At 37.2% G+C, this 288,358-nt stretch overlaps 1 protein-coding gene and 2 long non-coding RNA genes across 6 annotated transcripts; 1 reads left to right on the top strand and 2 right to left on the bottom strand.

Annotated features, from left to right (window-relative positions):
* Nucleotides 1-71,681: 71,681 nt before the first annotated feature.
* LOC115512360 lies at nucleotides 71,682-88,350 on the bottom strand. The gene is made up of 3 exons (XR_003968372.1): nucleotides 88,216-88,350; nucleotides 82,717-82,830; nucleotides 71,682-71,815 (listed from the first exon to the last, which is right to left on the bottom strand). It is a non-coding gene; the product is annotated as an uncharacterized LOC115512360 (long non-coding RNA).
* Nucleotides 86,119-87,510, bottom strand: LOC115512361. The gene is made up of 3 exons (XR_003968373.1): nucleotides 87,362-87,510; nucleotides 87,038-87,148; nucleotides 86,119-86,691 (listed from the first exon to the last, which is right to left on the bottom strand). It is a non-coding gene; the product is annotated as an uncharacterized LOC115512361 (long non-coding RNA).
* TET2 (tet methylcytosine dioxygenase 2) lies at nucleotides 87,721-224,549 on the top strand. Of its 4 annotated transcripts, none has more exons than XM_030313329.1 (11): nucleotides 87,730-87,949; nucleotides 127,705-127,849; nucleotides 175,202-178,656; nucleotides 180,303-180,393; nucleotides 181,791-181,884; nucleotides 182,520-182,728; nucleotides 204,351-204,501; nucleotides 207,070-207,159; nucleotides 214,841-214,978; nucleotides 217,448-217,802; nucleotides 219,716-224,549. In XM_030313329.1, exons 3-11 carry the CDS (start codon nucleotides 175,248-175,250, stop codon nucleotides 221,221-221,223), a joined length of 6,045 nt encoding a protein of 2,014 aa, XP_030169189.1. In that variant the 5' UTR covers nucleotides 87,730-87,949; nucleotides 127,705-127,849; nucleotides 175,202-175,247; the 3' UTR covers nucleotides 221,224-224,549. The 4 variants fall into 4 exon arrangements, with proteins under 4 accessions (XP_030169192.1, XP_030169191.1, XP_030169189.1 ...); XM_030313330.1 differs by lacking the exon at nucleotides 87,730-87,949 and adding an exon at nucleotides 88,572-88,788; XM_030313331.1 differs by lacking the exons at nucleotides 180,303-180,393; nucleotides 204,351-204,501; nucleotides 207,070-207,159; ... (1 more) ...; nucleotides 217,448-217,802; nucleotides 219,716-224,549 and having other exon boundaries at nucleotides 87,722-87,949; nucleotides 182,520-182,696.
* The last annotated feature ends 63,809 nt before the right edge of the window (nucleotides 224,550-288,358 follow it).

Here is a 288,358-nt window from a genome sequence, read left to right as displayed (position 1 = left end):
TAATAATGAATAAGGTACAATCTCTATTGAGAATCCTATGGTCCAGGGGTGCTTGGATGGCTCAGTCTGTTAAGCGTCCCACTTCGGCTCAGGTCAGGATCTCACAGTTCGTGGATTCAAGCCCCACTGTATCAGGCAGAGCCTGCTTGGAATTCTCTCCCTCTCCCACTCTCTCTACCCCTCCCCTGCTTGTGCTTTCCCTCTCTCAAAAATAAATAAACCTAAAAAAGAAAAGAAAAGAAAAGAAAAAAAAATAATCCAATGGTCCAGTGGTATGATTCTCATTCAGGATTGATTTTTTTTTTTCTCCCAGGAGACATTTTTTATTATCACCACTGGGATGGTGCTACTGGCATCCAATGGGTAGAAGACAGGCATGTTGCTAAACATTCTACAATATAAATAGAACAGTTTCCCCTGACCCCCCTGCCAAATTATCCAGTCCAAAATGCCAATCTAGTGGGAGAAACAGACACATTAACAGATCATTTTAATAGAATGTGAAAATGTCATTGACCTCCTGTCTTTGAGGGATCTTGCATGCTCTCTTACCTTAGCCACTCAATCTCACACCAGGGCCCCCCACCTACCACTCCCTCATGGCCTCTGATGAAATTAAATTCCATAGTCAATTACAGTAATCATTCCCTTTTATACCCCCTACTTCCCCTTGTCTAGCTCCCTTTGTAGGCCCCTCTTGACCAATCTTAATACTACTAAAGCTGAGTGTAAGCCTATCCCAGACCCACAATGCTGCAGACTTTGACTGGTGTCACTTTAAAGTCATGGTCGCTTACCATCAAGTGGCCCTGAATGCTGTACTATCATCACATTTCTGCAGTGACTTTATTCTCTCACCCATTTCATACTCTGCTCTCACTCTTCAAATGCCCTCTACCACCTATCCTTCCTTTACTCTCAAGCTGCTTGCTCTGTTTATAGTGTCACTGAGAAAATAAAAGCAGTCAGAGAACCTCCACAAGCTTATTGCCACAGTCACTGATTTCAATGCAAGTGACCCACATTTTCACCTTCTTGTGACAAAGAATAAATTTCATTGATCAACCAGCTCTAACAACCCCTCTCACTTGCTCCAGAAAATCAACTCCAACAACTCCGTCTCTTTTTTCTCCCACATGGTTGTTTCCCTCTCTACTGAATTTTTCCCACCAACATAAAAATATGCTTCTTTCCCTATCTCAAAAAAACCTCTTCTTGGGGCGCCTGGGTGGCTCAGTCGGTTAAGCTGCTGACTTCGGCTCAGGTCATGATCTCACGGTCCGTGAGTTCGAGCCCCGCGTTGGGCTCTGTGCTGACAGCTCAGAGCCTGGAGCCTGTTTCAGATTCTGTGTCTCTCTCTCTCTGACCCTCCCCTGTTCATGCTCTGTCTCTCCCTGTCTCAAAAATAAATAAATAAATTTAAAAAACGTTAAAAAAATTAAAAAAAACAAAAACAAAAAAACCAAAAACCTCTTCTCCTGACCCCTTTTTCCTCTGGTCACTGCTCCATTTCTCTCCCCTTCACATCTAAAGTCTTCAGAATAGTTGACTATATTTACTGCTTTAAATTTCCCTTCTATTCTTTCCTGAACCAATTCAGGTGTTTGCTATTCTTCCAAATCTGTTCTTACCATCCTGCATTGGTAAATCATCTCCTAGTTAGATGGAGGAGGGGAGCCCAGGGCATTCCTTGTGCCTCAGCATGTGCAGAAGCCCTCAGTGTCTCTGGTCCTGATTCCACTGCTCCTGTTTCTTTCTGTTCAGTGTTTCTCATTGCTCTGAATCAAGACTTCACTTTACCTCCCAACGCTAATCATTTTGTTCTCTTAGTAGCTCTAAGCTTAATTCCAGTGCAAAATGAACCAGTTGATGAATTCATATCTTTAGACCAGGCTGCATCATATACTATCTACCAGGCTATAGATGAGATGATTTGCTCAGGTATACATAGACAGTATGAACACTGGCCACACCAAAAAATAGCCCATTATTGTTCCTCTGAGTTTGCAGTTGAGGGCAAGGCAACTTTATCAAAGAAGGAACACTGGGCATTGAAGACCATGTGATATAGCCAGTGTAGCGGCCCTCAGTAAATTTTTTTATTCCCTCCCTCTCTAATGGGATGGGGCACATACTGTCTTGTAATATGGTAATACATGTGTATTACATGTGGCACCTTGTAAATTTAAGTACCTGTGCTCAAAGACTATGTGTTAGCTATCTCTGTTTTTCAGCGATTGACTGTGTGTCCTCAGCTTGATAAGTCCACATTAGGGCAATATAAAAGAACATTTACACTTAGGAGGGCCTTGAATCTTAAGCATATTTTTCCAATTCTCACCATGCTTCATTCTGTCCTCATGTCTAATCATCTTTGCTGCTGCTGCTGCTACCTCCTACCAGCATCCCCAGCTCTACACTAGACTGTAAACTGGGTGGGAAGTACAGTGACCCTCTCATATTTATTTCTCCGTCCCCCACAACTTTGCTTCACATTCACCATAGGTGAATAACAAATGTGGACTGAATAAATGGCAACTGAGCATTGATCCCAAATTGGTCCCTTTAGCACCATGTTTATGGCTCCCTGGCAGACCCTTTGTGATATAATATTTTCTGCAGCTTTGTGTGTTGATTATACTCTTTTCTCACCTTCATCGATACCCTTTCCCTAAATCCATGTTGGGAAGCCTGGCAAGGTACAGTGCATTGAAAAAGGTAGGCATGCAATACATTTTTAGCAAATTATCTTCCTGGAAATGTAACCCACCACCTTATAGGCCCAATGCTATTAATATGTCTCTCTGCTTTTCTTCAGCCCACTATTACCATGAACAATAGAAATGAAATAGGCCCATTTAATAATAATGTAAATGTTACTACTAATAAAGATAAGAGCTACATTAATGCCAAATTACACATCTTTTACAGGACTGGGAAATTTTAATACAGTTCCATGTTCAAGTGCTTATTGTTCAAGGAGGTATTTTTGGTTCATACTGTTTCCAAGTTATTATTTTCTTCTTTATTTTATCTATTAATACTCATATTTTGGCCATTTCACAGATCATTAGCACCCCTACTAGAGAAGGGGAAATATAAATGGAAAGGAACTAAAATTTAAATTTGTACACTGAGTTGTTTTCCCAGATCTCTAATAACTTAAAAAATAAAGATGAGGAAGAAAAAAACTGATAGAAGGGGAGGAGTCTGAAATCAGTGATTAGAATGAAGTGTGAAACCTAAGCTATGGAATTTCCTGCTCAGTATTCTCTATATGGTAGGTCAATTTTTCTGGAAAGGGGGCACATATTCTCAGCACAGAGCATATCATATATGTAAGAGAGTCTGGATCGGGAGTATTGATGTGATGGAAATGCGCCAGAAAGGTGAACTGCACACATTTGAGTTGAAGGTACGCCTGGTGAGCTGTAAATTATGAGACGATCATTTATAAGAGAGTCCATAATTGCCAGAAGAATTTCTGTGTTAATCATCAGGAGACAGATTCAATAAAATAAAAATTATTTTTAAAAAATCAGTGCCAGCTTGTATAATATTCTCTCCTCCTTCCCAAATCAATTACTGGCTCTTCTCTGTTGATGATTGAGGAATGATAGCAACTTAATTAGCTATTTTTCCTTTGAAGAAAGTCACATTGTTTTGATTTAAACACACCCATACACATTATCCACGAGGTGTGTGGCTACAATGTAGATTTCAAAGAATCACAAATCCAACCCCTGAGTTCAAATAAAAAGACAACTTAAAACATAATTTTAGCTCTTATTCAAGATTACATTCTGTTTTAATATCCAACATCTTTTTGTTGTTGCTCTGTAGTTATTATATTAGACCAAAAACTCATGTCAAAGAAAGTCAGTAATGATTTCTCTAGGAGGTGTTTTTAATAATTTTAAGGTGGCTAATATTTCCTGTCAACTTGGTTGCCTAGGTCTGTAAAATCCTATGAATTTTACAACCAGTTTTTGAGTTCCCACTCTTCACCAATAAATGGCAGTTATGTAGATGAGAATATTTTAATAATTCTTTCTAATCATGATATAAAACCCAGAAGCCCTAAAAAAAAGATTGACACATTTGACTTCATGAAACCACAGCATTTTTATATGAAGACAATATTTTTATATAAACAAAGGCAAAAGACACTACAAACTTGAAGAAAATATTTTCAACATGTGTGGTAGAGGGTAAATCTCTCTCTAGAGACAAAGCTGTGACAAACCAATTTTTTAAAAAATATAACCACAAAGCATATGAAACTATTCCCAACCCCACTAATAATTCCACTTTAAACAAGAAGAATTAATTTTACTTATAAGACAGGCAAGATTAATAATAATAATAATAATATCCAGTATTAGGGAATGTAAGGGGAAATTAGCACAATCATGCACTTTTGTGGAAGCATATATTACCATATTTCAGCAAGCTAATCTTTTAGCGACATTTCTCAAAATTAAGGTGCACGATCACTTTGACACAGCAATTCACTTCTATCAATCTATCCTACAGTAACACAGAAATATGAAACATATGAGCCTGATCACCTTAACAGTATTTGTTATTGCAAAAAATTAGACACAACCTAAAAATGTGTCAGTAGGAATTGATTAAATAAGTTACCCTAAAATACTATAACAAGCATGTATCCATTTTGTAATTCTAAGAAAACCTTCAGGTATGGAAGGGGGAGAGGGAAAACAGAGTAAACTTGCTTAATGTGTTAACTTTAAAAATTAACTTTAGTATAGGGACGCCTGGGTGGCTCAATCAGTTGAGTGCCTGACTTCGCTCAGGTCATGATCTCACAGTTTGTGAGTTCAAGCCCTGCATGGGGCTCTCTGCTGACAGCTCAGAGCCTATTTAAAATCCTCTGCCCCTCCCCCGCCACTCCCCTCCTTCTCTCTCTCTCTCTCTCTCTCTCTCTCTCTCTCTTCTCTCTGTTAAAAATAAACATTTAAAAAGTTAACCTTAGCATAAATTACAAAAATGTGTAAAGTTACAGGTGAAAGCATCGCTCATTTCCAGCCCACCTCCCACAGGTTGCCACTGTCAGCAGCTTGGTATGGATCCTTTCAGAAACTTGTGTATATTTTGAAGCCATGGCCAGTAGCTCTGCTCTTTATAAACCGAGTTACAGTTAAATATTAGTTTTTAAATCTCATAAGACACAAAAGTAAACAGTGCCAAAATAATTACGTGTGCCAGATCTACAGTATCCAACGAACTGAAATCCCAGCAGAGGTCTTGTATACGTCTGCTTTCTAAAGAGAAGAGTTTAATTTCTTTTTTTTTTTTTCAACGTTTATTTATTTTTTTTTTGGGACAGAGAGAGACAGAGCATGAACGGGCGAGGGGCAGAGAGAGAGGGAGACACAGAATCGGAAACAGGCTCCAGGCTCTGAGCCATCAGCCCAGAGCCCGACGCGGGGCTCGAACTCACAGACCGCGAGATCGTGACCTGGCTGAAGTCGGACGCTTAACCGACTGCGCCACCCAGGCGCCCCGAGAAGAGTTTAATTTCTACACTCTTCCATGGCATATTAAATGTTTTAGACAACACAGGCAGTGCATCTTCTCTAAGCCTTAGCATTTTCTGCCAAAATTCCTGGTTTCATCTCATCTATAACAAGTGATTTGTTTCCTTATTTTATTTTATTTTATTTTATTTTATTTTATTTTATTTTAGAGAATCTTAAGCAGGCTGCACGCTGAGTTTGACACAGGGCTCAAATTCACAAACTGTGAGATCATGACGTGAGCTGAAATCAAGAGTCAGATGCTCAACCAACTGAGCCATCCAGGCACCCCAACAAGTGATTTGCTCCCTTATTTTAGAGTAATAATGTTTTATCATTTCCATCATCACTCCTTGCAGTGAGAGTGGCTCCTTTTTATTCTTGGCAGCCCTATCCTTCCTCCCACTGTCTCTCTCTTTAAAATCCAAACATTTATTTAAATCTTTTTAATTCAACAAACATTCCACAACGATTGGAATTGGAACAATTACTCTAAAGAGTATTTGGACTCCTGGCTGGCCCACAAGACCAATTTAAACCAGTCAGCAGCTGGAATTACTTCAATTTATTATTTTCTTTGGAGCAGATCTGTCTTCTTTCACTGCCTTGTAGACTTTCCTTACTTCCCTCTTCCTCCTCTTTGTTTACTGCTTCCCCCTCCCTTGTCTTTCCCTCCCTACCATTCCTGCCCCTCCTACCATCACCACCAGCCCTACTTCCTCTTTCCATAATGTTTCAGCTGCAGTATTTGTTAAAATAAAACTTGAGGATTGCTCTGGGAACTAAGTCACTATGTTTACCATGGCTTCTCCTATGGGCTTTAGCAAGAAAAGATCATGAGCACACTTGGTCCTCATCATCCTCCTGGCTATAGCCTACCCTGGGACAGGCACAGGACACAGTAACTGAAGGGAAAACAAATCATGTATTTGCAGAACTTAGGCCTGTGTATGTTGCCCTCTGCACACAGGGACCTCTTCGCTTTGATCATTGTCTTCTATTAAATGTTTTGAGACATCCTGTTGCGTTCAGTTCTACCAACCTTATCTCATTATCTATAACTCCTTGTCCCCATGAACATTTCCACCTCTTCAGCCATCTGCATCTGTCTTGCTGCCCTTACCTCACTTCTGCTTTCACCCATTTCTTTGGCAATGTAATAGCAACATGCATAGTGAAGATACTCTTCAATTGATTGAGAGATTGAAACAGAACTTTAAAGTTTTGTTTTAACCTTCCTACTAACTAGGTAATTTTTTATTGCTTTCCAATAATGTGAAGAGGTTAAATAGAATGTAAATACATGACAAATGAACCCAAGCCCGTAAAAGACTACAAAGATTTGCTTGTTGGTTCTTGATATTTGGAAGTCAAAAAAGTTAGGTCTGCTTTTAAGACACTATGCTTGTGACTTTGCAAAAGGAGCACTGGAGATGTTCTGAAGAGAGGTAATTTCAGCCCCTTAAAATAGGATATTTATTGAAAATATGAAACTGTGGTGTTTATGAAGAGAAACACCACAATCTTAACTGGTTTCTTTGCCTTGTGGAGCATTCCCATTCACTTTCTCCTTGCCAGAAAGATCTTTCAAATAATCTAATTTCTCCTTTGAATTCTCAAGCCCTTATTGAGGCATCCACTTCCATATTCAGTCTTCCTTCCTCCTATTTTCCCATCATGCATCTATCCCATTACCTTAGTGACTTCTCAGTATTCCATGATATAATCCTCTTGTATCTCATGCTATACCCTCTGCCTAGAATCCCTTCCCTACTCCTCCACTTGTCTGCTTTCTGCTGCCAGGTGTCTCCTCAGCTCTAGAGTCCCCACCCTGTGAAAAAGCCTGACTCCCTAGTAAACACTCTTTCCTCTACTCTTCTTGTTCTCCACTCCTCACATGGGCCTCCATTATAGCACTTGGGCATATTATTATACATTTATACATGCTCTTGTAAAATTTTTGCTTAGTATGTCCAGCTTCTCATTATATTGTACTTTTCAGCATTCAGAAACCACATATTTGGGCACCTGGTTGGCTCAGTCAGTTGAGAATCCAAATCTTGATTTCGGCTCAGGTCATGATCCTGAGGTCGTGGAATCGAGCCCCTGTGCCAGGCTCTGCACTGAGCATGGAACCTGCTTAAGATTCTCTCTCTCTCTCTCTCTCTCTCTCTCTCTCTCTCTCTCAAAATAAAAAATAAAAATTAATAAAAAAAAACACATCTTTTAGGTCTATGACTTCCACATCTAAAAGCATTTACAAGGTACCAGTTTCAGTGAGAGTTCTGGCGTGTTAAGTCACTAAAACCAACTATGGCTAAGTTGATTAGAAAATATTGAGTGGATTAAAGAATTAAGGTGGGGGGGGAATGAATAGAGAAATAGGCTCAGAAGTTAAGCAGGAACCAATGGATTCAGGGCAGCAGAACCAAAACTAAAGCCATACCACAAGAAAGTCTAGTGACCTTGCTGTCACTGGTACTATGCTTCCATCTGCCAGATGTCACTGTGTGGTGCAGCCACCACTGGCCTCTCAATACTTTCAAATTATTTCTAGTTCATTGATGCACAGCCTCCACATTTAAAATTCTAACTACAAGCATTCAGAGCCTAGTTCATGAGTCTATGCCTTGACTTATACGCAGTGGTGATAGGGAGAGTAAAGGGAACTAGACGTCACATCTCACCAGTCTGCACAATGGAGAACTCCCCCAACGAGAAGGAAAATTATACACCAAGCAGCCACAAAAAAATCACAAATGCCCACGAGAGTTACCAAGTATTATCATGTTGTCACCATGCACAACAACAATGAACAGAAGTCACTTAAGGTGCATTTCATGACTTTGAGCCCAGCTGTAAGGATAATGAAATGATTTTTGTTACCTTTGCTTATCACACAACCAGGTAAGAGAAAAATAAAATTTCATTAGACAAATTTCTTTAGGAAGCTTTTTAAATAACTTGAACTATCAAAAGACTTTCTAAGCAGTGAAAAAGCAAATACAAATCTAATCAATCTAATAAGTGAAGACTGTGTGCATATGTGTGTGCAACACACACACACTTCTCCTATAGGTCAATTTTTTATTTGGAAATTACAGATAACAATTGTGTTAGTTATAAAAACTACTTTTTTATAACTTTTTTAGTTTTTATAACTACTATAACAAATCACTGCAAACTTAGCAACATAAAACAACACACAGTTATTATCTCAGAGTTCTGTAGGTCAAAAGCCCAGGTGGGCTTGGCTGGTTTCCGTGTTCCGGATCCCACAAGGTTGGAAATCAAAGGGTCAGGAGGGCTGCATTCCTTTCTAGAGCCTCCAGGGGGAGAATCCATTTCCTTATTTATACGTATATTACCAGAATCCAATTTCTTGTGGTTGTGGGACTTAGGCTCTATTTCTTTGCCATCAGCTGAGGGTCCCAGCTTCTAGAGACCACGTGTATCCCTTGTCTTATGCCCCCTCCCCTTTCCTCCATCTTCAAAGCCTATTTCTGCAAAGCAGTTAGCATTGTTTTTCCTTTTCTGTTTCTCCTCTTAATGATAACAGCAATAAGAAATGACATTTTGAGTCCCTTATTCTTTGTCAAATGTGGAGATCAGAGCTTTACTTATGAATCCCCAGGAATCTGACTTTACCACTTATCAGTGGTGTGAGGGAGCCCGCTCCTGTCAGTCCTATGAGCAGGGCCAGCTCCATAATTTGCAGGGCTTAGTTCAAAGTGAAAGCTGCAGATCCATTAGGGGCAGGAGAGTCAATCTCCCCTTCCCACAGGCCTACACCCACACCCATGGCAGATGAACAACCCCAAAAGAAACATCAGTAAGCTGATGAGGAGTGGGTGAGAGGCCCCAGTGGAGATGCCACTGAAAATACTGTGGCAAGCCAGCCCAGGGCTAGGAAGGCCAATGTTTTGCCCTGCCCTGAAATGCTACAGGGTGCACACATCAAGCCACCATGTGGTCAGTTGGTCTCCACAAGGACTGTCCATATTAGAGGTCAATATTGGTATATGTTACCACAGGTTTGGCATTTGATGGTGGTATTAGAAAGAACAGTCTTAAGAAGTGGGAATTCTCCCTGCAGAGAATCACATCCCTAATCACAACAGCCTCTTTGCTCATGTGCCTATTGTTCTAGCACTGGGATAGCTGATGACGGTTTGTTGGCATTAATCAGCTAAGTTATTTGATGTACTTTGTTTTTGAGTGTCTTTTCTGGGATAGCTACCCTGTGGAGTGACTAGTAAGTAATACAAAGGTTTTAAACTTTGTGCCCATTCCTATATTTCCATCCATATGTCTCTCCCCCATACCTTTTAGTACCTGACTACCCAATATTTCTCCTTACAAGTCACTGACCACAAGTCCATATACCCCTTTATCCAAAGTATATGACCAGATGTATCACCCAAAACTCCACCTATGGGTGGTCGGGGGCAGGGGATGGGGTTAGTTTCTCTCACCATTGTCTTTAAAAGCCACTCAGTTTGGCTGTAGTGAATTTGCAGTCCATTTTAGGCAAGCTGACATTCATAACACAAAGCTTGGGCTTTGTTTTCCTCAATCATCTTAATGTAAAAAAATTATAACTAAAATTGTAAGCTAAGTGGTTGCTGGTGTAATAATGGCAGATGAGATGGGAGTCAGCTTGCCTTTGCCTTTTGCTTATCCTTTATTCCAGATGTCCTACTTTTATTTTACAATGTATTGTTGCTGGGTCCACCCAATTGTACACCTCGAGGAGTCCCATCTTGTGACAAGACCCCAGCTTGTGATGGGAAGTTCCAGATACATAGTCATGCACTGCTTTTCTGCCATTGTCTAGTGGTGTGCAAAGAGTTTTTTCAAAAGGCATATAATCCGTTGGATGATTTTGGATGTTCAGTTGTACTGTGGTACAACTAGGTTTAAAATTTTCTCGCAATCTGTTGGATTTGTTGAATGATATTGCTATCTTTCATCACCTCTGGAAAGTTCTAAGCCATAATATCTTCAAAGATGTCTTCTGCTTCTTTCCTTCTCTTTACTCAAACAAAAATCTCAACTAAATATATATAAACACATATATGTGTTTGACATTTTCTCTTCATTCTCCTATATGTTGACCTCTCTTTGATATTTTTCATCTTTGTCTCTATGGGCTACTAAGAAGATCTCTTCAGCTGTGCTTTTTTCTAATGTACTAATTCTTTTATTAAATATGTATAATCTGTTCTACAATCAATCCATTGAGTTTTTCATTTTAGTAATTATAGTTTTCAGGGTGCTTAAGCATCTGACTCGGTTTCGGCTCAGGTCATGATCTTATGGTTCATGAGTCCAGGCCCTGCGACAGGCTCTGCACTGCCAGTGTGGAGCCTGCTTGGGATTCTCTCTCTCTCCCTCTCTCTGCTCCTCCCTCCCTCCCTTGCTCTCTTTTACTTTCTCTCGCTCTCTCAGAATAAATTAATAAACTTAAAACATTAAGTTTAAAAAAATAAAATAATATTGTTTTCATTTCTGGTTCTGTTTTATGCTTTTTAAAATTTACTCATATTTTATTTTACTTATTAAAATATATTCACATAGGAGCACCTGGGTGGCTCAGTTGGTTGAGCATCCGATTTTGGCTCAGGTCATAATTTCATGGTTTGTGAGTTCGAGCCCACATCAGGCTCTGTGCTGACAGCTCAGAGCCTGGAGCCGGCTTCAGATTCTGTGTCTCCCTCTCTTTCTGTACCTCCCCCGCTTGCACTCTGTCTCTTTCTCTCTCAAAAATAAACAAACGTTAAAAATTTTTTTTAATATATTCACATAATTTTATATTCTGTGTCCTATAATTCTAAAATATGAAGCTTGAATATCTGTTTCTATTTCCTTTTTTGTATAGGATAGCTTATTTCCTTGTATTTAATGATTTTTTTTAAATTATATACTGCTCTTATGCCTTAGAACTTTATCTGTATAAATATGCCATTGCCTGATTTGAAGGAAGGTTATTCTGGAAAGAACTTGCCTTTGTTCCATTCAGCTGTCTGGAGGATTTTTTGCTATCCAGGTAGCATGTATTTGGGTCACAAAATTGAATTGTGGTTGCAAATATCAAAGGATAATTTTTCAATTTTTTTCTACGAAGCACCAAGTTTTGAGGCTGGCAATTTTCTTTATAGTTTCCCAAGGAGAAAGAAGAAGTATATTTAATTCTAGTCAATGCATACTATGGGTGTAAAGTCCTTCATGACCCCAGCTTTATGTGAGGGTTTTTTTATTAGACTTACACTTTAGGTGCCTTCCATAATGTTTTTTCCCTTCCTTAAATTTCACTGTCTCACAAAAACCAGTGTTCAAGTTCTCATGATGTGGTTCATGCCCTCAAGAAACAAACAAAATCTGTTTTGAGTGTTATCTATGCCCTTCTCTTGGTACCTAGGTGAACCACAGATTCTGGCCTGTATATTCTTTAAGTTAAAATATTTTTTAAATATTTTATTTATTTTTGAGATAGAAAGAGAGAGAGAGAGAGAGAGAGAGAGAGAGTATGAGTGGGGAAGGGGCAGAGAGGGAGACACAGAATCCGAAGCAGGCTCCAGCCTCCGAGCTGTCAGCGCAGAGCCCACTGTGGGGGTCAAACTCACAAACCGCGAGATCATGACCTGAGCCAAAGTCAGACACTTAACTGACTGAGCCACCCTAGTGCCCCTGACCTGCATATTCTTTATTTCTTGCCATTAATGAAAGCAATTAAAGAGTATTATTCTATATTTTACCCAGTGCTTTGTTCTCAGAACAGTCAGTCTAGAGATTCAGTTTGCCATTGCTCCAGAAATCTCTTCTGGCCTTCTTCCACTCACCTTGTTAATTAATGTCCCATTGTTAATAATTGCTCATAATCTAAGTCTGTTAGGAATTATTTTACTTCAAGTAACAATACCAACATAAACGACTGAATAGATGCTACAAATAGTTGCTTTTTTCTCATGAAACAAGAAGTCTAGATATAGGTATTCCAGGTCAGCAGGTGCTCAATATCAATGACAATGACAAAGATTCAGGCTCTTTTCTACCTGTCTGCTTGTCAAAATTTAGTGTTTTGACTTTTATCTTCATTGCTTGTCAACATGGTTACAAGTTAGCTACAGTTCCTTGACGAATTAGTCCATTTTACAAGCAAAACAAAGAGGAAAAGCCAAAAGGACAAAAGGCTGGGCCAACTAAGTTTTTTTTTAATTAAGAAATTTTTATTAAGAAATAATAATTTCGGGGCACCTGGGTGGTTCAGTAAGTTACGCATCCAACTCTTGATTTCAGGTAGGTCGCGATCTCACCATTTGTGAGCTCAAGCCCTGTGTCAGGATCTGCGCTGATGGTGTGGAGCCTACTTGGGATTCTCTCTCTCTCCCTGTCTCTCTGCCTCTCTCTCTCAAAATAAATAAACTTTTTTAAACTTTTTAAATTTTTTAAAAATTAAAAAGAAATTTTTAATAATAATAATTTCATTGGCAGAACTGAAATACATGATTACCTCAAAGCAATCAATGGCAAAAGCACATGAGAATACCATTTCTTTTTTTTTTTAATGTTTATTAAGTTTTGAGAGAGAGACAGACAGACAGAGTGCAAGTGGAGGAGGGGCAGAGAGAGACAGGAGATACAGAATCTGAAACAGTTTCCAGGCTCTGAACTGTCAGCACAGAGCCCAACACGGGGCTCAAACTTGCAAACCGTGAGGTCATGACCTGAGCCGAAGTCGAACACAACTGGCTGAGCCACCCAGCTGCCCTGAAAATACCATTTCTAATGTAGACCAGTCACATTCCCTGAAGCTAGGAGAAGGCATTGCTCTGTTTGAGTTCAGGAGTTCCCCATTGCTACTTGAATAAACAGAGATTCTGTGAGCAGAAAATAGGGTGTTGGAGAATTAACACTGGGTAGGCTTTAAATTATGTTTGTCGTAACACCTAACACTTCCTCAGCATCTAGTCTTTCCTGCATAGAATGCCTTCTCTTCTCTCTTTATCTGTTTACATAAGTCTTCATGTCCTTAAATCCAAGCTTAGGGCTACCATTTGTTAAGCCTTGGGCATCATCCTCTGCCCATGGGGCTTGCCCTCTTTCCATGTATCAGTTGTTAGTAACTATCATAGAGTGCATCTTTCTTCTGAGTATGATCACTTGCTGCATTTTTATCCTTTCCATATTCCAAACCAGAGTGTGAGCTTTTTGAGAATATGACTCATATCTCGGGTCACCTGCCTACTACGCTGACCGGCACCAAATGCTCAATCAGTCAATGTTCATTGTTTACTAACGAACTAATTGATTATCTCATTACTTATGTGCTCCATAACTCCTTCTGCTTAGTGACACATCTTTGATATTTATCCTAAACCCTAATCCATTGACCCTATTTTATAACTTAATTTTATTGATCTGTTTTTAAATGCTAATTAACTATTTGCACAGAGGAAACCTGTTCTGCTTTACTCCTTAATACCCTGCTGATTTGTTATGGACTATCATCTGCACCACTGGCGTATGTGATTCTATGTCATTCTAGTTATACACCTAGGTTTCTGTCTTTGTCCTGCCTCTTTTGCGGCTTCCTCTTTTCACCTTACTCTTCTTTTCCTTTTATACTCCTCTCCTGAGACTTTGTATTTAGACCTCCTTTCCTCCTTAACCTTTTTCTTGGAGCAGATCCATTCTGATTTAGATGATTCCCAAACTCAATGAAAGTGATCCTACTAATGTCTGTATCAGTATTTGTTGTGCTGTGGTCATTTCAAGCTCAAAGTTTCCAACACTAAACTTATCATCTTAAGTTCAAATATGTTATTTATTCCAATTTTCCTATTTCTTCCAGCAGGGCCATCACTTTTCTAGTCTTAGAGCATGAAATCTTTGAGGCATTTCTAACTGTTCTTGTCATGTTGATACAATTGTTGACATGTCTCTATCTATTGCTTCACTCTTCCTCCTTCACCAAAATTCAGATATATTTACCTCAATTAACTAAATAACCTCAAACAATTCTCCCTGTCACAAATAGCTCTTTTCTCCCATCTCTCCTAAACAGATTAATCTTTTTAAAATTTAGAGTGAATGAAGTCATAATTCTTAGCCAGAAACCTTCAGTGATTACACCCTACCCATTGCATAAAGACCAGATTCATGAGAATGCCTTTCAGAGCCAACTATTATGCCTTTGATGCATCCAAATTAATTGTCTATTTTCCCCACATGAATAATTTTTTATAGTGAGATCAGTTCATTTTCACCTCTGTGCTTTTACCCTGCCATGCCGCCACTTACCCCCTCCCCATTTAGCAACTTTGCTCCTGCTTCCCCCACGTTCAGGAAATCACCTTGAACGAACAACAGAATGTTCTTTTTCTGATATGCAGGAGCCCATAAAACATTTTCTCTGCTTTCACTAGAGCTGACTCCCGGATGAATACACAAAGGAATGGATAACATGTACTATAGGTTCTTTCGGCAACCATTCTTCTCATCTCTTTCTTGTAGTTTGTTAGGGTTTTTGCTATCGCTGCCACTGTCATGGTCTCTTGAGCTGCCCTCGCTTTTTTTTAAGTTATGCAGCTTGTGAAATTCAAGGATGAAAAGAACTTCCTTGAAATCACTTAGCTGACTAGGGACTTGTACATCCTGATGTGATTCTACTTTTGTTTTTAAAATAAAGCAATTTCATCTGGAGACCAGCCTTCGGAGGGACTTTATGCAGGTGGCAGGCCATGGAGCATGGTGGAGACTTTCTTTTAATTATGTTCAGGTTGAGTGGCTCCCACAAAGTAGGGAATCTAGACGGCTTCCTTTTTTTCATTGTAAATTAATTTCCTACTAATAATTTTTCATTCTCTTGAAGACTGTTTATTGGAAAACACAGTTTTGGTTTTTAAGAATCTGATCCATTTGATTTTAATGTATTTTCTTTCCCCATAGAGCAGAGATACTTCAAAAATGTTTTATTTTAATGTTTTTTTTTATCTAGACTAATTCCTTGTAAAAGTGCAAACTGCATGCTAAAACAAATGTGCATTTGAATGCACAATTGATTAACCAATTTTCAAATAATTAACTTTTTAGATATTGCATGTGCATTTGTTGCTCATTTGACCATGTAATAATTAATTAGCCTTAATTGTAATGGATTGCACCTCCAAAACCTGCATGTATATTCTAATAGAATGGCAGCATTTTGTACTACTTTTTATATTTTAGTCAAACAGACAAGCACTCACAAGCAAAAGAAGAGAATTTTAAAAGTGGGGGACATTTTACATCTTCGAAAGTTGACATTTTGATTAATGAAGTGTTACAGTTGTTTTTAATGTATTTATTTGGTGGTGCATTCAGCAAAATTAATCCTGATAGATGAAATGTGTTTAAAGCACTGCTTACAAAATGAATGGTATCTCCAAGCTAATAGAGTTATAAATGAACAGAAAAAAATGAAGAAGACTTTAAAAATGAGTCAAGTGAAAATAAATGCCAGATTAAAAAACAATTTACTCTGTGTGTCTAGAGAGCCAAAGGGAACTCAAGTGCAAAGAATTTGACTTATGGACTAAGTGAGCAGCTGAAATATTTAAATATCAACCTAATGCTGTTCGGTCATAATGGTAGGAAGGCTGCATAGCATTGGGCTTCTTACCTTCACCCATGGTATGCAGAGCTAAAAGGCAAAAACCAAGATTATGTCCTGAGGGGCATATTAAGAGTCAAGCAAGGAAGTACACCCATGCCACTCATCAGTGATGGCATGGCTGTGGTATGGTTTGAGAATCATGGGAAACAGGAACCAGAAGTGGTGACATGATCAAAGCATCCAAAAAGACAGTGGGGATGAGTGCTGTGAACTAAGCTGAGGTCAGCTCCTCCCCAGAAATGTTTCCCATCTCACTTCTTGGTTTTGAAAGCATAGTAGGCCCATTTAAAATGACCAGAACAGGGGCACTTGGGTGGCTCAGTTGGTTAAGTGTCTGACTTTATCTCAGGTCATGATCTTGTGGTTTGTGGGTTCGAGCCCCAGGTGAGGCTCTCTGCTGTCACCACAGGGCCTGCTTCAGATCCTCCTGTCCTCTTCTCTCTCTGCCCCTCCCCTGCTCATGTGCATGTTCTCTCTCTCTCAAAAATAAACATTAAAAACAGCTTTTAAAAAATTGATCAGAACGGAACAAAAACTTTTCTACAAAAATTCTTCATAAAAGAAAGTTCCTATTTTATGAATAATAACTTGAGTCTGTATAGGCAATCCTCCTAAGACTTTCAAAATACATAAATGGTCATGTTTTCACTCTTGAGACAGGTCCAATAGGTGTATATACTCCGTGCAGAATACTGTAGGGCTTCAGAGAGAGCCCCATGGCACCAACTCTGGCTTTATCACTCATAAACTATTTGGCCCTGAGCAAGTTAAAGAATCTCTCTGTGTCTTGGCTTTATCATCTGTCAACAAAGACGAATAATATTTATTTTCTTTATCTTTACTCTCACAAGAATTTAGATTACGAGGACGGACATTCTGATGGTGTTTTTCACTGATCTAGCCCATGTGCTTAAAAAGTACTAAGCATTTAGTGGGTGCTCAGTAAATATTTAATAAATGAATGGATATCTAAAGCATTTTTCATATTTCCTGGTATTAACTATTCAATAAATAAGTGGTAAGAAAAACATAATTTGGTCGCACGTCTACTTCTAATAGAGTAGCTAGAGCAGACTTGCCTCTCAGCTAAGAATCTCATGTCTTCGTCTAGCCAGCATTTTCAAAATAAATTTTTCCACAGATTTTTTTTTACATCATGATATTCCTTCATTTATTCAAATATTTATGGAATATCTACATACACCAAACACTGTTTTCATACCTTGAAAATGTCATGAACTAATCCCTGCCCTCCAGGAGTTTATACTTTTTTGTGATAAAGGCAGATAGTGAAGACTAACATGTGATTTCAGGTAGTGATAAGCACCATGAAGGAAAATTAAGCAGGATATGGAGATAAATAATAACCATTGAGCCTGGAATATACGTGGTATAGGAATCCACAGAGTTTGGGAAATTCTGCCTCATTTATACCCATGTGCTAGCCAAGGTGGAAAAGACCTATAAAAGAAGAAGGCTTAAGAAAATCCTCAACAGTTTCTCTTCACTCTCACTGATGTGTGCTCTCTACAAAGATACCTAGTCCTTGAATTTGAAGGCCAGTGCTATTGATGGATATCACCAGCCAGGTAGGAGGGAAGGCAGTATCATAGGAGGCATCCAAGAGACTCTGATTCAGAGTCCCTCATCTTGTACTTTGTAGATAGAACTTAATTTTCCCTTCTTGTCAAATTGGAGAAATGTAATATTTACACATTTTGTTGAACTTAAAAATCTTAGCTGTTCAATTTACCCTATAACGTTTCTCAATAGTAGATAATTGATTGGCATATATTTTCTTTCTTAGAGACGAGAAGGTGAAGGGGCAGTTTCCATGTTATTCCTCATATGATTAAGCAGGCTAATCCATTGCCTTCTTTCATTCACTAATTCACAACATCTGTAAGATACCTTACTGTACGTGCAACCCAGTGTTGGGAGCTAGGTATGCAAAAATGAATTTGAAGCAGAAAACTTACTAGCACATTGCTGCTAGTAGGTGGTTAGGCAAATAGTTAGGTACTTTCCCTTGTGTTTCCCAGCCTCTGTCTTAGGAAATAAGTAAAAGCTTCACAAAGAAGGTATGTAACTCATTTGTTTCTCACTTTCCAAAGCCACAGAGAACACAACAAACAGGGGTAGCTGCCTAAAAATATACTTTGTCTTCACTCATGAAGTCTTCAAAATTTTTAGGGTAATGATCAATACAACAATCCTTTGCCAATCAATGAAAATAAGATATCACAACCACAGAACTTCTCCCCATTCTTTTTATTGGGGAGGGTCTACTCAGTGGCAAAACTTCTAAACTCTCACCAACCTAAAAGTGGATACTCGGAACTGGTTAGGGCAGAGAAGGCAGAGTTCTAATCCTCCACCTGAAGTCCTATGACTCATCTGAAGCAGAAGTGGGAAGAAACAGCCAGGCCAGGAATCTGAAATTATGAGCAGCAAAGAAAGTCATAATGATTGTACTGATGAGTCATCTGCCATCTGCTTCTCATTCAGAAAAGATAAGTCAAGGTGCAGATAACCAAGAGTACAGCAATACCAAGAAAAGGCAAAACGGACTGTTTTTCTGGAATGAGAGAAGGAAATATGAAATCTGTAAGAAGAGATCACAAGGTGACCAATTTATTTAGAACCTCACTGAGCAGACTGGGCAGAAACAAGTTTTATGAAACCTAAAACCTACAGTAAGTTATTAAAACAAAAAAAAGGAGGTCTATATTTTAGCCAACCAGAGAATTGGAAACCAAGAGCTTCAATAGGCCAGCTCCAGTTCACCAATTCATTCTTTCAAATCCACTTGCTGGCTCAACCTGTAATACCAGATGCAGGAAAAGGCCCAAAGGGGATCCCATTCCGATGAGGGAAGAGAAGCTAACAGCACACAGTGGGTCTCTTTTTATACCTCCACCAATTCAGCTCTCTCTGATGATCCACTGTGGCTACCTTTCCAGAACAGAGAACTTTTCTATGGAAATGTTCTACATTTGATGGAACTTCACAGTCCGTCACTTTTGGTTTATATTGCTATTTTAGAATGGATCTTACCGTATTATGTGACTTTTTATCTGTCTTTCTAACAGATGGTAAACTCTTTGGGAATAGGAGCAATGGCTTATATATTTCTGTCTCTCCAGTGCCCAGCAAAGTTCCTGGACCAGAATAGGCATTGAAAACATTTTAATAAACTGAAGTTAACTAACTTCCCCCTCATAGTTCACTTGTGACCTGTCATCCTACACGAGTATCTGACAAGACTTTGGTTACAATTCCTGTACACAATCCTATGAAATTCCATTGAGATTTTAGCTGCTCCATTGAAAAACTTAGCTAAAGGAGGGCAGCGAACTGTTATTCATTTGTTCTACAAATTTTTATTGAATAACCATTATGTGCTACGTATAGTTCTTGGGCTTGGGATACATTAGTAAACTAAGATTCTCACCCTTACGAAGCTTATATTCAAGTGGGAGGAAGAAAGAAAAGAAATGCAATGAAGTAGACATGCTAAGTATGTTACAAGATGATAAATGCCATCAAAAGAGGAAAAGTAGAGTAAGAAATACCAGCAGTGCCAGGATATAGGGTTGGGGTTGTGCCGGTTAAAACACTCAACAGAATAGAGTGTGCCTCAGTGAGAAGGTGAGATTTGATCAGACTTGAAGGAGATGGTAGAGGTAGCCAAGTGGATATTTGAGAAAAAAAAAAATGCATCACACTTTCTTTTCCCAGCTGCATAGACGACTTTCAGCCAGTGCTGCCTTGGGACTCAGAAGATGTGGTAAGTTCGCCAAATGGCCAAAACACTTGCTTTTGGCTCACACAGTAAATTCAGTGAGTAAGGTTTTAGTCATTTTGTTACTGTTGTGCGGCATGGGAGACTGAGAACAGGAACAGAGAAAGGAGAAGCATAGAACTCAAGAATGGGGTGGGGTTGGGAAGGAGAGGGAGCTTCACTCTACTCTGAGATCAAGGAAGGTTCTGGAAATCTTGTGGGCAGTATGAAGTCAAAACCTTTCTATTTCCTCAATGTTCTTCCCTATAATGAGCTTAAATTATCTAAATCTGACATTCTAAACTCACAGAGCTTCTATGCTGCCACTAAAGACATCTTGTAGCTGTTTTTTCCCCCCTTTATTCTATATTTCTGTGGCAACCAAAGGAGTGTAATTTCTGGCCCAGAAAAGGGAATTCTAGTTTTGTTGTTTTAATCCTTGATCTATACTACTCTTGTCTCATTGTATCTCTCTGTTCCTTGGACCTTTTTCAGCATGGCTAATCAGGGGTGCCTGGGTGACTCAATTGATTGAGCGTCTGACGCTTGATATCAGCTCAGGTCATAATCTCATGGTTGTGGGATGAAGCACAGACCCCTCTTGGGACTCTATCTCTCCTTCACTCTCTGTCCCTCCCCTGTTATACTCTCTCTCTCTCAAACTAAGTAAATAAACATTAAAAAAACAGTTAAAAGTTTATTCATGCAATGAAATATGTTTTTAAGTGATTGACAGTTAAGGTCCTGTCTATATACGAAGGATACAAAGATGAGGAAGATGAAACTCTATCCATAGTGATAATGATAAAATAATGACCTCAAGTCACAGGGAAACAACAAAATATGTCTGTTATACTCTAGAAACAATCCAGTCAAACATATTAAACATTGCTCAATGGATTCTAAAGGATTGAAACTTAAGATCTAATTCATGGTCTTACCAATGATTAACTACTGTCACTGTCTTTCCCATAAAACTCCGTAACCGTAGCAACATCTAGCCACTCCTCTTGGTTCCTGTTAGCAAGTCTGTGTTTCACTGACAGGCTTTAATCACCCACATTTACTATATTTTCACTTCACCACAAGAAAGGAAGATGATGGAAGCTTCACAAAAGTCAATAAAGAAGAATTGGAAACCGTGAAGTGAGGTGAAGCCCTGAGTCAGGGACTCAGGACAACCCATAAGCACAGAGGGTGATGGTGGTCAGGTTGTCAGAGACCACAGACCTCTTGGAGCAGCTTATTTGGAGAACACGCTCTCTCTCTGCCCCTGACTCTACAGTGAGGTCTGCCCATTTGGTGTTGGTGGTGTAGTTTATGCAAGATGGAGCTCAGTTGTCAGAGAAATAAAAGTTTTTTTCAGCCTTATGGGTCTAAGTAAAGAATACCCCAAAATCCGAATAGCACATGATGTCAATCACATGTGCATGGTGTTTGGCCTCATGTGGAATGTTTTTGCATTGATGATCCTTGAAAGGGGATTTCTCTTATGAGTGCAAGTTGCAGATAGGGGAGGAGAGAAGAGGCTTATCCCTCACAGACTGATTTCTTTGCTTTATTCATTCAGGAGACTCATCATTCTTGGGAGGGTTTTCTGCTGCTTTTGTTTTGTTGCTGGGCCCATCCTGTATCCTTACCCAAATGAAGAATTCCTGGAATTTAACGTGTCATTTTCCAGCCTGGCCACAAATTCCACCTTGTTTCCTCTGCTCTGCCCTCACCCTTGAATAATACCCTCTCCTTTGATACTAAATTCAGTGTCCCCGTCCAAGACTCAGAGAAGAATACTGAGTCCTCTGCCCCTGCATATCTTCAAAAAGGGTAAGATGGTAAAACAGACAGGCAAAGCAGTAAAATGATAGGCCCATTGTTTGAGCCCAATGTGGGACTTCCCCTTTTGTATAAGCTGAGTCACATTTTTCCTGTTGTCAACTTGAAGCCTGTCCGTTGATGTACGATAGGGCTATCTTGCTGATATAGAAAGCCGGGCAGACAGGTTTCCTTGCATTTGTTTGCCTTACCTTGGACCCTTACCAATTAGAAGCTGTCCACTGGCCAAAGGAGATAAGACGTGGTTTATTGAAGCTCAGATACTGGACAGAATGAACTAATTTCTGACAATTTTCTTCTGTTAAAATGCCATCCGAGGTTCCTGCCTTGTGCAATCTTACTGATTTTGACACAAGTCTTTTGGGATGTATATGTGCACTTTATTCTTGATATCTGTTCAGTTGACACATGCTTTGAAACCACAGATATCTTTGATTGGCTGGTAAATTGTGAAAACAGGAAGACAAGGATGGAATCAACTGTGAAACAACCAGAACAAGTGAAGCTTTCTGCCTAAGTGCCAAGATGGGAATGCTGTTATGAGAAACAAACCAAAAAAAAAAAAAAAGTGAAATGATAATATCAATATAATTCCAACAGGAAGATTAAGCATCCCATATTTTTAGGACCTTAAAACCAACAAAATGGATTTTAATCTTGATCTACAGTATTGTTGCTAGACATGATAAAATCTCCAAAATTAGGAGAGGGATCTGATGACATTTGTTGGTTAAGAAATATTTGAGGTAGTATTTTTTTCTTTTTTTTTGTCTGACAATCACCATCTGCATTGAGCTTAAAAGAAAAACAAAACTTATTGTGCTAATTTAATCCCTTCATTTATTCAGCCAATGGCTATTAAGTGCTCACTCTGGGACAGGTTCTGTTGTGAACATTAGGGTTGTGAAGGTCATAGCATATTTCCTTCTTGCCTGTAAGCCTTTGAACGTTACACCAAGACTTTACTTGTAATTTCTCAAGGTAGCCAAGCATCAGCCCTCCTGTGATAGCATTCTTCCATGGTGAATTCTCAAAATAAAGGTTCTTTATCAGCAATGTACAGAATAAAAAATAATCCTCAAATCAGTTGATAGGAGGAACCCAGGTGAATATTAGAATAAAATGAATGAGGCTATCTGTAGACAAATACCCTAAATTACTATTTCACAAAAGTGTAATGAAATTATGAAATTTACTACTTTAAAGTTTTTAGAAAGGTGAAATGGGTGTAAAAAATGTTTGGATAAAATTTGAGGCATGAACACTGTTGGTAGTAGAACAGGGAAAGGGCAGAGAATGAACAATATATATGGTAAATCCTGTCTATCCATCTTTGAGAATTTCTGTTTAAAATATGCCATATAAACGATGTCATGTGACATATGTTCAGATAACTGACTTTTTAAAAGTATGATCAATATCTCTCAAGGTCTAACTCTGCCAGAAAATAATTTAAAATATTACAATGAGACATTTTAATGTCATCTTGTTGGAGGGAGAATAAAGAATTAATCATAAGGACTTAACACAATTGTTTGTTAGTGAGAAGATTAAGTCACAATGTTAATCTGTTTAACCTTCAAACATCATTTGAAGAGACTATTTAAGGAAGAATACATTGGGGGCAGTTGGATATTCATGTTGGTCAGCCTTAGTTGTATTAAAAATTTAGTTTATAGAAATTTAAAATCAATGCTGGAAGAAAATATATCAACTCTAACCCATCTTACAGATAAGGAAACTGAGGCACAAAGAAATTAAGTGATATCTGCAGGTCACAGCAATTATACAGGGAAGAAGTCAAGCCAAATACAAGTAACCTAGATACAAGAGTTTGTTTCATGTCACTCTGCTGATGGAGAGATGGAGAGAAAATAAAACTGCATTCTAGAATTATCCAGTTATCTTCTATTCCATATTGTGAAATGATTCCATTTGGGGACAGAGTCAATCACTAATTGGAAAGGCAGTGCACTGACTTTAAACTCATGAATCTGCGTTAAGAAGTGTTAACTTGTCATAATTTTGTCACATCTATGAAGCATTCCGGAACTGCTTATCAGCCCTGGACTAACAAAACAGTCCTTTTCATTGTTTAATAGATAAATGAAAAGTGAGGAAAAATTATAAGTATAACAGTGCTCCCAAAGAGAAATCTAGAGAAAATAGCAATAATAACGCAAAATATTCAACAATATAATTTCCAAGACTTACATTTAACTGCATAGTCGAATAACACTATTATTCATTTCATAGCTATAGATCAATTTGCTCATGTGTGAAATCTAGGAAATAACAACCATTGTCTCTTCAGATGAGTGATCCTGGTTTGAGTTACCCATATAATAAAAAAAAACAAAAACAAAAACAAACAAACAAAAAAAACATAATTCCAGGTGGACTCCATTTGTTGGGCAGATGGGAATGTTTAAGGTAAAAACTAAAAATTTTATTATCATAATTAGGTGATCAGAGAATATAACAGTAACCCAAATAATTTATAGGTTTCCTGAATTTAAAAAAAAAAACCTTTCAGGATAAAAAAAATCTTCAGAAAAGAAAAAATTTATACATTACAAAATTTGACATATAGTTAACTAAAAAAAAAAGTGACTACTGTTACAGTCAAATATTTGTACATAAGTTGTAGCTATGCCAGTATATAGCATATCCTGGTAATACAGTCCATTCCCATTTTCTCACAGTGAGCCAACTTTTCTATAAATCAAGCTCAGGTATGTTTACTCTCCATCAGTTGATTGTACCTCCTCCTACCCCACCATAGGCAAAGGTGCAAGCTAAGGGAAAAATCACTGGTGTGACTGTGTTCAGTGACATGGGGGTCTGGGCTACCTGCCCATGCAGCTTCCTTGCGCTCTGTTATTACTTGTAACATTTCTAATGATAGACTGCTGCAGGCCCATCCATATTTATGGTTTGGCCAGTCCAACAGAAATTAGCTCATAATGAGCAGCTCAACTGGCGTCCCATTGTCAAGAGTTCCACCTCCAGTAGGACCGAATACCACTACGGGAGCTGTTTTTCAAAAAAGCATGTCATTTTCTACTGCAGATGGCATGAACTTGCCGAAGATGGCATGGCCTTGCTCGCCCAAAGTCCTGCCTTGGGTTTCTCCTACTAGGGGTTGCCATAAACTTCAAACCACACCTTTTCCTAACACTGGCACTTCCAACACCATAGGGTCAGAAGGATCAAATAACTCAATGACCTAGACCCCTAAACTTCAGTCTAAGCCTTGGAGAGCCCTTTCCGGCACAGGTGCCCACTCAAAGCTGACAGCCTTCTACGTAACCAAGTATATGGACAAAAGCAGGATTCCTAGCTATAGAAGGTGTTGCCTCTAGAACTTGAGGATACCTACCAGGAGCAATGATTCCTTTCTCATGGTGGCCATGTAAGACACAGCAACTTGACTTTTGTATAGGAGGACACACTCTACCAAGTTCCTAGCCCTTGTACATCTTCAAACTTCACAGAAGTGTGGGTCCCTGAAACTTCACCTCCCATACTCAGGGATTGCCAACTCTTACTATAGAGAAGTGGACTATCTCTGTAAATTTTAAACATTCAAGGAGGTCTACAGAGAAAAAATCCTCTGTCAGTATCTATCTAAATGTCTCCATCCCATATTTCAAGATCCCGGCCTTGAAATCAGGGCCCAGAAAAGACAGGCCTTGGCTGAGCATCCAAATATCCCTGGAGCTTTTAGAACTCAGGTTCTGATTCTGCTCTTCAGCTGTTCACTACATGTAGCAAGAGATAAGGGCCTCTTTATAAAAGAACAAGGAGGCTCTCTGGCTCTCAGTCTTAGCATTTGTTTGTTTGTTAATGAGCCTCAGTTTCTCATTATCCTCCTGCAGAGCATCAGTATATAGCTTAGTAATGACTGGCAATTCTGCTGTCCTTGCACACCCATCCCCATATCTTTCAAATGGGGAATCATCACACCTACAAGTGTATTATTCTCCATTGAGATGTTTCTGCAAGATACTACAGGTGAAATGTCCAGCAGTTGGATTGCCATCTTGTGCCAGGGACCTCTCTGTGCCCTACATTCCTCTAAGGATGGGATCCTCCTTGCTTGCTGAGCAGTGAGTGAGCCAAGCCCCCAAACCATCTTACCACCTGATCTATCAGAACGCTTTTGGTATCAACTATATCCATTCAGGTCAGTCTAGAAGCTGACACCAAGACAGGATTACACATGCAAGATGGTGACTGGGAGAAACTCCTGTGAAAGATGAAGAGGGAGGAGACAAGGAGAGCCTTCGGGCTACCGTGGGGAACAGACACCTGTAAAAAGAAAAATAGATGGGGCACCTGGGTGGCTCAGTCAGTTGAGCATCCAACACTTGACCTTGGCTCAGGTCATGATCTCATGGTTTGTGGATTAAGCTCCTTGTTGGGTCTGCGGTGACAGTGTGGAGCCTGCTTGGGATTCACTCTCTCCCTCTCTATCTGCCCCTCCCGTGCTTGCACACTCTCTCTCTCTCTCTCTCTCTCTCTCTCTCAAGTTTGTAATCCTGAATCAGATAATCTCTGAGTCTGTAATTCTCCCATATCTGGTTTTACTCACAAAATTGTTAGAAGAACTGATGGTATATCTACACAGAAAGGCCTAGCTCAGAATCTGTATGGTGAGGGTCCTTAACAACTGTTCATTTATATGTTCACTACAAAAAAACAAAAACAGCAAATAAAAAAGGGAATAAGAAAAGCCCCTGAGTGTTCCTCAAACAAATGTGGTGGCCCTGATTCCCTGTGTAGACAGGTAGACTTGGAGGCTGCTTCTCTGCATTTGCAACCCCCATTCCTCATTAAAAGCATTGTTAAGCACTTTATATTTTGAACAGCACAAGAAAGAAAACAGGATGCACTTATCTCTTACAGACATGACCTTAAAATGTGTTCTGTTTTATAACCATTATTTCTAACTAAAATGCATCTCTCCTATTGTTTATTTGGAAAGAAGAAAAATATCCTACTGGCTTGTAACATATATTAAGTTCTGATTTATACCAGGTACTACTTCAGTCACTTTACAGATATTTTTTTACTTCATTCTTACAACAAAACTGGAAAAGGAATTATTAGCTACCTCTTAAGTGAAAATTGAGGCTTATAGAAGTTAAGTAATTTGTCCATGGTAACTCAGTTAATTATCAGAAATAATCAATAATAGACTCCAGAGCCTTGTATATTTCATTAAAAACATTTAAAGTAGACCTTCCGTAAGAATTACAGAAATTTGTTAGTTTAATTAATTTTATTTCCAAGATAAAAAAGAATATTTTCCTATGTTATATATTTTTAAATATATAAAATTTACACTGATTTTTGTCCCTACTCCTGTAAATACCACATTGTTTTAAGTAGTTAGTTGTTCATAGATCTATTTTCTCTCACTTAAATTGTAAACTCCTTGAGGACACTTATCATGTCTAATTCATCTCATCCCTAACCAACTAGAATAAGGCCTGAATGTTGTATGTACTTAATTTATATATGTTGAGCCAAAAAGGAAATCTCAAACAACTCAGTTCATTTCTCTGCTAATTCATCAGTTACTCTGATATAACACATCAGAATGTTAGGAAAACACATCCTCTTCTTTATTTTTTGGGACACACATCATAATGGAAGGGCCTTCTCAAAAGCCATAAAATCCTTCTATTTCTTGGAAACCCAAAGTTGTTTAGCTTTTTCTCAGCTGAATGTATATTGGTCATGGGAATGTATATTGGTCATGGGAATCAACAGGGCCCCCAATCCAGGAACTCATCCCCTGAATTTCCCTACTCTGGAGAGATGACCAGTCAGAAGCATGAAAGTAAAGAGCCCATGTGATGTGGGGAACAGATTATGAAAGGTACCTTCAGAAAATAGGGGCTCAGCAGTGGTTTTCTGAGTTCACCTCATGGTAAAGAGCACATGCTTTGGAGACAGACCAGCTTTCGTTTCAATCCTGTCTGTGACACTGAGCTGTGTGACCTTGGACAAGTTGCTAAGCCTCTCTAACCACAGTTTCCTTGTGTGTAAAACAGAGATAATAATAGTGTTGCTGTGAGAATGAAAAGGAAGAGCAAATGTAAAGCACTTAGCACATGGCCAGCGCATGATAAACATTCATTAAATAGGAATTCATACTCATCATTACTTTCACTATGCATGCGACTAGCTGCTTCTTGTGTCTGAGCCGAATGATAACAACATTTGGAACTCACAATCTTAATAGGTCTTTGCATTTCCACAGCCACCTTTCATCTCAGAGGACCAACACCCTGGCAAATATTAATTCTTGTCTACTTTAGTTATGCTAGTAAAGACAGGAACACATGCAATGGCCTCGTTATTAAAAAAAGAACTGTAGTATAGAAAGCTAACTCCACGTGCACAAAGTAAAACCAAGAAAACCCTTAGCAGTATCTGGGTCTCTCAACTTCTAGGATCCCTCTTTAATTGGATCAGGTTATTTGTTTCCAGTGGCTAAATATTATTTATTGGCAGTGCAAGTCAATGCTGCTGATATATTACTCTTTCGGGGAGTGTTTGTTTTTTGAAAACTGCTCTCAAATTTTCTAAATGTGAATTTAAAAGTCTGTCAGTCTATGTGCCGATAACACAAAACAGATTGTAAATGTAACGGGATGCAATCAAGTCAAACAAATCCAACGAGAGCGCCAGAAGGCTTAATATTAGGACTGCTCCTGTTCACAGGCTTTTGCTAATGACGGAACAATTGTTTGTGCTGATTTGTAGCTGGCATTGATATGCAGACGGTAACACTTTCATCTAAAATCCAGCTCCAAATTTTTTTAATCCTGTCAATGAATTTGCTGTGTCTGCAAAGAACAACTCCAAAGAACCTTCCTAAGTAATAAAAAATGGGACTATGCTAGCCTAGCCTTTAAATTCTAAAAACCAGGGTTTTCAGTTGAAATATACAATGATTTTTCTCTTTGTCATTGTTTTGTCATCTGCGGGGATGCCTGCATCTGAACAACTTGTATGCATTAACAACTCAACACCGTTTTAAAATATTGGAATTGGTCAGTGCTGAAGGGAGGTGGGTATTCAACTGCAGGAGGCTATTGCGGGATTCCAAACTCATCTAACATTTGCCTCAGAGAATAAAAAAATGTAAATGTGCTCTGACTGCAGTTCACATTTACTGTGGGGACGAGGTTTTTTTTTTTTTTTTTTTTTTTTTTTTTTAATCAAAAAGCACCTGCCTCTCTATTCAGAGATGTCTGCGTGTGAGGATAAGTGCAAACAACAAAGGCTTCCACTGTGGCAGCGGCTGCATCATTTTCTTGGAACTTGCCATTATGTTTCGGGTCAGAGATTGAGGTTTGGTGCAGGGAACGGAGCTTTTAAAATCAGGTGAATGGATTTTTATAAGAGGTTGGGAAGCTTTGGGTCTTAGAAAGAAAAATGGTGCTTTAAAAATAGTCACATTTCTTTTGTGCTGTAATTATCAGTGCATGACGAATCATTTTTTATTCTGTTCTGTGTGGGCAGAAGGAAATATCCCCTACCCATCTCTGGGGGCTGGCCATTTGAAGGAGTCAAAATGTTCCCATATTTAATCAGTTTCTTGCGAATATGTAATTTACCTGGAAGATTGATCCTGAAATACTATTTTTTAAGGGAGGATGAACAAATGGTACAAATTCATCAGTTTGTCCAGGAAGTGATTGTCACATATGTTCACTGTTCAAACAGGTAATATTGAGTAAATTGGTGATCTTTCCATAATTCTTATTCCAAAAGGCTCACATTATATAAGTGACCAAATGTTAGAAATGGGAATAATCAGGCTTGTTAAAAATAGAAAGAATGATTTAAAAAAATGGGAGGGAATAGAACAATAGCCTGAGTTGAGCCCAGCTCTGACCTTGATGGTTAGAGTCCAGGCAAATCATTTCAGTCTCTGAGCTTCCGTTTCCCCATCTATAAAATGGAAATGGTGAAATGTTCCCTTCCAGGGATCTCGTAAGCAGGAAATGGGAAAATGTTTGTGAAAGCTTTGCAAATGGTAAAACATTTTAAAAGCATCTGGAAGCAAAAAAGGAGCAAGAGGAATGATAATGGCAATAATAATAATTATAGTATATAACAATCATAATATTAAATATAATAATGACCATTATTATTATTATTATTGAAAACAGTGGAAGTTGCCCAGAAGTACTAGAAATTGGTAGATGGTGTAGCTCAGGCTATGTTCTTATTCTCTGGACTGGACTGGAGGAAAAGGAGACACACCAGCCCTATAATCCCATTAAAAAAAAATGAAATCTATTCTGACTGAAGTAGACTTTAGACACATTAATACACATTCTTTGAAAGAAACTCTGCAGGCTTTAAATTCAAGTCACGTCTTTCTGAGAGCTTTTTTCAAAGGCAAAGGGTAGGCTGATAGAAGATCCTGTTTTTCAAAGAGCTTGCAGGGTTTCAAATGACCTTTGCCCATAGAACATGGGGGTCACGTTAACATGCCAAGGTCATGTTTCCCCCTCACTAGATCAGTTGCTCACACGTTTGTGTAGCCTTACATGAAGTCATCACCATGGCAAGCATTCATTACCATATCTTTGCTTCAAAATTCCCAGCTTTCCGTTGTTACAGGAACTCAAGATTTTTAAATAATAAAAAAGTTGCAGGAATTATGGATAGAAAACTACTGCATATTTTTGCTTCTGAAACAAAAAAACCCAGGAAAATAAATACACTTTTAACACTAGATGCAAGAGATATGCAGCTTCCCACACTTGTTCTCAGGGTGATAAGTTGTATGGTGAGAAGGTAAGGCAGCTGGTGATCACTTATGAAGAGTCTGTGAGCACTCTGTTTCCTCTAGTCAGAGGAGAAAGAAGCGACCAGCATATGTAGGTTGCCTATCTTTCTCCCTTCTTTGGTGGTTGTATGCTGTGTCTGCTTAGATAAGCTGCAACTACATTTCCCAGAATCCCCTTCCCTTCATAGTCCTGGGTTAGTGCTAGGCACAAGAGACTCCTGTGTAATGAGATTTGGGAAGTGAAATAAAGCAACAGCCATTATGCTCAGTAGATTATGGTTGCTCAATAGAGAGGGAAAGACAAAAAGGATTCCAATTTGTCCTGCTTTCCCTGATCTATGTCCAGCTCCTTACTTGACTGCCTGCTCTACTGACAAATAGCAAAACGGGGCTACCATTTGACCCTTTATGGTGAACTGACAGAGGCATTGGCCACAAAGAACCAATAACCTTCCACAGACTTCTATTCCAATTCCATTTCTGATTCCACTCTAGCAGCTGGATATGACTTGCTTCCCTTAAATTCTAACCTGTTTACCCACTCAAGAGCTGGTTCAAGTCAGGTTCATACATCGACACAAATCGTTTGAAGATACTTGGTATAAAGAGAAAGCATGGGGTCCAAAGTCCTACAAATATATGTAGTCATCCTAAGTCCTTTTCTAGTTGTGTGACCTTACTCTTCTTACGTTTCCATCTCTACCTTTAGGAGAAATGATTAAAAAACAAAAACAAAAAACAAACAAACAAAAAATCTGCCTTGATCCTGCATGAGGAAAACAAAAGGTCTCCAGTGAGAATTCTTAATTATAAGCTAGTCTTCATGTAGACTAGGGACTCATGTACTCTACCTGTGTAAGCCATAAAAATCTCAAGCTGAGCATTTAGTTTAGGCAGTCTGTGGTTGTAAATGACTTCAAGGCATCTTGAAACAACAAATACAGAAAGTTTCCAAAGGAAAGCACCTTAAACCCAGGACACAAAGTTTTCCCAAATAAAATTCCAAGTAACATGAGTTCACACACACACACAAAAACAATCACAATGCATCTAAGGAATTAAGCTGCTGTTAGCAAGAGTCAGCAGAGATAATGAATAGCATCTGACCTGCAAAGACAGCAAATGATGAATTTTAAAACAAATGTTTAAAGATTTCCCATTTGGTACGCAGCTATTTTTGGTGCTTGGGATCAGGCACATCAATGAGCAAAACTGAATTTCTGCTATTTTGGTGATATTTAATATCTGCATTTAAAATGGAAAGAATGTCTGAAAGTTTTTTAAAGAAATACAAGAGGGTGTCCAAATTACCAGGCAGATTTGTTAAACAAATAGAACTTGAAGAAATAAAAAATAATAATAATGACTAAAATTAGAAACTCACTGGACAGGACAAGCCACAGGATAACAACTAAAGAGAGAGCTTGAGTTTTATCCAGAATGCAGTACAGTGGGACAAAGCGACGGAGAATATGAACAAGAGGTTACAGAACGTGAAGAACAGAGAAGCTCTGACACACATCCAATCAGTGTGTCAGAAGGAGAAAATGAAGGAGAGAGAGGTGCATTATTCCAAGAAATAATGGCTGAGACTTTTCCAGAGTGAAAGGCTGCAATCCTCACACTCAAGAAGCCTAACAAATCACACCAGGGTTTGTGTGTTTGTTTGTTCATTTAATTTTTATGTGGCAACAAATAATGTTTAATGGCATATTAAAGCATATTTTATAACATTTGGTTCAGGTACCAAATGTATATTAAAAGATGGAATGAAATTTCAACTTCTAGTAAGTCATCAAAAACAGTGAGGCAAGTGAGGCACCCAGAGCACAAAATTTGAGAGAAAATTTAGGGATGTGCAGGTGCAGGGTTGACCCTTGAAGAAATCTGGCAGTGAGTATCTCTTTAAATTTTATGCCCTGGAAGTCTCACTTCCCTCACCCCAGTCCTCGTCCTTGCAGACAAACGTCTGCTTCTGTGACCTTCCATTTGAAGCTATCTAATTGAATATTTAAAAAAATAAATTGAGTTATTTTAATGAAATTTGTATATTGTTTTTTTTAATGTTTATTTGTTTATTTTGAGAGAGATGCACCCAGCACGGAGCATTTATGTGTGAGCCCATAAATGTGAGCATGTGTGAGTGGAGGAAGGGCACAGAGAGAAGGAGAGCGAATCCCAAGCAGGGTCCACACTGTCAGTGCAGAGCCCAACCACAGGGCTCCATCTCATGAATCATCGTTGAGATCATGGCCTGAGCTAAAACCCACAGTCGGATGCTTTAACCAACTGAGACACCCAGGCGCCCCTATATATTGTTTTTTTAGTGATCTAATTTATGTTCAATATCATTCACCCACTGTAAATGTACAGTTCATTGAATTTAAGCATAACTACCTCCATAACCAAGATACAGAGTATTTCCATCAGCCCCAAAAGTTCCTACCTACTCTTTTGCTGTTATCTATACCCACTCCTGGTCCTAGGAAACCACTGATCTGCTTCCTGTTATTATAGTTTAGATTTGACTTTTCACAATTTTATATAAATGGAAGTATACAGGGGCGCCTGGGTGGCGCAGTCGGTTAAGCGTCCGACTTCAACCAGGTCACGATCTCGCGGTCCGTGAGTTCGAGCCCCGCGTCAGGCCCTGGGCTGATGGCTCAGAGCCTGGAGCCTGTTTCCGATTCTGTGTCTCCCTCTCTCTCTGCCCCTCCCCTGTTCATGCTCTGTCTCTCTCTGTCCCAAAATAAATAATAAAAAACGTTGAAAAAAAAATTTTAAAAAAAAATAATAAATGGAAGTATACAGTATTTGCATTTTGTTTTTCAACAAGAAAAAATATTTAAGGCAACACTTCTTTACAATATTGCATTACAGATATGCGTTATCTTGATTTGCATAAGTAAAAAAGGTTTAATTGGATATATTTGTCTCTGCACTTTTATTTTTCTTTTTATAGTGGTTTTGAAAGTACAGGAGATTTTGGTGTGCTACTATAAAAATTGTGTTTAATTTAATCAAACTTAAGAATCTTGTGCAGGACATCTTGGAGCAAATTAGAGAACTACTATTATTTTACACCCTTAATTAACTTAGATTTCACTTCAGTGTTCATTTTGTTTTTTGTCTTTATCAAAAGTCCCATCATGGATATAAATTAAATTTAAGAGGTACTGAGGCACCTGGGTAGCTCAGTCAGTTAAGTGTCCAACTTTGACTCAGGTGATGATCTCATGGTTGGTGAGTTCGAGCCCCACGTCGGGCTCTGTGCTGACAGCCCAGAGCCTGGAGCCTGCTTCAGATTCTGGTCTCCCTCTCTCTCTGCCCCTCTCCCCACTCGTGCCCTGTCTCTCTCTGCCTCTCAAAAATAAAGAAATGTAATAAGAAAAACAATTTTTAAGAGGTATTTAAGGATAAAAAGAATATTTAGCTCTATAGTAATCAAAAGCAAAGCAATGGCTACAGGTATCTAACTAGGTGAGCAAATCACAAATATAATCCTTTTATATCCAGTGATTGGTACGCATGGCCGCTCAATTTGCCCTACGAGCCCCTCAAAATGTTCAGTTCTGAAAGAAAAAATAATCACATCATCATTTAACTTAGAGATTTTTTTTAAAAACAGAATTAGGGATCATCTTAATTACTTATGCATTTCTGTATTTTTTAATAGAGCTGTATTACATTTGACAATCTTTTATACACCTACCAAGTAAATGAAGAATTTTTAAAACATGCTAGAAAGCAAAACAGATGTCATTGCCATTTTTATATTTATATTTATATTTTTATTTTTTGAGAGAGAGAGAGCGTGTGAGCGGGGAAGGGACAGAAGGACGGAAAGAGAAAGAATCTTAAGCAGGCTCCACACCCAGCATGGAGCACCATGAGGGGCTCGATCACACGACCGCAAGATCATGACCTGAACAGAAATCAAGAGGCAAACGCTTAACCAACAGAGCCACCCAGGCATCCCTGTCATTACCATTTTTAATGATGACTTCCCTATGACACTTTCACAAACCTTTGAGGATTTTCAAATCACAGTGTGGGAAGGAAAAAAATTAATGTTTACAGGCCACTCATGGGTCACTAATTATTGCACGTCAGCAAATAAATTTGTCTCTTTTGCTAGTCACCCTCTTTGAAGTCCCTGCGTTATTTCACAGCATTTATCAGACTTCTCTTTCTTCCTTATAATTTTCTCATTTCCTACTTCAGGCCAACATTGTATCATTGCGTCTCCAACCTGTCTGGCTGGCCCATCTCTGCTGCTTTATGAGTTCCTCTCCCTTCTCCATGGACACAACAGGACTAAACCCTCTGCTTTTCTCCCTCCCCCACTTCATACTTGCTTTTCTTTGCTTAACCAACTGTGCTGATCCTGCTTTTATTTCCCCAGTTCTACTTCATGTTGTAGGGTCCCTGGGTCCCCTATCAGCTTGTTTCATTTTGTTAGACCAAATGGGGGCACTTAAGGGAGAAAGGAGGCACTGAGAATGATAGCATAAAGGACAAGAGCAGCCAGGGTATTTCTCTGCCTCCCTCTTTCTCCCTTGGACACCATCTCTGATGTCTTGGCTGCAATTCAGTCAAAATGGCTTCACTCACACATCTGACAATTTGTTTTGGCTACTAGCTGGGATTTCCTCCATGTAACTTCTCATCTATCAGTAGACTAGACTGGGCTTCTTCACAGCATTGTGGTCTGAAGTTTTCAAGACGCCGAGACTGGAACTACAAGACCTCTTAAGGCCTAGAGGTTCCAGAATTCTCACAAAGGCACATCTATCACATTCTATTAGTCATAGTCAGTCACAAGGCCCAGCCTTAATCCAAAGGGATAGAAAAAGAGACTGTGCTTCTTAGTGAAGAGAGCAGTGATATACCTTTGCAAACAGCCTGGACACAAGGAAATGTTCACTACAAGCTGTTATCGTAGCTATGCACCTCAACTCAGTGCTGAGCTCCAGAAACACCACCTCATAGCCGCAGTGTAGGACCCTAGCCACATGCTGTTCTCAATCTCTGCATTGTTCCCTATTTTTCTCCTTAGCACTGTCATCACCTGTTTAATCAGTTCTTTGCAATAGATTGCTTCTGGTTTCCCTGTGCCTGGTTTGACCATAAATGCACCTCACCTTTCTTTCTTTCACATCTATAGTGAATAACTAAAATCTGAATCCAAACTTAATCTCTCATCCTAAATCCAATCCTAAATTTCCATATTTCCACCTAGATTTCCCTTTTGTCACCTAAACCTAACATATCCCAAACTTAACTTATAATCCTTTCCTCTGGACAATGACTCTTGTCCTCGTCTCAACACTATAAACTAGAGGACAGATAACTACAGCCGGTGAACCAACCCCATTGCCACCAGTTCTACTGGGACACAGTCATGCTCCTTTCTTTACCTTTGCACTGTCTGTGGCTGCTGCTTTCATGCTACAATGACAGAACGGAAGAGTTGCAACAGAGACCACTCCTGCAAAGTTGAAAATATTTACTATTCAGCTTTCGAGAAAATATAGAAAATTCAGAAAATTCACCAACCTCTTTACTAAACCTCTGATTCCTTCTTTTACTTTTTCATGTCCAACTGATATAAATTTTCACGTAAATTAATCATTGCAAAATATCATTTTAATTCTGTCACTCATCTCCTAATAACTCTATAGTGACTTCTAATTATGTATCTGATAATTAAAAACTCTACATCCTTTCACCAAATTACCTCAATTTACCCAACAAAATTTAATTTTCCCTTTAATTTGCCCTTTTCCCAAAGCATCTTCTCCAATTTCTCTTACCAGATCTCAGAGTCTAGGAAGGATTATAGGAATTCTGTCTTATGTGCTAGAAATACAGGAATTATGTCTTATGCTTATTCCTGTGCTCTGGAACCAAGCACAATTACTGATTTTATTTCTACTTTTGTTACTTTATTTATATACCTCTTCTACCTAGGACATCCTGTCCATTCTTTTCTATCTATCCAAAGTATTTTTTCTACTCCCAGAGTGTCTCTAGACTGTCCTAATCTTAATGATCTCTTCATTCAAATTCTGACAGTAAAAATTCATATCATCCATCCACCCACTGCCTCCTTGCACAAGTGAATATGGAATTAGCTACAACATTGATTCTTAAGACAATAAGTACATACCATATGTTTATGCACATTTTGTAACATCCCTTCACATACTTCACAGTTATCCTCTGAGATGTTTCCTATTAGCCTTGATTTGGGATTTGTCCAAATACAGGGCTAGTAACTGTTAAGAGTCAAAATGATGATTCAATTTCTAACTATAGAAGTTCAAAGTCCAAGACTCTAAAATTTATAGTGCTTTCCAGGAAATGTCAGAAGAGTTGTGTATTATAAGATTTGGTTCTAAAATATTTTTTTTTTTTGCAATTTGAGATTAAAATTATTCAAATAGAAAAAGAAGAAGGAGTTGTGGGAAAGAAATAGAAAACACATGTTCATAGGTTATTACTCAGAAGAGAAAAGTTCACTAAAACAATCTAAAAATTATAACCTGTCCTTTCAGTGTTTGTGAACAAAAATCCTAAGGACAACACAGACATCCCTGAGAGACAACTCTCACACTGTGTGGTTTCAGGTCTTACACTTAGGTCTTGAATCCACTTTGAAGTATTTGTGTGTGTGTGTGTGTGTGTGTGTGTGTGTTGTTTTGTTTTGTATATGGCATGGGAAAGTGCCCCACTGTCCAGTTGCATTCTTTTGCACGTTTAGCTGCCCAGTTTTCTTAGCTACATTTATTGAAGAGACTGTCTTTTCCCCGTTGTATATCCTTGCCTCCTTTGTCATAAATTAATTGTATGAGTTTGCGTTTATTTCTGGGCTCTCTATCCTGTTCCATTAATTTTTGTGTCTTGTGTGTGTGTGTGTGTGTGTGTGTGTGTGCCAGCACCATGTTGTTTTGATTACTATAGCTTTGAAGTATAATTTGAAATCTGGGGTTGTGATGTCTTTAGCTTTGTTCTTTCTCGAGATTGGTTTGGTTATTCAGGGACTTGTGGTTTCATATAAATTGTACAATTATTTGCTCTAGTTCTGTGAAAAAATATTATTTAGTAGGGATTGACATTAAACACCTAGAAGAAAACACAGGTAGCAATCTCTTAAACATCAGTCTTAGCAATATTTTTCTGGATCTGTCTCCTCAGTCAGGGGAAACAAAAGGAAAAGTAAACAATTGGGTTTATACCAAACTAAAAACCTTTTTCCACAGTGAAGAGGCCCATCAATAAAATGAAATGCAACCTACTGAAAGGGAGATGATATTTGCAAATAATATATCTGATAAGGGGTTAATATTTAAAATGTATAAAGAACTCATACAACGCAACACCAATTTTAAAAAAATCTGATTAAAAATGGGCAGAGGATCTGAATAGACATTTTTCCAAAGAAAAATACAGATGGCAAACAGACACATAAAAAGATGCTCAACATTACTAAGCATCAGAGAAGTGAAAATCAAAACCACAGTAAGATATCAGCTCAAACAGTCAGAATGGCTAGTATCAAAAGATAAGAAATGTCAAGTGTTGGTGAGGATGTAGAGAAAAGGGAACCCTTGTGCACTGTTGGTGGGAATGCAAACTATAGAAACCACTATGGAAAACATTATGGAAGTTCCTCTTAAAACTAAAAATGAAAATACCATACAATACAGTAATTCTACTTCTGGGTATTTTGTTGAAGAAAACTAAAACACTAATTCAGAAAGATAAATGCATCCTTATATTTATTGCAGCATTATTTGCAATAGCCAAGATATAGAAGTAATATACGCATCCATCAGTGAATGAATGGATAAAGATGTGGTGTGTATATATAAATATATATGTATACACACACACACACACACACACACACACACACAATGGGATATTACTCAGCCATAAAAAAGGGTGACATCTTGCCATTTGCAACATCATGGATTGAATTAGAGAGTGTTATGCTAAATTAAATTAAGTCAGAGAAAGAAAAATACCACATGATTTCACTTATATGTGATATCTGAAATATAAAACAAAAAGTAAGATAAAGCAGAAAGAGACCCACAAATATAGCAAACAAACTGCTGATTGCCAGAGATGGGGGGTGAGAAGGTGAGGGAATGGGCAAAATGGGTGAAAGGGAGTAGAAGATACAGACTTCCAACTATGGAATGAATAAGTCATAGGGATAAAAGGTATACCAAAGGAAATCTATTCAGTGGCATTGTATGGTGACAGATGGTAGCTACTCATGGGGAGTATAGCATATTGTATAGCGTTGTCAAATCACTATGTTGTACACCTGAAACTAATGTAACATTTTATGTCAACTATGTTTCAACAACAAGAGCAAATAAAGGAAGTTGGCAAATGATACAAATCAAAGCAAGTTTTTAGAGTTTTCCAGCACATCACTGGATACATACATACATTCATAAAAGAAGAGGAAGAGAGAAACAGAAGACAATAATAATCACAATAGTAATTAATAATGGCTGATAAAAAGATGCATCAATTTACTATTTACTCTGTTCCAAGCCATGTGTTCTAAGCACTTTCATTCTTCAGTAGTGTGCCAAAGCCAGCTAATACCAGCTTGCAAAAGTTAATTATGCCCATCTCTTCTCAACTCTGAATTCAATGACCTCACATTGGTACCTTGAAATTAGACAGTGGGAGTATTTACACCATGGAAATCAGCAGATAACTACAAATCCAAACTTTTTACCCAGATAGCCAGTCATTAAACCTTAACACATCAATGGTCTTATGCCAGATTTTCCAAGACAGAATACTCACTATTGCTTTCTTAAGGTATTAGCCTGCATCATTTCATCAATAGGAAACCTATGCTTGAGCAAAGGAAGGGAAGGAAAAATCTGAGACTGCAAGAGTTAGAAAAGACTTGACTACAGTACAACTAAAGCTCAGGAGGTCATTGCTGACATTACCTTCTCTCCACCACAGGGACTTCTGGGAAAAGTTGGTAGCATGTTCTTTCACCTGCCATGCAGTCTCCATCATTCCTGACCTCTGCACAACACACAATTGTGAACAGTTCAATCACTTCACCTTGACTTTTTGAGAGTCACTATTTCTGATCATTCAACACCTTTGCTTATCAATAAGTAGGTACTTCCTAAACCCAGACAATCTGCTACTGAAATATAACCTTGGGCAAGTTAAGGAATACACCAGTGCTGATGCAGTAGAGAAAAGGCTGGGTGAAGGGGGAGAGAGCCAGAATAAGAAAAGAAATTAAGAATGGTACCTCGTGTGGAGTGAGTTCTGTAAGAGCTGAGTTTCCACTTTATTAATAGGGTTCCCTTGGTGATTTGAAATGATAACACAGCACCTCTGTTTGCCACTCCTCCTTCCTTCCCTAATAATTCTCAATGTATCCCTGAGAGTAATCTGGGCCAGTGCACAAGGGGGAAATTGTGACAAACTTCTTCTGTCATATCCCCACGAAAGGATACTTCCAGGGCTCCGAAGTAAAAGTTAATTTTTAATTCAAGCATATGCTTCCCTTTAGGGGAGAGCTGTCCAGTGAATTAGGTAATTTTCAAAATTTGCTAGCAGAAATACAAATCCAAAACCTTGAAGGAAGTAAATGAAAACAATAACAAATGGTAAGTTATCTGTCATAAACAACAACCGCTGGGTCTTGGGGGTCAGAGAAGGAGGTGTACAGCTTAATTAGGAAGTGTCCTCCCAGAATAGCAATGGCCTCCCAGATGCTCTACTTAGTTTGCCACGGGCCATTGTTTTTCTCCATAAATTTAAATTAGCATCTGCAGCCACTCTTCTAGAAATAAAGACTTGAGCTCTATGCTTCATTTTGAACACCCACTGGTTTTGAACTAAAATTAAATCATGAATGGAGTATTATTTAAAGGTTGATCATCTTCATGCAACATCACTTCAGCGATGAAACTAAAACCCTCAAACAAAATTCTGCTCTATGCCCAAGAGTGTCATGGTCAGGTTCCAGCTTAGTAAAATTGTCTAACATTTGTAACTTTAAATGCCTTTGGGAGGTTTTCTCAAGGTGATATTGTAATATATACAAGGCTAAGCGTGAAGTGATTAAACAATACAATGTTGAGCTGATTGGGAGGTGGAGGGTGATAGAATTCCGTGGGAAGTGTCGGGGTCCTGCCCAAACTAGGGGAGAGGGAGAAAGTCTTTTTTTCTCTCTCTACCCTCTGATTTCAAACAAAAAGCAACTCCTGTGTCCCAACAAGGTTCATAAAGCTTCCATCTCAAAGGAAACACTGATTCCTCTGAGAAAATTCAGTAGCCAGTAAAATCACAGAACCAGAAACACACATACTGGGGAGCAATCCAAACTGATGCCCACAGTTAACAAATTACTTCTTATGCTTATGACATCTAGAAGCATCTGTAAGTATAGTTTGTTATGTGGTGGAAGGGTGTAGTTTGGAGGAGATAATCTTGTTATTATTACACAATCAGAAAACTGCCATGCCCCAGAAATGGTGTGCATGGTGTTTTCTATTTCAGTCTATAGATATTGCCCCCATTGCTGAGCCAATGAGTTCTTATAGTGCTTGGTCCCCAAAGAAGGCTATACATCCTGCAGACTCTTCAACAAAGACTGAGCACCTAAAAGGCGATACTTTTGATATGTTATTATGATTTCGTGGGGTCAGAGAGAAAAGAATGGGATCTTTAAAACAAAAAAATCCCAGCCTGTCAACCTAGGGAAGATAAACTACCTAGAGGGATCAAAGAGAACTTAACAGAAAAAGATTCGACTTCATTTTTACATTTCCCTCCCATTTAAAGATTTAGCCAACTCAAATAATATTCCTGAAACAAGAAGCGAGCATATAGGCTCAGGGTAGACTTTGAGATACCCAAAAAAGGACAGAGACAGTATTCACCTGACAAGCATGTGTCAACCTTCTACACAGTCCTGAAATGTGAACCTACCACAGATGGCTCAGATGTTCATATGAGCAATTCCAGCACCTTCCAGAAGCCCTACTAGGTGTCCACTAGACTGGCTTTGTATCTAATATCTGAGGGTATCTGATTTCCCAGAAGTATATCATATCATATACTGATGTCGTGCTCACTGAATGTTCAGAAACATATGAAATGTAGCTACTGTGGCCTCGGAGACCAAGGAAAGCTTTGGGGATGCTCTGATAATTCTGGACTTCAGAAAATAAACCAGCCCATTCTGCCAGAAACAGGTGACAAGCAGATCTTTCTGTATGCTAAGAACTGTCAGGGAAGGAAGATGAGACCAAGAAGGAAGGTTACAGTCAGACCCTACAAAGGTTGTGGCATCAACAAATCAGAAAACAGTTTGAACAACCCATATGTAATAATATATGATTAATAATCCTAAACATCTGTGATAGATACAGATATAGAGACAGAGATAGATACGATATAGAGATGATACAGATGATACAGAGATAGAGGTTGGGATGGACAGAGTTATTAAAGTGGAAACAAAGAGATAAAATTGAAGAAAGGAATGCAAATGTTGAATTTCTCTTGATACACTCAAGGCCATATATAGGTAGAATTGAGACAAAAGTGTTATAACTGTTACCAATCAATTAGTTAAGAAACAATAGGACAAGTTCTCTACTACATCTACTTCAGTTTCATGTTCAGGGTAAAGGAGAGAAATATTCATGCACCAATTGCTGTGTTTCCATCAGTGACATCATCTTTGATCTGACTTCCAAAATGGCACTAGGGTGATCATTCTAATCATAAGACAGTCCCATAGTGCTTTATGAAAGTAAAAGTAGTTTTCTATGTGTTATTTAATCTCATAATAATCCTGTGTGAAGAGCAGACTATCAGGGCAAACATAGTGTCATTAAGAAGAAAGAGGAAGAATGGGAAAGAAAGGAAGGAAGGGGAAAGAGGGTGAAAGGAGAGGGGGGTATGTGGGAACAAGGGAAAGCTGCCTACTCAGCTCTTCCTACAATCAGATATTAGTCTTAATCCTAACAACTGTTCCTAATACCTCCTAACAAGTGTTGCAAGAGTTTAGATCTGCACAGTTCTTTAGACTCTCCAGTAATAATTGCTCTACAAATTCTAAGTAGTAGTATCATCATCACCAACATTAGTGATCAAAATTTTCATAAACTCATGTATAAAGTTGGGGAACTTCAGAAAAAAAGCAACAGTAAGAGCAAGTAAAGCACAAAGTCAAGAAAGTTAAGAAAGAAAAGAAAGCAACAAGCACTAACTTTCCATAGAGGCTTCATAATCTTTCTCCATGAGGCTATCTAACCAGGCAGTAAGCTTACATTAAAAATGAGGCATGTAAAGAGTGTGTTCTTGGAGACCAGCCTAGGGAAGGAAAATCCCTCCCATTTTGTCCTCAGTTCAACTCCCAAGATTCCCAGCCTCACCATGTGAGTCACACTGCAATTGCCTATGATATGCATCTGCACGGATTCCTTCTGCTTTAGCAGGGATTTCAAGCTCCTGCCTGCCTATAATAAGGGGGAAAATCAGTGCAACAATGTGACCGGATGCTGGAAAGCTGGCAGCCAGGGAAAACAGTAGTGCATTTGGCTAATTTTCTATTTCAGGGCTTTTTACTGTTAAGAAAATTGGCCTCTGTGGATTAAGAGAAATTCAACATTTGCATCCCTTTCTTCAATTTGATCTCTTTGTTTCCATTTTAATGTGTCGTGGGAAGTTTCCTGTGAATATGTAAACAAGCTTTGTGTTTATTTTAATCACTTTTTCCTCCTGTTTCCAGGCTCTAGACAACCCAGGCCCTCACTCGAATTATGCTGGTTCAAGTAGAACACAACCAAGTTGTAACCCAAGTCTCTCCTTTTGTAAGAGGAAGTGGTAGGAGGATAAATAAAAGGATGACATTTCCTAAAGCAGCTGAGACTCTTATTAACTGGCTAAAGAACCAACTCCTCAATAAAGAATTAGTCAAATGAACCGGTTTAAGAAAGAAAAAAAAAATCTTGGAGCTGACTGATTTATAGCCTTGGAACATGAACACCCACTCAAGAGTCTCTTCCTTTCCTGTTAATCTTGAATATTGTACATCTATTTTGCTTCTCAGGGGACCAAATTAAAAGTGTTGCCATATTCAGTGTCTCTATGCACCCCCCATCTGATTTATTAACCCACTAAAATCTGGCTTTTGTCCTTTCTACCTTACTGAAACTTAAAAAGACAGTGGCCAAAATTATTGATAAGTACAACGAATGTTTCTTAGTACTTATTTTACTGGATTTCTCTTCTGTCTCAGCTCATTTCTGCCTTCTCTGAATTCTCTTCCCTACTTTTTCTTAAAACTAGGTATTCTTTATGTTCTCCATCTCTTCTTTGATGATCTCATTCCTTCTTATATTTTCAATATCACCTCTACATAATTTTCACATCTGTATCTCTAGCCTAGACTTTCTTCCTAAGTCCTCATGTCTTTACATGCCTATCTCAGTTGTCACCAGCTGTGGTTATTAAGGACAATTCCAAGTCAGCTCCTGCTGCCAAATTCCTACCTCACATGCCTGCTGTTATGTGTCTCTCCATATTTTACCCCAAAGACCTTCTATAATAGGAGCTGGCTTGCCCACTTAAACCAGGGCAAACTGCAATGAGGGATTCAATAGGTAAATGCTCTAGAGTCCTGTCTTTCAGATAGGCTAATTCTTGGAGGCATTCTTTATTCTTCTCAAAAGTCCCCTTATTGACCAGAGCACTGACTTCAATGAAGTACTCTTACACTGGATCTTTCTCCTTCACTATCTCATTCTCCTTACTTGGTCACTCCTGCTTTGTGGGATCACTTCCCAAGTAAGCCACCTGTACCCAAGTTCCTATTACAGGTACTGCTTCAGGGGAAACCCAAAGGCATTGGGTACCAGGTATGGTCCCAAAAAGCAGACTTTCAAAATGAGATTCTACATCTGTATTATCTCTATTTGGATGATACCAATAACCCGATTACTGGTGGTAAGCAGGATGGTGACAAGACTTAGCATGCTATAGCTTTCAATTACTAGGACTCTCATCCATAATGGATGTGATGAAGTATAGGGGAAAGGAAAAGCATTGCACTGAATGATATGAGGCAATGCTAATTATGGTTATGGAGTTGAATGGCTTATCCTAAATGCCTTAAAAGCTTTGAAAAAATAGAATATGGAATACAGATAAGGTACCAATCTCAGGTCAGCTATCAACTCAGTGCACACTGTGAAGATCAGGAAGCTTCCACAGAAAGGTTCAAAAAGACCTTCAACTCCTACAATCAGAGGGCTGTCTATGGTGACAGTCAGGGCAAATATCTAAAATATCTAAACTTTATGGAAAGACAGAATGTACAGTATGGAGAGGGCCCCTAAGCTGAAGACACAACCATAATGGAAAAGTAATAGAATCCTGAAACTTGATATGGATACACTGAGTGGATTCATTTAAGAAGCTTGAACCCCCACGTTCTCCTGGATCCCCCAAATTGGCAGAAGCAGCTCCCTCCCCGTCCTAGAGGAGAGAAGTCTCTCTTACCCGAAGATTTGAAAGACCTCATCTGAGGCAAATGCCTAGCAAGATGATATTGCCTCCTCAAGATCCACAATCGCCTCCCATTATAGCTTACAAACCAATTAATGAAGATCAGCATTAATTTAGCAGGGAAATACAGTCCTTGCCCCAGAAGGAAATAGCTTTTATTTATTTATCTATTTATTTTTGCAGAAAATGTAGTGCTATTTATATGTACTGTCAGGAATTGGCAGAACATGTGTGGGAGTGGATTTTAAGGATTAAGATGGGGGAGGCAGTATATAAACCTGAATAAGATTTATTGACATTGAAGTATGGTCTTCCATGACTCAGAACTTAATGTCTCAGCAAGAACACCTGGATCCAGTCCTAACCCAACGCTGGGAGGGCTCCCTGAAGCTTAGTCACAATTTAGCCTGTAGTAATAAAGGTAGAAATACTGGAACCACCTTGACAGAGTATTGGAGAAAGATTTGAAGTATCAAGGAAATGTGAAACAAAACACATCCTAACCACATTTTGCAGGATACTCCCCCTACTAAGACAATGAGGCATACATTTTTATGAGATTCCATTATATATTTGAGAATTTCAGTGGTAACTTCTTAGTAGGCTAGGGCAGATAGTAGGAAATTATGCTGTGGTGGAATGCATATCCCTTGTGTCAATGAGGATGACAGAATTCAAAACAATCAGAGACAGGTTGTAGCGTTTAGAGGCAAGGAGGGAATGATTACCACAATGGGCATCAAATCTAGAAAGGCAATCTAGACTTTTGACCATGGTGTCCCAAGGAGTGAGAGAGGTGGGCAGTTGACTACAGACATAAATTAAGGGCTGGCAAGCAGAAGTTTGATATAAGTCTCCACCATGGAAAATCACAGTCATCAAACCAGTTGAGATTAGATCTTGCTCTCAAAGAGACAGTCATTGGAGGGAATGGTTCGTCCTAAAGAAAAATCTTTGAAGATTTCTTTAAGGAACATATGTATATTACATATACTACTGCAAACACATATACAGCATTCCCTATTTCATTACCAAAATGACCTGTGACCATTTACCACAGTGAATTGCATACTGGGGAAAGAGGAGCACTCTGACCACTGCCAATCATGCACTTCGAAAATTTGTGCTCTTTCTCTGCAGTCTAAGGCTGTGTTGAATTAGAGGTTCTGTCTCTGAAAGGGGTGGCGATATCAGGGAATTCTTCCTTTAGGAAACATTGTAAGTATTGCACTGAACCTAAAGCTATAGTTCCTCCTGTCAATGGACCAATTGGAAAATAAGAGATACTCTATTGATAGAAACATTTAAATGGGATTCTATTACAGAGCTAGATTTGCCACAGAACAGAGATAAAGTGGACTATATCTGCAACTTGGAACATTAACCATAGTGTATTGCCATATTTCCACGCCTGATGATAACTGCTAACTGGCAGTTGGAGCAATTATAGCCTCACAAGGGCTAAGTAACCAAAGACTCAGTCAGACCCCCTCAACTTGACAAAGCAAGCAACTTGGACCAGCTTAAGTATTGGCTGAAGGTTATAAAAATCTAGCATTGGTAGTGGAACATGAGGATGATAAAAATCGATTATAGTATGAGGACCAATGAGACAACAAAGACTATAGCTTACACTACCAGTTAACTTGAGCATCTTCCTGCCTTCTGCCCCAGGCCCCTCTCTAACACAACAGAAGTTTCTATGGCTGACAGAATGGTAATGCAGTTCACACCTCTGCAGGCTTACTTCAGCAATACTCATCCAGTCAATTCCTACATCCAGTTGACTCTACCTCCCGAGAATATTTAATCTATCATTTGAATAGTGTTTCCTTTTCTGTTCCCCTTGACTGCAACCTTACACCTTCTAAACCTTCTTCTCTATTGCTGTGACAGGCTTTTAAAAAGCAAGTTATGTCTCTGCCCTTTCAATGGTTCTATATTGCCTACAGGTTAAGGACTGAGTTCCTTAGCATGGCCTATAAGATCCTGGATAGTCTTTCTCTGCCTATGTCTCCAGCCTCATTTCTTATTTTCACCTTTAAGCCACTTCATGCTCTAGAAATATCAAGTACCTTAAGCTTCCAAATACTCTGTAGTAGGCATTTTAATATCCATTCTCCTTTCCAGAAACTGTATTCTAAGTTCTCTCAGGGGGACCATCCTCTCTTCCCTTTTCCAGAGTAGCTGCTTGCAATTAAGCCACAGTGATTATACCAGGAATGGGCACTACCCAGTCAGAGCCAGTGATTCATGTTGAAATTTATTTTTTCAGGAATCTTGAGAAAGAAATTCTCAAGCTTTTCTATTAAACATAAACCCAGAATCTACTGGCACCCATCTGGAGACTACAGGGGATAGCCTAAGAACAAAGCCAACATTAGGGCGTCTGGGTAGCTCAGTCGGTTGGACATCCGACTTCAGCTCAGATCATCATCTCACCGTCCGTGGATTCAATCCCCGCGTAGGGCTCTGCGCTGACATCTCAGAGCCTGGAGCCTGCTTCGGATTCTGTGTCTCCCTCTCTCTCTGTCTCTCCCGCACTCATGCTCCATCTCTCTCACTCTTAAAAATGAATAAATGTTAAAAATTTTTTTTTTTAAAAAAGAAGAAAGCCAACACAGAAGAAGCAAAGTGAGTGATGGAGAGAAAGGAACTGGATACCAATCACCTCACTGGAGACCCTACATGCAACCAAACTGGAAGCCAGGTCTACCCCAGGCTGTCCATGTGTATGATCAAATACTTTCACTTTTAGCTTAACCTAATTTGATTCACATTGTCTTTTATTGACCATCAGATGTGTCCTAACTGATACATATATACAGTGCTTCATGCCCCCATATACTTGTGCATGCAATTCCCACAATCTAAAATGCATTATTTAAATACCTTGGCTAAATGTTATCTTCTCTTAGAAGTCTTTCATAATTACCCAGAATGTATTCATCATCTCCTTCATTGTGTTGTCTCTGTACGTGAATATGCAACTGTTGAATTTATCACCACATATCATATGCATAGTTAATATGTAGGTCTCTCCCACTGGACTATTAATTCTATCTGTTTCTGAAAGAAAGTGTGTCTTTTTTCTTCAACTAGCCCAATGACAGATAGATAGTAAGCACTTGCAGTTATATATTGCTGCATAATGAAACTTCCTTAAACTCAGTGACTTAAAGCAAAAAAAAAAAAAAATCACAATTTCTCTTGATTCTGTAGTTTTACTGTACAGTTCTGCTTCATGTCCTGTCATCTAGGATACTAGGACAATTGGAAGATACAAAATGGCTTTAGTCACATGACTGTCAGTGGACATGCAGGAGCTCAGCTGGGGTTGTTTGCCAGGGCACTTGGTGTCCTCTTCATGAGGTTCCATGGGCTTCTTCACAGCATCAGGGCTGGATTCCAAAGAGCAAAGGCAGTAGCTAAAGATCTTTCAAAGCCCCGCCTCAGAAGTTATACAGCAACATTTCTGCCAATACTGCTGGATGAAATTGCCACAGGCCAGCCAAGATTCAAGAGCAAGAAACAGACTCCAGCTCCCAGTAAATGAGTAGCAAGATTATTGCAAAAGAGCATGTGAGACCGGGAAATGTTGCAGCCATCTTTGAAAATGAAACAAACCTACTGCAGCACCCAACCATGAATGAATGAATAAATAAGAGAATTAATGAATGAAGTGTTGTCACCCTTCCTGTTCTACTGCCCTTTGGTCTAGGTTTCATGCTGTCACCATCCTCTTGTTGGATCACTCACTTTTTTTTTTTTTTTAAATAAGCGCTACTAAAATTTTAAGTTTTGGGGATCAAGATTTAGGTTAGTTCATATAACTTTTCTCTAATATTCTCTTGGCAGAAAAAGCAATCCCTCTTTTAATCCTGTATTTTAGGATTGAGTGTGTGCGTGTGTGTGCGCACGTGTGGGGTGTGTGCAAACAGGTGTATTTGTTTATTCTGTATCTTCACCAGTCCTGTACTGCAACAGTGCTGTAATACTCGGACTCAGATTTTAAATTTCTGAGTCTCAAGGTTCATGCCTAATTTCATCACTTTATATAATACCCATAAATAATATTTAATAAATGTGAGAAAGATCATTAATTGGCTTATAGTCAGATTGCTGAGTCTTTAATGGCCAAATAAAGAAGTTTGTTACCCTGCTTCCAAGTCCATGCTACAAAACTTCATGAAGAGTGTAGAAATGACTGCTAAACAGCTTGGCATTGTAGTTTTTCGTGTATAATAAAACAGATGCACAGTGAAAACACTCAATTTTTGAGAAGACATGATTATTGTTAAAGTCCCCACATTCCTTCCATCCAATGAATGTCTTTTAAGAGCAGATGGCCCTGGTCAGAGGACTTTTAGTTCAATTAGTCATTTCCTGAGGACACATCTCTATGGTTTGTCCTTTTCACTATAGTTCCTCTTATTCCTCTTCCTTTTCTTATTTATTGGAGGTTGATATAACTTCTCTTTTGACTGGAGTGTTCCAAGAACTCTAAACATTTTTTTTTTTGCTGTATATCTTCATAAACTGCCATGTTTGTGTTCTTGCCATAGTCTCCTCTTACTCCAGCTTCTTCTACCTTGATCTTTCTATTCCTTTTGTTTCTCCTAGTTTTTGCCTCAGAAATCCAGCCCTAAGTACAATAATAAATTCTCTGTTCCCAATGTTCTTGAATCAAAAACATTAGCAACTCTGTGAACCATCATTCGCCTTGGATCTACCAAACCAGGCTCAATTCCTGTGGCCAAATCTGTGGATACAACTGTTTAGAGCTTGGCATATGTAGCTTCACAATATCTGTGGTTAGGTTCTATGAATCAAAGGAATTCTAATCAGCCCATGATGTAGCTAAAAAACTACTAATTGTTGGATAAAATTGCCACAGGCCAGCCAAAATTTAAGGGGAAGAGGAACAGACTCTACCTCTTAATGGATGAATAGCAAGATTATATGCAAAAGAGCATGCAAGATGGGAAACAGTTAAGTTTTAAGCCCCAGGTATATTTGAATCTTAAGTTACTGAGAACTCTGAAGATAGGAAATTACAGAAAGAGCAGCTTTTATAGCATTTTAGGAAGTTGGTTCTCATGACAATAGCCATCTGTATACCATGTGTAATTGTTCGGGGAGCATGTTTCAAGAGCAAGCTGGAATTTATTTTCTGAATACTCAAAATGGCACATCTTTCTTTCATTTGCCCTAGTAGGGAAATGGTACTAGTTCACTTCTTCAGGCATTTTTAAAAGCTTCTTATAGAATATAAGGAACGAGGACTTATATTTTGTCTTAGGCCCCTGTTCTACAGGGTGATATGTGTCTTCTGTGTTTGTTTTTTTTTTATGTGTATTTATTTTGAGAGAGAGAGAAAGGGCATGAGCAGAGGAGGGGCAGAGAGAGAGAGGGAGAAAGAGAATCCCAAGCAGTTTCCGCACTATCAGCGCAGAGCCCAACGGGGCTTGACAGAGCTCAGTCTCACGAACCAAGAGATCATAACCTGAGTCGAAATCAAGAATCAGATGTTTAACCAACTGAGCCACCCAGGTGTCCCTGTAATCTGTTTATTAACCTTTGTTCCCACTTGATATGCCAAACAAGGTAATATGGTTGATGATGAACATGGACTCCTTGATAATGCCTGAAATCTAGCCAGAGGCTGACTCTACTTCCTTCTCTTCATCTGTTGGCCATTAGGAAAATGATATTGTACCTGGTTCTAATTAGCTAATGAATAAAAGGAAGGAAGGGACAAAGACATAAACTTGAAAAATCTTTCAAAAAGTTCTATTGCACCAGGAAATTAATTGAATTCACCAATGCCAGGGAACAAACCCTATGCCACCTTCCCATCAGGGTGCCAGCAGGGCATTGATTCCAATTCCTGGGAGCACAAGGGGGGAAGTCAGTGCTGTATCTAATGGATCTAGTAGTTGCAGGTGAAGAAGTGTATGGGGAGATCAGAATGGCTAAGAGAGCGTTTGGAACCTTTCTGGGAAATTTTTAAAAATTAAAGTAGGGGCGCCTGGGTGGCGCAGTCGGTTAAGCGTCCGATTTCAGCCAGGTCACGATCTCGCGGTCCGTGAGTTCGAGCCCCGCGTCAGGCTCTGGGCTGATGGCTCGGAGCCTGGAGCCTGTTTCCGATTCTGTGTCTCCCTCTCTCTCTGCCCCTCCCCCGTTCATGCTCTGTCTCTCTCTGTCCCAAAAATAAATAAACGTTAAAAAAAAAAATTTAAAAAAAATTAAAGTAATAAATCTCCTCATTAAATTGTAAGCAGTTGGAAAATTTGCATTTAGAAAATCCATAAATATGAAAATTGTCTCACTTGATCCCAAAGGGAGGTATCAAGCCAAATGCCAGAAATGAGATATATAATTCCTTTGGCATTAGCCAAAAGGGAGGAGAGCAAGCCTTGAGCTTTTAAGTAAACACCCTTCCACAGGCCCAAATGGACACAGCATCTGCAGTCCCCAAAATGTCTATACCTGATTGAGAACAACATATTACATGTCTTTCATAAATGCACAGAGCAGAGTTTTACAAACACTCAGAATAAAAAAAAAAAAAAAAAAGAATGTTTTCCAAAACGCGTTTGTAAATCAGCTGATTGGAGTTAGAACATTTTTTCTCCACTAAATCCATAGTTCAGGTTCCTGGTAAATCTGAGAAATTCTGCTTAAAAATCATGCAGTTGAAAATCTGGACCATCCAAATGTTAAGTACTACATTTCAAGTTATTTGAGTCCCAAGCCACTGTGAACTCCAAAGTTAGGGACCAGAAGAAAAGCAGCTCTCATAGTATCCCAGGAAAATGGTTCCCATGACAACAAACATATGTATATGTGTGTCATTTGTAAGTCAAGAATCATCAAGATGTACAGCAGAGTATACGTACTCTTCCAAATTCCTAGCTGACACATATCAACCTAAGTTTTTAAATTTCATTTATAATTTTTTTAAAGTTAATGCTTGTGTTAAGGTACATCCCGTCCTTTGCCACGAATAACAAATTCGCATTTGGGTGTTCTTTGACAATAAAACCTCTCAACAAAACGGGGGCATTACCTTACACATTTAAAAAGTTTCCCTATAGAATTTATTGTATGGTGGACACGACTTAGAAGATTCTCGAATTTTATGCAGCATCTAGAAGACCAAAAACAGTTATATTCGGCGTTCGCCTCCCCTATTATTCTCTCCTCCTTTGTCTCTCCAAGTCCTTTCCCTAGAAACTTACTCAGCTATATACTCTTCCTAAATTGAACTCTTACACTTCATTTTTTATGCAGATGAGCCAAATAAGATAATGCCTTGGCTGACTTACATTCTTGCCTAACTGTGATTACCTGCTCTGTGCACTGCCCACCAAAAGAATAGGAGGACTTTTATTGGAGACACCAGTGGGTTTTGGGATAAGTAGTCATTCCAAGGTGTTAGTGACCATTCTCATTACACTGCCCACCAAAAGAATAGGAGGACTTTTACTGGAGACACCAGTGGGTTTTTGGACAAGTAGTCATTCCAAGGTGTTAGTGGCCATTCTCATTCTCCAGATTGTCTAGAGAAATTATGTATTGGTGCCCAACCTAGCTCAAGGTAAAGCCTTAAGTCCTCAGTCCCCAGCCAGCCTCAAGAGGCCCTATGTCTCTTCTCAAATTATTTCTTTAGCTGTTAGCCAACATTGAGAAGGGGGCAGACAGAAACACTACCTCATGAGATCCAGCCCAATTTTTCCAACATTTTAAGTATCACTTCCTACTAGTCTTAAATTTAATAGAGGGTAACTGTGGTGTCATACATTATGTACAAAGTAAAATATCTTCCAGTTCATCTTTCCAGAGGTGTCTGAAGCATTCAGACTTAGTCCATCAGCTCAAAATTTATCCCTCTGTTAGGTCAACTCCAATTCACAATTTAGTTCATATATCATACTCTTTGACAAAAGTCAATTATCTATTATGCACTTAGCTATTGACCATATTTAAGTTATTTCTAATCCTAATAACCTTTAAAAAGTTATTTTATAAATAATGCTTGAATGAAAGTGATCAATCATAAATGTAGTTAGCTTAGTGAGATATTTTTAATATTTAAAAGGAGGGCATTAATTAGTTAAGTACATAGTCTCCAGCAGGTACAAGTGACTTAGTTCTGAATAGGAAAAGAAACCACTCTATCATCAGAGGTGATAGAACATAAACTACAGATAGCCATCTTGCCAATTCACATTGGCAAGAAGACACAACATGGCAAATCAATGTAACTGTAAATCAATGTAACTCACCAGCAATCCTCTTAGAATGGAGAATACAGCACTTTTGCGATACTGGGGAAATTTCAACTTAAAGCAAAGTAGTTTTGAATAGCTATTGGCATCTCATTGACTGGGTAAAAATAAATAAATCATTCAAACATATTTATGCCTCAGTTTCTACTTCTGGGAAAGAATGAATCCTATTTGTGTTTGAAGCCCTGAAGACCACAAGAGGCAGTATATCATAATGATTATGTGCATAACCCTGGAAACGTACTGAATGAGTTTGCAGCCCATTCTGACACAGTCAATAAATAACCTTACACAAGTTACTCCTGCTTTCTGTGTCTCCATCTTTGCATTTGTAAACAAGGATGATAATAATATGCCAACTTTGGGGGATATTGTAAGGATTAAATGAATGAACAGATGTAAAACATCTAGAATGGTATCCAATACAAACAAATAAATAATTCAATAAATGTTAGGTCTGTAGCCATAACCAACAAAGCAAGACTATATATTCTTTAGGGTTTAATTTAAATTAAACATCTGTGTGTTAACTAACTGGAATTTAAATATCAGTTTCGGGTGTACAATATAGTGATTAACACTTCCATACAACACCCAGTGCTCATCACAGGCACACTCCTTAATCCCATCACCTATTTCACCCATCCCCCACCCATCCCCTCGCTGGTAACCATCAGTTTGTTCTCTATAGTTGGGAGTCAGTTTCTTGGTTTGTCTCTCTTTTTTAAAGCAAGACTCTATTTTAAACAATCAGAAAATACAGCTAATGAGGCTGTGACTGGCCCTCTTGACATTTCATTATCACACTTTCCCACAAGTGTTTTGCAATGATTTCTGTTATATATCTGAATGTTATTTTTAGGAAAATATTAAGCTGAAGCACAAAAGAAAAAATTGTGAATGGAGAATCAGGATACGGTGCTGTCTCTGCTACCAGTTGTAACCTTAAGTGATTTGGGCTCTGGTTTTCCTCATCTGAAAACTGAGGGCAGTAAATTCACGATCTCCAAGGTCCCTCCAGCTCTTTCGTTCTCTCTAGTAGGACTGTATTTGATCAGATCATCTTGAAATAACTGGAATGCCATTTTATAATAGCCATTTTTCAACAGGTATGTTTGCTGAGGTATAAGCTCATTTTGCTTCTTTTAAACTTTAAACCTGAGGTCTATGTTAACCGAAACAGACAGAAATCTCATGAATGTTGAACGAGAAATATGTCAAAAAGCATTTTTCTACCAAAGAGTCAAGGATAGGATATTACACTTTAAATGAACTTAATTTTAAAGAAAGTAAACTTCTAGATTAGGACAACTCAGAAAATGAGGACTTCAGTTAAGATCTACATAAAGGAGAGAGAGCTGGGAAAGTGCCAGAAAGCAAGTGTAAGTCTTAAAGGAGAATTTAAATCACACTTTAGAAAATATTTGCAAAACAAAGGGTTTGTCGTTGCAGGGAGCACATACAGAGTCTCAAAGGAAGGTGGTAAAGACTCAGAAAGAAGATGAATAATACCAAAGTAATTCCAAAAATAGTATTATCTCAAGGAAACAGATGAGTGCCTACAGAGAAGGGGGAAAGTTGGTTAAGGAAAAAAATAATAAATTTAAACCAAAAAAAAAAAAAACAAAACCAAATCTCCCGAAAACTGATGAAAAAGAAGAATGGGGCTTTCTACATAAATAAAGGGATAGTACAGAGACATGGGGGCGGGTGGCGGGGTGGACATAGAAGGGACACATAGAGAACATAGAGAGAGATGACATAAAAAGTAGATTGACATGACAATCAAAAAGGCATCTTCCGTATTCCAAAAAAATAGGGTGAGGACAAGGCTTAGGACCTTCAAAATTTCAATGTCATGAAACACTAGAAAAAAAAAAGAAGACTGAGAAACTGTTCTAGATTAAAGTAGACTAAAGAATACACATGATCTTTGATAGAATCCTAAATTAAAAAAAAAAAGTTATAAAGGCATTGGGACAACAGGAGAAATTGGATATGCACTGTATATAGACCATTGTATATAGACCATAGTATTGTGTCAACAGTAAATATTCTGAGAGTGATAATAATATTGTGGTTGAGTAGAAGAATGTCTTATTATTAGGATATATATGCTAAAGTATTTAGGGGTAAGTAATGTGATAACATATATCTTACTGTCAACTGACTCAGAGGAAATATTGTGATATAAAGGAAGGATGGGCACCTGGGCGACTCAGTCTGTTAAAGCTTCTGACTCTTGATTTCGGCTCAGGTCATGATCTCAAGGTTCATGAGATCCAGCCTTTTCGGGCTTTCTGCTGATCCTGGAGCCTGCTTAAGATTTTCTCCTTCCCTCTCCCTCTGCCCCTCCCTGCTCATGCTCACTCTCTTGCATGCTCTCTCTCTATCCCTAAAGAAAATAAAGAAAAGGAGACACAGTAAAAGTGGCACAATGTTGGCGATTCGTGAATGTAGATTAAGAATCTCTAAGTGTTCATTGTTTTATTCTTGCAATTTGACTGTAGGTTTGATATTGTTGCAAATAAAAGTTTCTCAAAATTAAAGACAATGTTATTCACAAGTAACCTTTGAGTAAATAAGCTGTGATACTGGTTCCAAAAAATGAGTTTTCAGCCATCCACCCTTGTCCCTCGCCCTCCTCGCCTAGCACTTCATCAAAGGGAGAATGTGTGAAACCAGATCAGTACTACTTGCTCATTAGCTCTTCACATAAAAACACCAGGATCTTTGGAGGTTGGTGTTCTTCTTGCAAATAGAGCCACAAGAGTTCTCCACTGCCAGTTACATTGTGGTATCTATTGGGTAAGATCAAAAGAAAGAAAATGGGAACCTCTAAATGCAAAATCAGCCTGTGATGAAAAAACAAAATGGATAGCCCAAGGGAATTTCTTTTCCTAGACTGGGGTAGCAGTGTAGAGTCTTGAGTACAAACGAGGAGGGATAAGTTGACAAATACAGCCATATGTCTCATACATTTTGGGAAGATATAGACTGATTTTGGTAGTCTGTCTTTAAAGAGAGAAGTATATTGAACATTTTTTTGATAATCACAAGTTTAACCTTTCTAACAATGTAAAAGATGAAAAGCTTTTAAAGGAACTCTTTCAAGGAGTCCCTGAGTGGCTCAGTCAGTTGAGCATCTGACTCTTGATTTCAGCTCAGGTCATGATCATGGGATTGAGCCCCATGTCAGGCTCCACACTTGGTGGCTTAAGCTTCTCTCTCTCTCTGCCCCTCTCCCCTGTGCTCTCCCTCTTCCTCTAAAAAAGAATTTTTTTTAGTGTCCATCCCTTAAAAACAAAAAAAGAACTCTCTCAAAAAGTCAGAATTTTTGCTAATGAAGAAGCATTCTACCATTTAAAATTATAATGAACAAGTCTGTTAAAAATGAAAAGAAACTTCATGCTCTGTCTCTCTCTGTCCCAAAAATAAATAAAAAAAATAAATAAAATTTGAAAAAAAAAATTTAAAAAAAAATGAAAAGAAATGATACATACATTACTAATTTCAGCATAAGTTGATACATTTTTGCTAAATTGGCAAATTTTCAAGAGTTGCAAAAATCTTTTTCTTTGATAACTTCTCACAATTTATCTTAAAAAGATGGAGAAAGAGAGAGAGAAAGGGAATAAGGGGAACAGAGACAGGTAGGCAGGGCAGAGGGAGGGTGCAAGGGAGGGTGGAAGGAAGGAAGGAAGGAGGGAAGGAAGGAAGGAAGGAAGGGAGGGAGGAAGGAAGGAAAGAAGGAAGAAAAGTGAACTATACATAACAAGATAGTCATTTCAGATACTTAAAAGAAAAGGAGGGGGAAAGAAAATGCTCAAGAATAATGAATGTTTTCATAAACATACATCAAGTACATAAAACATTTTGTACATAAAACATAAGACTATACAAGAAAAAGAAAATGCTAATATGTAGTGTCAAGCAAAGTGTATAGAATTAAAAATTACATCTGCATTTTGATGCAGCCATGTAAAGTCATGAGCACAAGGAAAAGTTGATCTGTTAGAGACTAAAATTAGGTTGGGAATGGGAGTTAATTCCTTAGAACTTGCTACTGTTATGAGAGTAGATTCATGCTAATCACTCTTTAAAAGATATGCATGCATGTAGCAACGTCTACCATATTAAATATATCTTTTGGGGTGTCAGCAAATAAAAATTCTCTCTTCACCTCTGCTACAGACTATCTATGTGAAATTTATGTTAAATCTCCACTACTCCTCAGCCTATTCTGCTATAAAACCATCTTTTCAAGACATAAAAATCATGTTTTCAAGATTAGAAAAACTGTTTATACCAATTTGGTGAGAGCATTTAGATTTTCACCTTTTACAGTATGATTTTAGAACTGGCGACAATTCTATTTGCCATTCACAAGAAGCTTGGTTTAGAAGAGAGACAGTATACTAGATATCAGAATGAGGGCTCTATGACCAACTCTTGATTTCGGCTCAGGTCATGATCTCACAGTTCATGAGATGGAGCCCCATGTTGGGATCTGCGCTGATAGTGTGGAGCCTGCTTGGGATTCTCTCTCGCCTCTCTCTCTGCCCCTTCTTCCCCATTCATGTGCTCTCTCTCTCTCACTCTCTCTCTCTCTCTCTCTCTCAAAATAAATAAATAAACAATTAAAAAAGAATGGGGGGAAATCTGGGTTTGAATTCCTTTGTCCATATTAGATGAGTATCTTTGGGTAAATTTCTTAATATCTCTCTCTGCCTCCATTTCCTCATCTCTAAAGTGGCACAAAAGTCATGTATACTTTATAGGGTTATCATGAATATCAAATAAGTTGATGCATATAAGTTCTTAGTACAATGCTTGGCAGGCAGTGATGCTAGGTGAACATCAGGTGCCATTGGTTCTCTTTAATCTGCCACTTTTACTTAGCAAGTAATTGGGTCTAGGGGTCATCAGCATAAGGCACATCTTTAATACTATAGGGCTTTGTTCTATAATTAGAATCACTTCCATTATAGCCAGAATATTCATGGGGAATATTCCTTGAAGACATCTTCAGTGCCCTAGTTCCATCACCATATAAGATATTATATTAAGTAATAGACTAATAGGGATATGAGAGATTTTTCAGAAAAAAAATTGCAAAATTATATCCAGATATGTTATTTCTTGAGCCCCACAGAATATATGTGCTTGAGGGGAAACTGAAGAACAAAATCGGGTCCTCCTGAAACCAATGTGGGAAGGAATTCACCTCTTGAATGCCACCTACTGTATTCCCCAAGCCAACCCTCAGGGTTTGGACTATACAAGAAGATATTTAGACACTTTAGGTTATCTGTACTTTTTTGTTTTGTAGAAAAGTCAGTTGTGGAATAATGGGAATTCATCCAAACTGCATTGAGGGACTAGTCTAATTTTTAATCCAGCCATTGTCAGGAAGGCAAGAAGTGGGCTAAAAAAACCTCTTTGGTGTAAGCAGAGGAAATTTGATGCTAGTAAAGAAGACAAGTATTTGAACTGCATCTTGTTGTTATTATTCACTAAGCAACTCTGAGAACTTACAATGAACAAGGCTGTATACCAGCACAGTGGAGAGACAGGTGGCACTATCTTTGCTCACAAGTAGCTTACACCTTTGTGATACAAAGATATTCATTCATGAATAAATGCATTATGAATTAGTAAATTCATACAAAATACAGTTCTGATAACATGACTTGAGTAAGTTTTAAATCCTAAAGACTTTTCCAGCAAGTAGTATCCTTTTGGTTCTTGTTAGTTCCACCAATAACAGGTCTCAAACTTTCAACACTTCATTAACTGGAAGAAGAGGCTGGGGAAATCACTGTTGCAACAGCATGACTGCTATTTTTTTTTTTACTCTCGAAGCCACCAACTGATAGCTGCAAAACTGAACGTGTGTTGAGAGACTTTCAAGAACGTGTTGAGAGAGCTTCAAGGGTCATAAAAGTTCACCTTCTTGCAGTCAGGTGTACAGTTAGACACTTGATGCAGCCCCCATGTTAATTATAAAGTATCTCATTGGATTAATAAACACTGCAGGTGTTGCCCTTGCAATGAGGGAAGACACTACCGAATACTTGAGCTAGCTCTCTCTGGTTGGCACTTGGCAATGTTAGTTATTTAGCATGTCAACCTGACCTGGGTTATGTTGCAAAAGACAACATGGGGCAGCTGTGGAAGCAAATCAGCAATCCTAGCATGAGGGTCACACAAAGCATTCTGTGCATGCTTAACAAGTTCAAATACCATATGATATAAGCTGGTTTTCCCCTGAGGACTAAAAGTAAACATGTTTTTTCCATTTGTTTAATTGGTGAAATATTTTATTTTGAAGGAACATTTTACCAAGCGTATTCTCCAAAAGTGTCTCTAAATTCTAGAAACTGGAACACTATACTGATCGAGTGAAAGAATCTTTTCCTGGAAAAGGTCTTTTAATATATGTAATTTATGTCCAAAGTGCATTTGAAAGCAACTCTGCTTGAGCATATCAAAAGTGACTTCTAAGTTAGTACAACTTTGGTACTTTGTTTTATCATAGTAATAGAAGTGACAGTAAAAATTTCATCTTTTCTCTTTCTAGAACAATGCCTATCATACTGTAAGCTTTTGACAAATATTTCTTCAACAAATAGCCTGGAGAAATACAATTCACTTGGCATTTATACCTACTATTAATTTCTTGGTGATTTCCACTGGTATTTTAGGATAAGTTTTGAGATCCCAGTAACCTAATTCCTTGCTATTCAAAGCGTGGCCCACAGACTAACATCATCAACATCATCATCACAGCAGCTATGAGAACTACAAAATCTCATACCTAATGAATCAGAATCTTCATATTCAAGTTTGAGAAAGCCTGATTTAAAACAGGTAAAGTTGTTTTAAAATTATGATTTTAAAGCCTGCCTTGGGGCGCCTGGGTGGCTCAGCAAGTTAAGCAACCCACTCTTGGTTTTGGCTCAGGTCATGTCTCACGGTTCATGAGTTCGAGCCCCATGTCGGGCTCTGTGCTGACAGTGTGGAACCTGCTTGGGATTCTCTCTCTGAGAATCTCAATCTCTCTCTCTCTCTCTCTCTCTCTCTCTCTCTCTATTTCAAAATAAATAAATAAACCTTAAAAGAAAAGCCTGCCTTAAAAGAAAACACAAGGGAAGTAGATCTCATAAATGGTGACAGAACCGGAGGGGTGACGTTTGGAAGGTCCAAGATATCACTCGTGTGTATGGTGTGGTAGATACATGAAGTCAAATGGCTGTACCCAGGTAATTATGAAACTTTGGGTGAGCATCCTAACCTGTCTTATAATTATTTCTTAAAAAAAGAAAGAAAAAGAAAGAAAGAAAGAAAGAACGAACGAATGAAAGAAAGAAGAAAGAAAGAAAGAAAGAAAGAAGAAAATGATAGAGGGAGGAAGGAAGAGAAAAGAAAGGGCCAAAATAGAAGTCTTCTAGCCCTAATGTGAGTTTTCTCTTGCCTTCAAGTGCCTTGGGTTTCATTTCCCACACATTAACAGGTACATCTCTTTTACCCTAGGTAACTCCAGTTTGGCTATTGCCTGTACGTCCTGCCCCACCCCGTCCCCCACTCTGCCTGGTTTCCTGAGACATATGTCAAATGCATTCTAAATACACTTTTAGCCCATGAGAGGTAAAAACAGCATGTATTCTCAAAAGCCCTTGTCATTTCAGATAGATCAGAAAAGAACTTATTCATATGTATTCTACCTACACTCAATTAATGGGGCACAATAAAATAAATATCGAACCTTTGTAATATCCCCTCTTCAACACATATTCACTCCTTATTCTTCATACTGTCAGACCAGATGTCCCTTTTTTCTCTTCTGCACAAATTTTTCAATAAATCTTCCATAAAGACCTGTTTCACATTTTTTTAGCTTTGCATTTTTACTGTCCTATGAACTTAACAACAGTCTTTCAGTGCATTGAAAGGGGATCCCATTATTTTCTCTTTTATTACTTTACAGTCTTTCTGCTATGGCATCTCTGTTTTTCCCGACTGTCCTGCTCATTCTGCTCTTGCACTCTTACTGGGAAATTGCCCCCAAAATCTAAGACCAAACTTTGGAAGAAGATGGGCTAATTGGCTTGATGAATTATCACACCTTTCTTGGGCAGAACCTTTTGGACCAATCAGTCTTATAGGTCATTGGTATTTTTATGGGTAGGTCTTGGTTGGCCAGGTACCCACTTTGGTCAAATTAGTGTGTGACTCTCTACTAAGAATGCACAAAGAGCCTCCGGTGCTGCCTTCCTGAGCAGGGCAGTTCGTAAGAACATTGGCCATAGTTGGCACCTAATCTGGTTCTGAACGTTTCATGGTTAAATCCTCAGACCTTTGAATTAACCAATTACTCCATATTAAAATGCAGACACTCCCTGCACACATGAAACTACTCATCAATTGTTTAAGCTTTAATACACGTGAGAGGTTTCCAATATGTTCTAGCTGCATCTGTTTAATGTTGGAAGAGAAGTCCTGAGACCTATGGTGCTAAAATGAAGTCAACCAAGACTTAAAGGAAAGATTAAAGAACCACGAGGGATAATTTTTCCTATTTTTGCCTAGAGCAAACCCTTCGGCTTTACAGTACAGTGTTGATGAAAGATGAGATTTTTCTAGACATGTTGGACCACTTGAAAGATTGTATGAAGGCATAATATGGTGATTAAGACTCTGTGACAGTAAAGGAAGCAGAATATGGAACAAGAAGATATGAGGAATGTGAACAAGGGCCGGAGCCTAGAAAAAGAGGAAGAGAATAGAGATTTGAGAAGTATAAAAAGTTTAAGACCCTAAAAGGTTGTTCACTACATAACCTTCTCTGGTAAACTCTAGTACTTAAAATCAGCACCTGAATAATAGGCACATGGAGATAGCCATCATTCACTTCTAGAATTTGATGGTATGTATGCATCCAGAGGCTTCCAGAGTTTTTGAAATTGTACTCCCTTTATAGTTTTTTGAGGAAATGCCAATTTGAAATGTACATCATCTCAAATATCAGGGCTTTTGGTATGCTATGCAGACGATCCAGAACATTGGGTACAGAAAGGAATGTGAAAATTATCCAAGTGGCAAAAGTCAAATAAGGTAGCTTCTTATATCAATAAATTTCAAAATCTCGACAAAGCATATTTGTTTCTCATGTAAGAGAAAATTTCATTTGTTCCCTCAAGTTTATATAAAAGGTTGTTTAAATAATCTTTCTAATATTAATTGAACCAAACTTCTTAATTTCTTTTTTTTAAAGTTTATTTATTTTGAGAGAGAGAGAGAGAGAGAGAGAGAGAGAATCCCAAGTAGGCTCCACACTGTGAGCACAGATCCTGACATGGGGCTTGATCTCACAAACCTAACCACCAAATCAAGAATCGGATGCCTGACCGACTGAGCTACCCATGTGCCCCGCAAACTTCTTAATTTCCATCAAAGGCTATACAGTCAGAGATTAAAGACTTTAATTTTAATGTTCTCTCCACAATATTTATTTGTATCCACTTTAGAACAAGTACAACAGTAGTGTATACTCAAAACTTTTTTACAGCACTCAAAACTGTAAAAACAAATTCAATGAAAAGGACTTCAAATATAAGCCTTGCACTCATTACCAAAAGAGCCCAGGAATCTGACTTCTGTGTGGTAGATCACCAGGAAAGAAAGATTTAATACGCCAGAATTTGGTCAAGTATGCATTTTGATAAGGACACTAAAGTAACCAGAGATCTCCTTTAGTCATTTGAAAATGTCCCTAACTCAATTAAACCCTTCAATAGCTTCTTATGGCAATAAGGATAAATTCTAAATTACTTCCCTTGGTCTTAAGTCTGCTTACTTTTCTGACCTCATCTCTACACTTTTCCACACCACAGTCTTATCCTACTGGTCTCTTTCTGCTTCTTGAATATATAAATCTATGCCTTGCCTCAGGATTTTGACTCTTACTATTCTCTGGCTATAATGTCCTCCTCTCCTACTCCTCAAATCTACTTATGACTCTTTTTTGTTTTGTGTTGTTTTTCCACATCATCCAGCCTTATTTCACATGGAAGCTCCTCAGAGAGGCTTTTTCCCTCCTAACCATCTGGGTAGGCAGAATTCTAATATAGCCCCTCAAGGTTCCTGGCCCTGGTGTACCTACATACCTTCTCCCAGTTATTCAAACACTAGGCTGGATCCTGCTGTGAAGGGGTTCTGGAGATGAAATCAAAGTCCCAAATCTGTTGACTTTAAATTGGGAAGATTAACCGGGTAGACCTGACCTAATCACATGGGCCTTTTAAAATATAGATAATTTTCCCTGGCTGTTCGCAGAAATCAGAGATTCAAAGCATGAGAAGGATTTCACATGCTGATGCTGCTGTAAAGGTAGAGTAAGTCAAAGAATGTGGGAGGCAATCATAGCGACGGCTGGCAGCCGGCAGGGAAGCAAGGACCCTATCCTGCAACTGCAAAGAACTGAAATCTGCCAATAACAGCACTGAGTTTGGGGGCATATTTTTCCAGAGCCTTCGGATGGGAACAAATCCTAGCCAACACCTTGATTTCAGCCTTGTGAGACCCTGAGCAGAGCCCGGTCACACTCTGCCAGACTTCTGATTTACGGAGCCATAAGATAATTTAATGGGTGATGTTTAAATAGCTACATTTGTGGTAATTTGTTGCACAGCAACAGAAAACTAATCTGCCATTCTAATTTTTAAAAATAATCTAGGGAGTGCCTGTGTGGCTCAGTTGGTTCAGTGTCCAACTCTTGGTTTTGGTCAGGTCATGGTCTCACAGGTTGTGAGTTCAAGCCCCACATCAGGCTCTGCACTGTCCCCCTGCTTGGGAATCTCTCTCTCCACTCACTCTCTGCCCCTCCACCACTCGTGTGTGTGTGTGTGTGTGTGTGTGTGCGTGCGCGCGCTCTCTCTCTCAAAATAAATAAACTTAAAAAAATAATCTAAAAGTCACACTTCAGTCATTATTTTTATGTTAATCTATTATTCTTCCTTCATAATATATAAGACCCTATGAAGTTAATATTATTTATGTGCTTGATTACTTGCTAAATATCTCTTTTCTAATATTAGACTAAGTTCAACAGGTGAATATAAAAAGTGCTCAAACTTAGTATTTGTTGAATAAACAGATAGATGCCATTAAAATTAAGCAAAGGTTTTTCAACAAGATTTTTATTATCTTTTTTATCTAAAATTTTATCAAATATTTTATTAAATTTGTATCAAATATTTTTATCAAAACACCAACCTAAAAGACTGTTTTTGTTATGTCTTCTGCTTGTCAAGATTGTTGTAGCCATCTTTTGAAGACCTAAGATATTTCTATAATATGAATTTCAATTTATATTTAAGATTAAGCAACATGGAAAATGGATAAAAGTTAAAACTTACAATTCTAAAGGACTCAGCTGATTACTTGGTTCACTCCCAATGCTGCTTTAAAAAAAAAAATTAGTCTTCATTGATGTGGAATTAGCAAACTATTCCACAGGCCAACTATATAGAAAGCATTAAAAAAATACCCTCTTATTTCAGACAATCTTTTTATGATAATTTTCTTTATTAACAGCCCAAGCCAGATATCTTTGTTGGCTCCTTCAGGCCCATTTTCCATCCCTCTCCATCCTACTTTCTGCTATAGGAAATTGGCCTCTAATGAACACCATCAACAGACTCCTATATCCCCTTACTTTTGCTGAGTTTATCCAGTGCTCTCCAAGAAAAATATATGTTGTATATGATGTGATGTTGTATGATACTGTATAAATATATTTTTTAATTTTATAAGTATTTTCTAGTAGTACATTTAAAAAATTTTAAAATAGGTAGAATTAGTATTAATACCTATTGTATGTTATATATAATAAACACATATTTAATAATGAAAATTAAAATTTAATAATACATACATTGAATATATAGGTCTAAAATACTACAATTCCTGTTTTTAATTAATGTAAAATTATTAATGTGATGTTTTACATTCTTTTTTATACTAAGGTTTCAAACTTTGGTGTGTGTTTTACATTTACACCCACGTTTCAAGTTCTCAGTAGACATCTGCAACTAGGCTACCACAATAAACAGTGCAATTTAGCTCAATGGGATGCCTGGCAATGGATCAGAGAGAGGGTGAAGAGTCTATTTGGGATATTTCTTCCCCGACTCCTTCCCTGTGGGATCATCTCAGATTGGCTTTGTCCTTTATCCTAAGGTCATAGATCCTCTCAAGGTGGCCTACTTTATACACTGCTCTACTTTAGGGTTCTTGCCTAAAGTTCTCATCTTGCCCCTTTAAGCTTACAGGTTATAATAGTGTTCTCCTTTGTGATTTCCATAAGTCTTCTCCAAACATCTAAAATATCTCTTTATTAAATCCTTCTCAAACTATTTGAGTATGCCCTCTGTTTCCAGCTGGGACCCTCACTGACTCACAGTTCTTTTATTGGAATTTTTCTAAAGGATTTAAGGGCTATAGTCCCTGAAGTATTATTTCAGGAATGATCAATTCTGAGTATGTATCTATCAAATAGTAGTATGGTATACCTAAAATGTAAACTAATGAGCAGAAGAATTAATTGAAATTTGATGAACTACAAGTTGTTTAATGTAATTATAAAGGTCCATAACAGAGGTATACCTTCTGCATTCAATAACTATTGTTCAATAAAAAAAATTAAAAAAAAATAAAAAAATAGCATCATGGAAAAGTTGCTTAGTTTTTAAAAGTTGCCACAATCTAAAAACTTTAAATGTCAGTATTTTCCCATGTTCCATGACTTGTGTACACAGTATTCTAGCAAGAATAAAAATTCTGGAAGTAGTACATTCTATGGATCAAAATATCCTTTTGGAAAATGAATGTAAGAAACAAAAGATCCATTAAGTAACATAGATCTTGACTTTCTTAGCTCTATATGATTGATTTCTAAGGTTTACCTTGATTGAGAAGGGCTGTTAACCAGTTCTAAGAAAGGAATTATACATAAATATTTTTCTAAGTGGTAAATAACATATAGATTTGGACAAATAAATGTTTGGCACATGTTTGTTTTTAATTTTTTGAGAGAGAGAGAGAGAGCGCGCGTGCACACACACAAGTGGGGGAGGGGCAGAGAGAGAGAATCCCAAGCAGGCTCCACACCCAGCACAGAGCCCCATCTCATGACCAACCATGAGATCACGACCTGAGCTGAAATCAAGAGTTGGACGCTTAACCAATGGGGCGACCCAGGTGCCCCAGCACATGTTTTTAATAAGAAATCTTACTCTGTGCTCTTTATGGAAGAAAAAAATGGCTATCCAATTATGCAGTATAACCCCCTCATGTAAGCTATTTGTAGACAGTTTCAACACACTTCTGGACCTTTGGAAGTGGGTGTCTCTTTTATCATAAACTGTGACCATTATTTTGAATTTTTATAAAACAAAATTTAATTATTCTTCTCTAAAGAAATCGGGACCTTTTAATAAAATATTTGCTTTTGTAGATGTTCTTTCCATCCAAGGTAGCTGTCCATGGGACAGATGGAAAAATCTATGTTGACATGAAAAGTACTTGGGGTTCATAAATTAACCTTAACCTAATGTGATGAGAATATTTTCTCCTCCAAAAAGTACAGTGCCTGTCTTTTTTCAGGGATCAATATGGTAGTAATCACACTTTCGTGAAACATATTTGAATGAGATTCATGAGGCATAGTAGAAACAAAAACACTTGCAAAATCAGTTTTCAAAACTACATCCCATTTATCTCTCTGATGCCAGCCAATGCCCTCTATGTTTTGAAATAGTTGGCAGATGTCCTGAGGACCATGACATTATGGATGCAGCCAATTTTCTTGTGGCTAAATTCACATTTATATATTGGTTAAAATAGAATGGGGAGTGGGGAGGTTACTCTGAAGCTGTGGTCTTTACTGATGCGTATGTGGATTCATCTTAAGAAACTCAGATTTTAAGGACAATCACTTGTAAAACCACAAAAGGGTTACCCCAAACCTCGGCCACTTAGAATTGGCCACAAAAGCCTGTTTTTGAATAACAAACTCTGTCAAACAGTAAATTAGTCTTCATGCTTTCCATCTTCTGCTTCTGTTCAGAGGGAAACAGCTTAAAATGTTAAGTTCTGAACTTGTTGAGTAAACAGTCTCAAGAAGAGTATTTCTTATTTTTTTTCCTGAGAATTAGTCTAATGAATTACATAAAATACTGTCAATATTGTTGATGCAAATATCTTTCAGTCAATCATTAAGCAAAACTTCACCCACAAAATCCAGTGATCTAGGTTTTGAGGCCCTTCTTCCTCAGTAACATGTGGACAGTTATAGACAAAAAAAAAGGACATTGTTATAAAGAAGGGGGTCTTGGAGCTCAGAAGCATTTGGGGACAGAAGGTAAGTAGTAAGCCAAAATATCTGTATAGAGGTTAGCATCTTAACACAGGAAGACTGCAGTGGGAAGCTAAGACAGGCATTATAGCATCAGAGCTTTCTAGATTTTTCTAATGATAATGAAATCATGAAATTTCATAACTAGAAGGTAATAATGCAGTGGTAACATTAAAAGGGGAAAAAGTGCTACTTTTTTTAAAATTTTTTTTAAATTTTTTTACTTTTTTTAAAATTTTTAATTGAATATATTCTCAAGGCTGCACTTTTCGTCCCCATGCTTATTTATTTTATAACTAGAAGTTTATACCTCTTAAACCTCTTCACTTGTTTCATGCAACTCAATTTTAAAGTAAAAAAAATTATGTCAATAGAATTTGTTTAAAAAGCAAACAAAAATCCACTAAGAAAACATAGGCTTGCTTTCCTCAAAATTATTTTTCCTAAAAATCTTCAATCAGACACATTATATATTACCAACATTATGTTACCCAATTATTCCTCATAGTGGTATGACACTGAGAGTATGTTTGTGTAAACACCCAACTTTGAATCTTTGCTTTGCAATAAAAAGTAGATAACACTATTTCACCCAAGTCCAGATATATAACAGGTTGTCAAGAAATTTGATATTGCTGATTGGTAGTTCATTTTTAAATTTATATGTATGCCAAATAAGAATTTAGGTTCTAAGAATCTGTTTATACAAAGTAATTCTTGACTCTCTTGGAAGGAAAAATTTATACTCACTAATAATGTTATATCAGAGCACAAAGTCCATTCTTTCCTCTGGAATGAAAACACCAAAAGAGAGCATTTTTAAATGTCCATTGAAGGTAAACTGCTTAACCATTTGAAAAACCCACTAAAAGAAAATGTGAAAAGGTAAAAAAGTTAAAAGGTGTGAAAAGTTTCACTTCTTCACTTTTTTTTCAATGTTTATTCATTTTTCAGAGAGAGAGAGCATGTGTAAGTGGGGAGAGGGAGCAGAGTGAGAGAGGGAGAGAGAGAATCCCAAGCAGGCTCCATGCTGTTAGCTTCAGGCTGGATCTCCATGAGATCATGATCTGAGCCGAAATCAAGAGTTGGATGTTTAACCGACTGAGCCACCCAGGCGCCCCCACCTCTTTACTTTCAAGTTGCATAGATGTGAAGTCCCACTTGTTTCCTCCTTTGAGTGAGAGAAGCATTTAAAGCCCCTTGTCTGGAAGAGAAACATGCTTCTCTGTTGCTGCTCAGGCCTCCTTGTGTCAGCTGCTTCATGCCACAAAATGAACATAGCTACCTTGAAGAAAAATTTGCATTAGGTCATAATTTTCCTCTTTTTATGTTTTTCTTGCATTCTGAGGAAGCAGAATAAGTCTTCAGCTGAAAAATAGGTCCTTTTTTCTTCACAGCAAATATATAGCAAGAGGTAAAGGACCCATAATTCTACAAAAATGAAGGAAAGACTTTAAGGCGGTTTGGAGGCATTTTATTTTATTTTATTTTTATTTACACCCAAATTAGTTAGCATATAGTGCAACAATGATTTCAGGAGTAGATTCCTTAATGCCCCTTACCCATTTAGCCCATCCCCACCCTCCAGTAACCCTCTGTTTGTTCTCCATATTTATGGAGGCATTTTTTTTTTTTTTATCCCAGGTTGGCTTTTGCTTTCTTCCAAGGCACTATAACATGAAGTTTTTCTTAAATCTTTTTTAAACTTGAGGATTTGAAGCAAGAGGAGGCTAAGTTTAGTATTTCCTTTCTTTTCCTTTTTCTTATCTGCTTGCTTACTTCTGGCTGTTTCAACAAGTTGTGGAAATATCCAAAAAACAAATACTATATTTGTCATTCTATCCTTGAATTTATGCTTGCTTAATTTAAAGTTTAGAACCTTTAGGGGCACGTGGGTGGCTCAGTTGGTTGAGCATCTGACTTTGGTTTGGGTCATGATCTCACGGCTCCTAATTTTGAGCCCAGCATCAGGTTCTGGGCTGACAGCTCAGAGCCTGCAGCCTGCTTCAGAGTCTGTGTCTCCCTCTCTCTCTGCCCCTCCCCCACTCATGCTCTGTCTCTCAAAATAAATAAACATTAAAAAATTAAAGTTTAGAACCTTTATTTATTACATAAAGAACTGAATATTGCAGCAAGAATTCTATTTCCTGTTTTATACCTTTCTTATACATATTTCAGATTCTCAATCACTTCCTATAATTCAATTATTCATAATTTTGCATATTTCAAACATCTTAGAACATACAGAATTAAGTGTTTCCTTTTTTATTTGTTTTCAATTTTATTTATTTATTTTGAGAGGGAGAGAGCATGAGCAGGGGAGGGGCAGAGAGAGGAAGAGAAAGAATCCCAAGCAGGCTCCATGCTGTCAACATAGAGTCCGATGCAGGGCTCCAACTCACAAACTGTGAGATCATGACCTGAGCCCAAATCAAGAGTTGGATAGTTAACTGACTGAGCCACACAGGCACCCCCAGAATTAAGTGTTTCAAGTTCTGTGTATATATTAGGTAGAATTAAATTCAAACTGATTTAAAAAAAAATTAATGTTTCTATGAGAGAGAGAGAGAGAGCATGAACAGGGGAGGAGCAGAGAGATAGGGTGACACAGAATCGGAAGCAGGCTCCTAGCTGCCAGCACAGAGCCCGATGTGTGGCTCAAACCTCCAAACTGCAAGACCATGACCCAAGCCGAAGTCAGACGCCCAACTGACTGAGCCACCCAGGTGCCCCAAATTCAAACTGATTTTAAAAGAGTAAATATAGGGGCACCTGAGTGGCTCAGTTGGTTAAGAATCCAATTTCGGCTCAGGTCATGATCTCACAGTTGATGGGTTCAAGCTCTGTGTCAGGCTCTGTGCTGACAGCTCAGAGCCTGGAGCCTGCTTCAGATTCTGTGTCTTCCTCTCTCTCTGCCCTCCCTTCCCTCATGCTCTGTCTCTCAAACGTAAATAAAAATGTTAAAAAAAATTTTTTAAGAGTAAATATAATAACATTACTTATAAACTAAGTAATAATATTCAAATTTTTCTGCTAAAAAATTGTGAATTTAGACACATCCCTTGTTATTCTGTTACATATCCATACTTTTCATAAAGTACACACAGTTTTCCATGGATAGTGTTGACAAATCTATACATAAAGTTTCTTGGACCACTTACATCACAGTTATCTGTAATGCTTATTTAAAATGTAGACTCCTGGACCACACTCCTGCCCAAGTAGATGAGAATCTCTGGGAGTAGAATCAGAAATTATCTTGTTTGTTTTTTTTTTTATGTTTATTAATTTATTATTTATGAGACAGAGAGACAGAGCACAAGTGGGGCACAGGCAGAGACAGAGGGAGACACAGAACCTAAAACAGGCTCCAGGCTCCGAGCTGTCAGCACAGAGCCCGACACGGGGCTCGAACTCAAGAGCTGTGAGATCATGACCCGAGCCGAAGTCGGACGCTCAACCGACTGAGCCACCCAGGTGCCCCAGAAATTATCTTTTTAAATAAACTTCCCAGTAAATTCTTATGCATTCTAAAGTTTGACAGCCATCGTCATGTAGGGCGATCCTAACTAAGATAAAGGAACAGTTGGGTTTTGTTTAGCTTTTGGTCACCTGATCTGCTACACACACACACACACACACACACCACTGATTATTTGGAAATAGTAATCCATTGTATTTGATGGATATATAATTAAGGTACATGCTGAACTGATATAATAAAGAACTACCAAAATACCATGCTTTAGATAAAACAGAGTTTATTTATTTCTCATCTGTGGCCCAAGGTGAGTAGGTGGCTCCACTCCAGGAGGTCATTTGAGGATCCAAGTTAGTTCTCCATTGTTGGTCTGCCTCCTCTTAAGTGTTGGCCTCATCTGTAAGGATTATGGTCAACATTGGCTCATACCATCATGTGCACAATCTGGGCCATAGCGGGGCAAGGAGATGAAATTGAGGGCAACAAAATTCCTTTAAAAATGTGATATATAAGTTGTATACTTTACTTTTACCTATTGGCTAAAATTAAAAGACATTTTAAAAAACAGGTTAGTTTATGCAATGTGCCAGAAGACAGCCAGACACTTCTAACTTCATTAGAAAATTCCCAATATTTCATATACATGTGACATAATCAATGCTAATCATTCTTTATTTTGCTATAATTATAGCAATTAATGGGCCTGTTCCTTTCTATCTTTTCATAAAAAATGCTTAATATATTTCTATCTTAAAGAGAAAGGAGTCCTACCAACTGTCTTCTCAAACCTTTAATTCACAACCATCAAATGAACCAGAAATTAGTCATCTGTGAAATGTTAACCGGCTTGGTAAATGTATAAAAGTGTTCATGGATACAGTTCTATGCAAAGTAAAGGGAGATTAAACAGCAGACCCTAAAGAAGAATAAACAAAATGATGTGTACTCAATATTCACCTACCTTGTCTCCAGTAATGACCCCTAACCACAGTTATATTTGGTCTCTTTACAAACACTGGGTGCAATATAGGTACAACCAGTAAGCCAACTGATTTGTCTTCTTTATTACTTTTTGGGAATGACACGGGAATGGCGTTAGTGGTGTTCCTTCAAGAAAAGTTACTCAATCAAAGCCTCATCTTCAAAAATCTCAAGTCTCATCACATTCCTCTCCTGGTAAAAAACCATTTCATGACATCCCATTGCTCTTGAATTAAAAACTCTTTCAGTTGGGAAGGAAAAGAACCCAACATAAGCTAAATTTCCCCTTCCTCCAAAAAATGTTGAAGGGCAGGGGACTCACATAATAAAAAATATCAAGGATAGATTATCTTTAGATTCACCCAGATGAAATGGCTCCAACACTATCACCAGGACTGAGTCTCACTCTCTCTCTGCTCTTATTCTGTCTATTGTATCCCTGTTGCTAGGTAGGTTCTTCATTTATGATAGGTGCTAGAAACTCCAAGCTTATATTCTGTATTTGCAGCAATCTCAACAGAAATAAAATGCCTCTTCCCCAGAACTGCCTCATTGCTTTTGATTTAACTGGCCTAGGTATGAACATGTGGTTCAGATGTCCAGAACCAATCACTAAAATCAGAGGTTTACAGTGTTGTTGTTGTTTTTAATTTTTTAAATGTTTGCTTATTTTGAGACAGTGCATAAGCAGGGGAGGGGCAGAGAGTGAGGGAGACAGAGAATCCCAAACAGGCTCCAAACTGTCAGTGCAGAGCATGATTCGGGGCTCGATCTCACGAACTGTGAGATCATGACCTGAGCTGAAACCAAGAGTCCAACCCTTAACTGAGTCACCCAGGTGCCCCAGAGGTTTACGATGTTCTGATTGGCCAGGTCCATGTCAGTGTTGACCTTCCAGGCTGAACGTGAAGTTAGATTCACCTGGTCCCTGTGATGGAAGGGCGGTGGGTGGGGAGGGGAGAATAGTTCCCCTGAGAAAATCAGGGAGTGAACCTATGAGAAATTGGATTCCGGATAGGCCAAAACACAGACAGCTATTATAGTTCACTTTCTGGGTACACAACATCCAATTTTATTTTTCTTATACCTAAATTTTTGGAATTCCCCAGGCCTACATTAGGCAATAATATCAGATGGAATCAAAAACATATGTATACCAGTACCACTCAAGTTTTATCCGGCTTACTGCATCCAGCCTGAGTCCAGACTCTCTAATGTGCTTTCCTCATGGTTAAGAAACCTATTGTAAAATGAGACGTTTAACTATCTCCAACAAACATAATATACATTTATGAGGAGGACACAAAATAGCTACCATAAAAACTTCTTACTTGAAAAAGGGGAAATGGGAGGAGGGGCAGTATGCAATCTACTATATGCATACATACTACCCTGCTGGACAGGAGGAGAAGGACCCCTTGTTTTTGTTTCAAAGTGAATTTCTTGGGGATCTCTTCTGTCTGCTCTTGGACCTGTTTTCTGGGATGATTTCCCTTGTGATTTGTCCTGTATGGCCACAGCTGAGAAAGGCACTAAGAAATATTTACTTTCTGATTATCATATCTGACTAACAGTGCTGTTTCTGTTAGTGTGGCTTAAAGATCCCCACTAAGTATTGCCTTGCAGGTTGAGCAATCACACCCCTGCGTTTATGGGTGTTTGAGTTTCTCTGGTAACCCAAGTTCCTTAAAAGCTTGGTAAACTCTACAATCTATTTGTTTCCAGTAAATTCGGTGAGTTAGCAACAAAAGCCACAGTTGGTATTGAGGCCTAATCCTTGATTCTCGATTCCAATCAGGTTGTGTCTGTCTTCTAACTATTGACTTTGAAGTTCTGTCAACAGGAGTGGGTAGGGCTTCTGGTTTCAATCTCATTTTCCAATTTCATTCTACCCTCCCCAACTCTGCTACCACTAAATTTAAATTGGAGGAAAGGACCTGACTTTGTAAATTCCAAACAGTTAAAGTACTTCTGACTCTTGGCTGTTTGGGGTTTCAGGAGAAGGGCTAAAGGGCTGCTCTTGAGTGTTTTCACTGCTTCCAGACAAACCAGCTTTAACTACAGTTTGCTCCTTTCATTAGGGACTTCCCTAAACCTTACAAGAAGGAGTCAATACATTCCAGATTTTTTCTCAAACATGTCCTCTAATCCCTACTCTCAAAGGCCTGGGCTCTAAGTCTCAAAATGCCCCAGTAGCAAGTTAATCAACTGCTGTGTTAATTTCTCAGCTAAAGAAAGAGAGGTCCTCATTGTGTCTTCCCTAACAACATTCAGCTAACTCCACATTTTAGAGTCTGTTACCTACCAGACTCTACTGGAGTAGATCTGTTCATTTATGTCAACTGGACCTATCTCTTCATCTCTCAACTCAGCTTTCCTCTGTGTTGGCTATACTGTAGGAGAGACATTTCCTTTGAGAGAATTGAGCTTCCCCCTTCTGGTTGCCATAGTTTGAGCTTTACATCCCACAAAGCCAGCAATCCCCACAGAAAGAGAATATTTTTTCTGCAACAACACCTGCAAAAGGCTGTCAGTTAGCCCTATTGGTTCTGACTGGCCTGGCTTGAGTTGTATGCTTCCCTCTTGTAACAGTTCCTGTAGGGAGACAAGAAGGTTATTCTCTGATTGGCCAAGGCTGGTTTAACATGTGCTCACCCTTGAAACTCATGGTAGACTAGTTCTCCCTGAGCTTCATGGTTTAAAGATTGGTTCCCCAAGGGTAAATCATATGTAATTCATTGCCTGACAAAAGGAGGGGAGAGGTGAATCCCTGAGCAGATAAAAAACAATACATAATTATAAAAAAGAATACTTAATATGACCCACAAGGCCTTGCATGTTCTGGCCTCTGTCTCCTACCTTATGGAATCTCATTTAATTACATTCTCCTACTTACTTTTTGAGCTCCAGCCACACTGGCCTTATGCCATGTCTCTTCCTGCTTTTGGACCTTCCCATGTATAATTCCCTCTGCCTGGAACAAGACGCCTCTCCTCATGCCTTCTTTGATTGGTTCATTTCTGCTTATTTTTCAAAAGTCGGCTCAATTATCACTTCCTCAAGGAAAGCTTAAGTTGACTTCTTCACTGAGTTTTCCCTTCCTTTTATCTTCCCCCACAGCCTCTGAACTTCTCCTTTGTAGGGCTTGTCATAATTGCAAGTAAGTATTTAATTATGTTATTATTTGAGCTCTACGAGGATAAAATATCTCTGTAAACTTAAAAATATCATTCATTGAATGAATAAACAAAGTGCATGAAGAAATGAGCAAGCAAAAGGAATATGTGATGCTGGGAATAATGATTTTTTTCCTCCCATTCATCTCTGTATTTCTGCAGTTAAATGCTCTATCATTGGGCTACACCCCCGATCTCTGTATTTCGGGATCCTGTTTTCCTCCAACTCTCTCTCCCTTGTATACCAATACCAATTTTTCCCTATGTTAGCTATTCACTATTTTCTAACAGAGGAGATAGTTTAGTTCCATAACACATGAATAAGAAAGGAATTCAGAGCAAGAATAATTTTAATTATTTAATAAATTTAATTTAATAATTTCTGCAATATGCATCATGGTACTCAATGCAAAAGGTTCACACCCTGGAACAGACAAGCCTGGGTTGTAGTGCAGGTAGAGCCATTTACTAGCCCTTTGTAAGCAACTTATTTATTCCCTCTGAGCCTTTACTTATCTATAAACTAAAAATAATGATATCTACCTGGCCGGATTCTTGTTAGAATATAAAAGTCTTATATAGTTTGTGTTCAGCTCTAGGTAGACAATCAACATTTGATATGTATTCTTATGATTATTCTTGGATCACAGACCTGTCGCTATAGTAGGAAGTATGAATTAGAAATCATAGCCATGACTTCACATCACCTTCAGGAGATCCCCATGCCACCTAGGATAACTTTATTCAGATATTACCTATAGTGTTTTACAATACACCCTCGTGTTTTAAAGGAAGCTCTGACTTCTAGAACTTTATATTATCTAACAGACCCATCCCAGCCTTGTCCAAAACATCAGCATTTATTCATAATGCATTTCACGGACCCCATTCCTCCCTCTCTACAAAGCAATGATAAAACTCAGGAAGATAGTCTCTGGGACCCACTAGAGAGGGAGAGGGAGGTAGGGTACAGTGAAATGAACTCTTTTAACCTCTGTCGGTAACCATGGACTACACCCTACCTGAACTATAAGAAATGTAAAGAAAACTTCACACTGAACGGATTGGCCAATCCCCCACCTCAGCTTCTCAGCAGAATAATCTTTTAAAAGACCTCCTTTGGGGCACTTGGGTGCCTCAGTCGGTCGAGTGTCCAACTTCAGCTCAAGTTATGATCTTGTGGTAGGTGAGTTTGAGCCTCACACCGGACTCCTTGCTATAGGCACAAGGCCTGCTTCAGATCTTCTGCCCCCTCTCTCTGTGCCCCTCCCCTGCTTGTGCTCTCTCTCTCAAAAATAAATAAACATTAAAAAAAATTTTTTAAAGACCTCACCTTTAAGACTATACTTTCTGGGATCATTTGTATAGTTTGTTAAAAGACCTCACCTTTTAGGGACCTTGTATAAGAAGTTTTACTTCTTTTCTGCATCTTTAACCACCTACCTCAATTTGATCTCTCCCATTTAAACATGTTCAAGTCTTTTCCAGCTTAAAAAATTCTTTCCTCATGCCTATATCCCTCTGTTCTTAACTTTGCTATCTCCTTCCTCCCCCCTTGAGCTAACCTTTAAATAGTCATTTGTACTCCCTACCTCCTCATCCTCCCTTCCTGTTTATCCTTCAACCTCAGGCAATCTGGCTTCTGTTAGGCCTGGTCTTCAGCTGAATCGTACTTTGCCCAAGATTGCAGTGAACACCCCACTGTCCTACCCAAGGCACACTTCTCATTACTTGTCTCTGGTGATAGCTCAGTAGTATGTGGCACTGCTAACAGGTCAGACCTCCTTCGTGAAGCTCGTTCGCTCCCACAATACCACCCACCTCTGCCTTCCTCCTCTGGGCGCTCGTCTTTCTGTCAGAACTCAAGGGTGGTGTTCCTCTGTTTCCTTCCTAAGAGCTCCGCTTTTCTTCTCAGGACACAAAGTTTTCCTCCTCAGCTGCCATCCTGATGCAGAAGGGTCACACGTTTGTAACTCCAGTCTGAATCTGGTTTCAAGATTTCAGGCTCAGCTATCCAACTGCTTGGATTCTCACATTCTCAGAGGGCAACCTTCAGGTGTCTCAATGTAACTTTTTTTATGATTGATTTCTTTTTTCCCACAGCCCCCAAACTCCTACTTGTATGCCCTCTTCTCTTCCTGTTATTTCTATCTCGACTGAAAGTCACCAACAACCATCTCTTTGGCCTGGTCGGAAACCTGGGTGACATCCTTGAGCCCTGCTTCGGCCTTACCCCTGCTTCAAAGTACTAGTTACTCTGCTCCATTTCTTCTAAGTCTGTGATATCCACGAACCTCTCCAATTCTCTCCTTCCTGTTGCCTAATCTCTAACCCAGACCACTCTAATTTTTCCTAACGGACTTCTCCTGTCTCCTCACTGGTTCCTAGCATCTGCTGTCGTGTTCTCTCAATCTGTTCTCCCCACTGCAACAACCAAGGTATTTCCAAAGCCCAAATCATTTCTTCTCTTTTAAACCCCATTATTGATTTCCCATTGCAACTTAGGCCACAATCCAAACTCTTCACTATGATTTATAATAACCCTCATGATCATAACCCTGCTCCCTGCACACTGCTGAAGTCTGAGAGTTCACCCTCTTGCTCTTGGCTTTCTAAACATGGCATTTGGAACGTTTGTCTTTTTGTTTTTTGTTTTTTTCCAAATATGTCATGCTTTGTCATGCCCTGGTTCTTGATAGACTCTTTTTATCTCTACCAAATACTCTTCTCTGAGTTTCTGCCTAGACTTAATAATTCCCATTTATTCTTAAGATCTCATATGAAATCTTACTCTTAAGGGATATTTTCTCTGAACCTTCAAATATTGCATATTGCCTATTGTGTCCTCACATTTTTTGTTCACACACCTTACCATGTTTTCATGGCCCATTCACATGTCTGTTTTCCCCCTTGACTATACTCTGTGAGGGCAGGAGACCTATCTTGTTCACTGTTATATCGCTGAATGAGAGAAGAAATAGGAGTATATTGGATTGAGAATACTGCTGTGGTCCATCACTACATGTGTTTAATTTTAAACAATAAGGCTGAGAAAGTAGAGCATGGGAAATGCCACCACCCATGCAGAACAAGAATGAAAATATAATGTTGTTCTCATAACGTTCTTTTGAGGGACATTCTATGATGGTATTTCCATCCACTTTTGATCCTTCTGTGTTTGAGGATTTCCTGAACAGACCCCCATAACGATACAGTTTGACCCAGTTTGGTCATGCCCTGATTAAACCGCCTCTCAAGAATGGGAACATTGAAGTACAAATACACACCAGTATCTCAAGCACCACCATAAACTAAGATGAATTAGAAATTCAGACCTGTGGGGCGCCTGGGTAGCTCAGTAGGTTGGGTGTCCGACTTCGGCTCAGGTCACGATCTCGCGGTATGTGAGTTCGAGCCCCGCTTCGGGCTGTGTGCTGACAGCTCAGAGCCTGGAGCCTGCTTCAGATTCTGTGTCTCCCTCTCTCTCTGACCCTCCCCCATTCATGCTCTGTCTCTCTCTGTCTCAAAAATAAATAAACGTTAAAAAAAATTAAAAAAAAAAAGAAGAAAAGAAATTCAGACCTGAACAACCATTTATGCAATGGAAAGTGAAACTAACAATCCTTCATTTCTAAAGTTGTTTCTTTTCTTTTTAACATTTCTGAGAAGATGTCCCAACTAGATTAGTTTTCATTCATCTCAAGACCTTTTGTAAGCTTCTCTCCAACATCCAGTTCATAGCACAACCCTTTCCTGAACAACAAAGCAATACAAAAGGTCCTTTAGTTGGGACTTTATTTCTCTTGTCATCCAAAGCTATGTCTCTGATTTTTATGTATTACTACCAAAACCAGTGCCCTCCACGTAGGCTACCGTGCATGAAGTCTCTAAAAATTCAAAACTAAAGATGTATGCTAGCAAGTAAAATAACTATTGTCACCAAGAATTAACAATTCTATCATAAATTTATTCTACATTATTTTTTTCTAAAGATCTAGGATATGTAGTAAGGTTTTTTTTGCTTGGCAAGCAGCCCTGTTGGGAGGGCACTGTTACTTGCTAAAATTGCACGAAACTTGTCTTTTCATGAAATGGTTTAGAGGAAAACAGTTCATTTACTCCAGACTGTGTGCATGAAGTTTCATTCTGAGTTTTGTTTTCCTTAGAAAATCTGTGAGTTTGAAGTCTGACTTAAACTAAATCAACCAAACCCCACTCTCTCCAGCCCTATACAATAAAAAGGGAATTGTTCATGTGAATTTCAGATATTTAAAATTTTTTTTTTTTGCTTTTTATGAAAATGTGAGGCTGTGTCTTTTTGTCCAACAAGTTTGCTTCTTTTTTTCTAATGTTTATTTATTTTTGGGACAGAGAGAGACAGAGCATGAGTGGGGGAGGGGCAGGGAGAGAGAGAGTCATAGAATCCGAGGCAGGCTCCAGGCTCTGGGCTGTCAGCACAGGGCCCGAACTCACAGACCGTGGGATGGTGACCTGAGCCGAAGTCGGATGCCCAACCGAGCCACCCAGTCGCCCCTAGTCTGCTTCTTTAATTACTACACTCATACTCCAAACAGCTTTCTCTGTGGCCCGAGAAGAAATCAAGGAAGAGCTCCAATGTTTTATCTTCCTTACCTTTGAGTAATGTGTTATTCTCTCCCTTAGAAATGTTTTTAGGGACTAGATTAGCTCTCACTTCACATTTGCAAAGAACAGAATTCCTACCACAATGGATAACCTACCTTAAAAAAAATACACTAAACACATTTTTCCTAAATGTAGCATTCTCCTCCATCTGGGTGAGCAAAGACAAGGAATGAAAATGTATCATCCTAAGATACAATGTCACAAGTTGATCAGTGCTTCTTTTCTGCCTCAAGGAAGGAATTAAAGTTGGTTTATTTGTTTCCCTTTAGCTTCTGAAGAGAATACTGAAGAAGACTTAAATCTGAGAATTTATCACCTGCTGTGTGACCCTGGGCAAGTTACTTAATCTCTCTGTCATGTCCCCTCATGTGTTAAGCACATGTTCTCCAGTGTTAATATTTTGTTCCAATAAGTTAGGTCATAACTGTCGCATCTATTTTTCAAAATAATTGTAAATACTAAATGAGATAGGTAATATTAAAGTTTTCTTGCTAGGTTTTCATTAGCAGCATCTAGACTACAATTTTAGACCATGTCATTTACTTAGATTCAGTTTACCACTTTCAATAATGATGCTTTTGCTACTTACGCTTTCTAAATATTTTGAATATCTATTTTGTGAGTTCCTACTACTTTTACCTTGAACAGCAGTCCTCATTCATCAAAATTATGACTTTACCTTTTTTCTGGTAAAGACAGAAGTTCTTTCAGTTCTTTTTCACTAGTATAAAGTCCCTATTGATGTTTTATGGTTTCAGAAGATTTAAGAAAGTTTCCTTCATAAAAATGTATTCCTATCATCACTAAGATGGTACCCACCTGACAGCCACCATCCCCACACTAAACACACCTGTTTCCAATAGTTCTCACTTCCTTCCCTCTCCCTACCCAGTCTAACTAGAGTCAATGATCATAATATTTCAGAGCAATAAAAGTTAGGGATCCACTAATGAAATGTTCCTTTAGGATTTGTTTTTGATGTTCTGATTGTGTGTGTGTGTGTGTGTGTGTGTGTGTGTGTGTGTGTGTGTGTTTCTTTTCCCCTTTGACTCCAATCTTTCAGATTCGCTTATTTTGTGTTCCTTGCTTGGATATACTTTAGTTTCTTGGGAACAACGTCATTGTGAAGTGTCAGAATATGTGTTTGAAAATCAACACATATTCACCTTAGAGGCATGCCTAATTACTGACAGATCAAGAAGGTATCCTGCCAAATAGTAACAATATTGTACTCTAAGATGTAAAATAAGAAAACAAATTAAACAGAGGTTGGTAGTGAAGAGTTCTGCAGGAAACTACTCAGCCCCTCCTGCACGCTAGCTCTGAGTTAGCGTGAGTCAGATCTCATTAGGCTTTCTCACTCATCTCTAGAAAGAATGAAACATAACATACTTGAGAATATTTGAGGAAAATTGGATGTCAAATAATAGCTATCCTATTTCCTTTTTAATTTTTTCTCTTTTTTCATGCAGAGTATCTATAAGACAGGGAGGACTCAAACACGGGCCTCAAATTAGTTTAATCTCTGTAGCTCTTCCTTCTAGAAGCACTACACTAATAGCTAGCATGGAGCTATGTAAGACATTCATAAACTATTACATGGCCATTATTTGGGAAAAAGTGAAATTGGATTCAATTTGTTTAATTACCTAGCTTAAAAAAAATGGTTTAAAATTTTTAGAAAAAAAGTGTGACAAAGATCAACCAATTCAGTATCCCATGGGAATACAAATCCCAAAATATCACTTACATTTTACCCTATCACTATCACTTACATTTTACCCTAATCTTTCTTTTTCACTGCTGATAATCTGAGTCATTCTTAGGCTGCTAATTATTTATCTTTTCCTCGAAGGAGATTTTTTTTTTAGCCTGTCACGAGAGAACTTAGATGAATTCAATCAACCTGAAATACAGAAGGAGAGTCACGGACAGCTTCATTGGATCTTTGCAAATGTGTGAAGGCTTTACTAGACTATAGAGGGATACACACTATTTGCTCTCTGTCATGGGACTCTCTATGAACGACAACATTGTGTGCCTATTAATATTCACATAGGAAGTACACCCGTGATTTTTAAGCAAATTGTACACGTGATTGTCCATGAATCTTTTAAAAAATACTGCTACTCCAGCCCCATCCCAGACCTCATTACTCAGAGTCTCCAAGAGACTGGTAGGGGTATTGAAGTGGAACATAGTTATGCACATTTTTTAAGTGCTCCACAGGTGATTCTGATTCATTTTCCCAATGGAATGCTTTGGTGCTATCCCATTCTGAGCATTTTATCCCCAAAGACCCATGTCTTAGTAACGATTTCAGTAGGTGGCGCTCTTTCCACCTGCCAGTTTCCCTGTTGGCGGGAATGAACTCACAAGTCATTCAAGGAAGTCAGGAGCAAATCAAGGGTGCAATTCTCTTTTACCACATCAATACTGAAAACAGATAGCAGAACTTATCTTTGCAAACAATTTGTTGGTGGGGGGGGAGACTTACGTTACAGTGGTGGGGGGCGGGGTTGGACAAGGCTGTGGCATCATGTTTATTACACAAATGTAATCATTGTTCCAAAGAGTTCGAGCATGCCAACTTCCTAGCCTGAAATGGAAACTAAAGAAACAGAGTAGAGACTAAATAAAGAGAAATACCAAGTAGAGATTTAGACAAAAATATTTAAATATACATATATATGAATGAAGGAGATGGGGGAATACTGATGTTACTGCTAAAAACTGCTGCATGAAGAACTTATGGTATAAACATGGACATCTATAGCTGCTAAAGTGGGGAGACAGGACAATGTTAGTTTGCAAGAACATGAGCTTTAGAATCAGACAAACCTAGATTTAGACCTTAGTTCCAGCTCTTTAATATTTAATCCCAACCAAATTACTCAATCCTTAATTCTCAATAAGATGATACCTACATTATTAGCTTTTAATAAGTAGTAAATTAAAAGAGATAATAAATGTAAAACAATTATTCCCATGCTTGGTGCATAGCCAGTATTTAGCCAGTTGTATTCCCTTTGGAGTGCTAAATATGAGTAAATGTAAATGCTGAGACCATTTTTCTAAGTAACAAAGAATAATGGGAAATTATTGTGAGTTTTGAAGGGAGGATTCCTAGATCAGCTGGTACTATTAATAGCAAGAAAAAAATTTAGAGGAAGCTGAGCAGGAAAAGATATATGGCTAATTTTGGTGTAATGAATTAGGCCTGAACTTGGATTCACACAACTTGAGTTAAAGAGGTGCTGCTTCCTCTATTTACAGGCTGAATGACCTTGAGAAAATCACTTAAACTCATATTTCATAGGGTTGGAAGTGAATTCAATGCCAATTGGAATATGGCATATGATTTTGAATATTAAACATAACAGCATAACTTTACCAAATAAAACTATTGTTTAGTGTATAAAAAGATGCCTTGAAGTCTATAAAGTACAATATAAATGTAGAGTGGTGTTGAGGTAACTACCAATAGTTAAAATTTATTTATTATTGAGGTTCACCATTAAAGTCGAAAAATTATTCTCTCGTAAGAAAGGGAGGTATTTAATGTGTTACCAAATTTGGATGACAATAAAGTAGTTACTAGATTGTGAAATCAGATTTCATGAGGAAAAAAGAGATTGATATTAGCAACATATTTGCAATACTTCTGAAAGCATTTCCATGATGTTTGTCCCACGAATGATCCTAATATTTTTATAATGCCTTTAGCAATGTTTTAACAAGATTAGACTTTTGAGTTTTATTTGACATTTCATTTTGCCCCCATCATATCAGTATACACATTGACTAGCTCCTGACTTGAGTAAGTTAGTATTCTATCATGCGTATCTGTTTCTTAAAAATTTCCAAATTATAGAAAGATAAATTATAGAAATAAAGTCAGAAAAAAATAGAAATCATATTAATATAAGAAGAATTACCAAGATCTCATGACAGTATGATCCCTGGCCTTAGACAATAATGGTTTTTAGTAATAATACTAACTTGTATCAACAAGTTAGTGTTATGTCTAAATGTTTCATTTATTGGAAAGTTTTAAAATTCACATTCTACCTATGTTAAATATGTACCTTAGTATGGTGTGCAGTAATGTTACCAGATGAGAGAAACAAGAAAGCCCCTAATAGCAATGACTGCTGTGCTGTCTGAAGGTCAATTGTCTTTTAAGCATGCAGAGAATCTTTATCACGTCTTCAGAAATATGTTTTTGGAAATGGGAAACAACAGGCCATGGTTTAATGTTTTTGTTAAACTGCTATAATTCTTCCAAAGCAATATGTATCACAATAATTTCTCTCTGTTAAAGAGAATATCAAGTCCTTAAACAAAATTTCCTATTCTGCAGGTGGGGAGGAAATTAAGAATGCACCTTCTTTTCTTTTTTTGGCTTTGTTTTGTTCTGTTTTGTTAGTACAATATACGAAATTTGCATTGTAAAGCAAGCTGCTGTTGTCAGCTCTTTGATGGACGGAGCAGTCAGGAAGCTGCCCCCACCCTAAGAAGCTTAGAGACTGAGTTGAGCAACTGAGTTAGACAGCAGGTGCCCAGGCCAATCAAGTCAATTTTCTAACACAGAATGCATGTTGTGGAACTTGTTCTATTAGTCTTTTTTTTTTTTTTCTCTCTCTCTCTCTCTGTTAAGGAAGCAAGAATTTCTCTGTGTGGATCCAGTGCTGTTATTTCTAGTTTCAGAAAAAACAGTAAGGAATTTGGCAATAATTTATGTTAAAACAACAACAAATTACCTTTTAAAAATAGGTTACCCACACCTATAGGAAGAATCTCAAGAAGGCACACAATTAATAAAAGCTGGCTCTGAGTTACCCATACCAATATGCACTAATGTGCAGTAAACAACTGATTGTGCTCACTATTTTTCTTTCCCAGAAACAGCAACTAAGCAAGAATGTGTTTTTTTTTAATCAACAATATAAAATCTCATTAACATATTTTACAATTGGAGACCTGCAGAATTTTGCTTCCTTTTGCTATTGAAAAGTCACAATAGCCAAGTGGAGTAATGTATATTCTTCTAAATTAACACATGTTGCCGTGGTTAAGGGTGGAGTGAGGGTGCAGAGAAAGAAGTTGGCAAGAAAAGGTTCAGGGCCTGTTGCAAAACCAACTGCAAGCCAAGTATGATTCCAGATAGACAAGAACCACCTGTTACAACAGAGGGAGAGGTTTCAAAGATGAAATGAGAAGGAGGTGACCTTAAAGATCATTTCCCCAATTATAATATAAACAGCTAAGGGAACATGCAGATATTTATATTGAACACATGTGAATACAATATTATCCACATGTTATTCAATATAAGAAGGCATATAATTACTTATGTATTTCTAATCAAGAAAAACTTCTGGAAGTAAATGGTTTATTATTGGTAATAGTAATCGCCAGCTGGACACCTAGTACCTCATATCTCATTTAATCCTCACAACAACCCTTTTATTTCAGAAGGTGTTTAATACATGAGGAAACGGATACAGAGAGAGTTAAGTTGCATGCCCAAAGTCACACACTTAATAAGGGATGGAGTCAGGATTCAACCATATCTGTCCAACTCCAAAGCCCGTGCTTTCAGCAATTCTGCTGTATTGTGCACTACATAAATATATGTCATAGCCTTTGGAAAATTTTACTTTCTGGACTTGACCAAAAAAATTAGAAGGAACCTCCCAAACAGCTTAAAGTACACTAACAATTGTCAAGACCTCAATGACACATTAGTGTCCAGTTAGAAAAGACAGTAATTTAATGCCACGTGAAATGCTTAAGGAGAAATGAACAATGTTGCTTAGCCCTTGCAAAATCCGAAATCTGAGTGAACTCTGCCTCAAAAGGGAATATACAATGTTTCATTAGAACACACTTTAAACGTTCTCCTTAGTAACTATGTGACACATAGAAAGAGTTCCCTTTTTAACCCCTTTCAAATGGGGAAATATTCTGCTTTTATAAAATTAGGAGAGGCTTTACTTCTAAAGAAATTACAGAGGAAAAGAAAAAGTGGGCTACACAAAATAACTTGTGTTGACCTAAAGGTATTGGGATCACAATGCAGTGATCCTATAAAAGGTGTGCCCAGAATATCTATTTAAAATTCGAATGTCGGTACGCGAAAACTTCTTCTACGGGACGAATCTCAACAACCACTGATGTAATGGCTCATATGGGCTTTGTTCTTTATCTTATCTTCAAATAAAAATTTTATGATTAAAGAGCGAATTAAGGCTAGTCGGCAATAGAAAAGACAAACTGTCAATGGAAGGAGGTAGGTATAGAATCAGGAACGTCAAGGAATATCGTCCGTCGCTTGGAATTTAGTTCTTTATGGGTCGATTTCTTCACTACTTAATTATACGTACGGGTAGAAAATTTTCAAACTAGAAGCTCTTACTGGAGAAAACGTAGGCATTGAAAAGCGCAGGTTTCTTTCTTACAATCGAATCTAGCGAGAAGTAGAGTCACTGGTGAGAAATTCGTCTTGGATCTGTGAGAATCCCTCTCCTTCCCAGCCCACGTGGCAAAAGTAAACAGAAGGTGGGCCCGGGGCGGGGTGAAGCAGGACTCGGTCAATTTCCTAATTTGTCGAGTCTTTAAAACTACAGGCCCCTAAAGCACTAAGGGCAGGCCCTCTGCGAAACTGGGGAGCGCTTTTGCAGAGCGAGATTAAAGCGACGGTGCAGAGGATGCCAGAGAGGGGGCGAGGCGGGAGCGGGTGCACCTTCCAGGGGGCGGGGGTGCGGGCCTTTGCCGGCGGAGGTGGGTGCGCGCGTGGGCGCGTGCGGAGATACCTGCAAGGCGGTGGGGAGTAAGGGCTAAGGTGCGAGGCTGCCGGGCGGAGCTGGGTGCGCGCTGGGGTGAGGGGTGCGCACAGACCTCTAAGTGGGTGGTGGAGTGCGGTACTCAGAAAAAGTTTAAAAGGTTAATCCGAGGTCTCCATCCTTGTGCCAAGCACCCACGCCACCTCCCCCTGCGCGCCTGCCCCGCAACTTCACCCTAGTGGCTACCGCTCCGAAGGGTCACCGGGGCGCCCCGGTCTGGCTGCGGCGCCCGGGAAGGTGCGGGGGGGAACCTTCCCCCGAGCTCGCTCCCGCCCCGCGCTCATCCCCGCGCACCGCTCCCCGGGCTCCACCGCACCGCGCCAGGGCCGCCCCGGCCTCGACCGCGCACCGCATTGTACGGCCCCCAGGTGCCGCCGCCGGCCTTTGTGCGGGAAGCCCCGGGCAGGAGGCTGATTCCCTGGGAGCCGCGGCGGAGAGCCCCAGGGCGGCGGCGGCGGAGGCCGGGGCGGAGGAGGAGGAGGAAGAGGAGGAGGAGGAGGAGGCCGGCGGCGGAGGAGGAGGAGAGCGGGGCGGAGGCGGAGGAGGAGGAGGAGGAGGCGGAGGAGGAGGCGGAGGGGAGCCGGCAGCAGCGGCTGCGGCCAGAGCTCGGGCGGCCGCCGCCGCCTCCTCGCGAGCGCCGCGCGCCCAGGCCCGGCTCGCATGCGAGTCACGTCCGCCCCCTCGGCGCGGCCGCCCCGAGACGCCGGCCCCGCCGAGTGATGAGAACACACGTCAAACTGCCTTATGAATATTGATGCGGAGGCTAGGCTGCTTTCGTAGAGAGGAGCAAAAGGAAGCAAGATGGCTGCCCTTTAGGATTTGTTAGAAAGGAGACCCGACTGCAACTGCTGGCTGGCTGCAAGGCTGCGGGACGAGAACGAGGTCAGAGCGCGTCTCTTAGGCCGCGGAACTCCCCCTTTCCTCCCCCCCTCGCTTTCTCTCGGGCTTCCAGGCACTGGGGAGCAGACCCTGCAGTGTCACCCGCAAATACCAGGAGGGAAGAGGGAAGCTTCACAAATTACTGGAGCCTCTTCAACATGGCTGACAAATATAGTTTTAATTCCGCCCCCCCCCCCTTTAAACCTGTGGTTCTGTGCTCTCTTCTCTCCCCTGCTAACGCTCCTCTCCTCCTTACCCAGAAAACTTACCTTTGTGACTGCGACCAGCCGGCGCCCCGGCCTTTTATCTTCAGGAAAGTGATTTTTCTTCGCTTCCCTTTCTCAAATAGTTCAGCTTTGGGGGGCACTACTTTTCCCTGGAATCCTCCCCGACCCTCTCCCCTTCTTGTGAGTCAGGCCAGCCTCTCGTTTAACCTCACCCACCCCGGAAAAGAACTCTGACGGAGTGTTTTTCGGCCCTTTTATCTGCTGTGGGGTCTGGGTCTGGCTCTGCGTCCGCGTCAGCCCCTGGCTGCCCCCGTGTCCGCTTTTCGGGGGGCGAGCTGAGCGAGTGTCATGGGGAGTCGAACTGCAGCACACCAAGTGGGGTTTTGTTTTTTTTTTTTCCTGGAGTCCGCGCGTTTGGCTAGGGGCGCCGAGTGAGAGAGGAGAGCATAGTTTTCTCGGGTCCCCCAAACCAGACCAGATCCCACTTTTCTCCAGGTACATCAGCTCCGCGATGGGCTGTGCCTGCCAGCCTGGGGAGCGTGTGTAAGAGAATTTGTGGGCAAATCTGGGTCCTGGCTTTGTGCTTCTCCCGAATCAGCTTCGTTTGGTTCCCCGGTAAGTGACAGGCAGACACAAAGGCAGGCGCAGGCCGGGGGAGGGGGCGGGCGGGCGGGAGGAGGGGGGCAGAGTTGAGAGTTGGAAGACTGCAAGGTCAGGGGCGCCGAAAGAAATGAAACCCAATCCCAGCAAAGAAACGCACAAGTAGGGAGCAGATTTCTAACAGCCCCATCCAAATTTCTCTCTCTGTCTTGGTTGCTTTCTTTTCCTTGGTCTTTTATTAATCTGCCTCTGTGTCCGTCTCTCTTTTTTTTCCTCCTCCTTCTTCACTCACACACACACACACACACACAACACTCACACACACTCTCCAGTCTTGCCGAATCTTTTCACTGGGGCTGCTTGTCCAGTGTTATGAAGCTAAGAGAGTTTCTGTGGGGAGTTTTCTACCTATGACAAAATAAAGTGTGGCCTGGATAGACTCCTTAGAAGGTCGACTATGAAATATAAGTGTTATTTACTGACTATTGCCTTCATGACATACTTTTAATTGCATCGAGTAGTTCCCCCCACCCCCTTCATCTAGTGTTTAGGAATTGAACGGAGGGTTATTTTCCAGTTGTTTGCTTAAGATTTACTGAAAAAAAAAATTTAAAAATATTTTCCTGTGTAAGGTAGGATACATCCATGAATTTGAAATCTCAAGTCTTGCATTGTGCTTTCTCCTCTCTAATAAGGGATAGTACTGGCAAATCCAAATAAAAGTATTCATCAACAATGATCCAACATAAGAGTAAGATTGTTCCTTAGGGGAAATTGGGATGTAAGGAGAAAAGATATAGGTCTGGTTTGCTTTGCTTTGCTTTGGGTTTAAGACTGTGGGTATTGTTGCCTGGTTAATGAAATCATTATATTTGCATTTTAATGGAAATTTGAAATACTGGAGGAGGGTTATATCCTTTTACATGTTTGCATGTGTGTTTTATAATAGGTTTGAGGTAGAATATAAATTTCAACACAATAAATATTGGGTGGTTTGTTTTTTTTTTGTTTTTTTTTTGATGTTATTAAGCAGAGAAGTGTTAGTGAAGGATTGGAAAGTCAAACTTAAGTTTGGAAGGCATGTATTTGATTAAAAATGGACAGAATAAAGAGCACAATAATGGACATTACTCCATAAATCAGACTTCTGAAATCATTTGTCCTCTGTAGTTCACTCTGTAACACTTTCTATTTTGATCTCTGAAAAAGCAGTTAAGTTCACTTTAATCATTGATACTGGAGATTATTTCACATGATTACAAGGGAGTACTATTACTGATCTCTGGAACAGAAACAGCTCCTTTGGTTAGTTCTTATTTGTCCTAAAATTATAAAGGAAATACTGAGGAGTTTAGCGTAAATGCTTACTATTTGTTGAGAAAACTATGATTAATTATTCCAGCAATTCGGAATTTAAAATAAACAGTTCTTTTTGCTGACAGACTAATATCTAAATGCTTTTGGGGGACTTTTCAAATGTTGTGGTATATGTTCTCTTCAAGTTATTTAACTGATAAGAGATGTAATATTTTCATTCATATTGGCAAATAATACGTACAATAATTTTATTGTGACCATGAAGATTTGTTCTTTCCTATTATCAAATTTAAACTTTTTTGTTATTTTATGTGTCCTATTTGTATGTTGAAAATAGCTGTTAATTTAATATTGTATGAGGCGCTTAAATGATTGTAAGGAAGAGATGTACATATATTCACCAATCTGAATATAAGTACCACTTTCACATTTATTATAAAAGAGCAGTTATTTGAATCCGTATAGGATAGTTTACTGTAAAAGACATCATGTCTGTTCTTCATTTGCCATATGTGTGATAGTACCACCTGGATGTTTCCAGAATTTCATAGATAGAACTGTCTTGAGCAATTGCATTTTATGGGAGTGATAGTGAACAATTACAAGATAGATCTTTTTCTTAAACTGCAATATTGTTTTGTTTATTTTCTTACTGAACTAATGGTTAATGAGACATTAACTTGGAAAGAAGGGAGTCCCTTGTTTTGTTTAAATTCACACATTTACCAACTATGGCCTTAATTATATCTGGCGTCGTGCCGGTCCGTGACAGAAGTCAAAGGGGTTGGTATGATCTTGATGCAGTGGCACATGAACATAGACATGGACGAGTCAACATTACTTCCGGAAATGCACCTGCCAAGGAGTTATTATGACAGACTTCCAAAGTCCTGTTTGGGCATTGGACTTGTATTAGGTAACAACACCTGAAGTTAATGTTTTGGTTTCACTTGCTGAAGTTATAATTTCTCTATCAATTCCTCCAAGGCTCCACCCACACACAATGTTGTAAGCCAAATGTCACTATTAAAATGTGTTTCCTTATTTGCTGATCTCAGTAAGACACCTTTCCTATAATTCTCAGACTCAGGTTTTTAGGAGAAACCTGATTTTACATTATGTCCTAGATCCAAGTTAGTAAATTCCTATGAATTCTTTGAAATTATCTTGAAATAAAGTGTCTTCAAAAGGACGTTAGAATGTCTAATACTTAGAAATATGAAACCTGATTTTTTTATGTTCTAATTCCTTCTTCTGTGAGTTCGGTTGTTGCCCACTAGAATTTAATAGTCTTACCTAGCCATCTCAAAGTGCTAGAGGGAGACTTCTTTGTTTTATAAACAACCATATAGACAGGGTAAAATTTGGAGCAGCTGTCAGTGTTGGTTCATCAAAGTAACATTTTCCTCAACTATTATGCCACCATTGCACAGTAGTTCTTTAAGCGAGGTAATGGCACCAAAGCCAGTAGCAGGAAACTCTCATACAAGCCAACTTTACAATTGAAGTCTTAACTGTGGGAGAATTGAGTTGCCAAGTAGAGCTGGTGGTTATCTTGGAAATTGTGCTGAACAACACAACCACAAATGATTTTGTCAAATATACAGTATTTACTTGGTCTAGATCTCCAATTTCTATTTTGACTCCCTGCCAAAACTCAGGGAATACTGTGGCATTATTCAAGGAGGGTATATAGTACATCTGTGCACCTTGGTGTATAATACACTATATATATATGTGTGTGTGTGTGTATGTATGTATATATATACATACATATATATATACGTATGTACATATATAGTGTACTATATATATATATATATATATATATATACACACATACACACACACACACACACATATATACAGTAGGAAAGAAGAGTTCCACAAGAGGACAGGGTAAATGAGAGCCCTTGAATCATTGTGACTGCAAGCCAAAAAGAGTCTTAAGTATCTGCTGTTTCCAACATTATTCTGATCCTAGATTGTACATTGCAGAAAATCCCTGAGTTAAGATAGATATATAATCTTTCCACAATAAAAAAAAAAAGATTTTGGTTGCCCATTCCAAAATAGTAAAATTCTATCAGCTTTGATTTATGCTTTTTCCACTTGTCATGAAATGCAGTTAAATGTGCCAGGCTTCAAAAAGTAGAAATAGATACTAGGTGGATTTTCAATATTTTGTGTAAAGCATATTCAGTGATAATGTCAACCTACCTGCAGTTTTAAGAATTTGGAACTCAATATTTTGTATTTACTCAGGGTTGTTACTCAAATTGACTTGAAATCAAGCTCCAAATAATCTGAGAATTAAATTAAGATATGAATATATTGAGATGCAGTGTTCTTGGAGGACAGGTTAGGACGTAAAATGAACTGGTTGCTTCGCTAAAATTGCTGTAAATATTTATTTTAAATTACATTTATGTCTCTTGGAAGAGAGGCACTGATTTCTGTGTCTGTTTATTCCATAATTGAACGTAGTGGTGTTCTACTCAGTCAAGATGTAATGAAGGGAGGACAGCTTCCATTTATAAGATGAGTACATTCTGGAATGTAATGGATAGCACAGTGACTATCATTAGTCATATTTCAAAATATATTTCAATGTATTTCAGTATTTGAAAATATGTAACGATATTTCAAAATATATTTAAAAGTTGCTAAAAGAGTATATCAAAAATTGTAAGTATGTGAGGTGACAGGTGTGTTAATTAACCTTTTGTGGTAATCATTTTCAATATATACATATATCAGATCATTACATTGTACACCTTAAACTTACATATTATGTATCAATTGTATCTTAAAAGCCGAGGAAAAAGTCCCGAATGGCCTAAAACAGGAATAATGTCATTTAATTACAAAATGTATAATCTGTTCTCACTGGTAATGGTGATGATGGTGGATTTTCCTTAAGTGTAACTTCTACAGGCTATGGCAAATGACTCACAAAAGCCATCCATTGTAAACATACAGCTTAATGATTTTTAGTAAATTTACATGGAAATCATATATTTTTCATTGAAATTTCTATTAAGATAAGTATAGATTCAGATGCAGCTGTATGAAATAATAATTGGACATGTACATTCTGTCCAATTTCCCCCACTGGTAACTTTTGGTAAAATTAAACTATCACAGCCAAGATACTGTCATTGATGCAGTCTACCCATCTTACTCAGCTTCCCCCAAGGTGATGTGTTCATTTGTGTATTGTATATTTGGTTCCATACCATTTGGTCACATTATCCGATATCTTTAGCCCTTTTTTCCTGGAAACAGAAAGGTTTAACACAGTTCTGCTTCATCGATCATGTGGTGGTGCTACCATTCCTTATCAAAATGTTAATCAGAATATAGGCTTTTGTTTACTTAGTGTTTTTCGCACAAAATGGCCTTTGTGTTCAAAATATTTTAAGTTGTTTAATGATTTCTTACATTGTAATTTACGTCATCTAATTCTTGTCACACAGCTCTAGTGATAGGTTTCGTTATCTTCATCTCGCATGAGCTAACTGAATCATAGTGAGGTTGGATAACCAAATTCATACAGCCAGTATGTAGCTTGACTAAGATTTGAATTAGACAGCCTGTCTCTGGAGCCCAGTCCCTTAACAACTATGCTATTCTGCCTCATTACCATTAAAAAAAAAAAAGTGAAGATGTAATGTAGGCTATGCAGGGAAAGTGATAAGAAAAGACTTAGAATACTCACAATTTGTTTACACAAAAACTGGTACCTGAATATTCATAGCAGCGTTATTAGTAGTTGTCAAAAACCGGAATAACCCACATGTCCGTCAGCTCATAAATGCATAAACTGTGGCATATCCAAACAATGGAGTAATATTCAGCAATAAAAAGGAATGAAGGTCTGATACATGCTGCATCATAGGTGAACTTTAAAAGACGTAAATAATAAAAGGCCACATATGATATGATTTCACTTATATGAAATGTCCAGAATAGGAAAATCTAAAAAGGCAGAAAGTAGATTACTTATTGCTAGGGGGCGGGGGGTGGGGGGGGAGGAGAAGGGGCACTTATGGCTAATAGATAAGGGGTTTCTTTTGGAGCCAATAAACCCATCCTATAGTTAGATAGTAATGTTTCTACAACTCCAAAAAAGTACTCAATTATATACTTTAAGAGAGTGAATTTTATTTTATGTGAATTAAATCTAAAGTTATAAAAAAATGCATACCACTGACAAGGTATTTCATGTTGAGAAAGTATCTCATGTCTCATGCAAAAAAATGTAGGGTACTGTTTGAATTGAATTATGGTGCTATGCATGTCTTTCTAGAAACATGGCACCAGTGAGTTTTGTAGGACTCTCCCTATGAAATTAATACTTTTAGTTTTGGACACACAGGGTGAATTACTTAGGGTTGGGTTTATTTGAATTTCTAACCTAATGTAATTCTAGATACCAGACATTCTTCTTGTTGAGCAATGCTTCTCTCCTTTTTATTCTGATGAGAATGTTGATTTGCTGCCAATCTGATCCCATAGTTTGGAACTAAGATATAACTGGAGTGGGGGAGATTCAATGATCGGAAGCATTCGGCTTTAATAATGTATACATGTTATTGTACTCGATAAAGAAACGCCTTGGCTTCGTATGATTGCTGTAGTCATGATTTTTTCAAGGAGTAGCTATAGAAGTGGCCAAGAATTGTACTTTTAGGAAGTATGATTATACATAGCACTTACCTGTAAGTTTGTTGTATATTTGCAAGAGGTGCAAGTTAGACACTCAGGTTAGAATCTTTATCCTATCAAGCTGATGGAGTGATTGTTGTACAAAGCATTGAGGTACAATATAGGCCTGGTCCTCCTCATAGGAAAAATGAATAGCTGCTTGTTTTTTTACTCTCTCTTGTTTCTTTTAATACTTTACAGTTGATAATATTTTCGTATAATAGTATCTCCATAATACTCAAAAGTTGTTCACTGGGCTTTAATGTGCTACTCCATCTTTGCTTTTTAAATGTACTTCCAAAAATTGTAAATTTTTTTCAAATAAATCAAAAATATTGGATACGGGATATGTTGGGCTGTGAATTTTTGCTGATGGACTGCTCTCTTCGGGGAACAAAATTGTCTATGGTCATGCATAGACATAGCAGATCTCCCATTAAGGCATGAGATACACAGTATTGGTATTTTTCACTTGTTACTTTTATAATTTTGAGATTTGTTGTAGTTTGTCCTGTGCATGCTACAAAGTAATGATAATTTTAATTACTATTGTCATATCTCATTAGCCATTGCTAAAACCTGCCTTTTCAAGTCACTTGTTTTCTTGATAGAGTATTGAACTAGTTTCTATGTCCAGATTATACTTTAATGGGAACTATTCACCCAGCTCTCAAGATGAGTTTTTATTATAGTATTTCTCCTCAAATTGGTATATTTTTGTCTAGCAATGTGGAAGAGAAAAGGCTTCCATGATAATAGTGAAACCCAGAGGACATAACACGATCCATCTCTGAGTTATTCCTCCTGTTTTTCTTCCCTGTACATTAAGAAACAAGGACAACCATTTAAAAAAATACCTTAATTATTAGTTGTGCTGCTTCTAAAGTAAAGTGCCAGAAACTGAAAATAATACAATGACACCACACCCAGATTCCATCCCTAACATACGGTCTTGTTCCTATTAATTTATTTTTTAATCTGTTTGTTCTTTCAGCACTTTTTCCTTTTTTTTGTTTGAAGTCTCTTACTTTGAAGTTATAGAATTTTCATATTTGCCACTGGCTATAAAATTCTCTCAGCTCTTTTATAACCTCTCATGATTTTTGCATTAAAAGGATTACTTTTATACACCCTCTAATTAGTTTAGATGATTATTAGATTTTTGTTTGTTTTACTGCATACATCGTAACAGAACAAGAAATCACTTCTGCAAATAAAGTAATAGTTCACAAAATTAGAATAAGCATCTTAAAAAGTGAATCCAGTTATTAAAACATTAATTCACTTACATTTATATTTTAAGGTACCAAAGAGAACTGGTGAAAGGAAAAAATACCATATATGGGTACTTTTCAAACATGAAGGAAGAACAAATTTTCTAACTTAAAAATACCACATTAATTATTTGTTTCAGTAAAAAGAGAAGCAGGTACATTTTAGCAGGAAAGCTTATATTTTGAACTTTGTACTCTAGATTTAATCTATCTTTATTCCAATAGAGCCACTCAAATGATTATTTTTTTTCCTATGAAGTTAGAATGTATCCAGTTGAAATTAAGACAACTTAATTGTACTTAATCTTGGAACGTCTACCGTATTGTAACTTGGAGCAAAACATACTGGCAGAAAGCAAAGCTAGTAGACCCTTTGCTAATGGCTCACCTTTTTAATAGTTCTAATACAATTGTGTGTTTCTATTGAAAATTAAACTTGGTAAGGACATTTGGTTATTAACTTTGGGAAATGACTTTTCAGTATTTTGAAACTTAACCTGTTTACTCTTAAATGTGATTCTTATTTCAAGTAGGAAATTTTATAGATATCAACTAATATTAATATATAATTTAAAAACTTTTTAACAAAAAAATGAAAACATAAAAATGTTTTTTATTACCAAGTGTATAAGAGATAAGATATAACATTTTAAAATGACTTAAAAATATGTTTGAGATTTTGTTGAAATCAGAGTATTTTTCAAATCACTAGTTTTAATTTGCTGACAGTTTTACTTTGATTTTTTTTTCATTGTTACAATTTGTCACGCTTTAAATAAACCAAAGGTTATGGGAAACATACCATCTTTAGGGGTAAAAAAAAAACACCTCGATATTGAGGGGCACATGGGTGGTTCAGTTGATTAAGCATCAGACTTCTGGTCATGATCTTGCAGTTTGTGAGTTTGAGCCTCACATGGGGCTCTTTGTTGCCAGCACAGAGCCTGCTTGGGATACTCTGTCCCCCTCTCAAAAATAAATAAGCATTAAAAATATTTAAAAAAACAACTTGATATTGACATTTTTCTCTAATTTTGGTTAGAATTCAGCCTCCTTTAGAAATGGAGTTTGTTTCCTGTTCACAAACTCACTGTAAACGATGCAATGAATATAGATGAGAGTGAAAATTAAAATAAGACAGGTAAAACATTAAATTGTGTTTCTCTTTACTCAGACATAGCCATTGGATACTTTTTGCTGAAAGGGTCATGTTGTAATTTTATTTAGATGCAGATTGTCACTTGCAAACTATTTGCCTACTTAGTGTATCTCTCTCTAGTGGTTGTATAATCCTACCTCATATTTCAGTTCACACTGAAGTAAGTGAACAAAAAAAAAAAAAGAATGAGAAATCTTTTTTAAGAGGAGGTAGAAAGTGCATTCAGAATGCGTTACTTGTGATCCTGTCCTCTAGTTAGGTGCTGCTTAAAGAAGGAAAGAAATGCAATGGGTATTGGGTCATTTCTCCTGTTCTTCCTCCCAGCAATTTTTTGGGGAAGGAAGGGAAGGAGGAAAGGGAAAGAAGAAAATAAATCACTTAGAGATCATTTCTTGACAAGCACATGCTCATTTTTAGGGCCAAAGAAATGGGAGGTTTTTCTTTGGAGCCTGTTGATGCTTTCTCGCCTTCCAATTACACGCGGTCACATCAACTTCTGACACGTGGGTACCGTGCGCATGGCAGCGCTATTTACAAACACCATCCTAGAATTCCAGAGACTCTTATGTAACAGCTGAGAGAGTGCGGGCTTTGTGTGTCTGTGGGCGGAGGAATCAAACAGTTTAATTCATAGTCCGGGAGCCCTTGTCTGGCTCTGACAGGGTCATGAACCAAAGATCAAGGTGTCTAGGTCAGGATCCGCCCAATATGCAGTTTTCCGACCTAAGTCTCAAAGGCTGTGCTTTAATACAGGATTAATCTTTCTTTCCTCCTTCAGCAAATGGAACCAATTATGCCAAACTTTTTTTGTGATTTTGGAAAATGCGGGCAGATTGTACTTTGGTTCTGGTCATAACTTACAGTGCCACTGAGACTAAAGTGTTCTCGCCTGCCACCCAGTCTCACAAATGCCTTTAAAAAAAAAAAAGTGTATTACGTGTATTTTCAAATTTGTAAGCATCTTCAGATGCAATAGAATTCATAATCTGACTTTCCAAACTAACACTCAAACCACAGAATACTCAAGGACGATTAATTATCTTCCTTATCCCTTCCTGCAGTCACCACTCTTCCCTCCCTCCCCCATCCGTTTTCAATTCTTCAATATCACACCTCCCTCAGTCCTCCTCTGCTTTTAAGTTCTACATTAAGACTTGGGTTTAAACAAAAAAACAAAAAATAGGTTTCTATACTTAGAGAATTGTTGTTCCTTTCTCAGATAGATTTTGAGAGTTTTTCATTTATATTTATCAATAAAAAGAAAGTCTTGAGTTAAAAAAACAAAAAATTAAAGCACGCTAATTTAAAGGTCTAATCCTGTATCTGGTATAATCTTTTCTGGTGCTTTTCATCATAAATTGTAAGCTGACTTGTTGGAATCTTTAAAATATGAGTAAATTTTGAGGGTTCTTTTTTTTTTTGGTATTGCATCTAAGGATCATTTTAGATGGGCATCATCATTGATTATCTAAAAATAGAAACGATTCATAACAAAGAATTGAAATTAGATCATAAACAAGTGAACTCGTAGTTAATTAAAAAGGCCTGTTTGAACTCTTCTTTATTAGAATATTTTTTGAAATTATACTACCTTTCTAAAAAAAAAAAAAGGAAAATCAGAATCTTTGAAATGCAGTACCATAAACAAAAGGAATTTGTTTAACTTTTAAAAATAAAGAATCTTCCCCAAGAGATAAACCAAGCACCAAAAATCTATTGTTTTAAGTACTGTTTGGTATAAGAGAAGTTTAGATCGGAAATAATTTAGAGATTATCTGTCCAAATTTATTATTTGCATATGAGGCTTAGAAATTAAGGTTTAGCTGTTTAACATCTGAATCTGCTCATATATGGAAGATACTGCCAAAAGAGTGACTCATTTAACCAACACAATGAAATCTAAGGATGGGCATTTTTTATCCCTGTTACTGAGTAAAAGTTCCTTCTGGACTTGAAAAGATATAATTTATTTAGTGTTTATCAGTTAAAATATATTGTACATTTCTAATACATTGACTTAAGGTAGGTGAAAATAGATATAGTCTTAAAAAGATTCTTTTCATTTGCTTGCTTTTTATTGTTTTGGTCTGATGATAATGTATTTAGCTTAATCACCCTTGCCCCAGATAATGAAAGTTAGTGTGAAATTCCTTATGAGTATCCTTTTCTCCTAAGAGCAGTGCCAATTCTAAATACTCTTGGGGGTTCACAAGAATTATGTTATATTAGAACATTAATATTCTCTTTTTTTTAATTTTTTTTTAATGTTTATTTATTTGAAAGAGAGAGCACGCACATGCGAGTGTGCGGGTGGACGGGCAGAGAGAGAGGGAGACACAGAGTCTGAAGCAGGCTCCAGGCTCTGAGCTGTCAGCACAGAGCCTGACATGGGGCTTGAACCCAAAGCCCTTGAGATCATGACCTGAGCTGAAGTCAGAAACTTAACCGACTGAGCCACCCAGGTGCCCCAATATTCTCTTCTTATACCTTTATTGGACAGTAAATTATATATGATTATAAGATGAAAGTGCTCAGAATTTGATAAAGGCTATACATTAATACATTTCTGTTAAGAAAAGATTTAAATACTACTTTCATCTGATTGTACTTTGGTTTCACTTGAAGAGGCAAGCATGTAATATAAATTTATTTAGTGGATGGACTCCCTTCATAAAGATGAGACTTAGTGGCAATTATTTCAAAATATCAAAATGGTAGATTGAATGTGAAAGATATATACCAAAAAGCAATATCAAAATTTTAGTTTATCCCCTTTCATTTTCTACTGAGTGTGTGTATATGTGCATGTGTGCACACATGTACTGGCTTATGTGTATCTTGGACTTGATATGAGTGAAGTCCTCTTGGTAGAAATGGTGAATTAAATGAACCATAGTAAAAGTTTCTGTCTATGAATATAAAGCGAGAAAAATGACTGATGGCATGCATTTTTACAGATACCATGAAGTTGCACAAAATTCTCAGTCATTTGTGTAAACTTTTTTTTACATGGTTCTTTTGTAAGACAGCTGAGGAATCAAATAGCATACACATAAACCGCTGGCTTGGTGATGTAGAGATTGGCGCCAGGCGTTCCCTCTTGCTAGGGAGTTCCAGGTCATCCTGATGCCTTCCCATGTGGTCAGGCACACGTGGCTTTAATGTTTACACACACTGTTCCAGAATTCTGAACACCAGTGATGCAACAATGGGGGTAGAAGGAGTGGTCTGTATCTCAAATTGTTTAGCGGCCTGGATCGCGAATATTGATAACAGAATAAGAAAGCACTGATTGTAGTAATATTTGGGGTAGAGGGAATGGTAGATGAATAAAGGAGGCTTCCCCCAACCCCCCACATTGTTATTTTAAACTATTGTTACCACTCAAAGGGAGCTTTCCACTTTGAACTTAAAATAGTAGCTTTTAACCCTGACAGGTGACTAAGCGCTTTAGTATCCAAAGACTGAAGGTGACGAAGCTCTTAAGAGTGCCACTGTGTCTCATAACCAAGCTGACTCAGACTCTTAGAAGCTATTGTGGCAACTTAACCGTCTCTAATGATGTTACTGCATACCTGCTGGAAAAGATTGGAGTTAGAGCTGCCATTTTCTCATGTTTTACAATTGTTCTTTCCTTATTATTTTTTTATGTTTGAAAATATGCCTTTCCTAGTACATATAGAAATGCTTTCCAAAATCACTGAATATGTTTGCTTAGAACTACTTAAATTATAATGTGTTTATATCTGCAACAATATGGGAGGGGGAACCCCCATGTTATCTCGTAGAATCATGATAAAGGAAAAAAGGTAAGTGATAATTTAAAATATGTAATAACAAAGTGGTGGCATTCATTCACCTAAATGCCAGCAATTATGTTTAACATGGAAAAATTCCTAAAATGGTGAGGGGAAAACATGTAAAAAAAAAATTAGAATGTAAAGAGTTTTTAAGAATAAATGCTGTCTCACAAATTATGAACATTTTAAAGATATGTTTCAAACTCTCCTACTTCTGACAAATTATCAAAGACTTTTTCATCTACCTTCCTTTGAACTTTTAACAGTTTTTTTCTGAACTGTGGGTTTAACTCTGTTTGCACTTATATGTGTGTTTGAATATGTTTTTATATTTTAGATCTAGCTATGTAAACTAGAGTTGTTTTCAGTTCCTTATAAGATATTTCCACCTGGATTCCCACCACCTTCAAACATTTCAATAAATCATTCATCAGATTTGCAAAAATATAGTTCATTTTCAAAAATAGAGCCATAAATTGTTATCAGCCAAAAAGGACTTGAGAGACTCTCCAACCTATCTGTTGCATTTACAATTGAGAAAATGGAGCCATGGGAAGGGAAAGACAGTTACCTCAAATTACATAATAGGATATCTATCATTCTAATAATAGCTACTATTGACTATGTTCTTACATTGTGTTAAGCATCATGCTAGGCACTTTACAGAGATTATCTTATTTTCTTCTCACATAACTTCTTTTTTTTTTTGTTTGTGCCATATATTCCCATTTTACTGTGCTATATATTCCCATAGTCAAGATACTATTGACTATGTTCTTACATTGTGTTAAGCATCATGCTAGGCACTTTACAGAGATTATCTTATTTTCTTCTCACATAACTTCTTTTTTTTTGTTTGTGCTATATATTCCCATTTTACTGAGGAAAAAAAAAACAGGGCATAGGGTTTTAAACCTCCATATACACTTGGAATTTTATTTAATATCGCCTTATTTTCACCCCATTCCTATAGTACTGTAATTTCTTCCTCCTTGGTGTTCTGACCTGTGTGACCTTTCTTTCCATCCTTCTATGGTTATTCTTGCTTTTCACCATATTTTCCTACTAAAGGAATCTATATTGCCACCTATTTCTAATGGATCACAATGAATTCTTAAACAGCCGGCTGCCATTAAACAGTTTGGCCTTTGGGGTTAGGAAGATCTAGTTTTGAATCCTGACTTTCCTTCTTATAAGCTGTGTATGTTTTTAGTCAACATAGTAGCTTTAGCCTCTCTGAATCTGTTCCATCTGTGAAATAGGAATACGTAATAATTTTTATCTCCCATGTTACCAAGAGGGAACAAATTATGAGTTAATATAAATAAAACATCCAGCATATTACTTGCCACAGTTGCAGTGATTGAATAAGTATTCATTCTTCAAGCTTATGTTGAGCATCTATGTATTAGGAAAGAAGAAAGCCATTCTCCTTGCACTTGTGGAATATATACAGTCATAAGAAAGAATCAAAACCATGATGTTTTAAAAAGCATAATGAGATGGAAATTGTAGGACTCACAGACTGGTCAGGTGGGGAATTTCCCAGGATGCATCTAGCCCTCTGCTCAAAGGTATGATTCTGTTCAAAGGTGTGACCATTCCTGAATGGTCCCAGGCACAAGAGTTGGCATAGCTTTTTCAACATTGCAGTCTGACAGAGATTGTACAAGTGTGACAGCCTGGTCTCTGAAGGATGCCCCTAGAGGGAAACATTATTTCCGTCCCTTTTGTTATTTAAATTAGGATAAAAATTATGAGTCCATAGTTTCATCTGTTCACAATCATCTTTTAACTATCTTTATTAGGTACACTGAAAGAACACAAGCTTGTCCATAGAAATACTGAAGGATAGCATGCATGATTTAAAAACTACTAAGGACTGTAGATGTTACTTGCTCTTATTCTGTTTCATATCCTGTATTTAGGAACAAGAACAGATACTTTGGCACACCTTGCTCAAAGATAGATGATAGTCTTGTTGTGCTAATCCCAGGGGCTTCCCGTAAGAATGAAGATTCCTTACATGGTGGTGTCATGGGATTTGGGGCCCATGTGAAAGATGTTTTGGAGTGTCTCCCAATTACTAAACAGTTTAAAATATATCAGCTATTTATGTGTCAGCAACTGCCTCCTTTCATCATGATAGAAGTTTCCTTGAGAGCCAGGATCCTATCTTGTATGTCCATTGAATCCCCTTCAATAATTAACATGCAACCAAGTGCATAGCAGACCCTCAGTATATGTAGATAGATAGACAGGTTGCCTTGTGTAGGTTGGAAATATTCTTGAGTACCGTCCCTGTCTGAACTATCATTTCTGAGAAATAGGAAACGCAAAAAAGGAGATGTTTGGTTAGTTTCTGCAGTGAGTTTTCAAAAAATACAGATACATGGTAACAAAAACAATACAATCATAAATATGTCTTTATTAATTTCTCCTACAATAATACACTTAGTTTTCAAAACTATCAACATTAGGCCACAGCTTCTGATTCCCCACTATGCAAGATATGAACATGAGTATTTCACATTTCCATCTACTTTTCCTTCCTTGCCTTGTGCCAACTTTTATGTTCTATACCATTCTATATCGCTAAGTTTGTAATCTTTGCACTCTGTTCTTCATCTATAGCTGTTTCTCCTCTGCTTGTTTTGTTGCTCAATGCTAATTGAAAAAAACAACAACACAGCATTTACAATGTTATGATTATAAAAAATAGAATTCAGTATAATAATACCAAGTGGTACAGTTGCATATTCAGAGAAGGAAAAAATGATCCCATAGCATTAAAACTTAGTATGTTCCAAAGATAATATTTTAAGCATCAAGATAAAATAGATTCCATTTTCTTAAATTCCTTTATTTCATCAAAACTGTGCCATATTTTAGTTTCTTTCACATTTGGACTTATATTTTTCTGTGAGCTTTAAATTTTTCTTGAAAATTCTAATCTCCCCCTTTGCTATTTTTGATAGAAGAATTTTATGCTTTCATCATATCAAAATGATTTTTCCAATTTCTTAATTATATCACTTGGTGAATGAAATATACCTTCTTCTTACAGTCATTCTTCTCTATGCTCCCTGCTTTTTTTTTTTTTAACTTTTTTTTAATGTTTATTTTTGACAGAGAGAGAGAGAGAGAGAGAGAGAGAGAGAGAGAGAGAGACAGAGCATGAGCGGGGGAGGGGCAGAGAGAGAGGGAGACACAGAATCCAAAGCAGGCTCCAGGCTCTGAGCTGTCAGTACAGAGCCCAACGCATGGCTCAAACTCACAGACCACGGGATCATGACCTTAGCCGAAGTCGGACACTCAACCGACTGAGCCACCCAGGCGCCCCCCTGGTTCTTCTTTTCTGAATTAGAGTTTCTTTTCATTATTTTCCTGGTGAGGTCTACTTTATTACTTCACTCCTTTGTCTTTCTAGATACTTGATTCTTTTTTTTTTTCTCCTTGCATACATCCCCAAGATTTTATTCTTGTTTTGTTTTCGAGAGATGGTGGATAGGAAGCAAATTGATTGATTGCATATCCAAAATTCCTTAATTTTTCTGCAGAGTTAATTGATAAATTATTGTGTATATGATCCCCCTCAAAACTTGGGAGACTTTTATCCAGGGTTGTTTATGAGATAGGTATCTGATAAAAATTTGATTTCATTTTTTTAAAGTAAGTTTTTTTTTTATTTAAATGGTAATTAGGATCTTTACCTTGTCAGCTCTGAAATTCCACCTAGAAAATTAAAAACTCACAGGAAAATCTAAGTCCAGATCTGTCTAGGCATAGTTCTTTTAAAATGCATCCTACTCAGCACTAAATGATCCTGTACAATCCAAAAACAAGTGCCTTTATTCCATTTTAGGAACTTTTCATCTGTTTAACTTTGATTATTTTTTCCCCTCTATTTTTTCTTCTCTCTTTATGGAACTCATGTTAACTGTACATGAGTTAACTGTTCACCCCCTCATTTATTTTTCTTGCTTATTAAACTCTTCTCATATTTTCACAATGCTTTTGATCTTTTTTAAATGTTAAGAATTAAATTTTAGGGGCACCTGGGTGGCTCAGTCAGTTAAGGGTCTGACTCTTGATTTCGTCTCAGGTCACCATCTCACTGCCCTGAGATCAAGCTTGTGTTGGGCTCCGTGCTGGGTGTGGAGCCTGCTTAAGATTCTCTCTCTCCTTCTCCCTCTGCCCCTCCTCACTTGCACATCTCTGTCTCTCTCTCAAAAAAAAAAAAAAAGAAAAAAGAAAAAGAAATTTTAATTTCCCCAAATTCTTATATCCTCTGATCGACTCTTTCTAATGGAAGCCTGTTTTGCAGCTCAAATCCTAAGGAATTAGTGAAATTTTGTGAAAAAAAAAATTAGAGCAACAAAGAATTAAATTTTATCTTAACTCTAAGAATGCAACAAACATTAAAAAATGTGTGTGTGTACTATATGTATAATGTGTACATAGAAAACATATACATACGTTCATAGTTTCATTGGTGCTTTATACTCCTTAAAAAAGCAATAATAGAGCTAGAGTCCATTACTGACCAATTTTCCAAACTTGGTGTGTATGATTGTTTACTAGGCCCTCATATTCCCCTGTCATGCTGCAGTATTATAATACCTAGATAGAGTCGATGAATGTGCTTATTAGTCCTAACAGTGGTGGTTCATTGTGTGCAGATCTAATGTTGATTATCTAATTCCTAGATATTTAAAGATACTTTGCTCATCTTCATATCTTCTACCTATTTTGCTGCTTGTAACAGATACCAGAAACTAAGAAGAGGAGATGAAATTTAAATTTCACCATTTTTGCACTGCTCAGCAAACTTTGAAGATAAATGCAAAATCCATAAAACATAATCTTTTTAGAGCCCCACTTCCCTAACTTGAGGGAAAAAAGGGAACACTAGAAAAAACAGACAAGAAATACACAATTCCTAAACAAAATCTCTTAACTCTACCTTTGAAATACATCCCAAACCTATGTCCCACAATTTCCACACACTCTGAAACCATCGTGATGTCTTTGAATATTTTTTCCCTAATATCCTCATAACGGGTCTCTCTACCTCTGCATTTGCTCCCTCCTTACCTCACCATGGTATTTTACCCAAACCCAGAAATTCAAGTGATCATTTAAAAATTGAGTCAGCTCTTGCCTCTCTGCTTAAAACCATTAGTGGATCCCTATTTATTTCAAAATAAAAGCCAAAGTCTTTCCATGGCCTACAAGGTGTCGGGTAATCCAGGCACTGTTCACATTTCAGTAAACGGTCATTCTTGTCTCTTGTTCAAACCTTCATGGCTTTCTTGCTGTCCTGGCAACAAGATGGGCATCCTCTTTCCTGCAGGTTTTTGCACTTGCTGTTCCTTCTTCGTGGAACACCCTTCCTTCAGATATCCACATGTACTGCTTCTTTCCCTTCTTTCTAATCTCTCCTTAAGCATTACTTTTTCAGGGACACATTCCCTAATCATTTTGTCTCATGGAACTGGCATTCTTACCTTGCCTTGTTTTCTTTCTTAAGATTGTCATCACTTTGCAGAGTATGTGTTTTCCTGCTTTAAAAGAAAATTGTTTCTTGTTTGCTTCCTCTAGTAGATGTGAGTTTTAGGAGAACAGAGGCATTTTTTGGATCACTGACATATAGCTCCAGCATACAGAGCCATGGCTGGCAGTGGTAGGCACTCAGCCAGTATTTGGTGAATGTATGAGTGAATAAAAATAGTGAAAAACAATGGTAATGATATAAATTTATTTTTACTGCTTTTCTCATAAGGCTACCAGTGTTGTATTTTCTTTCCTTATTCTTCCCATCAGAAAATAAAGATAGATAAAATATCCACTGAGCACAGATAGGTGAAATGAGGCTTTGGGGTCCATGTGCCATATCTCAGACATTATCCCAGGAGCTCTGGAACCAAGGAAATATTTGTAGCTACAATACCATGTATGTTGGCAACTGTACTTTCTGATGTTATTGCAATTGAATAGTATTCAGTTACATTGTGTGTTTAAGAGACTTTTGTGACCAGTTCAAACTATAAGCATGATTTGCAAAACTACTTTATGTTTTAAACAACTGATTTATACATAGACTTTGGAGCTCAAGCCGCCTGAAAGATGAGCACTGCCTGTGTTCTTCCCTCTGCTTCCTTTCTTTCAGTTGTGTGGCTACCAACTCCCTTCTGGGCTACAAGACATAGCACTGTTTCCAAGATCTCTCAGTATCTCCTATCATGATGAGATAATATTCAATTAGTTCCTTAGTTCTGGGTTCCAGAGAACTTGGCATTTATTTTATAGTGAAAAATAGTTACAGGTAGATGATTCTTCATATGCATGTTTTCCACTGGTTTTGAAATACCTTCTTTATTCACTTTAAATATGGCTAAAATAAATCCGTAATATTTTGAGTGCATTTTCTTGCTGCTATTATTGTATTTATTATTAAAGTTTCAAAATCCTATGGAATTTGAGTTTGATTTGTAAGCTCTGTGATGGCATTCTACTTCTGTTTTGTTCAAAATGTTATCTCCAGTGTCTAGCATAATGCCAGGAACATTATAAGCTACAGTCTATATTTGTTGAATGCAGACCAATACTTCCAGAGAATTGTCATTCCAAAGACTTAGTAGCATAAGAAACCTAGAGTGAGTAATATTCTACTCAATACTAGTGAAATTAAGTACAAATAGGTAGAGTACCTCCTTCTTTACTTTTCTTCCAAGTATAGAGGACTTTCTGAAATCAGAGAATTGATTAATGAGTTTTTGACATAATAATATATAACCAGGTAACAGGAACCAATAATCCCTTATTGATCTTCTATTCTTTAAAAATTGCAAGAAAATGAAAAAAAAAAAAAAAAACCCAGAGGTCCAAAAAGTCTTAAACAGTATAACTTACTGAGTCATCTTCTGTAATATTTAAATTCTGGAGTGAGAGCAAGGTTCAGCTCTTGAGCTACAGCTGCTTTTTGATAAAGGATGTTGGTTCATGCTGCCAGTATTATACCTATCTCTAATAGTGAAAAGTATAATGTGATACCTGAGATGTTGGAATAGGTAAGGCAGTGTTCATACTTGTGGACAGACCTATAGAAATAGACCAGACTCTTTCAGATTGCATTATTCATTTTCATATTCTTGCCTTTACCTGTTTGGGAAGTCTGTTTTCTAACCTTCTTTCAAGGCTTGTCATCTCCTTCATATGTCCATAGTATGCATTTCTCAGAGGCCAAAAAATTAGTGCATATTTTGTATTGCAAAAAGGCATTGCTGACTTTAAATGAGACTTTGACCTTTCATGTGATGCTGGGCAGGAAGTTTACAGTTTCCTTATTTAACAAATGAAGGACTTGGACAACATTTTTTGAAATTTCACTGAACTTAAAATTCAGCATAGCAGATATATATTATATGTGACTACTTGAGGCATATAGCTGATGTTAATTTGTTTTATTGCATTTTGTAAATGACCACACTTTTATTTCCTTTCAAAGAAAAAAATAATATTACATTCAAATGCCTGTATGTTTAGGAGAAACATTTCACAACTCTTAAGGTTGAATTCAGGGTGTCTTACAGATAGTCTTTTTACTTTCAGCAGTGTTTCTCATAATGTGAGAATATTTGTGGACCTAAGATGTGAAACTGATTAGCTCTTTGTCCAATTAAAAAAAAAAAAAAATCTTTACGTGAGGGAAAGAGTATTCGTCAGAAGTGTTCTAGCAGATGATACATTTTTGGGAATGAAACTGATAGAAGCAATTAACAGTTTTTTCTAAGTTGACTATGCTACTACTATCTTGTTATGCAATGATAATACTTTTCTGACAGAGTAGAGAGCAAAATTACTTTGGTCTTATTTCCTTTAACCAAACCTTCAATATCCCTTCAGAGAATAGATAGGAAAAAGAATTCTGCTTCTCAGACCTCTTAAGTATATAGATTTTGTTTTTTAAGAGGATGTTCACTCCTGCATGCCAAACCAAAGGATAAAAACTTTACCTATCTTTAATCCTTAAAGGAAAATTTACATAAAATTGCTACATACTATATATAGTATACTAAAGTGATAACTTCCTGGATTAATTTTTTAAGAAAATATCAAGTTTATTGAAAAATGAGATAATAATGAGTCATTTTAGTAAGTAAAGGAAGTAAAGTCTAGTTTTGAAAATGACAGATTTGCTAGGAGAATACAAAGTTGATGAGTCTAGGAAATCCAAAGAAATTTGCTGATTTATTTTCTCTATTTCTTAGTAAATGCAAAGGTCCATTTATTAAGATACTAATACTACATAAATTAAAATATCTTTGAAGTCAGGCTACTATCATTAGGATAATTCCTCAAACAAGCTGGTGTATAAATAGGATTATAATTTAACAGATTAATACTGATTATGAAAAATCTTGAGACTTTTTCAGGACTTCAGTTTAATGAAATATTGACTGACAGTAGATGTATATACATGGAGATATAAAACATTTTACTCATTCCTGTAAAAATTGTCCAGTTGACCCTTGAACAACACAGGTTTGAACTGCTTGGGTCCACTTATACACAGATTTTTTTTTTTTTTTAATAAATACAATGGAAATGTATTTTCTCCTCCATATGATTTTCTTATTAATATTTCCTCTAGCTTACCTTATTGTAAGAATGCAACATAGAATACATATACAAAGTATGTGTTGACTGCTTATGTTATCGGCAAGGCTTCTGGTCAGTAGTAGGCTATTAATAGTTAAGTTTTGAGAAGTCAAAAGTTATACATAGATTTTTGACTGTGAAGAGAGTCAGCACCCCAACCCCCACATTGTTTCAGGGTCAGTTCAGTATCATTTCTTAATAGTAGGTAGCAGTGACTTCAAAGGACCATAGATCTCTTGTCAACATACACATTGACAAAATTATAATAACCATGAGTTTAATGTGCTAATTCTATTTTTACCTAGAACTTCAGTTTGTTCTATCACTAGAGTAGATACATGAATCAAATTTTAGGGATATCAAAGAGAGAAAAGAGCAAATTTATGTACATAGCTATGGTAACCCTACACCTTATTTGATAGGCCTTAAAAGACATTTTACCACTGCTTTCTTCTTACAGATGATTTGTACATTGTAAGAGCCCTTTTTGAGAAATGTCTCACCATACACACAGAATTTATAGTCACTAGTATTTCCTAATACATATTTAGAAAAAAAAAAGAGTTGATATATTACTAGGATTACATATGGTTAAAAAGTTAAAAAAATATATTTTAAAAAAACCCTGATGTTTCCAATTTCCACTTTAACATGTAAGGAGCTTACCATCCCAACAAGTGAAACACTGAACAAATTGAAAAAATCAACAGCTCTTCTTAGTTCTGTCAGAGAAGTGACATCAGAGGGCAAACCACTGCCCCCAAAAGTGGAGAGACAGGCAAATATAGAGAACCATAACTTATCAGAGCAGAAACCCACAGAAGTAGAAACATCCAAAGGAACCAGTGCCAGGGTAGAGAAACCTGAACTGTAAAACAAATTGCTGGAGGCTCAGTGTGGATGTCATAGAGTAAAAAACCCAGGGGGACACAGGTATGGGGATTCCCCCTGCCTTTCATAAGTTCCACCTCCAGGTGATCTACCAGGTACCCTCAGTAAATATCAGAGGAAAGTCCCCTTGTACTTCAGTAGGGGGAGAGATGAACCATTTTGAAATATGCCAGAACATTCTGTTCTTCTTAATAAGGCCTGCTTTCAAAAGAAACTATTTTACCAGAGCCCAAAATACCTGGGAGAAGGGCAGTTCCCAACTTTAGCTCCCTCTAACCTTCTATGTTCAAACAGTTCAAAGAGACTGAACATGTATTAGATTCAGAATCAAATATGGCACGAATGTTGGAACTATCACACCAGGAACTTTTAAAAACTGTGGTTAATGTATGAAGGGCTTTAATGAAAAAAGTAGACACCATGCAAGAACATATGGATAACGTAAGCAGAGAGATAGAAATTTTAAGAAACAAAAAAAATGTTAGAAATCAAAAATATAGAAATGAAAAATACCTTGATATACTCATTGGTAGACTGGATATGACTGAGGAAGTAATCACTGAGTTTGAGACTCTGACTGGAAACTTCTAAAACTGACAAGTAAAGAGAAAAAGTGCAGGGGAAAAACACTATCCAAGAACTGTGGGACAATTACAAAAGATGTGATACAGACATAATGAGAATATGAGAAGAAGAAGAAGAGAGAAAGTAACAGAAGCAATATTTGAAGCAGTAATGATTGAGAATTTTCCCAAGTTAATGTCAGACACCAAACCACAGATCCAGGGAGCTCAGAGAACACCCAAGTTGGATAAATACCAAAAAAAAATAAAAATAAAAATAAAAACAAAAAAGCAAAACACTACATGTAGGCATATCATATTCAAACTTCTGAAATCAAAGATAAAGAAAAATTCTTGAATAAGCCAGAAGAGAACTACACCTCCACCTATAGAGGAACAAAGATAAGAATTATATCCGACCTCTCCTGGGACACCATACAAGCAAGAGGAGAGTAGAGGGAGACATTTAAAGTGTTGAGAGAAAAAAACCCACCAACCTAGAATTCTGTACCCTCTGAAATTATCTTGCAAAAGTGAAGGAGAAATGAAGAGTTTTCTCAGACAAACAAAAATTGAGGGAATTCATTGACAGTAGATTTCCTTGCAAGAAATGTTTTTAAAAATTCTTCAGGGAGAAAGAAAATGACATAGATCAGAAACTAGGGTCAACATAAAGAAAGGAAGAACATTAAAGAATAAATAACTGAAGGTAAAATAAAACCTTTTCTGTTTCATTTGTCAATTCTAACATATAACAGTTCATTCAAAATAATAACAATTTACTAAGTGTATAAGTGAAATAAATGACAGAAATGATACAGAAACAAGAGGAGAAATTAAGAATATTTTGTTACTATAAGGTACTTGCATTACCCAGGAAGTGGTGTAGTATTACTTGAAAGTGAACTTGAATTAGTTGTAAACATATATTGCAAACTCTAAGGCAATCACTAAAGACAGTTTAAAAAGAAGTAAAACTACTATGCTAAGAAAGAAGAAAAAAAGGAAACCTATAAAAAGCTCAATTAGGGGTACATTGGTGGTCAGTTAAGCATCTGACTCCTGGTTTTGGCTCAGGTCATGATCTCACAGTTTGTGAGTTCGAGCTCCCACTGTTAGTGTAGAGCCTGCTTGGGATTCTCTCTCTCTCTCTCTCTCTCTCTCTCTGCCCCTCCCCTGCTCTCTCTTTCTCTCTCTCAAAAATTAATAAATGAACATTAAAAAAAAAAGCTCGATTAAAAACATAAAAGAGAAAAAGAGTGTGGAAGACAAAAATAGGAACAGACCAAAGGCAATAATTAGAAAACAGTAGTAAATATGGCAGATATTAATCAACTATATCAATAATCACCTTAAGTATCAATGGCCTAAATTCACCAATTAAAAGATAATCAGAGTGGATCAAGAAAACAAGACCCAACTACATATTATCTAAAAGATGCTTACATTAAGTATAAAGATAGATGCAGGTTAAAAGTGAAGAGATGCAGAAATATATAGCATGTTAACACTAAGTAAAAGAAAAGCTGGGGTAGCTGCTTTAATTTCAAACAGAGCAGACTTAAGAGTAAAGAAAACTATCAGACATAAAAAAGACATTGCTTAATGTTAAAGAAGTCAACACTCCAAGAAGACATAACAGTCCTTAATGTGCACGCATCTAACAACAGTGTCAAAATACCTGAGGCAAAAACTGATAGAGCTGCAAGGAAAAATAGATGAATCTCCTATTATAATTGGAGACTTTAATGCTCCTGTGTCAGAAGTGGACTGATCCAGCAGGCAGAAAATCAGTAAGAATATAGTTGAGCTCAATAGCACCATCAATCAACTGGATATAATTGACATCTATAGACTACTTCATCCAACAGCAGCAGATTACATATTCTTTTCAAGTTCTCATGGAACATTTAACCAACACAGACCATATCTGGGGCCATCAAACATACCTTAACAAGGTTAAAAGAATAGAAATTATGCAATGCCTGCTCACAGACCACAAGGGAATTGAGCCAGAAATCAATAATAGGAAGATCGTTGGAAAATCCCAAATACTTGGAGATTTAACAACATACTTATAAATAGCACATGGATCAAGGAAGGAATCACAAGATCTATAAAAATATTGTGAACTACTCTAGTTGACATTGATTTGTCATGCAGTTCCAGTGCTACTTATGGTTTTACTGTCTGCTTACTTCATTTTTTGTGATTTCTTGCTGTCAGAGAATTTCACTGAGGACCTCAGACCACATTGTTAAAAAAAAAAAGGTGCAAAGAAGTTATTATAAATCTGAAAAATGTTTGAACTAAATGAAAATGAAAATAAAAGTTATCAAAGTTTGTGTGATGCAGTGAAAATAGGGCTTATAGGGAAATTTATAGCATTGAATGCATATATTAGAAAAGAAGATCTAAAATCAATAATCTAAGCTTCTATTTTAGGAAACTAGAAAAAAAGAAAATTAAATCCAAAATAAGCAGAAAAATAAAAAATTAGAAGAGAAATCAATGAAAATGAAAATAATAGAGAAAATCCAACAAAACTAAAGGTGGTGCTTTGAAAATGTCAATAAAATAGATGAGCCTCTAGCCAGTTAACTAAGATAAAAAGACACAAATGACTAATATTAGAAATAAAAGAGAGGACAGCACTACAGATCCCATGGACATTAAAAGGTTACTAAAAGAACCACTATATGTGCACAAATTTGGTAAATTTGATTAAAAGGATGAATTTTTTAAAGGCACAGTCTGCCAAAACTCACACAAGAAGAATTAGCAAATCTAAATAGAACTATATCTACTAAAGAAATTGAATCTATAATTTATAACCTTCCAAAAAAGAAAGCATCAGACCCATATTGGTTCACTGGTGAACTCTGTCAAACACTTAAGGAAGAAATTATACCAATTGTCTATAATGTCTTTCACAGAACTGAAGCGGAAGGAATACTTCCTAACTCATTCTGAGGCCAACATTACCCTAATACAAAACTAGACAAAGACATAGAAAGAAAACTACAGAAAAGAAAACTACAGAACGGTATCTCTCATGAACACAGATACAAAAATCCTTAACAAAATTATTAAATCTCACAATATATAAAAAGAATCATACACTATGACCAAGTTAGATTTATGTCAGGTGTGCAAGTTTGGTTCAATGTGCAAAAGTCAATTAATGAATTGATTGCATTAACAGATTAGAAGAAGAAAAACTATATCATCGTATCCATGGATATAAAAAAAAGCATTTCACAGAATCCAAAGCCTATTCATGATAAAACGTCTCAGCAGACTAAGACTAAAGGGAAACTTCCTCAGCATGATGAAGAACATCTACAAAAAGCCTACAGCTAACATCACAGTTAATGGTAAGAAACAAAATTTTCCCAAGATCAGGAACAAGGCAAGGATGTCCCCTCTTAGGACTGCTTTTCAACATAAAAATGGAAGTCCTAGTTAATGCAGTAAGCCAAGAAAAGGAAATAAAAGGTATATAAATTGAAAAAGAAGAAATAAAACTGTTCTCAGATGACATGATCGTCTATGTAGAAAACCTGAAATAATCAACAAAAAAAATGTCCTGCAACTAATAAGCAATTACAGCAAGGTCGCAGAGTACAAGGTTAATATACAGAAGTCAATCACTTTTCCTATATATCGACAATGAGCAAGTGGAGCTTGAAGTTGAAATCACATTACCGTTTACATTAGTATCCCCCCAAATGAGGTGCTTAGGTACAAATTTAACAAAATAGGTACAACATCTGTAGGAGGAAGACTACAGCATTCTGATGAAAGATACCTAAAAAAGAAATGAATGGAGAGAAAGTCCATGTTTGTGGATAGGAGGACTCAATATCGTCAAGTTTTCAGTTCTTCCCCACCTGATCTATAGATACAACGCAATTTCAATCAAAATCCCAATATTTGTGAATATCAACAAATGGATTATAAAGTTTATATGGAGAGGCAGAAAATTCAATATTCAGACACAATATTGAAGGAGAAGAATAAAGTTGGGGGACCAACACAACTCAACTTCAAATCTTACTATAAAGCTGCAACAATCAACACAGGCTGGTATCAGTGAAAGGATCAAAAAATAGATCAGTAGAACAGAACAGGAGCCCAGAAATAGATCCACATAAATACAGTCAACTCATCTTTTACAAAGGCTAAATAAAGGCTGTACAATAAAGATAATCTTTTCAGAAAATGGTATGGAAACAACTGGACATCCACATGCAACAACATGGATGTAGACACAAACCTTACACTTTTCACAAAAATTAACTCAAAATGGATCACAGACCTAAATGTAAAATGCAAAACTATAAAACTCCTAGATATGACATAGGAGAAAACCTAGATGAGCTTAGATATGTCGATGACTTTTTACCTACAATACCAAAGACATGATTCATGAAAGTAATAATTTTTAAGCTGAACTTCTTTAAAGTTAAAAAATTCTGCCCTGCTAACGTCAATGTCAAGAGAGTGAGAATACAAGCCACAGACTGGGAGAAACTATGTATAAAAGACTCATCTGATAAAGGACTGTTATCCAAAATATACGAAGTATACCTCAAATTCTCAACACTTTAAAAAAATGAGCAACATAATTTTTAAAATGGGCAAAGACCTGAACAGATACCTCACCAAAAGAGATATACAGATGCAAGTAAGCATGTGAAAAATATTCAACATCATGTGTCATTAAGGAATTGCAAATTAAAACAACAATGATATTCTACTACATACCTGACACACCAAATGCTGGGAAGGATGTAGAGTGACAAAAAGCCTTCCTTGCTGGTGGGCATGCAAAATGGTACAGCCACTTTGGAAGAAAGTTTGGTAGTTTCTCACCAAATTGAACTTGTTCTTACCATACAATCCAGCAATTGTACTCCTTGATATTTACCCAAAGGAGTTAAAAAGTTATGTCCACACAGAAACCTGCACATGGTGTTGATAGTGGCTTTCTTCATAATTGCCAAAACTATCTTTCAGTGAGTGAATGAATAAATAAACTTTGGTAGTCAGACAATGGAATATTATTCAGCACTAAAACAAACAAAAAAATGCTATCAAACCATAAAGAAACATGGAAGAAACTCAAATGCATATTAAATAAGCCATTCTGTCTGAGACCAGTTGTAGGACACTCTGAAAAAGGCAAAATTATGTAGATAGCAAAAAGATCAGTGTTTTTCACAGATTGGGGGTAAGAAGGGATGAATAAGCATGGTATAGAGAATTTTTAGTGTAGAGAAACTACTCTGTAATATACTACAGTGGTGGATACATCTGTCAAAACTCACAGAACATACAACGCCAAGAGTGAGCCCTGATGTAAACTATGGACTTTGGGTGATAATGATGTATCAGTGTAGGTTTATCAGTTATAATAAATGTGCAACTCTGATGAGGGATGTTGATAGGGAGAGTGTGCATGTGTGTAGCTATGTACTTTCTGCTAAGTTTTAGAGTGAACCTGAATTTTCTCTAAAAAAATAAAGTTTATTAGTTAAAAACACAAAGCAACCTGAAAAAAAAAAAAACCTCTAAATGGATAAAAGGGAAATAGATTAGGCAATACAAGTATGTCTTCTCTTTATTATGGGTAGCTGTAATGTTTCGATTCAAGTCAGTCAGTTTTCCAACCTGAAGTTGAGGAAAAATGACTTCATCTCCTTCTCAACTGACCTACAACCATACTTACAATAAACAAGTAGCATTAGTCCTTCATAAAAAGGCAAGTGGAAGGAGGAGGCAGGGGATGTCCAGAGGCAGCTGATAGGCATAATTCAAGTGGCTTCATTTGGTGCCCATGGTACATCAAAGACTACCAGCCAAATTCATGTACCTACAGACCCCATGCCTTTTCTCAGAGTGTTGAAGATGAAAAAGACTTATTTGGTTTTATGTGAGGATCCCCCTCCTGTCACTCCTCAAAAACGGAGGGGATATATCTTCTTCATTTAGGAAATGACTGCTTATCATAGAAACTTATTTTTAGTCAGCTGTTACACCAACGTGATTTATGTCACCTCTGACCTGCTTTCTGATAAAGCATGACTTCATTCATGGCTCTGGACATGACCTGTGTACACTGACCTGGCATAAACCTGGAGTGTTAAGTCATTTCATTGGCACTTGCTGGAGGGAAGATTGACATCCCACCATAAGACTGTCTGCAGTAAGGTTCTGTAAAGCAGCTGCATTCCTAGTGAGACCTGATTAAATTTATCCCACTATTAAGTTCTTCAGTATTACTCATCTTTCTCAAAAGGTAAGAGGTTTTTTGCATGCAGTGTATCTAGCTTTTAATGGCCAAATGAGCTGAAATAACATGCATATACTGGTGGTTATTTATTTGTTTTCCTTCCCGTCTTTATTGGTTCATTCTTGGAGGTTACAGTAGGTTTGCCTTTCTGGTCAGTTGACAATTGACCCTTCTTAGGAATGACATTTTCATATCACCAAGTATAGGAGTTAGATGTTCCAATTTTCATGTACCTTCTCATCTGCTTAGAACCAATGAAGAATCAAGACATTCAGTATTGATTTCCATGGTCTATGAACCAGTGTCAACTTGGCACGAAGGACTTTTCCCAGACATTCTTCTCTGAAGGCAGAGTCAGTGGCTTCCTTTTCCCCAGATTCCACTTTGCTTGATGATGATTTAAAAATGGTGACTTTTCTTTCACTATCTAGAATTGTTGCCCCACATTCCGAAACCGCAGTCATTAATACATAGAGGAAAATACAAATTCTTACATACTCCTCGTTTCTGTTCTTATATATTCACATATATAAAATATGTGTTCTATAATTATTGAGCTCTTTCCTTTTAAAATATATAGTTTCTTTGTTTTACTAGGGAGCTAAGTTACGTTTATTGTAGAGCTTATTTCCTGCACTCTGGAATGACACTCAAAAAAAAAAAAAACAACTTTCTGAAATCTAAATATGCTCTATCATTTACTATCATTCCATTATCACAAATAGCATTTCACATTCTAATTGATATTATCCTCTTATCATTCTTTATAATTCAAATGCTCATATCTTTCCTCCATGTTAAAGTTGCTTTCGCTAACGACCTCCTGTCCTACTGTAATTTTCATTCCTTGTTTGCCTCTATAAAAGTAAGTTCAAAAATAAAGTCTATTCTTCTATAAATTATTATGCCTATTTCTATTTCTACCTAGAATATTTTAAAGCCCTTAACAAAGTTTCCATTATTTATTAGTCCCCTACTCTAAACTGTGATCTATATACTCTGGTTAAGTCTTTTGTTATTTTTTTGGAGTTGTGTGTATATATGTCTGTCTTTGTGGTCGAGATTTGTAAGCTCTCAATTTAGTAACACTTAATATGCTTTTATAGGAGGTTTTTTCCCTGAGAATTTCTTGATGTTTTTTACCTTGTTATGTGATGAAAAATATGCATCAGAGCACCACAGCATAGCACAAACCGTACTTTTCTACTTGCTTGCACTCTTCCATTTTAGATGAATTGGTAATAGACAACCAACTATTCTATTTTGGTTTCTACAACACAGAGGTTGCTAGGTGACTTTAATTCCTTTCAACAAGAGGATAATAAACAATAAATTCATGCTATTTAGATGTATGTATTCCACCTAGAAGCTGTAGCAAATAAAAAATGATTTAAAACAGTTTCTAAGTATGCAGTTCTATATAGACCACCCCCTACATCTCTGTAACATTGTATCAAATGTTTTGTTTTTTTTTTTATTATGCTGCTATTTCTTCCTTATGATTTTGCTTATTCCTAAGAGATCAGCTGTACTAAGTAGCAATAGTTGAACATTATCTCCAGGAAATTTAATATATGAAAATCCCACTTAATATGAACATGATAATTTGGTGAAAAACTATGATGTCAAAATTTTGTTATTTAAGTACCTATTTGAGTTTCTCACTCATTTATATGATTCTCCAGTCTTAAGTGTGATTACAACTTTTTATTCTAAAGATCTTTAGGGAGAAAGATATTTAAATTCTGTCATCCTGGTCATTACTTGAAGTTAACTTCGTATTTTCATTTTTGATAATTTTAATAATGTCATACAATATTTTTGTAATTTTTGTTTCATTTGGAAAATTAAAAAGAAAAACCACTTTCATCTTTAAATTCTCATTTCTTCCCCCATGATGTTGCTTGCTAACTGCCAAAATTCATAGTTAACATTTTATCCAACAAGTAGTAGATTTAAGTGCAAACAGTTAAAGAAATGGTTAATGCTTTTTTATTTTTTAAAAAAAATTTTTTATGTTTATTTTTGAGACAGAGAGAGACAGAGCATGAACAGGGGAGGGTCAGAGAGAGAGGGAGACACAGAATCTGAAACAGGCTCCGGGCACCGAGCTGTCAGCACAGAGCCCGACGCAGGGCTCGAACCCATGGACCACAAGATCATGACCTGAGCCGAAGTGGGCCGCTTAACTGACTGAGCCACGCAGGCGCCCCGCTTATGCTTTTTAAAATCTGTATTTAAGAATTATACAAGCAGCCTGAGCTGATAGGCAGCAGGTATACATGAATGTGGCTATTCTGATTGTTACTGAAATATTTCCAAAACAGCCAGAGAATTCTTCCCTAAGATACTGTGACTCCCTTTGCATGACTCCCTGGATCTCTCCAAAATCATGTAACTAAAATAATAATATATAGCCTGTAGGTGTGCTCTAAAACCCTCCTCCAGCCCTATGACCCATGTTTCATCATGCCAGCTATAACTATTTTTGCTACCACTCATGTCCATGGCAAGAGAATCACCATTTATTTGTCTTAATTTCATGGTTAAAAAACTGTTTTTAAGAAGATCTTATGATAAAAGTATTTGATATCATCTTAATGACACTTCAATTTTGCAAAATGCTTAATTTGTTTTTAACGGTCCTGGTAAGCATAGCTTCAGAGTTTTCCTGTATGTTCTGCATCTTTTCAGTGTAATATTCCATTTTAAGGAACAAAATAAAATTCGAATCTTTGAGAAATTTGTGGAGTTTCCATTCTCCTTTCTTTGCCTTTAATTAGAAAAAGGACTTGATAACATTTCCTTGTTTAATTTTAGAGCGCAAAATGTAGACAGTATTATAACTGAAGCAATATTGGTTTTTACAAATAGTAATAAATCAAGTGTTGGCAGTTTTACATATAATATAAAATTTTATTTATACAGTTTGTCATCTCGTCAAGCATTAGATTTTTTTCCCATTGATCCTTTGATGTTTGTATTGATGTTATTAATGTAATGGCTTTAAACTTTAGCTCACATAGCCCATATGACTTCTAGCATTTTTACATGAAGATATTCTTTGGGCTGTTGAATAATTTATATCATAATTAATGATTTAAATTTTTTTTCTTTTACTTTCCATCTGTCCTAAAAAAACTGGGTTAGTATATACCTAGTAATTTTACTAAAGAGTAAGGAGAATGAACTCACTTTAAAAATAGCTAGGTTAATGTTGCAGATTTGAAACAGTTTTTTAAAAAGCACAGTCTACCAAGTTATTGATCCACAATCTATGGCTGTTATAAATGGATGTAATTAGCAACTGACTCTAAATGAACCATGGTAGTAGCTTCATTACTCTGAAAAATTCATTACAGCACTTTATAACATGAAATTGCCATATCTGAAGGAATAGAACATATATTGTATATTCTAGAATAGAATATACATGTAAAAATTTCTTTGCAATCAATAATGAGCATCGTGGCCATTGCTTACAGTTACATATTATAATGTAAGAATTATTTATTATAAGGTTTTAATGTCATATAAGCGTATTTAAATTGGGATAAATCTACCAATATAATTTTGCTAATTATTTACACCTTGTTCATTTTTGTAATACCTCCTTTTCTAAAATAACATGTATTTGTTCCATCCATATCAAATCAGATAGTATCTAAGTCATACAATCATAAAGCCTAAACCTGATTTGGAACAGAGATAATACAATTCAGCATTCTATAGACTTCTCTAGTCCTCATTTTCCTCAAGTGACTGGCTCAAGATCATGAAGTTATGGAGGATTAATGTCAAAATTAGAACCTGCGATGGATTTATACTTTGGTTATATCTTCCATCTTCCCACTTCCTTAGTTTGTTTATGGGTTTGTAAGGGTTATGAGAGAAATTTCTTTTGAGATTCAGCTCAAAACCTAGCTCCCAGTAGAATTATTGTCCTGCAGTCAACCATATAAATACAGTTGCCAACTCTCCAAGTTCTGTGTGAAGAAAAAAGGAAATGACAGACAAGCCATTAAATAAGTACACATGCTTTTCTTTACCTCTTTCCTCTCGTTCACCACATGAAATTTCTAGACAGGATCCCCCAAATGCTTGGATGTTAGGAATGGCAATTCTGTTACAGGGAATTGTAAACCACGTTCTCTGTTGGCTTTTCAGAGTTAAGATATTGGGCACATCTCTGTTTCTTTATAATAGCCCAGTCTCAGACCAAAGAGGTCAAATATTAGCAGGTGTCAGAATGTCAAAGAAATGTTTTCATCTCAGATGAAAAAATTTATATGTGGGTTATTTTCTGTTTGAATTTTATTCAGTGTTTTCTTCTAATTTGGTGTCTCCATCTTGGTTTTTAAAAATATCTCTTCCATCATAACTTTTTGTTTGTTTCTGAAAGATATATAAATTGATCTGATAATTACATAAAATACCAAATGAATTTATGTCTGTCTATCTACATTTCTGTGATTCATTATTTTTTTTAATCAATTAATTAATTAATTAATTTATGAGAACACACATGCATGGCGGAGGGACAGAGAGAGAGGGAAAGGGAATCCCAAGCAGGCTCTACACTGTCAGTGCAGAGCCCATTGTGGGGCTCAGTCTCACGAACCATGAGATCATGACCTGAGCCCAAATCAAAAGTGGATATGTAACCACTTGAGCCACCCAGATGCCCCACTGTGGTTGGTTCTTAAAATAATTTCTTTGTGTAATGGAAATAGGTGCCAAACAATTTACAGCTTCTGCCTAATAGTTCAGCTTTGTTTGGCAGTTTTAGATTTTTAAAGATTATTGATTAGAAACACCCTTGTTTGGTGCATATTTGTTTTTAGCATTGTGGAATTTGTTCTTTAAAGGCTTACTGAATTTTTCCTTGGAGTCACCACTTTGTCTCTGTTAGGAAGTTTAGGGAGTAAATACGCATGAAAACTTCCTTTAGTTTTCTTCTTAGAGTTTTAACTGCTGTAGTGATTTTTTTTTTTTTTAAGCATTAATAGAATAGTCATTTCTGCCAAGCAGCTGACATTCTGAAATAGCACTTCCCTTTGGGCATCATACAGTTGGGATTCTGTACTTGCAGAGAAAGGGTATGGGAGGGAGTAAGGGGGAGATGGAGGAGGAAAACCATTTTATGGGCATATCCTGCTGATGTCAGTAACCTGCTTTCAGTGAACTCCAGTGTGACCCCATTTAGACCTGGAGGAGGATCACATTTGAGCAGGGGAGCAGCTGAGGCGGCATCACAACAGAAGGAAACACCTATTGCTGGGAGCTTTGAAGAGACATGCAGTGAGGATGGACAGGTAGCACAAAGGGGAAAGGAAGGACTAGATCCATCAGGATAAACATAGTTTGTGATCAAAGTATTCATGACTTTTGATCAGTGATTAAAAGGACAATATTTAAGGCCCCAAAGAGAGATTTCTGTACATGATGCATAGTTTGTATTGATATATACATGTTTATAGGTAAAGTAACATGTTTATAGGCAGAGAAAAGTTTTACTTTGATTTTGAGAGAAAGTGTCTGCTTCTAGGGTTTGAAATACAGAATAATTTCTCTTTCACCAAAATGAAATGTTTCCTTCACTGAATCTCTTCTACCTGGTCAGAGGTTTATGAAGCATGGTAGCTAAGAGCACAGGCTCTGGACGTCCACCACCTACAAAGTGTGTGCTAAAGGACACAGCTGACAATATTTTGAAGATTAAATGGCTAAGAATGCATTCAATAAATCTTAGCAATTTTTATTGTCATTGTTTTTTTTAATCTACATTATAGAAAATACTGTAGAGAGTAGATACTATCCTTTTAAGACACAGTGAATGGTTTATGAAGATTAAATGCCAGAATAGACTTTAATTTAGGAAACAAAAATCTGACTTGGAACCACATTATCCTCAGAAAGATTACAACTTTGACCCTGAGGTTTATTTCATGAAAATAAAAATGTGGATATGTGTGTGGGAATGAGAACGTTTAAACATACTCATAGGCTTTCCCTCTTAGATTATTTTTTCTCTTATGGCTCTTACTTTAACCTTTGTCTTCAGCAGTTGCCTTCGTGTTTGTTCTGTTTTGTCTTCTGGGTGATTTTTTGTATAATCTCAGTATATCAGGTCAGAGGGAAAACTCAATGTGTAAGCTGACTGACAATGTTTTGCATTTTCCTTGAGAATATTTACCATAGCATCCTAAATAGTATTAAACTTTTCTTTCAGTCAAGGTACCCAGCACGAGTCATCCCTCTATTGATTTCTGAATGTTTCTATATTGGAGATTTTCCCAAACTGAACAGTGCCAGGATCATGGACTGTTGAAGAACTATGTTGTGACGAGAGATTTGTGGTCTCTTGTGGGTGTACATTCTAATTGTTGGGGTGGTTTCTTTTTTAAGGGGGCTGTTTGGGGCATAAAAAAGTGTAACTTCATGTTCTCCATGATAGTTTGCCAGCTGGTTTCCAGCCCACCAGATTACTGCTTGTAGTGACACTCATTTCTCTAGGACTCTTGATCTGTGCCAACCCTTAGTGTTACCACTAAGCCTGCTCACACCATTCTGAACCGAGGGCACTGGTGTCCTGAGTGCCTGAAAGGATAGATAAAAATCTAATACCACTTCAAGGGACTTACAGCTAAAGTTCTGGTAAAGCTCCGAGTATAAAGAATATATTATTTTACTATGTAAGTTTTCTATTATTTTAAGCAGAAAACAGGAGGGCAACTGTATGGTTCTGTTCTGTATTCCTTAACTTTCGAGCCATAAGTAAACCCAGCTTTAAGGAATCTAGGCGTATACAATGTCCCTCTTCTAATCTTTCCAGTGCTTCTTTGATCCTTTCTAAAAACACAAGATATTTCATTGTCTCCAACCCTGACCTCTTGTCTGATAATTATTTATTTGGAATATAGAGGTTCTCAAACATATCATGTCAAGAATTTATTTTGTCATTTCAGATTTCTTTTCAGAATTATCTCTGGTTAATACCATTGTTTTTCTTTGCAACTAAACTCAAAGCTTTACTACCACAACTGAGCCTTTCTTTTTCTCCCTATTTCTAGAATGTTAGTAAATATCCACTCCTTTCCCAATCAGTAATATTTCCCTGCTTGATCATTTTATTTTATTTCCTCTGCCACCCTCTTGTTCAGACTCACCTCTTGTTCAGTGTATCTGAACTACTGCAGTAAGTCTGTATCTTGTATTAATCACTTAGAAGCTTAATCTTCTACTACTTCATACTTACTAGGATGACTTTTAAAAAAAAAAGACAATGGCAAGTGTTGGTGACGATAAGGAAAAATTGGAACCCTCATACATTGCTGACGGGAACGTAAAATAGCATAGCCACTCTGCAGAAGTTTGGCAATTCCTCAGAAGGTTAAATACGTAATTATCATATGACTCAGCAATTCCATTTCTAGGAATTCCACTTCTAAGAGAATTAAAAATGTATGTCCACACAAAAACTTACAAATAGAGAATACCCATGTTCAAAGAACATTATTCACAATAGCCTAAAGGTGGAAGCAACACAAATGTCCATCTACAGATGAGTAGATAAAATGTGATGTATACATATAATGGAAACTATTCAGCTTTAAAAAGGGAAGAAATTCTGACACATGCTACAACATGGACAAATCTTGAAGACATGCTAAATGAAATAGCCAGTCACAAAAGGGCAAATATACTTCTGCTTATATGAGTTACCTAGAATAATCAGATTCATAGAGACAAAAAGTAGAATTGTGTTTCCCAGGGGCTTGGGAGAGGGGAGACTGGGGAGTTCTTGATTTTTTTTTTTTTTTGGTATATTTATTTTGAGAGAGAGAGAGAGAAAGTATGCATGAGCATGGGAAGGGCAGAGAAGGAAGGAGAGGGAGAGAATCCCAAGCGGGCTCTGCAATCTCAGTGCAGAGCACAGAGCCTGATGTGGGGCTTGAACTCACAACCTGTGAAATCATGACCTAAGGTAAAACCAAACATTGGATGCTTAACTGAATGAGCCCCCCCCCCCCAGGCACCCTGGGGAGTTCTTGATTCATGGGCAGAGAGTTTGAGTTCGAGAAGATGAAAAATTTCTAGATAAGGATGGATGGTTGCATAACAACAATAAGACTGCTTAATGCTACAGAACTATACACTTAAAATATGGTTAAAATGCTAAATTTTATGTTGTATATATTAGACCACAATATAAAAAGGCTTGTAAATGAATGTTCATAGCAGCATTATTTATAATAGCTAAAAAGTAGAAATAACCCAAATATCCATCATGAATAAAGTGTGGTATTCCTAACAGTGGAATATTATTCAGCCATAAACAGGAGTGAAGTACTGATTCACACTAAACATAGATCAACTTGAAAAAATTATGCTAAAAGAAAGAAACCAGACATAAAACAACCCACATTTTGAATGATTTTATTTATTTGAAATATCCAAAAGAAGTAAATACACAGAAACAGAAGGGGGATTAGCTGGAGGATGGATGAACGAGGACTGATTCCTAATGGGTAATGGATTTATTTGGGGAGTGATTAAATTGTTCTTGAATTTGGGTACCTGGGTGGCTCAGTCGGTTAAGCGTCCAACTTCAGCTGAGGTTATGATCTCACAGTTTGTGAGTTCAAGTCCCGCATCGGGCTGTATGCTGACAGCTCAGAGCCTGGAGCCTGCTTCGGAGTATCTTCCTCTCTCTCTGCCCCTCCCCTGCTCATGCTCTGTCTCTGTCTGTCTCTCTCAAAAATAAATAGACATTTAAATAAATAAAATTAAATAAAATAAATAATTAAATAATTCTTGAATTTGATAGTGGCAACAATGGCAACTTTTTGACTGAAACCCACAGAATTGTACACTTTAAAAGAATTAATTTTATGGCATGTGAATTATATCTCAATTTTTAAAAACTCAGTACACAACTTTTATGATGCCTTGTTTCTAAAGAAACAGCATGTCTATAGTCTTGGCTTACTATTTCTAGCTATGGAATTGTGAGAAAATCAAGTGTCCTCCCTTCTTATTATGTAATATAGGGATAATAATAACTACCTCACCAGATGTTTGTGTTAAATGAGATAACATATGTAGTACATCAAGCACAGTGTCTGGCATTTACTAAGAACCCAGTAAATTTACTAGGACCCCTTGGGACATGGGCCTTCAACACCTTTCAGTACTATTCCACATACTATTCCCAGATATTCCAGAAAATGGCCCAACTCATTTAGCCATTTATCACTAGTCTTTACATTCTGGCTCAAATCTGCCTCTTCATATTCTTCTAATGCTCCTTAATGGAAAGCCATCAGTCAGAATGGGCTTTTTAGTCTCCCTCAATTTGCTGCACTTTTTCGTGAAGCTGTGTCCTTGCCTGAAAACAATGCTCTTTCCCTGTTCCTGTCTTTTCTCTTTCACCCTGCCCTTAGAACTCAGGTGACTTTCTTCATGCATTAAACTTTCTCCCTTATTTAAATTCACGGTCATCTCTACTTTTGTAGCATCCAAGATTTTCACTACATGTTAGACTACTGAAGCCTCACTTGGTTATATTTTCAAAGCATGTGTCTTGTTAGGTGATCATATTAAAGTTTATATTCAATCTTTTGACTAATAAAATCCCTGAGCATGGGGACCACATGTTATAATGCTTTTACCTTTTTCATAGCATTTAGCACGTTGGCTTGATATAGTATATTCTATATCAACATTTGCTATTTATAAGTTAAGTTAGTGTTGCATCTCAATAAGTATAAGGCCTTAAATTAATGATTCTCACTCCTGGCAGCCCCTTAGAATTACCTGGGAAATAAAGCTTCATTTTAGCCCAACACATCAGAATGTCTGCGCATGAGGCCTCAGCTTTTCCCGCAGGTGATACTATTGCAAACAAAGCTGAGAACCATTGGATTCAGTAGATGAAGTAATGAAGCCAGTAGGTCCCAAGACTAATTGATTATCATGATCAAGATATGAGAATTGCTGATTAGGCAGAGGTCCTGGGGACATTGCAAAGTCCTCTACAAATAACTAGTATTATATTATGGTGCATTTGGGAGTTTTCACGGCTTTGAGAAATATCCTCCAGCCCTGAATTTTTTAACAGCCACTGGCTGTTAAAATATCCAGTTATGGACACCTATAACTTTTTAAACTTTACATAATAGCTTTCAGACTAGATGTACTTCTTGTTCCTTTTTGCAAACTTAAAAATACTCAAACTCTGTGTCTTTTCTAGGCTGGCCAACATCATCAGCAGACCCTCTCAAGATTGTCTACTCGCCCTTGCTCCTGTTGAGTTACCACCCTTGGAAGCAGGAGATGGGCTTTGCAGCAGCCAACAGGCCATGATCCAGGAGGAGCAGTAAGGGACAGAACTGCTGGTAAGACACTGGGGACAGTTGGTTCTTGGTTTCTAAGGAATATAAATTTATTCCTAATTTAATAGTCTCTCTTCTAACCTTCAACTCTAAATTTTTCTGTATTCCTTCAAATACCTTAATTATCTATGCTTTGGACATATGGGTTGCATTTTATGACCTATGAATTCCCTGAAGTTTTGTATTGACTTGTATGTTTGTATGTACATATGTATGTATGTGTATATATAAAATTTTCTGGAGAAAAAGAAGATTTTCATCATATTCTCAGTGTCTTTGAATTTAAAAAGAGCCATTCAAAAATAGCTATAAGCATGGAGAAACATGATATTTATAACCACTTGTCACAGTATTTCTCCTCCCCATTTGTACCTCACTTATGGCCACTTTGTCTCAATTTGTTAGGACCAAAAAAAACCTGATTATTTGTGGTTATTTGCTGACCAGAAAAAATGAGCGCCTACTAAACCTAGGCAGCCAGTTTTCATGATAATTTAGCTCCACCAAACTATCAGAGAACCAGAGTACACAGTGGCAGATATCAGGAGGGCCTATGTAATTTTTCACATGATTTTTCTGAAACTATAAATAGAGGTACTGACAGAGAGGGAGATACCAACTACTTTTTTCATCTACACTGATGTTAATAAAGATCAATTTGTTCTTTTTTTTTTTTTTTTTTTTTTTTTTTTTTTTTTTTCAATGCTTATTTATTTTGGGGACAGAGAGAGACAGAGCATGAACGGGGGAGGGGCAGAGAGAGAGGGAGACACAGAATCGGAAACAGGCTCCAGGCTCTGAGCCATCAGCCCAGAGCCCGACGCGGGGCTCGAACTCCCGGACCGCGAGATCGTGACCTGGCTGAAGTCGGAAGATCAATTTGTTCTTAATGCCACTGACAGGCTAATGAGTGTCCCAACCTAAAGGTTATTTATCAGACCATCTGTATAGATAAACAAAAGTGAGGAACTGATATTTTTTCCAAAATATTTAAGATGGACATCAGAATGAATTTCATGTATACCTTTGCCTGTACTATAAGTAAGTCAGTTAAAATTTCAGGGGCATTGTTGGAAAGAAAATGGAGGTTAAGTTAAAAAAAAAAAAAGAATGAGTCTTTTTTTTTTTCCTTTTGTAACTCTTCTAGCAGGTAATTCATTTTCAGTTTCACTGAATCTTGTTTATGCATTCAGCATAACAAATCTTCTAAAAGGCCTGTGTAGCTATAATCTCTGCCCTCACTCTAGACGCCTGAGGATATAAGTATCCACTCTGCCACTTGATACTTCTTAGAGACTGACCTGGTGCTGAGAAATCCTTCCCAGTGTGTCCTCAGTTAAACTCCCATGATTCCTAGATGTTGCCATTTTCAAGACATAAGGCAAGTACATCTGCCTAGATTACCTCTCTGCTCTGGGAATTTTAAGTCACTTCTGTAAGGAAAAGAGAACTCAGCACTACTAACTCTCAGAATGAAAATTTTCCCCTTGCATGCTAATATTTTTAGCGTATTCATTGTCACTGAAAATAGACTTCCTCTTTCCCCTCTCATGCTGGAAAATCTTAGGTAATTATGAATAAAGCATTCTTTTCTTTTCCCCTCCTCCCGAAATGGATGCTTTACCTCTCACTGTGAGGACTGTGGCTACTCATTCTGTACTTGACCTTTACATGAGAACTGAGATGCATTTTGAAGATGGAAGTTTTACTTCTTTAGTAAAATCATAACAGAACTTTCCTCAGAGACAAAGGATAGGTAAGGAAGGAAGTGCGAAGTTTAGGGAAAAATGTAAGAGAAATTACTAACAAGAAAAGAAGAAATTAAAGTATTAGCTATTTGTAAGAGAGAGAGATTTCACAATTAACTTCCAGAAGAGATCTTCCCTCAAATCCAAAGAAGAATATTATTTTGCATTTAGCTTTTTATAGTGAGATAAGCTTAGCCTAGGAGATACTTTCAGTGGTAAATAAACCTAGGACTTATTTTTAGTAATATTTATTAGCTTTGTGTTCTTGGAGAAATTATTTAACCTCTTTAAGTCCTGTTTTATTTGGCAAGGAGGAAAATAGGTCATAATAATAATAGGATTATATACATATATGGATATATGTACATATGTAGATAATATATACAGGGCCTGGCAGAAGTAAATTCTAAATTTTATATTAGCAGTTGTTCATTATTATTAATGTTATTAATGTTGCTTTCAGTTTTAAATAATGAATTTAATCAAAATGTATTTCTTGAGCACCTGTCAGGTACCAGGCACTCTTTAGGAACTGGGGTACATTACTGAACAAAAAGGTAAAAGTCCCTGTCCTTGTTTAGCTTAGAATCTAGAGTGGTAGACATAAACAAGATAAATAAATAAAAATGTATAGCACATTAAATACCAAGAGGTGCTAAGCATGAAAAAATTAACACAGGAAAAGAAAATTGGAGAGATGGTGAGGTAGCAATTAAAGATGGAGTAGTCAGGAAAGACCTCATGAGAAGATTATTTTTTGAGTGAAAACCTAAAAAAATAATAATTAAACAAACAGACCATAAAGTCATATGGGGAATAAAAGGGAGAGGAGACGGTCACAGAGACCTAGAGGAGTATAAAGTTTTCACAGAATGATTCAGACAGAACCAGAGGATTTTACATGGCTAAATCATATATCATCTGTAAGTGATATACCCATATAAGTGATATAGGTAGGAACTTTGGAAGTTCAAGGAATAGCAGGGTCCATCTAGACTAAAACAGTTAGAGGAGGACTTCACAAAGGATGATGGCAGATGGTGGCCTGGATCTTGAAAGATAGGAAGAAATTGGATAGTTGGCACAAGAATACAGACTGTCAGTTATAAGATGAAGAAGGTGTGAGAATCTAATGTATAATATGTTGTCTATAGTTGACAACACTGTATCGTATAATTGAAATTTGCTAAGAGAGTAGAGTGTTTTCACAGGCTCAAAAAGGTAAACTATGTGAGGTGATGAATATGTTCATTAATTTGATGGAGGGTGAATCCTTTCACAATGTATATAGATAGAAAATCATCACATTGTGCACTTTAAAAATAACGCTGAAAGAAAATCTCCAAAGAAGTTCTAATAAAAGTTATTGTTAGACATCACAGCTCCATAGCCCTCACACTATCATCCATAAAAACAATAATAACAACAACAAACCAAATGGAGAATGACATCCTAGTGGAGAAGTGGAAGAGAAACATAAGATGTTTGAAATAAGGAGTGAAATAAGGATGTTGGCTTTGAGGGCAGGAGGGCTAGGCAAAGGACAAGGGGGAAGAAGGCAATGGGAGGCTATCTGGTATAGAGATGGCAAGTGGTGGGAAAGAAGCTAGAAAAGCAGGTGAGGCCAAATTTTGGAAAGCCCTAAGTCCAGGCTAAAGATTATTACGTGCCATCATACAAATAGCAAGGAGCAATGGAAGCAGGCGAGTAGAAAGATGCATTCAGGTCACTAACAATACAAGTTTAGCAGAGTACGGAGATGGCGGAAGTGGCTGAAGTGATTCAGGAGTGGGTTGAGAACGTGGATTGTGATATTAGAGATAGGACTGAAAAAGAAAGATCGATTTGATAGGGAAAATCCTGAGGATTTGATCACTAATTGCCATTAGGAGATACAGAAGAAGAGTCAAAGGTTTCTCTACAGGTTTTAAAGGACCCATTAAGTGTTGGCATTAAAGGGAATAGGGATATTAGGGCATATTGTGCATCTGAATTCATGGTGACTGAGGTGAGATAACCCACTGTAGGTGTCCTTAAAACTACTAAGGATAAAGTCCATGCAATGTTTGACAGGCTGAATTGAATTGCTAAGAGCAACTTTCACTGTGCATTGGAATCCATGTAAATATTAACTTGGCACAAAAAAAAATGCATGAGAATCTGCCTTTTTTCTTTTTACACCAAGCTGGATTAACAGAATCATAAAAGTGTTGCTCAAAAGTGGGCCATTAGATACCACCTTAGTCCAATTGGCTAATATTATGGCAGACTAAAAGTTACCCAGACATGACACATGACTTCCTAACGGTCATATCAATGACCGTTAGCTATTGGCAAAACCTGGCCCCAGGTGGCCATATTGAGACCTACTGCACCTCCCTGTCATCTGTAAGAAATGCTAGTGATTTGTATTTTGCCATCTTGTTTGTGGAGAAAGGAGTTAGAAGGTTTGGATTTGCCCATTAGAACTCTCTTGTAGCCATTCTTCTAATTAATATGGACATGTTCACCCTTTCTCACGAAACAGGCCCTACTCATTTAGAAGCTTCATTCTTAGTCATCCTCTCCTACCTATCGTCATGGTTGATGTATCCTGATTGAAAAATAAGTCATCTTTCTATTTCATCAATAATTGGAAACAGAACACTTTTATCTCTAATACTGCATTTTTTTCTGTTTATCTTTCAGAAGAAAAAGTCACTTTTCTTATTTCAAACTTAAATCACCTAGACTTGAAAATTAAGACTCCAAGTGTCCTTTCCTTTCAGACCAGTCTTATGAACTGAAACCCATCATCCTTATTCTAACAAACCCAATTGATTTATCCATGGAGTCACAGGACTTTAAAACAAAAATAGATCCTAGACATCATCTAAGGCAGTTGTCTTCAAACTATTACTCTCCTACCCATCTGTTACTGTTTCCTTCTTTTTAATAAAATGTAATTATCTAGCAAGTGTGCAAAAGTGTATTTAAAGAAGGAAAATGTTTATTTTTCTATTTATAGAAATTTTATAGTAGTGCTACAATTCTTTGTTTCTTTACTCTCTCCATTATACATGGCACATTATGATACAAGTCATAATTGAACCATGTGAAAGCCTTATCTGGTATATATTTTAAGGCCCAGATTGGTCTCATTGTCTCTATGTCCCAAGAGACTGAATTATAGAAACTATTGACATTCTCATGGGATTCTGCTAAGAACTTTGGCAATCCCTGAATTCACAAATAGCACTGTAGCATTTTTTATTTGCATTAACGGCTATCCACATGTGACCAGTACTATGTGTTTAGAACGGGTAAGCCATGCTAAAATAGACTACACACTATGAAGGTTATTTTCACCATTCTTGTTTCAGTTTCCCCATCAAACAGTGAAGTATCAGTTGTCTCCATTGATCTCATAGGATATTTAAGCAGAAATGAAAGTCTTGGTGAAGACACTTTGTCTTCTGAAAGAAAGTTGCAATGCAAATAAAGACATTATTAATGTTTACCCATATTTACAGATGTTAATCTGACCAAAGCTTTTTCTCAAAATGTGAAATAATGTAGTCTACTCTTATCTATGGGGGAAATGTTCCAAGATCCCCAGTGGATGCCTGAAATTGTGGATGGTACCAAATCCTATATATACTGTCTTTTCCTACACATACATACCTATGATAAAGTTTAATTTATAGACACTGTAAGAGATTAACAACAACTAAAAATAGAATAATTATAACAATATACTGTAATAAAAGTTACATAAATGTACCCTCTCTCTCCTTATTGTACTATACTCACCCCTCTTCTTTTTGTGATGATGTGAGAAGATAAAATGCCTATAGGATGTGGTGAAGTGAGGTGAATGACGTAGGCACTATGACATAGCGTTAGGCTACTACTGACCTTGTGACCATAAGTCAAAAGGCAGATCATCTGCTTCTCGATCGTGAATGACCGCCAATAACCAAAATCGCAGAAAGTGAAACCACTGATGGGCAGGGGAGGGGCGGGAGTGAGGAGCCGGACTACTGTAATGTGTTATCTTGGCTTTTTTTTTTTTATTAATTTTTTTTTCAACGTTTATTTATTTTTGGGACAGAGAGAGACAGAGCATGAACGGGGGAGGGGCAGAGAGAGAGGGAGACACAGAATCGGAAACAGGCTCCAGGCTCTGAGCCATCAGCCCAGAGCCCGACGCGGGGCTCGAACTCACGGACCGCGAGATCGTGACCTGGCTGAAGTCGGACGCTTAACCTGACTGCGCCACCCAGGCGCCCCTATCTTGGCTTTTTTAATATTGAGAAGATTGGGAGAACAATTAATGGGTTTCTTGGAGAATCTGTGATCGTATAGTTAATGTTGTATATGTGTGTAGCAGTTTTGTAATTCTCAAAGGCATGCACAGTCCTTGAATTTTGCTGGGAGTCTGGAGGGACTTTAAGGAAAAGAAAAAACGTTGGCCATCTTCTCAAGATCTTAAATCTCCTCCATACTCACGCATGTGTACACACACATATTCACGTAACATCCTTCCTTAAATCCCCCTAGCCAGCTTGCTTCCTACTTTATTGAGAATATTGAACTCATTGGGCAAGAACTTCTGCTTTTCTTTTCCACCCATACCCCTAAATCCAGCATATCCGTAACTTTTACCTCTTTTCAGAATTTGCTCACTTTTTCCATGAATTAATCATTTCCTGATTGTTCCTTCTGCGTCTATCCCTTTTTTTTTTTCTGATGGTCAATTTAAAGTGTCCCAGTATGCTCATTCTTAAGTGCATATCTAACCATGTACACTCCTCCTTAATGCCCTTTGATGGATACCCACTGTTAAACTTTGCTAAAGCAGTAGGAAGCTTCCCCCAACGCCAACCCACAAAGTTTTTAAAATTATAATGGAATTCTTGTGGTCCATGCAGAGACAGATGCAATGTGGGGGCTCCTGGGGTCACCTACTTACCCCCTCTTTAGCTAGTGTGGCCCAGAACAGCTCTGTGAACCCCTGGTACCTAAAATACTCAGTTTGGAAAACAGCCTACAGAAAATAGACTGTGCACTTGATATCCCTATCTGGTTCTTAATTACTCGTCAACCTCCATGTCACCATATTGTCCCTCAGATTCTGTGAGGTAATTATTCCTAACTCTTTATATGTCTTGAACATAACATTATATTTTACACATTCAAGCCTTGGTAGTGGCTGCCCCTCTCCTCCCCCTTTTCCATAAAGACCCAGCTCAGGTTTCTCATCAGCCAAGCCTCATATTTGTAGCACTCGTGTTCCTCAAACACCATACTTACTGTAGTCATTTGTGTCTATTTCTGTACAAACTGAAATCTCTAGGACAAAGACTGTGCCTTATCTTCTTATTCCTAAGAGCTTGCAGTGTCTGGTTACATAGTAGGGACTCAATCACACTCTTTAAAACAACTCACTTTGTGAACCTTTTCATATCTTTTATTTTTTCTTTGTCCCCTCTAGTCCCTAACTAAAATAGATACAACTCTTGCCCCATTTGGGGATGGGAGGCAGGGAGGTAAGGAACTGGGGAAGGTGAGTAGCTGGAACTTGACATAGCAATATCATATACAAAATTAACATCGTTTCAGAGCTTGAACCCCAGACATACTCAGTTGTAACTAACACCTGTGTAAGTAACATTTGATGCCTGAAATATACCGCCCTGCTGCAGAATCCTACCCAAATTAAATGTATTACTACTGGGATTTGTGCTTTTGTTGGCTATTTTGGGAGACTTTAGGGATGTATTCAGTATTCTAATTCCAGTAGTCTTTTATTATTATTAGTATTATTATTATTATTAATTATTATTATTTTAATGTTTATTTCTGAGACAGAGAGAGACAGAGCATGAACGTGGGAGGGGCAGAGAGAGAGGGAGACCCAGAATCAGAAGCAGGCTCTAGGCTCTGAGCTGTCAGGACAGAGCCCGACGCCCGGCTCGAACTCACAAACCATGAGATCATGACCTGAGCCGAAGTTGGTCACTCAACCGACTGAGCCACCCAGGCGCCCCCTAATTCCAGTAGTCTTGATGAACATAAATGTTTCACTCTAGGAAGAGAAATTTGAAAGCTGTTGTAGATGATATTTAAGGTCTATTGGGTGATAATTTTAATGAATATATACACTCAAGACCTTGTTCAGTAAAAAAACATGAATTCAGGAAATGTTTTGAAAATTTCAGAAAGTTTAGTTGATGATAGATTTTTTTATCTAGCAGTTTTTTGTTTTGTTCTGTTTTTCAGTCTCAGGGAGGAGGAGAAAAGTGGTCAGTGTACTTTACAATATAGGCTCTATGGGAGTCCATATGTTTGGCATTGCTATCCAGGTGCTTTGTGGTATTAGGAGGACATAGCTGGGATTATATGCAAGCTCGCAGGGCTAAATCAATATGCTAGATCTCTAGAGAGCATTTTTGGAAAGATTTTTGAGCTCCAGGTTCTCTAACCAAGAGTAAAGTGATTTTTTAGAATCCATAGCTTTTCTAGATTGTAAGAATTCATAGAAGAGAGTAAATAATCTTCTCAATTAAAATGCAGAATTGAACACTTAGAATTTTAAATGTATTTCACCTAGAACAAAAAAATGTGTAGCCTTGTGTCATATTTATTAAAAGTATAAAACCAGATGGTCTCAAAAAGGTTTTATTTCTCTTATTCAGTTTCATACTTTCTGAAAGTAAAATGCACTAGATGTCTTTGTTTAATTTGTACTTCAGTTGTCCAAATTTTCATTTTCAAAAGTTCTACCTTCTCAAGGTGAGTCACTTTTTAGACATTTTAAAAACTGAGATTACTATGATGGTTATTCTATTAGTTATCCTAGAGTAGCAAAGTAGTAAAACATATTTGAATGAATGCTTAGTACATAGTAAGTATTTAAAAGTTTTTGGTTGAGTGAAGGGGTTATGATCATATAGGAAAGAAGAGAATATCAAAATATTTTTTAAAAACTTTAATTTTTATTAATGATGTAGAAGAGACTTTTCTTCATTAACATGGGTCATATAACTGGAATATATCATAAAATGCCTACTTTAAATCTTTATTGAGGCCAGTTAAGGCAGAAAGGGGGAGAGAAGTGGCCAGAAGATAAAAAGGGCAGTTTACTTAATTTATGTGACTCAAAATATTTAATAAGTTTGTAATTTACAATTGCAAATTTTGTAAAATTACAAAATTGCTATTACTGTCATCTGAGAGAAAAGTTATGTATTTAAAAGCTCAAAGAAAATGATTTCCTCTCATGCCATGCAGGAATCTTCTTTTTTTTTTTTTTAACATTTTATTTATTTTTGAGAGAGAGAGAGAGAGCACACAAGCAGGGGAGGGACAGAGAAAGAGGGAGACATAGAATCTGAAGCAGGCTCCTGGCTCTGAGCTGCCAGCACAGAGCCTGACACAGGGCTTGAACTTGAGATCTGTGACATCATGGCCTGAGCTGACCATGACATCATGACCTGAGCCACTCAGGTGCCCCCGTGTAGGACTCTTCTTTATTGCCTTCCTAGAAAGGACTAATCTAGACCTCATTGGGTTCTTCTAATAATGGTCCACTCAATGATTTAGTACATTTTTAGAAAATTTCACTTGTTTAGTGTCATGCTGAGCTACAATCTACATTTGGTACAGAATGTTGGATCCCTTTTTCATACAGAGATCCCTTAAAGATTAAATTTTGGTGTTGGGTATTTCAGGTACCGTCAGATGATCCTAGGGTTCCCCTATACTTCTCTGGGTGCTGTACCTCTATCAGTCTAGTCCTGAGGCACGCTTGCTTTCTTGCCCACCAGACCACTCTGCCCCATCACACTGAAGCTACAACATACTTTTCATCACACAAGCAGCTGATAAGCCAAATCTCTTCCATTGAAACTTTGTGACTGTGATGGTCTAAATCAGTGTTGAAGATTTTAACACTTAATTCATTAAATTGCATTTTCTTACTTTTAGTTCCTCCTTTAAGCCTAGGCAAATTTATGAAAATCTGTTTCCATTCCATTTATTGTTTATAAACACATGCTGCCTTCTGTCCCTTTCTCATTTCCTCCATACATTTCATGAGGATGACTTCTGTGTTGTCTTTGATATTACTGATTTAAATTTTGATATAATTTTAAGTGGATAATCATTGAGAGAACAAGTCATATGTTTTTAATTAAAATCTTACCTAAAATTTAGAATACTTCTTATTCATGCACTCTTCCCCTAGCCTTCCCCCACCTTGTCCACCTTTCCTAAACAAAGGACAAATACTGAATTGGCCTGGCCTTACTGGAGTCATTTTAAGGACTTTGTTTAGTGAGTTGGACACAATTATGAATCATGAACCTAAGGATGTATTAGAAGGTAGGCTTGAGGGCACCTGGGTGGCTCAGTCTTGGTTAAGTGCCAGACCCTTGATTGAAATTCAGGTCATTATCTCATGGTTGGTGAGATCTAACCCACATTGGATTTTCTCTCTCTCTCCTCTCTCTCTCTCTCTACCCCTCTCTGCCCTCTGCGCCTCTCTGCTCTCTCTCTCTCTCTCTCTCTCTCTCTCTCTCTCTCTCCCACACACACACACACACACACACACACACTCTCTCTCTCTCTCTCTCTCTCTCTCTCTCTCTCTCTTTCTCTCACTCACTCATACTCTTTCAAAATAAATAAACTTAAAAAATAAAAATAAGATAGGGTTGAACATGTAGAAGCAATTTTCTCAGTTCTGAATTTGTGGTTCTGTTTGCCTTTGCTTAGGAAGAGGGAACATACTGTTCCATTGGTTGTGCAGATAATGCATTTTTCATCTTTGATCCATTGATAGACTTAATTTTCCATATAACCAATTTATCAGGAATAGCAGCTAATACACCTGATAATAGATCATAGAAACCTGAGAATGTTTGGTCTAAATCACATTAGAATATGAGGGTCAGAATGATATAATAAGCACAACTGGCAAGGATATGAAGAACTGTGAATTTGTTTTTAGAGGACATTAGAACTGATGTATTTAAGCTTTAAACTTCCACTATTGTTTCCCTAAGCATCAGTTCATCATTATTTCTATTTGGGAAAATTCCTTCAAGAGTTTTGTCAACATCGGAAAAGGGATGTTTATATATAAAAATATCTGCTAACTCCCTACTCTTTATATGTTCACTCAACCACAGTCTAATTACCTTTTTACTCTTCATTTACTTCCTTTCTGAGAACACTGCTTCTTCTTTGTCTGATATGAATGCACACACACACACACACACACACACACACTTTTTTTAACACCTAGGTCACACTTTTAATCAAAAAGAGAAAGAAGGTTGACTTCACTGGGATGCTGTTGTTGTGTTTCATGTTCATGAGATTATTGTCTTGAGACAACTTGATTGAAATACCTGTTGATGAATCCTATACCGAGAAGATTGAGAAGAATTGTCTTTAAAATCAGTTTTTCTTGGGATGAGCACCAGGTGTTGTATGGGAACCAATTTGACAATAAATTTCATATTAAAATAATAATAATAATAATAATAATAAAGCAGATACATTAGGGCAATGTGAAAGAACAAACATGGGCTTGAGAAGTCCCTTTGTGTAAGAAGGCTCAACCCAATAAATTGGCTCAAGAAAAATCATTCTAAAAAAAATAAAATAAAATAAAATCAGTTTTTCAGCTGAATCATTTAAGTACTTACAAATCAAGAGTTTGATTTGGAAACATTACATTCAATATATTTTTAAAAGTTGGGATAAATTTCCCTTTAAAACAAAATCACTTCTCCAAAAGAGGCTCCATTTTTTTCCCCAAATACATAATGGAGAAGAAACCTTTTCCTATTGAAATGATACATACTAGTATATATTGCTTGCTCTATTGTTTAATGCAAGGTATGTCTTAAAAATTTTGTTGGACGTGTAAGTATATTTTCATATATTCATAATAAATAACACAACAGATGTGAGGCAAAAAAAGATTTAAAAATGATAAATAATGTGTGCATTGGTGCTATGCTGGTTTCTGTTCCCATTGCAGTGCTCAATAGTTTTCTGCAGATAAAATTATCAGTTGATAACATTTATTTTTTTTTTTCAACGTTTATTTATTTTTGGGACAGAGAGAGACAGAGCATGAACGGGGGAGGGGCAGAGAGAGAGGGAGACACAGAATCGGAAACAGGCTCCAGGCTCCGAGCCATCAGCCCAGAGCCCGACGCGGGGCTCGAACTCACGGACCGCGAGATCGTGACCTGGCTGAAGTCGGACGCTTAACCGACTGCGCCACCCAGGCGCCCCACAGTTGATAACATTTAAACCAGGCACTTTAGTAAGTGGAGGTATTACTTATTTATGAGCTTTTTTTTTTTTAACTTAATTTTACTGAGGGGGTTTCAGGACTACTAATCATGGATTATATGAAGCAAAGTATAAAGCAATAGAAGGTCACCTCCAAGTTGGGGATAGAGTTGAATTCCTGCCAATATAGTTTACTATGGTATTATTAACAGGACACCTTCATCCAAAATCTTTACATTACCAACTCCTGCCCTCCAGATCTGTGTGACCATGGAAACTGCTGCATATTTTGTGAGATAACACTGTCCCCCAACTTCATTCCTTGATATATTTTGAACATAGATGTATGCCCAATGAACTAGTTCCCAGAGAAATATATGAATGAGTACATACACACACACTCACACACACGCACACACACACACACACACATACACACACACACACACACTTATCTCTTCAAACTTTATTATTACAGAAGATTTGCAAAAACTGTGGATAAATAGCATATATTAATCTTACTTAATGGATGGATGATGTTGAAAGTAATATGAAAATCAAATTAATTGTTTTTCCTAGCCCTTGCCTTTGAGAAGCCTGAGTGTTCTGGGAGGTAGGCTGACTGCTTCAGGGTAAGCAGGTGAATTACTGGTTGCATTGAGTCCACCTCTCAGATGCTCTGAATGCTTATGTAATAACTTTCTACCCACTGCTGCATACAACCTCCATTTTAAAAAGTCTGTAATTCAGTTTTTTCTTTTTAATCTTTTGTTATAAACTGATACATTGTTATTAAAGAAATTATTAAAGGAAACACTTTTCTAATTACTCATTGTTCTCAGATACCTTAGTGATTGTTTTTCATCTCTGAAATTCTGTTTTCCTTAAAGGCAATAAATCTTTTTTTGTCCTCTTGTGAGTGATACTTAATATTTTTAGTACCATCATAACTTTAATCAATCAAGGCCATATTAAGCCCTTATTTTGAACCATATTTCTACTTTTTGTAATGAAGCTTGGGTGTTTTTTTTTCTCCATTATTGATAATTTATTGAAGAGAAAGTACCACCCTTCATGTTCTGTAGTTTTGTATAGGATTACTGATAGCAAAATAGGGGACACAATATTAACACCATAAAGAGTTTATTGTGAAGAAATAGAATGGTTGTGAACTATAGCAGGCAAAATGAAAATTTAGTAAATGCAAATGTTTTCTGGACCAAAGCAGAACACGAGTCAACAAACGTATCAAATATAATTGGATACCTGGCCAAATATTTTTTTAATGTTTAAGAAGGGTCAGTGAAACATTTGAATTGCATAGTCTTCCCAATAAGCTGAAAATGACCTAATGATGTTTGAGCTCCTGAAGTACTTGAACTTCTCTTTTATTCTTATTATGATCCCTAACGCTGTGCTTGGAACATGGTAAGTAATCAATAAATGGTTGGCAGATGAATAATGATTATCATTGATTTACTAAACAAGGAAGAGAGTTGGGAAAGTGCTATCTATCAATATCAAGTTGTTTACTTTGGAACATTTTATGTGAGATTAGGGAGGAAAACAAAAGTGAGCCATACGACTGTGCTATCCTAAGAATTACTTCCATTCTTACATGGAGCCCCATACAAATTTATATTTGGCCTATATAATTTCACCAGGGTACACAAAGCACCAAATTAGTTTAGAAGATAGTTGGAAAAGGATGCAATAGGAGAGGGTTTTAAACTGTGGATCTATTGGAAAATAATCTTGTTTCTAAGTTTTTAAAATCCTCAACAATACTGTGAATAGTTGGGAAGTAAATGTGCTTTGTGTCAGAGAAAGGTCTTTGTATATATTGATTAGAGTATTAGCACATTTCATCCCACAGAAAGGATTGTCTGGCTTTGGGAAACACACCTACCTGAACTCTTAATTATAGTAGTGACGCTGACAAGCAGTAGGCAATCCCAGAAAGAGCCAGAGTCATGATTAAGGATGTTGAGGAAACGTCTTGGGCATGATTTGAGTGAGTTTTAATTACAGTAAGAAATACACAACCTCTATGAAGTCATTTCCAACTCCTTGAGACAAATTTAGCCTTTCTTTTCTCTATCTCCAAAGCATGCTGTATAAAAATCTATTTGAAAACTTACCACACTATTTCCTTAAGATGTTTCAAGTATCTCTCTCTCTTCCTCAGGGACAAGAATGTTGAATCCTTAGTACGTACAAGGCACTTAATATTCAAATGAATAATGGGCTACTATTGCCTAAAAATACAGACACCATGTAATAGCAGGTATGCAGCTGATAGAATAAAGTTCTCTCAGTCATTCAGAATAGTTTACTTGTGGAGGGATCTCTGGTAATCCTTTCTTTTTCTGTGCTTTTTAAAATTTAAACAGCATTAGAGTTACATATTTCTTGGAAAATTGAAAGAATGTGTTTGTGAGAACATTTGAGCCCTCGTCTATTTGCCAGATAACAATTTGTGAAGTTTAAAAATTGTATTCCAAAGGTATAAATTTATTTAGGCTTTATACCTTCTTAGAGCTTATTTTAGCAGTATACACTTTCCTATAACACCATTCAGTCTCTCCAGGTTTTCTAATTTGTAGACATAGCACCTCTGTCTACACTCTTTTATGTTTTTTTTTTTTTAATTACCTTAGTGATTTTTCTACCCACTGTATTCCTTTTCTTTTCTTTTTTTTTTCACTGTATTCCTTTTCAAAGAATTTACTGTTGGATTTATTCATTAAACCAACTATGTATGTTTTTTTGTTATATAATGTTCTAATTATTGTTAATTACTTTTCCCTTCTTTGCTTAAGTTTCTGTTATTTTGTTTTCCTAAATTATTGGGTTAGAATGCATATGTCATTTATTTAATTTTATATTGTGTTGTCTATAAAAGATTTTAAAGCTCTGGTTATAATTTGGCTATAGCTCATGTATTTCAAGATGTGCTGTATTCATTACCTTTTTTTATATATAAATTCTTTTAAAGTTTTCCTTTCTTCTTTGAGCAAAATGTTACTTAGAAAAAGAAACAAAAATCTTTTCAGCTTATTCTCTACTTGACTGATTTTTGCAGTATTAACTCTGTGGGATTTTTTTTTCTTCTTTTAATTCTGTTTTATATTTTGCTGTGGAATTATGTTACTGGGCTCTATTTTTCTTCTTCATTTCAGCCTGTTTTCTAATTTAATCATCCATCTGTTGTTTCAAAGAGTACCTGTGAAAACTTCCCTTGGCAGGACAAGGCACAGATCTATGGTTTATTTCTAGAACATAAGCAAATCGTTTCTGAAAGCATGCTCTTCAGCTACTATTGAGTAATATGTTAATTTTTTTTTTTTCATTGAAGTTCTGGTTTTTTTCATAGGCACCGTTCTGGATTTGTCTCCCCCCACCCCACCCCCCCACCCCCCATACATCCTTGAAGGAGAGCTGATTCACCTATACCACAAAAGTGTGATAGTATCTTAGGCTGTTCAAAACATCAAAACATTCTTTCACTAGGACATTTAGTACATTATCACTGCAATTTATTTTTATATTTGTTGAAAATATTGCTTAAGAGTTCAGCTCCCCCTGCCTGCCAATCTGTCTTTGTATTTCTCTTTCACTTTGTCTCTAGTTCAGGTTTATAATTTGGTTTGTCTGATCTTCTTTCCTTCCTTCCTTCCTTCCTTCCTTCCTTCCTTCCTTCCTTCCTTCCTTCCTTCTTTCCTTCCTTCTTTCCTTCCTTCCTTCCTTCCTTCCTTCCTTCCTTCCTTCCTTCCTTCCTTCTTCTTCCTTCCTTCCTTCTTTCCTTCCTTCCTTCCTCCTTTCCTTCTTCTTCCTTCCTTCTTCCTTCCTTCCTTCCTTCCTTCCTTCCTTCCTTCCTTCCTTCTTCCTTCCTTCCTTCCTTCCTTCCTTCCTTCCTTCCTTCCTTCCTTTAGTGCTTTAGCCCACTTAGTTGGGAATAGCTCTATCCCTTTGGACCCCACTTTCTCCAGTGAGCCCTACCAGTTTAGGAAATTGAGCACTCCTTTCCAAGTGAGCCATTCTAAATGAGAAGCCAGGTTAGAGAAGAATCCTGCCACCCACAGGTGTTCTTTTTGGTGAGTTTGTGCATATTTCCTTTCCCTGGGCTGCTTTGTGGTTAAATAAGACATGCCTGTTTCCCCAAAGCCTCCCTCACTCTTAGCTCTTGCTCCTTTGCATTAGGAAGGAACATTTGGTTGAGAAGACTATTACACAGTACGCCTGTCACAAGAGCTTGTAGCTCAGAGAGAGATATCACATCACTGGTTTCTGTTGTGTTTCCAGTTTCATCTCAGCTGTGGTACCAGGGTGGAGAGCTTCAATTACAAACTCTCCTTCTCTCCTGTTAGCCCTGTCTAACCTCAACCCATGCCCTCCAAATAAGGGGTACTGGGGCAGTCAGCTAGGGTTTTCTTTATTTTCCACAGCTGGCTTAGGAAGAGGGACTATGATTTGACTCTTAGTGAAGTTTCTTAATATGGATTCATTTGCAATTTATCCAGAAATTCCTCAAACTTCCTGCCTCTCAGCTGGCAGTGTTCCCTGGTATTTTAGTGCTGATGCAGGATGTTTTCCAGTTTTTTGTTTTTCTTTGATCTCTTCAATCATTCACTAGGAAGAGGGCTTGGATGTCTGCTCTTATGTTACCGCTTCTCTACAAGTCCTCCAGCCTAATTTTGTTCATGAACGTGATGAAAATTAGCTCCTCAGATGGATTTAATATTGGATGCTGCTTTCAAGGAAATTCAAAATAGAAAGCAGGCTTTCAAAAAAAGAGAATAAATTATCAGCCAGTCTCACAAGGACAAAAATAAGCCAAATCTTATGAAACAGGTTTTGGAGTAAACTTTTTTTTTTTTTTACAATTCTAATTTAAGTTGAACTCTTCAAATGAAACTGAAGAGCTAAAAACTTTAACTCATAAGCATTCTAAGCATTAATTTCTGGGAATCTGTAAGCTGTCTGGAAATTTTACATACATTTTGCTAGGAAGAGGGGACCAGTTGCTTTCAGGATTCTCAACAGGATCTCAGAGCTTAGGAACTAATGCTGAACATGCATAAGAAAATTAAGGCCAAAATTCATTACCTTATGAGTTTTAGTTTGGATAATAAGCCTAATTCCACAAGAGACTGCTTTAGCACCAACATGAAAACTTTAATCATGAAAACTCTTTTTACTATATAAAAGGGGAGTAAAGAACTGAAACTGGAGTGCAGAAAGCTGGATTTGCTATGATTTGAAGTACATCCAGAATAATCCACAGATTTTAAACAAGATCCTGTATTGCGTCGTTTCTCTGGTATGCTGGAGGAGGAAGGACAAGGGGGTTTTAAAGACAAGTGGAGAGCATGTTCAGTTTCTTTTGGACATGGCTTCAGTTTCAATGTCTGCATTAAGGGAACATAAGAAGGAAGTGAAATGATTGGTCATGATATCAACTGTGTACTCCTGTGGTTGCAGAGGGAAAAAGAGCCCAGCTATTTTGCTGTGAACACAACTTTTTCTGCTGAAGGTATTTCACTAAAAATACATTCATTTTGCAGTTAGGCATCAGCAGAATGCCTTCTTCTGGTGTATCAGAATATTTTCATATGCTTTTTTTTTTTTTTTTTGTTTTGGTTTTGGTGGGCTTGTAAAAACAAATTTTTGCAAAAATTGAGCAAATTGATTGTTCAATTTGTGAACAACTGTCCAGGATTGAGCAGGACTCTCCAACATATTCCTCTGTATTACATGGTAAGTCCTCTGAAGAATCAGTTTCCCAAATGGGGAAGCTCTGGTGTTCTCATTTATTTTTATTATCTAATTATTTTTCTTACCATTAAGTGAAGTTTAAGGACACAGAGAGACCTGATTTATTTTTATGAGCAACAAGTTAGAAGACCTAATTAGGCCATCTTTATTTTACTGTTTAACCCTTTTATATTTCTTGAATCTTTTCCAATCATAGAAAAGTTGCTGAGCTTGCTCAATTTTATTGGCTAGCTTATCGGATAAAAAAGAGTAAAATAGGAGTGTGTAGGGCACAGTGGTGAGTAGACAGTGTTTCCAATTAATCTCAAAGTTTGGGATTAATTTAGCATAAAATCTGATCTTTGGTGTGTTCCTGTTTTTTGTTTTGTTTTGTTTTTTGTGTATGTGTTTTTTTGTTTTTTGTTTTTTTGTGTTTTTTTTTTGTTTGGTTGGTTTTTTGACATGATGACATGCCGTAACAAAGAGGAGAGAGCAGGAGACTTGGTACCAATTAAAGCCAGTCTCCTTCCACCAAAAAACTCAACTGTCAGCAAATGTAATCTCAAATTCAAATAGTGATAAGTGTTTTAAAGTGAAACAGGAATAAAGAGCCAAAGCTATTAAATTTCAGCATCTGCTGGAAAACAAAATGCATACCAGTTTAATGAAGTTTGGTATTTATTAAGTTACAACTTGCACAGCAGAAGAACATAGATATGCATGATGCATGGTGTATACGTTTGGGTGGAGACCTCTTACAGCAAAACTGAATACGCTGGGATGAAAGTCTGCATTGATTATACATTCACCTTTGGTGTTCATTCCAGCTATCAGTTATTCAACCCATGTGATTGTACAAAAAAAACAAAAAACAAAAAAACCCTTCCAAGTTAGGTTTGCATCTGATTAGCAGTATTTGAAGCTTGCATTTTTCTAGGATGAGTCAAGTGTAATAACAGGTTTCTAGATCCAAACAAGTCTTCAACCTTATCTGGAAGGAAACTTAAAATTTGAACTATCTGTTCTTACCCTAACCGAGATGCCCTGGACACAACCCATTGACTTTGGATCCTCACATTATATAGTTGATTTATCTTCCAAGGTTAGAGATCTAAATATGCTGTACCCATTGATTCAGATCCATGGCTGATAACGATGTACCTCTACAGCTTTCTTTTAACTAAAATAGTACATATGCCAGCTTGGTTTGTTACAGTGAGAACGGAACAGAAATCTGATAGCAGATTTCTCTCATATTTGGGGGGGTTTCTTAATTAAATTAAATGTGTGACTATACTCTTCTATATATATTAATAAAAGATGCTTTTAGGAAAATTCAGAAATCTTAAAACTTGTAGCTAGCTATGAAATAAGTATTTCAAATAGAAACAGAAAACTTTTCTAATCACCTGGCAAAGCAAAAATGCTAAGATCTTCCCCATGTGCTTGGCATAAACTATTGGGTTATAGACATTTTACTGACATTTCAGGTTTGTTTATTTACAGTGGAGCCTATCAAGGATAATCATATCTATTCTATTTCCATTCGGTCAACAGACAGGTTTTGAGCATCTGCTGCATACCTGTGCTAGGTTTTAAGATTGGGAGGGAAGGTAGATAAAGCACAGAATTTGCCCATAGGGAGTTCAGAAATAACTGAGCCAAAGGACAAACCATGTTAGTGATAACTAGAGGAGTTACTAAGAGAACTTAGGTTCCACACCCCTTTGAAGTCCTTGCTCTTTTTTTCAATGTGCTAAAAAAATAAGTGAATCATTTTTATTGAAGTCAAGTGATTTTTTGAAGATTTGTTTTGGTGTGTGTTGGGATCTAGGTTTAAAATAAACATGTAGGAAGAGACTTTAAACTTGTTTTTCCTCAACTGCTAATTCAATGACTAGGTTTCATTTTCCTAGGTAGTATCTATACCTGACACTACTCTTTCTCTTTCTAGAAATGTTGTGTGTTTCAGCTTTTAATATGCTTAGTCACTAAAATAAATTTCTATGTTAAAAGGTATAATTTGCTAAATGCAAATCTTAAGACTGCTAGAAACCAGCAGAAAAGAGAATATGTATACACTGTCCGTCATTCATTCAGCATGTATTGAATATCTACTTTCTGCCAGGTACTGAGTTAAGTATTTTAGTTATGACTATGAAACCAATAGACACAGCTCTTACTCTGCAAGAAGCTTAAGCCTGGTGGAGGATGCATGTAGGAAACAAGCAGATACACCATAATGTGTTAAGTGCTGTGAGGAGGAAAAATATAGGGTGTTCTTGGAACGCTCCGGAGAGCATCTAACACTCTCTTGGAAACTCATTCAAGATTTCCTAGAGAAAGGATTGTCTACACGATAACCTGAATAGAATAAGTGAGAGTTCCTTTGTCCAGAGTGGTAAGGGGAAAGAGGAGAAAGATAAGGAAGCTTTGTTACAGTGAGAGGGACTACATGGATAAAGGCACAGGGGCAAGAGAGAACATGGTGTGTAAAAGGAACTATAAATTATAAATGTATCAATAAAAGGCTGGGGCAAATGGGCATGAGAGAAAATCCCAGAGAGGAGACCAGGGCTAGATGCTGACAGCTTTAGGGTCATATCAATGGGTATGGAAGGCCAAGAGGAGCTACTGAAAAGTGGGAAGTAAGCAGAGAAGTGATGGTATTGAGCACTGGGCCTTAGTATAGAGAACAGGTAGAAGATGAGCAGGACTAGAAGCAAGAAGTCTATTTAATGGACTTTTGTTAGATAACCAGGAATGAGATGATGAAAGCAAGAATCATGGTAGTAAAAATGAGGATGTGGATAATTTATGGATTCCAGAAACAATCAGAAAACTAATTTCTGTAAAGTATGAACCAGTCATACTTGGTGTTTAATGGGATGTTTGTATGAGGGAAGAAAGAACTAAATATCCAAGGTTTCTTAAGTAAATGTGTAAATGATATTACCACCCACTATAATACGAAACACACAAGAGGCGACAAGTTTGGAGTGAAAGACAATGAATTCAGTTTGGGATACACAGATGACTAGGAGACTATTGCAAGTTCAGACTGGGGACTCTGCTGAGGACTAGAAGTAGAGATCTGGGATTGATCTGCACATAGAGCTCATGGGACTTAAATGGGTCATCCAGCAAATGGTTATCTCACTCTCTTTCTAGCTATCTCTTCGATCACCTTGATGTCTTTTCTTTCTCTTCATAATCTCTAAATTTAGAGTTTTCTCAGCCCTCATCTTAGGCCATCTTCTCTAACTGTACACCCACTCAGGATAATCTCATCCAGTCCTATGGCTTTAAATACCATTAAATGATACACTGACACAACTTGAAGTTAACTTCAGCTTAGACTCCTTACTTAGCCCTTGACTTTTATACCCAATTGCCTGCCTAATATATCCAGTTGGATGATAATATGCACTCCAAACTTAACTTGTTCAAGACAGAACTCTTAATTTTCCCATCAGTCTTGGTACTCCCATACACCGCTATCTCAGTAAATGGCACCCTCTTCATTCAATCTTATGGCTCAAACCCAAACTAGCCATATTTTGTTTCTTCCCTTTCACTTATTCCCTCACATCCAATTTAATTCCAAGTTGTTTTGTTTCTGCTCTGCCTCCGATATGTATCCTAAATCCATCTATCCATATGTCTGTATTTCCACCATTGTCACCCAAGTCCAGGATATCATAGCCATTGTCTTGGTTATGACTGTCTCCCAACATTTACTCTTAATGCCCTCAGCTCACTCTCTACAAACTACTAGAATGATATTTTAAAAGTTCAAATCAGGGGTCGCCTGGGTGGGTCAGTCTGTTAAGCATCTAACTTGGCTCAGGTCATTATCTCACGGTTTGTGGGTTCAAGCCCTGTGTCGGGCTCTGTGCTGACAGCTCAGAGCCTGCATCCTGCTTCGGATTCTGTATCTCACTTTCTCTCTGTCCCTCCCCTACTCATGCTCTTTCTCTCTCAAAAATAAATAAACTTAAAAAAAAAAAAAGGTCAAATCAGATCATGCAACTATTCTATATGTAACGCTCTGATGGCTTTCCATTGGATTTATTATTTTTTCCTATTGGATTTAAATAGCAATTTAAGTACGTTACCCTTACCTGGCCTTTACATACCTCTAACCTCATTCTACAATCACTCCCTCTCTATCTTGCTGAGAACTAACCAGACCAGTTTCTCTGTTCCTCAGACATGCCAAGCTCAATTATGGTTTGGTGCCTTTGTATTCTCTGTTCCTTCTGGAAGGAATATTACCCCCCCAGCTCATTTTACCCTTGGCTTTGTTAGCTCAGATAGATGTCATTTGCTAACTTTTCTAAGTAGTCACATTTCAGTCCTTCTCTATACTATCATTCAGTTTTATTTCCTTCATAGCATTCCTCAATCTGCAGTTACCTTATATGATTGTCTAAAAAATCTTCACTACTGAGAGGATCCAGACTATCTTGTTCACTCCTACATCCCTAGTACTGAGACTGATACCTCAAATATAGCTATCTATTAAATAGAATGAATGAATGAATGCATGAATGATCTAGACTAGAACCCTGAGGACACCAGCCTTCAAGGAGTAAGCACAGAAAGAAGAGCTTTATGGGACTGAGAAAGAACGATGAGAGATTGAGGAAGCTAAGACCAAAGTGTCACTAAAGTGAAATGCCCTAATGCAGGTCTGAAGGAAGAGAGTTGAGAAGAGAGCAGTCCTTCTGGCTGAAAGGGAGCAGAAAAAGCTATTTGGAGGAAGTGAATTTTTATTGAACCTTGGAAGTTAGGTAAGGAAGTCTTGTAAGAAGAAATGAATGGAAGCACAAAGACCTAGGGGCAGAAAGCACATGCCTGTTTGGGGAACAGAGTCATCTCATTTGTCTTTCACATACCTCATTTAATACTTCGAGTAACCACGTTAGTGTTAGTGTTGTCACTAGATTAAAAAACCAAGTCTCCATCAAGATCACACAGTAAATGGAAGAATGAGGATTTAAATACACATCTGCCTAACTGTGAATCTTACTCTTACTCCAACTTTAAGTCAACTTTGAGTTTTTCTACAGATATCTTGTATTTACCCAGCACATAACAGTATGCCAGTGATAGAATGATGTGTGATTAAGCATGATGGCAGTAAAGACAGAAAACATTAACTTTGAGTATTCCCATTATAGCCTTATGGGAAATTGAGGTTAAGGATAAAATTAACTACAGGCATACCTTGGAGATACTGCGGGCCCACTTCGAGACCACCACAATAAAGCAGATATTGCAATAAAACAAGTCAAATGAATTTTTTGGTTTCCCAGTGCATATAAGAGTTATGTTTACACTGTACTGCAGTCTATTAAGTGTGCAATAGTATTATGGATAAAATAACAATGTACATATCTTAATTTAAAAATAATTTATTGCTAAAAGATGCTAACCATTATCTGACCTTTAGCAAATTGTAATCTTTTTGTTGGCAGAGGGTCTTATCTCAGTGTTGATGGCTGCTGACTGATTAGGGTGATGACTGCTGAAGGTTGGGGTGGCTGTAGCAATTTCTTAAAATAATACAGTGAAGTTTGCCATGCTTGACTCTTCCTTTCATGAACGATTTCTCTGTAGCATGCAGTGCTGTTTGATAGCGTTTCACCCATAGAAGAACTTCTTTCAGAATTGGAGTCAATCTTCCAAAACCCTGCCACTGCTTTATTGACTAAGTTTATGTAATATTCTAAATCCTTTGTTATCATTTCAACAATCTTCATAGCATCTTTACCGGGAATAGATTCCATTTCAAGAAATCACTATCTTAGCACATCCTTAAGAATCAACTTACCTGTTTTGTCATGAGATTGCAGAAGATCTGTCATATCTTCAGGCTCCACCTCTAAGTCTAGCTTTCTTGCTGTTTCCACCACATCTGCAGTTACTTCCTGCACTGAAGTCTGGAAACCCTCAAAGTCATCCAGGAGCGTTAGAATCAGCTTCTTCCAAACTCCAGTTCATGTTGATATTTTGAGTTTTTTCCATGAATCATAAATGTTCTTAATAATATTTATAGTGGTGAATCCTTTCCAGAAGGTTTTCAATTTACTTTGCCCAGATCCATGAGAGGAATCACTATGTATGGCAGCTATAGTCTTATGAAATGTATTTCTTTAATAAGATTTGAAAGTTGAAATTAGTCCTTTGATCCATGGGCTGCAGAATGCATGTTACATTAGCAGGCATAAAAACAACATGAATCTCATTGTTCTTCTCCATTAGATCTCTTGTGTCAGGTGCATTGTCAATGAGCAGTCATGTTTTGAAAAGAATCTTTTTGTCCTGAGCAGTTGGTCGCAACAGTGGGCTTTAAAGTCAGTAAACCATATTGTAAACAGATGTGCCGTTATCCAGGCTTCATTCCATTATAGAATACAGACAGAGTATATTTAGCATAATTCTTAAGACCCCCAAGGATTTGGGAGATAGTAAATGAGCACTGGATTCGACTTAAAGTCACCAGCTGCATTAGCCCCTAACAAGAGAGTCATCCTGTCCTTTGGAGCTTGGAAACCAGGCACTGACTTCTCCTCTCTAGCTATGAAAGTCTTAGATGGCATCTTCTAATAGAAGGCTGTTTCGTCTGCATTGAAAATGTGTTTTTTAGTGTAGTGACCTTCATTAACTGTGTTAGCTACATCTTCTGGAGAACTTGCTGCAGCTTCTACATCAGCATTTGCTGCTTCACCTTGCACTTTATGTTATGGAGACGGCTTCTTTTCTTAAACCTCATGAACCAACCTCTGCTAGCTTCAGACTTTTCTTCTGCAGCTGCCTCACCTCTCTTAGCCTTCGTAGAATTGAAGAGAGTTAGGGCCTTAATCTGGGTTAAGCTCTGGTTTAAGGGAATGTTGTGGCTGGTTTGATTGTCTATGCATACCACTCAAACTTTCCCCATATCAGTAATAAGGCTGTTTCGCTTTCTCATCATTCAGTGTTCACTGAAATAGCACTTTTAATTTTCTTTAAGAACTTTTCTTTTGCATTCACAAGTTGGCTGTTTGGTACAAAAGATCTAGCTTTTGTCCTGTGTCATATTTACATATGCCTTCCTTGCTAAGCTTAATCATTTTTAGCTTTTGATTTAAAGTGAGAGGTTTGTGACTTTTTCACTTGAACACTTAGAGTGCATTATAGGGTTTTTAATTGACCTAATTTCAATATTATTGTGTCTAAGGAAATGAGGAGGCAGGGAGAGGGAGACAGACCAAGAATAGCTGGTCAGTGGAGCAGTCAAAACACACACATTTATTGATCGAGTTCACCATCTCATATGGGTGCAGTGTGTGGTGCCCCAAAACAACAATAGTAACATCAAAGGTTACTGATCACAGATCACCATAACAAATAGAACAACGGGAAAGTTGAAATATTGTGGAAATTATCAAAATGCGACACAGATACACAAAGTGAGCAAATGCTGTTGGAAGAATGGCTCTGACAGACTTTCTCAATGCAGGTTTCCACAATCCTTCAATTTGTAAAAACTGCATTATCCCTGAAGCACATTAGAGTACAGTGCAATAAAATAAGATGTGCCTTTATTCTCATATCAGCCCTTTATCTGTCTCAAAATATAAGACATTTCAAAATGTTTGAACCATGCAGTTTCCACTCGTCAGACGCTCGACAAATCCAGTTTGCTTGTAATTGGAATGAAAAGCATCTCCTCTTTAGCATTTTATTGTTCTCTTTTGCAAAATAATTTGTACAGATCACTTGATGTTTGATATATATCACATTTTCTTTATCCATTTTTCTGTTGATGGACACTTAGGTTATTTCCATGTCTTGGCTGTTATAAATAATGCTGCACAGAACATGGGGATGCAAATATTTCTTCCATGTAGTGTTTTTATTTTTGCTTTTAATTTTTAATATTTTTGGGGTTTCAAGTTTTTATTTAAATTCCAGTTAGCTAACATAGTGTAATATTAGTTTCAAAAGAATGAAGCTGGTCCACTCTTTTACACCATATACAAAAATAAATTCAAAATGGATGAAAGACCTAAAGGTGAGACAGGAAACCATCAAAAACCTAGAGGAGGACACCACCAAACACCTCTTTGATATCGGCCATAGCAACTTCTTAGATACCTCTGAGGCAAGGGAAACAAAAGCAAAAATGAACCCTTGGGACTTCAAGATAAAAAGCTTCTTTCTGCACAGCAAAGGAAACAACAAAACTAAAAGGCAACCTTTGGAATGGGAGAAGATACTTGTAAATCACATATCTGATAAAGGTTTACTATCCAAAATTTGTAAAGAATTTTATCAAACTCAATATCCAAAAAACAAATAATCTGGCTAAAAAACGAGCAAAAGACCCGAATAGACATTTTTCCAAAGAAGACATAGTATTTTTGTTTCCTTCAAATATATACCCAGAAAAGGAATTGCTGGATCATATGGTAGTTCTATTTTTTTTATTTTTTGAGGAACTGCCATATTATTTTCCATAATAGTTGTACCAATTTGGATTCTCACCGACAGCGCACTAGGGTTCCTTTTTCTTCCTACCCTCATCAGTATTTGTTATCTCTTATCTTTCTGATGATTGCCATTCTAACAGGTGTGAGACGGTATCTCATTGTGTTTTTTTTTAATTATTTTTTAAGTTTATTTACTTATTTTGAGAGAGAGGGAGTGAGCAAGGGAGGGGCAGAGAGAATGGGAGAGAACCCCAAACAGGCTCTGCACTGTCAGCACAGAGCCCCACATGGGGCTTGACCTGAGCCAATATCAAGAATTGGATGGTTAATCGACTGAGCCACCCAGGCGCCCCAATCATTGTGGTTTTGATTTGCAGTTCTCTGGTGGTTAGTGATGTTGTGCACTCTGTATTGTACCTTTTGGCTATTTGTACCTCTTCCCTGGAAAAATGGCTGTTTGGGTACATTGCCCATTTTTAATTGGATTGTTGGTGATGGTATTATTTGCTATTGAGTTGTATGAATTCTTTATTTTTGATATTAATCTTCTATCAGATAAATGATCTGCAGATTTTTTTTCCCATTCTATAGGTTGTTTTCAAATTTTGTTGATTATTTCTTTGGCTACGCAGAAGCTTTTTCGTTTGATGTAGTCACTTATTCATTTTTTATTTTGTTGTTTGTGCTTTAGGTTATATAAAAGAAAATGGTGAGGCACTTGGGTGGCTCAGTCATTTTTGCAGCCAACTCTTGATTTCAGCACAGGTCTCACTGAGATCTCACAGATCACACTGAGATCTAGCCCGCTGGGCATGGTGCCTGCTTAAGATCCTCTCTCTCTCTCTCTCTCTCTGCCCTTCCTCCACTCTTGTGTGCTTGCTTTCTCTCTCTCTCTGTCTCTCAAAAAAAAAAAAAAAAATGTTACTCAGACCCCTGTCAAGAAGCTTTTTCCCTATGTTTTCTTCTAGGAGTTTTATGGTTTTAGGTCTTATGTTCAAGTCTTTCATTCATTTTGAGTGGTATAGGAAAGAGGTCTATTTCCATTCTTTTACATGTGGATATCCAGTGTTTCCAGCACCACTTATGGAAGAGACTGTCTTTTCTCCATTGAGAATTCTTGGCTCCCTTGTCATATATTGATTATGTATGCATTGGTTTATTTCTGGGCTCTTGGTTCTGTTCCACTGGTGTTTGTGTCTGTGATACCATTTTGATTACTATGGCTTTATAATATTGCTTAAAATTAGAAGTGTAATGACTCCCACTTTGTTCTTTCTCAAATTGCTTTGGCTATTTGAGGTCTTCTATGGTTTCATACAAATGTTAGGATTGTTTTGTCTTCTGTAAAAAATCCTATGGAAATCTTGATAGGGATTGCATTGAATCTATACATGTCTTTGGGTAGTATTGGCATTTTAAGAGGATCATATCTTCCAATTCATGAATACAGGATAATTTCCATTTATTTGCATCTTCTAATTCTTTCATCAATGTTTTATAGTTTCCAACATACAAATCTTTCATCTCCTTAGTTAAATGTATTCCTATGAATTTTGTTTTTGATGCTATTATAAATGGAATCATTTTCTTTATTTTTCATCAAATTCATTACTAGTGTAGAGAAATGTTATTGATTTTTGCATGCTAATTTTGTATCCAGCAACTTTATTGAATTCATTGATTATACCTAACAGTTATTTGGTGGTGTCTTTAGGATTTTCTGTATATAAAATCATGTCATCAGCAAATAGAGACAATTTTACTTCTTCCTTTCCAATTCTGATGCTTTTTCTCTTTGTTTGTTTGTTGCCTGATTGTTCTGGTTAGAACTTCCAGCACTATGTTGAATAAGATTGGTGACAGTGGGCACCCTTGTCTTGTTTCTGGTATTAGAGGAAAAGCTTTCAGCCTTTCACTGTTGAGTATGATGTTATCTGTGGGCTTATTTTATGTGGCCTTTATTATGTTAAGGTATGTTCCCTCTATACTCAGTTTGTTGAACACTTTTAACATGAACAGATGCTGAGTTTTATCAAATGCTTTCTCTAAATCTATTGAAATGATCATGTGATTTTTCTCTTTCATTCTATTAACATGACATCACATTTATTGATTTGGGTATGATGAGCCATCCGTGTATCTCAGGGATTAATTGCACTTAATCATGGTGTATGATTTTTTTTTAAGTTTATTTAATTTTGAGAGAGAGACAGGGCATGAACAGGAGTGGGTCAGAGAGAGAGAGGGAGACACAGAATCCAAAGCAGGCTTCAGGCTCTGAGCTGTCAGCACAGAGCCTGACGTGGGGTCTCAAACCCACAAACCACAAGATCATGACCTGAGCCAAAGTTGGACGCCCAACCAACTGAGCTGCCCAGGCACCCTGGTGTATGATCCTTTTAATGTGCTGCTAAATTTGGTTTGCTAGTATTCTCTTGAGAGTTTTTGCATCTATATTCATCAGGGATATTGGCCTGTAGTTTTCTTTTCTTGTAGTTTTTATTCTTGTCTGACTTTGATATTAGGGTAATGCTGGCCTCATAAAATGAGTCTGGGAGTATTCCCTCTTCAGTTTTTTGGAAGAGTTTGAGAAGTATTGGCTTCAAATGTCAATTCTTATTTCAACATTTAGTAACAATCACCAGTGAAACCATTTGGTCCTGGGCCTTTCTTTGTTGAGAGATATTTTATTAGTGATTCAGTCTCCTTACCCATTACTGGTCTGCACAGATTTTCTATTTCTTCATCATTCAGACTTGGTAGTTTGTGTGTTTCTAGGAATTTATCCATTTCTTCCAGGATATTCCAGTTTTTTGGTGTATTTCTGTGGTATCAGTTGTAATGTCTCCTATATCATTTATATTTTTTTTAGAGTATTCTCTCTTTTCTCATGGTCAATCCAGCTTAAAGTTGGTCAATTTTATCTTCTCAAAGAGCCAACCCTTAGTTTTGTTAATCTTTTCAATTATTTTTTGGTTCTCCATTTTATTTATTTCTGTTCTAATCTTTATTATTTCATTCCTTCTGCTAACTTACAGGTCTTTTTACACACAGTGTTTTAAAGTAGAATAAAATTGTTCCTTTGAACATACTAAATCAAAGTTTAGGATTACCAAAATTCTAGAAACTAAAATCGTTACGGCTGTCTATGTTTTCTAGTGCTATTTTTTTCCAGCTTAAATACATTAAAAATTGAATTAATGTTATTAGTCTTGATTTGCTAATTTTCTGTTATTAAAAAAAAGCATTTTTTCTGCATCCCACTTTCCCCACTTACATAAGACATCGTGGAAGTTTTAGTTTACAAATTCATCTGCCTATCTAATTTCTTTTTATCTCTGTAGACCAGTTTTGCAAGTCTGAACTTAAATCTTGACTAAACTCCTCAACCCTTCTTCTGACGTGGAAATGTGTAGCCACAGTATGAAATAGCCTAAGTGACTATTTTTGGGGACTAGACTTCAATATCTGTAAGCTCACTGTGACATAACCTGCTTAAGTTTGGCAGTATACTTGGTTATCATAAGGTCATGGAAGTAGAATTTAGGAAGATTCTCAGCTTTGAAAATATATTCAGAAGTAAAATCTAGAAGAGACATACTAAATTTTAAAGCAATTTTAATCAAGTTGAGTAATTATGCACCAAAGCATGTAGTAACAATCAAAAATAGCCTCTCTAAAAGTGACATCCTAATTATGATCACATCTGTACCTTTCTCTCTCTAAGGTTTTATATATACCTATGCTTAACCAAATGGATTTCTTGTTATTTTAAGATCTCTGTGCTTTAAGTCTTCCATAAGTTTTCTCCCGTGTTTCCCTTTACCTAAGATGGTCTTCTGTCACTGCAACTGAAGAGATCCATAAAATTCTTAGGGTCCTCTACCAATCATCTTCATTTTGATGTTACTGTAGTTTTATGTTCATATGAGCCTAATGGTATTTAACTTCTAACTCCATGATCTACCTCGATATTCATTGTAAGCTCCCAGAGAGCACTGTGGCCAGTCACCCTTGTGTTTTTCATGGCACATAGCACAGTACTCAGTTGATGGGCTCAAGAAACAATGAGCTGAACTACAGTTTTGAAAATATGTGTCAAAAGCTACCATTAAACATTCGCCATGGATAGTCATAAAGGTGTAATACTTACTTTGACAGAAAATGCCATGTGAAAACTTTTATAAAATCTAATTTTCTTTAAATAGCTTTTAAACTGAAGAGAATGGATTTTTTCAGTGTCTCTTTATAATAACATCTTACAATCATTTGCAAGATCATGAAATATATATTCAAGAAAATTAATGAAAGAGCTTTTTAAACTTGATGACATTTGACTTTTATTTATTACCAAAATGTCTGAATTCTTACACAGCACATTATAATTTCAATTATTTAAAACTTAAATTAGCTAAGAGGTACTTTAACTCCTTACAAGATTGGTAGCTCTGTGGCAATCTTCCAAAGCTGGAAATGCCAAAGTGGTTTCTGAGGAAAGATTTAGTGTTTTAAAAGTATTTTGAATAGAGAAACAGAAAGGAATACAACAGTTCCCAGCATTGCTTCCATAATGCCATTTTAAGCATCATCTCAAAGCAGTAACTGAAGTTATGAGATCAGGCAGGTGTTTTGTTCTCTTGGCTGCAGAATTTTCACCATTTCCTCACTCTGTATTTTGCCACAAAGAGAACATTTAAGCATGGGAAAGAGTTTGCCTTGAATTGTAGGAAACTGAAAGGGGACTGGAATGCCAACTCAGTTGTTGGATTCTAACCCATAATCTCTTTTAGGAAAGCAGTGTTGAATTTTTAGGCAATACTATAAACGAGTAATGTTTTAACCGTTAAGTCAATACCTTTGAATTGAAAGTATGACGATTCAGAGTTCTGCTTTCTCCATATGTGAATAAAGTACTTTTCCTATTAGGAAACTACCTACCATTTCCTTCTAGCCTTTTTTCCCCCTTAAATAAAATTATTTTAGCTTCAGAGTGTTTTATGATCTTTATTGCTAACTGTGGGTTTAGAAGACAGTGTAAAACACTTCTGCACTGTGAATGTTGGAGTTAGTGGACCTGGAGTTTGACTAGCATTTCTGGAGCTGATGGAAGAGGACAAGTAGAGTATTTTTTAAAGCCAAAGACTAAAACAAATGAATGTTTCAAATATATTTATTTCTGTGTAATTTTTTGCAGTAGATTAAGGGGAAAATTCAAAGGAAATATTATTTTGAATTTTAACAGTCTTTTCATGGGAATGTTGGCGTTTCTGGTTACTACAGTTCTGTAACATATAAGTTAATCTGAGAATTTCTTTCTCTTTATCCTAATTTAGTACTTATTATAACTGGTGGATATATCATATTTATAAGATGGTGATTAAAACCAGAGTTCTGGGGCGCCTGGGTGGCGCAGTCGGTTAAGCGTCCGACTTCAGCCAGGTCACGATCTCGCGGTCCGGGAGTTCGAGCCCCGCGTCAGGCTCTGGGCTGACGGCTCGGAGCCTGGAGCCTGTTTCCGATTCTGTGTCTCCCTCTCTCTCTGCCCCTCCCCCGTTCATGCTCTGTCTCTCTCTGTCCGAAAAATAAATAAACGTTGAAAAAAAAAAATTAAAAAAAAAAAAAAAAAAAAAAAACCAGAGTTCTTATACCCACTGAAAGATGAAAACAGAGAAAAAAGGAACAGGGAAAGCAACTTACAGGGGTCGGTGACATTTTAAGTGGACATTGCTTCAGATTTATATTGTATCTGCCATATTTAAATATAATTGGAATGTAAAAGTACTGATTTGACACAAGTTAAGGCAGAACATTGGGATATTTTTATTAGATTTTTTTGTCTAGGAAATTCTATTTTTGTTCTGTGGAAAATGCCATAAATCTGAAATTATTTACTGATCTATTAGTTTAAAGCTTTTTCAAACAAAAAACTAATTCATCTTTTAGAAGATTTAGTTATAGTCATAAGTAAGTGATGCATGGCTATGTGTATTGGGCAAGCCAGTGGCCAAATCAGTCTTAAATGCATCATTCAGTGTGACATATGAATTTGAATCTGTGTTAGCCCCTAAATAATGCTATGATTATATGGAAATTATTTTGTAGGTAATTAAGTCTTATTTTGAATTCAAGTGGTATTTTTAATACAGACATATGTGGAAGTATATATTTAGTTTTTCTCAATGCTTAGATTTAGTGAGTTTACAATCCTTCTTTTTTTTTTTAATATTCTTTTTTTTTTCATCCTTCCTGGCATGCTCTATAAAGATACACATCAGTTTATGAATATAGCAATGCTATATTAAAGGAACAGCCACTTAGATTACACCCTGAGAACAGACCTTTCTCTTAACTTTGAAGACATAACTTAAATGGTCTATTTAGCTCATACGAAAAAAAAATTAACAATTTTCTGTGTATTTGGGCAAAGTAAAGACTTAGATGGGATGGTTTTATGTAAATAAAATTTCTGCTGGGAATCTGAATTTTCCTGTTTCTCTTAATTTCATTTTTAAAATAACACTTGAGGGTTATTTTATATTGCATTCAACACTAGTTCTAAAGACCATTTTATCTAATACATGGTGTATTTGGAAAGATTGAGAAGGAAAATGTGTTTACTTCAAGGCTGGAGAAATCTTTGATACAAAATTCTTTCTCCTTTATATATGAGCATAGTACCATTTCTGATATTTAAAAAAAAAAATTAAAAAGCTAAGTTTTCTATTCCTATTGTATCACTGTATTCCCTCAACTCTAATCTGATTTCATTTTTATTATTTATACTTAATACATAAAAATGTACCTTATTTCAATCCTAATGCTTTCATTACATTTTATTGTGATCTCGTATTGGACAATTAGAAATAGCTTTCTTGATGTGGCACATGGGAACGTAGAGATCACAAAGGCTATGTTTATAAAATTTAAAACTAAGTACTCATTTTTCTCTTAAAATATGTATATATAATAAACATCACTTTTGGCATTAATTAAATGGCTTCTACTCTTAGAATTATCAAGAAAAATTTACTATTAATTACAGAATTATGACTTACCATTTCAAAATTATTTCAGTTTGAGATTTTATATCCACTTTTGAATATTTTTTACCAGGACAGAAGAGATTTTGAGCTAAAAACAGAAACCATTTCTAAAGAAGAGTTTGAATAATTAGAATGGCAATATAATTGGAAGAAATAAGATGAGGAAAATAGTTCAGCTTTTATATGTTTAATTTGAAGTTAAAGCAAGACTTGCATATGTACATTGCGTATGTCCTTGGCTCTTGAAGATGGACTTGGAGCTCTTGTATAGCTCTTATGAGTGGTGACACAAATTTATATTCTCCTAGGCCATAGGTTCTCATCAGTACCTCCAGATTTGTGTACATATTAAAACTACACAAAATTATCATATACATGTGAATTAGGGTTTTCCAGGATGTGCGATTCCATGGGATATTCAATATACTCAATAATGGCACGTATCACAGTGCCTTTTTAGAGATCCCATCATCATATTATAGGTTTGGAGGACTTTCATTAAATAAAATTTTAAATTTATTTTTAATTCCCTTTTCCCTGCTTATTCTCTCTCAGCCTGGTCCTTCCTTTTCATTAATATGTATTAAATCCATGTGATGTGACTCTGTTCCAATAGTATGGGTATGTATTTGTGTTCACAAACCTACACATACAGACTTATCTGTAATTAATTCACTGTACCCTTATAAAGAGACTTGATAGAGATGTCAGGAAGATCTCACTTCTGGGTGGACACCATTGCCCAAGATCTGTGCTTTAATTTGAAGATCCACTAACCCAATTTAATCTTCTCTTCAGAGTTGATTGGATTTAAAGAAAGAGACATGTTTTAATCAGACTCACCTGAGATTGGTATTTAAACAGATTTATATATCTGTCAGTTCATAAGCAGGAACTCATATGTGCAATGATCAAAGTATGATTTATATCCACTATCCAAAGTACTTGCATCAAGGGTACCCAGTGTTTCTTGGAGGTAGGGAGTCTTAAGGAATATTTTATTATCCAGATCTCAGTGAAGTCATCCCTGTCCCATAGAAGAATTTGCTTGCCTAGTGACTGTACTCATATCAGCCAATCCAGAGTTTTCCTTTCTAGGACGGTATTGATAAAGAGTGCCAAATCTACTTCTCTTCCCTGAGCTGACCACCCACCCCACCCCATCTTTCACAGTGTCTTGGAAGTTGGGACAGGTCTCGATTCCTTACATACCCCTGCCTCATATCACCTATGCCAATCTACTTTACTTTTTTTTTTTTTTAGCTTCTGTTTACTTATATGTAAAATGAGGTGAAGATAATACCTTCCAGACCAAAAGTAGTCTTTGTGATGACTTATTTCAATAAGACCCCAGTGGATATTTGTCATTGCCAATTTTACTGGATTGTAGCATTTTAGAACTCAAAAAGACCTTCGATGTAATCTTGTTCATTTCCTTCATATTACATTATAGATTTTTTAAATTGTGATGTGTAGAGTTTGTGACTTGCTCAGAAATCCATATCCAGAACTAGAAACCCACTTTCTTATTCTGAATAGCTATTCTCATATGTTTATGTCTTGTCTTGCCAGTTAAATAATTTAAAATCCTTAAAGATAGAGACCATATTTGATACTACTTTTGGATCCCATAGATTGTGTTTTCAGAAGTAAGAAACTAAGAAACTTTTTTGAGGAAAAAAAATTTTTTAATAGTCTTTCTGTTTTTATTTTGATACGATTTAAAATGTGCACTCTAATTTTGGATGATCTGAAGTATTCATCAGATCTTTTAATAGAACAGATGATCAAAAAAGATGAGAGTAACAATATGAGGACATTTTTTCTGATGAATATGTGGTTATATGCTATTCTTTTAAAACAGCTATGTAGTTGATGTTTCTCATTTTCCTAATGCTTTACCCACTAAAAATTTACTTTTTTTTCTTTTGAGTAGACCAAAATTATTTATATTATAAATGAATGTTGGCAGTTTTTTTGGGGGGGACGGGCACATAACTGAAGATCTTAGATTGATAGCTGTTGGTGGGTAAGGGGCTTATTAACATCTCCATTATTAATATTTAAGTGGAATATTCATTTTGCCCTTAAGTATAACTTTGTAACACCCTACAAGTTAACTGAAACACAATAATCACTAATTGTTCCAAAATAGGAAGAAGAAAAATAACTAGCTTTTCATGGTAACTGTATCAGATTAGGACAAGACTGGTTTAAAGTTGGAGTAGTTCAAGGTTGTACAAAACTTCTTAGAAACACAGATGACATGTCCTTTGAAGCAATGATAGGGAATTAAACACCTTTAAGAAGGAGTAGATTTCATGAATACAATTCAGTGCATAATTGCCAAAATGCCTGTGTGCAGGGATCCCTAGTGTAGAGTTTTTTAATGAAATGTTAGGTATGTTATTTTCATGTTGACATTTTTAGAGCCCCTGGCGATGTCACGGTCTCATTGGTTCTAATATAGTTATCTTTTACATCTTGATGGTTTTGCTTTTTTCCATTCTTGATTTTAGGGCTTAAGACATAGTTTATCCAATAATTTAGAATTAACACATTAATTAAGATCATGTCAGCGAGTTGAATGTCTATTATATAATTTGGCTCCAAGACTTTGTTCAGATCTATGTCAATGAGACTTACTCTGACTATGACATTCGATACTGCAACCTACAAACCCCTCCCTGGTGCCCTTGATCCCTCATTCCCCGCCCTATTATTTATTCATTTTTCCCCTTAGTACTCAATATCTTATTATACCATATAATTTATTCCTTATTATGTTTATTATTTCTCTCCCCATTAGAATATCAGCTCTAATAAAGCAAGGATGTTTGTCTCTTTTGTTCAGTGGCATACTGTTATTGGCTACAATAAATAGTGCCTTAGCACGTAGGATGTGTTCAACAAGTATTGGTTGATTAAAAGAATGAATACATTGACAGGCTATTTTTATGACTCTACCACTGTCATTATGTAAAGACATTGAGTGATTATGAACCTGTCAGAATTTACACAAAGTTCTTCCATGCTACTAGAAACCATTTTATTGGATTTATGTAACCATTTTATTGGAAAAACCATACCTGAAAGATACAAAAATGAAAGCATTTTCCCTATAATTGCCCAGCAAATATACTATGATAGTCTTCCCCCACCCTACTCTCCCTATGTTATCTTCTTAACTAGATTCTGTGATTTTCATAGCATCTTTTGATTTTTATAGCATTTTATTCCAGTCATTGAAATTGAGTCCTATTCATTGTAAAACTCCCAAGTCCAGCCTAATTCAGTTGTCTTCTTCCCCAGCACATGTTTGACCTCTGGCTCCAACACTTGCAGTTAAAAGTGGAAGAGTCTAACTCAAGAATATCTCCACCTGCCACCCATTTTAAGTACCAGCCGCTAGAAGGTTGAGCAGTGCTGGGAAGGATGGAAAACAAAGCTTAGGGCTTAAGGTCTCCTTATTCACCTGAATGAGGCTACAAGACTTTGGATGTTGCTCTTTTGGTAGCTGATGTTGACTGGACATTGGAAGCCCTCTGTGCAGCAGGCATTCACATACTGCTTCTCTCTTGACATGCATGGGCTCTTCAGAGGGGCCTGCAGGGGTCCTAACTGCACAGCTCCCTCCTTTTCATCCTTTCTGTCACCTTGCCTATTGCTGCCTTGTCTATAGAATCTACTGTACAATGTCTTTCTGCTGGGTCTGCTTGCCCCAACTGGCCAGATTCTACATAGAGTATCAGCAAGATCAAGCCCAAACAACTACTGTTTCTGTAGTATATATATCTTTAATTAAAAATGTCAAGCATTAGATTGTGTGTAGCCTAATAAGTGTACCCTAGAGGGTATCCTAGTAAGAACAAGCAGCTCACAATTAGCAATTCCAATGATAGGCGTGGAATGAAACTGAAAAAATTGGATCAACTTTATATAATTTATGAGAAACAAATAATGCTTGTGACAAAGGACATTTCAAATTATGTTTGATTGTCTTTTCCCTCAGCACATATTAATTTGGTGAGAGTTAGAGACCAGGAGGAATATTCCCAAATTTCAGCAACAACCCCAGAATTCACAGATATGTGGATAATTGAGAACTGACAAATTTTACCAATGAGTAAAATGAGCATGATCTATTTAGACATATATTTCTAAACTGTCAGTTGTCTCCACATCTTAAATGCAGACTTCTGTCTTAAGCCTCTTCTCCAATCTTCAGTAACATTCCTTCTGAGTCTCCTCCCTCAAATAATCTGTATGTTATTAAATTTTGTCTATACTGTTATTTTAGGATAAGGAACAAATTTTAGAACTTCAAACACTGGAATTAAATAGTCACTATTGAGGATTATGAAAAACTTGACAAGATCTCTCCTGTGAGCATGCAACATACCACAGGAGCAATGCTCATGCTTGTCATGGGTATGCAGCTACTTGTTAATGTACTTCCGGAAATGCAAGAACTTTCTCTTAGATTTTGATATGCTTGTGTGTTCACTGATCCTTTTTCAAGAGGGGTGAAGTGTTCACAGATTCCTTAATATTAAGGTTGAAAATTCTTATGAGAAATAAAAGTCAGTTTTGCCATGAAAATACTGATTCACCTCATAGTTTACATACTTAGTGCATATATAAAGCATTATATTCCAGGCTTAACATATAGCTTAGATACATTAATTTTGCTGTTGAAAATATATATTTTGGACTGATTGACTCTTTACCTTTAATTTTTTTGTTTTAATATTAGCATGAAGCTAATAAAGAATAGTTTTTCATTTCATGAGTAATGCCCTATAAAAAAAACTCTGCTTACTACCAGAGTGACACTTAACAACTATACTAATATTATTTATTAATGAAGAAAGAAAGTCAAACTACATGGAATTTGATAAATGCAGGAGATAGGGATTGAAACCAACATTTTGATGAGGATTTTAGAGCCCTATCCCTAGAGATGTTTTAATAGATAATACTGAGGCCCATTGTCCTGCTCATATCTTGAAATAAATGTATAATTGACACAAATTATGTCCCATTTGGGTAGGAAGACTCTAAAATAGATCTGGAGATTAGTACCATCTATGCAAATAGAGTCAAATATATCATCATTATTTAGCGTTTTCTATGTCAATAATTAATTAATTTCTTAATGCCCAAATTACCTATAAGGAAAAGCCTGTCAGTGGACATATTAGAAACATACACAGTCGTCTCCTAAGGTTGATGCTGAATCACATGGACTTTAGTAGATACAGTCCCTACAAGTAACTGCTCTTAAGAATTTTTCTCCAATAATTTGCTTCTGTTAATACACAGGACTCATCTGATGATGGCAGAATATTTTATATATTTTTAATATTAGTATATAAATTTAAAGTTTTTTATAGAAAAAAAACTTCACTGCTTTATAGTATGGCAACTATGCAAATCTATAAATTGATTCTTTTGTCTCCTTGAAAAAAGCTGACATGAGATTTAAAAGACGTGTATTTTTTCTCTTAGAACAGTAAAAGACACACTACCAACAAAATCAATAAACCAAAAAATAAAAGCAAAAACAGAAAGCCCTCTTCACAAATTTTGAGCATCATCTACAGCTTTATGTGGTGAGAGATACAGCTACCATTCTTGAGTGATTCAAAAAGAGTCAAATGGTGTTGAGCTAAATTACAACCCTAAATGCATATTGGTGAAATGAGATGCTGATCCATTTGCACACTAATGTGCTATTTTTAAGTCATGCATCATAGCATCTTCAAAGAGGCCTGTCATAATTATGATGGATTAGACTGCAGAGTCAGTCCTAGATGCAGTAATTGTTTCACAGATGCTGCCTATGTGACTTGAATTCATAATAAATTATTGTCAGAGAGGCGGGAGAAGGAATGAAATCAAATACCAAAGGAAAACTGCTATAGCTAAGCCTGTTTTGGTCTTAGGAAACCAAAATGTTAGCTGCTAGTCAAAAGACCAGTATTTTCATAGAAGTTTGTACCTCTGACATAGAAGTTGAAGGGTGACATACTTGGCATTTTCAGTCTCTGTCTCAATATCTTACTTTCTTTCTTGCTTTCTTTCTCTCTCACATAGCTTTTGATAAATTATGCTCAAGCATTAGCTGAAATCATAGGGTGACCATAACATATTTTTGCATGTTCCTATATATATTATATTACCTGGTGGTAATTTGACCTTTAGAATTTCCAACAAAGTTGGTGATATTTATGGCTGATAAAACTATTCTTTTACATTCCTTAGAAAGCCATATTTTATGGGAAATATTAGACTATTAGAATAAAGGGATAAACATAAATAATATAACTAATAGGATCTGAATTGTGATATTTTAGGTTGTGATTTAATTGACATCTGTCATGTAGGTAAATAATTTCTAAATCTGCCTCTTTGGGCTTTCAAAAAATTCCAAAGCTAATTTTAGAATTTGAGTGTTATATTTTGTCCATTTTTTTAATGTTTATTTATTTTTTGAGAGAGACAGACGATGAATGGGGGGAAGGCAATAGAGAGAGGGAGACACAGAATATGAAGCAGACTCCAGGCTCTGAGCTATCAGCACAGAGCCTGATGCAGGGCTCGAACCCACAAATCATGAGATTCTGACCTGAGCTGAAGTAGGATGCTTAACTGACTGATACACCTAGGCACCCCTTATTTTGTCCATTTTTAATGTTTAGGTCACATTGCCTTTTTTGATAGACCTATGAAGAAACCTCATGCTGTCCCACATAATCAAAAATCCTGTGTGTGTGTGTGTGTGTGTGTGTGTGTGTGTGTGTGTGTGTATGTACAATTTAAATAATGAGCTATTGGGGCGCCTGGGTGGCGCAGTCGGTTAAGCATCCGACTTCAGCCAGGTTACGATCTCGCGTTCCGTGAGTTCGAGCCCCGCGTCAGGCTCTGGGCTGATGGCTCAGAGCCTGGAGCCTGTTTCCGATTCTGTGTCTCCCTCTCTCTCTGCCCCTCCCCCGTTCATGCTCTGTCTCTCTGTCCCAAAAATAAATAAACGTTGAAAAAAAAAATTTTTTTTTTAAATAAATAATGAGCTATTTATTGCATTTTGATTAGTGAAGATAACTGTTAAAGCAGCTAAGCATATGCCATGTCTTTTCCTAGGTTAAGGGTTCAGTAGTCAGAACAGTTTCCATAAGTCATTTGTTGAATATTACTCGATTTTTAGAACAATGTACTCTACCAAGTTTTTTTACATAGTCTCCTCTGTACTTGATGACTACTGATATATTCTACTTAAGACACTAGTTCTTCTGCCTCAGTGATGTTGATAGACATGCTGATGAGCGTTCATTGTTATCCTTTTAAAACTGATTTTGACTTAGTGGGATGTGTATTTCTTTCTTACTAAGGCAAGAGAGAATGAAGTTAAATTTCATGAGACAGTTTTGGGTTGATGGTATGCAGGCCCTGACAGCTAGTGCATTTTCCTTCTCCTATAGCCTGTGGCTCTTGAACAGTCATACTACCTTACCATAACCACAGTCCAGGGTTAATACAGGACCTGTACATCTTTGTGTTAGCTCTACTCCATAGCACTTGCACTGAGTGGGGATTCAACTAATGCTTGACTGTATGTACAAATGAATTAATGAGTATCGAGCTATAATTCTCTCAGTGACATTACCAGGGAGAGTTATAAATTGTCCTCAAATATTTTAAGGAAAAAATGATCAGCAACCCAGCATTGATTGCAGAAGGAATCCAGAAAGGTGGCAAAGAAGGGATCAGAATAACTGTAGCAGTTTCAAATTCCATGTGCTAAATGTTTACATTTTCTTTTTTATCCTTTCCCAATTAAATGAAGTGGTACTTTGAAATACATGCAGAATGCCCTTAATTGTGCCAATAATTACAGGCCTACAGACATGTAAACAGAATCCTTTATTTTTTCATCCTAATCCTAAAAGGACTCAAATGTTGGTGAAATGAATTTATTAACAAATGAAAACCTTCTCCCTGAACTATATATTTTTCTTGATATTATGGAGCTACCAGTCTAGCCCCTGTGGGAGGGATTATTTTGATGCCTAACCTTGAACAATCATTCAGTTTTTACATCTGTAAAATGAGAAAATGGAACCAGATCCTTTCTTATACTCTGGAATGTTTTATACGTTGTTAGAACCATCATCATCACATATTATTACTCATTTTGGATATGTCATTATAAAATTTCTTAGCTTTCCAAAAGTTTAAAATGCAATTCAGTAATTCTGAAACAGAGCAAGAGTTTCTGTTGTCCAGTACTATCCTGGATATAAGACTATCAAAATAATATGTCATGTATTTGATCTCGGGGAACTTTTTATTCCATTTCAAAAAAAAAGACAGTAATAACATTGGTTAATATTTTGGTAGCTCTAACAGCAGTGTGTTAGAACCAGCTCATAACAGTTTGTGAGAGCAGATTGTAAAATTTTCAAGAATTTTGTGAGCTGAAGTTTGACAGCTTGAAATCAGCCATGACCCATAAGAGTATACCGTAAAGAATTCATTTTAAAATTGTAACTAATTACTATAACATGAAATATCGACACCATGAAAAACATCCTCAGGTAAGCTTAACTAGTCATCCATACCAGATTTACCAGAAGCTCTTCTGACAATACTCTTGCATATAAACTTCTTAACAATTTTACAGAAAAAAAAATGCCTTAATGTTGATTGGACAGTGTCCTCTTAGGTGAGTCACTGTCCTTATTGTAAAATTGAGACTCCTAAAATAAAAATTCTCTTTCCTGATTTTTATAGATATAATATTATTTGGCATAAGTTACCATACACCAAACCTCCGAGAGATAGCATTACTTTAAAAACCATTTGAATATTTATTTGCACAAGGGAATATTATCCTGTATATTACAGTAATTAAATGTTCTGTAGTATAAGACAAAATAAAAGATATTTTATCTCAATCCCAAAAAACTCAGCTATGAGAATTTAAAATATTTCTAATATCACCTATAAGACCAGATATGAATGAATAAAAGCTATTTGTATTTCTAGGCTCTGAGAAACAAAAGGAATGTCACACAAAAATCTCTATGGCGAAAATTTACATTCATTCAAAAAGTTTAACTTCAGAAAAATTTTTCTTTTTTCCCTTAAACTTGTAAACACAACCTATTAACTCAGTTTTCAATGATTACCATGTAGATATCTATAAAAAAAAAAACATCTTAGAAGATTTTTTCTTTTATATATAAATTATTGACTTTAGTAAGCTTGGGAAAACTTTACGTAAGTGACACTGTAAAGATAGCATCAACACCTTTTAAATATTTCTACAACGAGCAAAATTAACAGGTCTCATTTCTTCTTTTTTTTAATTAAATAATGCTGAAAGAAAGAAAGAAAGAAAGAAAGAAAGCAAGCAAGCAAGCAAGCTCACCAGTGTTAGTATAAAATCACCAGTGCCAGCATAAAATTAAAAGTGTGCTGTGCAACAGGATTACTGCATCATGCGATATTATAGGATATATACACACACAATGTGATTTGGGACACATCGAATTGGAACAAAATTTTTTTTCTTCTTTTACAATGACACTTTATTGTTAAATCAATAAATTTAAATATGTTCAAAATTAGATTCATAAACCAATTGCAAATAATCCTCAAAAAATTATCCTCCTACTAAAATGAAAAAATACCATATAATTTTCCTACTCTCCTTATAAGTTAACCATTTAACTTTTCACATACAGTGGTTGTACTCAGTAAAGAAATTGCTGTCACAGACAGAATAGTTCTGCTAATAGTTTAGTATTTAAAGACAGCTATTGTGTTTAAAGCTCCATATTGAAATAAATTTCATTTTAAGTCACCTTCATTTCTTCTTAGGAACTCTTATGCTCATAAAAGATTTGCAAACTCCATCTGTTGTAATTCTGCCTTTGACACTGCAAAGAATATCCAAATTATGTGCAATAGATCATAATAAAGAATAATGTGTTAAATGCTTATAGTACTTTATATCTAGAAAATTAAGAAGAACAATATATATTATATATGGAGTCTGCATGTTTTATATAATACATAACATAAATGTATGTGTTTGTATGTAAATACATTTTGATTCGTATGAGTGTAAATTGATTTCACAGTTGCCAAAAGAAAGCATTATTGTTAAAGTATTTGGAAAGCTAGTTGACCTAGTCTCTAAACGATTTATCTAGGCTTATTTCTTTTTTCCTTAATTTCTGAAAAGTGGTAGTGGCCCTGATTTTGCAGAAACTCCTTATATCAAACACAGCAAAGCAATTTTCATGATTCTAGAACTAAAGTTTTTTTTTTTAACTATTAAGAATTATTGATGATTAAGAGTATTAGTCTAAAAAGAAAAATAAGTATTAGTCTAGCTCAGAGCTGTCCAATAGAAGTACAACATAAGCCATATGTGAAGTTTAAAATTTTCTAGTACTCAACATTAAAACAAATAGGGGCACCTGGGTAGCTCAGTTGGGTAAGTGTCAGACTTCAGCTCAAGTCATGATCTCATGGTCCATGAGTTTGAGCCCCACATTGGGCTCTGTGCTGACAGCTCAAAGCCTGAAGCCTGCTTTGGATTCTGTGTCTTCCTCTCTCTTGGCCCCTCCCCTACTCATGCTCTGTCTCTCAAAAATGAATAAACTTTAAAAAAATTTTTTTTAAAGTAAAAAATTTTGGAACAAGTGAAATTGCTTTAATGATATATTTTATTTAAAATATCTATAATCTTATTATTTCAATGTGTAATAAATATCTTTAAAAGAGTTACATTCTTTTTTTTTGTCCAGTGTTAGTTACACTTATGGCACATCTTAATTTTTACTCACCATATTTCAAGGGCTTAATAGCATATGTAACTACTAGCTATGCACATCTAGCCCATCTCAACATTTAGTAGGAAGTTGGTCTAACAGAAATAAAGATATCATTTTGCTCTGTTGTTTTCTTTGTCCAGTAGGAATTATGACTTTTTAATTTAAGTTCTATTTACTAATTACTATACCTGCCTAAAAGTTACAAAAATAGTAATAAAAAGCAGTTTCCTTCCCAGTGCTATTCTCTAGACTATCTGTTCTGTTTCCCAGACACAAAATATTATTACAAGTTTGTTGTAAATTCTCCCAGAGCTGATTTGATACTTATTTTTGTAACTGTACAGGTTGTGGCATTCTTTTTTTTAAAAAAATTTTTTTTCAACGTTTATTTATTTTTGGGACAGAGAGAGAGACAGAGCATGAACGGGCGAGGGGCAGAGAGAGAGGGAGACACAGAATCGGAAACAGGCTCCAGGCTCTGAGCCATCAGCCCAGAGCCTGACGCGGGGCTCGAACTCACGGAACGCGAGATCGTGACCTGGCTGAAGTCGGACGCTTAACCGACTGCGCCACCCAGGCGCCCCAGGTTGTGGCATTCTTATAACACTGTTCTTCAGCTTGCTGTATTTCATTTAATTACTTAGAAATACTTGCACCTGAAAATATAGGTTGTTGCCAACCATTTGCTATTGCAAAAGATTGTTTATACATCATTTAACATATATATGAGCATATTTGCTAGATAACTTCTTAAAACTGAAGTTTCTATGAAACTCTGTAGATTATTGCTAAATTGCTACTAATGGTATTTATACTAGTTTTCATTCCCAAGAACACACAAGGGAATGTCTGTTTGTTTCCTCACATGATTGCCAACATTGTGTATTATCAAACTTTTGACCTTTGCCAACTTGAGAAAAAAATTGTATCTTGTTGAAGTTTTATTATATTTTTTTATTTATGGGTGATCCTAGATATCTCTTTAAACATTTAAGAGCCATTTGCATCTCATTTTCTGTGAACTGTCCATGTCTCTTGGTCATTTGTATATTCAATGACTGGTCTTTTCCTTGTCAATTTGTCAAAGTTCTGTATATTAAGCAGTTTTATATGATTTTTAACTTTGCTTATGAGTTTATTTTTGCATGCATAAATTTTACAGAGTTTTACAAATAAAACTAACAAGTTTTACTTAAATAGGTCTTCTACATTTCTTTTTAAATGTATTCCTAGTGTTTTAAGAATATTTTTCCTGTTACAGTATTTTATTCCACAAAAGTTTCTGACTGGTTTTTGCTTTTCTATAACAAGGCTATTGATTTTTGTATTCAGCTACTTTACTGAATTCTCATAAACTGCAACAGTTTTTCAGTTGATTCTCTTGGTTGACCAGTATACAATCTTATTATCTATAAAAGATAACTTTAGTGTTGCTTTCCAATGTTTATATCTTATTTCTTTTTCTATTTCATTTGTCTTGGTTAGTAACCACTGACTATTTTAACAAAGCTTTTTTATAGCCCAAAGGGAAAATAGCCTTGATTTTTTTTTTCCTACTTACATCCTTAAAATAAATGCGATGAGAAAAACTGAGAAAATAAAGCGTGCCTGTATTGTGAATGGGGCCGAATTCACTTTGTAGGATGGATTATTTATGTTTTTTAGTGCTCATTTCTTCTTGCACTCTAATCATTTGGACTTTGAAATCTCCATGAGTATTTGCCTTGGAAATATTTGAATTAATGAGTGAATGAAGAAATGAGCAAAATTATATCAATTGCTCACTCTATACTAAACACAAAAATGAACAGAGTATTCCTTTTTTTTTTTTTAAGATTTATTTATTTTTGGGAGGGTGCAAGGTGGGGAGGGGCAGACGGAGGGGGGCAGAGGATCCAAAGCAGGCTCTGCACTGACAGGCTGACAGCAGAGAGGCCAATATGGGGCTCAAACTCATGAACCATGATATCATGACCTGAGCCAAAGTTGGATGCTCAACTGACTGAGCCACCCAGGTGCCCCAAAAATGAACAAAGTATTCTTAAGTTCACAGTCCAGTGTGCAAACAAAATAAAATTGAGTATGATATGTTCAGCAGTAGACCGTATACAAGATATAGAAACAACATAGGAATGGGTGTGATTAATTCTCTTGGAAAATCAAAGAAGGAATCCTAGGGGAAGTGATATCTGAGACCATTTTAGAGGGACGCGTAGGGATCACTGGACAAATCTCGGGACTACAAAAGCATTCTAGGCCAACAAACAACAGCATGAATGTCTGAACAGTTACCATGTTTGGGTATTTATAAGCTATTGTTATAGTTGGAGCTTCAGACGTGAGAGGAAGTAGGAGAGAAAAAAGAAATCTGCCAATGAAAAACCATTTATATCAGGCAGGAATTGTCAGTAGAAGTGGGCAGCCAAAGCCCCTGTGGAAGAAGACATAGAATCACCTAGAAATGACATTTTATAAACTACACTTTTTACCCCATTCCATTTCCTGGGAAGTTAACACTAAAGGGAGCATGCCTGGTCTTTCAGGTGGGTGGGTGAAAGAGTTTGAGAACTACTGATGCAGGCAATATGGAGCCATAAAGTGTGTTAAAGGAGAACATGACATCAGATTTGCACTGAGAATATTCCCTTTGGTAACAATTTGAAGGAATCTTGAAGGACTGGAGAGAAGACAGGCTGGGCTAGGGAAGAAACCTTTTAAAAAGCTACTGACTGCAACAGATAATGAAGTGAGATAATATTGGTCTGGCTACCAAGTAGCAGAGAAGATAATTCAAGGAATATGTAGGAAATGGAATTAATTGGATATGTAAAGTACTAGAGAAGAAAGAAAGGAGGTAGTCTTTCTTGTTCTTAGCATTTTTACAGAAAGAATTTGGGAAGGAAGTTGATACTATTTACTAATGCAGTATGAACTTACCACCTTAGCTGGTGATTTTAATTATCTTTGTTCTCTATGACCATGAATATTTGAGAGCTGCTGGGAAGACAAGAATAATCGGATCCTGAGTAGTTATTGGTTGTCCCTCTGAAACATGAAAAGGAGTATCATAGTTTGCTAAGTCTAGGAATTTTGATAATATTAAGGCCATGATTATTCTCTAAGATTTATTATTAGTGTTAGATATGTATTAATGCACTTCAATTTCTGTTTCCATGCTCTTTAGAATTCATTCAGAGGGCAGCCTTGTGGATGGCCCCGAAGCAAGCCTGATGGAACAGGATAGAACCAACCATGTTGAGGGCAACAGACTAAGTCCATTCCTGACACCATCTCCTTCTCCCATCTGCCAGACAGAACCTCTGGCTCTAAAGTTCCAGAATGGAAGCCCATTAACTGAGAGACCTTATCCAGAAGTGAATGGAGACACCAAGTGGCAGTCTTTCAAAAGTTATTATGGAATACCCCATATGAAGAGAAGCCAGAATAGTCGCGTGAGTCCGGACTTTATACAAGAAGGTAGAGGGTATTCCAGGTGCTTGCAGAATGGAGGAATAAAACGCACAGTTAGTGAACCTTCTCTCTCTGGGCTTCATCAGAACAAGAAATTGAGACAAGACCAAAAGGCTAATGGAGAAAGAAAGAACTTCGGGGAAAGCCAAGAAAGAAATCCAGGCAAAGGCAGCAGTCAACTGAATGTCTCCGACTTGAGTGATAAGAGAGAATCTGCAAGCTCTGTAGTCCAAGAAAATGCAGTTAAAGATCTCATCAGCTTTTCAACACATAACTGCAGTAGGTCTGAAAAAGCAGAGCTTCAGATTCTGAAAGAGCAGGAGGAGAAAAATGCTAACTACCATGACAAGAACATTATATTACTTCTTACAAACAAGGCAGTGCTAATGCCTAATGGTGCTACAGTTTCTGCCTCTTCCATGGAAAACACACATGGTGAACTCCTGGAAAAAACACTGTCTCAATATTATCCAGATTGTGTTTCCGTTGCGGTGCAGAAAACCACATCTCACATACATGCCATTAACAGTCAGGCTACTAATGAGTTGTCCTGTGAGATCACTCACCCATCGCATACCTCAGGGCAGATCAATCTCCCACAGACCTCGAACTCTGAGCTGCCTCCAGAGCCAGTTGCAGTGGTGACTGAGGCCTGTGATGCTGACAAAGCCAGTAAGACAGCTGCAATGGTAGGGACCTGTCCCTTTCAGAAACCAGAAACACAAAAATCAGTTTTTGAGATATGCCCGTCTCGTGACGAAAACAGTAATATCCAAGGAACCGCAAATCTGGTATCTGGTGAAGAATTCTGTTCAGGTTCCAGCAGCAATTTGCAGCCTCCTGGTGGCAGCTCTGAACGGTATTTAAAGCAAAATGAAATGAATGGTGCTTACTTCAAGCAGAGCTCAGTGTTCACTAAGGATTCCTTTTCTGCCCCTACCACACCACCACCATCACAATTGCTTCTTTCTCCCCCTCCTCCTCTTTCACAGGTTTCTCAGCTTCCTTCAGATGGAAAAAGCACTCTGAACGATGGAGTTTTGGAAGAACACCATCACTACCCCAACCAAAGTAACACAACTCTTTTAAGGGAAGTGAAAATAGAGGGTCAGCCCGAGGCACAGTCATCCCCGAGTCCTAATCAATCTACACATGTAGCCAACCACTCTCTGATGCTACCAGAAAGGCCTCAGAATAATTGTGTCAACAAGAATGACATGCGGACTCCAGGGACAGTGACTATTCCCTCATGTTCTGAGAAAGCGAGACAAATATCAGAACGCCTCAAGCATAACCCACCAATTCTTGGTAGCAGTGGGGATCCACAGGACCACTGCCAGCAGTTGATGGGACACAAAGAGCAAGATATTCCGAAGGGTCGAGACAAGGAACAAACACGAGGTCTTGTGCCCCCAGCACAGCCCTATCTGAAACCAGGGTGGATTGAATTGAAGCCCCCTCACTTTCATCAAGCAGAATCCCATCCAAAATGTCATGAGGCATCACTGCGGTCAGTTCTTCAGTATCAGTCCAACCCCTCCACTCAAATGACCTCCAAACAATACACTGGAAATTCCAACCTGCCTGGGGGGCTCCCAGGGCAGGCATACATCCAGAAAATAATGCAGCCAGAGCAGAGGCCACAAAGGTACCAAGGTGAGGTGAATCAAGGGCAGTTTCGAGGTACAGTGGACCAACAGCTCCAGTTCCAAAAACCCTCACTCCAGGTGCACTTCTCTAAGACAGACCCTTCATCCGAAGCTCACGTGCAGTCACTGTGCACCCCTAGGTTTTACTTTCAGCAAAGACCAGATCCCCAAACTGAGAAACTCATGCCCCCAGCATTGAAACAGCACTTGAATCAGCAGGCTTCGGAGACTGAGCCATTCTCAAACTCGCACCTTTTACAACACAAGCCTCACAAGCAGGCAGCACAACCGCAACCATCCCAGAATTCACTTATCGCTCAAAACCAGCAGCAGCAGCAAAAATTACAAATGAAGAATAAAGAACAAATGTCCCAGACTTTTTCTCACCCCCAAGGCAACAACGATCAGCAAAGAGAAGGATCATTCTTTAGCCAGATTAAAATGGAAGAATGTTTCCGTGGTGAAAATCAGTATTTGAAATCAAGTGAGTTCCAGACTCATAATAGTCAAATGGGATTGGAGCAAGTGCAGAATATGAATAGTAGAAATTCCCCCTATGGTCAGACCTTGAAATCAAATACAAGCAAACTACAGATTTCTTGTTCGAACAATACACACCTAGCTCCAGAAAATAAGGAACACACTATCAATTCTGACCTCTTTGCAGGAAACAAGACTCAAAATTTGCATCACATGCAATATTTTCCAAATAATGTGACTCCAAAGCAAGATGTTCTTCACAGGTGCTTTCAAGAACAGGAGCAGAAGCCACAACAAGCTTCAGTTCTACAGGGATATAGAAGTAGAAACCAAGACATGTCTGGTCACCAAGCGGCACAACCCCCTCAGCAAAGGTACCTGATGCATAACCAAGCAAATGCTTTCCCTGTGTCTGACCAGGGAGGAAGTCACCTTCAGACCCCTCCCCAGAAGGACATTCAAAAGCATGCTGCTCTACGGTGGCACCTCTTGCAAAAGCAAGAACAGCAGCAAACACAACAACCCCAAACTGAGTCTTGCCATAATCAGATGCACAGGCCAATTAAGGTTGAACCTGGATCCAAGCCCCATACCTGTATGCGCCCCATGGCAGCACAACCAGAAAACAAAATGTGGAAAAAGGTAACTAAGCAAGAGATTCCACCCCCGAGTTGTGATAATGTACAGCAAAGGAGCATCCTTGAGACCATGGAGCAACATCTGAAGAAGTTTCAGGTCAAGTCACTATTTGACCATAAGGCTCTAACTCTCAAATCACAGAAGCAAGTGAAAGTTGAAATGTCAGGGCCAGTCACAGTTTTAACTAGACAAACCACTGCTGCAGAACTTGATAGCCACACCCAAACTTTAGAGCAACAAGCAACTCCTTCTGCAGAAAAGACACCAACCAAAAGAACAGCTGGTTCTGTTCTCAATAATTTTTTAGAGTCACCTTCCAAATTACTAGATACTCCTATAAAAAATTTATTGGATACACCTGTCAAGACTCAATATGATTTTCCATCATGCAGATGTGTAGGTAAGTGCTAGAAAAGTACTGAGACACATGGTGTTTATCCAGAATTAGCAAATTCATCTTCAGATATGGGATTTTCTTTCTTTTTTAAAAAATCTTGAGTCTGGCAGCAATTTGTAAAGGCTCATAAAAAGTCTGAAGCTTACATTTCTTGTCTTTAAATTACAGATGCTTCTGCTGTGCAAGAGAGAACTTCACTTACATTGTTTTTCCAAAAACTTAAAACAATGTGCATGCTCATTTTTCCTCTAATAAAACCCTTTAAAATATAAAGGTATCAGTTTTAGATTAATCTGTTTAACTCTTTGTACATCACCTCCTGGAGAGACACCTAGACAGCAAAAACATCTATTAAAATGAGAAAATAACTGCTAATATGTAAACTCATGTAGGAGCTTTTTAATATGTATTAATTCAAGGTTGGATGTATTAGTGGTTTCACAACATTAATTTCTACATAAGTGGGAAGTTATTATCTTCAATCTTGGTGAGTTGGGGGAAATTGTAATGCTGACGTTCTGGATACTCATGAAGTTGCCCTTTCTGCCTTGATAACCTTGAAATATTGTACGATTTATATTCATTTTGATTCTATTTTCTCTTTAAAGTTTTATCTTCTGATAGAAAATATGTTTTTTTCCTTTTCTTTTTTTTTTAAACAAACACCTTTTTTAAAAAAAAATTCAGGATATGTAATAGGTCCATTGGAATAGGGAAACCATCTTGCCAATAGATGCATAAATATATGTATATATGAAGACTTTATTACAGTTCCTCAACTTGGACACAGTAGAAGACATTTGAAAAAACAAATGTTAAACTAATGTGGCCAATGGTCCGCCCGCCTTTTCTTATTCCTCTTACAACGGGACACCCCACATTTTATAGAAGAATGGAGGGAGGATCCATACTGCCCCTTTGTGTGGTTAATATTAGGTTGCCTCAGGGGTGCAGTCATAGATAACATTAGGTAAGTTCTAATCATCTGCAGTTTCCTCTATCATCCTAACCTCTCCTCCTACTTTCCATCTTTGGTAGTTTACAAGAACCTCTTCCTTTTACCTGACCCTCTCTCCAGTATTTTCTCTCATCAAATTATTCTCACGTACATACAAATATGGGTCTGGATTTAATATTCTTATTTTCAAAACTCAGCTATTAAATGTTGAGGGGAAACAAGAGGAGAAAAAGGTGCCTTGACAATAAAAACTGAGCAATATCCTGGGGTGAGAGAAGACAGGAAATTTTATTTTTAATCTTTTAATATCCAAGTATCAGGCAGGCTTCTAGTTAGCTATAAAATTTTGTTTCAATTCAAAAAACTGAATTTTAGTTGGTATTACATATAATCTAATTCCCTCACTGTTTTGTTTAGTTCCACTTATTTTGTTTAAAATAAATAATTTCTTATTCCGTATCTGAAATGTAATTTCATATATTTTTATCCAACAGCCAGCATGTACATATACTTAATTATTTGGCACATTTTCTAATAGATTAGTCCATCAATTTATTCATTTTAAAGAAAAAAATGTTTACAGTCACATTTAGGGCCCTTAATGTGCAGTTGGGGGATAAGCTTTGTGGATGTAGCCTTTATATTTAGTATAATTGAGGTCTAAAATAATAATCTTCTATTATCTCAACAGAGCAAATTATTGAAAAAGATGAAGGTCCTTTTTATACCCATCTAGGAGCAGGTCCTAATGTGGCAGCTATTAGAGAAATCATGGAAGAAAGGTAATTAACGCAAAGGCACAGGGCAGATTAACGTTTATCCTTTTGTATATGTCAGAATTTTTTCAGCTTTCACATACAAAGCAGTAAACAATTGTAAATTGAGTAATTATTAGTAGGCTTAGCTATTCCAGGGTTGCCAGCACTACACACTGTGCTATTCACCAGAGAGTCACAATATTTGACAGGACTAATAGTCTGCGAGCTGGCACAGGCTGCCCACTTGGAGATGGATGCCAGAAAACCCAGGCACGCACAAGAACCAGCCAGCCAGCCTGCCAGGCGCAAGGGTCCTGGCACCGGCTGCAAAGACAGGCCCCACTCTGGCTTTCCCACTTGATGATAAAGGGTCGCAGAAGAAACAGCGGGGAAATGTGGCACAAGAAAGGAGCCGTTGAGTTAAATTCACCTAGAGCTGTAAACGAGTAGTTCCCTCTAGGGACGTTATCCCTTAGTATGAGCAGAGGGTAAGTGTGAGATGCTGAATAGAAATAGAGAGGATTCTATTTATAGCTGCATTTTTTTTTTTTACTGTTAATCACAGGTATGCAAGTATTTACCTGAATCTACACAGTTAGTCCTGCATGTAGAAGACTCTAATGAGTGAGATAATCAATGCAAAGAGAAACTTTCATATTGGTATCCCCAGCAGTGAGCTGTTACTGTGCTAGGGTGCCTTTCTTTAAGAGGTAGGCAGTGTTATCATTAAAATATATTAGGAGACGTTCTGGGCAGCAAGGACATGTTTTGTATCATTCTTGCCCAATTTACAAATTATTCGTTGCTAATTAGTATGTAGAAATTCACTAAATAATCATCTAGTAGCCTGGCAGATACCCTAAGTGCCTTTTGTTACTAGCAAGCAGTAAGTAGTGCCTTGGTCCTAAGGAAAAATATAATCTATTTCTAGAACTATCCTATATTTTCAAAATTGCTGGATGCTAGTGATTTGTGAACCATCTTTTTAAAAATGTTAGAGATTCTTTGAGGAACAGTTCTAACTAGAATCTATTGTGATTCCCCAAGTTTTAAAATAGCTAAATTTAGTAAAGGACAAAAACCAAATAGTAATATGTCTTAGAAGACTGAACTTAACAAACTTTAAAAAGTTTTGTGCTTTGTGAAATTATGTCTAAAAATAAGCTTTCCCATTATTTTCACCCAACATATAATTTCAAAATAGTTCATTACAATTATCCATATATTTTGATACTGAAGAAGTATAAAGCTTAAAGTCTGTTATCCAGTTTGCTTGGCTTAGACCTATTTTTTAAAAATAAACCATTCATTTCTCAGGATGTGGTCATAGAATAAAATTATGCTCAAATGTTCAGTATTTTGGTTGCCTCAGCTTCATTTGCTAATTTTATGTGTGTGTGTTTCTGTGGATTTCTTTTAAGGTTTGGACAGAAGGGTAAAGCTATTAGGATTGAAAGAGTCATCTATACTGGTAAAGAAGGCAAAAGTTCTCAGGGATGTCCTATTGCTAAATGGGTAAGTGTGACCTGATGAGGCCTTTGATCTTCAGTCGTGGGCATTTTGATTCATTAATCTAACTCTGAGAATTGGGTTACCCAGATCAAAGAGTCATTTATGCCGGTTGAAATGAACATTGCTTATATTTATTTTGTGTCATCTCTTAAAGAAAAGGCATTAGTTTTTAAGTCAGGTACAAACTGTATTTAATTGAAAGAATGTAATAGCGAAGACGAGGTCCATTCAATTTGCTAAAAAGTATGATTCTTCCTGGGATAGGAAGAAGTCACCTTAATCCTTTAAATACCTTCCATTAATCTTTATGTTGTCATTTTTGAAAGCCTTGAACTTTGTGAAAAAAGACAAGCATGTCTTCCATGTAGCTCTAGCTTTAATGTAGGGGGCATTGCCCCCCCACTGTACTGGGCACAGTCTGCTAAACATTGCACGGTTTTGCATCCCGCCTAATTCTGACCCCACCGTATAGATGGCTAGCAAAAGGCAAGTTGCAGGAGCTGGCAAACATTGCCCTAATTGTGACCCAGACATGCAAAAATATACGTACATAAATCAATGCTCTCATCTGCCACAAGTGACCCTTGTTTTGTTTTGGTTGGGGTGGGGGTGTTGGGGTGGAATGGTGACCCACACAGGTGGTTCGCAGAAGCTGCAGCGAGGAGAAGCTACTATGTTTGGTGCGGGAGCGAGCTGGCCACACCTGTGAGGCGGCTGTGATTGTGATTCTCATCCTGGTGTGGGAAGGAATCCCACTGTCTCTGGCTGACAAACTCTACTCAGAGCTCACCGAAACGCTGAGGAAATATGGCACTCTCACCAATCGTCGGTGTGCCCTGAATGAAGAGTAAGTGATGCCTCCCTCTCTTTCCACTAAGAGCAAAACCTAATTATTGGTTTGTGGGAAGAGAGTTGAACGTGCATTTGTACATTTACTAAATGGGGATCAAAATGCCTGTTTCCCAGTCCTGCAGTAGGAAGTCGTATTTGCTAACACGGGTAATCCAAGGCGATTCCATGAATTCTTTTGTACCTTCAGACGGCGTAGACATTTAGTTAGGAGCAGCTTGCTGCAAGTCTGAATGTCCGTACCCACATGAACTCAGTCGTGCCGTAAATTTGAAAGTATCTGTGTGTCCACTTGGTGCATGTGACAGCCCTTTGTGTGGCTGGCAACCACATTAGTAAGTATTGACACCATTCCTGTGTTGCAGTAGCTGAAGCAGAAAGTAAGTTTGATGAGAAATTTTAGGATTCCCAGGTCAAGGACCTTAATGTAGCAAACGTGAAAATATAAGGCTTATAGAATTTCTGTAGAAACAGACTGATTCAGACTTCAGTTCAATCAAGTTTATCATTTTCACAACACCAATAAAAATTGCTTTCATTTTTACTGCTACTAAATAATCAAGAAATTAGTGGCTATTTATGCATTATTTTCCAGGAATATAAACATTTGGAACAGAGCCAGGGGTATGCAGTTAAATATATTTAGTGCATCCAAGGACTAGTATGTCTTTGTTTGTCAACCTTATCCAGTTTAGGAAGTTTAAATCTTCACTTGGAGAAAGTTTCATTTTTATTCTTCCTCTGCTATTCCTGTATAACATTTTTTTAAAAAGAGTATGGGAGAATTCACAGTGCTACACTGAAATGCTACAGTGTAATTTTACTGACAGCTGGCTCTAAAATAACTTTTTAAAAATGTTTATTTGTTTATTTTGAGAGAGAGAAAAAGCACTAGCAGGGGAGGGTCAGAGAGAGAGAGAGAGAGAGAGAGAGAATCCCAGGCAGGATCCACACTCAGCGCGGAGCCCTACACGGGGTGATCTTCCAACCAACCCTGAGGTCATGACCTGAGCCGAAATCAAGAGTCTGACACTTAACCGACTGAGCCACCCACGCGCCCCAGTTCTAAAATTCTTTTTAATTTTGCATTTCTTCCTTTAGTCTCCTTTCCTCTGCATTCACCAAACTGCAATATAGTTTACTGAATTTATAGAAATACTATGCCACTCATTGCAACATCCCATTGTAACCTCATTTGTTCCTTTGCTGACTATTATTCTGACTACTATAGCTTTACTAACATGGTTAGTAAATACTAACATGGATTCTCTCTCTGGGTCGTGGGGGGTATGCAAACCAATTATAAATAATATGTCTAGGAAAGTTACTGTTCACATATCAAAGGTGGGGACTTAGCTTCCCGTGGTAGTTATGATCCAAAAATCTCATGTATGTGTGTGTGTTCCTCACTGCCATAAATCCACTTTTATAATTGATGTGTTGGAAAGTGGAAATCTGGTTCATAACATATGACTCATAAACCTATGATGGACAGCTTTATGTGTAAAATACTTTTCAGTTTACCCTAATTTCCCTTGCTCCTTCTTTAAAAGATGTATTTAAATGCCTTTAATCAAAGAAAATGAAGTTAAGGCACCTTGAGATGATGTCCCTGATAGCACTTTTCTCAGGAATTAACTATCTGCCTTGTTGTTGTTTTTTTTTTTATTTTTTGTTTTTTAACGTTTTTATTTATTTTTGAGACAGAGAGAGACAGAGCATGAACGGGGGAGGGGCAGAGAGAGAGGGAGACACAGAATCAGAAGCAGGCTCCAGGCTCTGAGCCATCAGCCCAGAGCCCGATGCGGGGCTCGAACTCACGGACCGTGAGATCGTGACCTGAGCCGAAGTCGGACGCTTAACCGACTGAGCCACCCAGGCGCCCCTCTGCCTTGTTTTTTAAAGCAGACTTCCTTTTAGACTTGATGGCTTGAACTTCTAAACTACTGAGGAACTTCTTGTGAAAATAGCAGTGTTTTAATTTAAATTTCTTGAAGTTTCATGCAAACTATATTTCTTATTTTTTTGTAATTGATTTAATTTTCAGTTATTATATATCTGGTATTTTTCCCCTGAAGGCTTTTCTGTAATTTCTATAAATGCCATTGCCTGTCATGGAATCTGACATATAGAAAGAAATTCTGTCAAGAACTTTCCTAAATTGTATTATTTTGCATTTAAAATCCATGAACAGTAAAAGATTGGGCCAGGATCTAAGAAAAATCACAGTGTAAGTGGTCTAAATAGGAGGCGAGTACAAAACTATTGAAATATGTGTTTCAATGATTAAAACATTTTAAAGGCCAGTCTGCATACTTTTGCTTCTCTTTGTCTGGAATTCCATCATAAGGGTGAGTAATTATTTAGACTAAATTTTAGCTTGGGGCTAAGAGTGTTTAGAATAATTCTCAAAAAACAAAACAATGTACTTAACATACACAGTTAAAACAGACACCAATGGCAATAGAGACTTCATTCAGATATAGCTTTTGAAGTTTCTAATACCCCATAAAATACATTTTATATTTGGCAGAAGTTAGAATTATGACTTTGCCAAAAACAGAGGATAATCTCAAATTGGGGCTGCTGACTCAGTTTAATATTCAAGGCTGTATGAATCTCGTCACCGAGTTCTTACAAATCCCAATGCCTACATGCGCCATAACCAACCACTGTGAGTCCAGAAAAGAACTCTCAGAGTAATCTTTCAGTGGGAAAGTCAAAAATGGATTTTTACATTTCCTTTGAGATTAACCAGCTGTTTCTCCTTTAAAGATTTCCCTTTGAGATTTCCATTTTATGACTAAGCCTAACCAATATGTTTTTGGCAAGTTAAGAGTTGTGGGAGTGTCATTATAAGAAAGTCAAAGCCAGAAATGTGTTTTGCCATGCTGGGTGATGTTAAATGTTGTGTTTTTTTTTGTTTTTTTTTTTTTTAAGCTAACTTTATATTATAAAAATTTTCAAACATGCATAAACGGAGGAGTGCAGTCTAATGAATCCCTGTGGACCCATTACATAGCTTCAATACTTATCAACATTTTGTCAATACTATTTCACATATTTCCCCTACACTTCCTACCCCCACTGCCACCCCAACAGTGTTTTAAAGCAAAATACAGATACCATCTCTAACAGACAGTGTATATCTCTAACAGACAAGGATGTTTTTTATAAAACCTAGTTACACTGTCATTTTCATTCATCTCAAAATTGACAGTGATTCTTTAATATCTTTTCATGTCATGTTCAGACCACATTTAGATTCCTAATTGGATCTTTTTCAAAAAATAATAATAAAAAGCAAAACTATATTGCCAGCAAGAAAGCCCATACCTTGTATTTGATTGAGGCTTTTGAGTGGTACCAGTTCATGCCTATTGTCTTGCATATTTATGAATAAAACTTTCTATCACTTTCAAAAGTATCCCAGTTTGGAAGACAAATTATGGTTTCCATAAGCCTCTTTTTATTTATAATAGTTCCCCCTCTCTTTAGTGAATTTTTTTGTTAAAGAGACTATATAATTTGCTCTGTAAAATTTCCCACATTCTGGGTATGTAATTGCACATTTGTTTTATTCACCTTATCCCTCTATCCCAACTGTCTTTTGTGCATTGATATTAAGAGACTTAAAAAGTTACGTATGTGTATATTTATGCATATATTGGCAAAAATGCTTTTGTAAGTGGTAATGAAATAATCTTAATTCTTCATATCCATCAGGAGGGTTAAATGTCTGCTTTGTTCCATTCTTAATGATGTTAAGAGTGTTCAGTGAGTTCAGGAGTTGTCAGCTTGATTCGTCCATCTTAAAGTTTTCCCAGAAAACTTTCACCTAATGGTGTAGTGTATTGATTGAGGATCGTTGCTTGTTTCCATTATTTTTGTTTGAGTTTGCAAATTCACAAGTTTTTTATTTTTCAAAGTATAAATTTATGTATTACATTTGAATTTATTTTGCTAGTTTGTAAACTTGCATAAGGTTGAATATCTGATCTAATTTTTAGTTTAAAGTTATATATTTCCTTTACAGTAGAAATCCAGATGGTAACTCAAAGGTTGAGAATGTTTTTAAAAATCTGTTACATAGATGAATATTTTTATTACAGTTGCTTTACTGATTTGTTGTAAACAAATGTTGTAACCATGAGCCAAATTCTGAGTCATGTTAAAATGAAGCCGAGAAATGCTAATTTTAATAATATTCTAATAACATAGAAATAAAAATGCCTTTTAGTAGCCATTTCATGTAGGAAATCATCTTGAAGTCACTCTACCTTGTTATGCAGAGATTTTTTTGAGATATAATTCACATACCATAAAAGTCACCATTGTATTTTATGTTTTATTTTTGAGACAGAAAGAAAGCACGAGCTGGGGAGGGGCAGAGAGAGAGGGAGACAGGAACCGAGATGGGCTCCATGCTGACAGCAGAGAATCTAATGCAGGGCTCGAACTCACAAGTAAGAGATCATGACCTGAGCTGAAGTCAGATGCTTAGCTAACTGAGCCACCCAGGCGCCCCTAAAATTCACTATTTTAAAGCTTAAAACTCAGTGGTTTAGTAATATACTAATATTGTATAATATTAGTAACACACTAATATTAGCAATATACTCATTTGTGTAATAATACACAAAGTTGTGCAACGTTTTCTTCACTCCCAAAAGAAAACCCTGTACCTATTAGGCAGTCAGTTCCCATTTTCCTCTCCCCTAAAATGGCAACTGCTAATCAGCTTTCTTTCTCTATAGATTTGCCTGTACTGGGCATTTTGTATTAATGGTATAGAATATTTGGCCTTTCTGCCTGGCCTCTTTCACTTAGCATAATGTTTTAAAGGTTCATCCATATCATAACATTAATCAGTGTTTTATTCCTTTTAGTAGATGAGTAATATGCCAGTGTGTGTGTGTGTGTGTATACATACCTCACATTTTCCTTATCCATTCATCAATTAATGGACATTTGTATTGTTTCCACTTTGGGGCTATTATGAATAATGCTTCTGTGAACATCTGTGTACAAGTTTTTGTATGGACATATGTTTTCAGTTCTCTTGCAGTGACATTGTTAGTCATATGGTTACTCTATGTTTAACTCTTTGAGGAAATGCCAAACTGTTTTCCAAAGGAGCTGTACCATTTTTCATTCCTGCCAGCAGTATGTCGAGGTTCCAGTGTCTTCGCATCCTCATCAAAACTAGTTATTGTATGTCTTTTTTTATTATAGCCTTCCCAGTGGGTGTGAAGTGTATCTTGTCATTTTGATTTGCTTTTCCCAAATGACTAATGATGTTAGACATTATTTGATGTACTACTGGCTATTCATATGTCTTCTTTGGAACATGCCTACTTGATTCTTCACTCATTTTTAAGTTGAGTTCATATTTTTTGAGTTGCAAGAGTTCTCTATATATTCCAGATACTAGAACTCTAGCAAATATATGGCTTTCAGATATTTTCTTTTATTCTGTAGGGTGCCTCTTCACTTTCTTGATAATATCCTTGGAGCACAGGATTTTTCAAATTTGATAAAATCAAATTATGTATTTTTTAATTGCCTGTACTTTTAGTGTCATATCTAAGAAGCCATTGCCTAATCCAAGGTCTTGGGGATTTACCTCTGTTTTCTTTACAGAGTATTATAGTTTTAGCTCTTACATTTAGCTTGTTGATCCCTGCTAAGTTAATTTTATGATGTAAGAGTCCAATACCATTCTTTTGCATATAGATCAGCACCATTTGTTGAGGAGACTGTTTTCTCCATTAAATGGTCTTGTCATTCTTGTTGAAAATTAATTGGCAAAAATGTATGGGTTATTTTGGGACTCTTCTATTCCATTAATCTACCTACATTTCAGTCCTTATGGCAATACTATACAGTGTTAATGACTGTAATTTGTAGTAAGTTTTGAAATTGGAATTCACCTGTTTTATCCATTCCCCCTACCACCTCCCCTCTGGCAACCACTCTCTCTGTATTTATGTTAAGTCCTCCAACTGTTTTACAAGATTTTTTTTTTTTTTTTTTTTTTGGCTACTCTGGATTCTTTTCATGTCCTTGATAATTTTAGGATCACTTTTTCAATTTCCCCATATGGGATTTGACAGGGGTTCTGTTCAATCAGTAGACCACTATGAGGAGTATTGACAGCTTAACAGTATTAAGCCTTCCAATTGGTTAACAAAGGGATGTCTTTACATTTACTTAGGTATTTAATTTCTTTCAATGATGTTTTATAGTTTTCAGTATATAAGTCCTACATACTTTTGTTACATTTCTAAGTATTCTTTTTTTTTTAATTTTTTTAAAATATTTACTTATTTTTGAGACAGGGAGAGACAGCATGAACGGGGGTGGGTCAGAGAGAGAGGGAGACACAGAATCTGAAACAGGCTCCAGTCTCTGAGCTGTCAGCACAGAGCCTGACGTGGGGCTCAAACTCACGGACCGCGAGATCATGACCTGAGCCGAAGTTGGATGCTTAACCGACTGAGCCACCCAGGCACCCCTCTAAGTATTCTTTTTGATGGTATTTAAATGTAGTTATTTTGATTTCATTCTTGGATTGCTAATCATATGGTGTTTCTAGTTTTATTTTTTTATTTAAATTTTTTTAATGTTTTATTCTTTTTTTTTTTTTTTTTAGAGAGAGAGAGAGAGAGAAAGAGAGTGCGATTAGTGGAGGGGCAGAGAGAGAGGGAGACACAGAATGCGAAGCAGGCTCCAGGCTCTGAGCTGTCAGCACAGAGCCCGATGCCGAGCTCCAATTCATGAACCACAAGATCATAACCTGAGACGAAGTCAGACGTTTAACCAACTGAGCCACCCAGGTGCCCTTAATTTTTTGACAAACCTTCAAACTGTTTTCCATAGTGGTAGCACCAACTTATGTTCCCACCAACAGTGCAGGAGCACTCTCTTTTCTTGTACACATCCTCACCAACATTTGTTTGTCTTGTTGATGCTAACCATTCTGACTGGTATGAAGTGATATCTCATTGTGGTTCCGATTTGCATTCCTTGATGCCTGGTGATATTGAGCATCCTTTCAGGTATCTGTTGGCCATCTGTATGTCTTCTTTGGAAAAAATATCTATTTAGGTCCTTTACCCAATTTTTATTTATTTATTTATTTATTTATTTATTTATTTATTTATTTATGTGTTGAGCTATAGAAGTTATTTATATATTTTGATATTAACCCCTTATTGGATATGTCATTTGCAAATATCTTCTCCCATTCAGTAGGTTAACCTTTTTGTTTTATTGATGGTGTCCTTTGCTGTGCAAAACCTTTTTACTTTGATGTATTCCCAATAGTTTATTTTTGCTTTTATTTCCTTTGCCTGAGGAAACATATCTAGAAAAATGTTGCTAAGGCTGACGTCCAATAGATTGTTGCTTACTTTTTCTTCTAGGAGTTTTCAGGTTTCATATGTAGGTCCTCATCCATTTTGAGATTATTTTTGTGTATACTGTAAGAAAGCCATCCAGTTCATTCTTTTGCCTGTTGATGTCCATTTTTCCCTATACCATTTATTGAAAAGGCTGTCTTCTCCCACTGTATATTCTCGCCTCCTTTTTATAGATTAATTGACTGTGTACGGTTGGTTTTATTTCTGGGTCCTCTGTCCTGTTCCATTGATCTCTGTGGCTATTTTTTGTGCCATTACCATATTGTTTTGATTACTATAGCTCTGTAGCATATCTTGAAGTCTGGGATTATGATACCTCCAGCTTTCTTGTCAAGGTTGCTCTGGCTATTTGAGGTCTTTTGTGGTTCTATAAAAATTTTAGGATTATATGTTCTACTTATGTGAAAAATTCTGTTGGTATTTTTGTAGGGATTGCTTTGAATCTATACATTGTTTTGGGTAGTATGGACATTTTAGCAATATTAATTCTTCCAATTCATGAGCATGGTGTATCTTTCCATTTCTTTGTATTGTGGTCAGTTTTTTTCATTAATGTCTTATAATTTTCGAAGTATAAGTCTTTCACCTCTTTGGTTAAATATATTCCTAGGTGTTTTATTCTTGTTGGGACAATTGTAAAGGGGACCGTTTTTCTTAATTTCTCTTTCTGCTACTTTGTTATTAATGTATACAAACAAAACACATTTCTGTATATTAATTTTGTATCCTATAACCTTATTATTTGTTTGTTTTTTGGTAGATTCTTTTGGGTTTTCTCTGTATAGTATCATGTTACTTGGAAAAAGTGATCATTTCACTTCTTCCTTACAATTTGGATGGGTTTTTTTTTTTTTATTTCTATTTTTCCTTGTCTGATTGCTGCAGCTAGGATATCCAGTACTATGTTGAATAAAAGAGGTGAGAGTGGACTTCTTTGTCTTGTTCCTGATCTGAGAGGGAAAACTCTCAGTTTTCCCCCATTGAGTATAATGTTAGCTGTGGATTTGTTATATATGGCCTTTATTATGTTGAGGTGTATTCCCATTAAACTCACTTGAGTTTTTATCTTGAATAGATGTTGTATTTGTCAAATTCTTTTTCAGCATGTATTGAGAGATCATATGGTTTTTATCCTTCTTGTTAATGTGATGTATCACATTGATTGATTTGTGAATATTGAACCACCCTTACATCCCTGGAATAAATCCCCCTTGATCATGCTGAATAAACCTTTTAATATATTGTTAAATTCAGTTTGCTAATATTTTGTTGAGAAGTTTTACATCTGTGTTCATTAGGTTTTCTTTTATTATGGTGTCTTTGTTTTTAATATTAGGATAATGCAGGCCTCATAGAATGAATTTGGAAGCTTTCCTGCCTCTTATTTTTTGGAATAGTTTGAGAAGAATAAGTATTAACTCTTCTTTAAATGTTTGCTGGAATTCATCTATGAAGCCACCTGGTCCTAGAATTTTTTGGGTGTTTTATTACTGATTCAGTTTGTCACTAGTCATTGATTTGTTCATATTTTCCATTTCTTCCTGAGTTGGTTGTGGAAGATTATATATTACTAGGAATTTATCCATTTCTTCTAGGTTTTCTAATTCATTAGCATATAATTTTTATAATACTCTCATAATTTTTTGTATTTCTGTGATGTCAGTTATTTCTCCTCCTTCATTTCTGTTTTTGAGTCCTCCTTTTGTTGATGAGTCTAGCTAATGATTTGTCAATTTTGTTTACTTTTCAAAGAATCAGTTGTTTCATTGATCTTATTGTTATTTTTTAGTCTCTATTTCATTCATTTCAGCTCTAATCTTCATTATTTCTTCCTTCTACTAGCTTTGGGATTTTTTCTTTTTCTAATTCCTTTAGGTGTAAGGTTAGATTGTTTGAAATTTTTATTTCCTGAGGTAGGCTTGTAATATTATAAACTTCACTCTATGAACTGGTTTGTCTGTGTCCCAAAGATGTTGGACTGTTGTGTTTTAGTTTTCATTTATCTCCACGTATTTTTTTTATTTCCTCTTTGAGTTTCTTGTTAACGCATTAGTTGTTTAGTAGCATGTTGTTTAGCTTCCACATGTTTGTGAGGTTTGTGGGTTTTTTTCCAGTTTTTTTCTTGCAATTGATTTCCTGTTTCATATCATTGTTGTCAAAAGATGCTTAATATGATTTTAATCATCTTAAATTTATTTATATTTGTTTTCTGGCCTAATGTGATTTATCCTGGAAAATGTTCCATGTGCACTTGAAAAAAAATGTTTATTCTGTTGTTTTTAGATGGAATGTTCTGTATATATCTGTTAGGTTCATCTGATCTAATGTGTCATTCAAAGCCATGTTTCCTTGTTGATATTCTGTCTGGATGATCTATCCATTTATGTAAGTGGGGTATTACTAGTGTTGTATTACTGTCCGTTTCTCCCTTTATGTCTGTTTAATATTTGCTTTTCATGTTTTGGTGCTCTTATGTTGGGTGCATAGATATTTATAACTGTTACATCCTCTTATTGGATTGATGCCTTTAACATTATGTTGTCCCTGGTCTCTTACTACTGTCTTCGTTTTAAAATCTATTTTGTCTAATATAAATATTGCTACTGCATTTTTTTTCTTTCCTGTTTGCATGGAGTATCTTTTTCCATCCTTTCACTTTCAGTTTATGTGAGTGTTTAGGTTTAAGTTCTTTTCTTGTAGACAGTATATGGATGGGTCTTGTTTTTCAGCCAGTCATCTCATATCTTTTGAATGGAGCATTTAGTTCATTTACATTCCAAGTAATTGTTGATAGGTATGTATTTAATGCTATTTTGTTAATGGTTTCTGGTATTTTTTGTAGGTCTCTATTCCTTTTTTCTTCTCTGGTTTTCTTCTCTTGTGGTTTGATGACTTGCTTTGATGTTATGCTTGGATTCCTTTTACTTTATTTTGTGTACCTATTATAAGTTTTTCATTTGTGGTTACCATTGGGTTCATATAGAACATCTTGTGTGTATAGCTGTGTGTATTGAGTTAATTGCACTTAAATTTGAACACATAAAAGCATGAAACCTTTGTGCTCCTTCCATATTTTGTGTATACAGTGTTATATTTTACATATTTTTATTTGTCCTTTGACTAATTTTTGTAGATACAATTGTTTCCTTCCCTAAATTAGGGAAGTTTACAGCTCTTATTTTTTTCAAATATGTTTTCTGCCCCCTTCTCTCCCTCATATCCTTCTGGGATCCCTATAATGTGAATGTTATTTTGCTTGATGATGTTGCAGAGTCTCAGGTTATTCTCATTTTTTAAATTATTTTTCCTTCTTGCTGTTCAGCTTGGTTGCTTTCCATCTCCTATATTCCAGATAACTGATCCATTCTTCTGCATCCTCTGACCTGTGGATTCCCTCCAGGACATTTTTCATTTCAGATACTGAATACTTCAGCTAACACTGGTTATTTTTATACATTCTTTCTCTTTGTTGAAGTTCTGAGTTCATTCACCTTTCTTTCAAGTCCAGTATCTATGACCATTATTTTGATTTTTTTTTATCAGGCATATTGCTTATCTCTTTTTCATTTAGCTCTTCATTTTCATTAAGTCTTCGTGCAACAATTAAGTTTTTATGTATTCATCTTGTATTCTGCAGACTTACGAAACTAATTTATTAGTGCTAACTTTTTTGATAGATTCCTTAGGATTTACTACATACAAGATTATTTCATCTACACATACAGATAGTTTAATTTCTTCCTTTCCAATCTAAGTACCTTTATTTCTTTTTCTTGCCTAAATTTTCCTGGCTAGAACCTGCAGTAGATATTGAATGGAATTGACAAGAGCAAACATTTTTGTCTTGTTCCTGATTTTAGGGGAAAAACTTTCAATTTTTCACCATTAAGTATTATGCTAGCTGTAGGTTTTGTGGAAGCTCTTTATCAGGTAGAGGATTTTTTTTTCTATTCTAGTTATTTTTATTATGAAAAGATATTGGACTTTTTCTGCATCTACTAAGATGATCATGTGTTATATTGCTTTAATTTTTTGTACATTGGCCCAACATTGCATTCCTGAGATAAATCACAAATGACTATAATGTATAAATCTTTCATGTTGTTAAAATATGTTTGCTGTATTTTGTTAGGATTCTTACCTTTATATTAATGAATGATATTAGTATATTACATTCTTGTGATGTCTTTGTTTTTGGTATCAGGTTAATACTGGATTCATAGAATGCATTGAAAAGTGTTCCCTCTTCTATTTTTTGGAAGAATTTGTAAAGGATTGGAGCTAATTCCTTAAGTGTTTGGTGGAATTCACCAGCAAAGTCATGTAGTTCTGGGCTTATCTTTGTTGGCAGGTTTATTATTGTTATTAAATCAGTCTTTATATTGGTTGTAGTTATATTTATATTCTCTCTTTCTGTTTGAGTCAGTTTCAGTAGTTTGTGTCTAAGAATATGTCTATTTCACCTGGGTTATCTACTTTGTTGATCTATCATTTTTATAGTATTCCCTTATAATTTATAAGGCCAGTAGTAGTGTCCTGTTTTTAATGCCTAATTTTGTAGCTTGGATTTTCTCTTACTTTTCTTATTTAGTCTGTGTAGTTTTCTCAGTTTTGTTGATCCTTCCAAAAAACTTTTGATTTCTTTGATTTTATCTATTTCTATTTTTTATTTCATTTTTATTTCTATGTCTCTATTTTTTATTTCATTGATTTCCACTCTAGTCTTTAGTATTTCCTTCATGCCATTTGCATTGTGTTTACTTCGCTCTTTTTCTGGATTTTTAAGGTAGAATATTAGTTTATTGATTTCAGAACTTTTTAAATACAGGTATGTAAAGCTATAAATTTCCCTCTACTTCTGCTTTAGATGTATCCCATAAAGTTTAACTTTTTATTTTCATTTATTGCAGGGTATTTTCTAACTTCCCTTATGATTTTTTTAGTTAACTCACTGATTATTTAGGAGTGTGTCATACATACATATTGATTAATTACCCACCTTTGCTGCTTCTCCATTCATAATTTCACTCCATTGATAAAGAATACACTTTGCATGATTTTAATCATTTAAATTTAGGTAGCCTTGCTTTATGATCTGCCATATAGTCTGTCCTAGAGAATGTTCCATGCACATTTGAGAAGAATATGTATTCTGCTGTTTGGTGAAGTGTTCTCTAGATACTAGTTAACTTAGTTGACTTAGTGTTTTTGTTCCTCAGTTTTGTCTAGTTGTTATTATTCAGTACTCCACTTTCAACAGTAGATATATCTTTTTCCCTTTCATTCTGTCATTTTTTACTGTATTTATTTTGGTACCCTATTTTTAGGTTCATGTGTGTTTTTTTTTTTTTTCAACGTTTATTTATTTTTGGGACAGAGAGAGACAGAGCATGAACGGGGGAGGGGCAGAGAGAGAGGGAGACACAGAATTGGAAACAGGCTCCAGGCTCTGAGCCATCAGCCCAGAGCCCGACGCGGGGCTCGAACTCACGGACCGCGAGATCGTGACCTGGCTGAAGTCGGACGCTCAACCGACTGCGCCACCCAGGCGCCCCTCATGTGTGTTTATAGTTGTTACATCTTTATGAACTGACCCTTTTATTATTATAAAATGTACTTGTTTCTGGTAATAATATTGTCTGAAATCCTACTTTGTTATTAGTATAGCTACTCCAGTTCTCTTTTAATCACTGTTTACATGATTTTTTCTATCCATTTATTTTCAGCCTATTTGTACCCTTAAACCAAGTCTCATAGATGGCAGATAGTTGAAATTCTCAATCCATTTTTCCAGTCTTTGCCTTTTAATTATATTATTTAAACCATATACAGTAAATGTAATTACTGTTGAAGTAGGATTTATTGTTTGCCAATTTATTATCAGTTTCTGTATGTCTTTTGTTTAACTCTTCTTCCATCACTGCCTTATTTTGTGTTTAATGGATATTTCTAGTGGAACATTTTAACTCCCTTGTCACTTTTATTATATTTTTTGGAGTTACATATTTAGTAGTTGTCTTGGGGATTTTAGTTAACATCTTATAACAATATAATTTAGAGTAATACCAATTTAATTACACTGATATACAGAAACTTTGTTCCTATACAGCTCCAATCACCCCTTTTCCTTTGTGCTGTTATTGTCATACAATTTTATGCATTGTATATACATTAACACAGATTTATAATTACTGCTTTATATGGTTGCCTTTACATCATATAGAAAAAAGAGTTAAAAAACCATACGTATATAAGGTTGTTTCTATTTTCCTATGTATTTACTTTTACTGGTGTTCTTTGTATTTTCATGTGGATTCAATTACTGTCTAGTGTTCTTTCCTGTCAGACTGAAGGACTCCATTTAAAATTTCTTGTAGAGTAGGGCTAATAGCAATAAACACTCTAGTATTTTCATGGAATACCTTAGTTTATTATTCACTTTTAAAGCATAGTTTTGATATATATAGAATTTCTTAGTTGATGGTCTTTTTCTTGCAACATTTAAATATGTCATCCCAGCGCCTCTAGCCTCTATATGTCTTATGCATCATCAGCTGTTAATCTTATTGAAAATCTCTTGTATATGATGAGTTTTCTTGCTGCTTTCAAGATTCTTTACCTTTGGCTTTCAACAGTTTTATAATTATTCTAGGTGTGGCACAATTTTCATGCTACTTGGAATTAGCTGAGCTTCTTGAATGTGTAGGTTAATCTTCATCAAATTTGGGGAGTTTGGGCTATTATTTCTTCAAATAGTTTTCCTACTTCATACTCTCTTACTCTCCCTCATCTACTTTGTAGATGTTCATTATGAATATGTTGGTATGCTTGATAGTATCCCCATAGGTCTCAGAGGTTCTGCTATTTTTTCTTCATTCTTTTTTCTGTTTCTTGGACTGGATAATCTCAACTGACCTATTTTCAGCTTCTTTCCCCACTGCTTTTTCTCTCTCTTACTCAAGTCTACTGTTGAACCATTCTAATGGACCTTCTAATTTCAGTTATTTTACTTTCCAATTCCAGAATTCCCATTTTATTATTATAGTTTCTATTTCGTTTTATCTCATCTACTTGATAAAACATTGTTTTCCTACATTTAGTTACTTTTTTAAAGTTTATTTATTTGAAAGAGGGGGGCAGAGAGAGAAAGAGTGGGGGATGGTCAGAGAGAGGGGTGAGGTTCAGGGTTCCAACCGACAAACCATGAGATCATGATCCAAGCCTAAATCAAGAGTCAGACACTTAACGACCTGAACCACCCAGGCACCCCTACTTTTAATTTGTTAAGCATGGTTTCCTTCAGTTTTTTTGAACATACTTAAAATAATAACTCATAGTCTTTGTTTAGTAGTCTTACATCTGAACTTCCTCATTGACAATTTCTATTAACTGCCTTCTTCCTCTGTATTGACCACACTTTGTTTCTTTGTACGTTTTATAATTGTTACAAACTGGACGTTTCAAATAATATAATGTGGTAATTTAGGAAATTAGATTCTCTGCCCTACCCAGGCTTTGTTATTGTTGTTAGTTTAGTGACTTTTCTGAACTATTACAGTAAAATCTATATTATTTCCTCATGAGCAGCTGTGGACATCTCTGCTTGGTTAGCTTAGTGGTCACCTAATGATTAGACAGAGATCCTTAGTTACCTAAAACCAGTAAGTCTTCCAGTCTTTACCACGGGAGTTCTGTATGTGTTTTGGAGCATGCCTTTAACAGTTAGCCAGGCAATTTACAACTCTGCCTTACCCCTTTATTCCCTGCTTGTGCAGAGCTTCAAGTTTAGTCAGTTTAGAGTTGATGTCTTTTGTGAGTGAACATACAGTATGCATATGGCTTTCTGGCTTACCAGGAACATGTTGGCTTTTGCAAGCCTCCTATGGATATCTTATTTCCAGTATTTTAACTTTAAGCTTTTGAATTAGCCTTTTTTTTTTTTTTTTTTTTTTTTTTTTTTTTTTTTTAATGCCAACTGTTATCCACCACCTCAGGCAGTCACAGTGGTTAACAGTTACAAACACCTCCTGGGGAAAAGGCTGTACATACTAGGTGAACTCTAAGGTAAAATGAAGACAGCCTTGCTATTAGTGTCTTGTAGAGAACTACCAAATAGGTAAAATAATGACACTTTTCTGACGATGGAGCACTAGAGGATAGCTAACCTAGTTCTGCCCCTTCCAGTGGTTGCCAGACTGCTGATTTTTACTATAAATGTGAGTTGTTTTGAAGGTTGTCATAGAGTTCTGGGAACAATGAGAATAGGGCAAACTAAAAACCACAAAGCTTCTTCTTACTGAAATTTCATTGCTTTTCTTGAATCAACTCCCTGGAATGCTTCAAGTCTTAGTTAATTTGCAGGTTTCTGAAAAGTTAATTCTGACAGTATTTGTTAATATTTTCAATGCTGTTATGGAGGAGGGAAATTTCAGAGATCCTTATTCTGCCATTTTTGCTGACATCTCTAAAATGATAATTTCTAATTACAACATTCCTTCTGCATTTATTAGCCAGAAATCTTTAAAGAACTTTTTTCTTATCAACTGTTTGATTGCCATTAAATATAGATTGTGAATAAATAACAGATAAATGCATGGTATATATCTTTAGTTGTGAAATTTGAGAATGGGGATTTGGTGTCTTAGTAATCACCCAAAATGATCAGTTAGTCTGTTCTTTCTTTTTAGTATCATTATTAACTTGGGGTTTTAACCTATTTCATTTTGATGAGAAATGATAGAGGTCATAATTTTTGCCCAGATATGTTCATTGTCACCGAGATATTGTTAATTTTAGGCATTTTCAGTGGGCAGACATAGTAATTATTTTTTAGAAAGAGTGATTTTGAGCTTTTAAACTCAAATCATGAATTTATATTGTTATTTCCTGTTTGTAATTAATATTACAGGATATCTACTTATCTTTTACACTTCTCTTACCCTGAAATTCTTTTATTGACATTAAGAATGACTTCCTTGGGGCGCCTGGGTGGCGCAGTCGGCTAAGCGTCCGACTTCAGCCAGGTCACGATCTCGCGGTCCGTGAGTTCGAGCCCCGCGTCGGGCTCTGGGCTGATGGCTCGGAGCCTGGAGCTTGCTTCCGATTCTGTGTCTCCCTCTCTCTCTGCCCCTCCCCCGTTCATGCTCTGTCTCTCTCTGTCCCAAAAATAAATAAATGTTGAAAAAAAAAAAAAAAATTAAAAAAAAAAAAAGAATGACTTCCTTATGTCACAGTATACATAAATAATTTCGAAATACTACTAAGACTGTGATTTTCACTGAAGTCAGTACAGAATTGCATAAACAAAACAAGAATTTTAACAAAGAGAAAATATTTTAAAGTAGCAAACATAAGTCACAGAGCTGAAGAATACATAACTAAACTGAAAAATTCACTAGATGGGTTCAGGAGTAGACTACATCAAGCAAAAAGAATGCAAAAGAGTGAAGATAGCTTAAGGAATTTATGAGACACCATAAGAGGACCAATATAAAAGCGTCCTTGAGACAAAATAGAGAGGAGTAGAAAGCTTATTAAAGAAATAACAGCTAAAAAAATGTCTTGAAACAAATACACTAAAATTTAGGACTGCAGAAAAAGCAGTTTTAAGAGGAAACTTCATAGTAATAAATATCAGCGTTAAAAAAGAAAGATCTCAGGGGCGCCTGGGCGGCTCAGTTGTTTGAGTATACGACTTCAGGTCCGGTCATGATCTCACAGTTCATGGGTTTGAGCCCTGCATTGGGCTCTGTACTGACATCTCAGAGCCCGGAGCCTGCTTTGGACTCTGTTTCTGTCTCTTTCTACCCCTCCCCCACTCACGATCGATCTCTCTCTCTCTCTCTCTCTCTCTCTCTCTCTCTCACACACACACACACACACACACACACATATAAGCATTTAAAAAAAAATTTTTTTAATCTCAAACGACCTAACTTTACACTTCAAGGAAACTAATAAAGAACAAACTAAGCCCAAAGTTAGCAGAAGGAAGGAAATAATAAGCGTCAGAGTGGAAATAAATGAAATAGAGACTAAAAAGACAATGGAAAAGATGAATGAAACTAAGAGCTACTTTTTTGAAAATATAAACAAAATAATAAACCTTTACACTTATGAAGAAAAAGGAGGACTCAAAGAAATACAATTATAAATGAAAGAGAAGACATTTCAGGTGATACCACACAAATACAAAAGATTATAACTGAACACTATGAACAATTGTACACCCACAGGTTGGACAACCTAGAGGAAATGGCTAACTTCCTAAACACATACAACTTACCAAAACTGAATCATGAAGAAAAAGAAAATCTGAACAGACCAATTACTAGTAAGGATATTGAGTCAGTAATCAGAAACCTCACAACAAAGAAAAGTCCAGGATCAGATGGCCTCAATGGTGAATTCTACCAAACATTTGAAGATGAATTCACAGTCCTCAAACTCTTTCAGAAAGTTGAAGAAAAGGAATTATTTACAAACTCACTTTACAAGGCCAACATTACACTGATACCAAAACCAGACAGGGACACTACAAAAACAGAAAATTATCTGCCAGTATCCCTGACGAAAAGTTAAATGCAAAAACTCTCAACAGAATATTAGCAAACCAAGTCCAATAGTACATTAAAAGGATCATATACCATAATCAAGTGGGATTTACTCCAGAAATGCAAGAATGGTTCAACATACCCAATCAATTCCACATTAAAAAATTAAGGATAAAAATTGTATAATCATCTCAAGAAGCACAGAAAACATGTTTAACAAAGTTCAACATCCTTTCATAATAAAAACTGAGTATAGAAGGAAAGTACCTCAACATAATAAAGACCACATATGAGGAAACCACAGTTAACATTATACTCAGTGATGAAAAGCTGAAAGGCTTTACTCTAAGATCAGGAATAAGACGAAAAAATGCCTACTGTCACCACTTTCATTCAATAAATTATTTGAAATACTAGCCAGAACAATCTGGCAAGAAAATAAAAGGCATCCAAATAAAGGATGAAGTAAAAGTATCACTATATGTAGAGGACATGATATTACAGATAGAAAATTCTAAAGACCTCATCAAAAAAACTGTTAGAACTAATAAACAAATTCAGTAAAGTTGTAGCATACATCAATATACAAAAATCAGTTATGTTTCTATATACTAACAACGAACTAACAGAAAGAGAAATTAAGGAAACAATCACATTTACACAAGCATCAAAAAGAATAAAACACCTAGGAATAAATTTAAGCAAGGAGATGAAAATCTGTGTACTGAAAACCCCAAAAGATTGATGAAAGAAATCAAAAAAGACAAATAAATGGAAAGATAGCCTATGTTCATGGATTGGAAGAATCAATATTGTTAAAATGCCCATAGTACCCAAAACAATCTGTGGAATCAATGTATTCTCTATCAAAATTCCAATGGCATTTTTCATGGTAATTGAAAAATGAATCCTAAATTTATAGGGAATCACAAATGATCCCAAACGGTCAAAGCAGTCTTGAGAATGAAAAACAAAGCTGGAGCCATTATACTTTCTGATTTCAAACTATATTGCAGAGCTATATTAATTAAACAGTATGGTACTGGCATCAAAACAAACACTTTAATCAATGGAACTGAATTCAAAGCCAACAAATACATGTATGAAAATATGGTCAGTTAATTTTTTTAATGAAACCAAGACTATACAATGGGAGAAGGATCATTCTTCAATAAGCGCTATTGGGGAAAGTGGATATCACACCCAGAAGAATGAAACTGGACCTCTCCTACACTGTACACAAAAATCAACTCAAAATGGATTAAAGTTTTGAACAGAAGACCTGAAACTGTAAAACTCCCAGGGAAAAAAAAAAACATAGGGGTAAACTTCTTGGAATTGATCTTGACAGTGGTTTTTTGCATTTAACAACAGCAAAGGCAACAAAAGCAAAGTAAGAGTTACTACAGCAAACCAAAAAGCTGAACAGTAGAGGAAACCATCAACAAAATGAAGAAGCAGTTTATGGAATGGGAGAAAATGTTTTCAAACCAGACACCCAGAAAGAGGTTAATATCCAAGTATGCAAAGAACCTATACAACTCAATAGCAAAAAAGCAAACCAATTAAATTGGGCAAAGGACCTGAATAGACATTTTTACCGAGAATGCGTACAAATGGCAAACAGGTACATGAAAATGTGCTCAACATCACTAATCATTGGGGAGATACAAATAAAAACTATAAGGTATCAACTGACACCTGCTGGGATGTTTATTACCAAAAAGATAAGAATGCTAGCAAGAATGTGGAGAAAAGGAATCCTTGTATACTGTTAGTGAGAGCATAAACTGGTACACTATGGAAAACAGTATGGAGATTCTTCAAAAAATTAACAATAGAACTACCACTTCTATTATGACCCAGCAACCTCCCTTCTGAGTATATATCCAAAGGAAATGAAATCATTATCTCAAAGAGTTTGTGCACTTCAGTGTTCATTGCAGCATTATCTGCACTAAAAAATGTGTAGAGACAACCTAAGAGTCCACCAATGGGTGAGTGGATAAAGATGATCTGGTATGGAGAAAGAGGGAGAGGGGAAAGAAAAGAAGGGAAGGAGAGGGGCACGAAAGGAGGGAAGGAGGGGGAGGGGAGAGGAGAAGGGAGGGGAGGGAAGGAGAAAGGTATTATTCAGTCTTAAAAAAGGAGGGAATCTTGTCATTTGTAACAAGATGGATAAATCTGGAAGACATTATGCTAAGTGAAATAAGCCAAGCAGAGAAAGACAAATACTACATGATGTTACTTCTGTGTGGAATCAAAAAGAAACAAACCAAAAAGTAGAACTCTGAAACAGAGTAGAAAAGTGGTTGTGGGGACAGGGGAAATAGGGAAAGGTTGATAAAAGGGTACAGTCTTTCAGTTATAAAATGAATCAGGTCTAAGGATCTAATGTGTAGCATGGGGACTATAGTTGATAATACTGTATTGTATAATTGGAATTTGCTAAAAGAATATAACTTAATTGTTCTTTACCAAAAAAAGGGGAGTTAAATATGTGAGGTAATAGATATATTAACTACTCAGTGGGCAAATCCTTTCACAATGCACACATACATCAAATCACTTTGTACACTTTCAATATCTTAACTATTTGTCAATTATACCTCAAAAAATCTGGAAAAAATAATTGAATAATAAATACTAATAACAATAATCATAATAGAATACTAGTTTTCCTAGTAGGTTGTTTCATCATTTTTTATTTCTTTGGTTTTTTGTTTTTGGTTTCTTTGCTGAATTTGTCTGCTTATGTTTCTTAGGATATATCTGGCTTAGGCTCTAAAGTCATAATACTGTATTTTAGCCAAAAACTGGAAAGTATTCAAATGCCTATCAATGGTAGAATGGTTAATTTGTGAAATATTTATACAATGGAAAATTGCACTCCATGAATAAACACATGAAAAAGTACAACTATATGCAATGATATGGATATCCCAAACATAATGTTGAACAAAAATAACAAGACACAAATAAGCTTATACTATCTAATTGTGTGTATGTGTGTACCTGTGTATATATAGAGTTTTACCCATTTTTATACTACATTTATAAATAAAAATAAGCATGGTATTTTCTATAAATAAAAATAAAAATATGCTATATAGTATATACATGAGTAAGCAAAAATGTGTGTGTGTGTGTGTGTATATATACATATACATACATACACATACTATAGTATAAAAATATGCAAAACTGCACATACATATACATCCCCATATATATATACAGTACACTGTATACAGAATGAAATTGGCACAACTAATCTCTTCTGATAGAAATTATTATTACAGCTTACTGGGCATATTAGGAGATTGTGGAGTGCCAGTATATGTTTGTTTCTTACTTTGGGTGCTACTTACTTGAGTATGTTTTATTTGTGAGCATTTGCAAGCTGTAAAATTATGTGTAATTTTCTGTGTGATATGTTAAAATAAAGAGTCATTTAAATTGTGTTTCAAAATCAATTAAAATAGTTATTTTCTGATGTGGTTATGGCAGGCTTAATTAATAGAGTTAAACTTCTTTTAAAACTAATTTTTATTCATTTTTGCATGCAGACATCCAGAATACAAGATTGGTAGCCTACATAAATGTTATTGATAGCTATGAACTTGGTCCTTTGATCCCTCAGGAGAACCTGTGCCTGTCAAGGGCTGGACCCCGAGACCTGTGGTGCCTCATTTTCTTTTGGTTGTTCGTGGAGTATGTACTACAATGGATGTAAGTTTGCCAGAAGCAAGATCCCAAGAAAATTTAAGCTGCTTGGGGATGACCCAAAAGAGGTTTGTGTACTTCCTGATATATAATCTGTATTTTTCATGGAGAATTGATGAGTACAGATGAAGTGAACAGTATGACATACTCAGTTAAATTCTCATTAACATAGAGGATTTCACCTCTGAGGTAAATCAAAATTTACGCTAAATTGTAGATACACATTATAATATTTGATAAAGTTAGCATAATAACAACCATGTGATACCAAAGTAGTAAAATTTGAGCAAAATAAACTCTTAATACCTATGGTCTTCTATACTTATCTTTCATGTTAATTCTAGAGTTTTAAATAACTGTCACTTTGGTATTAAAACTAAATGTTAACATTTCATTGTTACAACTTTCATCTTTCAAACCTGAATTTAAAAAGTCATATTCATCACTGCCACGTTCAGTAAAGATCATTTCTAATCACATTTTCATACCCTGAGATTTGATAGCTTAAAGTTATCATAATGAATGCACTCAAGAAACTAAAAAATATTTATATTTTAATATAAATGTAATTGAAATTATATATTTCTCTTGGGGTACCTAGATGGCTCAGTCGGTTAAGCATCCGACTTCAGTTCAGGTCATGATCTCACGGTTCGTGACTTCAAACGCCGCATTGTGCTCTGTGCTGACAGATCGGAGCCTGGAGCCTGTTTCGGATTCTGTGTCTCCCTCTCTCTGCCCCTCCCCTGCTCACATTCTGTGTCTCTCTCTCAAAAATTAACAAACATTAACAAAAAATTTTTTAAAGAATTTATATGTTTCTCCAATATAACTTACACATGGGTCTCAAATATAACTTTTGGGTAGCTTCTAGAGTTTGCTCATTGAATAATCCAGAAACTTCAGTATGTTTACATTTAGATATGACCAAATTTTTACTGACTCTCTGAACCTTACAATTATCTTACAAAGATTAAATGCAATTGAAATATATAGTTATACTATGCATACTATAGTATTGATATGTCCCTCTAAATGAAAACTTTGTTGCTTTATTATTTGTGACTATAATAGTAAGTGGAAATTTAATAAAGTGCAAAAATTCTTGAAATCATGATGTAATTTTCTTCACAGGATTTTATATATATTATATATATAAACGTGTGTGTGTGTGTATGTATATATAAAGTTTATTTATTTTGAGAGAGAGCGTGCACACAAGTGGGGGAGGGAGAGAGAGAGCGAATGCCATGCAGGCTCTGCACGGCCAGCAAGGAGCCAGATGTGGGGCTCAAACTCACACTGTGAAGTCATGACCTGAGCTGAAGTCGAAAGCTTAATTGACTAAGCCACCCAAGCACCCCCACAGGATTATATTTTCAATAAACTTTATTAAATGGGCTACATGTCGTCAGCCACTTTAATTTCCCACACTGGAGAGCTTTTGTTTTTAACCAATATTTTATAAAAGTTTATCACTTTCACCATATTTAATATAAAGCAAATCCTGGGGATGGATAGGAACATCCTCCCTCAGGGCGGTAGGAGAGCCTGGCTTAGAAACCTCCTCACCTTCTAAAATACAAATTAGTATATCTCTGCCAGGTAGTTACATCAACATTCTTAGAGAAATATCACTATGAAATGAGAACCTCTAAGGATGAATGGAATAACTGAGTATCATCGCCTCCCATTTTATAAGCATATTACCTGGAAAATCTGTTCTTTGTAGGGAGGAGGAGCAACTGAACATTCCTCCTTTCAAGTAAACCTTACAAAGTTCTTCAAATATACCACAATCTACTTCTGAGAGTTTTATCCATATTTGAAGCATCTAGTAATTTTTTGTTCAATGGAAAGATCTTTTCAAATTTTGAACTTTTTAATATAAGCACTTAAAAATATAAAGAGAGCCAAACAAATCTTTCCAATAGTTCATCTTCCTTGGCAGCTAATTGGAGGAGTAGAGAATGTGACCTCTTTAAGACTCTATGGCTTCATACTCCTATCCTATTACTGGCATAGGCTTATATTTATAAAATGCTGAGTATCTACATACAAAGTATAAAATTAACATCATAAAAATACCAAAGAGCTAGATATTCTAATAACACATACAAAATTAGATGGTTTATACTTTTTGCTTGGAAACACATGCAAAAATAGATGATATATGGTGTATACTTTTTGCTTGGAAATTTTGTGGAATTTAAGAGACAAAACAGATGAACATAGGGGAAGGGAAAGAAAAATAAGATTAAAACAGTGAGGGAGGCAAACCATAAGAGACACTTAAAGACAGAGAACAAACTGAGGATTGCCGGAGGGGAGGTTGGTGGGGGAGGGCTGATGGGCATTAGGGAGGGCACTTGTTGGGATGAGCACTGGGTATTATATGTAAGCGACGAATCACTGGGTTCTGCTCCTGAAACCAATACTACACTGTAAGTTAACTAATTTGAATTTAAATATGTAAAAAAAGACAGTCATGTTAGGAAACCTTAGTTATTTAATAAGAAAGATACTATATATTGTCATTTGGATCTAAGATATAGGGGGAAATTTTTTACTGATAGCCTCTCTCACATATAAAAAGGATTTAGAATTTAATATGTAGAATTATTCATTTTAAACAGGAAGAGAAACTGGAGTCTCATTTACAAAACCTGTCTACTCTTATGGCACCAACATACAAGAAACTTGCACCTGATGCATATAATAATCAGGTAAGTTTATAAATAATTATGGACAATGATTAGAACAATTTATTATTGATGACCTACATACTTTCAAAGAAATATCATCAAAAAGAGCTTATTGTTGGTCTTTTAACGTGTAAAGATTGTGAATCTAACAAGCTGTTGTATCCACTAATCTTGTATCTCTTCTGTAAGTAGACTTTGGTGATTAATTAAAATTATGTGACCCAAACCATAGGTTCTAACCACCTATTAACTTTTCACAGAAGGTCTATACATATTATGAGTGTACTACTTTGTAAGTGTACATACATGTGTCCAGATATGTCTGATTTTGCTAGATTATCTCCATTTTATTTGGCCTTGGCTCCATGAACCAAGCTGAAACACTTGTTTCCTATTTTATGAGTGTGGTCTAGGCTATACCAGTTTGGAAAGCTAGGTCATTTGTTCAGAAATGCTCATGAAGGAGGGAAAAAAAAAACTGTAAAGTCTTCCCTGTTATTATGACATCAACAACAGAAGCATTAAATGGAAACCTGTTATAAACTAGATACTGTATTTAGTCACTGTGGATGTAAAGATGAGTATTGTAGGTTTTTGCCTTTAAGGAATTCCTTCCTTTAAGGAACCTTTAAGGCAGAGATATGTAAAATAACTGTTACAGAATAATACATTAACAGCTGGGATAGAGGTATGCTCATTTCTGAAGGAACAAAAAAGTTCTCCCTGAAAGAAGAGATGTAAGGTCACAAATGGCCTTGGAGACCATATAAAGATCTTTGAACTTTGAACTTTATCCTGTATGTAAGAAGGCTACCATTGGGGCGTTTTAAGTGTGTGTTGGGGACAGGAGAGTGTGAAGTGATTTAATTTAAAACAGTCACCGAACAAGCCAAATTAAGTGAAATACAACTTAGGTTAGTGTAAGATTAAATTGGAGGAGTAAGCTAGTGCAGTCACTGGACAAGAGATGTTAAGGTCCTACATTAAAGAAATGGCAGTAGTGAAAGAATAAAGGAAGTAAGTATGTGAAATTTGAGGTAGAACTTGTAGAACTTACCAATTGGATTTGAGGATGAGCAGAAGAGAGAATTTGAGGAGCCACCAAATCTCTGGCTTGGACAGGTTGTTCTATTAACTAGTATTTGGAATCAGTGAGGAAAAGTAGGTTTGGGGACAAACAGGTGAAATGATAAATTTCATTTTGGGCATACTATGTTTGACATCCTTTAGTATAATTCGATGGAAAATCCTGAGAAAAATCCAGGCTAATTATGTAGATTTGGGAGTCACCAAAATGCAAGAAGTAGTCGAATTCACAAGGAGTGAATGCATGTTTTCAGAGTGGAGATTATAAAGGGATTCTGATGGGATTCTGGAGTACACTGACATTTTAGGAGTGGAGGATTAGAAAGCAGTGAAGTAAATGCTGGGAGTAGGCACAATAGAGTAAGGGAGGTTAAAGATTTAAGGGAAAGAGAGAGACTGATAAATGGAGGAAAGCTGGAGGTGATGCAGGTATCCAGAGCAGAGTACACAGTGGCAGGGGGTACAAGGAAGTACGAAGAGCGGTACATTTGGCAAACGTTGTCATTTAATAACATTAAAGACTAATGGGATTAATTTATATAGCAGAGACACACAGGGGAGACCAATACTCATTTAATGATTTAGCTACTCTTGTTTCTATTGTGGACTTTAATACTTTCCCCAAACCTCAGCTCTTTCTTTATTTAAGTGTGAGCAAAGGAAGCAAATTTAATAACGATCTGTTTATAAACTTGTTTTATGTCACAACTCAGGCTTTTAGAAATATATATGATGTGTATGAAGATTATTTTTAATGCTGTTAATAGTAGTAGGATTAATACTGTTATTTTACAACCTTATCTACTTTGGTAAGTATCACAGAAAAGTATATGGAATGTTTTAGTACTGTTATAAAATAATTCCAAGTGAGAAACACAATAAATCAAGCTATAAAAAGAAAATGAATTGAGTCTATGTTGCTAGATCTCAAGTTTGGCCATTTTCTGTTGAATAAAAATTTTTATAGGTGCTATTAACCTAATGGCTTTAGCTGGAAAAGGGGACAGAATAACAAAGCATTGGTGTTCTTTTTACTCCTTTGATTCTTACTATAGATGGTGTCATACACACCTGATTTTCTAAGCATTTATATTCCACCCTACTGTATTATGTTTGGAGCATTTTATGCATTTCCTGAACTTAGAGTATCCAAAATATGAAGGTACCCCAAATTTTAGTTATAACAAGAAGATTACATATAATTCTTTAGATGTGTTTCAGTATTTATATATCGATACATGTGTAGATGTACTAATAAATGGGCAGAAAGTTTCAGTTAAGCAAGATGAATGAGCTCTAGAGATCTGCTTTGCAATGTGTACCTATTGCCAACAATAATGGACACTTAAAATTTTGTTGGAAAGGTAGATCTCATGTTATGTATTCTTACCACAAAATAAAATTTACATATATACATACATTCATATATAAAAAATAGTTGTATATATAAATTAAATCAATCATGGTTAAAGATAGATAAGGTATTTTTTATATTGCCTAGTATGTACTATTGGGTAATATTCATCCGTATGTCTTAATATTGTTTAAAGATAAAAAAAAACAGCCATGTGGTCTTTCCACACAGCACATAGGAAGACCTTTTGAGGTTATGGATGCTATCAAAGCCTACCATTTGATTTTTGTCTCTTCCCCAACTGGATATATTGTACTTATTTCTCATATCTAAATGCTCTTCCTTTGCTTTGTTCCTTGATTTTATAAAGTCTTATTGTTGAAGTTAAGCCTCACATCAGAGAAAAATGTAAGAAAAAAAAAAAACCCTTGTCAACCCAGAAATCTATACCCAGGAAAAACTTCAAAAGTAAAGGCAAGGGAGTGCCTAGATGGCTCAGTCAGTTAAACGTCCGACTTTGGCTCAGGTCATGATATCACGGTTCTTGAGTTCAAGCCCAGTGTTGGGCTCTGTGCTGACAGCTCAGAGCCTGGAGCCTGCTTTGGATTCTGTTCTCTCTCTTTCTCTGCCCCTCCCCCTCCCTCATTCTATCTCTCTCTCTGAAAAATAAACATTAAAAAAAAAAGTAAAGGCAAAACAAAATTTTTTTCAAACATACAAATGCTGAAATAATTTACCATCAGCAGACTAACACTTTAAAAATATTAAAGGAAGCCTGCCAGTAAAAGAAAATGATACCAGATAGAAGTCTGTATTGACAAAAAGGAAAGAAAAACATCATAAATAGTAGCTATGTAAATAAAAAAACTTTTTCCTTATTTCAAAAGAAATTTAAAGATAATTTGCTATTAAAAATATATATGAACAATGTGCCTTAAACTTTATAACATGTAGAAGTAACACAGAGGCTGGGGAATTGAAAGTATACTGTTGTAAGGGTCTTATGTTATATGTAGAGTAGTATAGTATTTCTTGAATGTAGAGTGTAAGAAGATAAAGAATATATCGTAAACCTTAAGGGAAGCGGCCATTTAAAAAAAAAAAATCTAGCAGTAAAAAAATCTACCAGCTAATCTACCGGTAAAAAGGAAAAAAATAGAATCAATCCAAAATGTATTTAAAAGGATTATGGAACCAAATTAAAGATAAGACAAATATAAAGCAAATAGAAAATTGGTATATTTAATCCCAACCATATCAAAAATCATATTAAATGTGAATGGCTTTTAACATTCCCAGTTAAAAAGGCAGAGTTTGTGATACTAAATAATCACATTGATATTGAACAATTATAATATTGAAAAAAAACAGGAACCAAGAAATATGCTAATATCAATCTAAGGAAAGCTGGAATGATCATATTAATAACAAAGATTTCATAGCAAAGAATATTATAAACTATAAAGAAGATCATTTAATAATAAAAAAGGGGGCAGTTCATCAAGAAAACATGATAATCCTAACTATGTACAGAGCTTCAGATTTTATTAAACAAAACTGATAGAACTATAAAAAGAAATGAATCTACAATTACAGTCAGAGATTTCAGTACATCTCTCTCAATAACTGTTAGAACAAATACAAAATCACTAAGAAGACAGAAGACTTAAACAGCACTTTTAACCAACTTGACCTTATTGACATGTATAGAATTCCTCACCCAACAGAATTAACATTATTTTCAAGTGTACAGGAAGTTTTATCATGATAGATTGTATAGTGAGTCATAAAGCAAGTATGAATATATTATAAAGCCTCAAAATATGTTCTCTGGCCACAATGAAGTTAAATGAAAAATCTGTACCGGTATTTCCACAAAATTTCTAAGTATCTGGAAACTGAGAAACATATTCCTAAATAACCTAGGAGCCAAAGAATAATTCACAGGGAAATTAGAAAGTATTTCAAAGTGAATAAAAATGAAGACTTGGGGGTGCCTGGGTGACTCAGTCAGTTAAGCATCTGACTCTTGATTTCAGCTCAGGTCATGATATCATGGTTCATGAAATCAAGTCCCATGTTGGGCTCTGCACTGACAGCCATGAGCCTGCTTGAGATTGTCTCTCTCTGCCCCTCCTTCAGTCATGCATGTGCACACATGCACTCTGTCTCTCAAAATAAACATTTAAAAACAAAAAGAATATGAAGACATGACCTTGAAATTTGTGGAATGAAGCTATAAAGCCTTGCTTCAAGAGACATTTATAGCATTGAATACTTATTAGAAAAATATAGGGGCACCTGGGGGGCTCAGTTGGTTAAGCATCCAACCCTTGGTTTCAGCTCAGGTCATATCTCACATTCCACAAGATTGAGCCTGGCATTATGCTCTCCTCTGTCAGCACAGAGCCTGCTTGGGTTTGTCTCTCTTCCTCTCTCTCTCTCTCTCTCTCTCTGGCCCTCTCCTCATGGGTGCTCTCTCTCTCAAAAATAAACAAACTTTGGGACACCTGGATGGCTCAGTTGGTTAAGCATCCAACATTGGCTCAGGTCATGATCTCATGGTTCATGAGTTCAAGCCCTATGTTGGGCTCTGTGCTGACAGCTCAGAACCTAGAGCCTGCTTCAGAACCTGTGTCTCCTTCTCTCTCTGTCCCTCCCACTTACACTCTGTCTCTCTCTCAAAGATAAACATTAAAAAAATAATAAGTAAAATAAAAATAAACTTCAGAAAATATATATAAAGTTTCAAATTAATGATCTAAGTGGCTTCTCTAAGAAACTTGGAAAAGGACAGCAATATGAACCCTAAAAGACAGAAGGAAGGAAAAACTAAAGAACATAAATCAATGAAATGGAATACAGAAAATAAGAGCATAAATCAGTGAAACCAAAAGCTAGTACTTTGAATCAATTCAATCAAGAAAAAAAAGAGAAGGTACAAAAGGCCAATATCAAGAATTAGAGATGAGACATCACTATAGATACTACAGACATTAAAGGAATAATATTATTAAAATTTTATGCCAATAAATTCAACAACTTAGATGAAATGAGAAAAGTACTTAAACGCATATTACCAAAGATGACTAAAGAAAAAAATAAATACCATAAGTCATCCTATATTTATTAAAGATATTGAATTTTTAGTTGAAAGCTTTTCCAAAAATTCCAGGCCCAGATAATTTCCCTTTCAAATCTGACTCATATTTTAAGGAAGAAATAGTAACAATTCAGTGGAAACTCTTCTAGAAAATAGAAAAGGAATAAACTTCCCAACTCATTTTACAAAGCTGGAAATATCCTGATACTAGAACTAGACAAAGGCAGTAAAAGAAAAAGAAGACTATAGTCCAATATTCTTAATAAATATTGATATGAAAATTCTTCACAAAATTTTAGTCAATTAGACAACAGTGTGCAAAAAGGATATATCATGACCAAATGGAGTTTATTTCAGTAATGTTTTGTTTAACATTCAAAAATCAATCATGATTGATTGACTAAGTGGCTCAGTCAGTTAAGTGTCTGACTTCGGCTCAGGTCATGATGTCACAGTCTATGAGTTCCAGCCCTGCGTCAGACTCCATGCTGACAACTCAGAGCCTGGAGCCTGCTTCAGATTCTGTGTCTCCCATTCTCTCTCTGCCCCTCCCCCACTCTGTCTCTGTCTCTCTCAAAAGTAAACATTAAAAATTTTTTAATCAGTGTGATTCACCACATTAGCCAACATAATGGGGTAAAATGATTATCTCAATAGATAGAGGAAAAAGCACTTAGCAATATTTAGTATCCATAGAAGGGAACTTTCTCAGCCTCATAAGGTGCATAATTGAAAAACCTAAAGCTAACTTCATATTTAATAGTGAAAGACTGAAAGCTTTACCCCTAAGATTACAAACAAGACAAGGACATCCATTTTTACCACTTTTATTTAATATCTAACTGGAAGTTTTAGGGAAATAGGCAAGAAAAAGAAATAAGGAGTGTACAGATTGAATAGAAATAAAATTGTCCTTATAATGTAGACACTTGTCTACATAAAAAGTTCCAAAGACCCAAAAACTTCTAATAAATTGTTCAGCAAAGTTGCAAAAATAAATCAACTGTATTTCTATATACTAGTAATAACTAAAAATTGTAGTCAAAACCAATAGCAATTAAATAACATCAAAAATATGAAATTCTTAGACATAAGAATTTGTCATTTGACAAAACATGTAAGACCCGTGCACTGAAAACTATAATACATTGCTGAGAGAAATTATAAAAGACCCCAAATGGAAAGGTCTACTATGTTTATGGATCACAGGACTAATATTTTTAAGATGTCAGTTTTCCCCAAGTCATTCAATGGACTTAGTATATGACCTATCAAAATGTTACCAAGTGTTTTGAAGGAATTGACAGGGTGTTTGTAAATATATAGTAAGACAAATGCAAAGGATCTGGAATAGGCAAACAATTTTCAAAAAGAAGATCAGAATTTGGAGAGTTATAATCCATGATTTCAAGATTCACTAAAAATCTATATTTACTAGTAATCAAGACAGTGATGTCGGCATATATACACATACATACCCACTACACTATTATATACCGAACAATCAGAATAGAAAGTCCAGAAATAGGTCCAGCATGTACAATCAGTTGATTTTCAAAAAAAGACAATTTAGTGGCAAAGGATAATTTTTTTTGCAGTAGTGTTTGAACAGTTGGATAGCCATATGGAAGAAAACTAACCTTGACTCTTAATCTTATGCCATATATAAAAATTAACTCAAAACATCCATTTATATAAAATTCTAGAAAATGTAAACTAATCTGTAGTTACAGAAAGCAGATCAGTAGTTTCCTGGGAACAAAGGAAGAGACATGAATTAAAAGGGGAAGGAAGAAACTTTTGGGAGTAACGGATAGGTACATTATTTTGATTGTGTCAATGGTTTCACATATACTCATGTCAAAACTAATCAAATAGTACACTTTAAATATATACTGTTTAATGTATGTCAGTTATACTTCAACACTGTAAAATAAAAACTTTACCATGTCAAAATGTTTGGTCTGTTTTCTGTCATTCCATTGTATTTCTGGATATAATATATGCAACTTTTTTTTTTAATTCTGAATAACCTAAATACTAAAAAATCTTTCTGATCTGCTCAGTGCACAGGTCTTATACTTTTTTCCCAAATGTATGCCTAAGAATTTCAAATGCCTAAGTAGTTCCCCATTCACACACATGCTTCTGTTTTTCAGATTGAATATGAACACAGAGCACCAGAATGCCGACTGGGTCTGAAGGAAGGCCGTCCATTCTCAGGGGTCACTGCATGTTTGGACTTCTGTGCTCATGCCCATAGAGACTTACACAACATGCAGAATGGCAGTACATTGGTAAGTGGGGCACAGAACAGTTAGCACAGCCTGTTGAAGAGTGGAAGGCTGGAAGTTATCCTGTGATTAGAGTAATATGTTCTCTGCAGATGTCATTGCACAAGTGTTTTCATGAATGAATTGCTGTTGCAAAGGTGCCCTCGTTTGACATATCTAGTACTCTTATAACAGGTTGTCACATGAGTGGAAAACAGTTGATAAGCACATGAAAATCATGGAAACGCTTGGTACAGAACTAAACCAGTGATTGCATTGCCAACTACCATTAGCTGCCAAAAGTTCCTTCAAAATTCAATGTCAGGCATCTGGTAGGTTGTAATCAGTAAAGTGAAAAAGCCATATACAAGCCAAGGCACCAATCTACCTTGCAGAAAGAAATACAAATGAAAAATGCATCATCCATGGCACAGCAACACTATAGAAGATTCAAAGTACAAAAGAGCCCATTATTACTACATATTACAGTAGATGGACTGGATCAGGCCGTATAATCAGAGGTTATGCTAAATGGAGAAAAATGGACATGGTCTTAGGGTAGAACAGGGTTCCATACTGACAGAGTCCACAGTGTGGCCTTGCATGTTGAGGCATAAACCAGGGTGAAAATAAGGAATGAAAAATTCAAGTGAAGAAACTATAAAGTAATCTACCTAGTGAGTCATCAACATGGATATATGTGTAGTTGAGGAAGATGACCAGTGAGACTTAAAATGAAAAATAGAATACATGGGGCACCTGGGGGGCTCAGTTGGTTAAATGTCTGACTCTTGATTTTGGTTCAGTCATGATCTCACAGTTCGTGAGTTGGAGCCCCATGTCAGTCTCTGTGCTGACAGCATAGAAGAGCCTGCTTGGGATATTCTCTCTCTCTCTCTCTCTCTCTCTCTCTCTCTCTCTCTCTCTCCCTCCTTCTCTCTCTCTCTCTCAAAAATAAATAAACATTAAAAAAATAGAATACAGAAACTAAAATTGTAGTCTAGGGTAGAGAAGAATTCAGGTGGCAAGCAATGGTGGAAGTAATTCACAGAACCTGGTATGAAGTTTTTGTTGAAAAGCAGAAAAAGTATCAGATTAATAGTCTAAAACAGAAGTCAGAATTTTTTTTTAATAATAAAAAATCTAGGGGCGCCTGGGTGGCGCAGTCGGTTAAGCGTCCGACTTCAGCCAGGTCACGATCTCGCGGTCCGGGAGTTCGAGCCCCGCGTCAGGCTCTGGGCTGATGGCTCAGAGCCTGGAGCCTGTTTCCGATTCTGTGTCTCCCTCTTTCTCTGCCCCTCCCCCGTTCATGCTCTGTCTCTCTCTCTGTCCCAAGAATAAATAAAACGTTGGAAAAGAAAAAAAAAAAATTAAAAAAAAAATAATAATAAAAAATCTAAAATCTTCACTAATTGTGTATTGAACACATGCTCACTATTAGGAGGCTAGGCTAGATTCTGGAGGGAAAAAAAAATGCCACGGTAGATCCTAAAGATAACCATGTTTCACTCTAGCAAGGGAATGAAGAGTAGGCAGGGATGAGAAAAAGGCTTTGCCTTAAGGAGAATTTGCCTCTGATAGGTCACAGTTTCCATCAGGTGCAAAGGAAAGCAGCACTAGGTAAGAACTAATAACATGTGGGAAAAGGTAGTAAGTGATCAGAGACATGGATTTGGAAGACTTTGATGTATAGGAAGTGAAAACTCATTTTAGTGCCACCTCATATTAAACTTCTCTATCAAGGTAAGTCTGTTATGATCACATTCCTTTCAAGAGTATCTTCTAGTGATTTTATATTGTCTCGGACTTTAAATAATCATGCTCACATTTTTTTCTGCATTAGTCAAAAACACTAAATACTAAAATCTGGTATTTTAAAACCAACAGATAATCTTTCATCAAAACCAATATGACTGTGGCTAACAAAAGAGGAAAAGTATCATTAAATTATCAAAGCAAGAGAAGTAGTTTTTTCCCCCTTTCTTGGAATAGACCCTTGTATGTTGTGATATCCTACAAAAGAAATAAGAGAGAAGAGAAACAGTAAGTTAGGTTTAACAAGTACAGAGGAGACAAGAAGGTAGAAGCAGTGTTAAGTTACACATTACCTATATCAACCAAATCTTCCATTTCACATATTTATATTTCTCTTTGGTCTCTTGTGAAAGGAAAGGAAAAAAAAAAGTCAACATGAACTTGTCTATCTCCCTGTACCATTTTGATGCAATCATCCTTAATAACAGACAGATGTGGTTTTTTGGTAATATGCATGTCACTGACCTGGCCCAGTAGACCACCACCACAAATGTAAATGCTGAGAGGGAGACAGACAGACAGACAGACACACACACACACACACACACACACACACACACAGAGTTTCTTTTAGACTGAAACTGAGGCAATACCACACACACACACACACACACACACACACACACACAGTTTCTTTTAGACTGAAACTGAGGCAGTACTGTGTTATCTCCCTACCAGGTATGCACCCTCACTAGAGAAGACAATCGAGAAATTGGAGGGAAACCTGAGGACGAGCAGCTCCATGTTCTGCCTCTCTACAAAGTCTCTGATGTGGATGAGTTTGGGAGTGTAGAAGCTCAGGAGGAGAAAAAACAAAGTGGTGCTATTCAGGTGCTGAGTTCTTTTCGGCGGAAAGTCAGGATGTTAGCAGAGCCTGTCAAGACATGCCGACAGAGGAAACTAGAAGCCAAGAAAGCTGCAGCTGAAAAGCTTTCCTCTCTGGAGAACAGCACAAATAAGAACGAAAAGGAAAAGTCAGCTTCATCTCGTACAAAACAGACTGAAAACGCAAGCCAGGCTAAACAGTTGGCAGGTAAATGTCATATGAAGCATTGTAGATATGTTATACGAAACTTAGGTTAAAAATGAAGAGTTAATTTTGGATGATTATATTTGATCATGGTATCAGTTTTGTACTAGAATTGTCTCTGAAGTCCCAAGGGCCAGGTTTTGCTCTTGGACATGGTAATGAGATACTGCACCCTCAACCCCAGCTTGATGGAAAAGTCTGGATTTTATTCTATAATAAATGGCAAAGTTTTATATGACAGGTAGGTAACATGGTGAAATTCACGTTAATCTAGCAGGGGCAGGGAGGCCAAATTAGAAGCAGAGAAGCTATGAGTTTGGAGACAGATGCAATAAACCAAGAGTAAAGTAATAAAAGCTTGAGTCCGGATGATAGCAATGAAGATTTAGCAAAAATGATGGTAGCGAATGCTTCCAAAATGATTATCAATACATTGGTGACAAAACATTAGAATGAAGAAGAAAAATTTAAGATTGAGGTCAACATTTTAAGCCTAGATAACTAAGACAGTACTATTTGTTGAAATAAGAAGTTTGGAAATAGGATTTATCAGGGAGGGGTAGCCATATTAAGTCTGAGTTAGGGAGGGGTATCCACACATAGTTATCTTATAAAAGCTTTCACCTATGCAAACAGATCACATCTCTAGCAGTAGCAATAGAGCATTATTTATCAGTACTAAGTTGATATTTTCTTTTCAAAGCCCCTGGGTTATATCTTCAGTTATTTGCTATAAAAAGCCATAAATGTAATGTCCACGTCTCATTTCACAGATGGTTAACCTGACCATTAACAAAAGAAGAATGTTTAAGTTTAGCCTACCAGTTTGCTGAGAGCCAACCATGTTTGCTTCACAAAGTCAAAGTTCCGTACTAATTCATTTCAAAACTTAAAGAAACTAAGTAATTTAGAATAATGTGCTAAAGATGCTTAATAAATATATGTTGGTTGACTTATACTAAGAGCAGTAAATCCTATTCACTCATTAATCTCTCCTGTAAGTTAACCATAACGTATCATCATATCATTGGGGTAGAACTTTTCCTCCCGTCTTTTCTAACTGATTTCTGTAATAATCATTTCAATTCTGAAGACTGCCCTTACAGCTCCATTTATTTGTTCACTTCTCATATGTAGATTTTTAAGTGAGGTCATAAAATAGAAGTATGAAAATTTTATTTACAAAGCTGAAAATTTCTTTAAAGTTTTATTGACAACTGTGTAAGTAGGGTTTGCCAATTATAGAAGATATGTTTTGGGTGTTTAAGTGAATGTCATTCCTTTTCTCGTAGCATTGATGAATCCTCAATAACAAATTTTATGCAACTTCCAACTATTTCACAAATTGTTACTGCATGCCCCAGGCATTGGAGGAATAAAGTAAAAGGGACATGGTCCCTTCCTTCAAGGAACTGCTTTGTGCTAGGAGGAGGAGAGGGCTAAAAATGATCAATTACAGTATATTACAAAACATTGCTCTGACTTATGTTTTCAGTGGGTATTGTACATGCACTAGCAGATGAGGTCATACAAGGCTTCCTTGAGGAAGGGATACCTGTCTCAAGGAAGGGCAGGGAGATGGGGTGGAGGGAGAAGGGTGCTTCAGGTAGGGTGTGGCATGGTCAGATACACAGAACCTCCAGAAAACATGATGCTCTGTCAAATATCTTTTGGATGTTTGTTACATTTTTCTTCACTTACTAAATTGTACTGTTCTGGAGATCTATTTTATCTAATGCTTTAGACAAAAAAAATGATGCCAGACAGTGATCAGAGCGCTGACTTTGCTCTTGTCCTTATTTGATGGGTATTGCATAATCTTAGTGGTGGTTCTCACATACAGCTAAGCATCCTCACTAGCTTCTGTGAAATAATAATCGAACACGTTTGTGTGCTCTCTCATATCCTGTCCACAGAACTTTTGCGACTTTCAGGACCAGTCATGCAACAGTCCCAGCAGCCCCCACCCCCGCAACTGCCGAAGCAACCTCCACAGCCACAGAAGCAGCCCCCGCAGCAGCAGCAGCCGCAGCAGCCACAGCCGCCGCCGCCGCCGCCGCTGCCCCAGCATAACCCCATGACAAATAACCCTCAATCAGAGTCTGTCAGCTCTTACTCTTCCTCTGGATCTACCAGTGTGTACATGAGACGGCCCAATCCAGTTATCCAGGCTTATCCGAGCTCTTCACACACTTCAGAGATTTATGGAGGTGCCAGCCCTATGAACCTCTATTCCACCTCATCCCAAGCTGCAGGTTCATATTTGAATTCTTCTAATCCCATGAATCCCTACCCTGGGCTTTTGAATCAGAGTAACCAATATCCATCCTATCAATGTAATGGAAATGTATCAGTGGACAACTGCTCCCCATATCTGGGTTCCTATTCTCCTCAGTCTCAGTCCATGGATCTATATAGGTATCCAAACCAAGACCCTCTCTCTAAGCTCAGTCTGCCACCCATCCATACACTCTACCAGCCAAGGTTTGGAAATAGCCAGAGTTTTACTTCTAAGTACTTAGGTTATGGAAACCAAAATATGCAAGGAGATGCCTTCAGCAGTTGTACTCTTAAAACAAATGTACACCATGTAGGGACATTTCCTCCTTACTCCACTCACGAGATGGATGGCCACTTCATGGGAGCCGCCTCTAGATTACCACCCAATTTGAGCAATCCAAACATAGACTATAAGAATGGCGAACATCACCCATCTTCTCACATAATCCATAACTACGGGGCAGCTCCAGGCATGTTCAACAGCTCTCTCCATGCCCTGCATCTCCAAAACAAGGAGAATGACATGCTTTCCCACACAGCTAATGGGTTATCTAAGATGCTTCCAGGTCTTAACCATGATAGAACTGCTCCTGTCCAAGAAGGCTTACACAAATTACATGATGCTGGCAGTCAGGAAAAGCAGCCCCCTGCCGCCGAGGACAATGATGAAGTCTGGTCAGACAGTGAGCAGAGCTTTCTAGATCCTGACATCGGGGGAGTGGCTGTGGCTCCAACTCATGGGTCAATTCTCATCGAGTGTGCCAAGCGTGAGCTTCATGCCACAACCCCTTTAAAGAATCCCAATAGGAATCACCCCACCAGGATCTCCCTTGTCTTTTATCAGCATAAGAGCATGAATGAGCCAAAACATGGCTTGGCGCTCTGGGAAGCCAAAATGGCTGAAAAAGCCCGAGAGAAAGAGGAAGAGTGTGAGAAGTATGGCCCAGACTATGTGCCTCAGAAAACCCATGGCAAAAAAGTGAAACGGGAGCCCGCTGAGCCACATGAACCTTCCGAGCCCACTTACCTGCGCTTCATCAAATCCCTTGCCGAAAGGACCATGTCCGTGACCACAGACTCCACAGTAACTACATCTCCATATGCCTTCACTCGGGTCACAGGGCCTTACAACAGATACATATGATGTCTCCCCTCATGGTGGGTACCTCATTTGAAAAGACCACAACCAACCTGTCCGTAGTATAGTTCTCATGACGTGGGCAGTGGGGAAATAACACAGGATTCATGACAAATGTGGTGGGAAGAACCTCAGCTCACCAGCAAAACAAGAGATCTTACCATAGCACTTAATTTCCCCTGACTCCTAAGTGGTCACAGATGGCATCTAGGCAAAAGACCAAAGCATTCTATGCAAAAAGAAGGTGGGGAGGAAAGTGTTCCACAATTTACATTTTTAAACACTGGTTCTATTATTGGACGAGAGGATATGTAAATGTGATTTTTCCCCCTTACAACTCTACACATCTGTGACCACTTTTAATAATACCGAGTTTGCATAGTCATGGAACACAAATCAAACAAGTACTGTAGTATTACAGTGGCAGGAATTTTAAAATACCATCTGGTGCTGAATATACAATGTACTGAAATACTGGAATTATGGCTTTTTAACATGCAGTTTTTACTGTAATCTTAATATTAACTTTTATTTATCAAAATAGCTACAGGAAGCATAAATGAATAGACAGCAAAACACTGAATTTGTTTGGATGTTTTAAGAAATGGTGCTAAGAAAATGGTGTCTTTAACATTTGAAAATTTAATGCCTTTATATCATCAAGATTCTATCAGTGTACTCCAATGCCCTTGAATAACAGGGGTACCTTTTCATTCAAATTTTTATCATAATTACCTATTCTTACATGAGGTTTTGGTTTTTTTGGGGTTTTTTTTGTTTTGTTTTTTTTTTTAATGTGGACATTTAAAGGCTTCTGGATTTTGCTCATCCAGTAAAGTCCTTGTAGGACAATAAACGTATATATGTACATATATATATACACACATATGTATATGTGCACACACATGTATATGTATAAATATTTTAAATGGTGTTTTAGAAGCACTTTGTCTACCTAAGCTTTGACAACTTGAACAATGCTAAGGTACTGAGATGTTTAAAAAAAAAAAAAAGTTTACTTTCATTTTAGAATTCAAAGTTGATTCTTTTTAAGGAAATAAGGAAAGCTTTTAAACTATTTTTGCTTTTAGCCATGCATCTGCTGATGAGCAATGTGTCCATTTTTAATATAGCCAGTTAAATCCACAATGGGGCTTACTGGATTCAAGGGAATAACTTTAGTCCACGTTTTCTGGTGCTCATCTCACATGCTATACTGTAAAACAGTTTTATACAAAATTGTATGACAAGTTCATTGCTCAAATATGTAGTTTTAAGAATTTTCTATTAACTGCAGGTTAACAATGACATGCTACAGACTTAACAAAGCTAGTTCACTTAAGCGATGCTATTTTATGGATCTGTGTGCTCTTCAGCAAACCCAATGGCAGTCTGCTTTTGTGTTGGTAATTGTACATTGTGATGTTGTCATTTCTTAGCTTAAGTGTCCTCTTTTCCAGGAAGATTGAGCAGACTGATGCCTGCATAAGAATAATAAACAGGGTTAGTTCCATGTGAATCTGTTAATTAAAAAGAAAAAAAAAACAGGCAGCTGGTTTGCTGTGGTGGTTATAAATCATTAATTTGTATAAAGAAGTGAAAGAGATGTATAGTAAGTAAATTAAATTGTAAACAAAACTTTTTTAACGCAATGCTTTAGTATTTTAGTACTGTAAAAAAAATTAAATATATACATATATATGTGTATATATATATATATATATATATGGATTTGAAGCAGAATTCACATCATGATGGTGCTACTCAGCCTGCTACAAATATATCATAATGTGAGCTAAGAATTCATTAAAGGTTTGGGTGATGTTCCTACTTGTCATATACCTCAACACTAGTTTGGCAATAGGATATTGAACTGAGAATGAAAGCTTATAGCATCATGTACCATCATTTTTTTCCAAGTCTTTTTATTATTATTATTAAAAAAGCATATCTTTTTTCAATACTTGATTTCTTAGCAAGTATAACTTGAACTTCATCCTTTTTGTTCTAAAAATTCAGGGATATTTCAGCTCATGTTCTCCTTATGCCAACATGTCACCTGTGTTTATGTAAAATTGTTGTAGGTTAATAAATATATTCTTTTTCAGGGATTTAACCCTTTTATTTTGAATCCCTCCTATTTTACTTGTATATGTCCTGATGTAACTAAAACTAATTTTGTAAATCTGTTGGCTCTTTTTATTGTAAAGAAAAGCATTTTAAAAGTTTGGGGAATCTTTTGACTGTCTCAAGCAGGAAAAAAAAAAATTACACGAAAATAGAATGCACTGAGTTGATAAAGGGAAACTTGTAAGGCAGGAGTTTGGCAAGTGGCTGTTGGCTAGAGTCAGCACTCTAGATAAAATGTTTCGATCCTGGAGTCGAGTCCAGGCCCATGGGGACATCCCCCACAGAGGCAGAACACGTAGGGGTATGGTGTGCAATTGATCAATTACATTTTTGTCTAAGTACATTTGTGTTTACTAACATTTCAAATAAATTCGTAATCAAACAAGGCCTTTGAGTTTTACTGGTCAAGTCTTTGTAACGGGATTTTTGTCTATGAAAAACAATTTCCCATTTTTGGCTGTGACGAATTGACAAACATTTCAAAAATGTTTGCTTTGCATATATGTCAAACCACACGATTTTAATATTTTGCATATGTCATACATCTAACCCCAAATATTTGATTACTACGTGCACATCTGTTGGTTTTGAGTCAGCCATCCTATATGAATGTTTGGTTTCCGTACCATCCACTGTCATTTGTCAAACTGCTGGCCAACAAGAGAACAAGAAGTGTAGCTTGGGGTTTGGCGAGAGGTAAGGAGGGAGGAGGAGAGGAAACCGAGTGGCATATTGTAAATAACAGATCTATAATTGTAAATATCCAACCTGCCTCAGTTAGAATGAATGGAAGCAGATCTCCAATTTGCTTATATAGGAATATCAGGTTAACTATATAGCCATACTTGAAAATGCTTCTGAGTGGTGTCAACTTTACTTGAATGAACTTTTCATCTTGACTGACGCACAGTGGTGTATGTACAGTTCACTTGTAAAGCTAGTGGTTAACTTGTGTAGGAAACTTTTGCAGTTTGACACTAAGGTAATGAACTCTGTGTGCATTTTTCTATGCTTTTTTTAAGACTTAGTTTCATTTCATTTTCATGTTTGGTTTGTCTATAAAACCTGAGGATGGTTATAAATACTGTAAGTATTGTAATGTTATGGATGCAGGTTATTTGAAAGCGTTTATTATTATATCATTCCTGATAACGCTATGTGAGTGTTTTTAATAAAATTTATATTTATTTAATGCACTCTAATTATTGTCTTGTTGAAGTTTCTGTTTACCACCCAAACTACCACTACTTCAATGAGGCAAAGGGAATGAAAAGAAATTGCTTTTTAAAGATACTTCTTAGATGGTTGTTAAACGGCACCTAAAATAATATCTAGATCGTTAAAGCCAAATGATTTCTGTAGTGGAATAGCCTAGATACTCAACCTTTTTCCAGCCTTAGCTTGCTCACTTTGTGTGTATAACCAGTATTAGGTTTGGAGCAATAGCACTTCGGCTGACCTTAAACGGACAGCCTTCGGCTGACCACAAACGGCATGTGTGGCTTGTGAGGGCTCCTCAGCGACACAGGTACCTGGGGCTAAGCTCACATGGCTTAGGTCTAAGGCTGGCCCTGTTCTCAGACTCAGTTTCCTCTTCACATCCACTCTTCTCAAGGAAAAGTCCTCTTCCCACCTATCCAAAGGCAGGCAGTGTTAGGAAGAGGAGAGGCCGGCGGGGGGGGGGGGGGGGGGGGGGCGGGAGGAACATCTTTTCTTTCCACAGTGTGAGGGGACAGTGCTTGCTGCCTGAAGATGCTGGCTCACCCAGTGGTCACTGGGCTCACCGCTAAGGGCTTGGGGAGCTTTCCCCTGCCCTCCTCCATCTGAGAGCACACTCTCTGGTTGCTAGAGTTCACAACAGATGCTTAGAAGAGAATTAACTGTGATTAGAGATTGTTTGTGTTACCAGTGCTCCTCAGTTTCAAAGAACAAAGATACTTTTGTTCCCATATATTGGAGGCCAACTGCCTGCATTTCCCTCTCTCTTACCAGGCAATTTCTCACAAATATCCGTGCTTGTCTAGTCCAACATTCACTCAAGAAAGGAGCAGCTCTTTCCCCCACGTAGACACCAGACGAATGTGCTTTCTTTGGGGGGGCTTCCTTTTGTATGGTTTCAAAAGGAATTTCTCTACCCAATTTGACATTTTAGTCCTTAATCAATTCTTAATTCAAACTGAAATGAGATTTCTACTTGGGTGTTGAGGAAAATCGTTACACGAAGACATGCTACTTCTCCCTGACCCCCAGAACAATGGATTCAGATCATTTAAATTGCTGAGTTGGGACTCTGTGGCCATATTCACTGAGCGCTGGCTTTTATTCCTTACATAGACCTTCACATTAAGAGAAATCTGGGTGTTGTTACTTGAAACTTGAGAGGCCCCTGTGGTGCCCTAACCCTTCCCCCATGGGCAGGTCTTGATTTAGCTCCAAGGAATACAATAAAGCACAAGTAACAGCAAGGTAAAAAGCACCTGGTTTGGGATTCAGCCTTGCATTTTGACTAGCTGTGTGCCATCAAGCCTCATCTGTAAAAGTGATAAAATAGTGCATCCCTCACAGAGATGTGGTGAGCATTAATGAGAATGTAAAGCTTTAAGCACAAACTAGAATAAACAGCTGTTCTTACAAAATTTTTCATCTCCCTTCTTCCCCTTTGCTTCTTGCTAGGAGGCTCGGTCCACTGACCACATCTTAGTGCTCACCTTGCTGACCCTTGGGCTAGGGGCTAATGCTTTCTTTTCCTCAATTTCTGCATTTGGAGAAGGAAAATAATAGTACCTATCTCACAAGGCTGTTTGGGGGAGGAATAAAGGAGTTTCTTTAAAACACATCAAAAGAATTTTTTTAAGCAGCTATTATAATTATGTTAATTAGTTCAGCAGAAGCTATTATTTTTTACCTTAGTAGTTTTATGTATTTCCAAGTTGTTAGTGAGAAAGAGGAAATACTCCTTAACTGTACAAAATTATGGATAAGCAGATTTGAATGAGACCTTAGAGATCACCTTTCCCACACCCTGATTTTATGTAACCATTCATTTATTAATTCTTTCACAAATATTTTCAAGCTCCCACTCTGAAAAGTGGTGTCAGGCACATTTCTGGGAATTAGGCATCCAGGAGTGAACAAACCAGTAAGTCCCTATCCTCTCAGGTCTTATGTTCTGCTCAGGGGAGAGAGGCACAGAATGAAGTAAATATGGAGATAAAAGTCATGAGGGAAGGAAAGAAAGGGCATGGAGAAAGGGAGAATTCTCTCCATGGAGAGATGGAGAATTTTTATAGCTTGGTCAAGGAAGTCTTACTGGTGAGGTATGAACTGAAGGCAGTGAAATGCAAGCCATGAGGATATTTGAGAAAGAATACATTAAGCAGGGAGAACAGCAGGTTAAAGGCCTGAAAGTGAACTCCTGAGCACAGAAAGGCTGTGGTTGGACTAGAACGAGGTATGAAAGTGTGGTGGGAGCATGGTTAGGTGGAGGGTCCTCCCTAGGAAGAGCACTCTCTGTCCTGCGGCCTGCGCTCTGCATAGCAGGACATCATAGGGCTCTCACCAGAGGAGAAACATGAGCTGACTTGGGTCTTCAAGGAGAACTGTGACAATGATGCATTTTTTGTTGAAGTGTAGCTAATATACAACATTACATTGGTTCATTTGTACAACATAGCAATGTGGCAATTACATACACTGTGAAATGCTCACCATGATAAGTGTAGTTACCATCTGTCACCATATAAGGTTCTTACAATATCATAGACTGCGTTCCCTGTGCTGTACCCTACATTTCCATGACTTATTTTATAACTAGATGTTTGCACTTCTTAATCTCCTTCACGTATTTTATCCATTCCTCTACCCCCTCCCCTCTAGCAACTACCAGTTTGTTGTCTGTATACTTATCAGTCTACTTCTGTTTGTTCATTTGATTTGTTTTTTAGATTCCGCATGTAAGTGAAATCATATAGTATTTGTATTTTTCTGTTTTATTTCACTTAGCATAATGCCCTCTAGGTCCATCCATGTTGTGGTGAATGACAAGATTTCATTCCCTATCAACATAGCAATCAGAACTAGAAAGAATAATCCTAAAATTTGTATAGAACTACTCAAAACTTCAGATAGTCCATAACCTTGGGAAAGAACAAAGCTGAAGGTATCATGCTCCCAGATTTCAAACTATGCTACCAACCTATAGTAATCAAAACAGTCTGGCATTGGTACAAAAACAAAAACATGTAGATTAACAGAACAGAGAGCCCAGAAACAAACCCATGCTTATATAGCCAATTAATCTATAATACAGAAGGCAAGAATGGGTAAGGAGGAAAAGACAGACTCTTCAATACATGGTGTTGGGAAAACTGGACTGCTACATGCCAAAACAAAAACAACAAGAAGGAAGGAAGGAAGGAAGGAAGGAAGGAAGGAAGGAAGGAAAGAAAGAAAGAAAGAAAGAAAGAAAGAAAGAAAGAAAGAAACTGGGCTATTTTCATACACTATACACAAAAAGAAACTCAAAATGGATTCAAGACCTAATGCAAGACCTGAAAATTCAAGACCTGAAACCATAAAACTTCTAAAAGAAAACATAGGCAGTTATCTCTTGGACATCAATCCTAGCAATAACTTTTTGGATCTGTCTCCTCAGGCAAGTGAAATAAAAACAAAAACAAACAATTGGGACTATGTCAAACTAAAGTACACAGAAAAGAAAATCATCAACAAAATGAAAAAACAACCTACTAAACGGGAGAAGATAGTTGCAAATTATACATCTGATAAGGGGTTAATATCCAAAATACATAAAGAACTCATACAACTCAACACCACACACACAAAAAAAAGATCTGATTAAAAAATAGAGGACACTAATAGACATTTTTCCAAAGAAGACATACAGACAACAGACATAACAAGATGCTCAACAGCACTAATTATCAGGGAAATTCAACTCAAAACCACAATAACATACCACCACATGTAAGTCAGAATGGCTAGTATCAAAAAGACAAGAAATAACAAGTGTTGGTGAGGATGTGGAGAAAAAGAAACCTTCATGCACATTGGTGGGAATGTAGATTGGTGCAGCTGTTATGGAAAACAGTAGGGAGGTTTCTCAAAAAATTAAAAATCATTATATAATCCAATAATTCCATTTGTAGGTATTACTCCCACACACACACACCAAGAATGCATTTTAAAAGATCAAGATCCAAATTCATGAAGTTAATTGATTATTTCGATATTTTAATCCAAAACATTCTTCAAGACACATGATAACAAAACTCTAAAACCAAAGACAAAGGGAACATTTAAAAAGAGTCTAGAGATGGGGCACCTGGGTGGCTCAGTCAGTTAAGCATCTGACTCTTGATCTTGGCTCAGGTCATGATCTCACAGCTCCTGAGTTCGAGCCCCATGTCAGGCTCTGCACTGATGGTGTGGAGCCTGCTTGGGATTCTCTCTCTGTCCCTCTTTGCCCTATTCTTTCTCTTTCTCTCTCTCTCTCTCTCTCTCTCTCTCTCTCTCAAAATAAATTAATTAATTTAAAAAAACTTTAAAAAAAGCAGTGAGAGAAAAAAATTTCTCATACAAAAGAACTCCCATAAGGCTATCAGTGGATTTCTTAGCAGAGACCTTACAGGCCAGGAGACAATGAGACTATATATTCAAAGTGCTAAAAGGAAAAAAAAAAAAAAAAAAAGCTGTCAACTGAGAATACTTTATTCACTAAAGTTTTCCTTCAGAATTGAAGGTAAAATAAAGATTTAATAAACAAAAGCTGAGGCAATTCAGCATCACTAAACCAGCATTACAAGAAATGCTAAAATGAATTCAAGTTGAAACAAAAGGACACTAATTAGTAACATGAAAACATACAAAGCATTGGTAAAGGTAAGCATACATGCAGATTCAGAATACCCTTGTACTGTCATCTGATAATGTGCTATTTAACTCTAGAATAAAGGTTAAAGCACAAAAGCATAAAAATAACTATAGCTTTAACAATTTGTTGAATACATGATTGAAAAATGGTAAATGATAACATCAGAAACATACAAGGGGGGAAGTAAAAGTATAGTGTTTTTGTATGCAATCAAAGTTAAACTTATTAGCATAAAACAGATTTTATATGTAAAATGTTTTATATAAACCTCATGGGAATGACAAAGCCAAAATTTACAATAGATACACAAAGATAAAAAGAAGGGAATGAAAGCATTCTACTGTGGAAAATCATGAACTTATCAAAGAAGGCAGCAAGAAATAAAAGAAAAATGGAACTTCAAAACACCTAGAAAAAATTAATAATATGGCATTAGTAAGCCCTCACCCACCAATAATTAAATATTAATGGATCGATTTCTCCAATGAAAAGGCATGGAGTGACTTAATAGATTAAACACACACACACACACATACAAGACTATAAGCTGCCTACAAGAGTCTCACTTCAGCTTTAAGGACACATATAGGTTCAAATGAAGGGATGAAAAACCATACTCCATTTAGGTGGAAACCAAAAAAAGAGCAGGGATATGAAGCTATACTGATATTAGAAAAAATATACTTATATACTTATATAACAAGGAGGTCAACTCATCAAGAAGATAAAATAATCATAAATATATGTGCACCCAACAATGAAGTACCTAAATGTATTAAGCAAATACAAACAGATCTGAGGGGAGATATGGTACAACAATACAATAACAGTAGGGGACTCAGATGCTCCATTTTTAACAATGGAGAGATCATCCAAATGGAAAATCAACAAGGAAATGTTAGACTTGAACCAAACATTATACCAAACCAACCTAATAGACACATACAGAACACTGATCCAACGCTAGCAGAACACACATTCTTCTCAGGAGCACACAGAACTTTCTTCACAATAGACCACACGATACATCATACAACAAGTTTTGACAAATTTCAGAAGCTTGAAATCCAATAGTAACAAATATCTTTTCCAGCCACAATCATATGAAATTAGAAATCAGTAACAAAAGGAAATCTGGAAAATTCACAAATATTCAACAACATGTTCCTGAACATCCAATAGGTCAAACTAAAAAAATCAAAAGGGACTATTTCTCAAACCATTATTACATTAACTAAGTTAACAAACTTGGGTTTAAATAAAATGTTTAAAAATTTTAAAAATAAAATAAATGCATGAGTAAAAATAAATAAAAAATAACAATTAGTCAAAATTCCATGAAAAAAATCAAAAGAAAAATCAATAAATATCCTGAAACAAATGAAAGTGGAGGTACAACATATCAAATCCTGTGAGATGCTGGAAGAGTGGTAATAAGAGGGAAGTTTACAGTGATAAATGCACCCTAAGAAAATAGAAAGATCTCAAATAAACAACCTAGCTTGATACCTTGAGAAACTAGAAAAGGAAGAAAAAACTGAAGCCCAAGTTAGCAGATGGAAGGCAAAAACCAAAATCAGAGCAGAAATACATGAAACAGAGACCAGAAAAACAAAATAAATTGATAAAACTAAGAGCTGCCTTTTTAAAGATAAGAGATAAAATTGACAAACCTTTGGCTAGACTAACTCAGAAGAGTAGAAAGAAGACTGAGGACTCATATAATCAGAAGTTATGGAGGAGAAATTACAACTGATGTCACAGGGCATCTGGGTGGCTCAGTTGGTTAAGTGTCTGACTTTGACTGGGGTCATGATCTCACAGTTTGTGGTTTCGAGCCCCGTGTCGGGCTCTGTGCTGACAGCTCAGAGCCTGGAGACTGCTTCGGATTCTGTGTCTCCCTCTCTCTCTGCCCCTCCCCCTGCTCACTAGAGAGCGAGTCTCTCTCTTTCAAAAATAAATAAACATAAAAAAAAAATTTTTTTAAAGATTTACAACTGATACCACAGAAATACAAAGTATCATGAGAGACTACTAAGAATGTTTTGCACCAAAAAACTAGCTAACTTAGAAGGAATGGATAAATACCTAGAACATATAACCTATCCAAGCCTGACTCATTAAAAAATGGCAATTCTGAGCAGTCCAATAATAAGTAATGGATTAAATCAGTAATCGAAATTCCCAACAAAGAAAAGTTTGGTCCCAGCCAGCCTCACTGATGAATTCTATCAAACATTTAAAGAAGAATTAACAACAATCCTTCTCAAACTCTTCCAAAAAATTAAAGTGGATGTAACACTTCCAAATTCATTTTACAAGGTCAGCATTACCCCGAAAATAAATAAGACAAGGATACTACAAGAAAAAAAAGTTAGTGGCCAATATCTCTGATGAGTATAAATTCAAAAACACTCAACAAAATATTAGCAAACCAAATTAAAAAATACATTAAAAGAATCATTTACCATGATCAAAGTGGGATTTATTCAGGGATGCAAGAATGTTTTGGTATCTGCTAATCAATAATGTGATATACCACTTAACAAAATGAGGGATAAAAATCATACGATCATCTCAATAGATGAAGAAAACCCTTATGACAAAATTCAAGATCCATTTATAGTTAAACTGAGTGTGGGGGGATGTACCTTAACATAATAAAGGCCCACATATGACAAGCCCACAATTACCATCATACTCAATGGCAAAAAGCTCAAAGCTTTTCCTCTACGATCAGGAAGAAGATAAAGATGCTCATTCTTTCCATTTGCGTTCAACTTAGTATTGAAAATCCTAACCAAAGAAACTAGGCAAGAAAAAAAAATTAAAGGCATCTAAATCAAAAAGGAAAAAGGAAAACTGTTACTATTTGCAGATGACATTAAATTATATGTCATCCACCATAAAGGTTAGAACTAAAATTCTACTGAATTTAAAAATTCAGTAAAGTTGCAGGATACAAAAATCAATATAGAAAAATCCATTGTTTTCTATACTTTAACAACAACCTAGAAATCTCATCTACAATTGCATCATAAAGAATATAATATCTGGGAATAAGTTTAACCGAGGAGGTGAAAGACCTATACTCGGAAAACTAGAAGGATGAAAGAAATTGAAAAACATACAAATAAATGGAAAGATATTTTGTGCTCATGGATTTAAAGAATACTGTTAAAATGTCCATACTACCCAAAGCAATCTATATATTCAATGCAATCCCTATCAAAATCCAAGGGCATTTTTCACAAAAATAGAAAAGACGATTCTAAAATTTGTATGGAACCACAGAAGACCCTAAATAGCCAAAGCCTTGAGAAAGAAGAATAAAGCTGAAGGCAAAAAGTTCCTAATTTCAAACTGTATTTCAAAGCATTAGTAATCAAAACCATAGGGTATTGACATAAAAAGACACATAGATTAATAGAACAGAATAGAGGGTCCAGAAATAAACACATGCCTATATGGTCAATTCTTTTATAACAAAGAAGCCAAGAATATACAATGGGGGAAAGATAGTCTCTTCAAATAATAATAAGAAAACAGGATATCCACATGCAAAATAAGGAAATCAAACCACTGTCTTACACTACACACAAAAACTAACTCAAAATGAATTAAAAACTTGAACATAAGACCTGAAACCATAAAACTTCTAAGAAAAAATACAAGAGGTAGGCTTCTTGACGTCAGTCTTGGCAATGAATTTTTTCTGGATTTGACACCAACAGTAGAGGAAACCAAATAAAAAATAAACAAGTGGGCCAACATCAACCAAAATGCTTATTCACAGCAATAGAAACCATCAACAAAATGAAAGGCAACCAATGCAAGTAGAGAAAATAATTGCCAATCATATAGTTCATAAGGGGCTAAATATCCAAAATATATGAAGAACTTATATACAAGTCAATAACAAAAAAACAAATAGGATTACAAAATGGGCAGAGAGGGGCGCCTGGGTGGCGCAGTCGGTTAAGCGTCCGACTTCAGCCAGGTCACGATCTCGCGGTCCGTGAGTTCGAGCCCCGCGTCAGGCTCTGGGCTGATGGCTCAGAGCCTGGAGCCTGTTTCCGATTCTGTGCCTCCCTCTCTCTCTGCCCCTCCCCCGTTCATGCTCTGTCTCTCTCTGTCCCAAAAATGAATAAAAACGTGGAAAAAAAATTAAAAAAAAAAAACAAAATGGGCAGAGAATCTGAGTACACATATTTTCAAAGAGGACATACAGATGGACAACAGGTACACGAAAAAGTGCTCAATATCACTAATCATCAAGGAAATGCAAATCAAACCACAATAAGGTATCACTTCACACCTTTTAGAATGGCTATCATCAAAAAGAGATGACAAATGTCGGTGAAGATGTGGAGAAAAGAAATGTTTGTATACTAATGGCAGGAATGCAAATTGGCACAACCACCAACGAAAACAGTATGGAGATTCCTCAAAAAATTAAAAATAGAACTACCGAATGACCTGGAAATTCCACTTCTGGGTACTAACTAACTAAAAAAGATACCTGCACACCCATGTTCACTGCTGTGTAACTTACAATAGCCAAAACATGGAAGCAACCTAAGTGTCCATCAATGGATGAATGGACAAAGAAAATGTGGTGTGTATATATCCACAACGGAATGCTATTCAGCCCTAAAAAAAAAAAAAAAAAAAAGAAGAAGAAGAAGAAAATCCTGCCACTTATGACAACATGGATGAACCTTTACAGTATTATGCTAAGTGAAATAAGTCAGAGAACATAAATACCATCTGGTCTCATTTATATGTGAAATACAAAAGCAAAAGCAAAACCAAAAAACCTGAACTCATAGATACAGCTAACAGATTGACGGTTGCCAGAGGCAGGTAGGGAGGGTGGGGGAAAAGAAGAAAGGTACTGAAAAGCTACAAACTTCTAGTTATAAAATAAATAAGTCCTGGAGATACAGTATACAGCATGGTGGCTATACTTAATACAGTATTATATATGTGAAGGCTGCTAAGAAAGTAGATCTTAAACATTCTCATCACAAGAATTAGAAAATGTGCAACCAATGTGTGGTGATGGATGTTAACTAGACTTATTGTGGTGGTCATTTTATGACACATCCAAGTATCAAATCATTATGTTGTACATGTGAAACTAATATAATGCTAGATGGCAATTATATCTCAATTTTTTGAAAAGGGCATCCACGTAGAAAAGCAGTAAAATTATGTCTGTTTGTGGGTGATATAATCTTATATATAGAAAATCCTAATAACTCCACCTAAAAAAACCTGCCAGAACTGATCAACGAACTCAGTCAAGTTGGATACAAAATCAACATACAGAAAATAGTTTTATTTCTACATACCAACAATAAAATATCTGGAAAATAAACAAAATAATCTCATTCACAACAGCATCAAAAACAAGAAAATAGTTAGAAATAAATTTAACCAAGGAGGTTAAAAGTCTATACAATGAAAACTATAAGATTATGATGAAAAAAAAAAAAAACAAAAACGAACAAGACACAAACAATTGGAAAGATATTCCATGTTCATGTATCAGAAGAATATGCTTAAAATGTCCACATTAACCAAATCCATTTATAGATTCAAGGCACTCTCTATCAAAATTCCAGTGGCATTTTTCACAGAAGTAGGAAAAACAATTCTAAAATTTTGTAGAGCCACAATAGATTCTGAATAGTCAAAGCAATCCTAAGAAAAAAGCCAGACATCACACTTCCTAATTTCAAGCTATACTATAAAACTATAGTAATCAAACAGTATGGTACCAGCATAAACATAGACACAAAGACCAATGAAACAGAATCAAGAGCCAGAAATAAGCCCGTGTATATATGGCAAACTAATATTTGACAAAGGCACCAAGAATACTCTGTGGGAAAAAGATAGTCTCTTCAATAAAAGACGTTGCAAAAACTGGATAATCACATACAGAATAATGAGCGTGTACCCCTCTTAGACCACTCAGAAAAATTAACTCAAAACAGAAGATGTAGTTTACATATACAATGGAATGCTACTTGGCGATGAAAAAGAATGAAATCTTGCCATTTGCAACAATGTGAATGGAACTGGAGGGTATTATGCTAAGTGAAATAAGTCAGAGAAATACCAATATCATATGTTTTCATTCATATGTGGAATTTGAGAAACTGAACAGAAGACCATGGGGGAAGGGAAGGGAAAAATAGTTACAGAGAGGGAGGCAAAAGATAAGAGACTTTTAAAGAACAAACTGAAGGTTGATGGGGGAGGGCAGGGGAAATGGGTGATGGGCATTGAGGAGGACACTTGTTGGGATGAGCATTGGGTGTTATATGTAAGTGATGAATCATGGAATCTACTCTTGAAGCCAAGAGTACACTCTATACTCTGTATATTAGCTAACTTGACAATAAATGATATTAAAAAACATATTAAAGACTTAAATGTAACTAATACTCCTAGAAGAAAACATAGAAAGTTCCCTGACTAATATTAGTCTCAGCAGTTATTTCCTAGATGAGGCAAGCGACAAAAGCCAAAATAAATGAGTGGGATGACATCAAACTTAAAAACTCCTGCACAGCAAAAGAAATCATCAACAAAATGAAAAGACAACCTGTAGACTGGGAGAAAATACTTACAAATCATGTATCTGATGAGGGGTTAATAGTCAACTCAGCAGCAAAAACAATACCTAATAACCCAATTTTTAACAGAGAAGATGAACTGAATAAACAGTTTTTCAAAGAAGACATACAAATGGCCAACAGGTACATGAAAAGGTGCTTGTTCTCACTAATCATCAGGGAAATGCAAATCAAAACTATAATGAACTATCACTTCATACCTGTGAGAATGGCTATCACCAAAAAGATAACAAATATGGAGGGGGGGATATGGTGAAAAGGGAACCCTAGTGCACTGTTGGGTAGGAATACAAATTGATACAGCCACTGTGGAAAACAGTACGGATGTTCCTCAAAAAATTAAAAATAGGCCTACCATACGATCCAGCAATTCCACTTCTGGGAATACATCCAAAGAAGTTGAAATCAAGATCTCATAGAGATGTCTGCATTCCTCTGTTCACTGCAAAATTACTCCCCATAGCCAAGATATGGAAATAACTTAAGTGTCCATCAACAGACAACCTGATAAAGAGGACACACACACACACACACACACACACACACACACTGACTATTATCTATCATTCAACCACAAGAAGAAAGGAGATCCTGCTATTTCCAGGAACTTGGATGAACCCTAAGGGCATTATTATGCTAAGTGAAGTAAGCCAGACAGAGGAAGACACTGCATGATAACACTTATATGTGGATTCTAAAAAAGTCGAGCTCAGAGACAAAGAGTAGAGGGATGGTTCCCTGGTGCTGGGGATGGTGGAAATGGGGAGATCCTGGTCAAAGGATACAAACTTTGTTACAAGTTTAACAAGTCTCATGTACAGCCCTGGTGGTTTTAGCTAATAACACTGTATCATAAACTTGAATGTTGCTAAGAGAGATCTTAAGTGTTTTACCACACACACACACACACACACACACACACACAGGCACAAAATGGTAACAGTATGACAGGATGGCTGTGTTAGCTAATGCTATGGTGGTCATTTTACAATATATAAATGTATCAAATCAACACAAGGTACACCTTAAACTTACACACTGTCACAGGTCGGTTTTATCTCACTAAAGGTAGAGAACAAAATAAGACCCAGACGGAAATAAAGAGACCAGACAGGAGGCCACTGTAATAAGCCAAGTAAGACACCAGGGTGGGAGACCTAAAATAAGTGGTTGAACCAAGGATGTGGAAGATCGAAACAGCCATTTACTCAAGAGAGAAGAATGAAATCCAAATGAAAAAAGACTATAGAAAGAAGAGGTTTAGAGGCTGAGGTGGAAAGAGTCAGGGGTTTAGTTCCCCAGATGGTGAGTCTTAGATGCCTACTAGACACATCCAAGTGGAGGTACTGAGAAGTCAGCTGGAAACAAAGTCTGGAGATCAGGGAAGAAATGTTGCCAGAGATACAAATCTGGGCATCATCAGTGTCAGATGGTATTGATGCCCTTAGACTAGATAAAATTATCTAAGGAGGAGTGTAGATAGAAGAGAAGAGATGCCCGAGGACTGAGCCTGCGTGCTGGGCCACTGCAGTATTCAGAGACTGAGAAGTGAAAAAGAAATGGCAAACATGACCAACAAAGAAAGAGACATGGGTGAAGTAGCTGGGAGTGGGGGTGGGGTGGAGAGGTTTTTCCAGGAATCAAGTGAAGAAAGGGCTTTGTGAAGAAAGCTATTAACTGTCTTAAATGTAGGCCTGAGGGTGGACAGCTGGATTTAGAAACATGAATGTCAACCATCACTTTCCTAGGAGTTGTTCTGTTGGAACCGCAAAGGTTAAAGCCTGATCGGAAACAGCTCAAAAAGCAGAGGATTTCAGATGGTGAGCATAGGTGGTTCTGTCAGAGTTTTGCTGTGATAAGAAAAGACAAATAAGGTGGTATCTTGAGGGCAGGGGAAGGCAAGGATATGCTTCTTTTTTTGAAGTTTACGTTTGTTTATTTTGAGAGAGAGAGAGCAAGCAGGGGAGGGGCAGAGAGAGGGAGAGAGTCCCAAGCACACCCTGTGCTGTTGGCACAGAGCCTGACGAGGGGCTCGAGCTCACAAACCAAAATCATGACCTGAGCCGAAATCAAGAGTGGTGCACTGAACCAAGTGAGCTACCCAGGTACCCCGGGGAATGCTTACGGTGGGATGCCATCGAGAATCTCTGTACACAGTGGAGGCAGAGATTTGATAGAGAAAGAGAGAGGGGAAATTTTCTGTACTTGAGTTGACAAAAGGCTTCTTTAAGAAACAGATGAGGGGGTGCCTGGGTGGCTCATTCAGTTAAGCGCCCAGCTTCTGCTCAGGTCATGATCTCCCGTTCAAGCCCCCCATCGGGCTCTGTGCTGACCGCTTGCTCAGAGCCTGGAGCCTGCTTGGGAGTCCGTGTCTCCCTCTCTTTCTGCCCCTTCCCCACTCATATTCTCTCTCTCTCTCTCTCTCTCTCTCTCTCTCTCTCTCTCTCTCTCTCAAAAATAAATAACACATTAAAAAAATAAAATAATAAAAAGCAAACAGGTGAGGAACCTGAGGCCTAGGGAAGTAAAGCAACTTGGATGAGGTCCCAGAGCAGTGAGGGGTGGCTCGGGCCTCCCTCCATTTCCTGAGGCTCTTCCCACCTGATCACAGTTGCAGGTCCCATAACTAACTGCGGGAGGAAGTGGCATGTAACACCCCACTGACTTGATAAATTCCATTACTGCGTTAAGTAAATGCTATTTTGTTACAATCCAGTCCCACTTGTAACCAAAGTGGAGATTTTTCTTAAGCATACAGGCTGGTAGGTCTCTCATGTAAAGTTTTGAAGTGCTGGCCGTTCACCTCCCAAATGCTAAAAAGATAATTTGTGAATCACAAGTAGGCAAGCAGCTCTCTCTCTTACCTCAAGGAAGGACCTGCTATTTTTTTTAACCAGGAAGCATTCAGTACAATACAAAGTCACAATGCAGTCCAGTCTGTCCGTGTACGGAACCTGGATAAGAGTATGCTCTGCAGAGGCTGATTCCTGTTTCATTTTTTCTTAGTATGATGCCACTGTAAACTTTAGGAAGATACCCTTTTGAGGGTGATTATGTCATTATGTGCATTTTTAATTTTTTTTTTTTTAATTTATGTTTATTTTAGAGAGAGAGACAGAGACAGAGCGTGAGTGGGGAAGGGGCAGAAAGAGAGGGAGGCACAGAATCCGAAGCAGGCTCCAGGCTGTCAAGACAGAGTCCGATGCGGGGCTGGAACTCACGAACCGTTAGGTCATGACCTGAGGCGAAGTCAGATGCTTAACCGACTGAGCCACCCAGGTGCCCCTCGTTACATGCATTTTTAATAAAAGGCCTCCCATGAAGTGAGGTTTAACCGCAAATTCCGTGTAGAGTGTGATGGGGTTGGTTAGTTGCTCACTGGCCACTTCAATCACAGTAATGCGGTTTATCTAGCAGTTATTGTTTGATATTGTTATCAATCAAATCCTCCAATCTCATTAAGTTCTGTTTACATATCTGATAAATGAGGATAGCACATTTGCTACAAAGTTGGTGTGCAGATCGGGGCGCCCGGGGGGCTCAGTCGGTTAAGCCTCCGACTTCGGCTCAGGTCATGATCTCGCGGTCGGTGGGTTCAAGCCCCACGTTGGGCTCTGTGCTGACAGCTCGGAGCCTGGAGCCTGCTTCAGACTCTGTGTCTCCCTCTCTCTCTGCCTGTCTCCTGCTTGCACTCTCTTTCTCTCTCTCAAAAATAAATAAACATTAAAAATTTTTTTTAAAAAGTTGGTGTGAAGATTAACTAAAATTATTTACATACAGTAGTGTGTAGCAAAATGCCCAGAACAGAGTCAGCACTCCCGTATGGCCTGACCCTACTTCCCTCTCCTTCAATTCCGCGGCAGGCAGTGAGACTGGCGGGAGAAAAGCCAGAATTCCAGCCCTGCCTCTTGTGGCTATCGACAGCTAAGCAGTTATGTGCTAAGCACTCTCCAGTCACAGAAAAGCTACACAGGCCTCTGCCTTCGGAGACGTTAGTGCACATTCAGGATGATGGGCTTGGAGAGAGACCCCTCCCCTGACCGAGTCTCTTCAGGGGCTTCTCATGCTCTCCCACTCAAGTTCAACCTTCTCACCAGGACTCCCCGGGTTCTACCTGATGGACCCCTGCTCTGGATTCTGGCTACCTCTCTTGCCATTCCTCTGCACCCCAATCCCCCGTCCCGTTTCAGGCTCTTCACCAAAGGGAACGTTCCCCAACTCCTCCACCCGGCGCCCTGTCTCCCCACTCACACCGCTCATCAGCCTACAATGTCTTGCTTAGCTCTTCAGAGGCAAGGACTGGGGTCTCTCTGGGCCCTGCTTTTACTCCCCATCCCCCACCTGATCTAGTGCTTGGCAAATGAAAGGAATTCAAATGATATCTAACAGTACCCTGAAATAAATTATGAAAGTATATTAACACAAGGCTCCCTAGGCTCCAGACTCAATGAATGCTATTAAAAGATATCATCTGGAGAGCCTGGGTGGCTCAGTGGGTTAAGTGTCTGACTCTTGGTTTCGGCTCAGTTGATAATCTCACGGTTCATGAGTTCAAGCCTCATGTTGGGCTCTGTGCTGTCAGTGTGGAGCCTGCTTGGGATTCTCTCTCTCTCTCCTTTTCTCTCTCTGCCTCTATCTCTCTCTATCTCAAAATAAATAATAAAATAAACATTAAAAAAAAAAAAAAAAAAAGGACAGAGTCTAAAGGAGTGGGCATCACCAGAGACCGAAGCAGCCTGGGAAGGTGACACAAGTGGCCTGGAGATATACACAAGCTTTTGTGAGTAGCAAGGAAGGGGAGAAACTCAAGAGCAAAACCTCGGACTTCAGGGGGAAGAAAAATTGACAAAATCTGAAATGAAAAAGAATTGCCAGAATCCAGAAGCTAATCCAGAGATGTGGTCTACTCAGTCCATCAAAATGTATTTTAAAGGTGTAAGCTGTTCAGGACAGTCTGGATGATAAAACAAAATACACAAAAGACCTGCCACCCCAAGAGGCTGGCAACAGAAAGTGAAGATGTGCCATATTGTGAAGAGTGAAATGAAAGTGTGAGGTGAGTAGATGTCAACTACCGGATCCAACAGGCCTCACGGCTACCTAAGGAACGAGAAGGCACTGGGAGGAGACGCTCCCAGGGAGGGCAGTGCACAACAGGTGAGATCTGAGCTGGGATTCGAAGATCAGAGGGGCTTGGCTGGCTGAATGGACAGAAACATACTGCCCAACGAGCCCTCTATTTCAGGAGGCTCCCTCCACAAACTACATCATGTGGACCCCTTCTCCTCTGGGCAGTATTCTCTTATGATTACCAAAAGTTAAAGGACTTGGGAGGCACTAGGGTAAGGCAGAAAAAAATTTGGCTTAAATAAAGCTGAGTTTAATTCCTAGCTCTGGGCTCTGGGGCGCAATTTCCTCATTTCTATTAAATGGGAATAGTAACAACTCTCTCGCAACGGTGGCCTTGAGGCTCCCATGGGCTGAGCCTGGGCATGTGTCCAGCATGGTGCCCGGTGTAAAATCCAGTTGGCCCTTCCACACAATTCAGAGAGGCTGCAGGAGTATAAATTTGTACTTAACACTTTTAAATCACTCTCTGAGACAAGAGGAAGTAGAACAGAAAAAGGAGAGCCTGGAGAAAGATGCCTTTTGAAGAGAGTTGGATCAGCAGATGAAATAAGCAAAGGCTGCAATCACAGAACCCCAGAGAGTACAGATGTTTATGACCAGCAGAGAGATAAAGTGCTGAACTAAAAGAGGGAGCTGATGGCCCTAGGAGGGCTCCCCTCAAAGGGTGGAGGCTTGAAATATGAAAATTAAGGAAAGAGACGAAGAGACAGAGAGCGTGTACTTTCTCCCCAAACTGGGGAAGTGAAAGCTCTAAACTAGAAGTTAAAGGCTGGTTAAATCCGTAAAATCAGCAAATAGAGATCCTTTTTTTAAAAAAAGTCAAAGGTAAACGGATGGACAATGAGGGTATGTGCTGCCTCACAAAATGACAGGTCACTGGTGAGACAACACAGTAGGAGGACAGCCCTTGCTGGTGCCAAGCGGATGTCTCTGTCCTTGCACACGGAGAGCTTCTACAAACAAATGCAAAAGCAAGAGTCAAAGTCAGCCTGGAGTATTTAAGGCTCCAAAAATGGAGACAGCCAAATGTTGGCCCGAGGAAGATCTAACAAGAAAGAAACTTGCATCATTCCGAATGGTGTGTTAAAAACAGCTGGGAAGTAAACACAGCAAATCCTAGGCTGGGAGAATTTGCCTCTGGGGAAAAGTTCCACAGATACAGTTCACTTGACAGAGAAATCCCTCGATTGGGGTTGATTCAAGCCAAGGTTACTACCTCCTACACAGAAATTGAGAACAGCTGGTATGGAGTTGACCTCTAGATGGGTCTGTGACCCATGACTATTGGGGCCCAAAGAAACAAAACATGACTAGGAGACAGGCCTTCCTGACTTTATCCTGAGGACTGAATCTGTACTGCACGGACTGGAGGTCAGTTCCATTCTTCTTCTTCTTCTTCTGGGCTCTGGGTTCTTGAGTCAGCCGTGGTGACCAGAGGGCAAAGGATCCAAGGGTTAATGTACACACCTTTCAGAACAGCAAAGAGGCCTGGGAACCGTCCTATCACATGGAGCAGATGGCTAAAAGACAGCAATCTCCAAATTAGTACCAGCCCCCTCTTCCATCTAGTTTTACCTGAATGTGTATTCATTTAAAATGATGCCTTAAAGGAGTCTTATATGGGGAGGCAAATGAAAGTGGCAGTAAAAGCATGAGCATGATTGACTGCTGAGCCTGGGTTCAGAGGAGGGCTTCATTAATTCCAAGCCTGTTCTGTACTGGCAAGCTAGTTAACTTCTCTATCTTTGAGTTCTTGAGAGAGAAATGATACCTACACATCAAGAAACCTGTTAGGAGGGTTAATCAAGTGAGATCATTCATGAATTCCAATTCTCAGCATAGTGTCTGTCACTATGTGCTCAATGAATGGTTGCTATTGAGGGTAATTATTCTATAAACCTGAGATTTCACCCGACATTGATTATTTCAGAACTAAAATGTTTCTAAAGTTTCAAAAGGTAAAATAGTTCAACTACAACCTCATTCAACAACATGGATGAATGTCACAAAATGTTGAACAAAAAAAGGCCAAACATAGAAGAATACATATTATATTAGTTAATCTATGGAGAGCGCAAAAATAGGCAAAACAAATCCACTGAGGTTAGGAAATCAAGGTAGTTTTTACCCTTCAGGGAAAAGATAGGAGTTGGTGGTGGGGACTGGCTGGCAGAGGGCATATTGTTTCTGTATTTGGGAGCTGGTTCCCTGATGTGTTCATGTGAAAACTTATTGACCTATATACTTAACATAGGTGCCCCTTTTGTATGTATGTCATGCTTCATTATAAAGTTCACTAAACAAAGTTTGAAAAGATAAAGTCCTCATTTTTCCTCTCATATACTACAGAAAACTGACTCTTCCCATTCATTCATTCATTCATTCATTCCACAAATATTTATTGAACACCCGCTAAGTGCCAGGCACCATTCTAGATGCATAGGATACATCAGAAACTAAAACAGAGGTTCTGCTTTCAACTACCAAGGAATCTTCCACATTCAGGGAGGGCGGGTGGGGGTCAGCATGGTAGAGTGGGAAGGAAAATCCTGGCTAAATCTCCTATTAATATTTAGTTTCTTCATGAGGCAAATGGGCATGATAAATGTGTTGCCTACTTTTCAGGAAATATTTATGTGTTTTACAACCTATCAGGAAAAAGAAAAACTTATCCCCTGGGATGTCATAAAGAACACACACTGATGGTGTGAGTAATGCCCTCAGTCGTGTCCTCATAGCAGAGGTCAGAAAGGCAGGCTTTCTTTCCACTCCAAATCTTCTTTACTTTGCCTTCTTGTAGGAGTTACTGGTTATATTCATGGTTTCAAAATCAAGAAATCTGGGATAGTACCTAAGAGTGACTTTAGTGGGGAGGTCGCTCAAAAATATCAATTTCCAGGGTACCTGGGTGGCTCAGTTGGTTAAGTGTCCGACTTCGCCTCAGGTCATGATCTCACGGTTTGTGGGTTGGAGCCCCACATCAGGATCTGTGCTGACACTCAGAGCCTAGAGCCTGCTTTGGATTCTGTCTCTCTCTCTCTCTCTCTCTCTCTCTCTCTCTCTCTCTCTGTCCCTTTCCCGCTCATGCTCGGTCTCTGTCTCTCAAAAATAAATAAAAATATTAAAAAAAAATTTTTAAGTATCAATTTCCACCAATACTGCCCCAAAGGTACTCTAAAAGAAGTTATAAAAGCTAAGTTGAGATGGGATATCAACACAATGATCACCAAAAATGTCTAAACCCCATAAAAACATTAAACACACACATACACACACACACACACACACACACACACACACTCAAATTGACTAAAATAAAAAGCTAAAAGCCATTAAAACATCCTATCAAGAAAAAGCCACATTTAAAATGGTAGGAATATTGTAGTGCTTTTATTTGCCCTTGCCCACTACATCCTGGGTAGGGCATAGTCTTGGGTTGGAAAAGTCATCATGCTAGCTTCCAGTTCTCTCCCTTGAACCAGAGGGTCAGATCAGACTTTATGTGCAATATTCTGATCTGTCTCGGGTCTGCCTGAACATCTTTCTGGTCTCCATTTTGCTTAACTTGGAGCTCAGGTGGGGAAAAGGAGCAGGCACAGCTCAAGAAAGCTGCCTGGAGAGCAAGACCAATACGTACATGCACGGGGCAGGAGATTACTGGTGGAAACATAAAATAGACCATCTAAGGCCCTTAGGAGAAGCGGGGGTGAAACACATTGGAAAAACAAAACATTCAAAATGGGGGTGGAGTGGGGGTGGTAATTGAAAAAGCCACACAGAGGCCTAGACAAAACTCACGCTCAGAAAAGACCCACAAGACCTTAAGTTTTGAACTCAGGCTGATCCCAAGGCCTAGAGCACACCCAGCTGATTAGTGAATGACTCCTCTAGCACAGAGGCAGTCTACACAGACTAGGAGAGACTGCTGTTTTCCCAAATGCCCAATTTGCAACAAGAACAACAAAATCACAAGGTAGACAAACAAACAGGAAAACACAGCCCATTCTAAAGATGCCACCAAACCGTCATGAAGCATTCCGAAAAAAAGCACAGACATCACATTTACTAGACAAAGAATTTAAAACAACTATCTTACTCTACAACAAAACAACACATAACCCAATTAAAAAGTGGGTGAAGGGCTTGAATAGATATTTCTCCAAAGAAAACACACAAATGGCCCAGTAAGTACGTGAAAACACGCTCAACACCACATTGCATTAATCATTACAGAAATGTAAATCAAACCACAATCAGATACCACTTCACAACCATCAGGATAGCAGTAAGAAGTATTGGTGGGGATGTCAAGAAACTGGAACCCTTGAGCATTGCTGGGGGGGCGGGGAATGGAAAATGGCACAATCACTAAGGAACTCAGTATGGTGGTTCCTCAAAAAAAACAAAAAATCAAATATAGAAGTACCATAAAATCTAGCAGTTCCAACTCTGGGTGCCTATCCAAAATAATTGAAAGCAGGGACTCAGGTATATGTACATCCATGTTCCTAACAGCAGTACTCACAGTGGGTGGAGGAGCCCCAATGTCCATTGACAGAGGAGTAGTGTTATACATTGGATATTTGTGTCCCCCTCCCCCGACTAAATTCATATGTTGAAATTCCTAACATGGAAGTGATGGTATTAGGAGGCAGGACCCTTGGGAAATAATTAGGTCATGAGGATGAAGGTGTCATGAACGAGATTAGTGTCCTTATAGGAAGAGAACTAGAGCTTGCTCCGCTCTCTAGTCACCACCATGTGGGGATCCATTGAGAAGACAGCCATCTGCACACCAGGAAGTGAGCCCTCCACCAGACACAGGATCTGCCAGCACCTGTATCTTTGACTCCCCAGATTCAAGAAGTATGAGAAAAATGTTTACAGTTTTAGCCCCCTAGTCTATGGTAATTTGTTACAGCAGCCCAAAGTGACTAATGGATAAGAGAATGTGGTGTATCTATATGATGTGATATTACTGAGCCACAAAACAGAATGAAATTCTGAAACATACAATAGCATGGATAAACCTTAAGTGTATTGTGCCAAGTGAAATAAGGTGGACACATAAGGACAAACACTGCATGATTTCACATATTTGAGGTAGCCAGAGTAGTCAGATTCATAGAAACAGAAAACCGAATAGTGTTGCCAGAGTTGGGAGTGGGAGGGAATGGGGACCTAGTGTTTAATGGGTACAGAATATCAGTTTGTAAGATTGAAAATTTCTAGAGATGGAAGGTAGGGATGGCTGCACAATGATGCAAATGTATTTAGCACCACTGAACTATCCACCTAAAAATTGTTAAAACATTAACTTTCATTTGATGCATATTTTATCACAAAAAAAGAATTAAAAAATAAAGCTTAAGTTGAAAATGTTGTAGGTCTGCAAATAGTGAAGAGTCAGCCCCTTGGGCTCCCATATAAACGCATCACCTCCCAAAGCCCTTCCAATGTCTCTCATTTAGTTATCTTTTCAACAAATATTTATTGAACATTGACCATGAGCCAAGTACTGTTCTAGAGACTGGAAATACCATAGGTTTGTTTGTTTGTTTGTTTGTTTGTTTGTTTGTTTGTTTGTGAGAGAGGGTGCAAGTGAGCAAAGGGCAGAGAGAGAGAATTCCAAGAGGGGCAGACAGAGAGAGATTGAGAGAGAGTGAGAGTGAGAAGGGGGATCATCTGAAGCAGGGCTCAAGCTCACCTGACATGGGGCTTGAGCTCACAAACTGTGAGATCATAACCTGAGCTGAAGTCAGATGCCTAAGATGAAGTCAGATGAAGTCGGATGACTGAGCCACCCAGGCACCCCTGGAAATACCACAGGTTTAAAAATTTCTGTGTTCTTTGGGACACTTCCATCCATCATAGCAAACAGGAATTCCGGAGTTATCGGTACCTGAAAGCAGCCTCTCCCCTGCCCCAGAGCAGTCACTCTGCACAGACAAGCAAAAGTAGCCTATCACGGTAAGGCTCAAGACAGTGACCCAGGATGCCAATTACACTGAGCATCTATCTACAACACACCAGCCTTTATGGAAGAACCACAGAAAGGAAATAAGGAAATAAGGATAAATATGACTTGGCTCCAGCCCCCAGGCTTCCTTTTAAGCATAACCACAGGCAGAGAGCATCTTATCCAAGGATTATCAGATACTTATGGATCAGGATGATTCTGACAGCCAGTCATAGTGCTTGTAGATCGAGGCACAGAACCTTCCAAAGACTATGCTGTCATCTCCCAGATAGGCTATGATATTACTTCTATATTTGTGGCTTTAGAAGTTCCCAAATTAGAGGCTTAAGAAGGATAATAACAATTACTAACACGTAGAGAATTTTACTATGGGCCAAACTTTGATTCAAGTACAGTACCTTACATGGATTAACTTTCAATCCTCATGAACCACCATTTAAAGGAAGCAATGTTATTATCTGCATTTTATAGTTGAGAACACTGAGATACAGGACTGAAGTAATTTTCTCAAGGTCATAGAGCTACTTATTAAGTGGCTCTGGAGCCTGGCAGGAGGTAAAGCAGATTCTGTGAGAGATTCTGTTTTATCTGGGCAACAGATCTTGGACTGATCAATCAGAGGCCCAATAGGTTAGCCTTTTGTCCAGCTGTCCAATTTTTAATAGCGTTCCCAGGTGACCACACGTATATTAGCCTCATCTAGGACTGTCAGTAGAGTCCTGTGGATTGGGTCTTGGCTCCATTAATGAGCTGGCTAGGATGCACGGACCACTATTTCTTTGTTCCCAGACAAATGTGTCTGGGTCAGTAGGAAAAGGTGAGTGAAAGGGACAAAATGGCCTCAGATCCCACGACGCAGCTTAGGATGGTGAGTATGCATCACCTACACCTTACAAGTTCCCCTCTCCCCCAGCTGGGTCATGCATCTGATGTTCTGAAAAGTATCAGTGGAAAATATTACCCGGTGACGTTACAATACCTGGGTTCCTGCTCTATTCAGCACTTCCAGCTCTAAATGACAAAAGCAAAACAGTGTGGGTGTGGGTGGGCGTGTGTCTGGTTCCAAAGACCCACCGGCAGCTGATGGCACAGCACCTCACCTACCCCTTGATATATTAAATAGTGGTGAGTCACTGACTCTTATGATAACTATTCATAACCAGAATGTTTGAAAAGGGAAAGCCCCGAACTGCACAGAATGACAACGGAAGGACAGAAAGACACCCAGAAGCCACTGACTGAATCTAACCATGAGACCTTTCAGAGAAAAGAGGGCTGTTCAGCTTTTCTGAGTCACTATTAATGTGAGCCATCCGGAAACAGAAAGAATGACTCGAGAGAGCACTACCTGTCCTGGAAATGGGGTCAGAGAGTGGAGGGTGGAGCAAAGGCTGAGAGTGAGGTTGAAGAGGGAGGCACACAGACATGAGAAGCACATTTCCTCAAAGTTGATGCTCTTCTCAAACATATTATGATGACACCAGTACTCTCAGAAGGCTGGAGACTCAAAAGTGGCAGAGTGCCATCTACCTCAGACTTTCAGCTTGCCTTCACAATCCAGTGTGTACAGCATCTACATATGAAAACCAGAGAGAGGAAAATTAACTGGGTAAAGAAAAATCCTCCCCCGATTTTCTCTCTGATCTCATATACATGGACTCAATATACCAATATAGCTTCCAGGATTATTGAGGGAGCTGAGGAGGGAGGAATAGCATCCTTTCCCCACCAGAAAGCCAGGAAGCTAAACACTTCCTAATGGAGAAAGGGAGCTATTCCTAATTGCTCCTTCTTTCTGTCTCTCTCTGTCTCTCTGTCTCTCAGCAAAGAGATTTGCTATTCTCTCAGCAAAATCTCCTACTTGTTATTCTGTTAGAAAATGTTTCTAAGTCTGACTTGGCTGGTGAAAAGTTGGAGATACCACCTCTTTTGGTACTGATTAGATCTCCTGGAAAATACGTCACTTACAGTCTTCTTGAGACCCAGTGGAGAGACTAGTCTACCACATGAGGACCTGGTTTTCAAAGAAAGACCATAGCTTTTCAGTCAGACAGACAAGGATTCAAATTCTGATTCCACCATGTCTGAATTTGAACATGTTATTTAATTTTTCTGAGCCTTACTGTCCTCAATCCAAAAAACAAGAATAATGATGACTACCCTGCAGATTGGGTTAACAGAGTTAAACAAGATGATGTGAAGTTCAACACATAGTAAAAGTGGTTTTTATTTTAGAAGTTTCTTTTCCAAAGCCAAATGAAGCCTCCTTCACATTCTTTCCCAGGGGCAGGTCCTGCATTCCACCGAACCACAGAAAAATCAGAACCAAATAAAAAGCTTAGTCTAGACTGAATACATTCCCATTTTGTGTGTGTGTTTCTGGTTTGTTTCTACTTTCCCCACTAGGAAAAAATGAAAAAGTAATAAAGGGAAAAAGGGAAAAAGAGAGATGTGGGTGTGAACACACATCTGTTCCATTGTGTAGGTTCACTTCTCCGGGGGGGGGTGTTCTGCACGAGCCTCTCATGTTACCAAGAGTTCTCTCCATAAGTGGACTGAACAGACTTGACCAAGGAAGGGGCATTCATTTTCAGTGTAAAATAACCTCTTCCCACTTTAACTTGACTTTCCCCCCCAGATGGGCCTGGGGATGTTGATGCTCACCTTCAAGGTGAGCGTGATTCATACTCCCAGTTCTCTGGAAGGGTAGTATGGAGTCAAGGGCCCGTAATGTACAAGGTCATAAACCCAATAACTGGTTTCATTTTCTGGTAAGTTGATTACCTGCAGGGCCAGCCTCACGAGCATGCAACTGGTGCAGTTACCGAGGGCCCCATGATCAGAAGGTCCTACAGTGAGGGTTTAATGCTCTTGCTGTCACTTTCTTGAAATTCTTTAAGATTTTTTCTTTTCTTTTTTGTAAATGAAGTCTGGTGGGACAATGGAAAGTGTTCTGGGAACTTGAAGCCCGGTTCATGCCACCTCCCAAGAATGGTTCTGGTGTTATAATGTGTATACCACAAGCAATCCAAGTTCATTTCTGCTCCATAAGTTTCTTAATTTAGTATAAAAATGTTATAACCTCATGTCTGTCCTTTGCCAAAATTTGTTTGTATTATCACAAAATAATTTCTTGTTCAAAGTTAAAGTTCTCTTTAAACTAAATTTGCAATAACAATCACAATGACCATGAAATAAACTTCCAAGAGGTTTCCTTTGATTCCATGAATTACATTTTTTAGGAAAAGGACTATGATTGGAAATAATGGATTTTCTAATTGAAACATCTGATAATATTGATACAAAAATGGCATCACTGATGGAGAATTTCTCTTCTGCTAAAGGAACCAGTAGCTGTCCTACACATTTCGTAGGTGTACTAGAAAACTTGGAATTAAACATGAATGGAGCAGCCATTTGATCAATTGAAAAGTCATGTTCATAGATTGATAAGAAAACACACTTTCTGTATCTGCACACACTTAATTATTATAGTCACACAGAGCTTTCTTATAAATTCTAAGTTTTGAAATAGATTTGCTTTCAGTAATTCCTATTTTTTGCTTTTTGTCTGGTAAGTGATGCCATTGTTTAATCATTTTGTTGATCAATCAACATCAACTTTCTCGAGGAACAATAACTCAGCACCTAATTTTTCACTGAGTATGTGCTTTTGATTTTGTTGACTCATGGCTGCTGAAAGCTTTTATTGCTAAATAAAAGGCCATCAAATAATTAAACCAAGCAAATAGTTGTAATTCATAACCTATGATAAATGACAAAAACCACTCTAGTGGGACTTCTCTGTTTATCTGTCACAAGACCACCCAATTTCTGTTCTCTATTCATTATTTCATGCACATTTAACCTTTATGGTCCCTCATTCTCTGCTGACCATTATAATTTCCTGCATCTCACAGGTTGGCACAACTGGCGGGTACAGAAGCAGGCGACTGGTTTTACGTACCATTCCCACCACGACTCAAGACCTAAAGGACTTAGATGTGGTTATCCATTGGCTGTTTTATCATGACTGCCTTACATGCTGTCCTTGAAAGGGAGATGCCTTTTTTTAATTTATTTTTATTTTTTTAATATATGAAATTTATTGTCAAATTGGTTTCCATACAACACCCAGTGCTCATCCCAAAAGATGCCCTCTTCAATACCCATCACCTACCCTACCCTCCCACCCCTCATCAACCCTCAGTTTGTTCTCAATTTTTTAGAGTCTCTTATGCTTTGCGGAGATGCCTTTTAGACTCAACCATATGTTAAGGTGCAGATTCTATTCACTGACGTACATTTCAAATACTATAAGAAGAGCCCATGGCAGAAGCTAGAATATAAAACAGAGTTCCTAATTTGTTTTTTTAAAAAATGAAAAATCTGGGGCGCCTGGTTGGCGCAGTCGGTTAAGCGTCCGACTTCAGCCAGGTCACGATCTCGCGGTCCGTGAGTTCGAGCCCCGCGTCAGGCTCTGGGCTGATGGCTCAGAGCCTGGAGCCTGTTTCCGATTCTGTGTCTCCCTCTCTCTCTGCCCCTCCCCCGTTCATGCTCTGTCTCTCTCTGTCCCAAAAATAAATAAACGTTGAAAAAAAATTTTTTAAAAATTAAAAATCTACCATAAGTGCTAAAATGGACAGGACACCACAACAGGCACACCATAGTGCTTGGTTATCCAACTTACAATCTTTTCCCACTAAAGCCAGAGTGATGTTTCTGAAATGCAAATTTGACCTAGTCTCTCCCCTTATGTCCTTCCCTTCAATGGCTCTTTATAAGACAATGTTCAAACATCTTGGGATAGCCCACAATGTTTTTCAGGGTATGCATCTCCTTCATTCCTCACCATCACCATGTTACATGGAGTCCATCTGCTTGGAATAAGGAAAAAGGAAGAGGTACTCTATTTATTACTTCAATAAAGAACCCTGCCATGATTTCCTTGCAAGAACTAAGATCTCTCACCTATGGGCCTCACTGAGTCTTGCCCTTCCTTCAGGTAACAGTTTAAATATCACTTCCACAGGAAGACTTCCCCTTCTGAATCCTAAGTCTGGATAAGGAGTTCTTCCTGTCTGCTTCCATTGTGCACTGAGCTTCCCACATGTTACACTTTCTGCATCCTGTTATAACCACCTGTTTTCTCCTCGGATACCCCCCTTGAACTACAATGGCTAAGGAGATAGAACAGTAAAGAAGACCTGTGCCTTTCTCTAACATCAGATAGAATACATGGAGTTAGCTTTTAAAAATATTATTTAAATAAACATAACAAAATACAGTGTATAATCAGTGCCAAATTAGTAGTATAGAATAACAATAACTTCCCAGAGTACAAAGGAGTAAGAGTACTCTTTAGATGCATTAGACATCACTAAAGATATATTTGCTCTAAGTCCCAAAGAACTCCAATAGGAAGAGTCAATGTCAGGATTAGAATCAAAGTTAGGGTTAGATTAACAACAGGATGGGGCTCAGGAAATACATAATGATTGGAGAAGTTTCCCTGCACAGTGTATGTAAGAACTTGGAACAGAATTGAAAAGACTAGGGTGGGGACCATATTATAGGTCTTTGGTTCTAGTCTAGGGCATATTTACTTTATCCTGTAGGCACTGGGAAGCCATTAAAAAGTTTTAAGCCAGAGCATATGATAATACAGATAACCAGCCAAGTAAGTTTTGTTAAAGAACAAACTCTGGGAATCCTTAAACTCAATATTTCCAACTTCTTTAATGTAGACTCAAAACTAGACTTGTCTTCCATAGCCACAATCACAAACCCACAGAATAAAAATAAGACAGACAATGAATTTCTGGGACTTGTCCCAGATTGGGTTTATCCCAATTCAGAATTGAAGTATAACATCTAGGTCCCCCAAAATAAAATGCACCCAGTGTTAGCATTTCGGTAATTGGGAAGGGAATTATAATCATTCCAGTAATAATAGTTTAATCTACCTCATTTTTACAGTACCATTCAGGCTAGTTTTTCAAATATGAATTTGAGAACTCTTGTTATATAGGTGTACACAAGATATTCTCATCTATTTGTTCCTTATTCTTAAGGTTACCTTCCTCTGTCAGAAACACCTCTTGCCAGTTGAATGGGAGCCACTGTAGAAATATAGTCAGTCTCATACTCCATCTACCCCCAACCCATCTCTACCTCCCTGTCTTCACCACCCCCCAGCACACACACCCCAGAACCAACTGAGACTCAAAAAAGAATTATTGACTTACAACCAACCTGTCACCAGCTGTGTTATTAAATATAGTGCTCTCGTAATGACGGCCCCACTCCCTGTGTCTTTGTCCCACCCCCCACTGACCTAGCTGCCTTTCATTTTGAATTGAAGTACCCATTAAAGAAATCAAGAATGGCTCTTTCTCCATTTATACAGGCAACATTTTATCATATACTATCTGGTTGGTTGCCCATATATATCTATCTTTCTAGCCATAATACAAAAGCACATGTGGCACATATGTCCTTGCTAAGTACCAATGCACATGACAATTTGGGTGGAGTTCATTTTGTCAATTCAAATGTCAAAGAGGATAAAAATGGTAACTTTCACAGTTCAGCAGTAAAATAATAGTAACCTGTTATTTAACTGACATGGCCAACGATTCTGTCTTGAAAATATGCATCTGACAATTTTCTCTTACTCCCAAGAACTTTCACCTTCCAGAGACGCAACCAATAATTTTGCTCATCCAGAGAGAGAGCTGACAATTTTTTCTTCCATAGTTTAGATTGACAATTTGTTCTTGAAGAAACAAAGCTGACACAATTGTCCCCATCAGTCACCACCAAAACTCAATGCAGCTAAAATAATGTAAATTTTTTTCTACTTTTAAGACAGCAGCCTTTCCCCTTAGTGTGTGTGTGTGTGTGTGTGTGTGTGTGTGTGCGCGCGCTGTATTTCAATAAAAGAAAAATGAGTCTAGAAAGGTTTGCTTTCGACAACAGAGACAAATAATTTCTCATAGCTTACTTGTGCATACCACCTTGTTTTCATCAGCTTTACTCTATTCCCGCTGTCAGGAACTTGGATACTAGTTTATTTTAATGCAGAAGATGTGTTGACTGCATTACAGAAATGATTCCCATGCAGATTCACTAAGAAAGCCTAACTATTTCTTTTGAGTAGGACAAAAATATTTAGGACTTAGGCATTGAGAAGATCTCTTTCACCACAAAAACTCAAAATCTAGAGAATTAGCCAAAACTGGAAACATTTAATAAAAATCTAATCATAGACACTACTAGATTTTGTCTATCAAATTCCTAAGGTAACAGATCTACCCATCCACTGTACTCCAGGAGACTGAACCCATTGGCAGCCCATCTTGGACTCTGAGTCTCCTACTGTCCCTATCCAAGCCCAACTTCTTGACATTATTGCCTATTGTTCTTCTCTTGCTATGTTTCATTCCGGACTAAGGAAAAAGATTGGGGAAATAAGAGAAAACTAAATCTTTTCTTGATAGAGTAACATGGTTCCCTTTTATCATATACCCATGGTACTTATACTTCATTCTCTATACATGGAGTCTCTATATGTGAAACCAAAAAATAATAATAACTCAATGTGTGGTAGGTAAGACACATTAGAAACTGCCCAAAGAGCTCTGATAATTTTTTTTTCTTTTTTGGCAGATGGCTTCAATTCTAACAGCCATAATGCCTATGTCCTAAGTAACTTATTTGATCCAGAGCACTTTATTAACCATTTTCAATTTTTGCATGCACAAGGAAGGTAGATGACCTTAAGAATATGGACTTCATAGGAAGTCTTCTGACAACACCTCCTTTACACTCCTCCATACTCTCTGGCTCACTCTTTTACCCATGTCTTCCTGCTCTCCTCCTTCCTAGGGGAAAGTTCAGTTTTCAATAAACAAATCTGTTTATTATCAACGCAGGAAATGAAGGGTTTATAGCCCTTGCTTTTCTTTCTCAGAGCATCTTCAGGCAAGAACAGCTGCTCAGCATATGTAGGAAATGGTTTGATTAAAGGGATGGGGGAGTATTGATTTGACCTAGTGGACAGAGGAAATCAAAATTACAGAGAGCCATATTCGTTCTCTCACTGTTCCAGACTGGAAAAGAATCATGAGGCTCCTCACTCAGAGGCTGCATGAAGGCAATAAAAGAAACCACAATTACTTCCCTGAAGATCCTCTTGCCAGGCCTGTAATTGGGCATCCCCACAATATTCAGTTTTAGCCACAATGATGAACAACCAGCTTCTGTCACTGCATGTACAGAATGCATCTTGGAGCTAAAGTTCTAGGTGACTTTTGAATTGATTTTTCATAATGTAATCAATAAAGTGCTTCATTGTGACCCACCAAATCCTGCACACATTACTAGGAGATATGAATGATGACTTGCATTAGGTTCCCAGATCTTTACAAAAGAGCAGATGGAATTCTATGATTTCACCACTTATCTAAATCTATGGATAAGAAAAAGAAGAAAATCCACCCTTATCCCCAATCTGCCCACTACAACCCAATTTTATTTAATCTCTCAAATTGATTTTTATTTTTGGTTGTGCCACCATATCAAACATGCATTTCTTTAAAAACCTACCCTGTTTTTGTTTTAAATTTAGGTCATGTGAAAGAATCAGGAACAGAGAGAAAACTGTACTCCATTGTAATTATTGACATTCACAGCTTAAGGAAACAAAGCGCCACATTTCCCATGCCTTTAACTTTTTCTTACCTTCCCTGATGAGATCTTAAATCCTAATTCGAAACTTCGTAAATGTTCTCTAAGAAAACTTGAATCTCAGACCAAAAGACCACTGAAAAATGTGTAATGAAAACTGCGATTTATTTGTTCTTCAAAACTATAAGCTTGAAAAAAATAATTTATATCACAGGGCCAAGCATATGGGCTTTCTCTAAAAACAGAAAACCATATTCCCTTGCTGAAGAAAGGGGCGTTCATCACTCCTTAATCTCTATCCTTAGTTGAGTTGGCCAAAAGTGGACATTTTTCAAAAGGAAAACAAGATGTAAGCTGAGCACATTGAACTAGATTCTCTCTCAAGAATTTGAGCTATGAGCAGACACATCTTGCCCAATCCACTTGGCCCAGGGGCACCCCTTCAAAGCAGCTCCCACTGCACCATGCCCAGCAGGAAGTCTCAGCTCAGACCAGCACTCCCACCCAGAGCAGGCACACAGGGCTAGCCCTGTTCACCAGTATGCCTGTAGCAGTCATGGCCTGGCCACAACAGGAGAGTTCACACAACTCGCACAGCTGACATCTGTGGAATGACTAGTTCTAGTGACTAGGGGTGGGAGATTAAGCCTTTCTACATAAGACCACTCCTTCAAGACCAGAAGATATAGCTAATCTATTTAATACATAGAAACAAGCAAACAGACTCAGGTAAAATGAGAAGACAGAGGAATATGTTCCAAACCAAAGAAGACAAAATATAAGAAAAAAAAACTATATGGAGATTATCAATCTACCTGCTCAAATTTTCACAAAAATGTCTAACAAACTTGGAAGAATGGACAACCAAAGTGAACATGTCACCAAAGAGAAAATATAAAAAAGAACCACTTAGGGCTGAATAATTCAATAACTGAAATAAAAAGTACACTAGAGGGAATTAGATTAGATGATGCAAAAGAATAGATCAGCAATCTGAAAGGGTAGTGGAAATCACCCAATCTGAGTAGCAAACAGAAAACAGAATTTTAAAAAATAAGGAGAGTTTAAGGGACCTCTGGGACAACATCAAGCACACCAGTATTCATAGTGCAAGGGTTCCCAGAAGGAGGAGAGAGAGAGAGAGAAAGTGGCAAAAAAAATTGAAGAAATAATATAGCTGTAAACTTCCCTAACCTGAGAAAGGAAAGAGACATTAGGTCCAGGATGCAAAGAGAGCCCCAAACACGATGAACACAAAGATGTCCACACCAAGACATGTAATAATTAAAATGTCAAAATTTAAGTATGATAGAATCTTAAAACCAGCAAGAGAAAAGCAACTGGTTATATAAGGGAATACCCATAAGGCAATCAGCTGTTTTTTTCAGCAGAAACTGCAGGCCAAAAGGGAGAGCACAATATATTCAAAGCACTGAGAGGATAAACGTCTACAACCAAGAATACTCTACCCAGCAAGGGTATCATTCAGAAATGAAGAAGAGTAAAAGTCCTATGGCACTATAGGCCTACCTCAAACAAACAAACAAACAAACAAACAAAAAACCAAGAAAATCTCAATCTAATCTTATACCTAAAGGAAATTAAAAAATAAATAAATAAATAAACAAAGCCCCAAATTAGTAAAAAAGGAAATAATAAAAATCAGAGTGGAAATAAAATAAAGGTTAAAAAAGAAAAAAAAATAATATTAAGGATAAAAGAATAACACTAATAAAATGAATAGCTGTTTCTTCGAAAAGGTAAGCAAGAGTGCCTGTATGGCTCAGTTGTTAAGCATCTGACATTGGCTCAGGTCATGATCTCACGGTTCATGAGTTCAAGTCCCACTTCTCTTTCTTTCTCTCTCTGCCCTTCCTGGAATTCTCTCTATCTCTCTCTCTCTCTCTCTCTCTCTCTCTCTCTGCCTCTTGCTCACTTGTGCCCACTCTCTCTCTCTTTAAAAAAAAAAAAAAAGCAAAATTGATGAATCTTTAGCTAGACCCATCAAGAAGAGAGAAAACAAATAAAATCAGAAATGAAAGAGAAATCACAACTGACACCACAGAAATACAAAGGATTACAAGAGATTACTATAATCAATTATATACCAATAAATGGCATAACTTAGAAGAAATGGATAATTTCCTGGAAACATACAATCTTCTAAGCGTCAATCAAGAAGAAACAGAAAATCTGCACAGACTGCTTACAGGTCATGAAATTGAATCTGCAACAAAAATTCCCAACAAACAAAAGTCCGGGACCAGATGGCTTCACTGGATTCTACCAAACATTTAAAAAATAATTAATACCTGTCCTTTTCAAACCATTTCAAAACATTGAAGAGGAAGAAATGCTTCCAAATTCATTCTATGAAGCCAGCATTATCCTGAACCAAAGCCAGACAAAAACACTACAAAAATAAAATTACAGTCTCATATCTGTGAGGAACATAGATACAAAAATCCTCAACAAAATAACAAACCAAATTCAAAAACACATTAAAAGGATCATACAACATGATCAAGTGGGATTTAATCAGATATGCAAAAATAGTTCAACATTTACTAGTCAATAATTTGATATAACAAATTAACAAAATGAAGGGTAAGAAATCATATGATCATCTCAATAGATTCAGAAAAAAACATTTGACAAAATATAATGTCCATATTGTGAAAACTTTCAACAAAGTAGGTACAGAGTGAACAAAAGTGACTATAAAGTAAACATACCTCAATATAGTAAAGACCATATGTGATAAATCCACAGCTAACATCATATTCAATGATGAAAACTTCAACTTTTCCTCTAAGATCTGGAACAAGACAAGAATGCCACTCTTGCCACTTTTGTTCAACAGAGTACTGGAAGTCCTAGCCACAGCAATCAAAGAAAAATAAATAAAAAGCATCCAAATTGGTAACAAAGAAGTAAAACTGTCACTGTTTGCTAATGACATACTATATATAGAAAACCCTAAACACTCCGCCAATAAATTATTAAAACATTTAAGTGAATTCAGTGAAGTTGAAGAATACAAAATTAACATATAGAAATCAGTTGCATTTCTATATATTAATTACAAGCTATCTGAAAGAGAAATTAAGAAAACAGTCCCGTTTACAATTATATCAAAAAATACCTAGAAAAATATTTAACTAAGAAGGAAAAGAGCTGTACTCTAAAAACTGTAAGAAATTGATGAAAGAAATTGAGGAGGACACAAATAAACAGAAAGATATACAGTATAACCTTGGTTTGTGAGCATAATTCATTCTGTAAACATGCTTATAATCCAAAGCACTCGTATATTAAAGTGAATTTCAAGAACCATTGGCTCAGTTGTGATCATGTGACATTTAGCATCACGTACGACTTGTAAGACATTTCTTGTTTATCATGTTAACATTTATTAAAAATGTTGGCTTGTCTTGCAGAACACTCACAGAGTAAGTTACTCATAATCCAAGGTTTCATGTATCGTGCTCATGAATCAGAAAAAATGATACTGTTAAAAATGGCCAAACTATTTAAAGCAATATACAGATTCAAGGCAATCTCTATCAAAATACCAATGGCATTTTTTTTCATAGAACTAGAACAAATAATCCTAAAATTTGTATGGAACCACAAAAGACCTAGAATAGCCAATAGGGAAAGAACAAAGCTAAATGTATCATGCTCCCAGATTTCAAACCACACTATGGCACCAGTACAAAACATACACATATATTAATATAACAGAATAGAGAGCCAGAAACAAACATATATACTATATATATAATATACTATATATATAATACTATATATATATATAGTATATAAACATATATATATATATATATATATATATATATAATATATATGTGTGTGTATATATATATGTATATATATATAGTCAATCTACAATAGAGGAGGCAAGAATAGACAATGGGGAAAAGATAGTCTCTTCAATAAAAACTGTTGGGAAAACTGGACAACTACATACAAAAGAATGAAAAGGACCACTTTCTTACACTATACACAAAAAGAAACTCAAAACAGATTTAAGACCTAGATGTAAGACCTGAAGTTATAAAACTTCTAGAAGAAAATATAGGCAGTAATCTTTGGGGATCAGTCTTAATGATATTTTTATGGATCTGTCTCCCCAGGCAAGGAAAATAAAAGCAGAAACAAACAACTGGGACTATATCAAATTAAAAAGTTTTTGCACCAGAGTGCCTAGGTGGCTCAGTCAGTTAAGCGTCCTACTCTTGATTTCACCTCATGGTTTGGGGGATTGAACTCCACCCTGGCAGTGCGGAGCCTGCCTGGGATATTCTCTCTCCCTCTCTCTCTCTCTCTCTCTCTCTCTGTCCCTCTCTCTGTCCCTCTCTCTGTCCCTCTCTCTGTCCCTCTCCCTCTCCCTCTCCCTCTCCCACTCTTGTGCATGCTCTCTCTCAAAAATAAGCTTTATAAAAATAAATATAAGAAGTTTTTCACGGTGAAGAAAACCATCAACAAAACAAAAAAGCAATCTACTAAATGGGAAAAGATATTTGCAAATGATACATCCAATAGGGGTTAATATCCAAAATATATAAAAAAACTATATGGCTCAAAACAAACAAACAAACAAACTCTACAAACAATCCAGTTTTCAAAAATGGGCAGAGGACCTGAATAGACATTTTTCAAAAAAAGATACATAGATGCCATAACAGATACATGAAAAGATGCTCAACATCGCTAATCACCAGGGAAATGCAAATCAAAACCTCACAAAAAGGTTTTGAGATATCACAATGAGATACAACCTCACAGTCAGAATACCTAGAATCAAAAAGGCAAGAAGCAACAAGTGTTGGTGAGGATGGAGAAGATGGAACCCTCATGCACCATTGATGGGGATATAAATTGGTGCAGTTACTTTGGAAAACGGTATAGATGTTCTTCAAAAAAATCAAAAATAGAAATGTCACTTCTGGGTATCTATCCAAATAGAAACACTAATCTAAAAAGATATATGCACCTCTATGTTCACTGCAAAACTATCTAGAATAGCCAAAATACAAAAGCAATTAAGTGTCCATCAATAGATAAATGGATAAAGAAATATGGTATATACACAATGGAAAATTTACTTAGCCATAAAAAAGGAATGAAATTTGTCATTGATGACAACATAGATGGACCCAGAGGGTATTATAGTCAGTGAGATGAATCAGAGAAAGACAAATCCCACATTATCTCACTTATATTGGCATCTAAAAAAAATGAACAAAACAGAAAGACATATAAATACAAAAATCAAACTAGTGGTAGGAGAGTAGGTGGGTGGGTGAAATAGGTGAAGGGGTTTAAGAGGCATAAACTTCTAGCTGTAAAATAAATAAGTCACAGGGATGTAAAGTACAGCATAGGAAATATAATCAGTAATATTGTAATAACTTTGAATGCTGACAGTTGGGACCTAGAGTTCTTGTGGTGAGCATTTCATAAGGTAAATAAGTGTCAAATCACTGTGTTGTACACCCGAAACTAGTATTGTATGTCAACATACTTCAATAAAAAAATAAATTTGAGCTATGAGACACAAGTAATGATCAATGGATCATGGATACAAGAATGATCATATAGAATGATTAAGAATCATCAGGTAGAATTCAGCCAGGGAAATTGCATTGGGCCAGGTGTTGATAAAACCATTTAAGTATTCAAAGAGATGTTCAAAAGCAGGAATAAAAAGAAAATGCACACTTAAATGACAGAGGAAGCACCTTGCTTATTGAATTTCCAGTTCTAGTTTCTGCATGGCCTTGCTCTACTTGGTTTTCTATTCTTAAATGTTTATGTTCTACTTAAATGTTATGTTCTACTCTACTGCTTACATGTTTATGTTCTAGCACAAGTGGGTGCTTAGTTTTGTACACAGTAAACTTTTAAATATTAGGGTTATAACTGGCCCAGTTTACCAATTTACATGCAAGGTCAAAGTGTATACTGATTGAGAATGAAAATCCTACACAACAGAGAGGTACAGGAAAAGCATTCCTTAGCATAATGGGTGCTTCCCTTTTCAATGCACTTGGGAACCAACAAGTCTTCAGCAGTACTTTTTTTAAAATTTTTACTTATATTTGAGAGAGAGAGAGAGAGAGAGAGAGAGAGAGAGAGAGAGAAAGCGAGCACGAGTGGGGACGGGGCAGAGAGAAAGGGAGACACAGAATCCGAAGCAGCCTCCAGGCTCTGAGCTGTCAGCACAGAGCCCGACACAGGGCTTGAACTCATCAGCTGTGAGATCATGACCTGGGCCGAAGTCGGATGCTCAACTGACTGAGCCACCCAAGCATGCCCAGCAGTATTTCTATCCTCTCCCTATCACCACTTGCAAGCAGTCTGGTGTTGTGTAGCTTCTGGACCATAGAAACCATGCATCTGTGTCTAAGGTTCTTCGGTTAACACAGTCGCGTTTAATTTTACTATTTGGAGCTATTCAGTCTACTTCAGTGATCCCAACAAATCTTTTGAGAAAGAGAAGAGTTTCTTTTCCTTTTTAAAACATCATTCAGTTTATTTTCTCAACCCTTGAGAATCCCACAAAGATGGCCTGATTTTTCAAAAATTTACTAACTCCTACTCTGATTGCCCACATAAAAAAAAGTGACATCAGAGGAAATTTTGGGTACAATCAGACATTCTGAATAAATGATAGGAAATATCAGCAAGTTTCAGGAAACACTGGTTTTACATTTCTCTCTTCTTTTCCTACCTACTAATGTATCTTAACCTACCTACTAATGTTTGTTTGTTTGAACATGTACCTATATTCATTCCTTTTTCTTTAAAGTTTATTTATGTGTTTTTAGAGTAAAGCATAAGTGGGGGAGGGGCAGAGAGAGAGGGAGAGAGACAGAATCCCAAGCAGGGTCTGGGGCTTGAACCCACTCCAATGTGGGGCTTGAACCCATGAGCCTGGAGATGATGACCTAAACCAAAGTCACTCCCTTTTCAACACACCTCACTTTGCTGGTGAACCACTTCTATTCAAATGAGCCCAGTGCTACCTGTGGCTTGGCATATCCTCTCTCACTTTTTCTCATCATGAGGCCCAGCTTGTGTCATTTCTTTTTTCCCTATACACCTCTTACATTTTCCCACACAGGTGTTTCTCCAACACATCTCACCTATATATTCTCACTTGGTCAAAATCCCCCATAATCCAAGATGTCCAGGACAAAGAACTACACCAACAGACAGAAGACACAGCTACCAGTCCTAGTTTTGTCATCAACGAGTTATACACTCTTATTCCTTAGTTTTCCAACCTGTGTAAGGATATAGTTCAAACAGGTGACCACCAAGCACCTTCCTAGTTGTAAAGTTCCATAACTTTCTATTTTTTTTCAAATGAAAAAAGGCTTGGCCCAGTATCAAGTACTTGGAGTTTGCCTAATAAATTCCTGTTTATTGAATGAGGGTATCACCCCTGCCACTTATTTGTGATGTGTCAGCAACATTACATTTTCATGGCATCATTATAGTAAAATAGAAAAAATGAAATCTAATGAAATAAAAAAGTGTATTTTCCATAATTCCAGGTGTCAGAGGTAGGCAGAATAAACTAAAGAGAATGTTCCCCATTAAAGAAGGAGTCAAACTGATAGGAATAGTTTATGTTTTTCAGAGATCTAAAAATCATGAAAAAGGTCTTTTGTCAGGGGCATGGACATTTAGAAGGAGGCAGAGCCTGACAAGTGAGGTAAGAAAACTGATCAGAGTATGTGATGTGATTTCTCCTAGTAGCCCTTCAAGTTTTCAATAGTGCTACTTAATCCACAAAATCATAACATATAGGATTTTTTTCATGGACAATAAAATGAAATGATGAAGATCTTCCTATTGACTTGTGTAGGCTAGACTATTATGGCATACATATGCTAGGATTGGTGATAAATAGGAGTGACCATTAGAAATAAATATGGGAAGTAACAGAAATTTTGTGAAAAAGTCTGTATATAGAATAGCAGATATTGAGGGTTTGGATCAAACTTACCTAATTCTTCAGGAACCAGAGCCCCAACTGACATCTGGGTTATACATTAATTTCATTTTCCAAATGGGTACAAATGCATCCCTGGTTCTCTATTTAAAAATGTGATGACTTATAAGGAGCTAATATATCAAAAATATATACAAAAGGCATGATGTTGTAATTCTACCAACACCAATTACAATGGAAACATTTCTATTGAGTAAGGCAGAGTTCCTAATGACAAGCCTCCTCTATCCACTGACTAAAAAAGATGTTGCCTTACCTTGGTAAGTGAGACAGCATTTGCTTTTATACCTACCCCAAAATACTAACTAAATTTTTTTAAAAAATAAACTCTGGATCTCCACCTTTTAAATTTTTATCATACCAATAACAACTGAACCAAAGCTGTCAATAAGAGGAAACCATAAAAGAACCGCTTACATAGGTCATCATTATTTTGAGAAGTGGAGAGATTGAAGCAAAAGATGTTCACCCGTCTAATTACTGGGCAGTTTCCAACTTGTACAAGTTCACATTCAAAAGGAGATCTAACATAATTCCCTTTGGTATTAGCCCTGTCTCATACTTCTAACCACTCTTTTTTATCAGGAGCCACTTATCAGAACATCTAAGATTGTCCATCTCAGGATGCACTTGACTTCTCAGTGAAATCACTACTTGAACAAAGGGCAAAATCATAGAAGTGGCTGGGAGGTGACAAGCCAGAATTTATTTTAACGGACTTATGAGGACATTAGCTTTTAAAACTTTTTTCCCCCTGGAATATAAAAGACAACACATTTACTGTAGAAAGTTAAGCAATGTAGAGGAATGAGTAAGAAGGCTTAAATGTCAACCCAAACATACCAGAGATAACCATTGTTGGTATCAGTAAGTGGATACCCTTTTAAGCATCTCTTTATGCAAAGACATAATTGTAAAATTATATATAAATAAGTTCAAATTCATGCGAGCTACTTTCTCCCTTTATTGGTCTGCTCAGGCTACTATGACAAAATATCACAGACTGGGTGGCTCAAACAACAGAAATTTATTTTCTCACAGGCATGGAGGCTAGTAGAAGTCCAAGATCAAGGGGAGAGCAAGGCCGGCTTCAGGGGAGATCTCGCTTTCTGGATTGTAGCCTACTGCCTTCTCACTGTGCCCTCACATGGCTTTTCCTCTATGCATGCCAAGAGAGCTCTGGTGTGTGTTCCACTTCCTAAAGAACACTAGTCCTATCAGGTTAGGGACCAACCCTAATTACCTCGTTTAATTTTAATTATCCCCATAAAGGCCCTGTCTCCAAATACAGTCACATCGGGGGGTTAAGGCTTCAACATATGAATTTTGGGAAGACACTATTCAGTCTATAACATCCCCATAGTAATTTTAAAAACGTTTAAATTCACATCAAGAAATGTAGATTTATATGATCATTTTAATGGTTTCCTAATATTCCCTTTTTTGGATGCACTATCATTTAAACAATTACAAATTTGTGTTTGTTCTTTTTGTTGATGTTGCAAAAACTGCTGCAATGAAAACACGTGTATGTGTATGTATGTTTGCACCCTTCCAACAATTATCTTACAATAAATTTCAGGTAAAAGTCCCATGGTGGAAATTGAGGCTTAGGAAACTGGTACCGAAGATGCTGCTATTCTGGCTATTGTCATTGGTGTGAATAATACAGTCTTCTGTTTCTGACCCAGGCATTTGTGAAACGTGACAGCCTAACTTGTTGGTTTTGCCAATAATATAAGATCTCAGATGCTTGCCCACTCTTGACCCATTGTTACCACAAGTTTTGAGAGCACCCATTATCCTTGCCAAGGTAGGGTGTTCTCTACCTCAAAAACCTCATATGAGTAATAGTTTTAAAACAATAGAATCTTGTTTTATTTCTAATTTTTATGGGTTTATTGGGCATTCCTATCACTTTTGGTAAATACTCATTTTTCTATTATGTGTCATGTGTTTGTATAAAATTGAAAGAGTTCTTCGCCCATGAGGAATATTGGCATTTTGTCTGAGAGGCTGAGAGAAACTAGTGTATACATATTTAAATGTGTGTTTTATTTTTATTTTTATTTTTTATTTTTTTTTTTAAATTTTTTTTTTCAACGTTTATTTATTTTTTTGGGGGGACAGAGAGAGACAGAGCATGAACGGGGGAGGGGCAGAGAGAGAGGGAGACACAGAATCCGGAACAGGCTCCAGGCTCTGAGCCATCAGCCCAGAGCCCGACGCGGGGCTCGAACTCACGGACCGTGAGATCGTGACCTGGCTGAAGTCGGACGCTTAACCGACTGCGCCACCCAGGCGCCCCTTATTTTTAAATCAAATCTAAACATCTTTTGTTTGGGGGGTTTTCATCTGTGTCATGTCCTCCCCTCTTCCAAATACGTGAACATTGACTTCTGCCTGTGTAGAAATTCAAGTGAGCCACAGATTAGCAAGAAGTGTGCCCGACACACACACAGACACACACACACTTCCTGATTTATTCATCAAATTTGGTGAAAGTGAGATGGCTGTACAAAGCAGAAGCAAAGGTTTCATATCTCAATTATAGGTCGTTGGCCCACACCCCAATATGTTAATGATAGGGAGCCCAGTGACACTATTCTGTCTATGCTGGGGCTACCACGCTATGCCACAGTCCTTTTATACTTGGAACTTACATCCCGATTCAGGAAGACTTACTAAACAATTCCTGAACTTAATTAAATTTACCAAGACCCAGCTCTCTTGCACCAAAATTCAGTTTAGCCACATTTTCATTCATTCTAATCCTCTTTCACAGACTTAAACTAGCCTCATACTTTTACTTGTCCAGGAAATTTTAATTATTTTAAATGCTTATTTATTTTGAGAGTTGGAATGTGGGGTAGGAGCAGAGAGAGAGAGGGAGAGAGAGAGAATCCCAAGCAGACTTCACACAGCCAGAGCAGAGCCCAATGTGGGGCTTGAACTCACGAACTGTGAGATCATGACCTGAACCAAAATCAAGAGTCAGACACTTAACCAAAGGAGCCACCCAACCACTCACATCCAGAAAATTTTAGATTCATTTTTCAAACTTCTCCATTTCACTCCCAACCCCTAATGCCACGAAGATTTTAATTATGATTGCATTAAATATACTATTTTAAGAAAAAAATAGCATCTGAATCAATTGTGTATGGCTATGCATATTTTTTCAAGAATCCTTTCATGCTCCTTACATTTTACAATTTTCTCCATATTATCCTATACATGTCTGGATAACTTTGATCTTTATTTATTTATTTTTTTATTGTTGACTCCTAATTTAAGTGGTTCTGGGTCAAGATGGTAACATAGGAGGCTCCTGAACTTACCTCCTGCCATGAACACACCAAATCTACAGCTACATATAGAACAAATACCTGTAAAAGAAATCTAGAAACTAAATGAAAGACTCCTACATATTGGTAAATAAGCAAACACTCACATTAAAATAGGTTAGGAGAGTGACACACAATCTCTTCATAAACCTCACCTCTAGTGCAGCAACACACATCCAGGAGGAAGGTCACTACTCCCAGCTTCTCCCTGAGGAGTGAAGTGTTTGGACCTCACATCTGGTACCCAGTGTTTCAGACTTTGCATTGAGAGAAGGACCCCCAAAATATCTAGCTTTGAAAGTCAGTGGGACTTGAGTCAATGAGGTCCACAAGGTTACTGTAAAGTAGTCCTTAACAAGCTCACATGGACTCACTCTGGCTATCTCCCCAGGGCACAAGGCAGAGGCAACAGTCTAAAGTGGGCCTAGTCATTCTATGAAAGAGGCCTATTTGCTTATCTCATAAGCTTTGGTCTGAGGGGCAGGCTTCCACTTTAGCACACATTAGGGGCAGCTTTAATAATCTCCACAGACCATGGAGGTTGGCAGTTGCCATTTTCATGCTCTCCCTCTACCTGGTTGCCAGTATCTTCTGAAAATGAACTTGTACACATGACTGGCACCCTGATTTTTGTGGCTGCCACCAAGAGGATGCATCCCTTGTTGCCTGGATCTGATGGCCAGCAGGGTTTAAGTTCAAAGTTTTAACAGGACAGTAGCAAATAAATAAACCAACAAAGTTTTTAACTGACTATCCACCCCCCCCCCCGCCCCAGGGCTCAGTGCAGAAGGAACAGACGGAAACACTCATTCTCCCAGTCTCCCCTGAAAGAGGTATACTTGCTTATTTTCAAAGTCCTGCCTGTGAGTCTGGCTTCCAATCAGCATGAATCTAGGCACTGATGGAGATCCTCCACCTTGGGACACTGACAGGTCTTGGCACACCCTCAGCTACTGGGAGCCACTAAAAACAAAGCCACTAAAAACAAAGCCACTAAAAACAAAGAAGCCTAGGGGCACCTGGGTGGCTCAGTCAGTTAAGCGTCCAGCTTCAGCAGTCATGATCTCACAGTTTGTGGGTTCAAGGCTTGCATTGGGCTCTGTGCTGGCAGCTCAGGCCTGGAGCCTGCTTCAGATTCTGTGTCTCCCTCTCGCTCTGCCTGTCCCCTGATCATGCTCTCTGTCTGTCTCTCAAAGATAGATAAATATTTTTAAAAAAAATTTTAAACAAAGAAGCCTGCTTGGACAGTCAAAATATTTGAGGGACAACTAAGAGCTCGGGCTGGGTTGAACAGTAAGATTCATCTCCTACACAAAATAACTTTTTGAAGACTAGGAGAGGTGATTGCTTTATGAAATGCATAGAGACCAACACAAAGAGTCAAAGAACATGAAGAGATTAGAGAAGTATGTTCCAAATAAATGAGCAAGATAAAACTACAGAAAAGACCTTAATAAAATGGAGAGGAGTGATTTTTCTAAAAAAAGCATTCAAAACAATGTTCACAATGAAGTCAAGAGAACAATGTGTGAACAAAGTGAGAGTTTCAACAAAGAAAACATGAGAAAGTACTAAACAAAAATCACAGATCTAAGAATATAAAGACAACTGAAAAATTCAATAGAGGGGTTCAATAACAGACTAGATGAAGCAGAAGAAAAGACTGGTGAACTCAAAGAAAGGGTAGTGGAATTCATCCAATCAGAGAAGGAAAAAGGAAAAATAATGAAGAAACAAATGAAGATAGCTTAAGAGACTCATGGGATACCATCAAATCAGACCAATATTCACATTATAGAGCTCCCAGAAAAAGAAGAAAAAGTAAAAAACTCATTTGAAGGAAAATAGAAGAAAACTTCCCTAACCTGTAGGAGGCAGTGACCTCAGGTCTGGGAATTCTAGAGTTCCAAATAACCCGAACCTAAAGAGATCCACACCAAGACACATTTTAATTAAATTGGCAAAAGTTAAAGACAACAAGAGAATCTTAAAAGTGGCAAGGGAAAATCAACTTGTTATGTACAAGGAAACCCTCATAGGACTATCAGCAGATTTTTCTAGCAGAAAAATTATTCAGCAGAACCAAAGTACGGAAAGAAAACAATTACCAGCCAAGAATAGTCTACCTGGAAATTTGTTCTGTAGAATTGGATAAAGAGTTTTTCATACAAATAGAAGCTGAGAGAATTCATCACCAGTAGACCAGTCTTACAAGAAATATTAAAGGGATCTCTACAAGATGAAACGATAGGGCACCAATTAATAACAGGAAAATATCTGAAAGTATAAATCTTAACAATAAAGGTAAATATATACTTAAATTTAGAATACTCTAATGTAATGGTGGTGAGTTAATTACTTATAAATTTAGTATGAAGGGTAAAATACAGAAGTAGTAAGAATAACAATTTTTTAATGCATAAACAAGATAAAAAGGTAATGGTAAAATCAAAAACATAAAAAGATGGGAAAGGAGAGAAAAATGTAGAAATTTAGAATGTATTCAAACTTAAGCTGTTATCAGCTTCAAATAGACATATAAATATGTTTTATGTAAGCTTCATGATAACCACAAAGCAAAAACTTATGATAGATACACAAAAGATAACAAGTAAGGGATCTAAGCATACCACTAGAGAAAAATCATCAAATCACCAAGGAAGAGAGCAAGAGAAAGAAATGAATTACAAGAAACAAACTGGCAAAACTTACATACTTATTAATAATTATGTTAAATGTACATACACTAAATTCCCCAATCAAAACAGAGTGAATGAATGGGTTAAAAAGCAGGACCCAACTATATGCTGCCTACAAGAGACATTTCAGCTCAAAGGACACAGACTAGAAGTGAAAGGATGAAAAAACATTTTCCATGCAAATGGAAGACAAAAGAAAGCAGGCAGGGGGTGGTTATGCTTATATCAGACAATATAGGCCTTAAACACTGTAATGAGAGAGAAAAAATAGTATTATATAATGATAAAGGGGTCAATTCCACAATAGAATCAATCCCAGGAGAGGATATAAAAATGTAAATATGTATTTGCCCTCCAGAGGAGCACCTATATACATATAAAAAAATATCAACAGACCTAAAGGAAGAAATAGATAGTAATACAATAATATAGGGGACTTCAACACACCACTTTCATCAATGGATAGATCATCCAGACTGAAAAGCAATAAGGAAACATCAGACTTAAATGCTACATTAGACCAGATGGACTTAACAGATATTTCCAGAACATTCCATCCAAAAGCAGATGAATATACATTCTTCTCAAGTGCACATGGAACATTCTCTAAGATCATATCTTCGGCTCAAAACAAGTCTCAATAAATAAGAATACTAAAACCATACCAACCATCTTTTCTAATCATGATGGTATAAAACTAGAAATCAATTACAAAGGGAAAAAAAAGGAAAATTCTCACAAATAAATGAACAATACAAAGCATGTTCCTGAACAACCAATGGAGCAAAGAAACCAAAAGAGAAATTAAAAAAATATATATCTTGAGATACTCGGAAATATACCAAAATTTGTGGGATTCAGCAAAAGCAGCTCTAAGAGGAAAGTTCATAATAATAAATACCTACACTAAGAAAGAAAAAAAAAGATCTCAAATGAACAATCTAACTTTATACCACAAGGAGGTAGAAAAATAACTCTATACCACAAGGAGGTAGAAGCCCAAAGTTAATAGAAAGGAAATATCAAATAACAGAGGGAAAATAAACAAAGTAGAGACTTAAAAAGACAATAGACAAGATGAAACTAAGAGCTGATTTTTGAAAAACTAAATAAAATGGACAAACCTTTAATTAGACTCACCAAGGAAAAATGAGAACACAAATACATATATTACAAAAGGAAAGAGATTACAACTGATACCACAACAAGGGATTGATTGTAAGAGACTACTATAAACAATTTTATGCCAAAAATTGGACAACCTAGAAGTAGATAAATTTCTAGAAACATACCCCTACAAAAACAGAATCATAAAGAAATAGAAAATCTGAACAGACCTATTACTAGTAAAGAGATTGAATCCGTAATGAAAAACCTCCCAACAAATAAAAGTCCAAGAACAGATGCCTTCACAGGTGAATTCCACCAAACATGAAGAATTAACACCAATTGTTCCCAAAATCTTAAGGAAAAAAAAAATAGAAAGTCATTTTACAAGGCATTATTCGGATTCCAAAAACAGACAAGGACACTACAAGAAAAGAAAACTGCAGGCCCAAACACTTGAGGCAAAAATCCTCAACAATGTATTAGCTAGCTGAATTCAATAATATATTGAAAAGATCACACAAGCATGACCACGTGGGATTTCTTCCAGGGATGCAAATTAATCAAGGTGTAGCACAATGCGTATTAACAAATGAAAGATGGTCTCTTCAACAAATGGTGCTGAGAAAACTAGAAAGCTACATATAAAATAATAAAATTGGACCCCTTTCTTACACTATAAACCAAAATAAATTCAATATGGATTAAAGACATATATGTGAGACCTGAAATAATGAAATTCCTAGAAGAAAATATAGGCAACAATTTGATATTGGTTATAGAAACATTTTTATAGATGTCTCCTCAACTAGGGGAAACAAAAGCAAAATTAAACTATTGGGACTACACCAAAATGAAAAACTTTTGTATAGTTGAATCCTTCAACAAAACCAAAAGGCAACCCACTGAATAGAAGATATTTGCAAAGAATATATCTGATAAGGGCTTAATATTCATAATATATATGTGGAATTGTACTACTCAACACACAAACATACACACACACAACCCCAAATAATCCAATTAAAAATGGGCAAAAGACCTTAATAGACATTTTCCCAAAGAAGATATACAATGGCAGACACATGAGAAGATTCTCAACATCATTAATCAACAAGGAAATGTAAATCAAAATCACAATGAGATATCACTTCACATCTGCCAGAATGGCTAAAATAAAAAAAGACAAGAAATAAGTGTTGGTGAAGATGTTAAAAAAAAAAAAAAAAGGAACACTCATGCACTGTTGGTGGGAATGCAAATTGGTACAGCCACTGTGGAAAACAGTATGGAGGTTCCCCAAAAAATTAAAGAAATACCATATTATCCAGTAATTCCACTACTGGATATAAACCCAAAGAAAATGAACAAACTAATTTGGAAAGATATATGCCCCTCTATATTTACTGCATCATTACTTACAATAGCTAAGATATGGAAACAACCCAGTGTCCATTCATAGATGAATGGTTAAGGAAGGCATGGTAAATATATACAATGGAATATTACTCAGCCATAGAAAAGATTGAGATCTTGCCATTTGCAATAACATGGATAAACCTGGAGGACATAATGCTAAGTGAAATAAGTCAGACAAAGAAAAGCAAATAGCATATGATTTCACTTATATGTTGAATTTAAGAAAGAAAACAAAGAAAAACAGATTCTTAAATACAGAAAACAAACTGATGATTGCCAAAGGGAAGGTATGCTGGGGGGGATGGATAAAATAGATAAAGGGATTAAGAATACACTCATTGTGAGGTGCCTGGGTGGCTCAGTTGGTTGAGTGTCTGATTTTGGCTCAGGTCATGATCTCGCGGTTGGTGAGTTCGAGCCCCGCATCAGGCTCTGTGCTGGCAGCTCAGAGCCTGGAGCCTGCTTCAGATTCTGTGTCTCCCTCTCTCTGCCCCTTCCCACTCATGCTCTGTCTCTGTTTCTCAAAAGTGAATAAACATTAAATAAATAAATAATTTTTTTTAAAAAAGAGTACATTCATTGTGATGAGCACTGAGTAACATATAGAATTATTGAATCATTATATTATATATCTGAAACTAATACACCATTGCATGTTAATTGTACTTTGATTAAAAAACTCAGGCAACTGTCAATCGATGCAGAAAAGGCCTTTGACAAAATCCAGCACCCTTTCTTAATAAAAACCCTTGAGAAAGTCGGGATAGAAGGAACATACTTAAACATCATAAAAGCCATTTATGAAAAACCCACAGCTAACATCATCCTCAATGGGGAGAAACTGAGAGCTTTTTCCCTGAGATCAGGAACACGACAGGGATGCCCACTCTCACCGCTGTTGTTTAACATAGTGTTGGAAGTTGTAGCATCAGCAATCAGACAACAAGGGAAATCAAAGGCATCCAAATTAGCAAAGATGAAGTCAAGCTTTCGCTTTTTGCGGATGACATGATATTATACATGGAAAATCCGATAGACTCCACCAAAAGTCTGCTAGAACTGATACATGAATTCAGCAAAGTTGCAGGATACAAAATCAATATACAGAAATCAGTTGCATTCTTATACACTAACAATGAAGCAACAGAAAGACAAATAAAGAAACTGATCCCATTCACAATTGCACCAAGAAGCATAAAATACCTAGGAATAAATCTAACCAAAGATGTAAAAGATCTGTATGCTGAAAACTATAGAAAGCTTATGAAGGTAATTGAAGAAGATATAAAGAAATGGAAAGACATTCCCTGCTCATGGATTGGAAGAATAAATATTGTCAAAATGTCAATACTACCCAAAGCTAGCTACACATTCAATGCAATCCCAATCAAAACTGCACCAGCATTCTTCTCAAAACTAGAACAAGCAATCCTAAAATTCATATGGAACCACAAAAGGCCCCGAATAGCCAAAGGAATTTTGAAGAAGAAGACCAAAGCAGGAGGCATCACAATCCCAGACTTTAGCCTCTACTACAAAGCTGTAATCACCAAGACAGCATGGTACTGGCACAAAAACAGACACATAGACCAATGGAATAGAATAGAAACCCCAGAACTAGACCCACAAATGTATGGCCAACTCATCTTTGACAAAGCAGGAAAGAACATCCAATGGAAAAAAGACAGTCTCTTTAACAAATGGTGCTGGGAGAACTGGACAGCAACATGCAGAAGGTTAAAACTAGACCACTTTCTCACACCATTCACAAAAATAAACTCAAAATGGATGAAGGACCTGAATGTGAGACAGGAAACCATCAAAACCCTAGAGGAGAAAGCAGGAAAAGACCTCTCTGACCTCAGCCGTAGCAATCTCTTACTCGACACATCCCCAAAGGCAAGGGAATTAAAAGCAAAAATGAATTACTGGGACCTTATGAAGATAAAAAGCTTCTGCACAGCACAGGAAACAACCAACAAAACTAAAAGGCAACCAATGGAATGGGAAAAGATATTTGCAAATGACATATCGGACAAAGGGCTAGTATCCAAAATCTATAAAGAGCTCACCAAACTCCACACCCAAAAAACAAATAACCCAGTGAAGAAATGAGCAGAAAACATGAATAGACACTTCATCTATCCGGATGGTCAACAGGCACATGAAAAGATGCTCAACGTCGCTCCTTATCAGGGAAATACAAATCAAAACCACACTCAGATATCACCTCACGCCAGTCAGAGTGGCCAAAATGAACAAATCAGGAGACTATAGATGTGGAGAGGATGTGGAGAAATGGGAACCCTCTTGCACTGTTGGTGGGAATGCAAACTGGTGCAGCCACTCTGGAAAACAGTGTGGAGGTTCTTCAGAAAATTAAAAATAGACCTATCCTATGACCCAGCAATAGCACTGCTAGGAATTTACCCAAGGGATACAGGAGTACTGATGCATAGGGGCACTTGTACCCCAATGTTTATAGCAGCACTCTCAACAATAGCCAAATTATGGAAAGAAATGTCCATCAACTGATGAATGGATAAAGAAATTGTGGTTTATATACACAATGGAGTACTACATGGCAATGAGAAAGAACGAAATATGGCCCTTTGTAGCAACGTGGATGGAACTGGAGAGTGTGATGCTAAGTGAAATAAGCCATACAGAGAAAGACAGATACCATATGTTTTCACTCTTATGTGGATCCTGAGAAACTTAACAGAAACCCATGGGGGAGGGGAAGGAAAAAAAAAAAAAGAGGTTAGACTGGGAGAAAGCCAAAGCATAAGAGACTGTTAAAAACTGAGAACAGACTGAGGGTTGATGGGGGGTGGGAGGGAGGGGAGGGTGGGTGATGGGTATTGAGGAGGGCACCTTTTGGGATGAGCACTAGGTGCTGTATGGAAACCAATTTGACAGTAAATTTCATATATTGGAAAAAAAAAGTAAAAAAAATAAAATAAAATAAAAAAATAAATGTCATGGACAGAATAAAAAAAAACAACTCAGGCAACAACAGATGTTGGCGAGGATGTGGAGAAAGAGGATCTCTTTTGCATTGTTGGTGGGAATGCAAGCTGGTGCAGCCACTCTGGAAAACAGTATGAAGGTTCCTCAAAAAACTGAAAATAGAACTACCCTAGACCCAGCAATTGCACTACTAGGCATTTATCCACAGGATACAGGAGTGCTGTTTCGAAGGGACACATGCACCCCCATTTCTATGGCAGCACTATCAACAATAGCCAAAGTATGGAAAGAGCCCAAATGCCCATTGATGGCTGAATGGATAAAGAAGAAGTGGTATATATATACAATGGAGTATTACTCGGCAATCAAAAAGAATGAAATCTTGCCATTTGCAACTACGTGGATGGAACTAGGTGGTATTATGCTAAATGAAATTAGCCAGTCAGAGAAAGACAAAAATCATATGACTTCACTCATATGAGGACAGGATCTCTCAGTTGGTGAGTTTGAGCCCTACATCAGGCTCTGTGCTGACAGCATGGAGCCTGGAGCCTGGAGCCTGCTTCTGATTCTCTGTCTCCCTCTCTGTCTGCCCCTCCCCTGCTCATGCTCTATCTCACTCTCTCAAAAATAAATAAAACATTAAAACATTAAAAGTTAAAAAAAAAGTTGCCAAGAGAGTAGATCTTAAACGTTCTCATCACAAGAAAAAATGGTAACTATGTGTGGTGATGGATGTTAATTAAACTTATTATGGTAATCATATCATAATATATACATATATCAAATCATTATGTTGTATACCTCAAACTAATACAGTGTAATATGCCAATTATATCTCAATTTAACAAATAAGTTAAAAAACGATTATTCATTACATTTTCCAACTAATTATGGTTGATGTAGACAAAAGCTGTTGACTTCTATATATTTTATAGCCAGTCTTTTAACTTATCTTCTATTGGTACTAATAGTTTTTCAGTTGATTAGTTTCAAATAATAGTCCTACATCTTTAGTCTTCTTACATAACTGCAGTTAGGGCAACCAGATAAAATAAAGGACTAAAAATCATTTGCTCAGTTAAACAACAGATAACTCTCAATTATCTCCCATCCAATATTTTAGAAATATCAATACTAAAAAATTATCTTTGTTTTTCTTTTTTTTTTTAATTTTTTTTTTTAACATTTATTTATTTTTGAGACAGAGAGAGACAGAGCATGAACGGGGGAGGGGCAGAGAGAGAGGGAGACACAGAATCGGAAGCAAGCTCCAGGCTCTGAGCCATCAGCCCAGAGCCCGACGCAGGGCTCGAACTCACGGACCGCGAGATCGTGACCTGAGCTGAAGTCGGATGCTCAACCGACTGAGCCACCCAGGCGCCCCTGTTTTTCTAAAATTCACATTTAACTGGATACTCTTTACTTTCATTTCCTACATCTAACCAATATAGTTGCATTGCTAGCACAAGAATCATGCCAATCATAGTGATTATAGCATTGATGCACTTTTTCTGATTTTCCTAGGAATACTCTATAGTATTTCTCTAAATACTTTAATGATTGCTGATTTTATAAACTCAGCACGGGTAGGACCACTCACAAATCTGTAAACTCAGTCCCAGGAGAAAGCCTGCCATGTAGTAGCTGTTCAATAGATTCTCGCTCAATGAATGATACACCTTATTATGTTTGCAAAGTTTGATAAAGACAAAATTAAATAGCTTAAACTTTATTCCTTTATAAAACTATGTAGGAATGCTTAACTCGAGTGGTAAACAAGATACAAATGCATAATCAGATGTGAAGAAATATAAGAAATCAATAACAATTAGGAGTTTAGGCTCCACAGTCAAACTGTCTATGTCTACATATCACCTCCATTTTTTACTGACTGCCTGATTCTGGGCAAGTTTCCTCTGAACCTCAATTGGCATGTCTATAAAATAAGAACAATGACAGCATCTACGTCATAGAGTTAATAGGAGGACAGGTCAGGCACATTCATAGTAAATAATTAGTACAATGCCTGGCAAAGAGCATTGTAGTAAACGCTACCTACTCACGTAAGCTGTTATCATAGCTACTCATTATTGAATACTCAGCAAGGGCTAACACTCTTCTAATTTTTTTACATGTTATTTCATTTTAAATAACAAAAATAGCAACTTTCCTTCAGTAATTCATTCTCCGAAAAAAAAAAAAAAAGGGAAATGTTTAAACTTTTTCAGAAGTCTGTAAGTTGGTAATGAGACTTACAAAAGAGAAGCCCAGTGATTTTCCAATTGTGTTTCTGGAACCAGCAGCATCAGTATTACCCTGTGTATCTATTTTCTACTCTATCGCCATTATAACAAATTATCACAAATTTAATGGTCAAGGGGCGCCTGGGTGGCGCAGTCGGTTAAGCGTCCGACTTCAGCCAGGTCACGATCTCGCGGTCCGGGAGTTCGAGCCCCATGTCAGGCTCTGTGTTGACAGCTCAGAGCCTGAAGCCTGTTTCAGATTCTGTGTCTCCCTCTCTCTGACCCTCCCCCGTTCATGCTCTGTCTCTCTCTGTCTCAAAAATAAATAAACGTTAAAAAAAAAAAAAAAAAAAAAAAAAGTTTAAAAAAAAAAAAACAAATTTAATGGTCAAAATAACAGAAATGTATTATCTCACAGTTTCTGAAGGTCTGGTGTCGACATAGTGTGGCTCAGCTGGTTCTCTGTTTAGTCTCACAAGGCCAAAATCAAGGTGTCATCAGGACGGAACTTCTTTCTAGAAGTTCTGGGAATGAATCCACTTTCCAGTTCATTCAAGTCATTGCCAGAATTCAGTTCCATGTAAGATGGAGGTCTCTGTTTCCTTAGGTGTTTGGGGCTGTTCTCCATTTCCAGAAGCCAACCACATCCTTGGCTTGCAGCCCCCTTCCTTCTTCCTCAAAGCAAGTAAGGATGGTGCGAATGTTTCTCATGCTTGAACTTTCTCTGACCTCCCCTTTCACTTTTAAGGGCTCGTGTGATTACCTTGGGTCCGCCCAGATAAACCAAGATAATCTATTTTACAGTCAGTTGATTAGCAACCTGGATCCCATCTGCAAAGACCATTCCCAGCAGTTCCCAGACTGGTATTTGATTGAATAACCAGGGGATGGGATTCCTGGTGGGACATCTTTAGAGTTGTGCCACCCCACCTGGGAACTTTTAGAAATTCAAATTATCTGGCTCCAACTTGTGCCACCCCACCTGGGAACTTTTAGAAATTCAAATTATCTGGCTCCAACCCAGCCTTACTGCATCAGGAACTCTCAGAGTGGGATCCACCAATCTGGGTTTTGTTTTTTTTTTTAATTTTTTTTTTTCAACGTTTATTTATTTTTGGGACAGAGAGAGACAGAGCACGAATGGGGGAGGGGCAGAGAGAGAGGGAGACACAGAACCGGAAACAGGCTCCAGGCCATCAGCCCAGAGCCCGACGCGGGGCTGGAACTCACGGACCGCGAGATCGTGACCTGGCTGAAGTCGGACGCTTAACCGACTGCGCCACCCAGGCGCCCCCACCAATCTGGGTTTTAACAAGCCCTTCAGCTGCTTCTGATTCATGCACACCAACATTTGAGAACTATTGAGATAAGTGGAAGGGTTAAAGCATATGGTTTGATTTCAAATCTTAAAGCCAAGAAAATCTGTTCTCAATTTTAAAGTGAATCTCTGGAACTTACTTTAATAAATTATTTTATAATACATGGCCATATTAATTATATCACCTACTACTGATTCCAGTTTTATTCAATAGTGATGGATCTCAATTTAAGTTTTAATGGATACAAATGAAATTTTTATTTCCCCAAACAAAAAAAAAATTGTTTGCGTATACCTGCTTATAAGAGTGTGATTTATGGAGGAAAGTCCTTAAGCATGAGGGTAATACGTAATTAAGAACACATGAGGAACCCCATACAGGAGCCTAGCAACCCCTTTACTATTTCTTCTTAACTTCTTCTGAAATATCAGTTCCAATTCTCAGACGAAATGAGATTGATGCAGAAGAAATAGGGTTCAAGGGGCAACAGGAGGAAAAAACACAAAATGCTCTCTCTAGAAAAATGAGTCTCCAAGTTGGTTTCTCAATTGGCCAGATTGCACGTACAGTTTGCAAATGTAGGCCAAAGAGGAATTACTTTCTAGAATATGCTAAACAAACCCTCTTATCCAATATAACTATATTAAAGTTATATTAAATGCTGTAAAGACATTTTTAAATGAAAGAAGAAGAATGTGGCATAAAACATCTTTGCAAATGAAATGGCAAAAGATTGACTTGCTGCTCTAGCCTATAATATAATACACTTGCCTACATTTTAATGACTCATCTTCACTTAAATTTGCTTATTGTCTATAATATTTGGGGTGTGCAGTCACAGTATGTATTAAACTTGACATATAAATCATTATAGAATGTTTCCTTGAACTACTTTCCGTACACCTTGAAAAATCTACCAAAACTTCAGTGGACTCTAAACATAAAATTGTTTTCTTTTACCATATCTCACACCATAGGTCCAGGTTCTGAATCAAGGTCAAAAGCCACCACATTAGCCTTCTAAGTCCATGATTGTAGTTGAGCTACTCTGTTATACTTGCCGGAGACTGAAGGTTTGTTTAACCCCAAGATTTGTAATATTAATCCCTAATGCCCAATATCATGGTCTTAGAAGGTGGAGACTTTGGGAAGTACTAGGTCACAAGGGTAGATCCCTCATGAATTGGATTAGTATCCTTATAAAAGAGACCCCCAAACGTGAAAGCACTGAGAAGACAGTCATCTACGAAACAGGACTCTGGCTCTCAACAGACACTGAATTTGCTGGTACCTTGATCTCAGCCTTCCCAGCCTCCAGGTCTCTGAAATAAATTTCTGTTGTTTACAGGCACCCCGTCTGTGGCATTCTGTTAGAACACCCTGAGTGCACTAAGACAAAAATGTTTTGTTTTGCTCATGTTTCAGTTTCTTAAATGCCCAAGACAATTCTCCACCACCAGCTCCCAAATCTCAAGAAAGCATTCATGTAAAACTCCCCGCAGAATCAACTCTAACTGAGGGCATACATAGTGAGGGCTTTGGGAATGAGGGGTCAGAAATATTATGAAATTGTTTAAACACACAATGGAACTTTTAAAAATATCCCCACTAAAAGCAATCTTCCAGCTGAACTTGTCACTTGGAGGGGGAGATTAGTTAAAATTATATAAAATGGTCGTTCCTGCTAACCTTTTTCTCTCCCTTGTGTGTTTCTGAAGCAGAAACAGTTACAATTCTATTTCAAGCTTAAAAAACTAAAAAGGCTCAACCTCATCCTCCTGGCATTGGACCTGGTTTATCACGTCCCCCCGCAGGCGTTTACGCGGGAGTATTGCCGTTAATGTGGCATGTCAGTAAATTGAGACTCTCAGAGTTAAGGGTTAATCAAAATAATTGAGGTGATAGCAGTTAACTCTCAGGAGAATCGGAGTCCTCCTCAGGAACTGGCTGTACATGAGAGGGGAAGAAGAAAAAAAAAAATGTGAAAGCCACGGCTCTTTGAGTAGAAACCTCCAGGTCCCAGCTGGCGCACGGGCTCAATTATCGGCTTTTAGCTTAGTGGAAAGTCAAGCCTCCCCAAGCCCACTGGTGCTCCAGGCATTTTATTGGCTCATTAAATATAGGATTTTGCTTCTCAGCTCCAGCCGAATGCGATGTGCTATCCAAACAGAAAGTATGAAGACAACTGCAGTAGCTGCCATGTGCCCCTCCTTTTCACTTCTCTGCGCTTCTTTTTTTTCCACCCACCTCCCATACACATTATTTGATTTATTTTTTTGGTCATTACTTTTTTAAGTTTATTTATTTATTTATTTTGAGAGAGAGCGAGAGAGCAAGCCAGTGAGGAAGCCAGGGACAGGTAGAGAGAAAGGAGAGAATCCCAAGCAGACTCATTGCTGTCAGCACAGAGCCCCAGGCGGGGTTCCAACTCACGAACCTTGAGATAATGACCTGAGCTGGAAACCAAGAATCAGACATGTAAGGGACTGAGCCACCCAAGCGCCCCTGAATCACTTTATTACCGTCCCAGGATTCGTATACATGTAAACAGCAAGAGGGCTCCACTGCAGATTCTGTTCATAAAGATGCAAACCTCATTCAGTCACTCAGTAGGTATGCTGTCAGGGTGCATGTGCGATTAAGTCACTCAAATATATTCCCTACCCCAAATGCTTCACAAAGTTGAAAAGGCCAGTGAGGAAAATAGACACTGGGGACTTCAATGTTACTAAATAAATATCACTGAAGCAAGCTCAAATGTCTAAAAGTCAGAAATCATCCATGAACATGAGAAAACTATGGAGAGCTGCTTCATGAGATTTGGAAAAGTCAAAAAAGAGGTTTGCCTCAATTACTCATCCTAATAAAGAATGACATATTCTCTAGATTAATCTCATATATAACGAAAGTTTGGCTCATTTTGGAGTGGTGACCTGTTCTACGCATGCCTAGGGTTGGACTTTTAACGCTCAAAGTAAGTCAATATAATGGAAGTGGGGAACACTGAAGAAAAACGTACTGAAATTCCTGGAGACGATCCCAGCCGACCCTGGAGGGTCCTTCTTTGCACACTTCAGATTCTTCCTTTCTCTTTTTGAAGTAAGCAGCTTAGAAAAACTGAAGAAATATATCTAAAAACAATCTGCCACACCATTTGCCATGCACATAATCCTCCCAGATCATTTTTAAAACTAATAAATATTAAAACCATCCAACGGATATAAATGAAGTTGTGGTAACATTGAATGCATTCATATGGTATGGCTGGCATCCTAAAGTAGTGAAACACTTAACTGATGACACTCCGAGAGCAATCTGGTAACATGTATTAAGAACCAAAAATATGTTTATACCTTTTGGCCGAGGGATCCCACCTCGAAGAATTTATGAAAATGAATAAATAAACAGAAGAAAGAGGCATATACTGAAATTTATGTAAAAAAACAAACTACTGAGCCCTGTCTGGTTCTGTGCGAAATATTTACCCCACAGAGATGAATGGGAAATTGCCTTCAGTTGCAAACATCAACCCCTTCAGGGTCTAGTGGGGGAAGACAGGGACATAAAAACTTGCAATATGATGGAAAAAATAACCTGAGATGTGTTCTAGGTATAGTAGTTACACAGAGGAGGTAGGAGAAGAAATAAAGGGGCGTTTATTCCACACATATTGTGTTGTGCTAATTCTGAGAATAGGCAGTAAGCGAAACAGATAGTCCTTGCAGTTTTAAAGGTGATTTGGTCACTAGTGTGGAACATGAGTTGGGTCAGACCAGGTGTGGGCAGTGAGACCAAATGAGAGTTTACTGTAATAGCTCAGATGAGAAATAAAAACTTGAACCAGGTGAGTGTCAGAGGGGACAGAGAGAAGACCAATTCAAAAGGTCTAGTACAGGGGCGCTTGGGTGGCTCAGTCAGTTAAGTGTCCGACTTTGGCTCAGGTCATGATCTCGTGGTTAGTGAGTTCAAGCCCCCTGTTGGGCTCTAAGCTGACAGCTAGGAGCCTGGAGCCTGTTTAGGATTCTGTGTCTCCCTCTCTCTCTGCCCTTCCCCAGCTCACACTCCCTATCTCTGTGTCAAAAATAAATGAACATTAAAAAAAATTTTTTTAAAGGTCTGGTACAGTAGGCCTTTGACATTCACAAGGGATTTGTCCTTATAAATCCCCGATCTGATGATCATGTCAGTGTCTGTAGAAGTGCCTGGCTTTCTCCCAAATAACTTTCCATTTCCATTTAGAGCTTCCTATGCTGTACCTGTCTAAAGACCATAAATTTAATAATTTTAATTTTTCATTAAATCTTTCTTTTCCACTTGAGTAATTTTGCACTTAAACTGGAAAGCCCATTGAAATTCTTTCACAATGATAAAGTTGGTTATGGTGCTGATCTGAACGACTGCCAAATATGACATGCCACTAATTAATCTATCCAAATGATTTTCTTACATTGTCTGCCTTCTCTTCATTTCTGTCATTAGCAATAAGTAGTTAAGTATTAAGTTCTATATGGAATAATATTTCACAGGAAGTAAAGTTTTGTTTTTGTCACTGTAAATGCTGGGACAAATGACAACCATAAGCAAGAAGCAGGATGGTTTGGGGGAACAGCTCAGAGCAGTGGTTTGCTTCTACATTTTAGCCTGACATTAAATTCGGCTTCAGGATGTAAGGAAATAATGCTTGTGAAGCACTTGGTAGAGTATCTGGTATAGAGGAAGCATTCAGAAAGTGTCAGCAATATAATGTAATTCAAGTCATGCAATTGATTAATTTTTCAGCTAATGAATATGAACCCTCCACCTCAGGCCAAAAGGACTTTAAGTACAATTTCAGAATACATAGAAATCTACAAAAGAAAGGGTTACTCAGGTATCAAAAAGCGTATGCTAGAAACTACATATATCAGTACACTAGGATGCCAAGATCATCACTAAGTGAAAAAAAGTGCAAGCTGGAGATACATATATGGCACGATTTTATCTATGTAATATAAATACATATTTATCTATATAATATATATTGTATGTATATATATGTAATATAAATATATATATATATATATTCAGGAAAATATCAAATTCTACAACTCTTAAAGTATTTCTTTTTATTTTCAAAATAAAGTGATGAAAAACTTCGCAATTGTTATAGGGAAAATACTCATGTGTTACTTCCAGGATAACATGGTTTATATTGCCTGACAACATTTTTGGAGTCTTTTGCTGGCAACAGAAGCTCTCACACTGAGAGTGGCTAAGGACGATGGAAAGTGATGTCTCAGTTGTTGTTGAGGGGTTTTACGTTCATATGCCATGAATACATGTATTCTCAGAGTGTTGTTTTTCTTCTTTTTTAATCTGTTAAGAGTTTACATGTCTGTAAAATGTCATTTAATGCCACTGAGATTCATGCAAATTGAAGTTTTTACCTCCGGTGTAAAAAATAGAGGTTATCACCTACCATGAAAAAATCTGAATGGGTCATCTCTCTGAGGGACTTCTTCACCAGAGAGAAAGTATTAGCACAGCATCACCAACCTGTAAGAGCCAAGTCTGACCCCCCCACCCCAGTAAGATGGAGATGATTTGGGGCAAGAATGCCTTGAAATGCAAGTGAATATAACTCAGCGTTGACAGACTAAGGTCCTGCTACTGTAAGCGGCTTCTAATCAGCAACACAAGCTTCACTGTGGAGCTTAGACTCAGGCTCTATCCCACCAACTAGATCAGAATCTACATTTCATCAAGATCACCGGAGGACTTTAAGTGCATTAGAGTTTGAGGATAATGAAGCTTGATTTGGTGGCTTGTTGGGGCACTGTCATTAAAATTTTTCATTAAAAAAATACTTGATACATTAATTTTTTATTATTTACATTACTACAATATGGCTAGTCTAACTACTTGAATATATACCTCTGATGCTCCTGATTTCCTGACAGAAAATTCATTTGTATTTTTTAAAAATGACTCACTAACCATTACTTAATTGAGGGAAGAGATTACTCTAAATGATTTACTTAAAAAAGAGCCCAAGAATAGTGCAAACCACGAGATCACAGATTTCCTGGGAGGCAGAATCGATCTAATTGGGTGAAACTAGATATGGAGGCAAATGGAAGAGGAATTACTAGGAGTAACTCCTGGGTTTCTGGCTTAAGCATGTGGGTGGAGGCTGAAACCCAGTCACGAATGGAAGGTGTAAGTTTGGAAGGAAGAAACCATGAGTTCAATTTTGGGATATGCTGATGCCTGTGGATCTTCCAACTGGAGATGCCTACAAAGCAGCTAGATACACAGGTCAGGCTCAGGGAAGAAGTTGGAGTTGACAAGATAGTGGCCCACTGGTGCAAGGCCTAGGGCAGGCTCGTCCAGCATCAGGATTAAGGTCTGGTTCCTTCCCTCCATCTATTCTCAACCCTAGCCATTTAGTAACAAGGGCACCTCTGATGTTCTCTACAACGTCCATGCAATCCTGAACATGTCGGTGAGATGTGATGTACCCACCATGAAACCCTATGTCTTTACTCCCCAGCGGTGGGTGAGGGTCTTCTAAGTCCACCTGATCAAGGCCATTGAGGCAGGTTTCAGGAAGTCTGCACCAGAGGTGGCCTGGGTCCAAGAAGGACAAATATAGGTTCCCGATATTATCCAGACTGAAGACTGGACTCCTACCCCAAGTTCTCCAGCCTAAACCCAGAGGTAGCCATAGCCACTTCAGTGACGTGCTCAAGATGTGCATTCCTTTTCATAACTTGTGGGCCATGGTTTTCTATGAGACGCCCCCTGACAACTGCACTGGCACCCTTGCTTCTAAAATAAATATTGACCTTAGTGGAACCTAAAGTGACCTAAAGTGGAACTTAGCCTCGCGGGGTCAAGTCTGGAAAGTTGCAAGTGAGAACAGACAGAAATGTATTAGGTAATGTCTCCTGCTATGTACTCATTAAAAAATCTTTCAGAGAAAAATTAACTTTTTGCCTTTACTTACATTTTTTTTTTTTTTTTTTTTTTTTGGTTTTTAAAACCTGACAGTCCAGCAAGTGAAGGCATTTCTTTAATTTGGTACAATAATACACTCAAATCGTCTCAAAGAGAAACTACCCAGCGTGTTTGGGTTATTGAATTTTTCAAAAAGTTACCTGCTATAACAGTACCAATTATGGACACAAGTTTGTTGGGATACTATTTCTTTTATAGACAGCACCACCTTGAGACAACCCAACTGCTGCATTTGCAGGAGAAAAAGTGCATTCATACCAATTTCATAATGTTTCTTTAATTAAGGGATATTTAGGGGCGCCTGGGTGGCGCAGTCGGTTAAGCGTCCGACTTCAGCCAGGTCACGATCTCGCGGTCCGGGAGTTCGAGCCCCGCGTCAGGCTCTGGGCTGATGGCTCGGAGCCTGGAGCCTGTTTCCAATTCTGTGTCTCCCTCTCTCTCTGCCCCTCCCCTGTTCGTGCTCTGTCTCTCTCTGTCCCAAAAATAAATAAACGTTGAAAAAAAAAAGAAAAAAAACTATTAAAAAAAAAAAGAAAAAAACTATTAATTAAGGGATATTTAAATTCTAAAAATAGACAGTCGATTTAAGCAGGAATGAAACAGCATATCTTGGGTCGTAGTTTGTGTTTGGTTCAGCTGAGCTTGGCGTTTTAGGGGACTGACTGCTTCTTTCTCCTTGGATGATACTTTCTCATAGCCCAAGAAGAGGGGCTTGTAAAGAGTAAATACTATTTCAATGTTAAAACAAGGCGCTTGCATTTGGACCCAATGTCTTGCTTCTGGTATTCTATAATCTCATCAAAATCAATGAAGGAAGAAAATGCTATTTAACAAAAAAACTTAGTCAAGAGTCACAAGTCTTTAATATAAATGTGAGGAAAATGTCCATATAATTTAGTCATTCTGACTGGTAGCTTTTCAAATAGCTATCTACTATCAGTAAACATATATGGGAAGTTCAAGTGAGACACAGATGAACGGCAGGATGTGAGTGTTTGCTGGGTTGGCGGAACTTGATCAGAGAAACATCAGCTACTGAGGTAGCTCCTCCTCGTAGTGGCCACTTTGTTCAAGAAAGACATTTTTCATAGACATCACACGACAATGTTTCTGTGAGCTTCCTTCTCTGATGACAAGTACAGGAAAATATGATTTCAAAGATTAAGTGGATGAGATTTTATGGTGCTTGCCTGTCAGCAGTTATCTCACGGGCTCCATTTATTAAGCTATGTGCCAGGCACTATTCTAGATACTTCACTACATTATCTCATTGGATCCTTATATTATCCCTAGAAAGTTAAGTTTCAGTTATAGAGAAGCCTATCATTTTCTCTTTGCTTCCACACCTTTATTATTATGTTCCAGGAAGGGGTTGACCTTCATATGACAAGATCCTGATCCACCAGGTCACAATTGACTAGACCAGAGGTGGACACCTGACATCAGGTGATCTGTGCCAATCAAATGCATATTGGTAGGAATTTGCAGTTGTATATGGATAAAACCAGCTTAATCTCTGCTGAACATTAGAACCAATAAATGTCCTACCGGAGAGGCCATGTTGAGTACATTTGCAAGTCTTTGGGGGAAATGAAGAATGATACAAAGACCATTTGGTCTTAATTGACTCAGAAGTCACATTGGTGCCAGACTGCATTTAAGTTCCTAGATTCATTTGCTTATGAAGCCTGCCAACTTCCTATCCTTGGGGGTTCATAAGACACCCCATATCCTTACAATTATTTCTCCTTTCTTCTTAAATTACCTTGAGTAGATTTCATTCAACGCAACACAGTGGTCTCAAAGAGAGTATTCTTACCCCACTTTGATGATGAGGAAAAAGACTCAGAGAGTTTAAGCACATTGCCCACAATCGTGCAGATGGTAACAAGCAGAATTCAAGCCCAAGTCTGTAGGACTCTTAAGTCTGTGCTTTTCACCACTAGATTAATTCAGATCTCAAAATTTCAGCATACATTGAGGACTGTTAAAGCCGTCTAAATCTACTAAACTAGAGCCTTTGTGATTTTGAGAAGTTATTGCTGTGTCTTCTTGAAGTTTAATATGCAAAACAAATGTTCATTGGAAACAGACAGGCATAGAGTGTCCATATTTTTATCTACATCATTAAGTCAAGGGAAGTGAAACTTCCTGCTTTCTAGCTGAGTTGGCCTTCTTTCAAGGACCCCAATTCTAATTGCTTTTGCAGAATGTGCATACCTCCAGTAAGTTAGACCCATCTTCTCCCATGAACAAATTTCATTTTCTTCTGGTCAATTTTCTATGCACAATTTATCATCACCAGACCATCCTTATTGTTTATCTTCATGGATTGTTTCCCGAAAGAAACTGGCATATATATTTTTTCTCTTTGTAACTAGCCATGAACCCAGTTACTCATATAACTTCTGAACAGCCCAGCTTCAGAATCTAGCTGTTAGCTCTCCTTTATGGAGAAAGAAAGCTCACTTAAGTGATCCTATTACCCTTTCTGAGCTCTCTTGGCTCTTA

The sequence above is a fragment of the Lynx canadensis genome, chromosome B1 (assembly GCF_007474595.2).
Source record: "Lynx canadensis isolate LIC74 chromosome B1, mLynCan4.pri.v2, whole genome shotgun sequence".
NCBI classification, from domain to species: Eukaryota; Metazoa; Chordata; class Mammalia; order Carnivora; family Felidae; genus Lynx; species Lynx canadensis.
This window is presented reverse-complemented; position numbering and strand designations above follow the sequence as displayed.

Excerpts from the sequence above, each read along its gene's own strand:
- TET2 (XM_030313329.1), top strand. The coding sequence starts at position 175,248 with ATGGAACAGGATAGAACCAACCATGTTGAGGGCAACAGACTAAGTCCA. Across the intron at positions 180,394-181,790 it reads AGAGAAATCATGGAAGAAAG|GTTTGGACAGAAGGGTAAAG; the intron begins GTAATTAACGCA and ends ATTTCTTTTAAG. Across the intron at positions 204,502-207,069 it reads TTGGGGATGACCCAAAAGAG|GAAGAGAAACTGGAGTCTCA; the intron begins GTTTGTGTACTT and ends CATTTTAAACAG.